This window comes from Pogona vitticeps, chromosome Z (assembly GCF_051106095.1).
Source record: "Pogona vitticeps strain Pit_001003342236 chromosome Z, PviZW2.1, whole genome shotgun sequence".
Classification (NCBI taxonomy): domain Eukaryota; kingdom Metazoa; phylum Chordata; class Lepidosauria; order Squamata; family Agamidae; genus Pogona; species Pogona vitticeps.
Window position 1 is genome coordinate 369,517 of NC_135799.1, and position 288,358 is coordinate 657,874.

The window sequence follows — 288,358 nt, forward strand, 5'->3', positions numbered from 1 at the left end:
TTCCTGGGTACCAAGGCATTTCCTCAGAGATGCATGTCTCAACTGCCAGACTTGTAAATTAATTTTGTGCTTACCTCCCAGCGACCAATCACAGAGCAAGGACGGCGACATGCAAGACACATGATGCAAAGCAGATTTAATGCCATGGAGGGAGAGAAATAGCGTATTGTGTATAAGGACCTCATGTTTAAGACGACCCCCACTTTTCCAACCCAAATAAGATTTGATTGCTGCTTTCCCCCTCCACTTCCTAAGCCCCATGAAAGATGGATCAAAGGGATGCGGAAGTGGAGGGGGAAAGCAGCGACCTTAGAAAGTGCAGGGATAAAGCAGTGATGAAGTGGGCTTATGAAGTGGAGGAGCAAAGGGCTCCTGCAGCCCTTTCATCGCTGCTTTACCCCACCACTTCCTAAGCCTCACGGAAAGCAATGATCAAAGGGCTACAGGGTCAAAGACCTGTGACCCTGCAGCTCTTTGACCCCTTTCCCTGTACTTCTGTGTATAAGACAACCCTCAATTTTTAGTCTAAAGATTTTAAATAAAAGTGTCATCTTATACACAGAAAAATACGGTAGATCTGCCTTTTCCACAGGTCCTCCCCTCCTGATGCCAGTTGTTAAAGGCCCAGTGAAAGCCACCCACACCTATAGCCACCCACATGGAGGTTTTATTGTAATAGTATAATAATCATCTTAGAGCTGTACAGCTGGATGGGGCCCTCCGGATTCATGGCATCCAGCTCCTGTCAAGGAGGCACCTCTGGGGAATTATCTGAACTGACAACCACTGGCTCCACAGCTGGACCAAAACCACAGAGCAATCCAACTCATTTATCATAAATTTAAATGACTTTATAAAATTATAAATATGCATATTTAAATTTCTAAATATGTATAACATATATTAATTTATAAGTATATAATGTTATATATTATATATTAAACAAGTTTAATTTATAATGTATATATAATTATAAAATATTTATTACTGGTTTGATTGTCAGAGTTTTCCCCCGCTGCTACCCATTTTTCTCCATACTTGTACTATATGCTTTAAAAAAAATCAATAGAGACAAATAAATGAAGTTCTCTTTATCATGATGATGATGAGGAGGAGGAGGATCGATGGGGCCCACTGTCTCCTCCACTCACCAAAGGCTAGATGAAGTGAAATGGATGGGCAATACAACTCAGGGCCTCAGTAGACAAAACATGCTGATTCCCTATTGAGAAGGAGGATGCTTCAAATAATTTTTTTTAAACCAGTCTGTTTATCCAAACACACACACTTGACTTAAACTATGTTTGGTGCATTCGCTTGCTTTTCGCAGTAAAGAGTGAGATAGCATGGCTTTGTTTGCCCATCGGATGTCTCCGGCGAGTCGCCCAGAAAGATTAGCGTGCCTCAAGGGATGGTTTCCTATCCTTCCATTGCACATTCAGATCTGAGCTTCTGCACATCCATTTTCTTGCACACTCTGAAGCCACCTGTTCCCACAGATCAGAAAATTTACTTTTCCGGACTACAGTTCCCTGAAAGCTCAACTATTCCCCCAACTCATACACACCTCTTTTGAATTCCTCCTCTCTTCCCCCCTTTCAGCTAGCATAAAACATGCTTTATTAATCACGACACATAAACATGCATTTTCTCACCCTGGGGAGTGCAGAGCACAGAATCCTCATTGCTCCCATCCTGGCAGTCAAGAGACCAGTCGCAGATATAACGCCAGGGAATGCAAGTCCTGTCCCCACATTTGAACTCAGTGCTGGAACAGGAATTGGGTTCACGGCCAGCAATTGGAAGCAAAGGAAAGAGGAGCAAAGAATCAGTGCCAGAGCTTACCACCCTTCCCCGTAAGACAAGTGGGAAATCCCCCCTTACTATGTGCTTAATCCTGGAAGTACCCAGTTGCAAGTAACTAATTACTTTTCAGGTAAGCAAATGTAACTTTTGAGCATAATTAGAAACCATCAGTTGTTGCATTGGAAAAGTAACTGCTTATATTAAAAAGTGCCTTACTTTCTCAAATCTGTTCTTCTTATATAATATCTTGTTATTGCGAACCCATGCAGAATCCAGCAGAGTTAATATTTTCAGGTCCAGAAGACAAAATAAATCACGCAGACACGTTCAGCTTCCTCCAACATGACATGTGTATTTACAGCATATATACAAGTGTAAAAAGCAACAGCATGACAGCATGACATCATCAAATGACGGTGGTGGTACATGTTCTCTATACAGTAAATATATATACAGTTGAGCCTCTGCTCTTATCCAATCACAGTAGGTGTTGCATCATCCAAGGCACCACCTCTCGAGAATCACTGTGACTCAGCAAATTACATACCTGTATAACATGGCAGCTCATTATTACTTCTGCTCTGTTCTGTTCAGGCCTGTAAATTTTCAGTATTCTGACATATCTCACATAGATGCCCTCCAACCCGTTTTTTCAAGAGTTTCCTTTTTCCTTTCCTTTTCTAAAAAGGCTTTTAAAATGTTGAAGATGATGGGGGGAGGGGGGAGAGAGAGAGAATTGGAGGTCAGTACAGTAGAGGTGAAGACAGTAAGCTATTGCTAGAAGGGTGGGAAGGTTTCTGGATGAAGAACCCATGGATTCATATCTGGGAGAGGATGATGATACCAAGAGAAGAGGCAGAAAGGGGAAGGAACCCTCGCTTGGCCATGAAATATTTTCTGAAGGGTAAACAGGAGAGAAGAGGATGGAGAGTCTATTCTAGAGACTCTCTGTGCGTGGACCCATCTGTTGTGGGTTTTTTGGTTTCTTTGGCCATGTTCTGAATGTTCTTCGTAACATTTCACCAGTCTCTGTTGTCCCGCAGGCCGGGGCAAAGAGGCAGTCACAAAAGCAGCAATATGAGGGAGCTAGACGGGGAACAGATTGTATTTGTCTTCAGTGTGGAAGGGATTGTCACCCTCGAATTGGCCTTCTCAGCCATACTAGATGGTGTTCCAAGTCCTCCATACAGAGCATGATACCAAAGTCTCTCGAGACTGAAGGATGCCTAATCACTAATTCTATGATAACTTTAACAAAGTTTTTGACCAAGTGCTCCATGATCTTCTAATTGATACAGATGGCTAGGGAATCATATTCAGAGGGTGATGATTAATGGCTCCTTCACTAACTGGCAGGAGGTCACAGGTGGGGTATCCAAGGCTCAGTCCTGGGCCCGGTGCTCTTCAACATTTTTATTAATGATGTGGATTGGGGATGCAGGGAATGCTAATCAAACTTGCAAATATCACAAAATTGGGTGGACTAGCCAATACATTGGAAGATTGAAAAAAATCAAAATGAGTTTGATAGGCTGGAGCCCTGGACCGAAAGCAACAGAATGAAATTTGACAAGGAGAAGCACAAAGTACTGCACAACAGAAAAAGAAACCAATTGCGGTTACATGGATCAGCAAAACTATGAACGAGAAGGATATGAAAAATGTCATGGATCACAAGCTAAATAAGAGCCAACAGTTGGATGTGGCTACAAAAAATGCAAATGCATTTTAGCCTCACTGTGAATTCTTTGATGGGAACTCAGGTGACTGTTCCTATTGAAGCTGTTTCCACATTCCATGCATTTATATGGTTTCTCCCCAGTGTGAATTCTTTGATGTACACTCAGTTGACTGCTACAACTGAAGCACTTCCCACATTCCATGCATTTATATGGTTTCTCTCCAGTGTGAGTTCTTTGATGGTTACTCAGGGTAGTGCTTTGACTGAAGCTCTTTCCACATTCCATGCATTTATATGGTTTCTCCCCAGTGTGAATTCTTCGATGTACACTCAGTTGACTGCTACAACTGAAGCACTTCCCACATTCCATGCATTTATATAGTTTCTCCCCAGTGTGAGTTCTCTGATGGGAACTCAGGCTACTGTTCTGTCTGAAGTTCTTTCCACATTCCAAACATTTATATAGTTTCTCCCCAGTGTGAGTTCTTTGATGTCTACTCAGGGAACTGCCATGACCGAAGCTCTTTCCACATTCCATGCATTTATATGGTTTGTCTCCAGTGTGAGTTCTTTCATGTCTACTCAGGGAACTGCTGTGTCTGAAGCTCTTTCCACATTCCATGCATTTATATGATTTCTCCCCAGTGTGAGTTCTTTCATGTCTACTCAGGGAACTGACGTGACCGAAGCTCTTTCCACATTCGATGCATTTATATGGTTTCTCCCCAGTGTGAATTCTGTGATGTGAATTCAGGCCACCACTCTGACTGAAGCTCTTTCCACATTCCAAGCATTTATATGGTTTCTCCCCTGTGTGAGTTCTTTGATGGGAACTCAGGTCACTGCTGTGACTGAAGCTCTTTCCACATTCCATGCATTTATATGGTTTCTCCCCAGTGTGAGTTCTTTGATGGGAACTCAGGTCACCACTGTGACTGAAGCTCTTTCCACATTCCATGCATTTATATGGTTTCTCCCCAGTGTGAGTCCTTTGATGAGAAACAAGCCTACTGGTCTCACTGAAGCTCTTTCCACACTGTAGGCATTTATACTCTCTCTCACCTCTCAGGGATGTTTCACGTGAAGTATAATCACTGTGCATTGTGATGCTCTTTCCTTGTTTAATGCATTGAATTTGTTTCTCATCTGGGTGCACTTTGTCAAGTCTATTGTCATCTGAGGCACCCCTGAATGTTTATCTGCCCAGGGAACCTTTTCTCCTTCCTTTTCCCTGTTGATTTTTTCAGATCATCAGAAGTGCATCAACATCAATAGCAGGAGAAGCTGGAGATTTCTTTTCTCCTCTTTTTTTCTGGCTTCCCTTCTTCCCTTTTATGCCTTTTAAGTGTGTTGATTTTCTTTTTTGGTCCTTCACATTTTTCTTTTCCACTGAAAGAATGATTCGCTCCACAGAATTGCATTTGTCTTCTTATTCACCTGTTGTAGGAAGACAAAGAGATGAAAGAGGAGTCCTATGTTTAAAAAGGGGAGCCAGGGAACTGCAGACCTGACACCTTAACAATCATGTAAGGGAAAAATCTGGAGGAGATTACAAAGCAGACACTCTGCAAACATCTTGAAAACTGAAAGCCAATAGAGAAAGATGGAAATAATTGGATGTATTTAGCTTTGAGAAAAGAAGCCTCAGGGGAGAGACATAATAGAACTCTTTCCTAAATATGGGCCTGAATTAATTTGGATCCCACCGACAAAATTCATATGCGGAGAATTAGAGGTGCAGCACATAAACTCTCCCACACCTCACAGGCCAGGCAGAGCCACTTCCCAGTCTGGAACACTGACAGAGAAGAGGGACCCTGGTGGCGCATGACAATTCATGAGTGGACAGACCGACCAAGGGTGTATGAAGAGGTTATGAATTTTGTTGGTGGGTTGGAATTAATTTGGGCCCCTCTCTCCTTTTTGGATATGACAGCACTGAGCAGGGGATGGGACCTGATAGACAGATAGCCCCCTTCACAATCAAATTATTCTTTCATCCATCATCACGTCTGTGGGACTCACAGTTGCACGATGGGAGATGTTAGGAATGTCCTCTTCATTCCTAATCATCTTTGCTGCCCTGTCAGGCTAAGCAAAATAACACAGGGATAGTTTCCACTGTGCTCATTAACCTTAAGAACAGCACCCTCCCAAAATGCAATTACAGCCTCTTCCATGTGCCTCTTCAGATGAAACTGTGGCAAGTTCCAAAAATTTCACAAAAAACTAAAACACATCAAGTGCTAAAATGATTCCACCACTCCTGCCATATCAGATAAGCCACTCCCATCATTTTAAAGGTGCTATACCACTAGGGGAAGGGGGCAACTTGAGTTCCCAGTTTCACCAGCCTTTGAAACCTAGGCTGAGTGAAACCTAGAAAGTGTGGAAACAGAAAATATGGGCAAGCTTCTAACCCTAGATTCCCACTTATCCCCTTATTTGGGGACAAAATACTGTTGACTGTGTACTTTAAGCCATGCAGACTATCCTGACCAAGTAGGACTCCTGAAGAATAAAAATATCCCCCATCGCTCAGTGGCCAAGGCAGTTTCTTTAGACACTCAAACTCTTGTTTCCCGGAGGATCACACTTGGGTAAAATACAAAATGAATCATAGAATTATAGAGAAATGAAGTTGCAAAGATTTAATTGTACCACGCTCCCCGTGGTTCATAGGGAGACTCAGACCACCCTGGTGGTACCTAATCATCTACGCATCTGGGTGATGCACTGGGCACATGACCTGCTGGCAGCTGGACACTTTTGATGTCACGGGTGAGACAAAGGTTCTTTTGGCCAAAAATGACGAAGGAAATCGAGGACTTTTGTAAACTGTGTCTGGAATGCCAATTAACTCAGCCTAAGGTGGGGCCAGGGGCAGCACTAATGCTGACGCCCCTGGTGGACCGTCCCTTTGATAGAATTGCTATGGACATAGTAGGACCGCTGACCAAATCAGCAGGGGGACATCAGTACATCTTGGTTATTATCGATTATGCCACCCAATACCCGGAGGCCATTCCCCTCAGGTCTATGACAGCAAAGGTGTTGGCCAAAGAACTGTTCAGAGTGTTTTCTAGGGTGGGCTTCCCAAGGGAGGTATTGACGGATCAGGGGCCTAATTTCATGAGTTCTATGTTTAAGCAGATCTGGGAAATGTTGGGGTGAAGCCTCTTAAAACCTCCATCTATCACCCTCAGGCCAACGGCCTAGTAGAAAGATTTAATTGTACCCTTAAGGGCATGCTGAGAAAGCTGGTGCTTGAGAAGCCAAAAAAGTGGCACACTTTTGTGAACCCTTTAATGTTTGCACTGCAGGAAGCCCCACTAGCTTTGATGGGCTTTTCCCCTTTTGAGCTGCTGTATGGGCGGCAGATTAGGGGTATTTTGGATCTGGTTAGAGAAAAATGGGAGGAAGGGAAAGATCATTCACAAAATGAGTTACAACAGATTTTGGACATGAGAAATAACTTGGGGCTGGCTTGGGAGGTGGCCAAAGACAATCTGGGCCAGGCGCAGACCAAACAAAAGGCACGATTTGATCAAAGGGTGAGGCTGCGGGAGTTTGAACCTGGGCAGAAGGTATTGGTACTCCTGCCTACAGAAACCTCTAAATTTTTAACTAAATGGCATGGCCCTTATGAGGTAAAGAGGAGGATGAATGACATTGATCATGAGGTGGAAACCCCAGATAGGAAAAAGAAGTATCAAATTTTCCATGTCAATTTACTGAAAGCATGGATAGATCGGGAATGCCTGTATGTTGATGTGGAAGAAAAACTGGGGCCCAAAAGTTATGAAATGCCAGTGAGAAGGAAGTGACGATTGGGCCCATGCTAGACCCTAGACAGAAGAGACAAGCCTTAGGGCTAAAACAGGAATTCCCTAATGTGTTCTCAAAGGTGCCTGGACATACTAAGTTGGTAGAACATGCTATAGAGACAGAACCTGGAGTGGTAGTGAGGGATAATGGCAGGACCTGGCCAAGGCATTTAACTGAGGTAATGGAGAAGGAACTGGATGAAGTGCTAAAGCTGGGAGTAATAGAACCAGCTAAGGGGCCATGGAGAAGTTTTCCGGTCATGGTACCCAAACCTGATGGGACCTTTCATTTCTGTATCGACTTCGGTAAGGTCAATGCTGTTTCTAAGTTTGATGCCTACCCTATGCCAAAGGTAGGGACCTGTTGGATCGCCTAGGTCAGTGGTTCTTAACCTTTTTGAAAGAAACACCCCCTTGAGCCACTGAGGAACTTATCATTGACCCCCTCCCCACGGTGATATTTATTTATTTATTTATTTATTTATTTATTTATTTATTTATTTATTTATTTATTTATTTGTTTATTTGTTTATTTATTTATTTATTTTAAGACACTTAAATCCAATGACCCCTGAAAACAATATTCAATTGCAAGAAAATGAAATGCCCCCCAAAAGTAACATTTAATGATTTAGTTGCAAGTGAATTTTAAGACACAAAAAGAAATATAAAAAGGGCATAAAAACAAACCGCAATGCAGGAACTAAAAATTTCAAGACGAAAACTCTGAAACTAAATTAAGATTGGAGGAAAATATATATTCATATATATTCATGTAAAAAGGCTGCAGCCATCTTCACAGGTTTGGCTTGCTCCAGCGCCCCCTACCGCCCCCATTCTGCTCCAGCACCCCCACGCCGCCCCCTTTTGTTCTACCACCCCACTGAAAAATGAAATCGCCCCCTGGGGGCATTATCGCCCACGTTAAGAACCACTGGCCTAGGTAACGCCAAGTACCTAAGTTCCATCAATTTGACAAAAGGTTACTGGCAAATACCACTGAGACCCCAGGATAGGGAAAAATGGCTTTCTGCACCCCAAAAGGATTATTCTAATTCATCAAAATGCCTTTTGGGTGGCGTGGGGCAGCGGCAACCTTTCAGCGGCTTATGGACAAGCTGCTGGACCCTCATCGCGAATGGACAGCTGCCTACATAGACGACATCATTGTATTTAGTCAGACTTGGGACGAACATCTCAACCATCTAAGAATGGTATTGTCTGCATTAAGAGAGGCAGGTCTGACAGTAAACCCCAAGAAATGTAGGATTGGGCTACCCAAGGTGGAGTACTTAGGCTTTAAGGTAGGCCAGGGTGAAATTCAACCCCAGGATGAAAAAGTAACAAAGATCTCCAACTGGTCCCACCCTCATACAAAAAGAGAGGTTCAGCAGTTCCTAGGCTTAGTGGGGTACTATCAGCAGTTCATTCCCCAATTTGCAACTATAGCGGCCCCGTTAACTGATTTAACCTGGAAAAGTGCACCTGTGAAAGTTCCATGGACCCATTCTCAGGAAAGGGCCTTCACCACCCTCAAGGAGATAATTAGCGAATTGCCTATAAGGTTTACCCCTGATTTCAATGTGCCTTTCACTCTGTTCACAGATGCTTCAGACTGGGGATTGGGAGCAGTGTTGGCCCAAGTTAAAGAAGGGGTAGAGTTTCCAGTCCTATATCTGAGCAGAAAGTTAACCCCAAGAGAGCAGAGGTATGCAGTTATTGAAAAGGAGGCACTGGCTATTAAATGGGCTACCCATTGTCTGAGGTATTACCTACAAGGCATCCCTTTCACCTTGGTAACTGACCATGCCCCTCTCCAGTGGCTGAATTGCATGGAGACCAATCCCCAACTTACCCGCTGGTATTGAGCTCTGCAGTCCTTTTCCTTCATCGTCAAGTACCATAAGGGTTGCAAGCATGCTAATGTCAATTATTTTTCTCAGCAGGGACCATGGGTGTGCAGTGAGGAGGAGCGGATGGCCCTCTCAAAGGGGGGTATGTGAAGTCCCAAAGCCAAGACAGGAGGCATTTCTGGGAGTGCTGTCACTCCCCGCAGTTCATAGGGAGACTCAGACCACCCCGCCACCCTCTCCTCCTAGGAAGGAACATCGAGGCACAGATACCCAGGAGCTGGAGGAAGCCTCAAGGGATAATGGGTGGAAACATCAGGGAGTAGATACTTGGGAACTGGTGCTGGAGATGAGGGGGTTAAATGTGGCTACCCAGACTGACTGGGAAAAGGCGGGAACAGCCAACGGCCGGTAGTGGAGGAGGGAATAGGAGACATAAGAGCTGCCCGGGACGAAATACCAGGGGGTTGGGAGAAGATATGGGTACAGGACTCATGGACTGGTAAATGGGAACAAGTCCGCATGCCACATGCCGAGGCTGAGAAGAGACACCGGCAAGGACTCCCCCAAAAACCATCTTACTGGGGTGAGTCTGAGACCAAAGAGTGGAGGAAGAAGCTGCATGAGGAAAAGGAACAGATTGTGAGAGAACAAGAGGCGAAGCGAGCATGGCATCTGGAGGAGCTCCGGAAGATGGGCTGCTACCCAGACCGTGGCTCGAGCAGCCGGGAGAGGGATCCCCTATGTGGGGCTGGCTCGGAGATGAGGAGACCCTCCCGCTTCTAATCCCAGACGACGATGAGGGGGAGAACCAAGATCCCGGGAAAGTGTTAGGAGGGCCTTGGGACTTTAATGACGTTCACCAATAGTTCATGGACACCCTTGCGAATTCCATTTCAGCCGCAAGAGACATTTGAAGCATGTTGAAGTTTCAATACTGTGATGAGATGGGTTTTTGAGATAAAATCTTTTAAAGGCATATGGGTTTTGTAATTAAGAAATAAGCCAGAGAGGTTCCATCTTGTTTCTTTGTATAAAGTATCTTTGCTATGCTGACAAGTGTTTTCCAGGTGAGCCGAGAGAATGTTATTCTGGGAGCCTGAGAAAGGACTCTGTGTGATTAGATAGATGGGAATTGTTGTGACTCTTTGAGAAATCACCGTAAACCCAAATAACATCTGGTGCGTATGAGAAAGAAGTCATGTGGTGCAACAGGACTGTTTGCCTAGTAACAAACTCTGATTGGATGACATCGTGGGAAGGTGCGATGAGCCCTTGCCAGTTACTCTTGAAAAAAGAACTTTTTGCCTATAGACATTGTCTTTCCAAGACCGACCTTTCAGTGATTCGTGACCTACTCTTCAGCCATTTGGGACTCACCCTAATGTCTTTCGAGACAGGCTGGTGGCCTATCTACATGGACTGGTTTCTATACTTTGCTGGATTACTTTTGGACTTATGGGATTTTTCCTAAGGACTGTGCATGGACTATTTTCTATGGACTGTTCTATGGAATATTCTTTATGGACTTCTTTTCTTGGAATACTCCATATGGACTATGCTCTTGTAATGTTGTAAGGACTATGGTATATTTACTGGATTTTTCTTTTCTAAGGACTATGGGACATATAATGGATTTTTACTTTTGTTTAGGGGTTTTTATTCTATAGGATCACTGAGGACTATAGCCTTTTTATAACCTACTTGGATTATTTTGTTTTACTAATGATTTCCTGGACTGGAACTGTTTTGATTCTTTTTAATGTCTTTTTGTATTTTTAATAAGGTTTTTGAATACTTTTCTATTTTTCATGTTTTCTTTGCCTTATTATATCTGTGTAACTAAACAGCACAATGCTAGTTTATTTGTTTTGGTTTAATTTGGCTTAATAACATGCTTTTTCTTTAATAAAATAAAGATTATAAAACTCAATTGGTTTTCTGAACAGTACACTTGTCATAGGGTCATCTGAGAGTGCTGCCTCGGCCTAGCTTACTTAGAGTCCTGTCAGTGGTGCAAGTTAAGTCTAAGGACTACAAAGCCCACTTGACCTTTTCACAATAATATCTGAAAGTACCAGGGTGTTCTTATGTGGGCAGACTTGCGAGAAGGAGTGTTGTATCATGGCTAGCTGAATTTGGACTCTTCAGCCCATTTTAGCATGTGCAAACTCCTGATTGCTCTCTGTCCAAGCTTACACATGTGTTTTCGAACCCGTGTTTGCTTACAAATACCGGTTCCAGAGTTAATAAATACAGAACAGTTGTTTGATGAAAAGCAGTCTCGTGGTTTATTTGAAGAAAAGGAAGGCCCTAAAACCGAACCTTTACATGCTTCTATTAATGTAGCCTGAAATAGAATTTGCCCTTTTTGTAGTCACATCACACTGTTGGCTCATATTTAGCTTGTGATCTACAACAATCCTTCTCGCTCATGGTTTTGCTGAGCTAGGTCTCCCCCACCTCGCAACTGTGAAATTGGTTTCTTTCTCTGAGGTGCAGGACTTTGCAATTATCACTGTTGAATTTCATTCTCTTGCTTTCAGTCCAGGGCTCCATCCTATCAAGGTCATTGTGAATTTTGTTTCTAGGGTATTAGCTATTCCCAGAATTCAGTTCACAATCTGGGGCTCCATCTTGACCTGGCACTCATCATGGAGACCAAGGTAGTGTCAGTGGTCTGTACCACCTATTTTCATGTTCGGTGGATTGCCCAGCTGTGTCCTGGTCTTCATGTGGGGGCCCTCACCATTCTGGTCCTTGCGTTTGTAGTCTCGAGATTTGACCACTGTAATGCTCTCTATGTGGGGCTACCTCTGAGATTGATGCAGAAATTTCAAATGGTGCAGAACGTGGCAGCCAGACATCTTCCAGGGGTGAGAAAACACCTACTATGTCTGCCCTGCATTGGCTGCCCTTCATTTCCGCATTGAATTCAAAGTACTAACGATGACATATAAAGCCCTGAATGGTTTAAGAATATCTGGTGGAACGCCTCCTCCCACCAGATCTACCCGAATCACACGCTTCAGTCAAGATGGAAGGCTGAGGGGCCTAAAGCTGAGGGAGACCCAAAGAGAATGAACAAGAAAATGGGCCTTCTTGGTAGTGGCCCCTCACCTTTGGAACAGTCTCCCCCCAGAGATCTGTCTGGCTCCGTTGCTGGGTGTTTTTAAGAACCAACTCAAGACCTGGATCTTTAGGCAGGCTTTCTCTCCTGTTAATACCTGATTTATTGTTAGCCTTGTGGTTTAAATGTTGTTGTTTATTTTATTTTATTATCCTTCTATGTTGTCACCCACCCAGAGTAGACTTCGGTCTAGATGGGTGGGATATAAAATAAAAAATAAATATTCTCCCCAATTTGGTATCATCTGCAACTTTGACAAAGTTCTCTGCATCCCCAATCCACATCATTAATAAAAGTGGTCATATTGACCAGATAGGCGGGGTACAAATAGAATAAATAAATAAAAATATTGAAGAGCATAGGACCTAGGACTGAGCCTTGGGGTAGCCCACATCTGACCTCCTCCCAGTTAGAGGACCCTTTAATCATCATTATCTGAGTACAATTCTGTAGCCAACTGTGTATCCGCCTGGCCCTTGATCTACCTGGCCCACACCTAGTTAGCTTACTAATCAAGATATCATGTGGCACTTTGTCAAAAGCTTTGCTAAAGTGAAGATATACAGAAGTCAAGATATCCCTGGGTCAGCAATACTATAAGCAAAAAAGATCAAGGAATTGTCATAGATCACAAGCTGAATATGCACCAGCAGTGTGATGCAGCTACAAAAAAGGCAAACACTATTTTGCAGGATTAATAGGAAGGGAGTCTCCAAATCCTGCGAGGTTCTGTCTCTATATGGGAGTACTGTGTCCTGTTCTGGACACCGCACTTCAAAAAGGATACTAAGAATTTGCAGCAAGTTCAGAGGAGGCCAAGAGTGTTCCACCAATGGAGGCATTCAAGAGAACATAAAAACATTAAAAAAAGCCCTGCTGGATCAAGCCAAGGGCCCCTCTAGTCCAGCATCGTGTATCTCACAGTGGCCCCAACAGATGCCTCTGGGAGCACATGAGACCATGAGATCCCTGTCTCCTGATCCCCCTCTCTTGCATCTGGCCTTTGCGGGGACCTTCCTTTTAAGCCTGGAGATTGTACATCCCCATCCTGACTTGTCCTCCTGGAATCTGTCCAATTTCCTTTTTGAGGTATCTACGCCAGATGCCATCACCACATCCTGTAACAAGGAGTTCCAAGGACCAATAACACGCTGGGTCAAGAAATATTTTCTTTTCTTTGTTCTCAGTCTCCCAACACTGCTAATGAAGTGGTTGGGACAAAGCCGGATGGACGTTCAGCTCTGGATGTGCATGGAAGTGAAAGAAAAGTCTGATGTGCCAAAGAAAAATACTGCATAGGAACCTGGTATTCAAGATATTTGAACCTTGATAAGCTGGATGTGGTCAAACAGGAGATGGCAAAAATAAATATTGACATCCTGGATGTCCGTGAACTAAAATGGACGGGAATGGGTGAATTCAATTCAGACGATTATCATATCTACTATTGTGGGCAAGAAACCTGTACAAGAAATGGAGTAGCCTTCATAGTCAACAAAAGACTAGGAAAAGCTGTACTTGGATATAATCTCAAAAATAATAGAATGATTTCAATACGAATCCAAGGCAGACTTTCAGCATCACAGTAATCCAAATTCATTCACCAGCCACGGATGTTGAAGAGGCTGAAATTGACTAATTCTATGAAGACTTGCAACACCTTCTAGAACTGACACCAAAGAAAGATGTTCTTCTCATTATAGGGGATTGGAATGCTGAGGTAGGGAGTCAAGAGATAAAAGGAACAACAGGAAAGTTTGGCCTTGGAGTTCAAAACGAAGCAGGGCAAGGACAAATAGAGTTTTGTCAAGAGAACAAGCAGGTCATTACAAATGTTTTTCCAGCAACACAAGAGGTGACTCTACACATGGACATCACCAGATGGGCAATACCGAAACCAGATTTATTATATTCTCTGCAACCAAAGATGGAGAAGCTCTATACAGTCAGCAAAAAGAAGACCTGGTGCTGATTGTGGCTCTGATCATCAGCTTCTCATAGCAAAATTCAAGCTTAAACTGAAGAAAGTAGGAAAAACCACTGGGCTAGTCAGGTATAATCTAAACCAAATCCCTTATGAATACACAGTGGAAGTGAAGAACAGATTTCAGGAACTCGATTTGGTGGACAGAGTGCCTGAAGAACTATGGCTGGAGGCTTGTAACATTGTACAGGAGGCAGCAACAAAAGCCATCCCAAAGAAAAGGAAATGCAAGAAAGCAAAGTGGCTGTCCAACGAGGCCTTACAAATAGCAGAAAAGAGAAAGGAAACTAAATGCAATGGAGGTAGGGAAAGTTACAGAAAATTGAACGTGGAATTCCAAAGAATAGCAAGGAGAGACAAGATGGATTTCTTAAATGAACAAGGCAAAGAAATAGAGGAAAATAATAGAAAGGGAAAAACCAAATAGTTTGCTGTTCAAGAAAATTGGAGATATTAAAGGAACATTTTGTGCAAAGATGGACATAATAAAGGACAAAGAATGCAGGGGCCTAACAGAAACAGAAGACATCAAGAAGAGGTGGCAAGAATACACCAGAATTATACCAGAAGTAATTATACCAGAAAGATTTGGACATCCTGCACAACACAGATATCGTGGTTGCTGACCTTGAGCCAGACATCCTGGAGAGCGAAGTCAAGTGGGCCTTAGAAAGCTTGTCTAACAACAAGGCCAGTGGAGGTGATGGCATTCCAGTCAAACTATATAAAATCTTAAAAGATGCTGCTGTTAAGGTACTACATTCAATATGCCAGCAATTTTAGAAAACTCAACAGTGGCCAGAGGACTGGAAAAGATCAGTCTACATCCCAAAGAAGGGCAGTGCCAAAGAATGCTCCAACTACCGTACAATTGCACTCATTTCACACGCTAGCAAGGTCATGCTCAAAATCCTACAAGGTAGGCTTCAGCAATATGTGGACCCAGAACTCCCAAAATACAAACTGGATTAAGAAGGGGCAGAGGAACAAGGGACCAAATTGCTAACATGCGCTGGATTATGGAGAAAGCCAGAGAGTTACAGAAAAACATCTACTTCTGCTTCATTGACTACGCAAAAGCCTTTGACTGTGTGGACCACAGCAAACTATGGCAAGTCCTTAAAGAAATGGGAGTGCCTGGCCACCTTATCCATCTCCCGAGAAACCTATATGTGGGACAGGAAGCAACAGTTAGAACTGGATATGGAACAACCAATTGGTTCAAAATTGGGAAAGGAGTACGACAAGGCTGTATATTGTCCCCTTGCTTATTTAACTTATATGCAGAATGCATCATTGTAGCGAGCACGCTGAAGCCTCAATTATCTCAGGCCTCCAAGAGGTGCTCACTCTTTCCACTCAGTTGCTGCCACCAAAATACCATTTATTCAATGAGGCATATGTCACTTTAAAACTAAAACTTGTTTATTTGATCAGTAATATATAATAGGTAAATCAACAGTTGCTAATCAATCTCTCTCACTCACTCAACTCTCTGGCACGCAGAACCCTACACTCACTGACTTACAGGCCCACAGAATCATAAATCTCTCACATATCTCTCCCCATCATACTCCATACACACCCCTTTATATCCAAGCCACTCCCCCTTTAGCACCACCTTCCGTTCACTCATTGGCTCCTTTTCCACTGCTCTGCTGTGACGGACAGGTGAGGGCAGGACTGTTCGCTACATACCTCCCCCCTTAACAAGTTGTTTCATGGGGTAAAAGCTATAGTGCTTTACCCTCATGAACAACGAGGAGCTTGACAATATTACATCATCACAACATTACACTCAAACTTACCACAACATTTACATAACATTACCCTCAAACTTACCACAACATTCACATAAAGAATAAGTCAACCTCTTACTTACATGTTATACATTAAGTTTGCAATCCAGTTACTAGTTCATTGACTACGCAAAAGCCTTTGACTGTGTGGACCACAGCAAACTATGGCAGATTCTTTAAGAAATGGGAGTTTCTTAAGAAACTATCTCCTGAGAAACCTATATGTGGGACAGGAAGCAACAGTTAGAACTGGATATGGAACAACCAATTGGTTCAAAATTGGGAAAGGAGTACGACAAGGCTGTATATTGTCCCCTTGCTTATTTAACTTATATGCAGAATACATCATGCAAAAGAATGGAGTGGAGGAATCCCAAACCGGAATTAAGATTGCCGGAAGAAATATCAACAACCTCCGATATGCAGATGACACCACTCTGATGGCAGAAAGAGAGGAGGAATTAAAGAACCTGGTAATGAGGGTGAAAGAGGAGAATGCAAAAAAAACTGTGTGAAGCTCAATATCCAAAAAACTAAGATCATGGCCACTGGTCCCATCACCTCCTGGCAAACAGAAGGGGAAGATATGGAGGCAGTGACATATTTTACTTTCTTGGGTTCCATGATCCCTGCAGATGGTGTCAGTAGCCACGCAAGATTCTGAAGCTGAGGCTCCAATCCTTTTGCCATCTCATGAGAAGAGCAGACTCCCTGGAAAATACCTTGATGTTGGGAAAGTGTGAAGGCAAGAGGAGAAGGGGATGGCAGAGGACGAGATGGTTTCAACAGTGTCACTGAAGCGACCAACATGAACTTGACCAAACTCTGGGAGGCAGTGGAAGACAGGAAGGCCTGGCATGCTCTGGTCCATGGGGTCATGAAGAGTCGGACACAACTTAATGACTAAACAACAACAAAGTGTGGATCAAACAGTTACTTAGAGATTTAAATGTTAATGTAACTGACCCTTCGTCTATTTTTATGGATAACATGTTTCAGTTTACTTGAGAATACAAGTGTAAAAGGTAGAAGCAAACACATATGTACAAAATATTATGATGGAAGACAAGCTGTAAAAGAGGGGAAAGTAAAAGTTGCATTTTGCCCTGGTAAAGTCCATATTGCTGGCCTCTTCACAAAACGTCTTCCAGAAGGAAGTCATGTAGTTTTGTCAAGTAGAACAGGAATGTTCAAAACTATATTTAGGAGGAGTGTCAAGATATAAAAACCATCCCATAGAAAAGGAACTGAGTGTGCAAGACCTACTGCAAATGCAAACAAAACAAAGCAAAAAGCAATCAAGCATGCAAGACCTATTGTACTGTAAATGCAAAGAAAACAAACCAAAAACCTATCAACTGTGCAAGACCGATTGCAAATGCAAACAAAGCAAGGCAAAAAGCAATCAAGTGTGCAAGATCCACTGCAAATGCAAACAAAGCAAAAAGCAATCAAGCAGATTGTGCAAGATCAGAAATGGGGGAAAAATAAAAGGAAACAAACTCCCCAAGACCCATTGGAAATGGGGGGGAAACCACAAAAGCAACCAAACCTCGCAAGGCTGATCGGAAATGGGGGGGAATCCAAAAGCAAGGAAACCGCCAAATCCCATAGGAAATGGGGGACAATACAAAATGCAAGGAAACCCCCCAAGACCCTTCAGAAATGGGTGGAAAACAAGAAACAAACCCCCCAAGACCCATCACAGCACAGAAACATAATCCCCAGCCCAAAACCATGCCGCAATAACACCCAGAACAGTGTTTTAAAAAGCAGAAAACAGCACCTTACCTTACCAGGCAGTCCCAAACCTCCCTGCAAACACACACACGCACACTCAGAGGCAGAAGCTAGGCAGTCCCAAGCCTCCTCCAATTGCACACTCTCTTAACACAGTGGTCAGGGAACAGGGGTAAATATCCAGAAATGGGGTAAATATGCAAATCTTGGGGCTAATTTTGGACGCGACCCTAACCAACTTCCCTCCTTCTCCTCCTCTTCCTTCTCTTCTGCCTGGAGGGGGTCTCTGGCTCCCCAATTGTCCCCTTTCCTCCCCCTTCTCCAGCCTGGCTGCGGACCTCTGAAGTACACAAAACCTGCAGGCAGGGTTTTGCCACGGTGCCGTCAGCAGCTTCTGGGAAACAGCTCCTGGGGAAAGCTGAAACCACCCGGTCTGCCCCCCCCCCCGTTACAACGGAGGCACAGGAGAAGAAAGGAGAATCTTCCCTGAGCTGTGAGTGAGCATCAGAGGGATGAATGGGAAGCTGCAACTGACATTTTTTTCCTTCTGAAGAGATCACGGAGCACAGACCAGGTCTGGGAGCCATCTTGCAGCCAGCTGTGAGTAACCCACCCAGCCTGGAGGAGAGGAGAATGGAGAACTGCAGTTAAAAACTAACAATAATAAATAAATCTGAAGACCTTGATCTAGAAAGGAGCATGTAATGCGACAAGGCCGAAAGGAGTGAGGTAGCGGTGAGATTGCTTACCGGCTCTGCTGCTTTGCTATTTCAAAAGTGAAACCAGCTGGTTGCAGACCAGCCAAGGCCAGCAGCCAGACTAAAATAAAGCAGACCCAGAAAAACTTTTTTATGAAATAGGCAAACATGGATATGGATAGAGCCTGAGTTGTTACTATTAAAAATTGGATAGACTTTTTGATAGCATACTGTAAGTTTCCATGACTATGTATTAAGCCTGTGGCGGGAGAAAGCCCCCCCTTTGGAGGTTACAGCTGTAAATAACATTTCAGCTGGGAAAGTTTTGATTCTTAAAGTGAAAGGTGTAATTGAAAACCAGAACTGGAGTGGTGGACCGGAGTGGAAAGAACATACTGTACTTTGGATAATGACATGTACTTGAGGAAAGTGGAATGTCAGCCCTAATATACTTAATTGACTTTTGAAACCCTTTGGGATTTTGGTGCCTTGTATGAAGAAGGGAACTGCAAAATATTGAGATGGGAAAAGAGAAAATTTTTCCTAGCCCCACAAGAACATCATCACTGAGAACTTGGGAATATTGACCTTTAAGACTCTGTGACTGTACTTAGCCTGGATTTATTTGGTTGGACTGCGTGGGTAACTAAGAAACAGAGGCTGGAGGTACAACAACCTTGATAAGACTTTCGAAAACAAGGTACATTCTACTATGGTGGTGGGTTAAACTGCTGGGTTAAAAAGTGATTTATATATTGTAATATTGGGCAAAGTTTGGAGGAAGGTTGTAGGTGAGGTTGCTGATAGTAGGCTCTTATCCTTAGCTAAATAGGGATTCGAGATGGCCTCAAAAAAATCAAAACCTCAGATGCCTGGAACCTCTCCTGCTCAGGCACCAGGTCTGACTAAGCTGGTAGAACCAGAGCCAGATAAAGAATAGCAGACCACTATGCAAAACCTATTAACTACAGGATTCCAGCAAATTAATTAACGTCTTACCCAGACATTCACTCAACAGACCAGATGAAGAAAATGAAAACGGAATTAACTGAAGCTAAGAAACAGATAACAGAAATGAAAACAAGAACACAAGATATTGAGGAAAAAGTGAAAGGCACTGATACCAGGGTGGACCAAACTGAAGAAACACTACAGGCAACACAGAAGAATCAAAAGCAAGATGATGATAGATTTGTAATGTTAGAGATGGGGAGAGCATAAAAAATGCTGAGATTTCAAAATGTACCAGTAAAGGAAGGTAAAGATCTAGAAATATTAATAAGTGAGGCATTGGCTCTAGAAATAGAAATAGACCCAGCAGAATTTTGTCAATATCTGGAAGCAACTTACAGGGTGAGTACAGCATATCTCAGAAAGAACAAGCTTCCTAAAGAAATTCATGTGAGATTTACAAAGAAGGTAATCAGAGATGAAGTTTTAAGAATCTCACAAGATAAACAACTGATAATAGAAAACAAGAAAATCAATGCACTAAAACAAATTCCCTGGCAAATGAGACAGAGAAGGAAGGAATATTCCTGTCTGGTATTGTTACTTCAACAAAATGGAATCTCATACAGATGGCTAACACCAGAAGGTTTATTCTTTAGGATTGATACACAGAGATATAACATAACATTTCTGATGAAAGCACGAGACTTCATGGGGGAAAATGAGAAGAATTTGAAAATACAGGGCGAAAGAAAGAAGGAGAGGAAACCAGAAGGAAGATCCCAAGAGAAACCAAGGCAATCATCACAATCAGAATCAGACACAGACTTAGGAGAACATGAAGTAGCCGATGTACCAGGAGCATGACAAGGAAAAAACAGAAAGTTAATAATCTACAACAAGATGTATAGAAAACAAATGAAGATTTTCTCAGTCAACGTAAATGGTTTAAACTCACCTCACAAATGGAGAAAGATCCTTCTACAATTACAGAAACAGAAATCCAACATTATTTGTATTCAAGAAACCCATATGAAAAGAGCAGACTTGAAACTGTTAGAACGGCCAAGGTTAGGAGAATTATTTGCAGCCTCGGATAGAAGTAAAAAGAAGAAAGGCTTGGCTATGTATATCAAGAAAAAATTAGAACCAAAACTGATTTTTGCCAAAGACAATGGAGGATAGTAATGGTGGAAATTCAATGAGAATCAAAGAAATTGCTAATTGTTAACATCTATGCACCAAATGGAAATCAAGAAATTTGTTTTAAACAATTGCAATCAGAACTGATAAAGATTACGATTACTACTGTCTGATAGGAGACTTCAATGCTGTCTTTGATAAAGAATTAGACACAAAAATCAGATAAAATAATTTTTAAAAGAGAGGTACAATTTCAAGAAACTTTTTACAACTGGCAGAAGAAGTGAACATCATAGATGCTTGGAGAACATGTAATCCAATGACAAGAGACTACACTGTCTATTCTAAAAGACACAAATCATGGTCAAGAATTGACACATGCTGGATCTCAACAAGCTTAATGAAAGAATTGGAACAAGTAGATATTTTACTTAATACATTTGCAGACCACAACCCAATTTCATTATAATTGGTCAGTAAATCAAGAGAATTTAATTGGAAGCTTAATACTACACATCTAAAAATGAGGATTTTAAGAAACAAGCAAAAGAAGAAATAGATCTTTTCTTTAAATAGAATATAAGGCTAGAAACTGATTATTATGGTCTGGGAGGCAAGTAAAGCCTTTTTTAGAAGAATAGCTATATGATTTGCAGCAAAACAAAAAAAGAAAAACAGAAAAAATATGATATGTTGGAAAGCAGATTAGCCTCAGACGAGATCCAGGTGAAACAAAATCCAACAAATATAGAATTGAAAGAGATGATAAAATCTATAAACCACCAGATAAATATACTGTTCACCAAAGAAATTGCAAAGAAGCTTAAATTTGCAAAGCATTTTTTTTTGAAAAGGCAAACAAACCAGGAAGATGGCTAGCATACAAATTGAGGAAAGAGAAGGAGGAAACAACAATATGAACACTGAAAGATGAAACGGGGATGGGGGAGAGGAGCGGGGCTACAAACAGCGAGGCAGCAAGAGAATCTGGGCTCTCCAGATTTCTGCTACATGCCGTGAATCCAAGACCCCCCCCTCGAGAAATTGGGGGAGAAGGGGAGCCAGGAGAAGCTCCCCTGGGTTGTAGGAGGGCGGGGGTTTTCTGGGGGGTGGAAGGCAACCACCTCTTTAGATTACCCTTTCTTCAGACAAAGGATTCCGTCGACACCATGTTTTATGGCTGTCCCAGCTGTAAGCCCCACGGCAGGAGGGAAAGCAGGAAGATTTTATGAAGGACTGCACCAACAGAACATCTTGTGAGTACAAAATAAATAAACTCAAATAGCTGGACAGTGTAATCCTGAAGCGGCATACAGGCTTTAGCCCCGAACAGATCAGCTTTTTTTTTACTGCGTCACACCCGAAATAGAGAAGCAGATAAGGACAGAGACTTTCATTTTCTGCTCCCTGTAAGAGGTGTAATTTAATGGTTGTTCCTTTAGGACTGACTTTATAATTTACAACCGAAGCTATTTGGAGAAAGCCTCATCATCTGTTGAGGATTTGACTTTTATTGCTTAAATACTTTACAGCTGTCGGCCGTGAGTAGTAAACAAGCTAAGTTGGGGAGAATCTTTATAACAAGGAATGTCTCTTCAAATGAGGTGGATACTTGGAAATTAAGAGGCAGTTTTGAACATTTACTTCGCAAATATGGAAACTCTAACAGGGGATATAGTAAATGTTTTTCAGAACTTACAGAGAAAACATTCCTGACCACCTGAATTTCCAGTTTGATGGGCCCAAGACTGTCCTTTCTGCGATAGAGGAAAGGATACAGCACTGGAACTTTTCGTCAGAACAGACTGAAACAGAGAACATCACTACACAGTCACAAAGGAAGGGACAAAGGAGGAGAAAGAGGCTCAGGTGGAGGAGAGGTGTCCGAATTTGATGGGTGTTTATGCAGACCGAAGAAGCGAGAAGGAAGAGTTGCAATATGATTACAAATCAGACATTCCTTGGCCCCAAATGGACATGAAAATTGGGGAAATTTCAAATCAGAGAGAAAATAACCTAATAGGATTTTATAGGTGGCATTTTAAAACTAGGGAAAAAAGGAGCTAATGTTTAATTTTGATGAAATATGAAATTGGGATATCATTGTAACACAATCAATCTATAAAGTGAGAGATACATAACATACCTATTCTCTGAAATATTGATATCATGTGAAATTTTGATATAGAATTTTATATTTGCATAGATTATAAATTGAAAGTAATATAGTGTAGGAGGATAATTAACACGTTTATATAAAGATATTAAACACATATGAAGTACAATATGATTAGGTAGCCAATGTTAGATATGTCTTGTGTGGTTTTGCTTTGTTTTTGTTTTTCTAATGATGTTGTTTATTGCTGAAATGTGGATTTTACATGATGGTAGTATTGATATTCTGAGAAATAATTGGTAGCCAAGGATGTAAAAGAAATAATTATTAACTGAACAAATCAGAGATAAAAATAAAATAAAAGGACTGAAAGTAAGAGGTCACACTTATAAACTCCAAGCTTTTGCAGATGATTTATTCATTATATTGGAAGATCCGTTGGACTCAATAGAACAGCGGTCCCCAACTTTCTGGGGACCGCAGACTGGCTGAGCCTCTGAGGAAGGCGGGCCCCCTGCAGGTGCATGCAGGTGTGAGCGGGCTCTCTGGTACATGTGCAAAGCGATGGAGGAGCGCCCACCTGCCCGCCACCGCCAATGTGAGTGCTCCTCCACCCCTTCGTGCATGCACAGGGGCACCTGCACACCCACCCACCCCTTCATGTGGGTGCTTGAGTGCATGTGCAAAGCAGTGGGGGAGCGCCTGCCCACCCGCCAGCACTGGCATGAGTGCTCCCCCACCCCTTTGCACATGCGCAGGGGCACCTTCAAACCCACCTGCATGCCCGCCCACCCTTCACCCAAGTGCTCGTGCACTTGGCCACATGCATGAAGGGGTGGGGGAGTGCTCACACTGGCGCTAGCATGCACACACATGCAGAAAGCAGCTGTGGAGAGGGGAGTGCGTGAGAGGGGGTGGGAGGTCTGTCTTCATGGCCCAGTCCGGCTCAGGCTACAGACCAGAACCAGGCCACGGACCAGGGGGTTGATGACCTCTGCAATAGAAGACCTGATGGAGATGCTGAAAAACTTTGGTGAAGTGGCAGGAATGAGAATAAACCAAAAGAAAACAAAAATACTTGTTAAAAATATGAGAGAACAAGAACGACAGAAGTTAATAGAAAAGACTAATTTCCAAGAGGAAAAGAGAATTAGATATTTAGCTATTCGAATTACAAAGATGACGAGCACATTATTCAAAGATTATTACATGAAATTGATTACAGACCAACTTGGAGAGATGGGACAAATTACAGTTAACGTTGATGGGAAGAATTGCAACTATCAAAATGAATGTCCTGCCAAAAATTGTATTTTTATTTCAGACAATTCCTATAATATTAAAACAGTCCTTTTTCCAAGAACTCAAAAAGATAATTATGAGATTTGTATGGCAAGGCAAAAAGCCAAGAATTAAAATTAAAGCAATGCAAGATGCCAAACAGAGGGCGGGTTTTAGTCTTCCAGATTGGGTTTTGTACTATAGATCCTGCATACTAGACTAGATAAAAGAACGAATAATTTTGGAAAATGATCTGCAGTGTGGTTGGCATGCTTTTCTGTGGTATAAAAAAAGATAAAGAACAAAAACAGTTTAATTCACATATGATAAGAAGAGCTTTGTTAGGAACCTGGACAAAGACTATACAACAAATTTACCAAAAAATACCAGTATGGGTATCACCTATAGAGGCCTTTACTCAATCCAATCTAATGATGAAAGTCAAGCTCCTAAGATATCAAGATTTACTGAAAAGTGACTGTGAGCTAAGGTCTAAAGAAGAATTAGAAATACAGAATATATACATAGACTGGTGGTCCAGAGCACAGCTTGAAGCCAGATACAGTAAAGATAAAATAGAGGGTTTCTATCTAGAACACAGGTGTCAAAAGCAAGGCCCGCGGGCCAAATCCGGCCCCCCAGACCTCGACTGATGGCCCGTGGAGCCGCCACCAGCCTTGCAGCCTCCCCCCCCTTTTTTTTCAATGAATTTACTCCGTGCCTGCACGGAGTAAATTCATTGAAAAAATGGCTCAAGTTAACAAGGCTACGTCCTCCTTCCGATTGGCTGTGGCGCTGTCACTCCTTTCCTCTCCCTCCGCCCCTCGCTCCCCCTCCCTCCCTCCCGTGCCTGTTCCTCGCTCGCTCTCGGCCTGAGGTGAGAGCCGTTCCCAAGGCCGCGCGAGGAGGGGGCTCTGCGCCGCCTCTGTCGCCCTGAGGGGAAGGGAAGGGAAGGGGAGCGGTGGGAGTTCCTGGCCGGGCTCCGAGGTGGAGGGAGGAGATGCTGGGGAGACACGGGAGGCAGCGGCCAGCGCGGCCCTGAGGAGAGGGAGAGAAGAGGGAACGTGGAGCGATGCGCCGGCCCGGTTGGGTAACGTCGGAGGCGGCCGTTCGACCCAGCCGCGGAGAGAAGGGAGGGAGGGCGGGAGGGCTGGCTGGTTGCTCGCTTCCTTTCCCTTCCCTTCCCTTCCCTTCCCTGACGTTCCGTTCTCTCTCTTGCTCGATTGGAATGCCTGAGGATTTGAAAGGACCGAAGAAGGCGTTTTTTTGCGAGATCCAAGCAGAGTTGCATATACTAAATAACTCTCTCTCTCTCTCTCTCTCTCTCCCTCTCTCTCTCTCTCTCTCTCTCACACACACACACACACACAGATCCCGGCACTTTTCCTTCCTTCACACACACATACGCATTCTCTTCCTTCCTGTAACTCTCTCTGTCTCTCTCTCTCTCTTTCTCTCTCACACACACAGAACCCGGCATTTTCTCTTCCTTCACACACACACACACACACACGTTCTCTTCCTTCCTGTATCTCTCTCACACACAGAAACACACACACACACAGAGAGACCCCGGCACTTTCTCTTCCTTCACACACACACACACACACACACACACACACACACACGTTCTCTTCCTGTATTTCTCTTTCTCACACACACACACAGGCACTTTCTCTTCCTTCTCTCTCTCTCTCTCTCTCTCTCTCTCACACACACACACACACACACACACACACTTTCTCTTCCTTCCTTTTCCCACCAAGTCGGATGGGGTCCTTGCAAGGCCATCAGTACAGATACAACCGGCCCTTTGATGGGGACCAAACTGCTGATGCGGCCCCCGATGAATTTGAGTTTGACACCCCTGATCTAGAACAAACGACATTTGATAAAGCTTTACTAGGCTCAAAAGATAAAATAATTAAGAGAATGTATACCCACTTGTTAGAAATTAAAATGCAAGATAAGATGGTTAAAGAATGTATGATTAAGTAGGCACAGAATATAGGACATAATATTGATATTGATCAATGGTCGAAAATATGGCAAATAATATAAAGCTCACGAAATCAGTTAACTTTAAAGAGAACATATATAAGATGTTTTATAAATGGCATATGACTCCTGAAAAATTGTCAAAGATGTATACAGATGTATCAAATTGTGGGAGTACGCCATTATGTTTAAGTGAAGCAGTTGCATACACCAGCAAGCTAGAGAACTTATGTAATATACCCATATATGGTAATGTTGTTTTACCCTGAGCATGCTCAGTGAGAAGATATGTTATGTAAGTTCGTATACTGTATGGCGATTGGCTGTGTATACTGTATGGCGATTGGCTGTATAACCCCTATATTGGAGGACATTTTGTGTTGAATAAAGAAGGGCTACGGGTGTGCAGGCAGGAGTTTTTTCTTCCCTCAAGCCACAATACACCACGGCTCACTGTTAGGCTCTGGAACCCATTTGGCCCTGATTTTTGTGTCCTGTGTGATTCTTTCACACCTGTGTGGCGGCCAGACCGCCACATCTGGTGCCCCGTGTGAGGCAAGGCCTACTCCACAGCGTGAGGCCTACTTTACAGTTTGAGGCCTACTCCACTGTGAGAGGCAAATTTTGGACCGGCTGTTCAGATAGAAGGCCGTCTTTCCCCCTACTCACCATGCCCTACGAGGGTTTCGGCGCGTGCATTCGTCTTCGGATCCCGGTGAGTAGGATTGTGAAAATTAGAACACACAGACCATGGGCTGCTCTTTGTCATCAGCCCAGCAGACCTATGTTGAGGACTTACAACAACTTCTTTCCTCAAAAGGTCAGAAAGCCACTAAAGAAGAAATAATTGAATTAGTTAAGGCTCTCGCCTGTTTTTGCCCTTGGTTACCGGAAAAAGGCACGTTGGACTTGGAAAAATGGATAAAAGTTGGAACCACTTTTCAGAATCATCCGGAGCTCCCTTTCCAGGTTCTTTTTACCTGGTGCAAGATTCGAGCTTGCTTGGTGGATATCACTCTGAAAAATATTCTCTTCAATAATCAATGGCAAACTGGCGTGGTTGGTGGCGATTTAGTTCTGCCGGTGCTTTTACCACCAGCACCAACTCCCTCAGCTCCTCCTCTGATTTATGAACCACCATTGGAGAAGATCCGTCCTAAACCACCGGATCAGGGATTGAACAAATGGGCTAATAACAACTCGGATGACCTTAATTTGTTCTCCGAGGATGAACATGACAAGCCATTTCATGAAAAGCCACTTCCTAAGCTGTTTCAACCTTTTCCTATTGCTTGTTCCATTGCTGCAGCTCTGCTAGAGATGGGAAACTCTCACCATTCTACTGTTGCCGCTGCATTTCCTATTATTCGGGGGAATCCAGCTATCCCGGGGCAGCCTGGGAATGATCAAAACCCGGGTGTCGCGGGCATTCCTGCTATGCCATATCGTTACGCCCCGCTTCAATTGAAGTTGGTGAAAGACTTTATGCAGGCTGTTCGAGATTATGGTCCTCACTCTTATTTTGTTAAGGCACTGCTCCCTAACATAGCTGCCTTAAGCTTGACACCTGGTGACTGGAAATTGTTAGGTCTGCCCTACCCCCTGCTCAGGCTCTCATTGTCCTTGATGAATTCAAGTTTTTAGTGGAAGGGCCCGAAATGCACAAATGATTATTGCTGCCGTACGGCTTAAAGCTGAAGATCAATTTAATGGTACTAGTAATTTTGCAATGGTCACTCAGCAACTCGCTCTAACAGATGTGGCAATTCAACAAATTGCACAACTTATTCAGAAAGCTTGGTCGAAGATTCCCAGCCCCCGCGAGGGTGGCGGATCCCTTGGTTTTGCCCGTATTCGACAGGGAGCTACTAAGTCATATTCAGATTTCATTAGTCGGCTCATGACTGCCACCGAACGTCAAGTGGAAAACGAAGAGGCTTGGGCAATCCTACTTAAGCAACTTGCATTTGAAAATGCAAATGATGATTGCCGAAAGGCCCTCGTTTCTACGTATAGCAATGCTGGCTCGACCATTCAGGACATGCTTAGGGTGTGCCAAAATATTGGGACCATTTCTCATACAGCAGCTCTGATGGTCGCCGCACAGACAGAAGCCTTTCAGGTTGCCTTTTCAGCAAATCCACCATCTGCCCAAGAAGATAAAAAATGTTTCAGGTGTAACAAGCCTGGCCATTTCATTAGCCAATGTCGTTCCATGCCCAAGACTGCGGCGCGCCCGTCTAAGAAATGCCCAATCTGTAACAAAGGGTTCAACTGGGCTAATCAATGTCGATCCCGACCACTACCTCAAAATCATAACCAAGCAGCCTCCTCTTCAAACCCTTCACAAAATCAGGGAAACTTCAGAGGGGGGTGGCCCCAGGCCCCGTAAAATCCCAGGGGTTTCACTTTCCAGATGGGAGACAGATTGGCATGCTAGTACAAACTGTCAATTCTACTGACTTCACTGTGCCAGGAGTAGCTCTTCCAGTTCTTGCTGGTATTTTTGACTCTGTCCCGCCTGGTCTGGTGGGCCTGTTTATTCCAACAGACAAGTTCCCCACTTTAGAAATCTTGGGTGGGCTGGTATTTCACACCAATGACCATAGCTCAGAAAAGTTTTTCCTTAGTGTTAGACCTTTTAAGGTCCTTTTCACTCTTCTGGCACAGGCAGAAATTGGCCGCCTTTTTTTCCTCCCCTCCCCACAAATACACCATTTGCTCCACAGGATTTTTCAGCTTTTGCTGTCCTCACCATGGATAACAGGCCTGTTACATACAGCTATGACATCACCTGCCCGTCACTGCTGAAGCTGTGTGTCATCTACCAATGGCGTGACAGAGGGTGGGACATAAGGGGTGGAGCTGTTGTATATAAGGGGAGTGAATGGTGTGAGAGATTCAGATAGGGCTAGATAGGGCTTTGAGATGGGGTTGAGATAGGGAGATAGGGCTTGGAAATACTGTGAGATAAGAACTGTGCTATATAGTGAGGGTCTGTGAGAGTGTGTGTGTGATTGCTTTATTATTTATGTTCAAGTGATTTACCATTCCTTTTGTTTGTACACAATAAACCTAAGTTTTTATTTTGAAATCATACTTTGGCCTGAAGATTCATTTGAGGGAATGGTTGGTGGCAGTGGGAACAAGAGTGATTGAGAGTGACGTAACGGCCCCTTTGTGAGGTATAAGGAGGCTGTCACAATAAAATTGGTGTCCAGCGGCGGGATGCAAGTATTCCAGTGAAGCCTTGGCAAAATCGTGCCCAGAGCAAGGGTCTTCAGTTAGGGTAATCTGAAGTGGAGAGCGTGGGTCACCTTCTAGGGCTTGGCTCAAGGGGAGCAAAGCCTAGTAGAGGGGCGCTGAAGCTTCAGAGTGTGGGGAGAGTGACCCAAAGCAAAGGCTGTGGTGTTTTGGCCAGCGTGTCCTGAGTTTAGGGAAACTCTGAGGGGACATAGCGAAGGCCAAGGGCAGCAAAGCTGAGGGATCTCCGTTTGTACAGCTAAACCTAGGTCAAGGTAGCTGTGTGAATTCAAGATTGGTGCCAGAGGCAGAATAATAAAGTAAACTTTGTTTGGCAAGAGGCCCAGCTTAAGGGGCAGAAGCATAGTTACAGTTGCTAGCTGACAGAGCTGGAGAAGGCTGCAACTTTATAACACAGACCAATAGCACAGGAAAAAAGTGACTTTAAACCAAGGCTTAAGAGTTCATATAAGAGCCTTTGGTGAAATAAAATGCCCTTAACCTGAAGTAGAAAAACTGAAATAAGACCATCTGAAATGGCAGCTAGTTCAGACGAAGAAATTAGTGGGGGAGAGGAAAGATTTTCCTCAGCTCAAGAGGAAAGGTCCTCTAGAGAAGATTTAACAGACCTCAGAAAATTTGAATTAGCACAAGCACATGAATACAGAATGAAACAGCTAGAGATGGAGGAAAGAATGAAACAAATAGAATTAGAGAGAGGATGGCTTTTGAAATCAGGAGAATGGAATTAATGAACCAGAACAATAACAATAATAGAAATTCCAACTCTGAAGAAGGGCAGTTGTCAAAAGCAGATCTAAAGAAATTCCCTACTTTCAAACAGGGAGACTGTCCAGAAGCATTTTTAACTCTTTTTGAAAGAGCGTGTGCTGATTTTTCAGTCAGAGAGTCAGACAAAATGATTATTCTGAGATCTATAATTAGTGGAAGCCTCGCTGAGGTTTACGCCGAAATGCCAATCGAAATGATTAAAGATTATTCTGAATTTAAAAAGTTGGTGTTTGCCAGATATGGCATCAATGCAGAACATCTGAGGCAAAAGTTCAGAACACTAACAAAGAAACCTGATGAGTCTTACTCACAGTTAGGGGCCAATTTGGCTAAATATTTGGATAAATGGTTGGCGCAGGAGAAAGTTGAGACAATTCAGCAATTTAAAAATATAATAGGATTGGAACAGTTTTATTCCCTTCTACATGGTGAAATAAAATATTTGGTAAAAGACAAGAAACCTCTAGATTTGAAACAGGCAGGGGAAATAGCAGATTTCATTTCACAAATCAGAAAACCTATTTATTCTGAGGGAAAGAGTATGAGAAAAACATGGAAGGACTGGACTACAATAGATATCCCAAGGGACAAGTTAAAAGCCAGCAGAAAGTGGGCGGCCATTTTGTGGGAAAGCCTTCAGAACAGGGCCAAGCCAGAATTTGGAGGGAAAAGAAAAAGGGGCTGGAAAGGGTCCATGGAGTGATAGAATTTGCTTCATCTGCCATGAAAAAGGCCATATTGCATCCCAATGTTATAAAGCAAAAGAAAATAAAGAAATTTTACCTCAGAAAATGAATTTAAACAAGACTAAATCTGTTTACTGTATTCAGAAGGGACAGATAACTCCATCAAGGGAGGAGGAGTCTGTTGTCATAGCAACGCCAACAGAGATCTCTACAACAGATGAGTTTAATGAAGATAATATTCCTGTGGCTGAAATAAGACATTGTCTACTTATAAGAACTGATCCCCAATTATTTGAAGCAGCTGGTGATAATATAGGAATTTTAGACCACAACTATTTAGCATTAAGAGACATGTGCTCTCAGGTTACACTGTGTCACCCTGATATCATACCACAAAATCACATTATACCAAATGAAAGTATGACAATTAAAGGAATAGGGGAAGGAATAGTTGTTTTGCCTGTAGCAGAAGTGTTCGTTCGTTATAAGGGCTGGCAAGGAAATTGGCGCATAGGAATTTCCTCACAACTGCCTTCAGCTGTACTTATTGGGACAGACCTCTCTGAGCATGTTAAGAGAGTGTTAATTCTTACACATTCACAAGACCAAACAGAGGCAACTGAAAAAGTTACTGACATTCAAGAAGGAAATGAAAATATACCACAAGCTGAGGCATTCTCACTTGAAATACCCCAAAGCAGTATATTTTCCCAGGAGCAGCAAGCAGATCCCACTTTAAAATGTTGTTTTGAGAAAGTGTCAAGCCTGGAATTATCCCCTGAATCCCCTGAAAGGTTCCTTATTAAGCAGGGTTTGCTAGAAACGGCTTTGGTCGCCCTGTGTGATGACCTACTGAGGGAGGCCGATAGGGGCAAAGTGTCCCTGTTGTTCCTCCTCGACATCTCAGCGGCCTTTGATACCATTGACCACGGTATCCTCCTGGGGAGGCTCTCCGAGTTGGGAATAGGTGGCCTGGCATTGTCCTGGCTCCGTTCCTTCTTGGAGGACCGCCCCCAGAGAGTTCAGCTTGGGGAGAGAGTCTCGGCCCCGTGGAGCCTCAATTGTGGGGTTCCACAGGGGTCGATTATCTCCCCAATGCTATTTAACATCTATATGAGGCCGCTGGGTGGGGTCATCAGGGGGTGTGGTGCTTCGTGTCACCAGTATGCGGATGACACGCAGCTCTACATCTCCTTTTCGCCAACCGCAGGAGAAGCCGTCCTGTGCCTTCAGCGCTGCCTGGGGACTATACTGGAATGGATGCAGGAGAACGGGCTTAGGCTGAACCCGGACAAGTCGGAAGTACTGAGGGTGGGCCCTCCCACAGTTGGGGATTTGGGAAACTCCCTCTCTTTTGGGGGGGTGACTCTCCCTGCAAAGGATGGTGTACGCAGCTTGGTGATCCATCTGGACCCGGTGCTCTCCATGGAGTCACAGGTGGCGTCGGTGGTTCGCACCGCCTTTTTTCACCTCAGGCGGATAGCCCAGCTGCGGCCCTACCTGGATGTGGGGGCGCTCACCATCTTAGTACACGCGCTCGTAATCTCAAGATTAGACCACTGTAATGCGCTCTACGTGGGGCTTCCTTTGAGGTTGCTGCGGAAATTACAGGTGGTGCAGAATGCGGCGGCCAGATTACTCAGTGGAGTGAAAAAATTCCAACATATTTCACCCACTCTGGCCGCATTGCATTGGCTGCCCATCAGGTTCCGCATCGACTTCAAAGTGTTAACGCTTACGTATAAAGCCCTAAACGGTTTAGGGCCTCGATACCTGGCGGAATGCCTACTCCCACCAAGTTCTACCCGGGTCACACGGGCGAGCCAGGAGGTGAGGCTGAGGAGCTTAACGCCGAGGGAGGCCCGAAAAGAGAAAACAAGAAATAGGGCCTTCTCGGCGGTGGCTCCTCGCCTTTGGAATAACTTACCTCCTGGCATTCGCGGAGCTCCCTCGCTGGGCACCTTTAAGAACCTATTAAAGACTTGGATGTTTCGGCAGGCCTTCTCTCCAGATTACTTTTGATTTTCTTCTCTCCTTTATTGTTTCCCTATTTTTAATTGTTGTTGTAATTATGCTGTTTTATGTTATTGTATTTTATCTCTGTTGTTGGCCGCCTAGAGTAGTCCACCACGACTAGATAGGCGGGATATAAATTAAATAAATAATAATAATAATAAAAATATAGAGAAACACTGATGAACATTTCAAAAGGGGGACATGAGATTTGAAGCCAGTTGGTAGTGCCTGATAAATATCGCCAAATGATTTTAGAAAGGGGACATTCTGATATATTTGCTGCACATTTAGGGATAAATAAGACCAAGCAGAGAATAACTCAAAACTTCTATTGGCCAGAAATAAGAAAACAAATTAAAAATTTCTGTCAGAGATGTGATGTGTGCCAGAGACAGGGTAATAACCGTGACAGGACTAAGGCTAAGCTGTGTCCATTACCCATAATCTCTACACCTTTCAAATGCATTGGCATGGACATTATAGGACCATTGCCTAAGGTCACAAAAAGGGGAAACAGATTTATTCTCACCATTGTTGACCATGCCACAAGATACCCTGAGGCGATTCCTTTGAATTACATTGAGACCCATATAGTGGCTGATGCACTTTTAAGCTATATGAGTAGAATGGGTTTTGCTTCAGAGATTATAACTGACTTAGGACCATCGTTTACTTCCAAACTTATGAAGTGACTGTGGCAGATTTGTGGTATTAAACATTTAGAAACTTCCCCATATCATCCGCAGAGTAATGGGTTAACAGAGAAATTTAATGGAACCCTTATGAGAATGATTAAAGCCTATTTAGCGGAAAACCCAAATAACTGGGACCAGAAATTGCAATTATTGTTATATGCCTACAGATCAGTCCCACAAGAAAGTACCGGGTTCAGTCCTTTTGAACTGCTATTCAGGAGAAAAGTGAAAGGACCACTTGATTTGATTAAGCAAAATTGGGAACAGATTGTAGAAGAAGATCCTCAAAATGTAGTCTCATACATAGACACATTAATGAACAACCTCAAAAGAAATTTAGAGTTGGCTGCTGAAAACCTGCAAGCCCAGAAAATTAAACAAAAAGTTTGGTATGATAAAAAAGCTAGGGAACAACAGTTTAACCCTGGAGATGAGGTGCTGATGTTGAGGCCCATCAAGGGGAACAAACTACAGTTGAACTGGGCAGGACCTTATAGGATCATTTCCAAAATGAGTGATCTTAATTACATTATTGAAGGAGATGAACACCAAGGCAGGAGGGTAGTTCATGTGAATGCAATTAAGCCTTATTACAGAGAGGAAAAGAGAGTGCTTTTTGCAATGAAAGCAGCTGATAAAGAAGAACATAATTTGCCATACTGGGAAGGAAGGGGTGAAATAAAGTTCAACACAGAGGAGGTGAAGATCAGCCCTGCACTCACCCTAGAACAACAGAGGGAAATAATGATGTTGGTTACTAAGTATCAACAGGTCTTCTCAAGCAAGCCTGGTTTAGCCAAGGGAGTGATGCATAGAATAGATACTGGAAATGCACCCCCGCAGGCAGTAACCCCATACAGAGTAACCAGACCTTATGTGAACAAGGTGCGCAAGGAGCTAGATGAGATGCTAAAAGAAAATATTATTGTGCCATCGTCTAGCCCACTGGTTCTTAACCTTTGTTATTCAGATGTTTTTGGACTGCAAATCCCAGAAGCCTTCACCATCAGCTCTGCTGGCTGGGGTTTCTGGGAGTTGCACTTCAAAAACACATGAGTAACAAAGGTTAAGAACCACTGGTCTAGCCCTTGGTCAGCTCCAATAGTTTTGGTGGACAAACCGGATGGAAGCATTAGGTTCTGTGTGGATTACAGAAAATTAAATCTAGTAACCAAACCAGATGTTTACCCCATGCCCAGACTTGACAACCTGACTGAAACCATTGGGGGTTGTCAATACATTTCCTGTTTAGACTTGACTAAAGGGTTCTGGCAAGTGCGGATAGACACTAGAGATCAAGAAAAAACTGCTTTTTGTAGCCCTTTCGGCTTATTTGAGTTTCGTGTCCTCAGTTTTGGCCTTAGGAATTCCCCAGCTACATTCCAAAGGCTGATGGACAAAACTCTGCAAGGGCTCAGTGCATTTACTTACAGTTACAGTTGTTACAGTTGCCTACATTGACGATATAGGGATCTTTAGCAACACCTGGCAGGATCACCTGTGTCACCTAGAGTTAGTACTGCAGCGGTTGAAAGCAGTGGGGTTAACAGTAAAAGCAAGTAAATGTCAGCTGGGTAGCCCCGAGATGAAATATTTGGGTCATATGGTAGGGGGAGGTGTAATCAAACCCCTAGAAGCAAAGGTAGAGGCAATACGTAATTGGCCTAGACCCAATACCAAGAAAAAAATTAGATCCTTTCTTGGTTTAGTGGGATAATATAGAAAATTTATCCCCAGGTTCAGCGAAATTGCAGCACTGTTGACCGAGCTGATGAGGAAAAGGAGTGATGACTGCATCCCATGGTCCAGTGACTGCAAGGAGGCGTTCGGGAAGCTGAAGGAGGCGTTAACCAACCACCCTGTGTTGCGTGCTCCAGACTTTGATAAAGAGTTCATCATCTACACCGATGCATCCAACGCCGGGGTAGGAGCCGTGCTATGCCAGTGTGATGACAACGGAGACCAGCATCCTGTGTCCTACCTGAGCAAGAAACTTCAGAAAGGCGAGAAACACCTGTCGGCCATTGAGAAAGAATGTTGGGCCATCGTGTACTCAGTCCAGAAATTAAAACCTTACATCTGGGGGAGACACTTCATTCTGTGTACAGACCACTCACCTCTGATGCGGTTAAAGACTATGAAAGCCCAAAACAGCAAGCTAATGAGGTAGGCTTTAATTTTACACGACTATGACTTTGAAGTTAAGGTGGTCAAAGGGACTATGAACTGTGTTGCTGACGCCTTATCCCGAAGACCAGACGACGACAGATGAGAAAAAAATGGACTCTTGAAATTAATAACTGTGTTTAATAAGTTATGAAAATATGTGGTTATTGGAATATTCTGTGTGTGTATATATATATATATATATATATATATATATATATATATATATATATATATATATATATATATATATATATATATACATATACATATATATATATATATATATATATACATATACATATATATATATATATATATACATATACATATATATATATATATATACATATATATATATATATATATATATATATATATACATATATATATATATATATATATATATATATATATATGCAATTGATTATTTAAGTGTAAGTATATTTTGAATAATATAGTTACGTAAGAGTGTGCCTAATATGTTAATGGTAAGTGTTAAAATGTGGGAAAAATGTAATGTTTGATTTTGTTTCCAGTTGTTTTGGTGAAAAGCACCTTAGCTTTCCCCCACAAAACAACTTTTAAAGGGGGGATGTATTGTTACATACAGCTATGACATCACCTGCCCGTCACTGCTGAAGCTGTGTGTCATCTACCAATGGCGTGACGGAGGGTGGGACATAAGGGGTGGAGCTGTTGTATATAAGGGGAGTGAATGGTGTGAGAGATTCAGATAGGGCCAGATAGGGCTTTGAGATAGGGTTGAGATAGGGAGATAGGGCTTGAAGATACTCTGAGATAAGAACTGTGCTATATACTGAGGGTCTGTGAGAGTGTGTGTGTGATGGTTATATTATTATAGTGATTGCTTTATTATTTATGTTCAAGTGATTTACCATTCCTTTTGTTTGTACACAATAAACCTAAGTTTTTATTTTGAAATCATACTTTGGCCTGAAGATTCATTTGAGGGAATGGTTGGTGGCATTGGGAACAAGAGTGATTGAGAGTGACGTAACGGCCCCTTCGTGAGGTAGAAGGAGGCTGTCACAAAGCCTACCATGGACCTTATTGTAGGGGGAAGAAGATCACTGGACTGATTGACTCGGGTGCTGATGTTACTGTTGTGGCATTAAAGGACTGGCCCTCGTCATTTCCTCTTCGCACCACTGCTTCAGTGTTTGGTGTTGGGGGATTCCAGCCTGCACAGATTAGTGCTCAACCACTTTTATTTCAACATGAACAGCAACATGTAACCCTCACCCCACTTGTCATGGACATCCCTTTTACTTTGTTTGGCAGAGACCTTCTTTCCCATCTCAACGTTACCATCCACATGTCTTCAAATTTATCCTAAGGGCCTCCCCCTGCACTCCATGTCATGCTCTTCCTATTATGTGGATTGATGAATCTCCTGTATGGGTTGATCGGTGGCCACTCCCTCAGGAAAAATTGCAGGCGGCCACGGCCGAGGCCATCGTCTCTGAACAATTAAAACTTGGCCACATATGTCCATCCACTTCCCCATGGAATACTCCTATATTTGTAATCAAAAATAAATCGGGGAAATGGCGACTGTTGCAAGATCTTCGTAAGGTCAATGAACGCATGGTTGTCATGGGCTCTCTCCAAAGGGGGATGCCTAACCCTAATCTAATACCTGCTAATTACCAAGTGAGGATTATTGACCTAAAAGACTGGTTTTTTCCATACCACTTGCACCTCAAGTCCAAGTGAAATTTGCCTTTTCCCTTCCCACCTGCAACAACTATCATCCTGCTGCCAGGTATCAATGGCGGACACTCCCGCAAGGGATGGCAAATTCGCCAACTCTGTGTCAATATTTTGTTCACACAGCTTTGCTGTCATGAATTTGATTATGAAAATAGAATAGAGTTGTATTTCATAGGATTTATTTCAGAGCTGCAACGAAAAAGCTAGAAATCTGCTTGTGTCCAGGTGCTAATTAGAGAAAAAAATTGTACAAGGTCAGTTCTTCTCCAGCTAAAGAAAAAAAAGTCAAGATGACCGTTATCTTATCAAAACTCCGATGGACAAGGACATAACTTCTTAATTTAAGAAGGACGGAGAAGAGAGAGGGGGGAAGAGTTTGCTTTCATGACAGCCAGAGACGACACACGGAGAGAGATGCATCTGGCAGAACTTTAATCAGAAGACTGTGTAAGAATGTTAGTTTAAGATATAGCTAAACTGTTTATTATTTTCACTTTATAGAGGAAATTACTGGTGGCTAAGGCTGGGGGTTATTTTGGAAATAATTTGGAAATACTGAATGACGTTAAAATGAGCTTGTTGAAATGATATCTTTTGTAATAAAATATAAAAAGACAAATTGTCTGTAAGCTGTCTCCTTGTTTAGACCAAGCTACTGTAGTAAATTGGATATTTTGGAACTAGGATTGTTTTGATCTGGCCACATTACGCTACCAAATTAGGGTCCTAGATTAATGAAAGGAAGATTAGATCTTCCAGAGCTCCTAGACATTGTTTATTTAAAATCGGGACAGACTTGGGCGAAAGGGTGAGAAGTCGCCTAGAGCAAAGTTACAGGACCCGTTTTTGCTGGAGATAGGGACGGATCATTCCTGGATCCCTCTCTGTCCCGTGTAAGGGCCGTTCTAAGGAACACTTTTACCACATGGTGGCATCTTGGTATCTGAGTCTCATGTGCCGTGTTTACAGTATAGTGGCAGATGGAATTTGATTTACAAGCCATGGTGGCTGTGTTTGGATACAAATCCATGTGCTGTGTTTATGCCATGCTGACAGCTTAAATAGTTGCAGCTTGGGTTGCGCTTTGCTCAAGGGCTGAATTAGCGCTGGTAATTGTTTTATGAAGGCAGATGTGTGAGTAAGCAGATACACACTGCTAAATAAAGGACAAGAGAAACTTCTCTGGCGTGAGCTTCAGAGCAAAGCAGGGAAGGTTGTAAATTATTGTGACTGGAGAAGACTCCTATGCAGAAAGCTCAGGCTAAACTGATGCAAGGAGAGATTCTGCCAGTGGCTTTAGAGTTCCAAGGAACAAGCATTGTGCTGTTTAAAAAGTGCCAGCTCGTTTCACTCAGGTGACAGAGTGGCAAAATTGTTTTGAGTGTAGCAGGAGTCTATAAGGAGCAGCCAGGATAATAAAAGGAATTTAAAAATAATTAAATAAAGTTTAAAAAAAGGAAAATTTCCTACCCCAAGCCAGAGCCAAAAGGATTTCCTGGAGGGAAAGTAGGATCAGTCAAGGCTGACAGTTTAATTGTTTTATTGCTCCTCCCGTGCTTCAGCCAAGGCTGCAGGGAGAGAGGGGGAAAAAAAGGAAAAATGGCTTTTAGCAGTCGGTTTTCACTGCCTGAAGTATCAGTGGATAAGGAGATGTTGGAAGCAATGGAACACTGGGAAGTATATAACCCAGAGGATGAAGAAGATGCCCAAAGATTTTTTTTTTATCGAAACCTTTATTGGCATATAAACGGACAACAACAAAACATAGGTACAAGCCAAGCGATGATCAGAGTAAACGTAAAATAGGAGATACACTCAACAAATAGTATCATAGGTAATGGGTTAAATTGGAAATTTCCAAAAGATATCTTGCAACGGCAGATGTAATCCGCGGGCAAGAATCATTCAGGAAAAAGGATAGGGAGTTGGGCAAAAGAGAAAGCCACGGTTCGAGAAACAGCTTTCTCAGAGATGAATGCGCCGGGCAATGAAATAAAATATGGTCCAGGGAATCTGGGAGGGTATGACAGAAAAAGCAGAGCCTATTTGCATGGGGGATCTTAGCGAATCGGCCTGCATGAACCGCCGAAGGGAAGATATTGAGGTGAGCTAACATAAATGCTCTTCTCTGACCAGGGTTGGTCAGTGAAGAGAAATAGTTAGAAGGGCGTCCTAGGGAAGGAGGAAGACTGAAAAAAAGGGGAGAACAAGTGGTGTAAGGGCCATTCTAAGGAACGCTTTTACCACCGTTTAGAAATGCTTTTCCGCAGCTAAGAGTTTACCATTATATGGATGACATCCTTATTGCTGGTAAAGAAATAACTGATCATCATACTACCTTCCTGGTGAAAACCTTAACTGAATATGGACTTGTCATAGCTCCTGAGAACGTACAATCATCACCTCCCTACACCTATCTGGGACACAAACTTTCAGAGTCAGCCTCACTTCCCGTCTTACCTGATTTAAAGTTTAAAACTACTTACACTCTTGTAGAACTGCAAAGTTTAGTAGGAAATATTAACTGGGTACGACCATATTTGAAACTTCGAACACAAGCTCTATCACCTTTGTTTGCTGCCTTAACAGGACACTCTTCTCCGGCTGACATCATCCCGATAACTCCAGATATGCAGCGTGTTTTTCGCCTGATCTCCCAGGCACTACGAGACCGTTCTGTGGATAGGATTCCTTATGATACCTCTCCGGTTGCCTGTGCTATTTTCCCGCCTTCATCTCCTATGGCTTTACCAACAGGAATTATCTACTCTCCCGGTCAGAATCAAGTCTATATAGTAGAATGGCTTCATCTTCCACACACTCCACCGAAGAAGATCTACAGTTTGATTGAAGCTACTTCAGACTTACTTGCCAAGGCTCGCTCCCGTGTTCTTCAACTTACTGGGACAGACCCTGTGTCACTTTACTTACCTTTCTCCCCAGGAGAAGTAGAAAGACTCCTACAAACCTCTGTTCCTTTTCAGGTGGCTGTCGCAGGCTTCTCTGGTGCTGTACTAGCCAATCCTCCTAAGGATAGACGGCTTACCTTTCTCTCTTATGTCTCATACTCTTAGTTCCTTTTTTGCAGATTATCCGATTCCAGATGCTACTACTGTTTTCACCGATGGCTCCCTGTCCTGTGGGGTCATTACGTGGAAAGATGAAGAAGGCAAATGGCAGTCTCGCTACACTACTTCTTGCTCCTCTGCTCAACGTTCTGAGCTAACTGCTGTTATTCTTGCTTTTAACATCTTCTGCATAAAGCCGTTTAATCTTGTTGACATTCAATATGTTTATCGTCTTTTGCTTCATCTTCCTCATTCTTACTTATCTCCTACTATGGACCAAGAACTTTACAATCTCTTTGACTCTCTGCAGGCTCTTCTCCATGCTCGTACTGCCTCTGTCTTTGTCACTCATATACGTTCTCACTCTGGACTCCCTGGTGTTCTGGCTGAAGGTAATGCAATGGCTGATTCGCTTCTCCGTTCCCCTGTATCTGTCGCCTTTTCGCTATTTGATGACCCTCTTCTTTCCCACTCATTCTTCCATCAATCAGCTAAGACTCTTCACAAACAGTTTGCCATTCCTATGTCTCAAGCTCGTGATATTGTTTCTACCTGTTCTTCCTGTGCTACCTCTCCTCTAAATCTTCCTTTTGATTCTGTCAATCCACGTGGAACTGGACCCAATGATATTTGGCAGATGGATGTTACACATGCTCCATTGCTTTCTCCCTTTTCTAAGGTCCATTTGATTGTAGACACCTTCTCTGGTTTTATTTGGGCTACACCGCTTAAAGGAGAAACAATTCGTCATGTGATACAACATGCCATCCGTTGTTTCGCCATTATGGGACGACCACTTTCCCTCAAGACTGATAATGGACCTGCATATGTCTCATCTGCCTTTTCAACATTTTGTAAAGACTGGGGAATTAAGCTTATTCATGGGATTCCCTTTAATTCTACTGGTCAAGCTATAGTAGAACGTGCTCATTTAACCTTCAAATCCTTGCTTTCTAAACAGTTGGATAGCAAACATGTTCCTGTTGCCAATATACCTTTTTGTGTTGCTAAAGTACTATATGCTCTTAATCATCTTTTTTATCCTCATAATAGGAACTCCTGTTGAGGTTCATTTTAGAACACAGGAGCAGCTTCCACGTCCTTTGGTATCCTACCGTATCCCGCTGGACCCACAGTGGCATGGTCCCGCCCAGCTCATCACATGGGGACGCGGATACGCAGTAGAAGTGGACGGAACACCTCGTTGGATTCCTGCTCGCTGCGTTAGGCCATGGCGATCCGAGAGAAAATAATAGTACTCTGTTTCATAGTTGTTACTAATGTTTCCTGTTACTCACCCTCATGGAGGGACAATTATTTTATGAAAGATATTGCAAAAGTTTCAGTTATTAACTGCTATATATGTGCTCATATATCCGGCAATTCCTTTTCTGATGGATTTTTTATTAGTGTACCCCTACCTGCATGGATGTCTAAAGCCATCGAACCCATGCGCTCACTCTCTCCTGCGAGGGGTGGGGAGTGGAACTATAATAATCTTTTACAGCTTTCGAACTTTACAGAAGTTACATTTAATGACACAATACGTGCCTTGAAACTTGTTAATGTTAGACCTAAAAAGAATTTCGCACTGTAGCCTTACAAAACCAATGAGCTCTTGATTTTATCTTAGCTAGTAAAGGTGGCGTCTGTGTCTTGATTGGTGATGCTTGTTACATCTATGTTCCTGATCATTTCTCTGATATTTCTCAAAGACTTTCTGACATGGAACATCACTTTACTCAATTCAATTCGGTGTCAGGTTTTCCCTTTTGGGACTCCTTTTGGTCATAGCTACTGTCATTCGGTTTTGGATGGCTTTGACAATTACTTATGTACTTTATTATTGTCGTTTGTTCTCATGTTGATTTCTTGCTGCATACAGTTATTCCAAGCTTGATTCATATATTTCGTAATTGCTTTGCTCATGCTACTCCTACCTTCTCTTTAACCTTGTAGCAATTATATCAAATCTCTCACTATGTGCTTAATACTGAATCCCTCCAGATAAAAAACAGTTTCCTAGTTCTTCATACCTTCGTCATAATTCATTGGACTCAGAATATATAGGAGTATGTAATTGGCAATGACTTCTAACTAAATTAAAATAAAAACGAAGGAGATGTGGGAGTACGCCATTATGTTTAAGTGAAGCAGCTGCATACACCAGCAAGCTAGGGAACTTATGTAATATACCCATATATGGTAATGTTGTTTTACCCTGAGCATGCTCAGTGAGAAGATGTGTAAGTTTGTATACTGTATGGCGATTGGCTGTGTATACTGTATGGCGATTGGCTGTATAACCCCTGTATTGGAGGACATTTTGTGTTGAATAAAGAAGGGCTACGGGCGTGCAGGCAGGAGTTTTTTCTTCCCTCAAGCCACAATACACCACGGCTCACTGTTAGGCTCTGGAACCCATTTGGCCCTGATTTTTGTGTCCTGTGTGATTCTTTCGCACCTGTGTGGCGGCTGGACTGCCACATCAAATATCTGTTGGAAATGTGAAACACATGTGGAAAGCTACTATCGTATGTGGTGTAATTGTAGAGTAGCGAAACAATATTGCATAGGAGTACATATTGTGTTACAACAAATATTGCTTTGTAAGGTTCCATTAACCCCAGAACTGTTCTTATTGAGTATGATACTAGACAATATAGATAAAGCAATGTATAATTTATATATAATTACTGCAGCTAGAATTCTTTATGCTAAAAATGGGAAAAGCCAGGTGGTACTGAAACAAGAAGATCTTACAGAAACAGCAGAAATGGACATCTTATCAGAAGTGATGAAGGCCTATCCATTACAAAAGGCAACAAAAAGATGGGACTTATTTCACAAATGGTTAGAGTCATCGGATAGTGCTCAAATAACATAGATATAAATGTGAACTAAAATATGGAAGGCAGAAAATAGTAGAATAGCTGAGTTTGGATCTTGATATTGCAATATGAATAGAATGGATGTTAGTATATTTTTGTTTCTCCTCCCCCTCTAACCCAAATCCTCTTTCCTTCCCTTTTAACTTCTTTATCCCATACCCCAACCCAAGTTATCCAAATAAAAAAAAAAGAATAAAAGAAGAAGTACACAAAACCTTTTATAGTTAAACATCACCTCCTGAGGCTTATTTTCTAAAGTGCCAGGCTTTGGTGAGGGTGGATACCAAGAACAACTGGGTAAAGGGGACTTCTACAGCTAATTCTCACCTAAAAGAGCTGGCCTTCCGCTGTGCATTTTACTGGAATGTAAGCAAGTTCCCAGAACTCTCAAGTTGCAGAAAGATATATTTTAAAATGCCCAGAAAAAGAGCCTGCCCCCCCACATCCCCCAGAGACCGTAAAATTTGGATTGGGCCCCTCCTCCCACTTGGTCTGCAATGCATGAAGGCCTTGCAAGTGGAGGGAGGTGGAGGCGTCTATTTTTCTCTTGTGCTTTCTCATCTTCCTCCTTGGGGGGGTAAATTTGGAGGGGGCAGATCGGATGTCTGGGAGGGGTCTCAATCTCCCCTCCCCACCAGGGCCCTTTCTCTGTGCGTGTCCTGGGTCCTCCTTTGCTTTCCTGCGAGGAGACCCCCCCTTCTTTCCTCAGATCCTGCAGGCACCCTTTTGGGGGTGGCAAAGGCAGAAAGGAGGGAGCGTTGCTTGGAGCTCTTTCCCTCCGCACCAATTTCTCCTTCCTGCTCATCCAGCGAAGATCCTCCATAGGGCGGCCATTTTCCAAGCGCCGATCAGCTGTTTTTAATCACTGTCTTCCGAAACAAGGGTCGGAAAACAGTGGGAAAAACGCTGGGAAAATCGTCGTCCAGCGAAAAAACTGTTCCCGGAGCAGGGACCTAATCATCATAAAGCGGATTTTTCTCATAGGAACTATCATTTTGCGATCTCTATAGCGATTGCAAAAAAGTCACCATCAAGCGATTTCGTCGTAATGTGGGGTCATCGTAAAGCAGGGCACCACTGTACTAGACATTTTTAAAAAATTACCTGGAGAGACGTCGTTCCCAGAAATCTCCAGCAGGAGGTCCTCATGCAGAGATCTCAAGCCTCAATCCAGAAGATCCCAAGTTCTGTTGGGGTCAATACAGGGTCACCTCCTCAAAGGCCACTGGAAGCGGGAAGGAGAAAAGAGTCTTACAGTGGACCCTTGACTTACAGACGGCTTGACTTACAGACTTTTTGAGTTACGGACTTCTCTGGCCGCAAAATTTAGGTTTGACTTGCAAACTGAGATTTGACTTACAGACCAGAAAAAAACCAAAATGGAACAAAAACGGCCTGTTACGGGATTAATCGGTTTTCAATGCACTGTAGGTCAATGGAGACTTGACTTACAGACTTTTTGACTTGAGAACCGCCTTCCAATACGGATTAAGTTCTCAAGTCAAGACCCCACTGTACTAGGTGGAAAAGGTCCCATAATGTCCCAACTCTGTTTAAAATGTTTGAAAATAACAGGCGTACTCTGAAGTTCAGCTTCAGTAAGCTGAGTCGCATGTCCAATTTTCTGACAAACAGGTCAGCTGCGACAATTACGTCTGGCTGATTTTGAAACACTGGGCTAGTAGAAATGAGTAGTAATTCTATTCAAGGTCCTTTGGAAGCGAAGGTGGCCAGAAAAAGCAGCATCATGGGCTAACACGAACACCTTTTCTCGGAAAGGCGTTGGCACTGTGTTGGGGAAGGCAGGAGCTCCTCTTAAAGTCCCAGACCAACCCTGACATACCCCACACACCCACACCTATGGGGGGGGCTATGGTGGGAGGGGCTCCCCAACCTCATTGCAAGGAGAGATGTACGTGGGGTGGGTGGGCAGGAGCAGTGAAGGAAGAAGAGGTGGAGCAAAAGAGAGATGCGTCACCCACCCTAAAGCATGGGTGAAGGAAGGCCAGGGTGGGGTGGGGGGGTCACCTGGAGAGTCACCGCCTCTCCTTTCTTTCTGAAACACCCTCAAAGAAAGGAAGGAAAGCAAAAAAGGAAAAGAGAGGTCTCTATGCACAGGAGAAGAAACAACCACCACCAGAGGATGATTCCCTGCACGCTCACACACACATGCATGCGTGCAAGCTTCCTGGTCCCCCCCCGGGTGGGATTGTGACCCTCCCTCTCTCCTCCCCCCGTGTATATCATCCCTGTAAAAACTACACATGAAAAAGACATTTTCAGACGGTATACTGTGGTAACGTCCCTCTAAAACTGCAGATGGAAGGCAGTTAAATCTAGCTTCTGAAAAGGCCTGCCGGTATTTTGAGATGGTTAGGTGGAATTTATTTATTTAATTTTATTTATATCCCGCCAATCTGGTCGACCACTCTAGGCGGCTTCCAAATATATACATAAAACGACAAATAGATATTACACGAGAAATTACTACATTAAATTACAAATTCTACAAGATGGAAAAAATAAGAATAAATAAAAAAGGTAAATGAAGAGAAAAGATCAAATATTGACTGGAGGGAAGGCCTGCATGAACATCCATGTTTTTAGTTGGTTTTCAAAAATGTCAAATTTAAAAATTTGACCTTTAGACCAAAGTTCACGGGTGAAAAGATTTTGCAGACCTTGTAAACTCCTTTTCTCGGTAAGGCTTTGGGACGACAAGCTGATGCTTTTGTTCCAAATCCAAACGGGATTCCTGGGTGATTGCCCCGTACAAAAGTCCCTTTGCGGCCCAAGACGACCTGAGAGGTTTCACTGGGGAGGAAGGCAAACCAGAGTCAGCCGGGTCCCTTGGAGACGGCAGAGAGGGGGGGGTCACTTTTCTGCGCCCAACAGAAACATCCGGGGGAAATGGCCTGGCTCGGGGGGGGGGGCAGAAACCTCTGCCTGAGCAGAGAGCACTCCCTCCCCCCACCCCACTCCACTTTTGGAGTTTAGAACCTCAGTGTTAATTAATTAATTGTTCAGCAGGCTCTGGCTGCCCATCAGTCCCTTCATCATGTTTTGAAGGCAAGGAACTCAACTTCTCCAGCTCAACAATTTTCCTGTTTTTAAACATTCTGGGCAGCCTTTAGGCCTTTGATTTCTTTGTTGTGCCAAGGCAGCTGGGCTAAGCAAACATACCTGTTTCTTTCTTCAGAATTTAGGAATTCTCATTGGTAGCCCCCTTTTTCTCCTGGCCAGAGGGCCTCAGGCCGCCCAGAATAGTAAAAACAGTCCTATGGATTTTAAAAGGCAAATGGGCAGAGTGTGTGTGGAAGTGCTGGTTTAAAAAAGGAGAAAACAGCACCTCCTGCATGACACGGAGGTCGTGGCAAAAGGGCCACAGAGGAGACGGGCGTTGGAGAAATCAGCTTTCCCGAGGTTGACCTCCCTTTCCTTCATCCGGCCTAAAGACTGACAGAAACAGGCAGCGTCTCTGGTTCAGAAATGAATGACGGCGGCTTCCCTTGAGCTACAGAAACCGTCCTGTCAGAATGCAGAACGAACAACTCTGGTGACCTGGAAGGGTATCTCTTCACCAGAATAGCCTCCTTCTGTGCAAGCCGGTTGCAGAAAGAGTCACACCCCCCCCCCCGAAACGCACCGACTCTCACAGGCGCCGAAGCCTGGCAGACCCCGAGGGAGGTGGAAAGAACTCGTTACCCCCTCACACGAAAACACGAAAAGGCTTGTTCCGAAGAGCCTTTCCTGACACGCCTCGCCTGCCTGGTTCCTCACCTGTCCTGTCAGGATCTCAAGTCCTTCCCCCCCCCAGGCTGGACACTGCCTCGCCCCCCCCCCATCCACCCACCGGACGTGTTTGGGGGGGGGATTTGCCACCTGGGTTCCTTTTCTCTTTTTTTCAAGGGAAATGACTTGGAGGAGGAGAAGGAGAAGGCGGGGGGGGGGGAAGAGACTCGCCTTTTTGGCCATCCTGGCCGGCAGAGCGGGAGGGAGGCCCTTTTGTGTGCCTGTTTTTGTGGATGTGTGTGCGGGTGTCCCTTCCACAGACTGGGGGGGCGCCCCCCACCTTCTGCCACCTTCTTTCAACTCTCCCAGAGAGAGAGAGAGAGAGAGCCGGAGCTTCCGTCCTTCCTTCCGAGACCCACTCCTCCTCCCCCCCCCCCGTCCAGGCCAGGCTCTTCCTTGAAGGGACGTTTTAGGCCTCCCGCCCCTCCTCGAAAGACGCCTTGCCCGCCATCCTGGAACCTGTTGGGGAGAACTCAGACCCCCCCCCCCACCCCCCACCCCCACCTCTCCCAGGGACACACGGGGGGGGGGAATTTTCTACTTACCAGAAGGGCCACTAAAATTCCCCCAACCGCCTTCCTGAGGGGAGACCTTCTGGCCGCCTTCTCAACTGCGCACGCGTCACAGCCCCCCCACCTCACACCCCGTCTGTGGGGAAGAGGAGCGCATGCGCGCGAGGGAGAGCGAGCCGAACAGGCAGGGAGGGGGTCTCGCGCATGCGCAGAGAGGAGCCCTGGGTGGGCTTGGAGGGCAGCCTGTCAGTCACTCGAGGGGGAAGAAACGGCCATTCTTGCCCAGCCAGCCTTCCAGAGGGAGGGGCTTCTGCCCAGAGACAGGTGACGCGGAAGGAGCAGGAGGAGGACCGAGCTCTCATTGAGTCTCCGTTGTCTTATGGGCGGAGCCAGAACCTCTCCCCTGCGCGTGGCTTGGTTGCCAGGCAACCCCCGCATAGACGCCATAATGCGGCAGGGGGACGCCCAAGGAGACCCAGCCCTGGAAGGCTTCCGCCCAGCAACGGGTGACGCGCAGGAGGAACGAACTCTCATTGGGCCTCCATTGTTCTTCGGGGAGAGGCTGCTTTGCAAGGGGGGAGCGGATTCCTCGCGAGTTTCCCGCCAGGGGACCGGCAAGGACGTGAGCCGTCTGTCTGGGGTGCAGGACCGCTTTGGGGGGCTCAAGAGTTGCAGAGATGGAGAAAAACCCGTCTCTTCTCCCCCCCCCCGCCAACCCCAGAGACCCCCCCTCACAATCCGCTCCGTCTGCGAAGCACGAAAGGCCCCGCCCGCTTCGAGGGAGGGGGGCGAGGGGGGTCCCTTTGTTTCTCTCCCTGCCTTCCTCCTCCTCCTCTTCCTCCCCGCATGGAGGGGGGGCTAAATTGGGAGGGGGGCCGAATGGGAAGTCTGGGAGGGGCCTCGATCTAGTCCCTCCCCCCCCCCGAGCGAGACACCCAGGCCCTTCTCTCTGTGCGTGTCGGGGGGGGGGGGTCCCCCTCGACCCCCTTCTTTCCCCGGATCTTGCAGGCAGCCTTTTTTTTGGGGGGGGGTGGCAGAGGGGGGGAAAGTGGGGAGCGTCCCCCCCGGTGCTCTTTCTCACCCTCCAATTTCTCCTTCCTCCAGCAAACCCCCTCCCCAAACTTCACCCCCCCAGGTCGGAAGCGGGGTATGGGATGCAGGATATGGGGAGGAGAGAGGGAGGGAGGGAGGGAGGGAGGGGGGTCTGCAAAGGGAGGACACAAGGGGGATCCCAGAAATGGGCCCTTTCGGGGTGACGAGGGGGGGTCAGCTGGGGGCGATGGGGCTCCCCTCCTCCCCCCACCAGATGCTTGGCCTGCCATCCTGAGCGTCCTCTGGATCCCCCCTCCCAGTCTATGGGGTTCGAAGGGGACTCTTCAGAAGCTGTGGATGGAGGAGAGGGAGGGGCCGACCAGATCCCAGGCTGCAGGAAAGGGGTTGTGGGGGTGGGTGGACAGATTGCCTCCCTCCCTCCTTGTGCCTGTGTGTTGGGGGTGTTTGTGTGTGTGTGTGTGTTTGGGGGGGGGCTTCCTGGTGGCCTTGCAGGAAAAGCCTCCCCCCCCCAAGAGGAAAGCAGGGCACAAAGAGAAAGAGGCCCAGGAAGGCCACGGGTTTTGGGCAGAGGCGGGAAGGAGATCTCCCCCCCCCCCCCCCGCAAGGAGAGGATCCTCTGGCCGGCTCTCCCGGCTGCAAGGGGGGGGGGCTTTCTCCTGGAGGTGCCATTCAGAGCCCCCCTGTTTGCAAAAGGCCCCTCCCTCCCTCCCTGCCAGCTTTTCCTCCTCCTTCCCTTGCTCCTTTCTCTGCCCCACGGGATGGAAGAAGGAGAAAGGCAGCCCTTTGCTCTCAGCTGAGACGTGGACTCACATATCCACAGTGGGACTTTCTCCTGAGAATAAAAATGTAAAATATAAAATTAATTTTTTTTTTAATTCCAGAGAAAAAAATTGGACATGCAGCCCAGGGGTGGTTCTCCGCATGGGGCTCAGCCGAGAGGTGGGACCCCGTGTGAAAGCCTCGTCCAAGAGGAAAATCTTAAAAGACACAGGGAAGAACAAGCCTGGCTGAGGGAGAATCAGCATGGCTTCTCTGTCAGGATATTGTCATTTTGTAGGCCTGAAACTGGATTAAATATGATATTAATGAGCTTCCATAATGAACAGATGTGTGACTGCTGAGTCACTGTGACAGAGAAGAGGATCATGTAATGTCTGAAGATGAGGTGACAACCAGGTGGAGAAGATGATGTAAGGTGCCCAGTGACTGGACAGAAGAAGCTCTGTAAATGTATATAAGAGAACAGTGTGTACATAATGTATTCTCCTCCCTCTATCACTTGCTGCTATCCTCTGTGCCAGTTTGTCTGATGATTGCCTGCTACGCCGAAGTGCTGCCGGTCTGTATATTTGTATATATTTTGTATAATACACGTGTCTTGCTATAAAAGAAGAACGTGTCTGCTTCATCAATCAATTAACTCTACGCTGCTATCCAGACAATCTCTAAGGGCAAGTCTTGCCTCACAAACCTTTTAGAGTTCTTTGGAAAGGTCAACAGGCAGGTGGACGTGGTTGAACGAGTGGATATGGTCTCTCTGGATTTTGAGAAGGCGTTTGACACGGTCCCTCACTAAAGGCTCCTGAGAGAACTCCACAGTCCAGGGGAGTTGAGGGCAGGTATTCTTATGGGTCGAGAATTCATGGAGAACCAGGGAACAGAGAGAAGGAGTCAATGGGCAGATTTTCACCGTGGAGGGAGGTGAAGAGCGATGTGCCTTCAAAGATCTGACCTGGGACCGGTGCTTTTCAGCCTGCTCATCAATGTCCTGGAGACAAGGACAAGCAATGACGTGGCCAAGTTTGCAGATTGACATGCAAATTTTTCCGGGTGGTGAAGACCAGGAGGGATTGTGAAGAGCTCCAGAAGGAGCTCTTCACTCTAGCCGCCTAGAGTGGTCCTGACCCGACCAGATAGGCGGGATATAAAATAAATAAATAAATAAAATAAATAAATCTCTCCAAACAAGGAGACTGGGTGGAAAAATGAAAAATGTGTTTCAGTCTAAGAAAATGTAAAGTAATGCACGTCGGGGCAAACCATCTAAACTTTGTATTCGCAAAGGCTCTCACGGCTGGGATCTGATGGTTGTTGTGGGTTTTTCGGGCTTCTTGGCTGTGTTCTGAAAGTGGTTCTTCCTGACGTTTTGCCAGTCTCTGTGGCCGGCATCTTCAGAGGACAGCAAACTGTGCTTATCAGCTCATGGGTTCTGAGCTGCTCTTATGTTCTTTTGAATGCATCCATTGGTTTTAACACTCTTGGCCTCCTCTGAACTTTTTCCAATTTGTTAGTATCCTTCTTGAAGTGTGGTGTCCAGACCAGGACACAGTACTCTAGACGAGGCCTAACTAATGCTGAACGGGGGGGGGGGGATCCAGGGCCTCGCAGGGTTTGGAGACTGTATTCCTCTTCCTATCTCTGGTAAAACAGTGTTTGCTTTTTTCGTAGCCACATCACACTGCTGACTCATTTTCAGATTGTGATCTATGATGATTCCAAGATCTTTTTTTAGTATTGCTGAGCCAGGAATACTTCATCTTGTCTGTTTGGTTTCTTTTTTCAAGGTGAAGTACTTTGCTCTTCTCCTTGTTAAATTTCATTCTGTTGTTTTTAGCCCAGGGCTCCACCCTATCAAGCTCATTTTGAATGTTGTTTCTGTCTCCTAGGGTGTTAGCTATTCTGCCCAATTTTATGATATCCACAGATTTGATTTGCATTCCCTGCATTCCCAATCCACATCATTAGGAGAAATGCTGAAAAACGACGGGCCCAAGACTGAGCCTTGGGGTACCCCACTTGTTATCCTTTCCCAGTTGGAGAAGGAGCCATTAATCATCATCCTAAATCACGGGACACTTTCTCAAAAGCTTTGCTGAAGTCAGGATATTTATGTATGTATGTATTTATTTATATATTTATTGAGCTTATATGGCACCCATTTAGACATAGTCTACTCTGGGCGGCTCACAAACACGTAATAAAAACAATTAATATAAAGCAACGGTTTCTTACATTAACACAAAACAGAATAGATAAAGAGAGAGAAATATTATATCTACAGCGTTCCCCCTTTCTGTCAGGGAGGTCAAAAATGAGATCAGGCTAGTCTGGCAGGATTTGTTCTTGACCAATCCACACGAGCTTCTGTTTTGTAATGCATTGTTTCCTAGGTGCTTGCAGAATGTCTGCTTTATGATATTGTAGCGAACAGCCCTGCCCTCACCTGTCCGTCACAGCTGAGCAGTGGAAAAGGAGCCAATGAGTGAACGGAAGGCGGTGCCAAGGGGGGAGGGGTTTGGATATAAAGGCTGGTGTATGGAGTATGAGAGTTCAGTTCAGTGAATGAGGGAGACTCTGGTATTGAGAGACTGTGTGAAACTTAAGAGTGAACTAAGAAGGAGTGAGAGATCTGTGAGGACGCTGAATGGTAGTACTGATTCAGATTCAAGTGATTATCAACCTGTGATTTGCCTACTGCATATTAATCAGATGTTACCCTCCCTGATCAAATAAATAAGTTAAGTTTCAAAGATACACATGTCTCCTTGAGTGATTGGTATTGAGACAGCAATACTTGGTGGCAGTGAAGAAGGAAGAAGAGCGAGAACCTCCTGAAGGCCTAAGAGAATAAGGGCTTCGGAGGAGATTGCCACAGATATATTCCAGAATTCCCCTGGGATTGATGTTAGGCTGATTGGTCTATGTGAAGAAATGGGTTTTGTAGTACCACATTTTTCAGAGTTTGCCTGGGATGGAGCTTCGTTTGATCTGCCCAAAGTCCTCTTCAAGGTTTCTGTCTCAGAGAGATAAACACATGTGTCAGGAAGGCGTCTCCTTCGGAGAGCCATTCCACGAGGGGAAGGAGCCAAACTATAGTTCCCAGCATCCCCTACCTGTCTAACCTAGACTAGGTGAGATCTAGAAGGGTGTGATTGGGAACTATGAGCTATCTTCTGTCCCGAGATTTCCAACCACTTTCTTAAAATTCCTTAACTGGGTACTTTGTCTCTTGCACACCAGCCTTTCCAGGTAGGACACCCCAAATAACCAAAAACAGCAAACAAAGCCCTCGTGGCTAAGGCACTCTCTTTAGGTGCTCTCACCTTTGCTCCCAAGAAGCACACTTGGGTAAAAGATAAAATATTTATTCAAAAGTAGTAAAAAGCCAGAAAGCAAAATAAATAGCAAAAGATACAATTGTACTGATTAAATGCAAAGCATCTAAGAATTAACAATGAAATACTTACTAACTAAGAGCTTTAATACTTAATTGCTGGCTGTTCTAAATTACCATGACTGAGACTCCAATCCACCGTGGAAGGCTGTCAAGCTGTCCTCCATCTTCTCCAACTTACAGTCACACACCAACGACTTACTTAACCCCCTTTTTCTATAACTTAAAATCTCTTCTTCGTGATGACATCCCATCAGCCTGCAGTCCCTTGTCGGAAACTCCATGCCCGACTGTTAACTTCCCAGAGCTCCTTCTCCCACGCCAGGCTGGTCTGCTGGCAAAGAAGGTTTTGGTTCTCACTCCTGAGGAACGGCGTGGACTCCTCTCCAGAGGAAGGAACAGTTTCTAGGCACAATGAAAACCTGCAAGTCCTGAGAAATAAGGACTACAAAACCCATATCCTCACACACTGGACTCCATCTTAATTGTTTACCAGCCTGGGAATGAGGGACTGAACTTTGGGAAGTTACAAGTTGGGCATGGACTTTCCAACAAACAACTTTAAGGTGATTGGATACCCTCACAATGCAGAGACATGATTTAAGTCACAGAAAAGGGGACCAAGTGTGTGTCAAAGGAGGAGGAGGAGGAGGAGGAGGAGGAGGAGGAGGAGGAGGAGGAGGAGGAGGGCATGGCATGGGAGATGGAGCAATGGTAACATAGAATAGCATTGTATTTAAGTATAAATCCAGATACTTTAGGTAGCTAGCCTGTATTATTTTATGGGAGGAACTGCTTCCAAAAGTTCAACTAATCGTTAGCGGCTTGGAATTTTAATAGTACATCGTGTACCTCTTTTGAATATCTTATGTTTTACAACGATTAAATCTTTTAAATAAACTTAATTTTGTATTTTACCCAAGTGTGATCCTCAGGGGAACAAGAGTTTGAATGTCTAAAAGAAACTGCCATAGCCACAGAGCAATGTGCACTATTTTTGCTCTTCAGGTGTCCTACCTAGTCAGGCTGGTGTGCAAGGCTTAAAGTACACAGCCAACAGCATGTTGTCGCCAAAGAAGGGGGGAAGGGGAAATGTAGGTTGGAAGCTTCCCTGTATTTGTCAATTTCTGCACCTAATAGGTTTCACTCAGCTTAGGTTTCAAAGGCTGGTGAAACTTTTATGAATTTATTTAACTTTGCATCTGAGGTGGCACATGGAGAGGGTGTAACTGTATTTTAGAAGGGTGCTGTTCTTAAAGTTAATGAGCACAGTGGAAACTGACCCCGTTTGTTATTTTCCTTAGCCAGTCCCATCCCCTCTTAATGCTATCATATCCAAAAAATAGAGATGGGCCCAAATTAATTCCAACCCCGCACGACCTATCCGGAATTGGCCCGGGTGATGGGCCTCCCCCTAGTTTTTCACCGGACCAATTTGCAGCATTTTTAAAATCTAAAGTGGAGGCCATCCGCCGGGACCTGTCTCTTTTTTTGAATACAGTGAGTCGACCTGAGATGTCCAGCGCTCCGTCTTGCCCGGTGATTTTTAATTCCTTTCAGCCTGTCACGCCTGACACTCCAGGGTGCTTGACCGCTGTCGTGCCACCACCTCCTCCCTTGACCCTTGCCCGGCCTGACTAATCAAAGTGGCCAGGCCTAAAACAACGGAATGGGCTACTGTAATAATTAATGGGTCTTTCCTGGAGGGCAGATTTCCATCTGCCCTCAAGGAGACACTCATTAGGCCCATCAGGAAGAAACTAAGCTTGGCGGCGGACACAATTGGCAATTATAGGCCCGTCGCCAACGTTTCTTTCTTAAGCAAGGTGGTCGAGAGGGTGGTGGCCGATCAGCTGCAAGCGCTCCTGGACGAAACAGATGCCCTGGATCCATTTCAGTGGGGGTTCAGGCCGCGCTATGGTACAGAAACGGCATTGGTCGCGCTGTGCGATGACCTATTGAGGGAGACCGACAGGGGCAAATTGTCTCAGTTGGTCCTCCTCGATATCTCAGCGGCCTTCGATACCATTGACCATGGTATCCTCCTGGGGAGGCTCTCCGAGTTGGGAATTGGGGGCCTTGCCTTGGCCTGGCTCTGTTCCTTCCTGGAGGACCGTCCCCAGAGAGTACAGCTTGGGGAGAGCTTCTCGGCCCCGTGGAGTCTCAATTGTGGGGTTCCACAGGGGTCGATTATCTCCCCAATGCTGTTTAACATCTACATAAGGCCGCTGGGTGGGGTCATCAGGGGGTGTGGAGCTCGGTGTCATCAATATGCTGATGATACTCAGCTCTACATCTCCTTTCCGCCTACCGCAGGAGATGGCGTTTTGTGCCTCCAGCGCTGCCTGGAGGCCGTACTGAAATGGATGCAGGAGAACGGGCTGAAGCTGAACCCGGACAAGACGGAGGTGCTGACCCTCCCTGCCAAGGATGGGGTCTGCAGCTTGGGGATCCATCTGGACCCGGCGCTCACCATGGAATCCCAGGTGGCGTCCGTGGTCCGAACCACCTTTTACCACCTTAGGCGGATAGCCCAGCTGCGGTCCTATCTTGATGTGGGGGGCCTCACTACCTTAGTACATGTGCTTGTAATCTCAAGATTAGACCACTGCAATGCGCTCTATGTGGGGCTGCCTTTGAGGCTGCTGCGGAAACTACAGGTGGTGCAGAATGCTGCGGCCAGACTTATCAGTGGCGTGAAAAAATACCAACATATTTCTCCCACTCTGGCCGCATTGCATTGGCTGCCCATCCGTTTCCGGATCGACTTCAAAGTGTTGATGCTCACATATAAAGCCCTAAATGGTTTAGGGCCTCGATACTTGGTGGAACGCCTTCTCCCACCAAGATCTACCCGTGTCACTCACGCGAGCCAGGAGGTGAGGCAGAGGAGCCTAACGCCGAGGGAGGCTCGGAAAGAGAAGACAAGAAATCGGGCCTTGTCGGCAGTGGCTCCTCGCCTCTGGAATAACCTTCCCCCTGACATTCGCGCCGCCCCCTCGCTGGGTATCTTTAAAAAACAATTAAAATCACTGATGTTCCGGCAGGCCTTCCCCACAGCCAATTCCTGACCTTCCCCATTTTTCCTTTGCCCTAGTCTCCGTTTCACTTCGTTCTTGCCTTTCCTCTATCTTAAAATTGTATTAATTTTATTGTAAATTGTTGTTGTAAGCCGCCTAGAGTGGTCCTATGTGATTCAGATAGGCGGGATATAAATTAATTAATTAATTAATTAATTAATTAAATATAAATAAATAAATAAATAAATAAATAAATAAATAAATAAATAAATAAATAAATAAATAAATAAATAAAAAATACATAACCTCTTCATACTCCCTAGGTCGGCCGGGCCACTCACAATTTGTCAGGAACTACCAGGGTCCTTCTTCTCTGTTGGTGCTCCAGTCTGGGAAGTGGCTCAGCCCTTCCCTGCCTCCTCCAGCAGCTGACCACTCCCATGAGGAAGCGAGACAAGGATTCTCCCCACTGAGCTAATGATTGGTTGACAGGGAAGGGCCAGCTGAGCTCCGTTCTAGACCAGCACACTGCAGGAGAAGAAGGACCCCAGCAGTGCACGATGAGAGGTGATTGGCCCAGCTGGCCTGTGAGGCGTTTAAGGGGGTTCATTAGCTGCACTTTTGATTCTGCACCCAAGGATTTTGTCGATGTTGCACCATATTAATTCAGGCCAATGTTTACACAAGATTGCTATGGTTGATTGACTGATTTATCTATTGCTCATAAGGAAGCCAGAGACTTACAATAATAAAATAACATCAGGGTTGAGCGGTATGGAAATCAAATAAATAAATAAATATCCGAGTGCACAAATTAGTGAAAGGGCTACACTGCCTTCTATGCCCACCCAGGACTCAGTTGTGCAAGCTTGTTATTGATTAGTCATTAATTCATGTCCAACTCTTCGTGACCCCATGGACCAGAGCACGCCAGGCCCTCCTGTCTTCCACTGCCTCCCGGAGCTGGGTCAAATTCATGTTGGTTGCTTCAATGACACTTTTCAACCAAATTGTCCTCTGTTGTCCCCTTCTCCTCTTGCCTTCACACTTTCCCAACATCAAGGTCTTTTCCAGGGAGTCTTCTCTTCTCATGAGATGGCCAAAGTATTGGAGCCTCAGCTTCAGGATCTGTCCTTTCAGCGAGCTCTCATGGTTGATTTCCTTTAGAATTGATAGGTTTGTTCTCCTTGCAGTCCAGGGGACCCTCAAGAGTCTCCTCCAGCACCACAATTCAAAAGCATCCATTCTTTGGCAGTCAGCCTTCTTTATGGTCCAGCTCTCACTTCCGTACATCACTACAGTAAAAACCATAGCTTTGACTACGTGGACCTTTGTCAGCAAGGTAATGTCTCTGCTTTTTTAGATGCTGTCAAGGTTCATCATCGCTTTCCTCCCCAGAAGCAGGCATCTTTTAATTTTCACGGCTGCTGTCACCATCTGCAGTGACCATGGAGCCCAAGAAAGTAAAATCTGTCACTGCCTCCATATCTTCTCCTACTATTTGCCAGGAAGTGATGGGACCAGTGGCCATGATCTTAGTTTTTTTGATGTTGAGCTTCAGACCATTTTTTGCACTCTCCTCTTTCACCCTCATTAAGAGGTTCTTTAATTCCTCCTCACTTTCTGCCATCAGAGTGGGATTATCTGTATATCAGAGGTTGTTGATATTTCTTCCCGCAATCTTAATTCCATCTTGGGATTCCTCCAGTTCTGCATATAAGTTAAATAAGCAGGGAGACAATATGCAGCCTTGTCGTACTCCTTTCCCACTTATGAACCAATTGGTTGTTCCATTTCCAGTTCTAACTGTTGCTTCCTGTCCTACATATAGATTTCTAAGGTGATCAGGCACTCCCATTTTTTTAAGGACTTGCCATAGTTTTGCTGTGGTCCACACAATCAAAGGCTTTTGCGTAGTCAGTGAAGCAGAAGGAGATGTTTTTCTAGAACTCTCTGGCTTTCTCCATAATCCAGTGCATGTTAGCAATTTGGTCTCGAGTTCCTCTGACCCTTCAAAATCCAGCTTGTACTTCTGGAAGTTCTTGGTCCACATACTACTGAAGCCCACCTTGGAGGATTTTGAGCATAACCTTGCTAGCGTGGGAAATGAGTGCAATTGTACGGTAGTTGGAGCATTCTTTGGCACTGCCCTTCTTTGGGATTGGGGTGTAGACTGATCTTTTCCAATCCTCTGGCCACTGCTGACTTTTCCAAACTTACTGACATATTGAGTGTAGCACCTTAACAGCATCATCTTTTAAATAGTTCAGCTGGAATGCCATCAGTTCCACTGGCCTTGTTGTTAGACAAGCTTTCTAAGACCCACTTGACTTCACTCTTCAGGATGTCCGGCTCAAGGTCAGCAATGACACTATCTGGGTTATCCGGGATATCCAAATCTTCCTGGTATAATTCCTCTGTTCATTCTTGCCACCTCTTCTTGATGTCTTCTGCTTCTGTGAGGTCCCTACCATTTTTGTCCTTTATCATGTTCATCTTTGCACAAAATGTTCCTTTAATATCGCCAATTTTCTTGAACAGATCTTGGGTTTTTCCCTTTCTATTCTTTTCCTCTGTTTCTTTGCACTGTTCATTTAAGAAGGCTCTCTTGTCTCTCCTTGCTCTTCTTTGGAAGTCTGCATTCAATTTTCTATAATGTTCTGCAGCCAAAGATGGAGCAGCTCTATCCCTTATGAATACACAGTGGAAGTTTCGGTGGACAGAGTGGCTGAAGAACTATGGATGGAGGTTCGTAACATTGTACAGGAGGCAGGAAGACCCATTGCAAATGCAAATTTCTTGACCCAGTGTGTTATTAGTCTTTGGAACTCCTTGTCACATAATATGATGGCATTTGGCCTAGATACTTCGAAAAGGAGATTGGACAGATTCCAAGGGGACAGGTCATGATGGGGATGTACAATCTCCAGGCTTAAAAGGAAAGTCCCTGCAAAGGCCAGATGCAGGAGAGGGGGATCAGGAGAAAGGGATCCTGTCATCTTGTGGGAAGCAGAGGCATCTTTTGGGGCCACTGTGAGATACAGAAAGATGGACTAGAGGGGCCCTTGGCCTGATCCAGCAGGGCTCTTCTTATGTTCCCTTGAATGCCTCCATTGATGAAACACTTTTGGCCTCCTCAGAACTTGCTAGTATCCTTCTTGAAGTGCGTTATCCAGAACAGAACACAGTACTCTAAATGAGACCTAACCAATGCTGAATACAGGGAAACCAATACCTCGCAGGATTTGGACACTCTCTTCCTGTTAATCCCGCCTAAAGTAATGTTTGCCTTTTTTGTAGCCGCATCCCACTGCTGGCTCATATTAAGTTTGTGATCTATGATGAGTCCACAATCTTTGCGTATTCCTTGATCTTTTTTTTGCTTATAGTGTTGCTTAGCCAGGGATATTTTTACTTCTGTATATCTTGACTTCAGCAAAGCTTTTGACCAAGTGCCACATGATATCCTGATTAGCAAGCTAACTAGGTGTGGGCCAGATAGTTCAAGGGTCAGGCAGATACACAGTTGGCTAGAGAATCATACTGAGAGAGTGATGATTAATGGGTCCTTCTCTAACTGGGAGGAGGTCAGATGTGGGCTACCCCAAGACTCTGTCCTGGGCCCGGTCCTCTTCAATATTTTTATTAATGATGTGGATTGGGGATGCAGGGAAGCTTGTCAAAGTTGCAGATGATACCAAATTGGGTGGAATATTTATTTATTTTATATCCTGCCCATTGAGATGAATTCCTGCACCTCAGAAAAAGAAACCAGAGGACTTCTGGCTTGACGTCGCGACGAGACAGCAGCAGGAGGACAGAGCTCTGTCCCCTGGGCTGAATTCTGACCCATTTTGGGACACTGTAGGGTGTCGGAACCACCCTGGAGGGGTGGTGAACTGGGGAAGAAAACCTGTTGATCACGGGGGGCGGCGGCCATCCCGGTTCGATCCAGGAAACTCCCTAATCAGCCAATGGGCAGAAATAAGCAGCTTCGGCTAGCTTTCAAGTCGCTGGCAGCCGTCCGAGAGAAGCAAGGAACAGCACCTGGCATCGCTGTCTTTCCATCGGGTGATAATTCTTTTGCAACTAATTGCCTACGTACCCCTACATATGGAAAAAAAAGAATTGCTATCTTATCTCACTAACTTTCTAAAGCGGCAGAAAATCTGGTGAGAGGGATAGCTGAAGAAAGTAACTTTTTTAAACTATACTTTAAGAATATTTACAACCTGGTGTTATAAGCTTAAGAGACCTTCATGCAAATTAAGTGTGGACATTGTTTTGTCTATCTAAAGTGTTTGGAATGATTCCCAGAAGAGGTGGCCTTGGACATTCTGTTGTTGCTTAAGGCTGAAAAACTGTTTATCTCCTCGTGAGCTTCTCTTTGCATTTGGCCGGAATTAACCCTAAAGTGGACTTTTCAAAAACTGTTCCTTGGGTCGAATTTGGTTCAACTCTACATAGTCAAAGCGGAACTCCTGAAATGACTCTGGAAATTTGGAATATCTGTTTATAAGCATCTAGGCAGCAGAAACAGAATGGCACAACAAGGACAATTTTGGAATGAAGTAAAATTTATGCTTCAACAAATATTAACGACCGTGACATCTCATTATGAAGAGGCAAAATTATCCAATCAACATAAGGACTATAGTCCACAAGCAACTGAAAACAACAAGGAAGGAAATGGGAGTATCACAGATGATGCATGCCAAACCAAGCAGCAGCTTGAGAAAGTTAATCTAAGAGAAACATCAGTCTTGGACCAGAGGAGAGTACCAAGGGAAGACAAAGGGAAAAAAACAGCAAAATTAACCAAAAAAAGCCTGGAAGACTCATTGAAGATAGACCAAGTACAAAAAATGGACATAAATCAGATCTACAAAATGGTTTTAGAGGACATGAAAGATGACAGCATGTTTAGAGATATAGCAGGGAATGGAAAAAGAGGAACCAGAGAGGGAATTACCTAGAAAGATGAAAAAAGGGAAAACAAGGAAGGGCCCCTTAATATTGGAAACATGTTTATATTTATCATTTGGATCTGTAAAAGGGTATATTCTATATATTAAAAGGAGAACTAAATTGAAATAAGGGAGCCCGAATCAGGGTAAAGATGTAATATGGTGACTTTTTATTTTAGGCAGACTAAACTAGATATAAAACTGGGTCATGGATCTGGAACCACTTTCAATAAGAATGTTATTAGAAGATCTTGAGAACTTTATATAATATGAGAGTAATATTATGATAGTAGCTATACTATATACTAAAATCTGTATATGAATGGTTTGAAAGAAGGTCGGAATTTGGGGGGATAATCGAGAAGACACTGAGATGTAAAAAACAAATAATTGTAAGCAAGTATGTAACACAATGTCTGATAAGCACAAACAATGTAGATAGATTGGAAAATTAATAAAAAAAAGTTAAAAAGAAAAAGAAAAAGAAACCAATTGCACAGTTACAAGATGGGGGAGACTTGGCTCAGCAAAACTACGAGCGAGAAGGATGTTAGGATTGTTGTATATCACAAACTAAATATTAGCCAAAAGTGTGATGTGGCTACAAAAAAGGCAAATGTTATTTTAGGCTGCATTAATAGAAGTAGGGTTTCCAAATCCCGCGAGTTGCTAGTCTGCCTCTATTTAGCACTGGTGAGGCCTCGGCAGTTTCAGAGTATTGGTGTCAAGAGTTCAGCTGAAGAAGATCTGGAATCTGAGGGGTTAATTACAGCTGAGGAGAATGCTGAGCAAACAGAATTGCAGGCAGCGAAATTACCACCAGATTCTCCTCCCCCAGTAGCCAGAGTGAGGGAGAAGCTTTGGTAAGGACTCATGACACGAAGATCCAAAGCCCGCACGAATGCTTCCCATAGGAACATCAGGTTGACCAGCCCTGAATTTTAGCAGGATGAAGTATTTAGATGACTGATGTTGCTATACAATCTGCACCCAGATGCTTGCAAGCTTGTGGAAGCAACAAGTCAATTCCCTGGCTTGCATCCACGCTCCTGCTCATCTTGGACCTTGTTTTCTGGAGCCTTGGCTTTGGCCTCTGGCCTCTGACTATGGTTTGTGTTTGAGCTCTGGCATTTTTGGTATCTGTTTTGCATCTAGTGGACTTCTGATATTGACTGGTTTATTGGACTTTTGCCTGTTAAAACCCCGAGAAATATGACAGTTTGTTTCCACCACCACACTCTCTCCATAAGATGGAGAGGAAGGCAAGCGAAGGCTCTGGTCAGCTGCATGCTGTGCATACTCAGGTGCAGTTTTTGACACAAATGGTGGCACAGCTTCAGCAGCAACAACTGCAATCTCAGGCCAATGCTGCCACCAAGGTCAAGTGCCCTGTGCTTCCTCCCGAAAAGTTTGGAGGAAAGGTGGAGGAGTTTCCAGCATTCCTGGCACAGTGTAAACTGTATATTGAGCTGCGTGCCAGAGACTTTCCTACAGATAAAATCAAGGTCTGCTTCATAGTCAGCCTTCTCAAGGGACAGGCCAATCCTCTACTCCTTGCTCCAGGAGAGGAGGGAGCTCAGGGAAGAACGAGCAGTGAGAGCAGCAGCAGACGAAAAGAACTCTTTGGCCTGGTTTGTTAGTAAAACTCTTCCGACTTTCCAGGAGGGCCAAGATACACTTTCATTTCTAACTAACTGAGCAGGCTTGCAGAGAGTTAAACACACCTGAATCAATCTTCATTAAATTGCTTCGTTCTCAAGTGTCGGGACAGTTAGTCGGCCTGCTGGCTCTGAAAGCCAGAGATGACAGCTCATGGAATGACTTCAGGCAGCTCATAAATCGCCGTTTTGGTTATACGCCAGAAGGACTAAGGTAGAAATTTAGAAGCATGCATCGTCAACAGGACTCTTTTTCTGCTTTTGCAGACAAATTGGAACATGAGCATGCAATTTGGCATAAAGCAGGTGGTGTGGACTCTTATGATGAGTTATGCCAGCTACACCTGTGTGAGCAATTCCTAAGCACAGTTCCCCATGAAATGAATTCTGCCTTGTTAGATAAACATATAACTAACTTGAAGGAATTGGCTTTAACAGCAGATGAGTTATGGGTGGTTAGAGCAAATGAACTTTGCCAGAAAGCAAAAGCTGGGAAGGGCTTTCAGCAGCAGAGGAAGCCAGAACAATTTAAGAAACAAGATAAGGCTTTCCCTGGACTAAGTATGCTCGCCCTGTGGAAACAAGCCAGAAGCCCATTGCTTCTGCCCCCCCTATAAAATCTACTTCTTTGGAGGGAGCCACTTGTGATGGGACTGCCCCCAATATAACCAGAGCAAACAGCCATCCAAGTCTCCCACTAAACCACCTGCTTGCCCATCTTGTACTGAAGAGACTCCAAGTGCTTGCAGACAGAGTCTATCCAGAGTCTATCACCTGGCAGGATGAAGTTCCAAACAGAGTATAGTCCTAGAACTAGGTGGAATTGTTAGCATGTATACATTACAGTGGGCCCTCGACTTACGAACTTAATCTGTTCTGGAAGGACGTTCATACCTCGGAAAGTTCATAAGTCGAAGTACCATTTCCCTTGAAATGCATGGAAATGGAATTAATCCATTCCAGCATTTAAAAAAATAAATAAATACAAAAATAAAAAGAGCAAGTCCCACATTGGGACTGCAAAAAACATACGCACACACACACACACACACACACACACACACACACACACAGAAACATAACCCCCCAGTCCAAACCCACCCTCCCAAACCCACCCAGAAATGTTTTTTTTAAAAAAGGACTTACCGGTCGGTGCTCCGTTGCCTCCGCGCAGCCAGGGGCGAGCGGCCAAGCACCCGGCCAGCTCTAGCCTCCCAGAGCTGGGTTAGCTTCGGTGGCTCCGCAACCAAAAAGGAAGGGAGAAAGGGCTGGAAATTCGAATTTCCTGCCCTTCCTCCCTGCCTTTGGAGCTTTCAAAAGGCTTCCTCCGAAATCGGAGGAAGCCTTCTGAAACCTCCTACGACAAAAAGGGCGGGAAGTTCGAACTACCTGCCCTTTCTCCCTGCCATTTTGGTTTTGGAAGCAAGCCAAGTAGCTGGGGAGAAATTGGCTCCCTCCTTTCACCCAAAGCTGAGTCCCTTTCGCGCAGCAATGGGTGAAAGGAGGGAGCCGATGTCTCCCCGGCCACCTGGCTTGCTTCTGAAGCCAAAAAGGCAGGGAGAAAGGGTGGGAAGTTTGAACTTCCCACCCTTTCCTCTGCCTTTTTAGCTTTGGAGTTTTTGGAGGAAGCCGTTTGAAAGCTCCAAAGGCAGGGAGGAAGGGCAGGAAATTCAAACTTCCCACCCTTTCTCTCTGCTTTTTGGGTTCGTAACCCGATCCGCATTTGCACGTAGGATGTACTACTAGAGATCGGGTTCGTAACCCAAAATGTTCGTAACTAGGGCCGTTCATAAGTCGAGGGACCACTGTACTGAAACAGTGATGTCTCCGTTGGCTTGGGCATGTCATGAGAATGGCTGCTGGTCAGGTTCCAAAAGATTTCCTGTATGGAGAATTAATACAGGGAAATCACCCTAGAGGGAGACCACAGATGCGATACAAGGATATCTGCAAGTGGGATCTGAAGGCCTTAGGAATGGTCCTCAACAGATGGGAAACCCTGACATCTGAGCGTCTAGCCTGGAGGCAGGTGTTGCATCGCGGCCTCTCCCAATTTGAAGAGACCCTTGTCCAGCAGGCCGAGGCAAAGAGGCAGTCCCGAATGCTGCAAAACCAGGGAGCTGGACAGGGGACAGATTGGATTTGTCTTCAGTGTGGAAGGGACGGCCACTCTCGAATTGGCCTTCTCAGCCACACTAGACGCTGTTCCAAGTCTTCCATACAGAGCATGTTACCATAGTCTCTCGAGACTGAAGGATGCCTAAGATGGTGACATGCAAGGCATGTGGATGATGGGCAACTGACTGAATGTCGTGGAGGATGGGAAAGAAGTCTGCCTTTTCCAGAGGGCCTCCCCTCCTGACCCCAGCTGTTCAAGGCCCAGTGAAAACCACCCACACCTAGAGCCAGCCATACGGAGGTTTTAGTGCAATAATATAATAATCATCTTAATGTGACCTTCCGGATCCATGGCATCCAGACCCTATCAAGGAGGCACCTCTGGGGAATTACCTGAATTCGCAACCACTCTGAAACCCTGAATGAAACCCCTCCAGGACAGAGATGGCTTGGGAACGACCTCAACTGGGATCTGGACCAGGGGAGGACGTGTGCATCCCCTTTGGGTTCTGTTGGACCCTCTGCTGAGCTTTCGATACCATCGTCCACGGCACTTTGGATTTGGCACAGAAGCCAATGTTGGAGAAATCCCATTGCTGGAAAAAAAAGGGAAGATCATACATGGAGAAACCTTGAAGAAAAGGAGAAAGCAATTGGGGGGGGGGGGCTGCGCCTTTTTTGCCTCTTTTTCCAGATGTGCTCCTTTTTTTGCTTTGAGACGGATTTCCTGGTCCTAAGCCCAACCTTCAAGTCTTGTCTCTGGATCCCAGCCTCTGAATGGCAAGCAATCTGGGGTTTTCCCTTTGGCCTTCCTCGCAGGCAGAGCGGGAAGGAAGCACTCGCTGACCCCAGACACACCTACTACTCTGGCAAGGGCTGAGCCTGTTCCCCTGCCCCCCCCCGATCTCCACGGACTCCTGGACCCCAAACTTGGCTGACCGGTGAACAGAAAGCACCTGTTCTTTGGCTTCCTTGATCTTTGGAGGGAAAGCCGAAAAAACTGCCACACCCAACTTCCTGCTTTGTTTCCTGCAATCAGATCCAGACTCAACAACACAGAAACCTAGCAAACTAAAAAAAGGTACGTATCACTTGATTTCATAGAAACCATGGCCTGATAGTTAGAGGTGGGTTTTGGCTCACCTAGAAGGATGCCCACTCTGATGGGCCTGGCTCTCTTTTAGGATTTGGGAGGGACTGGCCAAACCATGTATATATATTTCCGTTCATCTGGGTGGAGGCTACAGCTGGGGAGATCTTCCACCATCAAGGGTGAAAACATTTGTAGACCAACAGGTAAGGAGCTGGGAATCAGCAGCTGAGCCGGGGGAGATCTTACATTAAAATTACTTTAAAAAAAAAATTGGACATATTAGAGGAACATTTTGCGCAAAGATGAACATGATAAAGGACAAAAATGGGAGGGACCTAACAGAAGCAGAAGACATCAAGAAGAGGTGGCAAGAATACACAGAGGAATTATATCAGAAAGATTCCGATATCCCGGAAAACCCAGACAATATAGTTGCTGACCTTGAGCCAGACATCCTGGAGAGTGAAGTCAAGTGGGCCTTAGAAAGCCTGGCTAACAACAAGGCCAGTGGAGGTGATGGCATCCCAGCTGAACTATTTAAAATCTTAAAAGATGATGCTGTTAAGGTGCTACATTCAATATGCCAGCAAGTTTGGAAAACTCAACAGTGGCCAGAGGATTGGAAAAGATCAGTCTACATCCCAATCCCAAAGAAAGGCAGTGCCAAAGAATGCTCCAACTACCGCACAATTGCACTCATTTCGCACGCTAGCAAGGTTATGCTCAAAATCCTACAAGGTAGGCTTCAGCAGTATGTGGACCGAGAACTCCCAGAAGTACAAGCTGGATTCCGAAGAGGCAGAGGAACTCGAGACCAAATTGCTAACTTGCGCAGGATTATGGAGAAAGCCAGAGAGTTCCAGAAAAATATCTACTTCTGCTTCATTGACTATGCAAAAGCCTTTGACTGTGTGGACCACAGCAAACTATGGCAAGTTCTTAAAGAAATGGGAGTGCCTGACCACTTTATCTGTCTCCTGAGAAACCTATATGTGGGACAGGAAGCAACAGTTAGAACTGGTCATGGAACAACTGAGTGGTTCAAAATTGGGAAAGGAGTACGGCAAGGCTGTATATTGTCCCCCAGCTTATTTAACTTATATGCAGAATACATCATGCGGAAGGCTGGACTGGAAGAAACCCAAGCCGGAATTAAGATTGCCGGAAGAAATATCAACAACCTCCGATATGCAGATGATACCACTCTGATGGCAGAAAGTGAGGAGGAATTAAAGAACCTTGTAATGAGATTGAAAGAGGAGAGTGCAAAAAACGGTCTGAAACTCAACATCAAAAAAACTAAGATCATGGCCACTGGTCCCATCACCTCCTGGGAAATAGAAGGGGAAGATATGGAGGCAGTGTCAAATTTTATCTTCCTGGGCTCCATGATTACTTCAGACGGAGACAGCAGCCCTGAAATTAAAAGGCGCCTTCTTCTTGGGAGGAAAGCGATGACAAATCTTGACAGCATCTTGAAAAGCAGAGACATCACCTTGCCAACAAAAGTCCGAATAGTCAAAGCTATGGTTTTTCCTGTCGTGATGTATGGAAGTGAGAGCTGGACCATAAAGAAAGCAGACCGCCGAAGAATTGATGCCTTTGAATTGTGGTGCTGGAGGAGGCTCTTGAGAATCCCCTGGACTGCAAGGAGAACAAACCTATCAATACTAAAGGAAATCAACCCTGAGTGCTCACTGGAAGGACAGATCCTGAAGCTGAGGCTCCAGTACTTTGGCCATCTCATGAGAAGAAAAGAGTCCTTGGAAAAAACCTTGATGTTAGGAAGGTGTGATGGCAAGAGGAGAAGGGGACGACCAAGGATGAGATGGCTGGACAGTGTCTGCAAAGCAACCAACATGAACCTGACACAACTCCGGGAGGCAGTAGAAGACAGGAGGGCCTGGCGTGCTCTGGTCCATGGGGTCACGAAGAGTCGGACACGACTAAACGACTAAACACACACACACACAAAAAAAGTAATTCAGATCTCTGTCTGTGGAGCCAGAGGTTGGGAGTTTGATCCCTCAATGAGTCCCCTTGACCAGGGCTGGTCTCCATGATCCAGAAGGTCCCAGATAGCTGAACAAAAAGCCATGAAGGCCCATGAAAAATGGCCGGGCTGACTAGGGATCAGCTTGCTGTAGATCCTGTGGTTGATGGAACAAAACATGAAATTACACAGGCATGACATGCAGGTGAAATTGTTTTGTAGTTGCATCTTGGGAATCTTTTTACTTCCTGTTACTATTTTTGTGATAAGTGCACACACCACCCTGGCCCTTCTTCCTACCAGGGGCCCATCTTTGGTAGTCTTCCCCTGAACCCCTTTTCAGCTCCGTAGTACAGAAGAGGGTGGCCTCTCCGTGTTGTGGCCTGAATTTTGGCCACATCCGGTCACAACGTGGCTACCCTTGGCAGGCAAAGGAGCTAGTGGAGAAGAGGGCGGGCGCCTTGGAGAACAGGAAGTGGAGTGGGGTGGAAAGAGAACTTTGGTCTGTGAGCTGGAGGCGAGCCAAGGAGCAGGCAGGGCAACAGCGGCCACCACCAATGTCCCAGGCAGGAGATTTAGGGGCCTTCATTTAGTGGCCCAGGATGAGATCAACCAGGGATGCCTAGGTGGGGTGTTCCTCGTGCGAGGTGTCAACCGGTGTTCCCCAAATCATTTCCCACCTAGTTCTCCTCGACTGCAACTCCCCTTATTCTAGTCAGTACTGCAAACTCTGACATCCAGATGTTTTTCATCTGATGCTATTGATTTATTGTCCGTTTCATCTCTCTTTTTTAATGTATACCCTGGCTCTCCATAAAATTTTCTCGGAAGTAGCTTATAGTTGGTAAGAAGCAATTCATAGAATTTATAGATCTGTCTTTTCATGACTGAATCATGTAAAAATGCTTTTGTGGATTCCCCCCTCCCCCAAAAATCATAGGGTATGTTTTTGGATGGCCCAATGTAAAATATTGTCACAACCAAATCTTCCTAAGGAGCATATGGCATTCAGGCAGGGAGTTCCACAGGCCACAAATCTACCATTTTATGCTAAGGGAAGTCCTCAACCTCCAGCAGTGCATAGCTGTCAGCTACACGCTGTAATGTGCAGAGTTATCTGATTGAAGAAATACACACATGCTCTTCTTCTGTACAAAAAGACACGTGTATTAACAAATATACAAATATACAAACTGGCAGAACTTTGGCGTTGCAGGCAAAATATAGGCAAACTGGCATAAAGGATAGTAGCATAGGAAAGAAGGAGAAGATACATTAATGTCCACACTGTTCACTTATATACAGTTACACTGCTCCTTCTGTCCAATCACTGGAAGTATTGCATCATCCTCTTCCCTGTCACAGTGACTCAGCAGTCACACAGCTGTTCATTATGGCAGCTCATTAATGTTACATTTAATACTTGTTCAGGCCTATAAAATTACAATATCTTGACACCCCTCCTAATTTTATTCGTTCGTTCGTTTAGTCATTTAGTCATGTCCAACTCTTCGTGACCCCATGGACAAGAGCATGCCAGGCCCGCCTGTCTTCCACTGCCTCCCGGAGTTGGGTCAGATTCATGTTGGTTGCTTCGGTGACACTGTCCAGCCATCTCATCCTCGGTCGTCCCCTTCTCCTCTTGACTTCACACTTTCCCAACATCAAGGTCTTTTCCAGGGAGTCCTCTCTTCTCATGAGATGGCCTAAGTACTGGAGCCTCAGCTTCAGGATCTGTCCTTCCAGGGAGTACTCAGGGTTGATTTCCTTTAGAATTGATAGGTTTGTTCTCCTTGCAGTCCAGGGGACTCTCAAGAGCCTCCTCCAGCACCACAATTCAAAGGCATCAATTCTTCGGCGGTCAGCTTTCTTTATGGTCCAGCTCTCACTTCCATACATCACGACAGGAAAAACCATAGCTTTGACTATTCGGACTTTTGTTGGCAATGTGATGTCTCTGCTTTTAACGATGCTGTCAAGGTTTGTCATCGCTTTCCTCCCAAGAAGAAGGCGTCTTTTAATTTCGTGGCTGCTGTCTCCATCTGCAGTGATCAGTGGAGACCAAGAAGGTAAAATCTGTCACTGCCTCCATATCTTCCCCTTCTATTTCCCAGGAGGTGATGAGGCCAGTGGCCATGATCTTAGTTTTTTTGATGTTGAGTTTAAGACCGTTTTTTGCACTCTCCTCTTTCACCCTCATTACAAGGTTCTTTAATTCCTCCTCACTTTCTGTCATCAGAGTGGTATCATCTGCATATCGGAGGTTGTTGATATTTCTTCCGGCAATCTTGATTCTGGCTTGGGATTCCCCCAGTCCAGCCTTTCGCATGATGTATTCTGCATATAAGTTAAATAAGCAGGGAGACAATATACAGCCTTGTCGTACTCCTTTCCCAATTTTTAACCACTCAGTTGTTCCATATCCAGTTCTAACTGTTGCTTCCTGTCCCACATATAGGTTTCTCAGGAAATGGATAAGGTGGTCAGGCATGCCCATTTCTTTACGGACTTGCCATAGTTTGCTGTAGTCCACACAGTCAAAGGCTTTTGCATAATCAATGAAGCAGAAGTAGATGTTTTTCTGGAACTCTCTGGCTTTCTCCATAATCCAGCGCATGTTAGGAATTTGGTCTCTAGTTCCTCTGCCCCTTCGGAATCCAGCTTGTACTTCTGGGAGTTCTCGGTCCACATATTGCTGAAGCCTACCTTGTAGGATTTTGAGCATAACCTTGCTAGCGTGTGAAATGAGTGCAATTGTGCGGTAGTTGGAGCATTCTTTCGCACTTCCCTTCTTTGGTATTGGGATGTAGACTGATCTTTTCCAATCCTCCGGCCACTGTTGAGTTTTCCAAGCTTACTGGCATATTGAATGTAGCACCTTAACAGCATCATCTTTCAAGATTTTAAATAGTTCAGCTGGAATGCCATCGCCTCCACTGGCCTTGTTGTTAGCCAGGCTTTCTAAGGCCCACTTGACCTCACTCTCCAGGATGTCTGGCTCAAGGTCAGCAACTACATTGTCTGGGTTGTCTGGGATATCCAAATCTTTCTGATATAATTCCTCTGTGTATTCTTGCCACCTCTTCTTGACGTCTTCTGCTTCTGTGAGGTCTCTCCCATTTTTGTCCTTCATCATGTTAATTTTTGCACAAAATATTCCTTTAATATCTCCAATTTTCCTGAACAGATCTCTGGTTTTTCCTTTTCTGTTATTTTCCTCTATTTCTTTGCATTGTTCATTTAAGAAGGCCCTCTTGTATCTCCTTGCTATTCTTTTGAAATCAGCATTCAATTTTCTGTAACTTTCCCTATCTCCCTTGCATTTTGTTTCCCTTCTCTTCTCTGCTATTTGTAAGGCCTTGTTGGACAGCCACTTTGCTCTCTTGCATTTCCTTTTCTTTGGGATGGTTTTTGTTGCTGCCTCCTGTACAATGTTACGAGCCTCTATCCAAAGTTCTTCAGGCACTCTGTCCACCAAATCTAGTTCCTTAACTCTGTTCTTCACTTCCACTCTGTATTCATAAGAGATTTGGTTTAGATTATACCTGAGTGGCCCAGTGGTTTTTCCTGCTCTCTTCAGTCTAAGCTTGAATTTTGCTATGAGGAGCTGATGATCAGAGCCGCAGTCAGCTCCAGGTCTTGTTTTTGCTGACTGTATAGAACTTCTCCATCTTTGGCTGCAGAGAATATAATCAATCTGATTTCGATATTGCCCATCTGGTGATTTCCATGTCTAGAGTTGCCTCTTGTGTTGCTAGAAGAGAGTGCTTGTGATGACCAACTTGTTCTCTTGACAGAACTCTATTAGCCTTTGCCCTGCTTCGTTCTGAACTCCAAGGCCAAACTTCCCTGTTGTTCCTTTTATCTCTTGGCTCCCTACCTTAGCATTCCAATCTCCTTAGCATTCCAATAATCATAAAAACATTTAAACAACAATATAGTGTGATCAAGACATGGAATGAAAAAACAGAAGGGTAGATTTCAAGAACTGACAGGAGGGAAGGCCTGTTTGAAGAGCCAAGTTTTAAAGTGGCTTTTAAAAACACCTAGCTAGGGAACCAGGGCTGGCTCCCAGGGCTGGCCTTTTGCTTCAAATCTCCCCCAAAGCTGGCCTTTTGCTTCTTCTCAGTTCCCCCCCTCTGCATAGGGGGTGGGGAGGTGTCAGTCTTCAGGGGAGGGAGGGGGGTGCTTTGGGAGAAAAGAGGAGTCCAGATCCCCTCCAAGCAAGGGTGGGGGTCTGTCCTAGGTTTTCCTGCATGGCGACACCCCGCCACTCAAAAAAAAATATCACACCTCCCAGTGGGTTTCTTTCTTCTTTTTTTTAAATAATTTATTATTTTTTAACTACTAGGAATCGGGTAGGGAATACTGTACAAAAGGTAAAAGGGAGTGCAGGGGATTGGAAAAAGGTTTTGAGGATAGGAGAACACAGAGTATACAATCATCCACTCTATTCATATTAAGTATGCATGCCTCTGATCCATTCATTTTCCACTACAAAAAATCTTTGTATTCTTTTTAATGTATATATATCTGTATACTATTTGATTATCCTCTAAATATCAGCTTATATTCATATTTTAATTTAAGTCTAGGTTATTCCAACTCTATCAAGAAATTGAGACCAATTATAAAATACATCCTCTCTTTCATTTTCCTTCTGCCTTGGACATATCAGCTTGTCTGGAAAGCTGTCCATTTCTGGCACTTCCCATATTTTCTCAGTACCTTCCTCTCGTTTCTGTGCCTCTATTTTCTTCCAGTTTTGGGGAGATAAAATTAAATCCAGAACAGTAGTCTGATTTTTGAAATCACCTTTTCTGACTATTATAACTGTGTATCCCACGTGGTAGCACGTTTTGGGGGGCAGAAATGACAGAACGAGGCTATTGTGGTGAAGAGATACCACTCCATGTCACCAGAGTTGTTCATCTTCCATTCTGACAGGATGATTTCTGTAGCTCAAGGGAAGCCGCGGTCATTCATTTCGGAACCCGAGTCACTGCCTGTTTCTGTCAGCCTTTAGGCCAGATGAAGGAAAGGGAGGTCAACCTCGGGAAAGCTGATTTCTCCAACGCCCGTCTGCTCTGTGGCGCTTTTGCACTTGAGGTGCTGTTTCTCCTTTTTTAAAACCAGCACTTCCACACACTCTGCCCATTTGCCTTATAAACCCATGTGAGGGTTGGATTTTTACCTCAGGCATACCTGACACGAAGACAGGAGACTCTTGTTCTTGAAAAACAAAACTTGGATTTATTGTAACATCAACTAAAGAAGGATTAACATTCACATTATTCTCTGGTATTTCTCTCGCCGCCAACGGGTCCAGCGAGGGTCTCCAAGCCTCTTGGAAAAACGGGTTATAACGTGGTGCATTGTGGCGGTCCGGCCGCCACACAGGTGCGAAAGAATCACACAGGACACAAAAATCAGGGCCAAATGGGTTCCAGAGCCTAACAGTCAGCCGTGGCGTGTTGTGGCTTGAGGGGAAAAAAAGCTCCTGCCTGCACGCCCGTAGCCCTTCTTTATTCAACACAAAATGTCCTCCAATACAGGGGTTATACAGCCAATCGCCATACAGTATACGAACTTACATGACATATCTTCTCACTGAGCATGCTCAGGGTAATACAACATTACCATATATGGGTATATTACATAAGTTTCCTAGCTTGCTGGTGTATGTAACTGCTTTGCTTAAGCTGAATGGCATACTCCCTCAGTTCATACCATAGTCCTTTCCTAAACGGGTTACTGTCACCCGGCACCTTTTCTTCGACCATCTCGCCAATCAAAGGTAAGGTCTCTTCTTCTCCTCCTTCCTGGTCGAAGGAGTCACTTCCCTCATGGTCGGGGTCCCAGGGACCGGTGAACACCTCCTCCGGAGAGCCTCCTCCAGTCGCCATGCTTTCCTTTCCCTTTCCTCCTGTTCTACCCTTTCCTTCTCCTCTCTTAACCGCCTTCTCCACTCCCTAGCTTCTTTCTCACCCCAGTATGACGGTCTGGGGGGTAAACCTTTTCTCCTTCCATAGTCTGCCTCCTCCCGAGGCACCCTCACCCTCTCGCTTCTCCCCGTCCATGGATCTTCTACCCAGATCCACTCCCATCCCCCGGGTATCCTCTCTCTCCCCCCCCCTCTAGCTCACCATGCCTCTCTTAACGGTTTTCTCCCTACCCCCCCCCCGTTCCCACCTTTTCAGACAGGGTCTGCGTAGCAACAGACATCTTCTGTATCCCCTGTACCTAGTCTTCGGTATCTACCCCTTGGTGTCTGATCGCGACACGTGTATCCCTCTGAGAAGATGTCTGGGTCCCGCGTTCTCTTCTAACTGAGGATGACACTCCGGCGAGGACGTCCACTGTCTCGCCTCTGTTCTCACAACCCATAGGACTGTTTTTAAATATTCTGGGTGGCCTGAGGCCCTCTGACCAGGAGGAAAGGGGGCTACGAATGAGAATTCCTAAATTCCGAAGGAAGAAACAGGTATGTTTGCTTTGCCCAGCTGCCTTGGCACAACAAAGAAATCAAAGGCCTAAAGGCTGCCCAGAATGTTTAAAAACAGGAAAATTCCTGAGCTGGAGAAGTGGAGCCTTTTGTTGCCTTCAAAACATGCTGAAGGGACTGATGGGCAGCCGGAGCCTCATGAAAAATTAATTAATTAACACTGAGGTTGTACACTCAGAAAGTGGGGGAGGGAGCGCTTTCTGCTCAGGCAGAGGTTTCTGCCCCCCAGGCCACACCATTTCCCCTGGATGTTTTTGCTGGGAGCAGAAAAGTGACCCCCCCTGTCTGCCGTCTCCAAGGGACGGGGCTGACTCTGGTTTGCCTTCCTCCCCAGTGAAACCTCTCGGGTTGTCTTGGGACGCAAAGGGACTTTCGTACGGGGCATTCACCCAGGAATCCTGTTTGGATTTGGAATAAAAGCATCAGCTTGTCGTTACCGAGAAAAGGTGTTTACAATGTCCGCAAAATCTCTTCACCCGTGAACTTTGGTCTAAATTTCAAATTCCACCAAAGAGCTAACTGCCTGGAAAACCTAACCATCTCAAAATGCCGGCAGGAGTTTTCAGGAGCGAGATTTAACTGCCTTCCATCTGCAGTTTTAGAAGGATGTTACCACAGTATACCTTATGAAAATCGACTATGCCCCTGCAATGATAAAGAAATTGAAACATTAGAGCATGTCTTTTTCATATGTAGTTTTTACAGGGGTCATTTATGGGGAGGGAGAGAGAGGGAGGGTCACAATCCCACCCTGGGAGGCAGGATGCTCGCAAGGATCTCCTCCAATCATGTATGTGTGTGAGCATCCAGGGAATCAGTCTCTGGTGGTGGTGAGACCTCCCTTTTCCTTTTTTGCTTTCCTTCCTTCCTTTGGCGGGGAAGGTTTCCAAAGGGAAGGAGAGGTGGCGACTCTTCAGGTGATTCCCCCTACCCCTGCCTTCCTTCGCCCTGGCTTGGCTGTGGAGCCTTTTGAATTCCCTTTCAGGGGGGAGGGGGCATCCAGGAGGAGGAGGGGATGCCCCACCCCTCAGGAGGAGGAGCCTCGGGGTGGGTGTGGCATCTCTCTTTTGCTCCGCCTCTTCTTCCTTCCCTTCTCTTCCCCATCCACCCCATGTCCTTCTCTCCATAAGTGTGGGTGGCTGTGTCAAGGTTGGTCTTGGACTTTCTTACGAGGAGCTCCTGCCTCCCTGGACACAGTGCCAAAGCCTTGCCAAGAAAAGGTTTTTCATGTTAGCCCACGCTGCTGCTTTTTCTGGCCACCTTCGCCTCCAAAGGACCTTGAATGGAATTACTACTCCTTTCTACTGGCCCAGTGTTTCAAAATCAGCCGGACGTAATGTCAAGGAAAATTGCAGGCCTGAGCAGAATGGAGTAGTTTAATGAGAAGCCATATTAATCAGGTGTGCTGAAACTGAGTCAGGATGACTCAGCAGAGATGATGTAGTCCAGGGCTGATGTCACCTGGGGATGAGGTAATGTGTAATGAGGTCATGTGTAACCTGATTGGTTGTGGATACGTATATATGTAGAGCTGTACAGTTAGTTGTATCTTCGCCTGCTTGAAGACCACATCTGCCTGCTATGCTGCCAGACTGCTGTATATATTTGCTGGAAATACACTGTGCTGAAGGAAATGCTGCTGGACTGCGTGTGAATTATTCCTGGACTGCCTGAACCGCCAAATACTCTGCTAAACCGTGATTTCTGCTGAGAAAACTGACACGTAATTGTGGCAGCTCTCCTGTTTGTCAGAAAATAGGACGTGCGAATCACGTTACTGAAGCTGAACTTCAGAGAATGCCTGTTATTTTCAAACCTTTGAAATAAACCGAGTTGGGACGTTGTGGGACCTTTCCCACCCAGTGAGACTGTGTTTTCTCCTTCCCGCTTCCAGTGGCCTTTGAGGAGGTGACCCCGTATTGCCCCCAACAAGATCCTCTGGATCAAGGCTCGAGATCTCTGCCCCAGAATCTCCTACTGGGAACGAGGTCTCTTCAGGTAAGGATCCCGTTGTCTCCTGGGCTGAGACTGTGAAGGATGATGGTTGGAAAAGATTTCTGGGAACGACGTCTCTGCAGGTAACTCTATTTTTTTTTAAAAAAATGTCTAGTACATACACAATGCAAAAGCCATTCCCAGAGAGAGAGAGAGAGAGAGAGTCTGTGTCTGTGTCAGTGTGAGTGTGAGTGTGTTTATTAAGCCATCACCCGAGGATGATGACGCGAAAGGCTGATGGGGGGAGGGAAAGGAAAGGGAGGGGGGAGAACTACGAAAGCCGTAGAGGGAGGAGGGAGGAGGAGGAGGGGGCTGCTTCCGGAGCTGCGTCCCCTCCCCCACCGGAACCGGAAGTGGAGGCCGTGCCCCCCCTCCCTCCTTCCCTCCATTTTCTCTCTCCCCGTTTCTTCGGACCTCTTTTCCCCGCCGGAGGGAGGTGGGTCGATTTGGGGGTCTCTATTGGGGGGGGAGAAGGAGGGAGGGGGGAGGGCAGTGGGGTGGGGGGGCCCTAGAAAGAGGCTCCTCCTATTCGCTCCCCCCACACTCCCGCAGGGCAGAAAAACACCCCTCCCGGCCCTCCCACCTCACCCCCACCTCACACTCCTGGGGGGGCAGGAGGGGCCCTTCCGTCCCTTTTCCTCTCCTCTGTGTGTGTGTCTGTGTGTGTGTGTGTGTGGGGGGAGAATCTTCAGTGGGGCTTTTGTGTGTTTCCTCCCCCCTCTCTGTTTTCTCTCAGAGTCCCCTCAGGCTCGCCTCTTTCCCCCCCCCCGGACTTTCTCCAGCCGAAGTCTGAGCGCGATCCTCCCCCCAGGAAACCCCTTTTGTTGGAAAGCTTTGTGGAAAGGGGTCCTTTTGTGGGGGGGCGTCAGGGCGGGTTGAGATCCCGATACTCCGAAGGGGCAGGAGGGGCAAACAGCAAGGCCCCCCGCCCCCCCCATTGTGTGCCTGTGTGTGTGTGTGTGTCTTTGTGTGTTTTCCCTCTGAGCCCCCTCAGGCTCGCCTCTCTCCCCCCCCCCGCCTCTTCCCCCCCCCGACCTTCTCCAACCGAAGTCTGGATACAACCCCCCCCCAAAACCACTTTTGTTGGAAAGCTTTGGGGAAGGGGTCCTTTTTGTGGGGGGTGGAGGAAAAGGAGGAGTGCGAGGGCGTGGGTGTAGGGGGTGGGGGGAATTGGATGGGGCCCAGAGAAATGGGGCTTGGAGGGGGGGAGAAGATAGGGGGTCGGCTGGGAGGGAGGGATGTGGATGATAAGGATGATACTTCATTTCTATGGCAGCCTGCAACGGAGGGAAGTTCCTGGAACGCGAACCAGGCCCTGACCTGAACCCAGACCCTCAACACCCCCCCACCCCCTTCCTACCCACCCAGAGCAATGGGGGCAGGAGAGCCCCTGGGGAAAGGGGCTGCACATTTCCTACACTGGGAAAAGTGTGTGTGTGTGTGTGGAGTCTTGTGTGAGGAAATTGTCTGAATCTCCTCTTGGTTTCCAGGAAGAGACTTTCTTAGAGGCAAGAAATTCCATCATTAGATTCTTAATTAGCTTTGAATTCATTCATTCTTTCATTGAAAATTACTTTTCTCCTGCCTTTCTCCTCTTTGCTTGTTTATGTCTTGCTGTTTTCGTTGGCGCAGGGGATGGTGGTCGGCTGGATGGCGACACCTTTTGGCTTGAGGGGCTGAGCAAAGGTCCTCCTGGAAGGTCTTAAAAATCAGGCAGAAGTTGTGTGTCATCATCACACGGGTGGTGCCAGACCACCACATTCTTCTGCATAGCCTCTTTCTGTTTTTTTTGTGAAATATTACGAGGAATTAATGGAAACCTGAAACACTCCACAGGCTGAGGGTTGGGGGGGATTGAACAGGAGTCCCCCCCCCCAGTACCACTGTCATTCGCAGAGTGACACCACACGAGGAAAAATCCCAGAAGCTGAGTTGCCTTTTTGTCAAGTGACCACTCCTCCCCCAGGCACAAAGCCATGGTCAGGGCTGTGAAGAGTATCAAGCAGAAGAGGGTCTCCTGCAGAGTCCAGGGGTCCCCAACCTCTGGCCTCCAGAGGTTCTTGGACTGCAACTCCCAGAAGCCTTCACCACCCCCTTTACTGGCCAGGATTTCTGGGAGCGGAAGTCCAAGAACATTTGGAGGCCCAAGGTCGGGGGGACCCCCTGCTGTAGACCCTCTGGACGGCTGCCTTGGCTGTGGCCACCCCTCAGAGGCCCTTTGCTCTGTCTGGCTCGGCCTCCTTTTCCAGCTGGCAAAGCGGGCACGAGATTGTGCAGCAGTTTTGGGCTATTTCCTGGCTTTTGGAATCGTGGGTATAGAAGCACACCCACCCACCCACCCACTTTCATAAACCAGAGGGTAATTGTTTTGAAGAATTGAATTCTCCAGATTGTCAAAAAGACAAAAGGCTTCTATGCTAAGGGAAAGCTTTTGGTTTTGTCCATCCAAGAAGGCTCTAGAATTATTTGGTTTTTTTTCTTTTCTCCGTAGAATGGGGTGAGATGATTTGATGCTCTCCCAGTTTTCTCTGGACAAAAAGAGAAACCCAAAGCCCCCCTTAAAGCAGGTAAGATCTGTTTCATTCTTTGGGATCAGAAGCACCGTTGTGTTTGTTCATTCATTAAACGATAACCCTATGATAAGCAGGATGCAAGATGTTGTAAAGCTTGCATCAGTATTTCAGAAAATTTTAGCCCAATCGCAGGAAGCATTGGGAGTGTTTGGAGAACGCCTTCTACCAGATCTTCCATGGTGCCTGGTGAGGGCCAGAGGGGCCTCCGAGGTGGGCCTGACAGTGCAAAGGAATTGGTGTGAAATCCCCATATCCTGAGGTTCACTTTGAGTCTCTTCTGTCAACTTCCTTCTGTCGCCCCGTTCTGGAGACCTCTGGTTTATGAAAGCAAGCACACACTGTCAGTTCCCTGGCTGAGTGGAGGTTTCAACCTGGGTTGTGTGAGTCCCAGTTTTACTGTCTACAGCAGAGCCTCTCTGAACATGTGCAGAGAGTTTTTCTTTTGGTTCCCAGTCCTGCTTGGCTCAACCCTGTGGTCACCAAGAGCAGGTGCTGTCGGTGTGATTCCAACCCTGGACAGCCTGGCATGAGGCTCTCGATGCCCCCAAATGTAAACTGAGAGCACGGAGAGAACGAAAAAGGGCCCGTACGTTGCCTCTGTAAACAGGCTTCCTTCAATCGCGAGGCTTTGCTTCCTACAGTCAGGAGACTTAGCTTGCCCCAATCACGCGTCTTATGGAACTGACATCAGCAGATGCTCTACAAACCGATTGGGACACACCTCACTGGAGGTGGAGACTGCAGGCTCAGAAGCAACGGGGACTCCTAATGTCCGAGCATTCTGAGCTCATAGGCTAAACACTCAAAACCAAGTTTTCTTAATTTTTGGGTTAGAAAAGAGTCTGTGTGGGTCTTATAAACCAGTGGTTCTTAACCTTTTTGAAAGAAACGCCCCCTTGAGCCATTGAGGAAGTTATCATCGCCCCCCTCCCCGCAGTGATGATATCTTTTATTTATTTATTTATTTATTTATTTATTTATTTATTTATTTATTTATTTATTTATTTATTTAAGACACTTAACTCCAATGACCCCTGAAAACAAAATTAAATTCCAAGAAAATGAAATGCCCCCCAAAAAGTAACATTTAATGATTTTGTTGCAAGTGAATTTTAAGACGCAAGATGAAATATAAAAAGGGCATAAAAACAAATGCAGGAACTAAAAATTTCAAGACAAAAAGTCTGAAACTAAATTAAAATTGTAGGAAAATATATATTCATGCACACTGTAAAAAGGCTACAGCCATCTTCACAGGTTTGGCTTGCTCCAGCGCCCCCCTACCGCCCCCTTCTGCTCCAGCGCCCCCACACCGCCCCTTTTCGTTCTACTGCCCCCCTGAAAAATGAAATCGCCCCCTGGGGGGCATTATCGCCCACGTTAAGAACCACTGTTATAAACAAAGGTGTCTCATCAACAGAAAAATACAGTATTTTTTAGAACAGGTTTATCAATCTTTTTAACCTCTTCCCCAATGTTTTCTTTGAAAAAAAAAAGTTATCCAAAATTCCCTGGCTTCCACGCATTTCTAATTATTTTCATATTAAATCTTTAATGTTGGTTATAATACCTGAAATACATCTTAATTGATTTGTTATATAATAGCATTTAATACTGGTTATCTGACAACCTTCTTTTTGTAATATCTAACAAAATTTCTTATTAATTCTAGCTTTCTTACTTCCTTGTGGGTTTCCCGCCAGAGGACCTGCAAGGAGGTGAGCAATTGGGGGGGGGAGTTGCAAGACTGGGGGGGGGATAAGGGGTAAAAAGGCTTTGCAGAGAGATATTTAAAAAAACAAAACAAAAAAAAAACCAGTCTCCCCCCCAACCCCAGAGACTGGACAATCCACTTGGTCTGCTCTGCACGAAGGCCTTGCACAGTTTGAGGGAGGGGGGGGGAGTCATCTCTTTGTTTTGGTCCCTGCCCTCCTCCTCTCCCTCCTTGTATGGGGGGAGGGCTAAATTGGGAAGGGGCCGAATGGGAAGTCTGGATCCCGCCCTCCCCCTGCCCCCGAGCAAGACACCTGGGGGCTTTCTCTGTCTGTGTTGGTGAGTCCTCCTCGATCACCTTTTCCTGCAGGCAGACTTTTTGGGGGGTGAGAGAAAGAGGGGGGAAAGTGGGGAGTGTCCCCCAGTGCTCTTTCTCTCCCCTCCCAATTTCTCCTTACTCCAGCATCCCCCCAAACCTCACACCCCAGGTTGGAAGCGGGATATGGGCTTTGTGGGAGAAGGGTGGTTCGGCTGGGGGTGATGGCTCTCCCTCCGTCCCCCCGAGATACCTGGCCTGCTATCCTGAGCCTCTTCAGGATCCCCCTCCCCCCTCCTAGTCTATGGCGATTGAAGGGGACTCTTCAGAATGGCTTGGTTCAGTGGCTCTGGATGGAGGTGAGGGAAGGGAAGTCCAGATCCCCCTCCCAACCAGATCCCAGGCTGTTGATCCACTGCAGAAAAGGGATGGTGGGTGTGTGGAGGGATTTCCTCCCTCCCTTTGTGTTTGTGGGTTTTTTGGGGGAGGGGGGGCTTCCTGGCAGCACTGCAGGAAAAGCCTTTTTTTCCACCTGAGAGGAAAGCAGGGCAGAAAGAGAAAGAGGCCCAGAAAGGCCACAGGGGTGGGGCAGAGGCGGAAAGGCGATCTCCCCCCCCCGCCCCGTGAAACAAACTTTTTCTTAGGGGGGAGGAAGGTGGCGATCATCCACAGCACTCATGCTATTTATATTCATTATCTGATTTGCATGAACCTATCAGAGGGCTGGAGAGGCGGAGTCAGCAGCTACCCGAGGCTTGTCAGGAGGAGGAGGGAGGAGTCAGATGGGAAGCAGAGAGAGAGTGAGCCTGAAGGGGAGGTCAGTCTGTGGTCCTTAGAGAGGGTGGCAGAGTTAGGGGTTAAGAGTGTGGAACTTACGGAGAGCGAAAAGAGTTAAGAGTGAAACAAGTTATTAATAATCTAATGAATGCATTAAAGTCTGTGAAGAACCCGTTTAAGCCAACTGTAATCCATAAACCTCTGTTGTTCAACTTTATCCTCAGCTTGGACCTCAATCTTTCTAATTAATGGGTGTCGACAGAAGTCAGCGGGTGGCAGCGAGATAAAGGACGTGTGAGCTCTGTGTTGGGTGAAACAAGCAGGGGCCACGTGAGTAAACATCACAGTTATCTAACACACTGCCTCTCTGAACATGTGCAGAGTGTTCTTATTGTTTTAGCCCAATCCTGCTGGGCTCCACCCTGCCTTAACTGCTGTGGGTTACATGCTGCTTGGTGTGGGGCCTCTCCCGAATGTTTCCTTCCTTCTTTTGGGATCCAGGAGGGTGAACAGAAGAAGCTGCTCCTGCGTTTGGGGGTTCTTTTGGAGGGGGAAAGGTGGGAGAGAGCCTTTTTCCCGACCAGCCTTGAGTCAACCCCAGGTGGGGTTGTCTCCAGGCATCCAAGGGGAAGTTGAGCATCCAAGGGGTTTTCCAGAGTCCCGTGTTCTGGCCATCTTTTAGGTCCCCAGACCCTACGAATCCCAGGTTCCAGAGGTGGAGTTTACTGGGAGGGCCCCTGGTGCCCCATCCCGGTCTGGAAAAGGGCCTCCCACCAAGTGACTACTTTGGAGAAAGACCTCATAATCAAAACCTTACCACCAATTTGCTAGTTTGGTGGAAGGCTGGGGGGAACTCCTCAGTGTATCCTAATTTCTGGGTTTGTCCTGAGTTAACTTTCTCAACCTTCCCTTCAGTGTCCAATTAAACCATTCCACTTGTCCATTTGCTTGGGGATGATAAATGGAAACCTTTGGTGGCTTCACCCCTTACAATTACCACATCGGTTCCAAGATCCAGATCATAAAATTGGTCAGGGAAGACATCTTGAAGGAAATCTGTTCTTGAAAATATCCCTGTTCTGTCGAAAGGCCTGTCCAGGAGGGACCTTGGTGTTCATGGCCCTGCTGGGGGTGGCCTTCACTGGAGCGAATGTGATCGGCGGCCTTTGTCCACCTCCTTCCTCTTCTTCAGCCAGAAGAACTGCTGTTTTCCTCTGGCCGGGGTTTTCTACACCCCCAGGATAGGTCCTGCTCGGGGTAGATCACGAGCCCGTTGAAGCACCACTCTCTGTAACCTTCGGGGTAAAACATTTGTCCCTTCTCTACCCCCTCCCTTCTGATTTTACTACTGTGTATAGGATCCCATCCCCCAAGTCAATCTTATGCTCTGTTTTCGTAGTCCCTTTGGGTCCCGCTTTGCCTCTAATTTCCTCCAGTTCTGAAGCCTCTCGCTGCCATTTTCGTAATTGTTCTCATGAAATGTGCAACACCTTTTCTTCTGGTGTCGTTTCCTCCACCTCCCCAGTTCGTCCTTCTGCTGCAGTTTCAGCCAGGTCTCCTATTTGAAGCCAGTCTCTCCCCAAGAACTTCTCTCCTCCTAATCCTGGGATGACCCTGATCTCCAAGTCTTGTCCTCAATTTTTTAAAATATGGCTCAACTGGCGGCACCCAGAGGCAAGAAGTTTTGATGGCTAGGTCTCTATACTTTGTTAGTTTTTCCAGTTCTTTATTTTCAACTCTGGCCTCCCCTGGAATTGCAATGTCAATGATCCGGGCATTTCTTTTTTCTATTCTTACCATCTCTGGTCAAGGTGTCTATCCGTTTGGATCCAGAAATCCCACAAGATCTTGACTTCCTCGTTTTCTGACACCTTCTCTACCTGATGTTCCCACGGGTTTTTGGAGACTGGCAAGTTCTATTTTTTGCATAATGACCAGTGCACTAACCTTGTAATCTGTTTGTGAAATCTTTGGACATTCACCGATGAGGTGTGATAAGGTTTCATCTTTTTATTGGAAGAGTCAACCTGTGTTGTTAGCACTAACTCTGTTGAATTAGCATCATGCTTTCCATCGGTATTTCTCAGGTGTTGTCCATGTGGTGGTTTATTTTTCCAGCTGTTTAATTACTTTTCAAATTCTTGTTTCTTATATTGAGCCTTGGTTTCTGTGGTTTTCAAAATAGTCTCCATATTCACTGTTTCCAGTAATTTTTCTCTACTTGTACTGATATAAATATTTAGGTTTCTTTTTTCTTTCTCTACTACCAGCTGCATTTGCAGTAATCCACGGCCTCTGATTTTTCATGGTACAGTGGACCCTTGACTTACAGACGGCTTGACTTACAGACTTTTTGAGTTACAGACTTCTCTGGCCACAAAATTTAGATTTGACTTGCAGACTGAGATTTGACTTACAGACCAGAAAAAAACCAAAATGGAACAAAAATGGCCTGTTACGGGATTAATCGGTTTTCAGTGCACTGTAGGTCAATGGAGACTTGACTTACAGACTTTTTGACTTGAGAACCGCCTTCCAATACGGATTAAGTTCTCAAGTCAAGACCCCACTGTAAATATAATCTGTCCTCATCACTTTTTTGGATGTAGTGTGTGATGCATGTCCGTAAGTTTCCATGTTTTTTGATTCAGTTCTTCTGAATCACGAGCAAGAGCCTCGTGGTGCAGTGGTTAAAACGCTGTACTGCAGCTAAAACTGTGCTCACGACCTGGGGTTCAAATCCCAGGTAGCCGGCTCAAGGTTGACTCAGCCTTCCATCCTTCCGAGGTCGGTAAAATGAGTACCCAGCTTGCTGGGGGTGCAATGTGTAGCCTGTATAATTAAAAATTGTAAACTGCCCGGAGAGTGCTTGTAGCGCTATGGGGCGGTATATAAGTCCAATAAACAAGCAAACAAGCAAACAAGCAAACAAACAAACAAACAAACAAACAAACAAACAAACAAATAAATAAATAAATTGTTTTTATTCCATTCTATTATTCTAGCTATTTAATTACTGGAACAGCTTATGTGTTTATGGCTTTGATTGCATTTCCCCCATTTAATTTTGATTTTAAGGTTTTCCACAGTCTGTTATATTTATTGATTTATTTGATTTATACCCTGCCCATCTAGATCAAAGTCTACTCCGGGCGACTAACAATAAAAAATGGAATAGAAACAATATAATAAAGTAAAAAACAACAATAGTAATGTGGCACAAGATGGGGAAAAGAAAGGAAAAAAGTCTTTTGGTATCTTCTCTTTCTGTCAGTTCTTTAATTTTTGTTTGCAAGATGTTGTCTGCTTCTAGTATTCCAAGGTATTTAGATTTGTCACCACTTCAAAGTGATTTTAGAATATTGCCATTTTTAAAAACTCTATATTCCATCTAGTTTTTTTTTAATCTTGCCACGGTGTATAGACAGAGCGACACTTTTGTCCATTCCAAATTTCCTCTGGATATTTTAACTAAATATTTGCACCATTTAGCCGTGATTTTATCTCTGTGGAACTTTTTGCATTTAGTTTTAGGTCATCCATTTATAACAGATGATTGATTTTGTTTTCTGTTTGTTCTGAAATATGGTAGCCCAATCCAGGGACGTGGTGGCGCTGCGGGCTAAACTGCAGAAGCCTGTGCTGCAGGGTCAGAAGACCAAGCAGTCGTAAGATCGAATCCACGCAACGGAGTGAGTTCCCGTCGCTTGTCCCAGCTCCTGCCAACCTAGCGGTTCGAAAGCATGCAAATGCAAGTAGATAAATAGGGACCACCTCGGTGGGAAGGTAACAGCGTTCGGTGTCTAAGTCGCACTGGCCATGTGACCACGGAATATTGTCTTCGAATAAAACGCTGGCTCTATGGCTTGGAAACGGGGATGAGCACCGCCCCCTAGAGTCGAACACGACTGGACAAAAATTGTCAAGGGGAACCTTTACCTTTACCTTTAATCCAGGTTTAATTAAAACTATTGGCACAGAGTGCTGTCCTCTGAAGATGTCTGTAGCGGGCCACTCTGAAGCCTCTACCAACTCAGGACTCCAGGAGTGCTCACTACTCTTCTTCAAACTGCTGCCACCAACTTATCTTTAATATTCAAAAAAGACAAGTGTTTCTTTAAAAACAAAACGTTGTTTATTGATTTAACCAAATAAAAGGAGTAAATCACAGGTAGCAAATCAAGTTGTAAATCACTGTTTCTCAATCACTAAATCACACAGACTTTTTCCTCACTAACTAGCTCTCACCAAATCTTTCTCACTCTCTCTATCAATCTCTCTAATCTCTCATCCTTCAATTCTCTCACACAACACACACCCCTTTATATAATTCAGCTCCTCCCCCTTCTGCACCACCCTCCGTCCTCTCATTGGCTTATGATCCCCTGCCCAGCTGTGACGGACAGGTGAGAGCAGAGCTGTATGTTACAATGCCGGCCATAGAGACTGGCTAAATGTTAGGAAGAACAACCTTTAGAACATGACCAAAGAGCCTGAAAAACCCACAACAACTATTGACACAGGGATTAGTGAGATGTCAAATAGCAGTGGTGACAAAGAATCCTCCTGAAATATTCCTCATTTGATGTTAACTTCTTTGATTTCTTCACCATGTTTTTATTAATCCCAAATTTTTTTAGGCAGGTGTTAATCCAGCTGTGTGACAACGAGTCAGATGACTTTTTAATGTCTGTTAAGGTGTGTTTTTCACCTTTTTGTATTCTTCAGTATCATTTTATCAATAAGCAGCTGATCTTTTGTGCCTCTTGACTTTTTTAAAGTTCCCTTTCTCTTCAGTTGGGTAGACGGAGTTTTCAGTTAAATGTTTAGATATTGATCTTGCCAGCACTCCTGTGAGGAGCTTGAACATTGTTGGAAGGCATGTAATTGGTCGATAATTACTGGGTTCGTTGCCCTTTTTTATTATCAGAAATATGCGTCCTGTTGTCATCTCTTCTTTAGTTGTCGAATTTTGAAATGGTTAAATGACACTGCTATACATTGATGGAGATGTTTCGCCAGTCTCTGTGGTTGGTCTCTTCTGTGGTCAGGCGTGCCCCCCCTCACCCCCCACGGCAAAGCGGGGCTTTCAGAGGTGCATTTTCACTACTGAAAAAGCCCCAGGAGGCTTCTGAAAGCGGCGCCTGGGGGGGTGGGGGGCGGGCCTGCCCCTGCCACCCACCCACCCACCCCAGCAAAGCGCCACTTTCAGAGGCTTCCCCAGTGCATTTCCACTGCCTATTTACCTGCTGGGCAAGCCTGGGCAAGCTTCTAAGAGCAGCGCGCGGATCAGCTGTAAGGTGGGGAGAGGGGGGAGCTGGAGTGGAGAAGATGGCAAAATGGCCATCCGCTGTGTTTTGGCCTGGATTCCTTGCTTACCGGGCAGCGAAAATGGCCGCCGTATGGAGGATTTTTGCATAAAGGTGAGTTTTTTGCCCATAGGAACGCATTAAATGGTTTTTAATGCATTCCTATGGGCTTTTTTTCGCATAGCGAGGAATCCATATAGCGACGGTTTTGACTGCACAGATTCTCACTATGCGGGGCACCACTGTACTGGGAGGCAGGCTTTGTTGAGTTTTAGACTGTCTTCTTTTTTTGTTTAAACTGTGCTGATGTTTGTGGATTTTAATGGCTTCCCTGTGTAGTCTAACAAATTGGTTGCTGGTGTTGTTCAGTACTGTTGTGCTTTGAAATAGAATTTCATGTTCAGATTGTTTTAGGGCATGTTCAGCTACTGCCAGTTTTCCAGTTGTTTTAGTCTGCAGTGTCTCTCATGTTCTCTAATTTTAGTGTGGATGCTGTGTTTTGTGTTGTTGTTGTTGTTGTTGTTATTGTTATTGTTGTTGTTGTTGTTGTTAATAATAATAATAATGATAATGATAATGATAATACTTATATCCTGCCCATTTAGTCGTTGACTACTCTGGGTGGCTTACAACAGACTCGGCAAAGAAATGACAAATATGTTACAATCTAAAAAAATGTAAAGTAATGCACATTGGGACAACCCCCCCCCCAAAAAAACTCTATGGATCACACATAAATGGCAAATAAATGACCATCCAATTGAGCAAGTCAAATCTTGTGATCTTTCAGTCCTCAGGGTCTTGGAAGGCTCAATTATCCAACGCTATTGCAAATGCTCAGAGAAGTATTGAGTCACTCATACATTTTTTTCTTTGCAAAAGGAGGTCAGTATATACCATCAGCCATACAGGTGTTCAATGCCAAGGCGTTAGCGCAGATGTTCTATGGTGTACAGTGGCAGCAGACTGGCAGCACTTCGGCGTGGCAGGAAATCATCAGACAAACCGATATAGAGGATATCAGCAAGTGATAGAGAGAGAAGAAAAAGATATGTACACACTGTTCTCTTATATACATTTACAAAGCTTCTTCAGTCCAATCACAGGACACATTACATCATCTTCTGCACCTGGTCATCTCTTCTTCAGACATTGCATCATCTCTTCATTAGTCATAGTGACTCAGCAGTCACACATCTGTTCATAATGGCAGTTCATTAATAACACATTTAATCCACATTTGGTTCAGGCCTACAAAAAATTACAATATCCTGACAGTGTAGATACAGACATTTTACTGCAGTGGAGTCCGTTCAAATGAAATTTCTGAGAACTGTTCTTGGACTCCCGAGTTGTGTGTCAAATGTACTTTTACGATTAGAAACAGGGCAGATGTTGATAGAGTCTCGGGCATGGATACTTAAGATAACTTTTTGGTTTTAAATGTTCTTCAACCCTGTGGGGTTAGGTTCCCTTAGTGCTAACTGACAAGTTTCAGTCCTGATAGGAAAGATCTATGGATGAGAAATTAAATAATTCGGGCCTCTCGAGAAGTGCTATTTTGTTAATGAGCTATACCAAAGCAAAACAGGACCAACCCTAGGGCATCACAGAGAGTGAGCTGCAACACCTTGTCAGCAGAGCTACGGCCCATCCTGGCTTTATTTTATTTATTTATTTAGAGGTGATGGTCAGGCGTTTTTACCTGCAAGCTATCTGAATACTCTGACCCTTCCAAAATATAGAAAAGCTTTTACATGAGCAGAGTTTGATGTACTTCCTTCAGTCCTGGCTGGAAGGCAGACACAAGAACATTCCTTACGAAGAGCACTTATGTCCTTGTGAGGCTGGTGTGGGGGAGACGGTTGGCCATGTTCTGTTGTATTGCTCCTTCTACACTGGTCTCTGTGAAACTTTTATTCCTCCAATTTTGCAAAGCATCCCTGGAGGAGATGATGAGAGTACTATACGTGTTATCTGCTGGCAGACCAGTGTCCATCAGTAATGATTAAAGGGGTCGGATTCTGTGCAGCAGCACTAGCCTGCAGGCTAGAAATGGTGCCATAATCCTCTAGATATATACATGTATGTATGATTATATGAATAAGTATGCTTTGGGGGTGGGGTTATGCTCCTAACAATTATTTATGGAATTTGTCGCCCTAAGAGTCTGCCGCACATAATTTATATTATAGTATTGAATCTGTTAGTTCTTACACATCATACAAATAAACATTACTTATCAGTTGATGGGTTCTTAGCTATCCGTGAGAGATCAGGAAAGAGAGCTTGGTGTGCTGGCCGACAGCTCGATGAAAGGGTCAACCCAGTGTGCGGTGGCAGTGAAGAAGGCCAATTCCATGCAAGTGCTATTTTAGGCTGCATTAATCAAAGTATAGTTTCCAAATCCCGCAAGGTGCTAGTCCCCTCCTATTTAGCACTGGTGAGGCCTCGCCTTGAGGATTGTGTCCAGTTCTGGACACAGCACTTCAAGAAGGATGTTGACAAATTGGAACAAGTTCAGATGAGGGTGACAAGGATGATCAGGGGGCTGGAAGTCAAGCCTTATGAGGAAAGGCTGAAAGAATTGGGCATGTTTTCCTTTGGGAAAAGAAGACTGAGGGATGATATGATGGCACTTTACAAATATTTGAAAGGCTGTCATACAGAGGAGTGGCAGGATCTGTTCTCAGAGATCAAGAGACACAACAAGCTCAAGTGAAAGCAAGCCTGATTTTGTTTGAATGCAGTGGTGCCTCGCTAGACGATGACCTCGCTTGATGACTAATCTGCTTAACGATGCCTTTTTTGCGATCACTATACGATGTTTCCAATTGTTGGAATCCTGTTCCAACACAAGGGGTGTGGGGAGAGATCTCTGAAAATAATTAATCTGCAGACTTGGTATAGAGTTCTAAAGCATGTCCGAGAATCAGCCTAAGCATGAGCCTGGACACCTGCTTTTATTGGCAAACAGATTACATAACATTTCATATTAACCAATAGGGCATCGAGTACAAACTGCCCAACAACAATTAATGCAATCGCAATGCAGTATGGTTATACAACAGGCAGTTATGTGTACATGACATTAGACACTTAGGTAATGGCACAGCAATTAAACAAACGAATATAATATATGTGTATGCATAGTATTTTCCACATCCCCACACTTTTTATTTTATTTCTTGTGGATCATCTTATCTCAATTATAAACATCCTCAAAATCTTTAGCAGGAATTGAAGGTAAGCCATGGTACTTAATTTGATAAAGGTGTCTAGGTGTTAGACCAACAGGTGACCGTGGTTGACAGCAATCATGGAAGGTAGAAATCAGTGAAGGGATACATAGAATGCAACAGCAAAGAAGAATAAGTATCACAAAAATGACAACAGCATATATAATCAATGTGTGAAGCCATGAAATATTCGGTAACCAGTACCATAGCCAGCTCCAGTTACTTAGGAGGCCATCGTCATTAGCGCGAAGATCATCAACAGCGGCCTGAATTTTTTCCATGGATTCTTCTATTAAACCGGATTTATTAATGTAAAACAGCAGGACTGGTTAAGCGAAGCACATAAACCGCCATTGCAAAGAAAAAGGAAGCCAAGGCCTAATCGGTTTTGTGCAACAACATTGGCCAGTTTCCGTTTGCAAAGCTTTAATGGCTACTTTGGAAGCGTTGGCTAAAAGTTCTATATCCTTGGATATAGCCAGAAGCTTGAGATCAGTATTAGCTCCTGTAATCCAAGGAATGAAATAACTAGCTATATCCATAACGGCTGTTTCTCCCGAAGTAAGGGCGTTTATATATACAGTGGTGCCCCGCATAGCGAGGTTAATCCGTTCCTGATTAACCTTCGCTATGTGAAATCTTCGCTAAGCGGGAAGTAAAGAGCCATTGGAACGCATTAAACTTCATTTAATGCGTTCCAAATCGGCCCTAAACTTCCCACTTAGAGAAGTTTCCTGACCCCGGGCAGCCATTTTCGCGCCCTCGGCAAGTGAGGGGAGGGCGCGAAAATGCCGTGCAGGGCCATTTCGGGTCATCCGCGGCCGTTTTGAAGCCGCAAAACAGCTGTTTTGCGGCTTCAAAATGGACCCGAAATGGCCCGCGCTGTGTTTTCGCGCCCTCAGCAAGCGAGGGGAGGGCACGAAAACGCCGCGTGGGGCCATTTCCGGTTGTCCACGGCCGTTTTGAAGCCGCAGAACAGCTGTTTTGCGGCTTCAAAATGGACCCAAAATGGCCCCGCGCCGCATTTTCGCGCCCTCCCCTCGCTTGCCGAGGGCGCGAAAACACCACGCGGGGCCATTTCGGGTCATCCGGCGCCCATTTTGGAGCCGCCAAACGCGGCTCCAAAATGGCCGCCGGACTCCCCAATCGTCGCAATGCGAGTGCAGCGATTGGGTGCTCCGTATAGCGCTCCCGAAAAAGGGGATCGCTATACGGATTCGTCGTTATACGGTGCGCTCGCTAAGCGAGGCACCACTGTATATGGGTTTCTAGCGGTCGAGATAGAAGCATGATGCGCGACATAAAGATTATACGGGCCCAGGGAGGCTAGTGTACAACGGCCCTGCCAAGAGGCAGGAAGGACTTTGTAAGCAGGAAAACCGCAAACAAAAAAGATACCCTTCTCCAATCCGTAAGTGTAATTCTCAAGACCATAACCCCTTTTTATGTCCGTTCGCTGCTAAGCCATAGATTTAAACAACAAATAGTCATTGTTTTTGAGAGACATAGATCCCCGCCATCGTGTCCTGTTACCAGGCCAACCTGTCTTGCCTATACACTCCCAAGAAACCACTTTCTTTCATGTGACAGCACGACCTGCTTTGTAAACACATTGAGTTTCATGGCATGGGCAAAGAGGCAGATAGGCAAAATGACCATAGTCTTGTGTAGTTGTATTCCAATCTACCTCGCCATATGGCAGGTTGAGGATAAGAGTGCAGTTGGGATAGGAACCCAGAGATATAGACCCATTAAGCGCTTCCAGGCAAACTGGGGCAACGGGCCACAAAAAAGGGGGAGACTAAAAGTATCAGACTAGGGATTTGAATTTGAGAAATGGTACCGCTTTCAGAGAATATAGAAACATTGCCCAATCAGAAACATTAAGGAAACGAAAGGGCCCAATAGGCCAAGCCTTAACATGGGTTGAATGTGCACGCATCCAACAATCCTTTTCATCGGTAGTATTAATTAAGTCATTCGCCATTTTTAAGAACTCATTTTCAACAACACGTGAGGCTTGGACACTAGCATGAGGAGGAAAACACAATGATATACAAAACTGTAAAAGCACATCAGGAAGAGGAAGAAGAAAAGTCCTGTAAACCAGCCTGAGACGTGCTTCACCATGGACGGACGCATCTTGAAGGAATCCACACGGGTCCTTTATCAAGGGAGATCACAGCGTATCCACGTCCCCAAGTGATCAGTGGCACAGGTCCCTTCCACTCAGGATCTGGGGGCTGTCTGAATGACACCAAAGGACGAGGAGGCTGTTCCTCAGATCTGAAATGAAATTCAACTGGAGAGTGAGACCTATTATGAAGGGTAAGCAGAAAATTTAATGTAAATAAGACCTTGGCAACAACGGTAGGAATATCTGCAGTTGGGACCCTCTACCCCCCCATTTGTTTGAGAAGCAAGGATTTGAAAGTATGATGAGCCCATTCAACAATTGCTTGTCCAGTGGAGTTGAAAGGTATGCCATGCTTGAGTTTGACGTTCCATTGAGTGCAAAAGTCAGAAAAGGCTGCAGAGGAATATGCTGGACGATTGTCAGTCTTGAGTTCATGTGGGCGACCCATGACAGCAAAGCAACAAATGCAGTGCTAAATAACATGTCGTGTAGTTTCTCCACGCACGGTAGTGGCCCAGATAAATCCTGAAAAGGTATCCACAGTTAAGTGAAGTTTAGACATACGTAGGGTTGAGAGCAGGTACTTACGTGACATCCATTTGCCACAGTTGGTTGGCTTCAGTTCCTCTAATATTGACAGCATCAAAGAGAAAGTTCAATGGAGATTTAGCACAGGAGGGACAAGAAGCAACAATATCCCGAGCATGTTACATGGGGATTGAAAATAGCTTGCTCAATGATTTAGCAGATTGATGAAACATTCCGTGAGAGTCAATGGGATTGTCAAAAAGAGGAAAGGCAGATTCTCGGAGTGCGGCATCAGCGACAGCATTTCCTTCTGTCAAAAATCCAGGTAAACCTGAATGAGAGCGAAGGTGGGCAACAAAACAGGGAAGATAGTGTTTCTGTAAAAGAAGTTGTGATTTAACAGACACAGTAAAGCATCATCAATGTTTGGAGATAAATACGAATTCAGAAGATGCGTCAATAATTTGAAGACATACTGAGTGTCAACAATCAGATTAAAAGAATCATGAGCAAAAGTTTCAAACGCAAGAATGACAGTGGCTAGTTCTGAACACTGGGCTGATGTCTGAGGTACCGTGAAATGGGAAGTCCTGGCTCCAGAGTCATTTTGCCAAACAAGAACACCACAAGTGGAAGAGCCATCAGAAAAAACAGTGCGTGCTCCTTGAAGAGGCTGTGGAGAAAAGCAAGTTGTAAGAGAATAGGAAACACAGGAAAGGAACATTAAAAGTTTGTCTTTGGGAGGATTAGGTAGAACAGTCCCACAGAAATCAGCAAATGCAGTTTGAAATGGTGTAGAAAGTTCTGGCAATTGTTCAACATCGCCCTGTGGGAAAGGAAAGTAAACAGAGTCAATGTCAAAACCCGAAAGTTGTCAGCAGCGGAGTCTAGCTTTCACAAAAAGATCCACTACTGCATTAACATGGGGATAAAGGTTGCGTGAAGGAGTGTGTGGTAAATGAAGTCATTCAGTGATAGCGATGTGATCCGATGTGTCTGGAACATAGAGGATTGCAGTTGGAAGTGACAGTGTAGACAAAATGATGCAGGAAAGATGACATGATGCGTCAGGACAGCGATAAACAGAGACGAGACGAAGTCGTGAGGAAACAAGTTGAGTCCTCTTCATGGCAGGAGTCACAGGAATAATGTCTGCTGGAGATGAGTGTCCCGCGAGGGCGGAAAACAACGGTGAAAGCTCTTGGGTGGACACGGCTAAAAAAGGGCGAGCCCAATTGATGTTGCTGAGAAGCTGTTGAAGTTGGACCAGCGTAAAAGACTGGATTACACAATTGTGGCATAACAGGAACAGAAGCAGTCTGAGATAACTTGTGACCAAGATATCTGAAAGGCGAAGTGCGTTGAAGTTTTTCAGTCACAATGCATAGTCTGAAGGCAGACAAGGTAGAATGCAAAAAATCCAGATGAAAATCTGCGATGAGTGTCCTGGCAATCAGAATATCGTCCATATCAACATGTCCAGGAAAGCTTTTCGAAAGGGTTGCAAGGCATTGCCAACAAAAAGTTGGCATAAAGTGGGGCTGTTCATCATTCCCTGTGGCAAAGTTTTCCACTCAAAACAGTGAGTGGGTTTTTCATTATTTTGAACTGGGAGAGTAAAGGCAAATTTCTCTATGTCCTCTGGAGCCAGGGGGATACTGAAAAAACAGTCTTTAAGATCAATAATTGCTATCTGATAGTCCTGTGGAATCATGTTTGGATTAGGCATGCCACATTGTAAAGGTCCCATAGGTTGCATTCTCTGATTTACCTTTCGCAGGTCCTGAAGCAGTCACCACTTGCCTGATTTCTTTTTTATAACAAAAATAGGTGTGTTCCAGGGACTTGTACTAGGCTGAATGTGTCTTAGAAGAGGTTGCTCCTATTTAAGGGCCTCCGCCGTGTGGAGCTTTTCCTGAGCCCTGCCTCAGTACCGATGTCACTGAATCCGGCGGCAGAAAAAATACCTTTGCAACAATCGATCTCGCAGCTATGGTGGTAGGAGAGGAAGTCCAGAGCTGTACCGGGAAAATACTCAGGTTTCCGGCATCTATCTTACCAGGAATTATATGGCAAGGCAAATCTGCACAAGATAAAAGCAGCGCCTTTTGTTCTGAAGAGGCAGGCAGCGAAACAGTGACCGCTAGCTTGTATGTGAGCATCGGTATGTTGAGTTGGGCTTCTTCAATCAAAGTGACTGGTAGCCCATAGGAAGATCTTATCTTAGACAGTACTGACAGGATGGAAAGGTATGTATAGCTAATACAATAAAGCCAGGGCAACTTTAGATAGAGCAATGGAAGAATGGCGGCTGGACAACTTCAGCTCAAAACCTACTAAAATCTAAATCCCTCTCTATAGACATTTTTATTTTCAGAGGTTAAAAGAATGTTGAGATTGGCTCTATAAATTGGATAGCGACCAGGACCTGGTCTTAATCCACTCTTCAGATTTCTCCCACTGGTACCGTCTGTTGAAAACAAACCACTCAAGGGCGCAATACCTAGATTCACTTACTTTTGCCTCCTTGAGAACTGCCTTCACAGAACTCCGCTTCCAAACCATGCCAACTGCTGTCTTAGATGGCAGGTACATGAATGTCCCTAAACATCTAAGGCTGTGCATCTGCGGAGCAGTTGAGATAGAGGATGTTCTCCATTATTTACTCTATTGTCAGCTATATCAGAACCCCCGAGAAAAGCTCCTGGGTAACATTTTGGCTGCTCTACAGGAGGAAAGCCCTCAGATAAAGGTGGTCAGGTTACTCTTGGACTGTGACCCTTATGTTACGTATTGAACAGCACTATTCGCAAAAGCAGCCAGAAATATTCGGCCTAATTTTCTGAAAGCCATTGCGATCAATTGTGTGGGAGATTCTCAGATATGAGGGGTCTCTTATTATTTTATATGTCTGTGGTTTTATCATGATTTTAATTGACCATATCTGTATTTTAAACAATTGTGATGGTTTTTAGCTAATACAATAAACTTGAACTGAACCATAGGAAGATCGTGTAGAAAAGGTGTTGTTATCATGATGGCTAGCTTGCAGAGCCTTTTCCAGCACTACTTTAGGGCCATGCCTCTTGGCATCTAATAGTTCAGAGAGGTCCCCTATTGTTTTCCCGGGCCCAGGTGTCATAAGTGCAGCTGAAGACCTGGAACCAGAAGGGTTAACTGGGGCTGAGGAGAATGCTGAGTAAACAGAAACACCTGATTCACCTCCAGATTCTCCTTCCCCAGCAAACCAGCTTCCGGCCAGGCTTCGGGGAAAACATGGCCAAAAGGTCAGAGGATCACTCAAAGACTGTCCACAGAAACATCCGTTCAATCAGCCCTGAGTACTGACAGGATGGAAAGGTTTCCAGCAGCTCAGGGGCTGTTTTGCTATAAAAACAGCTCCTAGTCAGCCAGAATTTTGTGGAAGCAACAAGTCAAAACCTCTGGCTTGCATCCATGCTCCTTGAACCGTGTTCCTGACTCTGGACTCTGACCGTGGACTATGCTGTATATTTGACTCTGGATTCTGACTTTAGATGGTATCAATGTATGATGGTATCAAGCAGGCTTTAGGTCCAATACAGAAGCAATCAGCTCCCTTGAAGTCTGCTACAGGCGTGATCATCCAGGACTGAGCACAGCAGATGGACCGCTGGGTGCAGCACTACTCTGAGCTATATTCCAGAGAGAATGTAGTAACCGAAGAAGCATTAAATAACATTGAGTGCCTGCCTGTCTTGGAAGATTGGGCAGCAAAACAACCTTAGCAAAAATTAAAGCGGCCTTCGATTCCCTAGCCTCCAGCAAGGCACCTGGAAAGGATAACATCCCTGTTGAAGTGCTGAAGTGCTGTAAAGAGATCATCACCACCGAACTTTATCAATTCTTTCGTCTTTGCTGGAGGAAAGGTGGAGTACCACAGAACATGAAGGATGCAAACATTGTCACATTGTACAAGAACAAAGGAGACAGGGGTGACTGCAATAACTACCGTGGCATCTCTCTTCTTAGCATTGTAGGGAAGCTGATGGCCTGTGTTGTGCTCAAGAGACCCCAGCTGCTTGCAGACAGAGTCTATCCAGAATCACAGTGCGGATTTCGAGCTAATAGATCCACCACTGACATGGTATTCTCCCTCAGACAGTTGCAATAGAAATGCAGGGAACAATAGCCACTCTTTGGGGCCTTCATAGATCTCACAAAGGCCTTTCATTTGGTTAGTAGGGATGGCCTTTTTAAAATACTTCCCAAGATTGGATGTCCACCTTGACTCCTTAACATCATCAGGTCCTTCCATGAGGGAATGAAAGGCACCGTAGTTTTTGATGGTTCAACATCAGTTCCCTTTGACATCTGAAGCGGAGTGAAACAGGGCTGTGTCCTTGCACCAACCCTTTTTGGGATCTTTTTTGCTGTCATGCCGAAGCACGCCTTTGGAACAGCAACAGAAGGTGTCTGTCTCCGGACTAGATCAGACAGAAAGCTCTTTAATCTCTCTAGACTGAGAGCAAGGACCAAAGTCCAACTGAAATGCATATGAGACTTTCTCTTTCCAGATGATGCAGCCATTGTTGCCCACTCTGTTGAAGACCTCCAACAACTCATGAATTGTTTTAGCAAGGCCTGCCAAGACTTTGGACTAACAATCAGCCTGAAGAAAACACAAGTCATGGGCCAGTGTGTGGACTCACCTCCCTCTATTACCATCTCCACGCAAGAATTGGAGGTTGTTCATGACTTTGTGATCAACCCTCAGTATCGAGGTAGCCAGCCCAGCGAGCCCTCCACTCTAACCCTGGTGCTGTTGAATGCCAGGTCTGTATCCAACAAAACTCAGGTGATTCATGATTTTATCCTGGAGGAGGATGCAGACCTGGCATGCATAACCATGGATTGGCGGAGAAAGGGGTCCTCCCCTGGCTCTTGTCTGTCTGCCTGGTTATGCTGTCCAGCATCAGGGTAGACTGGTGGGGCAGGGGGAGTACCCATTGTTTATAAATCCAGCTTGGAGGTTACTAGGCGCTCCTCGGTGGTAAAGCCGGGACTAGAGGCACTCCATGTGTTGATTGGATCCAGGGATGGTATTGCGATTTTGCTGGTCTACCGCGTTCTCTGCAACCCAGCCACTTCCCTTCCAGAGCTGGCCAACTTTGTCTCCGCGGCACTGTTGGGATCCCCGAGGCTTCTAGTCTTGGGTGATTTCAACGTGCATGCGGGGGCAGAGGCTTCTGGCCCAGCTCTTGAGTTCTTGGAAACTATGGCTTCCTTGAACATGTCCCAACATGTCAGCAGACCCACCCACATGGGTGGTCACACATTGGACCTGGTTTTTTTCCACCAGTTGGAGTGAGTGTGGTCTGATGGTGACTGACCTTGAGTCAGCTCCCTTGTCATGGTCAGATCACCACCTAATAAAGCGTAACCTCATAGTGGCTCTCCCCCATCACAGGGAGCAGGGACCCTTTTTCATGGTCCGCCCTCGAAGACTACTGGATCCGGTTGGATTCCAGGATGCCATGAGAGGTGTTACGGCTCACCTGGCTAGTGTTCCTGTCGACGTTCTGGTTGACAGCTGGTCCACCACTGCCACCAGGGCCATAGACACGATTGTGCCTAAACGCCCTTTCTACCGTAGAGCTCAGCCAGTGCCCTGGTTTAACCAGGACCTCTGAACGATGAAGCAGTTTAGGAGAAAGCTAGAGCATAGATAAAGGAAGAACCCAATGGATCATAATTGGATAGCTGTTAAGGTCGCAACTAACCTTTACCTGAATAAGGTAAAGGCTTCATGTCGATCATTCTTCGCTAACCGGATAAGCGAAGCATCAAACCAGCAGGCGGAGTTATTCCGTATAGTGCGCGACCTATCCGGAACTGGTTCGGGTGATGGGCCTCCTCCTAGTTTTTCACCTGACAAGTTTGCAGCTTTCTTTAAATCTAAAGTGGAGGCCATCTGCTGGGAGCTCTCTCCTTTTTTGAACACAGTGAGTCGAGCAGAGATGTCCAGTGCTCCATCTTGCCCGGTAACTTTCAGCCTGTGATGCCTGTCTCTGTGGACATGGTGCTTGATCGCTGTTGAGCCACCACCTCCTCCCTTGACCCTTGCCTGGCCTAGCTAATCAAAGCAGCCAGGCCGAAAACAACAGAATGGGCCACTGCAATAATAAATGGGTCTCTCCACCTGCCCTCAAGGAGACACTCATTAGGCCCATAAGAAACTTAATATGGCAGTGGACGAAATTGGCAATTATAGGCCCGTCACTACTGTTTCTTTCATGAGCAAAGTGGTCGAGAGGGTGGTCGCTGATCAACTTCTGGCACACTTGGATGAAACAGATTCCCTGGACCCATATCAGTTGGGCTTCAGGCCGTGCCACGGTACAGAGATGGCATTGGTCGCCCTGTACGATGACCTGTAGAGGGAGGCCGACAGGGGCAAAACGTCTCTGTTGGTTCTCCTGGACATCTTGGCGGCCTTTGATATTGTCGACCATGGTATCCTGGGGAGGCTCTTCGAGTTGGGAATCGGTGGCTTGGCACTTGCCTGGCTCTGTTCCTTCTTGGAGGACCGTCCCCAGAGAATACAGCTTGGGGAGAGTGTCTCGGCCCCATGGAGTCTCAATTGTGGGGTTCCATAGGGGCCGATTATCTCCCGAATGCTGTTTAACATCTACATGAGGCCTCTGGGAGGGGACATCAAGGGGTATGGTGTCATCAGTATGAGGATGACAACCAGCTCTACATCTCCCTTTCACCAACTGCAGGTGATGCCGTACTGTCCCTTCAGTGCTGCCTGGGGACCATACTGCAATGGACGCAGTAAAACGGGCTGAGGCTGAATCCAGACATGATGGAAGTTCTGTGGGTGGGGGCCCCCATTGCTGGCAGCCTGGGTGACTCTCATTTGGGGGGGTGACCCTGGCTGCGAAGAGTGGGGCGTACACTTGGATCCGACGCTCACCATGGAAACGCAGGTGGCATTGGTAATCTGTACCGCCTTTTTCCACCTTTGGCGGATGGCTTGGCTGCGGCCCTACCTTGACACTGGGGCGCTCACCACCTTGGTGCATGTGCTCATAATCTCAAGATTAGACCACTGTAATGCGCTCTATGTGGGGCTGCCTTTGAGGCTGATGCGGAAACTTCAGGTGGTGCAGAATACAGCGGCCCAACTCCTTACTCGAGTGAGAAAACACCAGTACATTTCTCCTATTCTGGCCATGCTGCACTGGCTGCCCATCCATTTCCGCATTGACTTCAAAGTTTTAATGCTTACTTACAAGGCCCTAAACGGTTTAGGACTGTGACAAACCCAGACCTACTGGGATCTGCCACAGTTAACTAAGCTGCCACCAACCATTCCCTATAAGAAGTCACACAGACCAGGGATGGATTTTTAAACAAATAAAAGAATAAGGTTTATTTAAATACAACACACAGGGAAAATAAAATGATCAGGTGAATAAGATAAAGTAACGTGGCTTATTCTCATTCATACATGCATACAGTTTGGTTCACACAGAACCCTTAACTTGAAGCACAGACCCTGAACCTATCAGTTCTGGCTAACCAACAGACACCTGAACCTATCAGGTTGGTACTCTGACACACAGTAGTACCCTGTCTGACACACAGACTCCCACACCAGCTTCTTCTTCCCAGCTGCTGCTTCTTCACATCCCAGCGTCTCCTTTTCACCACACAGGCTATATATACAGTACAGCCCCTCCTCCTGATGTCCCGCCTTCCACTCCCCATAGGATGGAACTTTCCCTCCAAACCCATGACAGACAGGTAACATCAGTGCTGTATGTAACATCTCCCCTCTTTATAAGTTGTTTTGTAGAGGGAAAGCTAAGGTGCTTTTTCCCAAAAAACAACCTGGATAAAACACACAACAACAGTTATACATACAATATCATACTTACTTATACTTACATTCTAAGTTAACCATATCAATTAGGCATTTAAACATTTACCATATACATTACATCAATTTACCTTTATTCATACAAACCAAGTTCAAAAAACAGGTACATTTAACTTTTTGTTATCAATATATACACATAGTCCATGTTCTTTCGCCGTCTTCAATCTTCAGGTCTTCTTGACAAGGCGTCAGCAACACAGTTCACTGACCCTCTGACCACCTTCACTTCAAAGTCATAGTCCTGTAGGTTTAAAGCCCACCTCATAAGTTTGCTATTGTGGGTTTTCATTGTCTTTAACCATTGCAATGGTGAATGGTCAGTGCACAGAACAAAATGTCTTCCCCAGATGTAAGGCTTGGCCTTCTGGATCGCGTAGACTATGGCCAAACACTCCTTCTCCACGGTTGCCAAATGTCTCTCACCTTTTTGAAGTTTCCTACTCAGGTAGGACACTGGATGCTGGTCACCATTCTCATCCTCCTGGCACAGAACGGCTCCTACCCCGCTGTTAGACGCATCGGTGTAGATGATGAACTCCCGGTCGAAGTCTGGAGCACGCAGCACTGGATAGTTGATTAGCGCCTGCTTCAACCTCTGGAACGCCGCCTCACAGTCGCTGGTCCACGGGATGTGGTCATCAGTCTTCTTCCTCGTCAGATCGGTCAGCGGAGCCGCAATCTCGCTAAACCTCGGGATGAACTTTCTGTAGTAGCCCACCAACCCAAGAAATGATTTGACTTTTTTCTTGGTGTTGGGTCTGGGCCAATCACGAACAGCTTCTATTTTGGCCCCCAGGGGTTTTATCACTCCTCCCCCTACCATGTGACCCAAGTATTTTATTTCTGGGCTACCCAGCTGCAGTTTGTTTTCTTTGCAGGGCCTGGGCCAAAGCACTCCCTCCCCTGGGTTAAAGTGCCTCTCCCTGCCTTCCTGGTCATCCCAATCTTTCTTTCTGACCTTTTGAGCTTGCAGGGTCTCTGTTGCTAGCTCTAGGTTTCTCTTTAGGTCATTCATCAAGGTGTCTATGTATGTCACAACACCTTGTGGGTCATCCTGGGTGATCTGCTCCCAATCTTGCTTGATTAAATCAAGGGGCCCTTTCACCCTTCTCCCAAATAAAAGTTCAAATGGACTGAACCCGGTACTGGCTTGTGGCACTGATCGATAAGCAAACAAAAGGGATTGCAGCTTCTGGTCCCAATTGTTTGGATTCTCTGCCAAGTAAGCCCTAATCATGCGCATTAGAGTCCCATTGAACTTCTCAGTTAACCCATTACTTTCAGGATGATAAGCAGTGGTTTCCTTGTGCTTAATTCCACAGATTTGCCATAACCGTTTCATGAGCTTCGATGTGAATGATGCTCCCAAATCTGTGATTATTTCTGAGGCAAATCCCATCCTGGACATATACCCCACCAAGGCATCTGCCACTGTGTTAGTTTCAATATTAGTCAAGGGTATGGCTTCAGGGTACCTCGTGGCATGGTCCACAATGGTGAGAATGAACCTGTTCCCCCTCTTTGTGGCCTTGGGCAAAGGTCCCACAATATCCACCCCTATGCATTTGAACGGAGTGTCAATCACAGGCAAAGGGCACAACTTTGCTTTGGTCCTGTCGCGGCTATTCCCCTGCCTTTGACACACATCACATTGTTTACAGAACTCCCTGATCTGCTTCCCTATGTCAGGCCAGTAAAAATTCTGTGTGATTCTCTGCTGTGTTTTGTTCACCCCTAAGTGTGCAGCAAACATGTCAGAGTGCCCCCTTTGTAAGATCATGGGGCGATACTTTTCAGGTACCACCAGCTGACTTCTGATCCCATCTCCCCCTTTTGAGATATTCCTCAGGGTCTCTCTATATAAAATCCCCTTTTTCTCCAGAAATCTCACTGGGGTTTCAGGTGTTAGCTGGGCGTCAGTCACCTGTTCAAAACACTTTTGGAGAGTGGCGTCTGCCTTTTGCTCCTGTCCAAATCTGCTGTCTGTGGTTAAGGTTTCCACCACAGCTTCTGAACTCCCCCCTGCTTCCGTCTCTGGCTCATCATTACCCCCCTGAACTGTCCCCGTGGTGGCTTGTGAACGTGTAATCACTAGCACCCTTTTCACATGTTCAGCCAGGTCATTTCCCACGAGCACGGCTGCTGGCAGAGTCGATGAAATCGCTAGCCGCCAAACTCCCCTCCAGCCTTGAAAGTTGACAGGTACCTCCGCGACTGGCAGTGAGATTATCTGCCCCTCAATCCCTGCCACCTTCATGCTCTCATTTGGGATTATAAACTCCCTAGTAATAATATCTGGATGGCACAGGGTTACCTGGGAACAAGTGTCCCGCAGCCCCCTATACCGACGATCAAGTATTCCTACGTCCACCCCTGCTGTCTCAAACAACTGAGAATCTGTTCTCACCAGCAAGCAGCGCTTTACCTCCGCGAGAGGACCATTTTCCTCAGCCTGATCAGCAGATGTCACTGTTCCAGATTGAGTCGCCATGGCAACAGGCTCCCTCAGTGACAATGAGCCTTGCTCTTTCTGGACACAGAACACAGCTTTTGGCTTGGTTCCACTCGAATCCTGAGGCACCATTCCTTTTAGCTGCTTTAATTTCTCACACTCTGAGATTAGATGGCCCTTTCCCTGACAGAAATAACATTTTCTGGTGTATTTTGATTCTCTCTCATCTTGTTTTGGTTTTCCCTCCAAAATCTGAGGTCTTGGTTTCATGTCTGAGGGCTTCCCTTCACCATGGGCCCCTCCCCCTTGCTGGCTTTTCCCTGGTCCCTGAGAGTACTTGCTGTAGGTTTCTTTGGGTTTTCCTACAGATTTCTCCTCACCTAAGGGCTTTCTTATCTGGTAAATAAAATCTGCAATCTCGGCGGCTTCTGCCACAGATTTTGGTTTCCTTTCCCTCACCTGGAATTTCAGTTCCCCATGCAGGACTGAATAGAACTGTTCCAGTGCTATCAAATCTTTAAGCTGCTGAAAGGTCTCTGTCCCCTCCTGAGATAGCCATTTCTCAAGCAGCCTCACCAATTGGGCCCCCACTTGGGTAAGTCTGTTCTGGTTTCTTGGTGATTGACCTGAATCTTTGCCTCAGCTGTTCCGCATTTATCCCATGTCTTGCAAACACCAGTTTTTTAAACTCTGCAAAATCTCTCATCAGTTCCTCTGGCATCTCTGAATAAACCTCAGCCAGGCTACCACTGATTAAAGATCGCATGATGGTCATCTTCTCAGTTTCCCTTACTGAGAAGTCCACAAACGCTCTTTCCACTAAGGAAAAGAACACCTCAGGACAATCTCCCTTGTGGTACACAGGGAATTTCTTCAGGTCAGCTTTAGACAATTGGCCTCCCTCAGAATCCCTATTGTTATTATTGTTCTGGTTCATCAGTTCCAATTTTCTTAATTCAAACGCCATTTTCTCTCTCTCCAATCTTTCTGCTCTTTCCATTCTCTCAATCTCAAATTGCCTTCTTTCTCTCTCCAATCTTTCCTCCATTTCCCTCACCCTCAGTTCATGCTGTTGGGCTAGGAGTAATTTTCTGAGTTCTGGGTTCTGCTCTCCTGTGCTGTCACCTTGCACTGAGCCAAATTCATCCTCAGAACCTTGGTCAACCTGGGGGTCTTTCACTTCACCCATTTCTGCCATCTGGCTTCGAGTCAAGGGCATAATCCCCCCTCAGAACAAGCTGCTTTAAAAGTCAAGCCTCAAAATAAAACGACCACTTTTTTTTTCTCTTTTGCCTCAGAACCAGCTTTCTATAGATTGCTGCTGTTCTTCAGCACTTAACTTGCAACTGTAGCGAGTTAGAGTCTACCCCCCCTCTGCTGGGCCTCTCAGCAGGCAGGCTAGATCACTGCTACTACACAGTTTTGCCTCAGCTTTTTTCCCGCCAAAAACAGGCTGCCTCAGAGCACCCTAATCTAGTCTCCTCAGTTGGCACGTTCTTCCACTAGCGCACCTCCCCGTGAGGTACACCTAGAAGATTACCTACGCGCCTCAGATTGTCCCTGACTAGACCCCCCTTGCTCTGGGCACACTTGCCAAGGCTTTGCTGGACCGCTGGACAACTGGACCAGTCGTATCCCACACGCTGGACACCAATCAATGTGACAAACCCAGACCTACTGGGATCTGCCACAGTTAACTAAGCTGCCACCAACCATTCCCTATAAGAAGTCACACAGACCAGGGATGGATTTTTAAACAAATAAAAGAATAAGGTTTATTTAAATACAACACACAGGGAAAATAAAATGATCAGGTGAATAAGATAAAGTAACGTGGCTTATTCTCATTCATACATGCATACAGTTTGGTTCACACAGAACCCTTAACTTGAAGCACAGACCCTGAACCTATCAGTTCTGGCTAACCAACAGACACCTGAACCTATCAGGTTGGTACTCTGACACACAGTAGTACCCTGTCTGACACACAGACTCCCACACCAGCTTCTTCTTCCCAGCTGCTGCTTCTTCACATCCCAGCGTCTCCTTTTCACCACACAGGCTTCACCTATATATACAGTACAGCCCCTCCTCCTGATGTCCCGCCTTCCACTCCCCATAGGATGGAACTTTCCCTCCAAACCCATGACAGACAGGTAACATCAGTGCTGTATGTAACAAGGACCTCGATACCTGGCGGATTGCCTGCTCCCACCAAGATCTACCCGGATCACCCGTGTGAGCCAGGAGGTGAGGCTGAGGACCCTGACGCCGAGGGAGTCCCAAAGAGAAAAGACACGAAACAGGGCCTTCTCAGCGGTGGCTCCTCGCCTCTGGAATAACCTCCCATGAGAGATTTGCGCTGCCCCCACTTTGGGCACATTGAAAAGCCAACTAAAAACATGGATGTACATCCAGGCCTTCCCTCCTGTCAGCACTTGACTCTTTTTTCTTTCTTGCTATCCATTATTATTTTTAATATATATATTGCACTGTTTCTGTTATTGATTATGTTATAATGCTTTTGTGTCATTCAATGTATATGTGTTTTGTTGGAAGCCGCCCAGAGTGGTAGAATATACCGGATGGGCGGGATATAAATCAAATAAATAAATAAATAAATAAACAAATAAAAATAAACAAACAAACAAATAAATAAATAAATAAATTTGTGTACCTCGGCTCAATGATCTCTGACACACTCTCTCTAGATGTCGAGCTGGATATATGTATTGGCAAAGCAGCTACTATGCTCTCTAGACTCAGAAAGAGAGTATGGCTTAATAAGAAGCTGTTGGCATAGACCAAGATCCAGGTCTATAGAGCCTGTGTCCTGAGCACACTCCTGTACTGCAGTGAGTCTTGGACCCTTTGTGCACCGCAGGAGAGGAAGCTCAACACATTCCATATGCATTGCCTCTGATGGATTTTTAATATCACCTGGCAGGATGAAGTTCCAAATAGAGTAGTCCTAGAACAAGCTGGAATTTTTAGCATGTATACATTACTGAAACAGCAACGTCTATGTTGGCTTGGGCCTGTCTTGAGAATGGCTGATGGTCAAATTCCAAAAGATCTCCTATATGGATAATTAGCACAGGGAAATCGCCCCAGAGGAAGAACACAGCTGCGATACAAGGATATCTGCAAGTGGGATCTGAAGACCTTAGGAGTGGACCTCAACAGATGGGAAACCCTGACATCTGAGTGTTCAGCCTGGAGGCAGGCAGTGCATCATGGCCTCTCCCAATTTGAAGAGACCCTTGTCCAGTAGGCCAAGGTAAAGAGAAAGTCACAAAAGCAGCAAGATCAAGGAGCTGGACAGGGGACAGATTGTATTTGTCTTCAGTGTGGAAGGGATTGTCACTCTCGAATTGGCCTTCTCAGCCACAGTAGATGCTGTTCTAAGACCTCCATACAGAGCATGTTACCATCGTTTTTCAAGACTAAAGGATGCCTAATGATTTGTGCCAATCTTGGGCAGAGTCAGTCTTCCTATATTCCCTATATAAATGGTGGATTTGTATGTTCACTACAATCAGGATCAAACCCAAGTTCTTTGTTTTGAGGGATTGCAGCACCTTTGGGCTGAAGGAGTTTGTCCTAATTGCCAGTGGAGATGTTCCATTAATCCATCAAATGCTTTATTTCTATCAAGTGGTTTAATGGACTTTGTGATGGAAATCTGAAGGTCCTAACACTTGTCCCTTAATCACAGACTTTAGAACTTGCTAACAAATAATGATCCCATACTATTCCTTTTGAGGCATCCTGGTACATACGTGTTTGATTTATATACACACACAGGCCGCCATGATGCAGGAGCATCCTATGAGTAGCTAATCTCTTTTGCAAAACCATATTCTTCAGGAAAACTTCTTCAGCCTTTAATTTTGCTTGTGTTTTCATAGAGACATTCTCCAAGAGATCTATGGCTCCTGAAGTCTTATATATAAATTCTACCAAGGTGTGAATCACTTTATAGGCTTCTGCCACCTCTACTGCTGGAAAAAGGCTCCTTCCCATTTGAGTTCCTGTTGACCATTTCCAGTCCTCCAGAGAGGATCTCCCAGTGACACGTGTGGCTTCAGTAGAGTAACTTGTATCTGATTTAATTCATTACTCAAGAAGGGCCGTTCGGGAAGCAGAATCTGCCCGAAGTCGTCTGTCGTGGAGACAGTTGCAAAAAAACCCCCCTCATTTAATATCTCTGCAATCTCTAAGTCCCCCTTTCTCTCCCCTTTCCCTCCCTCACCATTCAGAGGGCCAGCTGCTTTTCTGGCAAGTTTCCTACTTCTAAAATACAGTGGTGCCTCGCATAACGAGCGCACCGTTTAATGACGAATCCGCATAGCGATGCAGATTTTGCGATCAAAAAATTGATTGGATTGCGATGTTCTAAATAGGCAAAACATCGCATTGCGATGATCGGTAAGCGTTTCGCTTACTGATTTTCAAATTGCGATGTTTTCAAACAGCTGATCGGCGGTTTCAAAATGGCCACCAGAAGAAGAAAATGGCCACCCGCAGCGTTTTTGCGCCGATTCCTCGCTTACCGAGGCGTCGAAACTGGCGGCTGGATTGAGGATTTCCACTTAGCGGTGGGTTTTTGCCCCATAGGAACGCATTAAACGGAGTTTAATGCGTTCCTATGGGTTTTTTGCCCCGTATAGCGACGTTTCCAGATAGCGACGATTTATCCGGAACGGATTAACGTCACTATGCGGGGCACCATTGTGTTTAAAGAAGCTTTTATTATTCCCCCTTATATTGCTGGCCATAATTTCCACAAAGTCTTTCTTTGCCATTTTTATCATCTTCTTACATTTCTTTTGCCAGAATTTATGTTCCTTTTTATTTTCCTCATCTGGGAAGGATTTCCATTTATGGAAGGACCCCTCCTTTCCCATTAAGTCCTCTGTAACTTTGATTGTTAACTATTCCGGCACTTTCTTGGACTTAGTTGAGCCCCCCCTTTTTTGCAGTATACACTTCCACTGGGCCTCTACTACCGTTGTTTTAAAAAGACTATGCACTCTTGAGAATTTTTTTGTAAACTTCCCTTTCAACTTCTTTCTTACTAGCTTCCTCATCTGAGGGAGGTCCACCCTTCAGAAATCAATAGTTTTTGTGTCAGATTTCCTTGACATTCTCCCCCCAACATGCACGGGAAAAGAGATGGCAGAATGGTCATTATTCTCTAGGGACTCAGTGACATTCCCGCCCCTAACCAGGTCCTGACATGATATTCGATCCAGAGTCACCTGTCCTCTGGTGGGCTCCATGAGAAATTGCTCCAAGACATAGTGATTTAGCATGTCAAGAAATCCGGTCTCTCTTTCTTGATCAGAGCACGCCTGAGCCCAGTCAATGTGAGGATAATTGACGTTCCCCATGATTACGATCCTGTCCCTTTTGGACACCTCCCTGATTTCTATCCACTTATCAATTTTCCCCCTCAAGTTTTTCCCAACATTTCCCTCTCAAGTTTTTGATCTGGAGGATGATAGCAAGCCTCCAACCCACTATCACATTGCTCCTTGGTGCTGGCAGTTTAACCCACAGTGATTCTATGATGGAGTCAGACCCATCATCCATCTCCATTTCTGCTGGATTCTACCCCTTGTTTGACCTAGATGGCCACCCTGCCTCCAACATGCCCCTCCCTGTCCCTCCTCTAGAGTTTATAATCTGGGATTGCGGTATCCCATTGGTTTTCCGAATCCCACCAGGTTTCTATTATGGCCACTTGTCAGTGTTTATAGCGATAATCACAGTTTTAGCAGAGTAATTCACGGTTCAGGCAGTCCAGGAATAACTCACACATAGTCCAGCAGCATTTCCTTCAGCAACGTGTATTTACAGCAGTATTTACATCAGTCTGGCAGCATAACGTGTAGATGTGATCTTCATGCAGGAGAAGATGCAACTGACTGTACAATCACACATATATACATATACATAACCAGTCAGGTTACACATTACATCATCCCTGAGTTGCATCATCCCTGGATTGCATCAGCTCTGCTGAGTCATCCTGACTCAGCTTCAGCACACCTGATCATCATGGATTCTCATTAATACATTCCATTCTGCTCAGGCCTGTAATTTTTCCTTGACACCACTCTACCAATCTTATATCTACCCTCCAAATAAAAGTTAAGTAAATAAAAAAGTTAAAATGAATAAAATGTTCCATTTGTCTTATCTTTGCTCATTTGGGCATTTGCATAAAAGCACCTGCCTATCGGGTCCCCCAAGAAGGGTGGCTTGTTTGCTTCTCCTTCCATCCCATCACAATCCCAGTCCTAATTCCTACACTATCATCACTTTGTGGTTCTCTATCCTCTCCGCCCTCATTCCACAGGGATGAGGGGACCCGAAATGAACGCCTCTCGGCTCCTGTTGGCTTTCCCCGGGATTCAGTTTAAAAGATGCTCTTCCACCTTTTTAATTTTATGTGACAGCAGTTCAGTTCCAAGTTCATTCAAGTGAAGTCCATCCCTCTTCTCCAAGCCCACCTTGTTCTAAAAAATTCCCGAGTGCCAGATGAATCTAAACTCCTTCTCTTGACACCACCATCTCATCCACGTGTAGAGACCCCTCAGCTCTGCCTGCCTGATGACACCCAGCTCTACATCTCCTTTTCTCCAACCACAGTGGATGCTGTTCTGTCCCTTCAGCGCTGCCTGGAGGCTGTACTGCAATGGATGCAGGAGAATGGACTGAGGCTGAACCCAGACAAGATGGAGTTCCAGAGGGTGGTTGGTCCCTCCATTGGTGGATTGGGAAACTCCCTCTCTTTTGGGGGAGTGATTCTCACCATGAAGAATGAGGTTTGCTGCTTGGGGGGTCTATCTGGATCCGACACTCACCATGGAAACCCAGTGATCTGCTCCGTCTATTTCCATCTGTGGTGGATTGTCCAGCTGTGTCCCTATCTTGATGTTGGGGTACTCACCACTCTGCTCCATGCGCTTGCAGTCTCGAAATTAGACTACTGCAATGCGCTCTACGTGGGGCTTTTTGAGTTTGATGCAGAAGCTTCAAATGGTGCAGAATGCGGTGGACAGACTTCTCAGTGGGACGAGAAAATATCAGCATATTTCCCCCACTCTGGATGCCTTGCATTGGCTGCCTGTTCATTTCCACATTGATTTCAAAGTGTTAATGATGACATAAGCCCTAAATGGTTTAGGACCTCAATATCTACCAGAACGCCTCCTCCCACCTAGATCTATCCAAATCACTCGTTTTAGCCAGGAAGGGTGACTGAAGGGCCCAATGCAGAGGGAGGCCTGGAGAGAAAGAACAAGAAACCTGGCCTTCTCGTCAGTGGCCCCTTGCCTTTGCAATAGTCTCCCCTCTGAGATCTGTCTGGCTCCCTCGCTGGCTGTTTTTAAGAGCAAACGTAAGACCTGGCTCTTTAGGCAGGCTTTCCCTCCTGTCATCACTTGAATTTTTTCCTCTTCATCTTGAACTATATTATTATCGTTGTTTTTTATTTTGTTATATTCTTTTTATTCCTTTTTTATTGTTAGCTGCCAGAGTAGACTTTGGCCTAGATGGGTGGGGTATAAATTTAATAAATAAATACCTGCCCCTGTGTGTTTAACAGGTAGCACTTCCAAGAACAATACCTTTCAGGTACAGTAGTATCTCGTTCTATGTACAACTTGGTTTACATAATTTCTGGTTTACGAAACGAAATCCATTCAAAATAATGCCTTGATTTAATAGTCTTTTTCCCCGTTTCTTTCACTTTGTGAAGGAGGTTTCACTGTGCCTGGAGGTTTGTAGCACCACCACCATCGCTATGGCAACCCGCGTTCCAGTTTATGTATTTTTCGCATTACGTAATGTCCTGGAGGACACATTGGTTTTGTAACCCGAGGTACTACTGTAATATGCAGCCTTTAGAATTTGTAATATTTAATTTAGCTGGGGTCAAATACCTTCTGAATTTCAATGTTTAAATTTTTGCTTTTATTCTCACAGTTGTGATTTAACAAATTCTTCCCTCCCCTCTTTCCATAGACATTGGTTTAAGTTCCTAGCTCTGGAGCCAGAAATTGGGAGTTCACTTACCTTCTAGCTTTGCAGTTCTAAGATTATATTAACTGAGTACAGTGGTGCCTCGCATAGCGAGGTTAATCCGTTCCGGATTAACCTTCGCTATGCTGAAGCATCGTTAAACGGGACAGAAAAGCCCATTGGAACGCATTAAACATCGTTTAATGCGTTCCAAATGGGCCAAATACTCACCGTTCAACGAAGCTTCGTAATGGCCGGCAGCCATTTTCGCGCCCTCGCCTCGCTTAACGAGGGCACGAAAACGCTGCACGCGGCCATTTTGGGTCATTTCCGGCCATTTCCGCGCTTCCGGCGGCCATTTTGGCCGCCGAACAGCTGATTGTCGGGCTTCGTTTTGCGAAGATCGGTAAGCGAAATGCTTACCGGTCTTCGCAAAGCGAATTGAGCCCTATTCAAAAGACGTTAAGCGATCGCATTAGCGATCTGAAAAAACAGATCGCTATGCGATTTCGTCGTTATGCGGTGCGCTCGTTAAGCGAGGCACCACTGTATCTATTTCCCTGACCATCTTTGCTTCCTATCCTGCTTTCAGAAATTCCTGATGATGACCTGTAATAGCATTTTATAAACTCTACATGCCATCCCTTTCGTGGACCTTTCCTTTCTCTTCGCCCTCTGAATAATAATCTCTGCAGAGTTTGTCAGTTCCCAGCATCTACCACTTTCTCTTTTCCAGTTCTCGAGTCTAATTATCTGCATTCATCCACTTTTACACTTCCTTTCTAACACTGTCCTTTCACCCCCTTGTTATTCATTTTTGCTTTAAAAATCCTTTAATTAAATTATTTGTTTCCTCTTTAATCAACTTTGAGAAATTCCTTTCTAATTTTCTGGAAAAATAAGTACAATCATTGGGGAGAATTTGAGAAGAAAAAAAGTTAATATACTTTGAATTTTGTGTACTGTACTTACTTGGATGTGGAAATGATCCTCCCTTCATGACTCCTCCCTCCAAAAGGTCCCTCACTGAAGAGCCCATCCAACCTCAAGCTGAAAGGAATATCCTCCAGTCTGGCATCATCCCCTCCCTGTTTCTCTTCCTTCACCTTTTTGGCTGGGTTTCCTTCCTACTCTGTGACTCAGGTGGAAACTGAACACCTCATTCCTTATTCCTGCAGATTTTGGAAGTGATTGTTTGTCTTCTTTTTCTAATCTATCAGATGATGAAGAACAGGAGAGGAAGAATTGCCCAGCAACATCTGGGGCAACCTGGGCAGGAACTCATGATCAAGCAAGAAAACAGAGAACTGAAAATAGGAATGACCAGGCATGGACTTCACATGAAAGGACTGACGCACAGGAAATACTACATAAATGCATGTCACCTCAGTAAACATCAAAGAACACATGAAGGCGAGAAACTGTATCCATGTTTGGAATGTGGAAAGAGCTTCAATCAGAGTAGTAACTTGAGGAGACATGAAAGAACTCACACTGGGGAGAGACCACATAAATGCATGGAATGTGGAAAGAGCTTTATTCGCAGTTATGCCCTTAGATTACATCAAAGGACTCACACTGGGGAGAAACCACATAAATGCATGGAATGCGGAAAGGGCTTTACTCTGAGTGGTCAGCTTAGGTCACATGAAAGGACTCACACTGGGGAGAAACCACATAAATGCATGGAATGTGGAAAGAGCTTTAGTCATAGTTCTGCCCTTAAGTTTCATCAAAGGACTCACACTGGGGAGAAGCCACATAAATGCATGGAATGTGGAAAGAGCTTTAGTCTTAGTGGTGTCCTTAAGTTACATCAAAGGATTCACAGTGGGGAAAAACCATATAAATGCATGGAATGTGGAAAGAGCTTTAGTTCGAGTGGTCAGCTTAGGTCACATGAAAGGATTCACACTGGGGAGAAACCACATGAATGCATGGAATGTGGAAAAAGCTTCAGTCTTAGTGGTAACCTTAAGTTACATCAAAGGATTCACACTGGGGAGAAACCACATAAATGCATGGAATGTGGAAAGAGCTTTAGTCACAGTAGTACCCTTAGGTTGCATCAAAGGACTCACACTGGGGAGAAACCACATAAATGTATAGAATGTGGAAAGAGCTTTAATAATATTGGTGTCCTTAGGAGACATCAAAGGACCCACACTGGGGAAAAACCACATAAATGCATGGACTGTGGAAAGAGCTTTAGTGAGAGTGGTGACCTTAGGAGACATGAAAGAACTCATACTGGGGAAAAACCATATAAATGCATAGAATGTGGAAAGAGCTTTGGTTGCAGTAGTCACCTTACGAGACATCAAAGGATTCACACTGGGGAGAAGCCACATAAATGCATAGAATGTGGAAAGAGCTTTAGTCAGAGTAGTGACCTTAGGTTACACCAAAGAACCCACAGTGGGGAGAAACCACATAAATGCATAGAATGTGGAAAGAGCTTTACTCTGAGTGGTCAGCTTAGGTCACATGAAAGGACTCACACTGGGGAGAAACCACATAAATGCATGGAATGTGGAAAGAGCTTTAGTCAGAGTGGTGCCCTTAAGTTTCACCAAAGGACTCACACTGGGGAGAAGCCACAGAAATGCATAGAATGTGGAAAGAGCTTTAGTAGGAGTGGTGCCCTGAAGTTACATCAAAGGATTCACAGTGGGGAAAGACCATATAAATGCATGGAATGTGGAAAGAGCTTTAGTCGCAGTAGTCACCTTAAGTTACATCAAAGGATTCACACTGGGGAGAAACCACATAAATGCATGGAATGTGGAAAGAGCTTCAGTCATAGTTCTGCCCTTAAGTTTCATCAAAGGACTCACACTGGGGAGAAGCCACATAAATGCATGGAATGTGGAAAGAGCTTTAGTCTTAGTGGTGTCCTTAAGTTACATCAAAGGATTCACAGTGGGGAAAAACCATATAAATGCATGGAATGTGGAAAGAGCTTTAGTTCGAGTGGTCAGCTTAGGTCACATGAAAGGATTCACACTGGGGAGAAACCACATGAATGCATGGAATGTGGAAAAAGCTTCAGTCTTAGTGGTAACCTTAAGTTACATCAAAGGATTCACACTGGGGAGAAACCACATAAATGCATGGAATGTGGAAAGAGCTTCAGTCATAGTAGTCACCTTAAGTTACATCAAAGAATTCACACTGGGGAGAAACCACATAAATGTATAGAATGTGGAAAGAGCTTTAATAATATTGGTGTCCTTAGGAGACATCAAAGGACCCACACTGGGGAAAAACCACATAAATGCATGGACTATGGAAAGAGCTTTAGTGAGACTGGTGACCTTAGGAAACATGAAAGAACTCATACTGGGGAAAAACCATATAAATGCATAGAATGTGGAAAGAGCTTTAGTCAGAGTGGTACCCTGAAGTTACATCAAAGGATTCACAGTGGGGAAAGACCATATAAATGCATGGAATGTGGAAAGAGCTTTAGTCGCAGTAGTCACCTTAAGTTACATCAAAGGATTCACACTGGGGAGAAATCATATGAATGCATGGAATGTGGAAAGAGCTTTAGTTTGAGTGGTCAGCTTAGGTCACATCAAAGAACTCACACTGGGGAGAAACCACATATAAATGCATGGAATGTGGAAAGAGCTTCAGTCAGATCAGTTCCCTGAGTTCCCATCGAAGAACACAGTGAACCTAAAATGCATTTGCCTTTTTTGTAGCCACATCAAACTGTTGGCTCTTATTTAGCTTGTGATCCACGACAATTCTCAGATCGTGGTTGTTGTGGGTTTTTTGGGCTCTTTGGCCATGTTCTGAAGGTTGTTTTTCCTAACGTTTTGCCAGTCTCTGTGGCCGGCATCTTCAGAGGACAGCACTCTGTGCTCTGGTGTAGTTAGCTAGGCACTCCCTAGATGGAGGATCTTCGTTGGACTGTGAGTTTTTCAGCCCATTGTAACGCATTAAACGTTTTTTAATGTGTTTCAATTTGCTTTATTTTACCGCTTTACGATGTTTTTGCTCTACAGCTATTTTACTGAAACGAATTAACATCCTTAAGTGAGGCACCACTGTATTCGCAATTTTGATTAGCATCCCCTGCATCCCCAATCCACATCATTAATAAAAATGTTGAAAAGCACCGGGCACACGACTGAGCCTTGGGTTACCCCACTTGTGACTTCCTCCCAGTTAGAGAAGGAGCCATTAATCATCATCCTCTGAGTACAATTCTGTAGCCAACTGTGTACCAATTAGAAGATCATGGAGCACTTGGTCAAAAGCTTTTCTGAAGTTAACATAGAATACGTCTACAGCATTTTCTCTGTCTATCTGGGAGGTTACCTGATCAAAAAAAAAGTGATCGAATAAGTTTGGCATGATATGGACTTGACAAATCCATGTTGGCTTCTAGTTGTTACTGCCTTGTTTTCTTGGTGCTAGCACAATGACCGCTTTAAGATCTGTTCCAAATTTGTAGTTTTTAGCTCAGTGCTCCGGCGTATCAAGATCATGTAGAGTTTTGTTTCAGTCTTTCAGGGTATTCACTATTCCACCAAATTTTTTGTCATCCACAAATCTGACAAGTATTCTCTGCATTCTATGTGTTGGTGGGAGCCAGGGACAGCTTAGGGAGGATGCTGGCTTACCATGTTTCTTGTGACCCAGCACTCTCCAGTTCGGAGCTGATGGTCCTTGTCTCAGCGTTGACATTGAGGTCCCCGAGGTTTATTGTCCTGGGAGATTCTAATGTTCTTGCCAAGGCTGAGGCCACAGGAGCAGCTCTTGAGTTCTTGGAAACCATGGCTTCCTTGGACGTGTCCCAACATGTGAAGGGCTCGTGAAATGCTTGGCAGACCCTGTTGGGGGGGGAAGGAATCACGAGGCTCTTGCAACCCCCATATGGGTGTCACCTCTCCTGTTTCTGCCCCCCTTTGGGGCTCCACCCCTTCCAGTCCTTCTCCCTCTCCCCAACCCACTTTGTTTTGGTAACCCCCAATCTTCCCTTGCACGATCCCAAGGAGGGGGCTTTTCAACTGATGGGAGGGACACCTGGGGAGGGGAGGGGTGCCCAGAGCGACCAAGGAGCATGGAAGAGCCCCTCTCAGCCCCTCTTCAAGAAGGAGGGAGCAGCTGGCGCCGCTCTTTCGGTTGCCTTTCTCATCTTTTTTTCCACCGCGGTGAGACAGACCCGCGTAAGAGAAGTGGGGGGAAAAGGCCAATGTTTTCTTCAGCTCCTGCCTTCCTCCAATGTGCTGTCCGGGGAAGGCGAGAGGCTTTCCTCATGCTTTCGCTCATCAGGAGTGCTCTCTCGCTCTCTCTCAATATATAGATATATTTAACAAGCTCACCCTCACCGGGACACAGCGCATGCCAAAACGCAAGCCAGTGCCTCGCCCCACTTGTTGGGAGGCCCCACAGGCCGAGCTGCACCCCCTTCCCAGACTTGTCCTGGCCCCCCAAGTCCCCTCTGGACCTTTGTCCCACCGGGGCCAGACTGACCGTGCTTGTGATTTAGCCCATTTCTTTTTAATACACCTTTCCGGGCATGCTGTCGTCTTGGCCAGGCAGCTTACAACCCTAGATCAACCAGGCCGGACCTAGGGTTGCCCGATGTCCTGCAAAAGGAGGACATGTCCTCCTTTTTAGCCTAATCTCAGTCTGGCAGGCAAAGATAAAAGCCTTTAAAATGTCTGGCTTTTTAATATTTTATAATTTTGGATGAGAGGTGGATAGGTAGAAGGACCCCCTCTCTGTTTTTTCCTGCACTTGGCCACCCGTTACCTGCCACTGGTGCCGGAATGCAGCCCTCGGTCTCTCTCACCATGGTGGCTGCTGCTCGGCAATCCGCCATGCCTGCCCAGCCCACATGGAGCCCAGAAAGGCAGTGCAAGTGGAGCGCCGCCCACCAAGCCAGGCAGGAGCAAGCAGCGCCTGAGGGCATCAATGGGAAGGTGAGCGCCTGGACTGTTTGTGTTGAAAGTCCCTTTTGGGGACTTCAACACCCACACTCCCCAGCCTTGAACTGATTACCCTCGCGGGAGGGGAGGCTGCCTCATTTGGCTTTGCCCAGTGCCACTTTCCCCCAATCTGCACCGGAGCCTTGTTTGGGCATCCAGATTAGCAAACATGCCTCTGAGCCTGTGCAGAGTGCAACTGGCTGGGGGATCCTGCAGCTGGGCCAGGGTGGGTTCAGATTTATTTGCTTTGCTCCCAATCGGAAGTCCAGTTTGAAGAATATTACCTGTGAACAGTTTGATGTAGATATGATTGCTAATGAAGATCTGCGAAAAGTTGACTTCCCCGAGAAATATGTTGTGCAATTAATAAAGTTTATAAGGTAATAATTGTACAATTGGCTGTTTAATTTCTCTCTCTTTTTTTGGTTTTTTGAAAAAAAAACTTCATTGTATTTATTTTTATTTTTTACTGTTTCTTGGTCAGTTCACTAAGAGAATTTATTGGTAGCTATTGTAATAAAATTGTATTGATTGCGGGATTAATCTGGAATGATTCAAAAGAAATATTTCATACGTCCTCTGTCCTCTTTTTCATCCTATGTCCTCCTTTTGGTATCCATGTATCTGGCAACCCTAGCCGGACCCCATCATCAAGAGCGCCCCATGGATGGGCATGGGGAAGCGTCTCTTTGTTGCCAGGTGAGGGGCCGCAAGGGGAGAGGAGGCCTCCAGAAGGACCCTTTTCCTGGCTGCCTGGAGGTTGCACCAAGGATGGCGGCGGGTTGGCGGTTCCTCGATGGATGGATTGCGGTGATCTGATATAGACAATTGGGATTTAGGAACCCCATGTGGTGTAGTGGATAGTGATGGACTGGACTGAAGACCATGGTTTGAATCCCTTCCTGCTCAGCCATGCAAGGTGTGGAACTGGTAAAGCCACTCCTTAAGAGCCAGACGCGGTCCCTAGTGATTATCAGGTTCAGCCCCTCTGTTAAGGAGGCACAGTGGGGAATCGAACTCCTAACCTCTGGCTTCTCAGCCAGAAACCTAAATCATGGTTACAGAAAAGCAGGCACACACTTAACAGAAGTCAAGATGACAGGAGAATGCAGAAAGAATGTTTTACAATTCAACAAGTGATCCATTATAATTTACATACAACAAACATTAAGGATAAGCTCTGGAAAATTACAAGAAAAAAGATGGAATGACGAAATTCCCTCTGCAGGTCATCAACGATACAATGTTCTTCTTCCATGGTAAGTTCTCTAATTCCGACCCTTGTCTTTCTAGCTTCTTAACTCGAACACAGATCTAAAGCAGTTTATAAGGTGGATTTGAGCTACTTGGCTTGTTTTCTTTAGCTGGAGACACCTCTGACCCACACTAAGCCAATGTCTACACGGTCTTTTAAATCTGAATGCATTCTTAATGAGTCCTTTTCTTTTTCTTCGTCGGTACATAATCTGGAAATGAGAGAAAGAAAGCAGTCATCATCCAAAAAGTCAGCAGCAGACCATGAAGAAGAAATGAAGAACCGCTACCCGGACAAGGTCAAGGAAACCCAGTCATTTTGCTGAAGCCAGGAGTCAAAGGCTGGGCTAGAACAGACCAAAAGGGCATCTAGTTTACACAGTGACCCACCAGATGCCCAGAGGAAACTCACAAGCACAGCACGAAGACAACAGCCATCCCCAAAGCTGATCCCCAGTCTACTGGATAACTCTTAACATCTCTAAGTGGAGAAGGGTGTTAAATAAGTGGAAGAGGAAGTCCACTGTGTCACATCTCCCTTTGGAAAGGACACCCAAGTGACACGTTAGACCAGAGGTGTGAAGAGAGGGTTGACCTTGCATCACTTCTTCAACCATGTTATCCAAGATGCCAGGATGTCCTCCATTACAAGCCACTACAATCTCCAGAAAGCTCAATGGTGCTTCCAACGGCACCCAGAACCTTTGGGATCTCACCAGGCGTCCTCCACCTCATTTTTTGTTCCCATCAGCTTCTAGCCTTAACAGATATAAGCTCTTTAGCGCAATGGTCCGATCAGCTCTGAACTGACTAGCACTTTTAATTCAAGCATAGGGTCATAATGAACACAGTGTCCTTCCCAGAGATGCTGACCGGGTGCCGGACATCCGAAATGCAGGACAGAACACAGGTGGATCAACCCGACCTTGGTGATGCCAGCTTTTATTGCACTCTGAAGCCTGCAAGTCAGACTTTGCTCACACCTCAAAGTGCCAGGCTGATAAAATCTTAAACAGAGACCAAGCTGCTCTCCCTCGGATCATCCTCTCTGCAAATTAACTCCACGTAAACTGTGGAACCCAGGAGACTACTCTGTTGAGTAAAAAAAAACACAACTCACTATGTAAGATTGGCTTCATTTGGAAGTGCATGTTTGCTCGTCGGTGCATGAGAGAGACTGTTTCCTTCCCCTTCCTTCCTAAACCAGCTCCTCTTTACGTCTGAACCTTTGGCTGTGTTGGTTTAAAAATGGGAGCTCTTCATTAAACATTGCCTAGTCCCACATGGCTGCAAGATGCCTGTGTTTCAGGCTTTTGTGCTTCTGGGCTTGAAACAAGAAAATGTAAAATAACGTTCTCTTTATTTTTTTTCCCCTATCGCTGGGCTGAAGAAAAATGGCTTGGCATGTTCTAGATGGACCAAGTACAGTGTCAGGAAGCTTCACCATGGTGGCAATCTATCAGCAATGTGGGCATGGCAGAGTGCAGCTCTTCTGGGGGGGGAGGGAGAAAGGGAACCACCAGCATATAAAGTAAAAAAAACCCACATCACCCCTTTATCACCATTCGACCTACCCTCCTCACTTGTATGGTCGTCTTCTTCACTCTCACCCTCTGCGATCACAGGCATACTCAGGTTCTTGGCACTTTGCTCCCTTATGGATTGCAAGAGCCCTGCAAAAATGATGGGGAAATCAAGGAAAAGTTATCTCTAGTTCAGCTCCAGACCCAAGTTGTATTATATCCTGGCCAGTAAATATGACTTCCTAACGGTTAGAGCAGTACGACAGTGGAACCAGTGACCTCGGGGTTTGGTGAGTGCTCCAACACTGGAGGCATCCAAGAGAGACATGGATCATCACCTGGCAGAGATGCTCTGATGGTCTTCCTGGGTTGAGCAGGGGGCTGGACTGGATGGCCTCGGAGGCCCTTCCAACTTCCCTTTCCTAGGATTCTATGACAGCATGCTATTTCGATGCAACACTATCTTGCTAGTCCGAAGCTAATGAAAGGACCTGGATGTGCCTGTGGTCTGTTCTTTCTGTTGTTATCGCTGTTGTGAGCCCTCAGGTCACTTCCAACTTATGGCAACCCTAATAGCATTTTCAAGGTTTTAGAAATGTTCAAGGAGTGGCTCACCACTGCTCCCTCTCAGTGACTTTCTGCACCTGATTAAGTCTTCTGTAGGGGCCATACGGCCTGGGGGGGGAGAGACTGGCACATTTGAAGGTGGCCACAGGTTGCAAACAATTCTTCACGCCACATTATGAGGTGTGCAGATGTGATTTATATAATCCCAATTTAGCCTCTACTTCTTTCTCAAGCAAAAAAAAAAAAAAAAGCTTGAGAAGGGCTGTCCCAGTCTATAAATATTCTAAAGGAATACCATTGTAAAAACTCTCTTCCTACAATAATCCAATACAATAATTCAGTCAGGGCAGGGGTGGGGAGAGGCACCACAAGCTCCTCCATTTCCAAAGATCTGAACAACAACAACAACAACAACAACAACAACAACAAAGGGTCTCAACATAATGGGGATCCAAGATGGGGAAGGAGTTGTACAATCATGGAGAAATCTTTTTCACACCCCACTCCTTCCCACACAGCCACACCTCCAAGAACATCAGGCCTGGTAAGAAGGCCTCCCTTGGCGCTTTCAGCATCCAGATGAATTTGCAGGGAGGACGTTGTGCTCGTTACTCAGACGCAGCACAAAGGGCTTTATATCCTTTAAAAGGAGGGTCAACCACTAGAGTTAGTCATTAATTCCCACCCCCACCCCACCCCCTAGTCTCTCATCATGGCAGCTCCTTCTGTTTGGCACAGTCTTTGTCTTCTGTGTTGGTTGTAGCCTTTTTCTACCTTTCTTAGCTCTCTGTGATGTAGTTTTCCCATGATCCGAGCCAGACTCAGAAGACTCCAGCTTCCTTGGGCAATGCCAACTTGATTGAGAAGTCTAGAAAGGGGGTTCAGTTCAGGTAAGTAAAACAGGCCACAGTGGAAGACTGAGGAATAAGTGTATTTAATACAGAGAAGGGGTACAGTTTCAACCACAGAAATGGTACAAACGGACAGGTCAAGGTCACAGCTCTGGTCTAGTTAAGTCTCTCCTCTTTATGGTTATTTCTGACCTTAGAAAAATATTATCCAAGATATCAAATCTCCCACACCTTTCTGGCTCTTTCGTCACTCACGGGTTGGAATCCTATGGCACTTGACATAGGAGAAAGTGACGCCTGCAGATGTTCCCAGGGACTGCCAGCCAGCCAGTCCTCATTGGGCACCTGATTGTGCAATGGACAGTGTCGCTAGTTGCATGGCTGCAAAGCTGCTGGCGGGGTTGGACTTCTGTGTCAGGTTTCTCAGCGGTTTAGCAGAGTATTTGGTGGTTCAGGCAGTCCAGGAATAATTCACACGCAGTCCAGCAGCATTTCCTTCAGCATAGTGTATTTACATCAAATATATACAGCAGTCTGGCAGCATGGCAGGCAGATGTGATCTTCAAGCAGGCGAAGATACAACTAACTGTACAGCTCTACATATATACATACACATAGTCAATCAGGTTACACATTACCTCATTGCATTACATCATCTCTGGGTTGCATCATCTCTGCTGAGTCACCCTGATTCAGTTTCAGCACACCTGACAGTTATGGCTTCTCGTTAAATCACTTCATTCTGGTCAGGCCTACAATTTTCCTTGACATTCTGCCTTGGCCTGACATGTGGCAACTCTTGGAGCAACATGTTACAAAGGTGCAGCCATGCAACAGGATTTTGGTCAGGGAGTAAAAAGGAATTTGTTGTGTTTTAAATCCTTATATGTCAGTGCTATAGTCTGCTATTTGGGCAAGAATTATCCAACACTCATATTGAGGGGTGTGCATGTGCCTTTGTTTAAATTTCAGGCTACTTTGCAATATACCTGCCTTGCAAGGCAAGGCTCTAGAGTTATACAAAGCGACTTGGATGCCCTGCTATCTCTAGCTGCTTCTTACAGGGCACATTTTCCCAGTGGGACACTGAAAACTGTTGGCATGGTCATTATGTTTTTAGTGCAGACTTTTCTTGTTCAGGATGCAAGTCAGAACGATGTATATTTCCAAACATAAATCAAGGATAGAAATCAGAATAGTCAAGAATTTCTGCACCATGCAGAAAAATGGAAAAGGCAATAAGATGACAGTCATATGTTTTAAGAATCCATCCTTACAAAGGCAGAGAATTAACAAATACGGTTTTTTACACACTTACTTGAGCAAATGTGGAATAAGACCTAGATTGGATGTCAGCTAACGCTGGCTCTTCCAGCTCCCTGGAAAGAAAAGATGACAAGTGTCATCTCTATGGGACTTAGTTTTGGATTGTGTGAGGGAAAATATTGTGTGAGGAAAAAAACACACATTAATCCTTTATTTCAAAGTGAAGCTATCATATTTCATATTCATAATTTTCTAAAAACCTCCTCAGCTTTAAGGGCTTCCCCAGCCAGATATTTGACCAGAGGACAAAGGCCACCCTCGGACTCAAGGGAAAGGGTGCTTCAGCCGAGACCAGCAAGAACCGCGTAGGCAGACGACAGGATCGCTACAGGGCCCAGACCGTTGGGTTCCAACGATGGTTATGGGACCCACTCTAGGAAGAAAAATCCATTTTTGTTCAGAGGATATCCTGAACTCCTGGTGATGGGCTCTATAGAGCATGAAGGAGGAACAGCACAAGATGCCCTTCCTGCCAGACTCTATTGTAGAGTCCATTGGCTCAGTCTCTTCTTTTCAAATGAACTTTCCCTTCATTTCAAGCACTGTCGTATTTCCATACCTCTGACTCTTGCAAAGAACCTTCCTTTTCCTTGCTCGCTTATTCATGCCTAGCCGCCAAAGAGGGCTCCTGGAAGAACACACAAGATTTCATGATTAAAAATAAAAATAAAACGAGACCTTGCTCATGTCCCACTAAGACATTCAGTGTCATACTAGGAGATACCTGCCCATTGTCGCTCCTCCAGGCCACTTGAAACCCTCTTCTGGTGGGCTTTCCCATCCCGCTGCTCCAGGTCTGAAGGACACACTGGAGGCTGTAAGGGAGAGGAAACCCCCTCCCCTGATTTTGCTGGTGGAAACAGCTCCGTCAGCAGAACAGCAACGCTGGATCTGCCTACCGTGTGCAACTGACAAAACCTAATTGTGAGTAAGAATACTGATACTATCCAAGGGCTGTGCCCACAGACCCTTACAGAGGAACCCTTTTGGCCCATGGCACGCAGGAATACCCAGTAAATGACATACGGATGGCTCCCCAGAGTTCTGCGGATCTGCCTTTTTCAGGTTCATGCAATCCAATCTAGTGAGGTGTGTTCTGAAACGTCTCACTCCATTCTGACTCACAATGCATACGTAGGTAGCCACTGCCAATAGTGTCTAAATATTATAAAAAGTTAAAATAAATCTCCAAACCAAAACATTCCTTCACCTTAATTTGGCAAGAATTCAGAAGCATTTCTGATACATGAATCAAGTAGCTTCCTAGTCTCCCATTCATTCTCCATGATAAAGTATTAGAGTTATAGAGCTGGAAGAGACTCAAGGATCATCTCGTCTAACAGGATTTATTGATTGATTGATTGATTGATTGATTGATTGATTGATTGATTGATTGAATGATTGATTGATTGATTGATTGATTGATTGATTGATTGATTGATTGATTGATTGATTGATTGATTGATTGATTGATTGATTGATTGATTGATTGATTGATTGATTGATTGATTGGATTTCTAACCCACCCATTTAGACCAAAGGTCTACTCATGGATTCAAGATTCCATGCCCTGGTGAACTTAATTTCTGGACCATGTGTACTAGATGCTTCAATCATGTACCACCAATGTTACAGAATTCCACACATTTAGACGTCAATCAACCAAAACCTTTAAAAAAAATAAACTACTTCAATTCAGTTGTCTGTTTTGCCCAGAGCTACCCTAATCTCTAGTGTCTTTGACACTCATTGCAATGGAAGAAAGCAATCCCTTGGCTACGGCTACTTAACCCATGCAAATCAAGAGACTACTTGAAAAAAAGTGAATATTTTCTTCTATGCCAGGGGTTCCCAACCTTGCATCCACAGATGTTCCTGGACTAAAACTCCCAGAAGCCTTTGCTATTAGTTCTACTGGTCAGTATTTATGGGAGTTGAAATGTGTTTTTGCTGTTTATCATAATCAAAGTGATTAAAGTTTAGGACAACATGAATTATAGTGTTAAATAGATGAGTATATAAGTGGCACTGACTTCAACCTGGGAAATGGCATCCAAGTTACCCACAGAGCCTCAGTTAAGACCCCAACTGAGATCACCCTCCACTTTGTTATTTTGCCACTGACGATATTCCAAAACAATATTCTTGAAACTGGCTAGGATGTCACCTTTTACCATATCGATAGCCTTGCCTGATTTTCTTGACTGCTGTGACTGGAACAAGGAGCTTCAGCAACAGGCATTATTAAAAAACCGTGCCACTCTGACATAAGCACTACTTAAGCTGATGAAGAGTTCTGGAGGACTCCAAAGCTTACACACCAGGTGGGAATTTCATTTGGCCCCAATGAAGGAAAGCTCACCCACTGGACCATCAACCCCCATGTGCACGGAACAGACCTTCTTGGCCTTTGCTTTTTCATTTACTTTCTTCCAAAGCACACTGGGGTAAAGATGTATTTAAAATGAATTCAGATTGTTTGAGGAATGAGATAAGTCAGAAGATAAAGGAATATAAAACATGAAACATTTTGTGGTTTGGCAGAAGTGCATGATTTAAAATGAAATAGATCCCCAAATTATATTTCCTATTCTGGATGTTATCAATAAAGATTTCAGGTAAGTAGTTAAAATAATGGTGAATGATGATTTATACATATTCCAATAATAGTAAGAAGGTAAAGGTAAAGGTTCCCCTTGACAATTTTTGTCCAGTCGTGTCCGACTCTAGGGGGCGGTGCTCATCCCCGTTTCCAAGCCATAGAGCCAGCGTTTTGTCCGAAGACAATCTTCCGTGGTCACATGGCCAGTGCGACTTAGACACGGAACGCTGTTACCTTCCCACCGAGATTGTCCCTATTTATCTACTTGCATTTGCATGCTTTCGAACCGCTAGGTTGGCGGGAGCTGGGACAAGAGACGGGAGCTCACTCCGTCACGTGGATTCGATCTTACGACTGCTGGTCTTCTGACCCTGCAGCACAGGCTTCTGTGGTTTAGCCTGCAGCAACACCACGTCCCCACAATAGTAAGAAAGCTAGGATTAATAAGAAATGTTGGTAGATATTACAAAAAGAAGGTTGTCACATAACCAGTATTAAATGTTATTATATAGCAAATCAATTGAGATATATTTCAGGTATTATAACCAACAATAAGAATTTAATATGAAAATGTTTAGAAATGCATGGAAGGGAGGGGATTTTGGACAAAAACAGTTTTCAAAGAAAACATTGGAGAAGAGGTTAAGAAGATTGATAAACCTGTTCTTAAAAAATACTGTATTTTTCCATTTATAAGACACCTTTGTTTATAAGACCCACACAGACGTTTTTCTAACCCCAACATTAAAAAAAACTTAGCTTTGAGTATTCCACTTCTGGGTTCAGAATGCTCAGACATTAAGAGTCCCTGTTGCTTCTGAGCCTGCAGTCTCCACCTCCAATGAGGTATGTCCCAACTGGGTTGTAGAGCATCAGCTGATGTCAGTTCCAGGGACGCAGGTTGTGGGGTGTTGCAGCTGGGCACCCCCCTCCTGTCTACCCCTCCAGGGCTGGTCAGGGAAGGGGGAAAGGTGGGGGGAATGGAAAGGGGGAGGGAGAAAGGAGCAGAGGCTGCCGGGCAGGATGGCAGCCAAAGGGGACTGGGTCAGGCCTCTCTGCCGACCCATCTCCACCCTCCAAGTCCCATTCCTCTGGACCCCTTCCTATCCCCCACCCCCTACACCCACCCCCATTACAGTCTCCTCCTCTTCCTCACCCTACAAAAAAAGGCCCCCTCCCCACTTGGGGTTTTTCAGGAATTTCCCCCAAGCTTTGGAACAAAAGGGGTTTCGGGGGGGTCATGCTCAGACTTTTGCTGGAGAAGGTGGGGGGAGGGAGAGGCGAGCCTGAGTGGACTCACCAAGAAAAACACACAAACACACACACACACGTACAAAAAGGTGGCCCGGGGACATTGCTTGGGGGGGTCCTTCCTGCCCCTTCGGAGTATCAGGATTTCAGCCCCACCCTGACTTCCCATCTCTCTTTTCCCCACACACAGAAACAAGCCCCACTAAAGATTCCCCTCCCCCCAGGATGGGAGAGGGGGTGAGGTGGGGGGGCGGGGGTATATTTTTCCCCTTTGGGGGAATATCTTTCTCGGGACACCCCCACTGCTCTCTCCTCTCCCCCCCCCGGGGCCATCGCCCATTGTAACGGAACCCAAAAGATGACATCATCCCTGCATGTCAATCAGAGGACAGAGCAGGAGGGGCAGAGTCAGAAGGAGACAGGTAAGACAGCTGGAGGAGACAATTGAGGAGTTGGAAGGAGAGAGGAAGAGAGAGAGAGAGTCAGGGACCAGAAGTTATTGAGAGAGTGTTAGGGTTTAGGAATCGATTAGAGGGGTTAGGAAAGAGAATTGAACAGTTTACATCATATTGAACAAGTAGGAATGAATGCGTAAGCATAATATGAGTAATACCAGTGATTGAACACATGATTTAATATAACTGAACACCTGAAACAGTTATATTTGATTCTCCTTATAATTTTTGTTCATTAATAAAAGAATGTTTGATCAAATCCCCTGATTCCTAAGTATATGAGCAGCTCCTGTGTGGGGGGGACTTGAATTGGTATTAGGTTAATACCCGGTGGCAGCGAAAAAGGGCGTATTTACCTTCGTAGAGCCCAAAGATATAAAGGGCACAAAGGGGGATCACCACACCGACCTCTGTCTGGATCCTCAGGCAAAGTTCCTGTGTAGAGGGTGGGGGCACAGGAGGGGCCCCAGGGAAATGGGGCTTGGAGGGGGGAGAAGATAGGGGGTCAACTGGGAGCGAGGGAGGCTAGATCCAGGCCCCTTAGTCTGCCCTCCGGCCAGGCGGCCTCTGCCTCTTTCTCCCTCACCCCCCTCCAACCAGCACTGGAGGGGTAGATCCTGCCAGCCAGTTCCTCTGGCCCCCCCAAGAAAGGAGATCTCTGCTGGAACGTTTTCTCCTGGCTGCCCAGGAAGAGCCCTTTCCGGGGGTCGGGTCCCAAAGGCCCCCTCCAGGGCCAGCCCGTTTCCCAAAGGCCGGCTCCTCGTTTCCAAAGACGAACCACCTCTCCGGCGGCCTCTGATTTTGGAGGCTCCTCTTGACGGACGGGCGAAGGGGGCTTTGGGAATGGGCAGAAGAAGAAGACTCGTCCCTCCTATATGGAGGGCTGGAGAAAATAAAGAGAGAGAAATGCAACCCAGAAAGAGTCCCTCCTCACAGGGATCATTTCAGCCTTTGCATCTGGGGGTGGGTGGGAGGCAGGCCTTTTGTAAAGCCAATGGCTCTGAAGCATCCATTCCAGACCAACCCAGGCATCACGATAGGAGGGAGGGAGCCAGCCGCAAGACCCCACCACCTTCATCATTCGCAGCTCGTGCGACAGTTGTGAGTCAAGTCGGAGGGAAACGCAGGAATATGTAAGTTGGAAGATAGCTGGGAATGTGGATGATGATGATGATACTTCATTTCTGTGGTGTCCATCTGGCAGCCAAGACGGCTGCTGATGCCTTTGCAATGGAGGGAAGTTCCCGGCACAGGAACCAAGCCCTGACCTGAATCCTGATCCTCAATCCCCCCCCCCGCTCTTCCCACCCACAGCAATGGGGGCAGGAGAACCCCTGGGGAAATCTGTGTGTGTGTGTGTGTGTGTGTGTGTTTGTAGTCTTGTGTGAGGTTTGCTGTTGATGATTTTGGATTAAAATTATTCTCATGAAATTGTCTGAATCTCCTCTTGGTTTCCCCATTTCCTGCATATCTCATATTGTAGATGTTGTTGTTGTTTAGTTGTTAAGTCGTGTCCCCTTGGACCACAGCATGCCAGGCCCTCCTGTCTTCCACGGCCTCCGGAGTTGGGTCAGATTCATGTTGGAGGTTGTTGTGGGTTTTTCGGCCTCTTTCGCCATGTTCTGAAGGCTATTCTTCCTAACGTTTCGCCAGTCTCTGTGGCCAGAACATCTTCAGAGGACAGGAGTCAGAACTGCACCAGAGCAAAGAGTTCTGACTCCTGTCCTCTGAAGATGCTGGTTACAGAGACTGGCGAAACGTTAGGAAGAACAATCTTCAGAACAGGGCTGAAGAGTCTGAAAAATCCACAATAAACATGCAAAAGTATTTAAACTTTAAAAATAAATATATACAAAGTAAAAAAAGCACTATTTGGCTGTAAGTGTGTTATTCACAGACAGAAAATTTTGTTCTCTCCCAGCTGTTTGTAAAATTCATTAGTGGCTGTCACTGCCACAGTTATCTTTCTGCTCTTCTAAGGACTTTCACCCAGCATCATGAAACCAAACACCTATGTTTCTCTATTCCTTTCTAATAACACTTTGTGTGAGATTTCTCCCAATATTTATATTCCTTTATTCTGCATAAGTCAGCAAAACCAAATCTTCCCAAGACTTGGGTTTCCCAGTCTCCGAGAAGCTCAGATGTTAAGGATCAAACGATTTGGTCACCTCCGACCCAGTGCAGTCCAGGGCCCGAAGAGATCAGAGCTTGAAAAACCAAAATTTCCACTTCTTCCAACAATCCCTGCCATTACAAAGCAGTATACTCTCGACGTGGTGGCGCTGTGGGCTAAACCGCAGAAGCCTGTGCTGCAGGGTCAGAAGACCAGCAGTTGTAAGTTCGAATCCACGCGACGGAATGAGCACCCGTTGCCTGTCCCAGCTCCCGCCAACCTAGCGGTTCGAAAGCATGCAAATGCGAGTAGATAAATAGGGACAATCTCGGTGGGAAGGTAAACAGCGTTCCGTGTCTAAATCACACTGGCCATGTGACCACGGAAAGATTGTCTTCGGACAAATGCTGGCTCTATGGCTTGAAGAGCGGGATGAGCACCACCCCCTACAGTCGGACACGACTGGACAAAAATTGTCAAGGGGAACCTTTACCTTTACCTATACTCTCGATACAGTAGCATAGAAATACCTGGTTCTTCATGAATAATATATATAGGTTCATAAAAAAGAGAGAATAGATTCATTGGTACCCTCTTTAAAACTCAATTACTATTTTTTTTAAGGGTAAAGCCTTATAAAACAAAGGACAGCTTCTCTCACTTCACTACTTGCTTTTATTTCATCAGTTAGCCTTAGAACATCCATCGCCTTCACAATTTACACTAATTTTGTAAAAGCTTCTATTGCACAATATATGCTTATGTTCCACAAGGTCTATTTTGTGATATCTGTTAATTAACGATGGAAGTAAAAATCATCAGAAGTGGCATTTCAAAATGCACTGCATTTATTGTATTTTCTCTCTGTTTTGCATTACACCAGCATTTTGTTATTTATTCTTTCCAGTGGAAACCAGCACAAAATTGAATGAGCTTCTTCTGCCTTCTTATCTTTCCACATTCCATGCATTTGTACGGTTTTTCCCCAGTGTGGGGCCTTTGATGTAACCTAGGTTTATCACTCCGACTAAAGCTCTTTCCACATTCCAGGCATTTATGTGGTTTCTCCCCAGTGTGGGTCCTTTGATGTGAAGGCAGATTTCTTCTCCTGCTGAAATTCTTTTCACATTCCATGTTTTTGTATGATTTCCCCCAGGGTGAGTTCTTTAAACTGAACTAGCAGCACTGGTCTGAAGCTGTCTCCACGCGTCAGGCGTTTAAGCTGTTTCTCCTCTATCTTATGGGTTTTTCTAAGCTTTTCTTCCCGGCTTCACACTTGACTCTTTTCAGGGCCAGAAGAAGTGGCTCTGTATAATTCTGGCCATCATGTTTGTTACCTGATAGAGAAAAAAGATGTCTTGAGAATGTAGCACAGAGCAGAATCTAACTGGAGGTCTTTGACTCCTTTGAAAGGCATATGTCTCCTGAAGGCTTTACTGGCAACATTTGAAAAATTACCCATACAGTATTGTGAAAGCAGCATGAACTCCCCTTGCCTGAATTGATACTTCCCAAAGGGACAGTAATGGGAATCTATAGTTGATTAATATTAACCACTATCCGAAATAATCCCCTTCATGGATTGCTGCCTTGTCGTGGCGAAGGGGCTTGAGTAATTCAGAGAAACTATGGGCTATGCCGTGCAGGGACACCCAAGACGGACAGGTCACAGTGGAGAGTTCTGACTAAACACGATCCACCTGGGGCAGGAACTGGCAAGCCACTCCAGTATCTTTGCCAAGAAAAATCCATGATCAGAAACAAAAGGCTAAAACATATGACGCTGGAAGATGGGACCCTCAGGTTGGAAGGCGTCCAACATGCTACTGAGGAAGAGCAGAGGACAAGTACAAGTAGCTCTGAACTAAAATGGGCAGGAATGGGTGAATTCAATTCAGACGATTATCATATCTACTATTGTGGGTAAGAACCCTGTAGAAGGAATGGAGTAGGCCACGTAGTTAACAAAAGAGTGGGAAAATCTGTACTGGGATACAATCTCAAAAATGATGGAATGATTTCAATACGAATCCAAGACAGACCTTTCAACATCACAGTAATCCAAGTTTGCCTCCTACTCTCTGCCTCTGTGTATCTTTCACCCCTTCATCTGACATTGGGATTCAATATTGAAAAATTTTCCCTCAATGTCCTCTCCTTATGACCAAAGACCATCATCCCCAAACTTTATTTCAATTATGTTTCTGCAAGAGATTCAATAAGTTTTGGGGAAATGATGGACAAAGATTTTGTCAATTTTTTTAAACTATGGGAACCTTAAGGGAGAAATCCTCAACCCAAATTTATGTCTGTACGTATGTATGTTTTAATGTAGCTCTGAAGCTCCTATTCCCTCAGGTCTTCACGAGGTTCTCGCTCTTCTTCCTTCTTCGCTGCCACCAGGTATTGCTGTCTCAATACCAATCACTCAAGGAGACATGTGTACTTTTGAAACTTAACTTATTTGATCAGGGAGGTTAACATCTGATTAATGTACAGTAGGTAAGTCACAGGTTGATAATCACTTGAATCTGAATCAGAGCTCTATCAACTCTCAGTTCACTCTTAAGTTTCACACAGTCTCTCTCTACCAGGATCTCTCTCACCCACAGAATCTCACTCTAATCTCCTTCACTCCATACACCAGCCTTTATATCCAAACCCCTCCCCCTTGGCACCGCCTTCCATCCCCTAATTGGCTCATTCTCTACTGCTCAGCTGTGACGGACAGGTGAGGGCAGGGCTGTTCGCTACAGTGTGTATATGTCTCTCTCTGTGTGTATGTGCTCTATTTACCACTTGCTTAAAGCAAGTGGCGCCTTCTCTAAAATCCATGCCTGGGGCCCGAAAAAGGGACAACCACCCACACCCGCACCCTGCAATCTCCCCACCTCTTGTTTCTTTCCAGAGGCTGTGCAAAGCTTCCCTTTTCCGTGTGAGAACCTCCCGGCAGGAGCCCTTCTTGAGGAAGAGACCGCACGCCTCCCTCCTCTTTGGGTCTCCGGCTTTCCCTTCCCTTCCTCTCAAGGGCAGCTGAGGCTCCGCGCCCGGCCAGGGGAGACCCTGCCTTGGTCCTCGCAGGAAGAAGCCAAAGAGATACAGGAAGAAGGTTGGCGGGTGTTCTTCTGGGACAGCATCAATCCTGCAAAAACTATTCTCAGAACTTGGAAGAGATCATCAAGGATCACTTTCCCTCTCAAAGGGGGAGAAAGGGCATCCTTTGGGATATTAATCCCCTTAATTCTGCAGCAGAAACTCACGGTGGAGAATTAACAGAAAGTGTTTCTCTCTTAAAGATGTGCCTGAGATGCCAGGTGGAAGGATAGCAGATGCTCCCCAAATCAATCAATCAACTGGAACCTACCAAAAAGATACCATGGATAGAAGCGAGAAGAAGAAGACGGCTCTTTTCCATCTTTCCTTCCCCAAAAATCCAGACATGCAGGAGTGAATTCTTCACTTCATCCTCTTGGATCCCAAAAGAGGAAAGGAGAAATTCAGGGGAGGCCCCATGCCAGGCTGTCCAGGGTTGGAATCTCACCGACAGCACCTGCTCTTGATGACCACAGGGTTGGGCCAAGCAGGACTGGGAACCAAAAAAACTGCACATGTTCAGAGAGGCACTGCTGTAGACAGTAAAACTGGGACTCACACAACCCAGGTTGAAACCTCCACTAAACCAGGGAACTGACAGTGTGTGCTTGCTTTCACAGACCAGAGTTCTCCAGAACTGGGCGACAGAAGGAAGTTGACAGAAGAGACTCAAAGTGAACCTCAGGATATGAGGATTTCACACCAACTCAGTTCTTTGCACTGTCACGCCCCATCTCGGTGGCCCCTCTGGCCCTCACCTGGCACCATGGAAGATCTGGTAGAAGGTGCCCTCCAAACGCTCCCAATGCTTCCTGCGATCGGGCTAAAATTCTCTGAAATACTGATGTAAGCTTTACAACATCTCATCTCCTGTTAATCATACAGTTACTGTTTAATAAATAAGCAAACACAGTGGTGCTTCTGGTCCCAAAGAATGAACGAGATCTCACCTGCCATTCAAGTTTTAGGTGGCTTCTGAGTTGGATTCTTGCTTTTTTGTCCAGAGAAAATCCTGGAAATCATCTGCTGAGTCTCACCTCGTCCTTGGGAGAGAAAAATAAAACCAAATCATTCTGGAGCCTTCTCTGATTGAAAAAACCAAAAGCCTTCCCTTAGCATAGAAGCCTTTGTCTTTTTGACAATCTGGAGAATTCAATTCTTCAAAAATTACATTCTGGTTTATGAATTGGGGGGGGGGAGATTGTGTGCTTCTATACCCATGATTCCAAAAGCCAGGAAATAGCCCAAAACTGCTGCACAATCTCGTGCCCGCTTTGCCAGCTGGAAAAAGGAGGCCAAGCCAGACAGAGCAAAGGGCGTCTCAAGGGTGGCCACAGCCAAGGCAGCCGTCCAGAGGGTCTAAAGCAGGGGGTCCCCCCAACCTTGGGCCTCCGGATGTTCTTGGACTTCTGCTCCCAGAAATCCTGGCCAGCAGAGGCAGAAGTGAAGGCTTCTGGGAGTTGCAGTCCAAGAACATCTGGAGGCCAGAGGTTGGGGACCCCTGGACTCTGCGGGAGACCCTCTTCTGCTCGTTACCCTTCACAGCCCTGACCATGGCTTTGTGTCTGGGGGAGGAGTGGTCACTTGATGAAAAGGGGAGTCAGATTCAGGGATGTTCCCTCGTGTGGTGTCACTCTGCGAATGACAGTGGTACTGGGGGGGCTCCTGTTCAGCCCCCCAACCCTCAGCCTGTGGAGTGTTTCAGGTTTCCATTAATACCCCGCATGGTTCCGGCTCAGCCAGGCAAGACGCTCATGGCTACGCAGCAGTGATTTTATCTTTATTTTATGTAATTTTATATGGTTTTTATAGCTTTTGTTTAGCTGAAGTTTCTATTCTACTTCTTGGCTGAAGGCATGATTTTAACCTTGGTAAAAGTAAACACAGAGATAATGACCACTGGAGCTGCCGAGAGATATTAGAAATACCTCTGTACGACAAAATTACACAACTGCAGCCTTGGGAAGACAACAGAAGAAAATAACACCACTATTGCGGACAGTAAGCACCTGCTTGAATCAAGTCTGCAAGAAAAACATTTACTTTGTTTAAGAAAAGCCGTCTGCCTTCGGGGGTTGTTTGGCATACAGCAGGGGCTGATCCGCTGATTCTGTCAATTTACAATTGACTCACAGTGAGTAAAAGTCCTCCAAGGAACGGGTGGAACAACCTGCCCTTTAATGGTTTATGTTTGAGTGTTTACCGGAGCTAAGAAGTGTTTTTATACAGCTATTACTGACCGAACTGTGAAACCCACATTCTTCTCCCTTTGAGTGGTAGTTTGCACCTGCAGAAGTAGAGGGGGACACTAAATAAGCTTAATTTGTGGAGTAAAACTATGGTCACTACTAGGACCAAAAAAACCTATGGCAAGTTAAAAAAGGCTCTCAAAAAGCGAAATCAGAAATCTATAGCAGACTTCTGTGTGGTCTCAGATCAACGTGAACATGTACCCTCCTATAATCAAAGGCCGCTGAGGGAATTTACATCAAGTACCCCACTTACTACGGACAATGTAGGCATAAGTAATGGAGAGACATACCAGGGGGCTGCAGTCGGAACTCCGCACTCTGGAGGAGAAATCGGCAATTGGTCTCTGGACCCAGAACTCCTCGAGAAGGCTCTCTCTGCCTCTATGGAATCATTCTATAAATACTTAAATCTATCAACACCTGGGCCTAAGGAGAACCATATGGAAGGAACAGTAGGCCCCCAAGATGCTCAAGGGCCCGAGAGTGAACAAACTAGGATTATTTACACCCAACTACGTGATCAGTGTCTCCTCTCAGCTAAATCCAACCAGACCATTTTCAGTAATCTGCATGATCTAAAGAAAGAAATCGCTGATACTAAAGCAATACTACAATGCATTGCTGACATGATAAAGTTGGGGATTTTAAAAGCAGCACCCCCCTCAAACCCTCAGAATACTGAACAGAGAGGACTTCAGGCAAAAAAGGAGCTGGGTACAAAAGATCAAACACACAAAGATAACTCCCTAGCCTTTAAAGGTCAGAGTTACCCACAGTTATCAGAAAAAGCAACTCAAGACCGAATGCTCATCTCCGGGAAGACCCCAAAGGCCTGGGCTGATCCATATGAGCGAAATGAGGACACAGAGGACACAGAGGGACCTGACCTAACATCCTCTAATCTAGAGCTAATTACCATAGACGAATGGTGGGGAAACACCCCAGAAGAACCCTATCCCCAGCATCCACTTGCTGTGACAACATGCAAGGAAAATATACAGATTAAAAAACCCCAATGGTCAGCAACCTCAGACAGTGAAGGGTCCACCCCTGCTGAAAGCCCATCACTCAAGCCTGTGAACCACATCACCATCTACAACTGGCCACTAAGAAAACCAAATGGCACCTGGGCCTCCAACTCAGAAGTATTGCGGACAATAACAGAAATTCTGGGCAAGGATTGGGATGCTCAAATGAACACAAAATGTTACTGCATCTATCCCAGCAAGCCCGGGCAACTAAGAGGCAGGGTGCACTTGATCTTCGCCAATAGTGAACAGGCCCATCATTTTTGGAGCCTGTTGTACAAGTTTGAAAAAATAGCAGTATCATTCAAATGGGGAATACATACAACTTACTCAAATATCAACCTAAGACCGATCACAAAATTGGACACCTACAAACTAACAAATACATCCAGAGAAATTCAGGTTCCAGAACAAAGAGATGGCCCCACAGCCGCTTCCATAAGGAAGATAACAGCCGAAAACCCTAGCTATGACCTGTACAGAGATAGGGCTGAAGCTTCCACCATTTACAACAGATCACCTTCCAAAACCAAATCAGATGGCAGAGGAAAGGAAACGCAGATCAATGTTGCAACCTTCCCAAACAATATCCCAATTAACAAGCCTCGTGATCTTACAAGCAAAATCAAAAACCAGAGTAATCAGGTGAAAATGCTCTCAAGGCCAAGGCATCTTTCAAAAGGTATCACATCTTCCAGAAAAAATAGAATATACCATCCATACAAAGAGAAGTTACATCCAGCCTGCTCGATGGGAACTATTTCCGACTCCACCTCCGAGTGGCATACGGGCAATAGATATGCCCCTTTAGTAGCTTATCCCCAGAACTGACTATTGGAAGGCAAAAAATATAAACATCTTAAGAAGCCTTTGTCCAGGAATATTGCATGGGGGGAAAACAAACAAAAAGTCCAACTCCACAAAGATACCACAGTTCCAAACACAACAACGACTACCTACCTGGGTAGAGCTGAAAGATATCCCTTTAGCAGAGAGACACAAAGAAATCAAAACAATAAAGACTGGGCCCGTAAAGATTATCCTTTTCCCACACCAGTTGCTCCCCTCACCTACAGAGGATGTCAGTCATCAGATGTATCCCTGCCTGCTCTGGAGAAGCTAAAGTTATACAAGGAAGGGAACCCCATTAAAATGCTCTCTGCCACAAGAGGGGAAATGATCCCAAAGGCAGAACAACTGAACATTCAGGAGCGAAATGAGGCAACAGATACTCAAGAATCGCGGTGTGCTCCAGAAAGCAACCAAACATCTGCATCTAAAATTGAACTTTTATCATGGAATGTGGCAGGTTGGACCAGATGTATCTCCCAAACCCACGATACTCCTTTCTTTCGTAGCAAATATGACATCATTCTTTTGCAAGAAACTTGGTCTGACAAAGATATAATTCTAGATGGTTTCAACTCTTTCATGGTAAAGGCAATCCCAGGGCGCGGACCGGGGAGACTGAAGGGGGGACTGAGCATCCTGGTATCAACGGCTCTGAAAGTTAAATCTACGATGAAACCCCCCCTGAGACAGCTGGCCATGGCAGTAGTACTTACAGGAAGTATGAAAACCCTATTGATTATTAACATATACTTACCTCCCACATCCAGAAAAGCTGAAACAGAAGGAAACTGGACAGACCTTGAAAACTATGTAAGAGAGCTTATCATGGAACATCCGGATGCTTTGGTCCTGACTGGTGGGGATCTAAACGCCCGTATGGGACCAGATGATGACTATCTGGGAACCAAATTTAAGATGATAGCCAACATAAGAAATGATAATGTGGGGACCCTGAATCAGGAGAGGGCATCTAAGGACCAACATGCAAATTATGCCGGGGCCTGTCTGTACAAATTTGCCTACAGACTGGGCCTCTCAGTTTTAAATGGCACAATCACAGGTGATACTCCAGGAAAATACACATTTATGGCAGCAACTAAAGCTAGTACAATTGACTACATCCTGGTGTGCAGGGGACTCCTTTCCATGGTCAAAACTCTCCAAGTACTTCCTTACATGGAGGGGGATCATTTCCCCCTACATCTAAGTTTCCACCTAAACGTCAGAAATTTAGACACAGAACCAAGATATCATACTGAAATTACAGCACTAGAAAGAGTGGGTTGCCGAGTAAGATGGTCACCTAAACTGGCACAAAATTTAAAACAACTTTTAACTTCGAAAAATCTGATTGATGCCCTTAATCCAGTAGGAAGCCAGACAGTCCACTGGAATCCCATAGATAAATATGAAATTCTCCTACAATTACAGCCACATCTCGTCCATTCATATAGCAGAAACCTTCAGAATTCATATAACCGATCCAAACCTTGGTTCAACCAAAGCTGCAAGGCAGCAAAACAATTAGTTAATCAGACATACCAGGAATACCTGAGAGCAGAAGACCATGTCAAAAAAGAGGCCCTCCTAAAACTACTGGTACATAAGAAAGAATACAAACAGCAGATACATCACAGTAAAAGAGAACACACGAGAGAACTATGGAGGAAGGTGATTGAAGCAGCAAAAGCCAAAAATCCATCCCTTTTCTGGAAACTAATCTCAGGCAGACTATCAGAGCCCAAACACCCATTATCCTCTTGTATTCCACCAGATAAATGGGTATCCCACTTTACAAGTATGTATGAGGATGTCATTGTACCCCCTTCTCCAGTAATGCTTGGAAGCGCTCCCAAATGGCCCCCGGTGACCCCAGGTGAAATAATAGCTCATATAGATCAGTTAAAAAATGAAAAAGCCCCAGGCCTTGATGGCATCCCACCAGAACTCCTAAAAGAAAACAAGACATGGTGGGGCTCCTTTCTAGCACCTCTCTTCACCCATATTAATGACACAGGCCAAATCCCAATATCATGGAAAACGGCCACAGTGGTCCCATTTTATAAGAAAGGGAAAAGGGAAGATCCAGCCAACTACAGGCCAATAAGTTTGCTGAATATTATAAGCAAACTATATGCAAGGCACCTCCTAGACAAACTCCTGGAGTGGCTCGAAGTAGAAAATATCATTGGGGCAGAACAAGCAGGCTTTCAGCCAGGGAGATCCACAATAGAACAATGCCTAATTATACAGCATCTTATAGAGAAATACTCAGCCAAAGGAGTAACATCACTCTATGCCGCCTTTGTGGACTTTAAATCAGCATTCGATTCTATATCGAGAACACACCTCTGGGACAATCTATCAAACTCATCTATAGACAAAAGACTTCTATATCTAATCAGGGCCCTACATGAAGAAACATACCTGAGAGTCAGGTGCAGCAGACAGGGACACCTCACGGAATCTGTGCAAACGCACAGAGGTGTTAGGCAAGGCTGCCTACTGGCACCAGCATTATTCATATTTTACATAAACGACTTATCAAGCTGGCTTAACACCGCCGATCTCCATTCACCTAAACTTACAGATAGAACAGTGCCAGCCTTACTCTATGCTGATGATACAGTAATTCTATCCAGAACCCCCATAGGGCTGAGGAGGGCACTTAAGAAGCTTGCCTCATACTGTGAATATAAATCATTAACGATTAACTATCAGAAGACCAAGATAGTCGCCTTTGGACAGAGACCCAAGAGTAGGTCATGGCAAATAAATGGACACAGTATCGAGCAGGTGAACAGCTTCAAATATCTGGGGGTAGTATTACAGGCCTCAGGATCTAGGCTTCAGCATAGTAAATTTGTGGCTGATCAGGGAGAAAGATCGGCAAATAGTATAGTAAAATTCCATCTCTCCCAAGGAGGGTCCTTCATACCAGCAGACCTCAAATTGTACAGAGCAAAGGCATTAGCCTAGCTGCTGTACGGCTCATTCATGGGGCCACCCAGTTCTCACTTCACACCACAAGAAATAGTCCAATCCAAATTCTTAAGAACTATACTCCAGGTCCCAAGATGCGTGTCAAATGCAAGGATAAGGCTAGAAACAGGATGCCTTAAAGTAGAAGCCTGGAGTAGAATTCAATCTATATATATGTGCTAAAGGGACAGTTAAATCCAAAAGGCCTATTTTCCTTGTTATTTAAAGATAACTATCAATCTAAGTGGGTTAAATCGGTCCAGGGCTACTTGGGGAAAATTGGCCTCTCACCTCAGGCACTTATATCCTCTGGAATAGAGCAGGCAAAACAAACAGTTAAACAAAGAATAGAGGACAATGAATATCAAACAGACCTTTCTAGCATCCAAAATATGGCAGCAAGGACTTACATCAAAAATTGTATGGTACCGGCCAAATACTTAACATCTTTGGAAATTAAAGGAATTAGAAGAGCCTTTACTCTGGCAAGGTGTTTGGCCCTCCCCTCTGCTGTACTAGAAGGGAAGTATAAAAATACCCCTTTTGCTGAAAGGTTATGCTCCTGCCACCTGAGGGAGATTGAGACCATACAGCACATGTTCTTCACCTGCCCATTGTATGAAGCAGTGCGAAAAGAGACTATAACCCCCTTAATAGATAGATTGCCAGGACGTTCGGAGGGAAAAAGGCTTGAGTTCCTTCTCTCAGATGCTGATGTCCAGATCACCTGTCGGGTTGCGAGGCTCTGTGTAGCAATACTTCGATTGCGGAAGTTAAATACCAATTAGATTGCCGTTCCCAGTTGTATGTATGCCAACATGTTCTAATGGAATACTGAAAGTTAGAAATTTTAAGGTTTTATAAGGTTTTATACTTATGTGACTGGTCTAAGGACTGTAAATAAACTATTGATACCCCGCATTATTTCACAGAGGCATGAAAAACCAGAAAGAGGCTATGAAGAAGAATGTGGTGTTCCGGCACTCCCCGTGTGATGATGACATGCAACTTCCGTCTGCTTTTTAAGATCTTCCAGGAGGCCCTTCACTCAGCCTCTCAGCCCCCAAGGTCTGGCCATCCAGCCGACCTCCGTCCCCTGCGCCAATGAAAACAGCAAGACATAAACAAGCAAAGAGGAGAAAGGCAGGAGAAAAGTAATTTTGAATGAATGAATGGATGAATTCTAAGCTAATTAAGAATCTAGTGACTGAATTTCCTGCCTCTAAGAAAGTCTATTCCTGGAAAAGAACAGGAGATTCAGACAATTTCCTGAGAATATTTTTGTAACCAAAAATCAGCAGCAGCACACAAGACTCCACAAACACACACACACACACTTCCTTCCCTTGCAGGGGTTTCAGCAGACGCCTTGCCTGCCATAGAAATGAAAAATCACCATCATCCACATCCCTCCCTCCCAGCCTGCCCCGTCTTCTCCCTCCTCCAAGCCCCATTTCTCTGTGGACCCCTCCTATCCTATCCTCCCCCACCTCTACCCCACCCCTTTGCAACCCCCTCTTCCTTCCCCAAAGCTTTCAAACAAAAGTGGTTTCGTGGGGGGGGGTCGCGTCCAGACTTTGGTTGGAGAAGGTCGGGGGGTAAGAAGCACTCACACAAAGGGGGCCCGTCTTTCTTTCCCCCCCATCCGTATTTTTCTTCTCTTTGGGGGAATATATTTCTAGGGACACCCCTCCCCCCACTGCTCCCTCCCACCTCCATTGGGATCCACAGGCGGGAAAGAGGGCGGGAAGGGGCGGGGCTAGAGAGGAAAAGTGGGAGGGGCATGACCTCCACTTCCCATTCCGGATCCCCCTCCTCTTCTCAGCGGCGATGGGTGGGAGGGAGGGATGTGGATGATGATGATATTTCATTTCTGCGCGCATCTGGCAGCCAAGGCGGGTGCTGATGCCCCTGCAAGGGAAGGAAGTTCCTGTCACGAGAACCAGGCCCTGACCTGAACCCAGACCCTCCATCCCACCCCCGTCTCTTCCCACCCACAGCAATGGCAGCAGGAGAGCCCCTGGGGGGAGGAGCTGCCCATTTCCTACACTGGGAAAAGTGGTTGTTTCTGTGCGTGTGTGCGTCTTGCACAGAGTAACACAGGCAGCCCTTCTGCAAGAATGGAGGCCTGTCAGGCACAAACGCGCAGAGAGAGTCTTGGGGGGGGGTGCTTCCCTTCCTCCCTTTTCTCCCTTCCTTCAGCAGGGAGGCTCTCCCGTCTCCCCCCCTTCCTTCTTCCCCTCCTCGGACATTGCAGGAAAACACAATTGTTTTAACCTCTAGGTCAGATTTAATGAGTTCACGGTCTTGGTGGCTATTCGTGGCCTCCTCCTCCTCCTTTCCGTCTCTGGGGGGCGGGGAAATGTGGGTCAGATTCAGGCCAGAAAGTCTTCCCGGTCCTCTATCTCTGAGGGAAGGGTCTCCTCCTCTGAGGCTCTCCCGGGAGGCCCCTCGCCAGATCCCCTTCAGCCTCTCCCAAGACCCAGCAGAGAGAAAGCCAAGGGTTTGGCAGATGGGGGAGGGGGGATAGAGAGGCTTTCACCCCCACACACACACACATGGGTCCCTTCCAGGCTCTGCCCTTTCCACTCCTCCCCCCCACCCGCTTTGTTCTGGGTCCTCCCCTACCTCCCGCCCCTCCGTCCGGATCATAGGGGGAAGAAGACCAGCTGCTCCCAGCATTGCTGCATCAAAGGGTAACCCATGAGGAAGAACTTCTTGAGGGCACAAGCCATTCAGCCGTAGAACGGACACTGGAGTATCCTTTCATTGAACATTTGCAAACAGAGGATGATGGATGCCTACCTTTCTAGCAATGTGGATCTCCACCTTTGGCAGGAAATTGGACTCAGCGACCTTGGAGTCCCTTGGAGCTGTTCTGTTTTATGACTCCGTTCTGTCTTCTTGCTACTGACACCTCCCGACAATCAAGTATCCTCTTCCTGCTAGTTCAATGGCAGTCTGGCCGTTCTAAGGCATCCATCTTAAGTGTTACATCTGAACACAATAAGTTGTGTCACAGATTTTAGTTAGGTTCGAAAAATGTATCTCGGTGTTTTAATCCTTAAAATCACATAATTCCTGCCAAGACAGACAAAAAATACAATGTGAAAGAGAAGAGATGCAACTAAATGTCTCGAGGTTTAAAATGTTTCTTTTACCAAAAGATACAGCCTCTCCAACCGTAGGAGAAAGGACTGCTTACCAAGAGTGTCCAGCATCCGGCAGATCTCCTCCGTGACTTCTCTGCGCAAAGCTTTCTGGTCCAGATCCAGCCATGCCCACTCTTCCTCCTTAACAGGCACAGCCACTTCCTCAAAGGCCACCAGGCGCTGGAAGAAAAAGGGAAACAATCCTTCTTCCCAGAGTGACCAGACAGGATGGGTTGGTAGAATGGACGAGAAGGAGAAAGAGGGGGGACTGTGGCTTCCACCTGGAAAGGTGTGCAGGGGGTGGGGGTGGGATAAAGCAGCCAGGTGGCCCCCCACCCATCTCCCTAGAGAAGCTTCGTCCCACCTGACCAGGTGCCACGATCTCCCACACCTTACAGGTGAAAACCAGCTTGAAAGCCCTTCTGCTTTCCCGTCCAAACCAGATCTTCTTTTAGAGGAATCTGCGATTGCCTCCTTCAGAGGTGAAAGAGAGACTCCCACCCCCTGGGTCTGAAGGGTGCCAAGACAATTCCCTGGCTTTTGCCTGTTTCTAATGTATTAATCCATCAGCCAAAAGCAGGGAGATCCAATAGATATTTGTTTATTTTCAGCTGAAAGAAAAGCAAATAGTTGCAGACTTCACTCAAGAAAACATGTAAAAGAGCACGCCACACTCATTACAGAATATACTTTTATCAGTGCCATTCCATGTATCTGGTCAGTAATCTAGTTCACAGGCCTTATCTCTAGGCCAGTTAAGTCCACTTGTCCAGAGACCTTTTGCCCAGGGTACCCTTTTTACCTAAAAGTTGCATTCGACCAACATATGCATGAATGGATTTGCCAAGGGCTTGCACCATGTCAGGTGTTTACCTGCAACCTCATTTCAGGGATTTTCCCACAGGAAACACTTGCAGTCCAGGTAGGGGATGAAGCTTAGGAAGAGGGTGAAATATATATATATATACAGAGAAAGAGACAGACAGACAGACACAGAGAGAGAGAGAGAGAGAGATGCCCTTTGTGTGTGTGTGTGTGTGTGTGTGTGTGTGTGTGTGTGTATAAAACGGAGCTGAACAATTAATTAACACTGAGGTTGTAAACTCAGAAAGTGAGATGGGAGGGGGGAGGTTTCTGATTACTCCTCAAACCTTTCCTCACACAGGCCGCACACCCCCTTTTGCAAGCGTCTTGCCATCTTTCAACTTGCCCAGAGAGAGCCTTCCTTCCTCCCTCCCCAGAGATCTGAGTTTAAAAAAAGAAGGGGGTGGGATCCAGGCCCCAGAGCTCCCCCTCCTCCCCTTTGACTCCCCCCTCCGCCTCCCTCTCGAGGAGACCCAGAGGGGGAAAAGCATTGCCTTGGCTTCCACTGGATAAACAGGCCTTTCTCAGTCTAAAGCTTTAAAGGAGGCGCTCAGCCACGGAGAGTCCCTGCCCCCCGGGAGGGGGGGCACCCACAACCTGGGGATGGGGTCCCCTCCTCCTCCTCCTCCTCCTCCATCTGACAGGCTCTACCTCGAAGGGACGTTTTTGGCCTCCTGCTCCTCCTAGAAAGACGCCTTGCCCGCCATCCTGGAACCTGTTCGGGAAAACTGAGCCCCACCACCCCCACTGCACTCTGCCAGGGACGCGGGTGGGTGTCTACTTGTCAGAAGGCATCCCCCTCCCGTTTTCTCTTTCTCCTGAGGGAGGAATTTTTAAAAAATGAGCGACTACTAAAACTCGCCCAACCGCCTTCCTGAGGCGAGACGTTCGGGCCGCCTTCTCCACTGCGCACGCGCCACAGAAATCCCCCCACACACACACCTGGCTCACCCACGCCCCCTCTGTGGGGGGAAGAAGAGCGCATGCGCGTGAGGGAGACCGAGCCAGGGAGGGGACCTCCCGCGTGCGCAGAGACGAGCCGTGGGTGGGGCTTGGAGGGCAGCCTGTCCGTCACTCTGTGTGTGTTTAGTCGTTTAGTCGTGTCCGACTCTTCGTGACCCCATGGACCAGAGCACACCAGGCCCTCCTGTCTTCTACTGCCTCCCGGAGTTGTGTCAGGTTCATGTTGGTTGCTTCGCAGACACTGTCCAGCCATCTCATCCTCGGTCGTCCCCTTCTCCTCTTGCCATCACACCTTCCTAACATCAAGGTTTTTTCCAAGGACTCTTTTCTTCTCATGAGATGGCCAAAGTACTGGAGCCTCAGCTTTAGGATCTGTCCTTCCAGGGAGCACTCAGGGTTGATTTCCTTTAGAACTGATAGGTTTGTTCTCCTTGCAGTCCAGGGGACTCTCAAGAGCCTCCTCCAGCACCACAATTCAAAGGCATCAATTCTTCGGCGGTCAGTTTTCTTTATGGTCCAGCTCTCACTTCCATACATCACTACAGGAAAAACCATAGCTTTGACTATTCGGACTTTTGTTGGCAAGGTGATGTCTCTGCTTTTTAAGATGCTGTCAAGGTTTCTCATTGCTTTCCTCCCAAGAAGAAGGTGTCTTTTAATTTCGTGGCTGCTGTCTCCATCTGCAGTGATCATGGAGCCCAGGAAAATAAAATCTGTCACTGCCTCCATATCTTCCCCTTCTATTTCCCAGGAGGTGATGTGACCAGTGGCCATGATCTTAGTTTTTTTGATGCTGAGTTTCAGACCATTTTTTGCACTCTCCTCTTTCACCCTCATTACAAGGTTCTTTAATTCCTCCTCACTTTCTGCCATCAGAGTGGTATCATCTGCATATCGGAGGTTGTTGATATTTCTTCCGGCAATCTTAATTCCGGTTTGGGATTCCTCCTGTCCAGCCTTCCGCATGATGTATTCTGTATATAAGTTAAATAAGCTGGGGGACAATATACAGCCTTGTCGTACTCCTTTCCCAATTTTGAACCAATCAGTTGTTCCATATCCAGTTCTAACTGTTGCTTCCTGTCCCACATATAGGTTTCTCAAGAGATAGATGAGGTGGTTAGGGACTCCCATTTCTTTAAGAACTTGCCATAGTTTGCTGTGGCCCACACAGTCAAAGGCTTTTGCATAGTCAATGAAGCAGAAGTAGATATTTTTCTGGAACTCTCTGGCTTTCTCCATAATCCAGCGCAAGTTAGCAATTTGGTCTCGAGTTCCTCTGCCTCTTCGGAATCCAGCTTGTACTTCTGGGAGTTCTTGATCCACAAACTGCTGAAGCCTACCTTGTAGGATTTTGAGCATAACCTTGCTAGCGTGGGAAATGAGTGCGATTGTGCGGTAGTTGGAGCATTCTTTGGCACTACCCTTCTTTGGGATTGGGATGTAGACTGATCTTTTCCAATCCTCTGGCCACTGTTGGGTTTTCCAAACTTTCTGGCATATTGAATGTAGCACCTTAACAGCATCATCTTTTAAGATTTTAAATAGTTCCACTGGAATGCCATCACCTCCACTGGCCTTGTTGTTGGCCAGGCTTTCTAAGGCCCATTTGACTTCACTCTCCAGGATATCTGGCTCAAGGTCAGCAACTACATTGTCTGGGTTGTCCGGGATATCCAAATCTTTCTGATATAATTCCTCTGTGTATTCTTGCCACCTCTTCTTGACGTCTTCTGCTTCTGTTAGGTCCCTCCCATTTTTATCCTTTATCATGTCCATCTTTGCGCAAAATGTTCCTCTAATATCTCCAATTTTCCTGAACAGATCTCTGGTTTTTCCTTTTCTGTTATTTTCCTCTATTTCTTTGCATTGTTCATTTAAGAAGGCCCTCTTTTCTCTCCTTGCTATTCTTTGGAAGTCTGCATTCAATTTTCTGTATCTTTCCCTATCTCCCTTGCATTTTGCTTCTCTTCTCTCTGCTATTTCTAAGGCCTCATTGGACAGCCACTTTGCTTTCTTGCATTTCCTTTTCTTTGGGATGGTTTTTGTTGCTGCCTGCTGGACAATGTTACGAGCCTCTATCCAAAGTTCTTCAGGCACTCTGTCCACCAAATCTAGTTCCTTAAATCTGTTCTTTACTTCCACTGTGTATTCATAAGGGATTTGGTTTAGATGATACCTGAGTGGCCCATAGGTTTTTCCTACTCTCTTCAGTCTAAGCTTGAATTTTGGTATGAGAAGCTGATGGTCAGCTCCAGGTCTTGTTTTTGCTGACTGTATAGAGCTTCTCCATCTTGTCCACAATAGTAGATATGATAATTGTCTGAGTTGAATTCGCCCATTCCTGTCCATTTTAGTTCACTGATGCCCAGGATGTCGATGTTTATTTTTGCCATCTCTTGTTTGACCACCTCCAGCTCCCCAAGGTTCATTCCAGGTTCCTATGCAGCATTTTTCTTTGCAGCATCGGACTTTCCTTTCACTTCCAGGCATGTCTGCAGCTGAGCGTCCTTTCGGCTTTGGCCGAACCACTTCACAAGCTCTCAAGCTACTTGTCCTTGTCCTCTGCTCTTCCTCAGTAGTATGTTGGATGCCTTCCGACCTGAGGGTCCCATCTTCCAGCGTCATATCTTTCAGCCTTTTGTTTCTGGTCATGGGGCATTCTTGGCAAAGATACTGGAGTGGCTTTCCAGTTCCTGCTCCAGGTGGATTGCATTTATTTGGAACTCTCCACTGTGACCTGTCCATCTTGGGTGTCCCTGCACAGCATAGCCCATAGTTTCTCTGAAGGAAGTCAAGTGGGCCTCAGAGAAATTGGAAGTCTGAATAGTCAGAGAGAGACAGGCGAGGGATTGGGGGGGGGTCTGCCAGACAAAGGAAGAGAAAAATTTGGAGCACAGAAAATTAGCCTAAAACAGGTCAAAGCCCACTTCATACTTTAGGGTCAAAATAACAACCATGACACCAACAAACAATACTATTTCTTAGAGAAGCACAAGTCCTCAGGAACAAACGAATATCACACTCACACCCATTCAGAACAACGTTAGGAAAAATAGTAAGAGACATGTTCAATATTTTCTCACCCCTTTTCCTTTGCTGTTTATTATTTTCTTGTTCCTTGGGATATACCTTCTTCCATGGGAGAACCTGCTCCTTAGGAAACCCTCCTCCTTGGGATACCCTGCTCGCTGCGCCATTTCTGTCACGAAAGGGTGACTACTGGTTCTTTTGTATCCTAGCAAGAACAACATTAAACAGCAAAGGACCTCACAAGACACATTAATATATGTTGATTATCAATTAATACCTATTGATTACAATTCTAAATAAAGGGGTTTCATGCATTCATCACATTCACACCACATACATACTCACCAAAGAGAGAAGAATTCTTTATCTGCATTGTCCAAGTTCCAAAGAAGGTAGTTGGTTTCAGAAGCTTTTTGGTCTCAGCAGACAGACAGGCTAAGAGGCAAAACAGACAGAATAATGTTTGCCTAAACCCCTCTTCTTATATCCTATTTAGGCAGGTTTTTTAGTAGAGCATGCGTAGAAGAGATTCCTTTGTCTCAGGTTGCTCACATGGCATGCGTGGTAGAGATATATGGTCCTTATCACCTATTGTGAAGTATGGAATGCTTAACAGGTCTTACATCACTTAGTGGACAGGTATGGAATTGGCTTTGCTCAGGAGCGTCTCCGTACCAGGGTCTTCTTGAACCCCTTGACTCTACTCTCAGCGGCAGATGGTTTTTGTCAATTTAGTTCAGAATGTCAACAGTTCAAAAGTTGAATCTCTCACAATGAGGGCTTCCAGCTAGAAATACAAAGTCCCATAGTTCCTCTGGTTCTGTTGGTCTCCATCTTTGTGTCCTAACTCTCTTTTTGGTTCTTCACCTGATCCAGGCCAAACATGCACGTTCATCACAACTGGTCCCATCACCTCCTGGGAAATAGAAGGGGAAGACATGGAGGCAGTGACAGATTTTACTTTCTTGGCTTCCATGATCACTGCAGATGGAGACAGCAGCCACAAAATTAAAAGACGCCTTCTTCTTGGGAGGAAAGCGATGACAAATCTTGACAGCATCTTGAAAAGCAGAGACATCACCTTGCCAACAAAAGTCCGAATAGTCAAAGCTATGGTTTTTCCTGTCATGATGTATGGAAGTGACAGCTGGACCATAAAGAAAGCAGACCGCCGAAGAATTGATGCCTTTGAACTGTGGTGCTGGAGGAGGCTCTTGAGAATCCCCTGGACTGCAAGGAAAACAAACCTATCAGTTCTAAAGGAAATCAACCCTGAATGCTCACTTGAAGGACAGATCCTGAAGCTGAGGCTCCAATACTTTGGCCATCTCATGAGAAGAAAAGACTCCCTGGAAAAGACCCTGATGTTGGGAAAGTGCGAAGGCAAGAGGAGAAGGGGACGACACAGGACGAGATGGCTGGACAGGGTCATCGAAGCTACCAGCAAGAATCTGACCCAACTCCGGGAGGCAGTGGAAGATAGGAGGGCCTGGCATGTGCTCTGGTCCATGGGGGGGGGGGGGTCACGAAGAGTCAGACATGACTAAACGACTAAACAACGAAGTGAAGAGTCGTGCTGTGCATGGAGATGATGGAAGATACTGATGGAACCCCCTTTCCTCGGCTCTGCTCGTCCGTGGGGTCTCCTTTTCCCTCCCCCCCTTTTTCTGGCTCTTTGTGGGGAGACCTTGGGAGGGCTTTCCCCCCCCCTTTGGAGCCTTCCTGCCCTCCAACCGCCCCCCCCATTGTTTCTGCCATTATCCCCTCCCGTTCGTGCAGGGAGGGGGGAAGGGGGAGGGAACCTAGAACTATGAAGGGGAGGGAGAAGAGCCCCTCCCCCCAGGCCCCTTCGAACGAGAGCCGGAAGCGGGATCTGCAGCGCCTGCCGGGGGGGGGGGGGGCGCCTGGAGAGAAGAAGAAGCGGGGCTCTTATTTTTTTGGGGGGGTGTTTGGCGCCTCCCGGATCAGGACCCGGACGGAGGTGGGGTGACGGAGGGGCAGGTCGGGTAGGGATGGGTGGGATCTGCACGGGGGGGGGGAATGAGAGGTGGCCACTCTCGGGGGGGGGGCGGCTTCTCCGGACATGGCCGAGGTTCCCTCCTGCGGTTGCAAGGCCGTTTTTCCTTCTGGGTCTCCTCGAGGGGAAGGGGATTCAAAGGGGGGGAGAGGATCTCCGGGGTCCATATCCAGACCCCCCCCTCCGCCCCTGCAAGGCCATAGGAGGAGGAGGGCTTCATCATCCACGGAGAGGGCGGGTGGGGGAGTTTCCTTCCCTGCGAGGAGACCCTCCCCTTCCCCCCTGAATCCTGCCAGCAGCAGCCCCGGTGTGTGGGGGGGAGAGAAACGTGGGAGAAAGTAAGTTGCCTCCCATCTCTTGCCCCCCCCCCCCGTGCACGTGCCTCCCTCTCATGACGTGGGACGCCCCCCTCCCTCAAAGGGCCGAAGGGCTTTCTTAAAGGGCTGGACAGGGAAAGGGGGCGGCGCTGGGGGGCAGGAGGGAGGTGGAAGAGGCCCCATTCCCAGTGACTTGGGGGGCAGGTGGGCAGGAAAAGTGGGGCTGGCGAGGGAGGGGGGTCCTCCCTGCCCCTTCCCTGCAAGGGGGGGGGAACGTCTGCCAGACCTCTTGCTCTTTTGCGCGCGCACGCACACGCACAGAGAGAGAGAGAGAGAGAGTTTGTTTCTCTGTGTGTGTTGTGTGAGTGTGTGTTTGCATTTTCCATCCGGCAGAGAGGAGGGCTGACCGGATCCCTCTCAAGACCAGATCCTGAGCTGAGGATCAACTGCAAGAGGGGGGGGCGGCTTTCTTGTTAGGTTGCTTGTGTGAACACAGACTCTCTTTTCCCGAAAGGCAGGCAGGAGAGAATCAGGAGAGAGAGAGAGAAGGGGGTGGACTTTCCTCCACGGGATCTTTCTGGAGCGGAGGCTGGAAGGGGGATCCATCTCCCCAGGAACGGTTCTTCTCTCCCCCCCCCCACTGACAAAACGCTTCAGGACTTTGGGTCCTGAAGGCACCATTCAGGGCCATCGGCTCTGCAAAAGACCTGCCCCCTCACTCCTCCTCCCAGGGGATTCGCCCTCCTGCCTCCAGTTCGTGGCTCTCCGTGGGGTGGAGCAAAAAAAGGGGGCTTTGGAAAGAGGCCGGAAGAGGCTCCGGTCCTTCCACGTGGAGGGCAGGAGGAAAGAAGGACCCGAAAAGGCCACTCGGCCCCTCTGGATCTGGAGCATCTCCCTCTCTGGGCGGGTCTTTTGTGGAGTGAATGCCTCTGAAGGGTCCGTTCCAGACCAAGTGATCGCAAAACGCTTTGCTTTCCAGCAGGGGCAGCCCACACCAAGCCTTTTCCCTGCGAGGTTGGCCGTGAGCTCAAAGGGGAGAGCAAAGCAAGGTTGGGGGTTGGAAGAGAGCAGGCGAGAAAAGTCCTGAGACCTGAACTCTGCCCGCCTTGGGTCGGCAACCCCACGACACACGGGGCCCTTGGCCCACAGAGGGGGTGCGGAGGCCGAGGGGCGCCTTTGGAGACACGCTCTGCGTTAGGATCCCTGAAATGACAAGAAACGACGAAGGGTCCCCTGAGAACAGAAATCCACCACATCACACGGGCTCTGGTCTTTTCTAGCTGTTGATTTTGTTTACCATGTTCAGTGTAGCTTTGGTTTGATTCTTTTCAAGGTTTGTAGACTTGCTGTTTCTAATTTTTAAATCTTGTGTTTTAAAGTTTTACATAAGCTGCCTTGTGACTTTTTTTAAGGAGAAAGGTGGGGTAAAATATTTTAAATAAATAGTGGGAGAAATACCCTCTTGTATGCTGATGCTTTCATCGCAGGTGTCCGCGGGAAGCATGGTCCCTGTTGCTCTCTGGTTCCCTGTTTTTCTTTTCTCCTAGGAAGGGGCGAGACTGAGCTGAATTCCCTTTGCTTTTTCTGGGACCAAAAATAAAGAACCAAATCCCAGATCCCTCCAACGTTTGCAAGGTCAGTGAGATTTCAAGAGGTGGCTGAAGTAGCCTTGCCCCACGCACACATTCTCTCTCCTCTCAGTTTTCCTGGCCCAGGAAGGATTTGAATCCAGGTCTCCTGGTTTCCCGTCTGGGACTCCATCCATGACAGCACAGTTCTTCTTTGAGCATGTGCAAAGTGCTGGTGTTTGGGGGTACGGTTTTCTTTGCATCTTATTTAGGTGTATTATTTAAAATAAAATCTCAGTCCTGCTCACCCCGACCTGATGCTCCCCAAGGGCAGGTCCTCTTGACAAGAGGCAAACCTTGGTCGTCCTGATTTGGGCCGTGTGTGTGGGTGGGGTTCCCTTCCAAGCCTCCCTTCTTGTTCCCCCTTGACAGACAAGCCAGACTGGGGGGTTTTGCTTTGCACCCTCCACCTGTACTTCGGACTCTGATGATATTAACAGGGAAGGTCATTTCTCTTCCCACCTTCTCCTTCATTGGGAGGATAAAAGGGACAATAGACTAAGGCTGAACCCAAAGAAGATTGGGGGGGGGGTTCCTCTATCTGGGTTCCCCTTTTGTCTGTGACTTCGGTGGTTCCCAACGCTTGCTGGGTGTCCTTCTGGACCCGAGGCTGCCAATGGACAACCCGGTGGCGTCTGTGGTCCGATCCGCCTACATCCCTCTCAGATGAATTGCGCAGCTGCACCCCTGCCAGGACGCCCTGTCACTCCCTGGATTGGTCCAGGCACGGATATTCTCAAGATTAGACTGCCGTAATCCTCTTTATGTGGGGCTTCCCTTGAGGCTGACACCGGCCGATGCAAGATGGTCTCCTCTGTCCCCCGCTCTCCCACTCCAGCCGTCTCCTCTGGGAAGGCGATTCCATACCCCCGCGTGGATGATGGTTCTTCCATTCGATATTCTCTCTTTCCTCCTCTGCTATTTGTGTCCACCCTTCCCGTATCTTCCGGCTCCATCCTCTACTCTCCCATTTGCCCCAGTAGAAAGGCTGAGCGAGGGTTCCTTCCCCTTTCTACCTCTTCCCTTGGTCTCATCATCCTCCCCCAGATAGGAATCCACGAGTTCTCCATCTAGAAACCTTCCCACCCTTCTAGCAAGAGCTTGCTCTGTTCCCCTCTACCCTTCTGGCCTCTCACTTCTCTCTCTCACTCACTCGCTCTCTCTCTGCTCCTCGTCCTTCTGACTCCTCGTCTCCTTCCATTTCTCTTCCCCTCACGTCCGACAGGGGTGGGTGAGTTTCCCCTTTCCCCCTTTGTCCCCTTTCCCCTCTTCGCTGGCTTGGGCTCCCTCCACTTTCTTTGGGTGGGGGGGGTAGGCCCGTCTTGCCCCCTTTCTCCCAATGGGGCTCTTGTGAGTCTCTTCTTCCCCCTTTTGGGATCCTGAAGAGGGAACTGAAAAAGGAACTTCTGCTTTGGGGAACCAAAGTAAGGATTTAAAAATTACGTAAGAAAAGGAGGTGAACGTTTCAGCCTGGACTTCTCAAGACTTCACTCCCAAGCCTGGAACAGAAGTCAGCAGATGGGAGTGAGGCAGAGCGATGCCTCCAGCTCCCTTCTGGGTTTTCTGTTTCGCCTATTTTGGAGTCCTCCGACCCTGGAGGCATTCAAGGAAAACTTAGGCCATCCCCTGGCAGATCTGCTTTGACGGTATCCCTGCCTTGAGCAGGGGGCTGGACTGGATGGCCTTCTGGGCCCCTTCCAACTTCACTGTTCCGTGATTCTATGGTTCTACGTGTGTTTGGCCTCTTGGCGGCATTCCTAAATAGGCCACCTGCTAATGAAATTTAACAAGGAGGAGGGCAAAGTCCTGCACCTTGAAAAAAGAAACCCGTCACCCAGTTACATGTTGGGGTATCCTTGTGTCAGCAACACTATAAGCAAAAAAAGATCTTGTCAAAATAGATGACAAGCTGAACAGGAGCCAGCATGTGACGTGGCTACAAAAAAAAAAAAAGGGGGGAAATGCTATTTTACGCTGCAGTAACAGAAGTATAGTTTTGAAATCCTGCAAGGTGCTAGTCCTTCTCAATTCAGCACAGTTTTGGCGTCGCCTTGATTATTGCACCCAGCTCTGGACACCACGCTTCAAGAAGGATGCTGACATCCTCGGAAAAAGTTCAGAGGAGGATGATCAGGGGACAGATCCAGCCTCAAGAGGAAAGGCGGAAAGAACTGGGCATGTTTAGCCTTGAGAAAAGAAAACTGAGGGCTGAAATGATAGCACTTTTCAAAGACTTGAAAGGCTGCCATACAGAAGAGGGGCAGGATCTGTCCCTGATCATCCCATGCAAAAATGGGTTGAATTGTTTGCACGAGCTGTCCAGGCTGCCTTTCAAAAAAAAAAAAAAGAAGAAGCAAAAAATAAAATAAATTTTTTTGAGAGGTAGTCCAGCCAGTTCCTGGAGGTTGGGCTGTCTGCACACAGGGTCCCACCTCTCAGCTGAGCTACGTGCACAGAGACAGTTCTGGGCTGCCTCTCAAAAAAGGTTTTTCTAATTTGGTTTTTTTAAAAAAATTATTTGGAGAAAGTCTCACTGCGCATGCGTGAGTCCCCCTCTCAGCGGAAGGGCGGGCACATGCGCAGAAGCAGCCCATCCATGCTGGAAAGAGGGGAGGAAGGGTCTCCGGAGAGAGGAGCCTGGGGGTCTCGTGGGCTCCCAAAGGCATCATCTGGTGGGGGCCACTGGGGGAGAGACAGGGAGGGGGACTCCGAGGGGCCCCTGGGCCCGATCCACCACAGGGCTCGTCATGGTTTGTAGGAGCATGGGATCTGTAGTCAAAGAAGAACATGGAGTCGGTTAGGTTCAATGTGCAATGATGTGAAGACATGGGAATGTGGAAAAGCCGTGAGACTGTTTTTCCTACATTGCCACCTGGCTGGTAGAGCAAGAAGACCGAGAGAAAACTTCGAGAACGGAGGGGCTCCCCGGAGGAGGAAACACAAGCATGGCAGCCAACTGGGAGAGGAAACCGACGCCCCTGGAGCCACGGTGGGAACTCCGGGGGGGAGACTCGTCTTAAGGCCTCTTCCAAGTCAGTTGGTTTAACAGCCGAGACGAGTCAGGAAAAAGAAGGGGGGGAGGTTGTGGGGGGGGGATGTCGAAAAAGAGGGAGGGAGGGAGGGAGTGTGAACGTGAGTGTGAGAATGGCTCTCCTTCTGAGTTTGTTTTTTTAAAAAATGTATCTCTGCCACCCCTTCGAACACTTATATCCCCCCCCCTACCCGCCCCCGCCCGACTTTCCTGCTTTGTTTTCCGGCGGGAAATGCTCTGCAGGCCCTAAAAAGTGCATTTTGGTGGGGAGGGGGGGGGACAGGAATCAGGGAGGCTCTCTCGCAGCCCCCCCCCCAGGTTCGTCTCCCCTCTCCTGCTCCTGCCCCTCCCCCCCTTTGAGGCTCCGTTCCCCTCCCCCCCTCCCCCCACCCTCTTTGTTGCGGGGACCCTCCCCTCCCCCTCTTTCCCATTCAAGTCAACGGGAGGAGGAGGAGGAGGCGCTGCTCCCGGCGAGGCGGCGTCGAAGGGGAACCGGAGGTGGGAAGTCCGGCCCCGCCCTCTCCCTGCCCCGCTCCTCTAGGATCCCCGGGGAAGAAGAAGAGGCCGCTTTGCAGGCGAGGGGACGGGATTCCTCGCGAGTTTCCCTCCCGCCGGAGGACCGGCAAGGAGGTGAGCCATGGGGGGGGCATTGCAAGACCGGGGTTGGGGGGGGCGTGTTGGTATAAGTGTTCGGAGGGATTGCATATATATATATATATATATATATATATATATATATATATATATATATATATAAGAAAAAGAGCCGCCCCTATTCCCCCCCCCAGAGAGCGTGCAATCCGGATTGGGCCCCTCCTCCCGCCCGGTCTTCAATGCGGGAAGGCCTTGCAAGGGGGGCAATGGGGAAGCATCCATTTATTTTGGTCCCCGGCCTCCTCCTCCTCCTCTTCCTCCTCCTCACGGTGTGTGTGTGTGTGTGTGTTTGTGGGGGGGGGTAAATTTGGAGAGCGGGCAGAGGGTCTCGAGCCCCCCCCCCCAAGCAGGACACCAGGGCCCTTTGTGTGCATGTACCGGTGGGTCCTCCTCAGCGTTCCTGCGAGGAGACCCCCCTTCTTTCCCCAGATCCTTTTTTTGGGGGGGGAGGAAGCAGGGAGCGTCACCCCGGAGTCATTCTTCCCCCCCCCCCAATGTTTCCGCCCTCCAGGGACCCCCCCAACCTCACCCCACTCGGTGGGAAGCAGGGGGAGGGAGGGAGGGAGGGAGGGAAGGGGCTGCAAAGGGGGGGCAGGAAGGGGGAGGGTCTCAGGAATGGGGTAGAAGAGGGGGGGTCAGCTGGGGGCGATGGGGGCTCCCTCCCTCCACCACTGTATAGGCTGCAGCAGGAAGGAGGGAGGGGGCTGCAAAGGGGGTGGGACACAAGGGGGACCCAGAAAGGGGACTTTGGGGTGAAGCGGGGGTTCAGCTGGAGGTGACAGGGCTCCCTCCCTCCCTCCGCCCCCCCCACCAGATGCTTGGCCTGCCATCCTGAGCGTCCTCTGGATCCCCCCTCCCAGTCTATGGTGTTTGAAGGGGACTCTTCAGAAGCTCTGGATGGAGGAGAGGGGAGGGCCGACCAGATCCCCCCTCCCCGACCAGATCCCAGGCTGGGGATCCCCTGCAGGAAAGGAGGTTGGGTGGAGGGATTTCCTCCCTCCCTCTGTGTGTTTAGGTATGTGTTACTTGTGGGGAACTTCCTGGTGTCCTTGAGGGAAATGCCTTTTTTTAATCCAGAGAGGAAAGCAGAGCACAAAGAGGTCCAGGCAGGCCACAGGTTTTGGGGACAGAGGCGGGAAGGAGATCTCTCTCCCCCCCCCCCCGCGCCAGGCTTCCCGGGAAGAGAGTCCTCAGGAGCGCTTTCCCCCTTTCCTTCTCCTGCGACGGTGGAGCTGGCCCAAGGCTGCCCCGGCTGGCTCTTCTCGCGGGAGGCGGCCCAATTGGGGGGGGGATCAAACTCCCAACCTCCGGATCCGAGCAGCCACCGATCCTGAACCCCAGAGCTCTCCAGCCACTTACTCTCCCGTCAGCAGGAGGCCCTTCCTTGTGCCACTCGGATACGGAGGTCGGAGCATTTGGTCCCCATCGCCGGCAGTCCCAGGAGCCTTTGGGGAGGGGGCTGCTTCCCCCCAGGTCTCCTGTAGCCGCTCCCGAGTGACCGAGAGGCCACAGAGATGGGCTGGACCCGACCCGACCCGTTCTTCTTCTCTGCCCCTCGCAGAGGACATCTCCTTCACGTTGCTTTTTCTGTTCTTTCCGCTCGGTTTCATAGCCTCTAAAGTGACTTCCATTCATCCCCAGGGGGTGGCGAAGAGACCTTGGGTTTGCCAAAGGAAGGTCCCAGAAGCATGCACACGACCGGTGGGTTTCCTCGGCCAAGGGGGGCTTTGAGCCCAGACTGCAGGAGCCCCCCCCTTTGGGTATCTACCACACTGCCTCTCTGAACGTGTGCAGAATCTTCTTATTGTTTTAGCTCCCGATCCTGCTGAGCGCCACCCTGCCTTAACTGCTTTGGGTGAGACGCAGCCTGGCGTGGGGGCTCTCCCGAATGTCTCCTTCCTTCTTGTGGGATCCTGGAGGGTGAACAGAAGCAGCCTCTCCTGCGTGGGGGGTTCTTTTCGGGAGGAAAAGGCGGGAGAGAGCCTTTTTACCAATCTTATCTTCCTGACCTTTCATGTTTGCTGCCCCCATGGCTGCCGACCGGAGAGGAAGGTTAACAGCTGCTTCCGGACGCTGGACTGCCTGTGCGCATGTGCCTGCCTCTCAGCTGAGAGGGGGAGTCACGCATGCGCAGCGAGATGTTCTCCAATGAAATACAGTGGGGTCTTGACTTAAGAACGGCTTGAGTTAAGAACATTTTGACTTAAGAACCGCTCTCATAGGAAAATATTGACTTGACTGTGGCCAGAGCAATTGACCGCTGTCGAGCCACCACCTCCTCTTTGGACCCTTGCCCAGCCTGGCAAATCAAAGCAGCCAGGCCTTTAACAACAGAATGGGCCACAGTAATAATTAATGGGTCTCTCCTTGAGGGCAGGTTTCCATCTGCCCTGAAGGACGCGCTCATTAGGCCCATTAGGAAGAAACCTAGTTTGGCGGCGGATGAAATTGGCAATTATAGACCCGCCACCAACATTTCTTTCTTAAGCAAGGTGGTCAAGAGGGTGGTGGCCGATCAGCTCCAAGCACTCCTGGATGAAACAGATGCCCTGGATCCATTTCAGTCGGGCTTCAGGCCGTGCCATGGTACAGAAACGGCATTGGTCGCCCTGTGCGATGACCTACTGAGGGAGGCCGACAGGGGCAAAGTGTCTCTGTTGGTTCTCCTTGACATCTCAGTGGCCTTCGGATACCATTGACCACAGTATCCTCCTGGGGAGTCTCTCCGAGATGGGAATAGATGGCCTGGCATTGGCCTGGCTCTGTTCCTTTTTGGAGGACCGTCCCCAGAGAGTGCAGCTTGGGGAGAGCATCTCGGCCCCGTGGAGCCTAAATTGTGGGGTTCCACAGGGGTCGATTATCTCCCCAATGCTATTTAACATCTATATGAGGCCGCTGGGTGGGGTCATCAGGGGGTGTGGAGCCTTGTGTCATGAGTATGCGGATGACACCCAGCTCTACATCTCTTTTTTGCCAACCGCAGGAGATGCTGTTCTGTGCCTTCAGCGCTGCCTGGAGGCCGTACTGCAGTGGATGCAGGAGAACGGGCTGAAGCTGAACCCGGACAAGACAGAGGTACTGAGGGTGGGCCCTCCCCTCCCCTCCCCTCCCCTCCCCTCCCCTCCCCTCCCCTCCCCTCCCCTCCCCTCCCTCAGTTGGGGATTTGGGAAACTCCCTCTCTTTTGGGGGGGTGACTCTGCCCGCCAAGGATGGGGTCCGCAGTTTGGGGATCCAACTGGACCCGGCGCTCACCATGGAATCCCAGGTGGCGTCTGTGGTCCGATCTGCCTTTTTCCACCTTAGGCGGATAGCCCAACTGCGTCCCTATCTTGACGTGGGGGCCCTCACTACCTTGGTGCATGTGCTCGTAATCTCAAGATTGGACCACTGTAATGCGCTCTATGTGGGGCTTCCTTTGAGGCTGCTGCGGAAACTACAGGTGGTGCAGAATGCGGGGGCGAGATTACAGTGGGGTCTCTACTTAAGAACGTCTCTACTTAAGAACAATCCAACTTAAGAACAGCTCCATTTGCTAAATTTTGCTTCTACTTGAGAACAGAAATCCAAGATAAGAACAGGAAAAAAAACCTTTCCTGCTCTCTTTTTAACCTTAGGTCATCTTAGGTTAAAAAAAAATTCTCCCCCTAGTGGTAGAGTATGTATTAATGCACCTCTACATAACAAAAAAACAGCCAGAACGGATTAATTGGCTTTCAGTCCATTCCTATGGGAAATTTTGCTTCAACTTAAGAACGTTTCAACTTAAGAACACCATTCCAAAATGGATTAAGTTCTTAAGTAGAGACCCCACTGTACTCAGTGGAGTGAGAGAATTCCAACATATCTCGCCCACTCTGGCTGCATTGCATTGGCTGCCCATCCAATTCCACATCAACTTCAAAATGTTGACGCTTACTTATAAAGCCCTAAACGGTTTAGGACCTCGATACTTGGCAGAACGCCTACTCCCACCAAGATCTACCCGTGTCACTCGTGTGAGCCAGGAGGTGAGGCTGAGGAGCCTAACGCTGAGGGAGGCCCAGAAGGAGAAGACAAGAAATTGGGCCTTCTCAGAGGTGGCTCCTCGCCTCTGGAACGATCTACCTCCTGAGATTCGCGGGGCTCCCTCGCTGGGTATCTTTAAGAATCAACTAAAGACATGGATGTTTCGGCAGGCCTTTCCACCAGACAATTTCTGATATCCCTCTTCTTTTCCTCTCCACTGGGTTTCTCTCTCTGTAAGGTTTTTATTATTTATGCTGTTTTATATATGTATACTTTTATTATTTGCTGATTGTTAGGCGCCTAGAGTGGTCCTGAGTTGGCTAGATAGGCGGGAAATAAAATAAAATAAATAAATAATAATAAATAAACCTGGGCGGGTCGTGTGGGCGAGTGGAGGGAGAGACGCTCCCCGTCAGGTCAGGAGGGGCCCAATCATGCCGGGCTGGCTCAGGGGACCCTGGCCCCTTTTGGATTTGGCACAGAGGCTGATGTTGCAGAAACCCCATGTCTGGAACAAGGGGGAATTGGAAAACACGGAGAAGCCTTCAAGAAGGAAGAGGAGGAGAAAGCGGGGCGGGAGCAGCAATGTGCCTTTTCTGGCCAGTTTTCCAGATCTGCTCCTTTTAGCTTTGAGATGGATTTCCTGGCCCGTTTGGCCTTCCTGGCAGGCAGAGCAGGAGGGAAGCCTGTGTGTGCGCGTGCGTGAGTAGGGCTGGTTCAAGAAAGGGGGAAGGGCTGGGGGCTCCTCCCCCTCCAGAAAGGCCTCCCCCAAGCTTTCTCTTTCCTCTGCCCCACCCCCCAGCCTTCCCTCCCCAGGGATCGATCCTGGACTTGGTTCCCGGTCCCGCAGGGAATGTTTAAAACTGAGGGGGGGCCCTGGAGGGCCTCTCTACCAAAAGGGCTCCGCCCCTCCCTCTTGGCCAGCCTTCCTCCCATTTGCCAGAGGGGGAAGGCTATTTTTTTCCTGCCGGGGAGGGCTGCCATGAAATGATGCTGTTGGTGGAGGGGAAACCAGGAGGCTCTCGCAAGGACCACATGGGTTTCCTGTCTCCCGTTTCTGCCCCCATGAGGCTCCGCCCCTTCCACTCCCCCCACCAGCTTTTTTGTGGGGCCTCCCTCCCCCCACCCCTCCTTACAGATCAAAGGGGGAAGAAGAAGAGGAGCTGATCCCTGGGCTGCTGCATTGTCGAAGGGAGATTCCTTGCTCTGCAATGCAGGAAGGCTTTGCAAGAGGGGAGAAGTGTATTTTTTTTTCTTGAGCCACCTCCTCTTCTTCAGGTGGAAGGGGCAAATTTGGAGGGCAGGGGAATCTGGGAGGGGACCTGATCCTACCCTTCCCCACCAGCAAGACCAACAGGCTCTTTCTCTGGGTGTGTTGGTGGCTCCGTGTAATCCAGATTGGGCCCCTCCTCCCTCCCGGTCTTCAATGTGGGAAGGCCTTGCAAGGGGGAATGGGGAAGCATCTATTTTTGTCCCCGGCCTCCTCCTCCTCTTCCTCCTCTCGGAGGGGGGCCTAAATTTGGAGGGTGGGCAGAGGGTCTTGATCCCCCCAGCAAGACACCAGGGCCCTTTCTGTGCATGTGTTGGTGGCTCTTCCTCAGCTTTCCTGCAAGGAGACCCCCTTCTTTCCCCAGATCCTGCATGCACACTTTTTTGGGGGGGGGAATTGTCGCTCGGAGCTCTATCTCCCCCCAATTTCTCCTTCCTCCAGGCAATCTCTCCCCCAAACACCACCCCAGGTGGGAAGCGAGCTACAGTGGCGCCTTACTAAACAGTTATCCTGCATGACAGTTTTTCACTAGACATTGACTTTTTGCGATTGCTATAGCAATTCGCAAATCAGTGATTCCTAAGGGGGAATTTCACTGGACAGTGTTTGGTCCCTGCTTCGCAAACCGATTTTCACTAGACAATGATTTTGACAGCTCCCTCCACACTCAAAATGGGTGTTTTCTGGATCTAAGCTTCGCAAGACAGCTATTTAATCGGTGGTTCACAAAGTGGCTTTCCTATGGCCGATCTTTGCTAGACAACGACAATTCTTCCACGTTGGAACACATTAAACAGGTTTCAATGCATTCCAATGGGGAAATGGTTTTCGCTAGACAATGATTTCGCTATACAGCGATTTCAGTGGAACGGATTATCATTGTCTAACGAGGCACCACTGTATAGGCTGCAGCAGGAAGGAGGGAGGGGGCTGCAAAGGGGGTGGGACACAAGGGGACCCAGAAATGGGACTTTGGGGTGAAGCGGGGGTTCAGCTGGAGGTGACAGGGCTCCCTCCCTCCCTCCGCCCCCCAGATGCCTGGCCTGCCATCCTGAGCCTCTTCTGGATCCCCCTCCCCCTCCCAGTCTATGGTGTTTGAAGGGGACTCTTCAGAAGGACTTGGTTCAGTGGCTCTGAATGGAGGTGAGGGAAGGACTGACCATATCCCAGGCTGGGGATCCACTGCAAGAATTGGGGTGGGGGTGAGTGAAGGGATTTCCTCCCTGTGTGTGTGTGTGTTTTTTAGTGGGACTTCCTGGAAGCATTGCAGAAAAAGCCTTAGTTTTATCCAGAGAGAAAAGCAGGGCAGAAACTGCGAACAAAGAGATTATATCACACAAAAAAGGAAGGAAGACCACGTATTGACATCAGCAAGACTCGCAATCAGAGAAAAGGGAGGAAGTTACCCAAGCTCTTGAGGAAACCCTTCCAGGTCCAGCTGGTGCAAATGCACCAGAATGATGGGAACATTTCAAGAATGCTGTTTATAACAGCACCTCGTCCACATATGATGGCAGACTGGCTCAAAACCCATTTGGAGAAGTTGATGTCAGCCGTCAAGGGAAAGAGGAGAGCTCTAGCAGCATACAAAGCCTGCCTAGTGAGTACAACATGCAGACTCTTTGACCTCTTCGTACCAAAGTCAAACAGGCTACCAGGAGATGTTCCAACGATTATTGGCTTCAGCTGTGCTCTGAGATATAGATAGCAGCGGACATAGGTGGCATTATTATAATAAGAAAGCTGTCAGGATCACGACTAACCATTACCTTACCAAGGTGAAGGCCGCTCGAACTTTTCCATGTTCGTGATCTATCCAGAATTGGTCTAGGTGATGAACCTCCTACTAATATCTCACCTGACCAATTTGCAGCATTTTAAAAATCAAAAGTGGAGACCATCCGCCGGGATCTCTCTCCTTTTTTAAATACGGTGGATCAGAGATGTCCAGCGCTCCACCTCGCCCGGTAAGTCTTGAATTTTTTCAGCCTGTGACCCCAGATATGGTGGACAAAGCACTTGATCACTGCCGGAAAACCACCTCCTCTCTCGACCCTTGCCTGGCCTGGCTAATCAAAGTAGCCAGGCCAGTAACAACGGAATGGGCTACTGTGATAATTAACGGGTATCTCCAGGAGGTCAACATTCCTCTTGCCCTCAAGGAGAAACTCATTAGGCCCATTAGAAAGAAACCAAATTTGGCGGCGGATGATATTGGCAATTCTAGGCCTGTCACCAATGTTTCTTTCTTTAGTAAAGTGGTCAAGAGGGTGGTGGCTGATCAGCTTCAGGCTCTTTTGGATGAAACTGATGCCCTGGATCCATTCCAGTTGGGCTTCTGGCCGCGCCACAGCACAGAAACGGCACTGGTCGCACTGTTGGATGACCTGTTGAGGGAGGCTGACAGGGGCAAAATGTCTGTTGGTCGTCCTCGATATCTCATCCACCTTTGATACCGTTGACCACGGTATCCTCCTGGGGAGGCTCTCCGAGTTGGGAGTCGGTGGTCTGGTGCTTGCCTGGCTCTGATCCTACTTGGAGGACTGTCTTCAGAGAGTTCAGCTTGGGGGGAGTGTCTCGGCCCCGTGGAGTCTCAATTGTGGGGTTCTGCAGGGCTCGATCATCTACCGAATGCTGTTTAACATCTATATGAGGCTGCTGGGTGGGGTCATCAGGAGGTGTGGAGCCTCGTGCCATCAGTATGCTGATGAAACGCAGCTCTACATCTCCTTTTCACCTACTTCAGTGGATGCTGTTCTGTCCCTTCAGCATTGCTTGGAGGCTGTGCTGCAATGGATGCAGAAGAATGGGTTGAGGCTGAACCCAGACAAAACGGAGGCCCTGAGGGTGGGTGGCCCCTCCATTGATGACTTGGGAAACTCCCTCTTTTGGGGGGAATGACTCAGCGCGAAGAGTGAGGTTTACAGCTTGGGAGTACACCTGGGCCTGGCACTCACCATGGAAACCCAGGTGACGTAAGTGGTCCATTCCACCAATTACCATCTGTGGCGAATTGCCCAGCTGCGTCCCTATCTTGATGTGGGGGCCCTCACCACTCTGGTCCATGCGCTTGTAATCTCAAGATTAGACCACTGTAATGCACTCTACGTGGGGCTACCTTTGAGATTGATGCGGAAACTTCAAATGTGCAGAATGTGGCAGCCAGATTACTTAGTGGAATGAGAAAATTCCAGCATATTTCTCCTATTCCGGCTGCCCATTTGTTTCCGCATTGACTTCAAAGTGTTAATCATGACATACAAAGCCCTAAATGGTTTAGGACCTTGATACTTGCCAGAATGCCTTCCACCTAGATCTACACGTGGCATCTCTCTTCTCAGTGTTGCAGGAAAGCAGCTTGCCCCGTGTTGTGCTGAAGAGACTCCCAAGTGCTTGCAGACAGAGTCTATCCAGAATCACAGTGTGCGGGAGACTTGCAGGAGAAATGTAGGGAACAACAGCAGCCACTCTTTGTGGCCTTCGTAGATCTTACAAAGGTTTTTGATTTGGTTAGCAGGGATGGCCTTTTTAAAATACTCCCCAAGATAGGATATCCACCTTGACTCCTTAACATTGTCAGGTCCTTTCATGAGTAAATGAAGGGCACCATAGTTTTTAATGGCTCAAAATCAGATCCCTTTGACATCCGAAGCAGAGTGAAACAGGGCTGTGTCCTTGCACCAAACTTGTTTGAGATCTTTTTTGCTGTCATGCTGAAGTACACCAGACAGAAAGCTCTTTAATCTCTCTAGATTGAGAGCAAAGACCAAAGTCCAACAGAAATGCATGCAGGACTTTCTCTTCGCCAAAGATGCAGGCATTATTGCCCACTCTGCTGAAGCCCTCCAACAACAACTCATGAAACAATCAGCCTGCAAAAAAGACTAGTTGTAGGCCAGGGTGTGGACTCCCCTCCCTCCATTACTATGACAGAAGAATTGGAGGTTGTTCATGACTTTGTGTACCTTGGCTAAATGATCTCTGACACTCTCTCCCTAGATGTCGAGCTGGATAAACGCATTGGCAAAGCAGCTACCAAGTTCTCTAGATTCACAAAGAGAGTATGGCTTAATAAAAAAAACCGAATGCAGGCCTATAGAGCCTGTGTCCTCAGCACTCTCCTGTGCTGTCCTTGACACATTTTTGGTATCAGCTGGCAGGACAAATTTCCAAATAGAGCAGACCTAGAATGAGCTGGAATTTTTAGCATGTATACATTATTGAAACAGTGATGTCTACGTTGGCTTGGGCATGTTGTGAGCATGGTTGATGGTCAGATTCCAAAAGATCTCCTGTATGGAGAATTAGTGCAAGGAAATCACCCCAGAGGGAGACTGCAGCTGCCACACAAAGATATCTGCAAGTGGGATCTGAAGGCCTTAGGAATTGACCTCTACAGATGGGAAACCTAAGCCTTCAGCCTGGAGGCAGGTGGGGCATCATGGCCTCTTCCAATTTGAAGAGACCCTTGTCCAGCAGGCCGAGGCAAATAGGCTTTCCCAAGGTGCAGGACTTTGCTGTTCTCCTTTTAAAATTTGATTCTGTTGTTTTCATCCCAGGTCTCCTATTGATCTCATTTTGAGATCATTTTGAGATCAGCCTATTGAGATCATTTTGATTTTTTTCCCTGTCTTCCAGGATATTGGCTAGGCCTCCCAGTTTTGTGATATCCACAGATTTGATTAGCGTTCCTTGCATCCCCAATCCACATCATTAATAAAATGTTGAAAAGCGCTGGGACCAACACTCAGCCTTGGGGTACCCCACTTATTATCTCCTCCCATTTGAAGAAGGACCCGTTAATCATCACCCTCTGAGTACGATCCTGGAGCAAATTTTGTATCCACGTGACAGTTGTTCTATCCAGCCCACACTTAGTTAGCTTGCTAATCAGGCGATCATGGGGAACTTTCTCAAAAGCTTTGCTGATGTCAAGATATACAGTGGTGCCTCGCTTGACGAGGATAATTCATTCCGTTGAAATTGCTGTTAAGCAAAATCCTCGTCAAGCGAAATGAAAAAGCCCATTGAAATGCATTGAAAACCAGTTCAATGCATTCCAATGGGCTAAATGCCTCAGCGTCCAGTGAAGATCCTCCATGGGGTGGCCATTTTTGGTGCCTTTAAAGTGAGGAAACCGTCCTAAAGCACAGCGGGGAGCCATTTTGCACAGCAGGTGGCCATTTTAGAGCTGCCGATCAGCTGTTTGAAAATCATTGTCTAGCAAAAAATTGGTTCACGAAGCAGGGAACCGATCATCGTCAAGCAAAATTTCCCTATCTAAACATCGTTTTGCAGTCACTACTGCGATTGCAAAAACCTCACCGTAAAGCGGATTCGTTGTTTAACGAGTTAATTGTTAAGCGAGGCACCGCTATACTACATCTACAGTATTCCCTCTTTCTGTTAAGGAGGTGAAAAAGTGAGATCAGGTTAATCCGGCAGGATTTGTTCTTGACAAATCCACATGAGCTTCTATTTATTAATACATAGTTTTCAATCTGCTTGCACAATGTGTTTGAGAATTTTCCCTGGGATTGATGTTAGGCTGATTGGTGTATGTGAGGAAATGGATTTTGTAGTATTTCTTTTTCAGAGTTTCCAGAGGTGATGTATTTCTGCCTGAGAATCAGCTTTGTGTCATCTGCCCAAAGTCCTCTTTAAGGTTGTAGTCTGAGAAACACTGGATTCCATCTTAATATTGGGTCTCTTCCCCTCAGGCTTCTTTTCTCAAAGCTAAACATGCTGAATTCTTCCAGTCTTTCTCTGTTGGCTTTCAGTTCTTACTGCATTGTTTTCAATCTGCTTTCAGAATGTCTGTTTTGTAATTGATTAAAGAATTTTTCCTGACATGGATGTCAGGCTGACTGGTTTGCAGATCCCTGTTTTCCCTTCCTGAAAGTAGGGACAATGTCAGCTCTCGTCCAGCTGTCTGGCTCTTCGCCCAGATCCCATGATGGCAAGAGAGTATGAGTACAGTGGTTGGGCCATTTCTTCAGCCAGTTCTTTCAATATTCATAGATACAGTTCATGTGGCCCTGGGGATTTAAACTCATCCTGACAAGTAAAGTATTTCATTTACATTGCAATCATCTTTCATTTTCTCTTTCCATCAGGTGATGAACATGACAACAGGAATTTTATGGAGCCAGCCATTTTTCAGTGGGGGAAAAACAACTATGAAGGATGAATTTTTTTCACACACTTAAAAGGCAGAAAAAGTGTGGAAAGAGCTTCAGTCAGAGCAGTAACCTCAGCTCCCATCAAAGAACTCACACTGGGGAAAAACCTTATAAATGCATGGAATGTGGGAAGTGTTTCAATCAGAATAGTAACCTGATTTCCCATCAAAAGAACTCACATGGGAAGAGATTCAGTCAGAAGATGAACCAGCATTCATATCAAAGAACTCACACTAGTGAGAAACCATATAAATGCATGGAATGTGGGAAGTGCTTCAGTAAGAGCAGTCATCTGAGGTCACATCAAAGAACTCACACTGGGGAAAAACCATATAAATGCATGGAATGTGGGAAGTGCTTCAGTAAGAGCAGTCATCTGAGGTCACATCAAAGAACTCACACTGGGGAAAAACCATATAAATGCATGGAATGTGGGAAGTGCTTCAGTCAGAGCAGTCATCTGAGGTCACATCAAAGAACTCACACTGGGGAAAAACCATATAAATGCATGGAATGTGGAAAGAGCTTTAGTCTCAGTGGGGGCCTTAGGTTACATCAAAGGACCCACAGTGGGGAGAAACCACATAAATGCTTGGTATGTGGAAAGAGCTTTAGTCACATTGGTGGCCTTAGGTTACATCAAAAGACCCACACTGGGGAAAAACCATATAAATGCATGGAATGTGGAAAGAGCTTCAGTCACAGCAGTTACCTGAGTTCCCATCAAAGAACTCATGCTGGGGATAAACCATATAAATGCATAGAATGTGGAAAGAGCTTCAGTCACAGCAGTTCACTGAGTTCCCATCAAAGAACTCATGCTGGGAAAAAACCATATAAATGCATGGAATGTGGAAAGAGCTTTAGTCGGAAGGCAAACTTGCATTTACATCAAAGAATTCACACCGGTGAAAAACCATATAAATGCATGGAATGTGGAAAGAGCTTCCATCAGAGCAGTACCCTACATTCCCATCAAAGAACTCACACTGGGGAGAAACTGCATAAATGCATGGAATGTGGGAAATGTTTCAGTCAGAGTGGTGGGCTGCGTTCACATCAAAGAACTCACACTGGGGAAAAACCATATAAATGTATGGAATGTGGAAAGAGCTTCAATTCGAGTAGTTACCTTAGGTTACATGAAAGAACTCACACTGGGGAAAAACCATATAAATGCATGCAATGTGGAAAGAGCTTTTGTGAGAATGGTCAACTTAGGGTACATCAAAGGACCCACACCGGTGAGAAACCATATAAATGTATGGAATGTGGAAAGAGCTTCAGTCGGAAGGCGAGTCTTCATTTGCATCAAAGAATTCACACTGGGGAAAAGGCATATAAATGCATGGAATGTGGGAAATGCTTCAGTCAGAGTGGTGTGCTGAGTTCACATCAAAGAACTCACACTGGGGAGAAACCCTTTAAATGTATGGAATGTGGAAAGAGCTTCAGTCGGAAGAGTCACCTTCGGTTACATGAAAGAATTCACACTGGGGAAAAACCATATAAATGCATGGCATGTGGAAAGAGCTTCCGTCAGAGCAGTCTGCTGAATTTACATTTAAGAACTCACACTGGTGAGAAACCATATAAATGCATGGAATGTGGAAAGAGCTTCTGTCAGGGCGGTAGCCTCAGTTCCCATCACAGAACTCACACAGGAGGGAAACCGTATAAATGCATGGTTTGAGGAAAGAGTTTCAGTCAGGAATATTCCCTGAGTTTCTATCAAAGAACTCACACTGGGGAGAAATCGTAGAAATGCATGGAATGTGGAAAGAGTTTCAGTCAGAAATCTAACCTGAATTCACATTAAAAAAATGCTCACACTGGGGACAAACCATATAAATGCATGGAATGTGGAATGAGCTTCACTAACAGCAGTCAACTGAGTTCACAACAAAGAATTCACACAGGGGAGATGTGACTGTGAGAGTGGGTTCCAGGCTAGACCCTGCAACAAAGACATTCAGTGGTACCTTAGCTTCAGAAATTAATCCGTATTGGGACTGCGTTATTAAGTTGAAATGTTCTTAAGTCGAAGCACCATTTCCCACAGGAATGCATTGAAAACCATTTAATCCGTATCTTTTTTTCATTCTTAAGTCGAGGCGCTGTTCTTAAGTCGAAGCATTAGTTCCCATAGGAACTAATGCAAACCTGGTTAATCTGTATCTACCACTAGCGGGCAATTTTTCTTCTTCTTTTGACCTAAGGTGAATTTAGGTCAAAAAAGGGGCAGGAAAGGTGTTTTTTTTTTCCTTTCTTTTTTTGGTTCTTAAGTCGAGGCTCCGTTCTGAATTTGAAGCAACTTTTTGCGAACAAAGCCATTCTTAACTTGAATCGTTCGTATGTAGGGACATTCTTAAGTTGAGGTACCACTGTATGAAGGAAATGGAGATTGACAATTGCATTTTGCGAATGGAGCTGTGCACTAGTAGGGCCATAGAAAAAGCTGAACTAAGGAGAATGAGAAAAAGGAGTACATAGGTTTATTAAGGAAATGAATCACTGAGAGGCCTGAGAACAGGATCTACAAACAAATATCTGGACATGGAGATAAGAATCTGTTTCGGTCCAGGAATCCTAAGGGAAAACCCGGGAGCTGGAACAATGATTCGTTTTTTACTAAGAGGACTTGCAGTCATCATGTTTTCTTCCTACTATAAAAATAATGGATTTTCCTATGATGGGTGTGTTCCTGAAACAGCCTCGCAATGAACACCCGCACTTTGTGTCTGTGGTCGCACACCAGGAGACAGCAAAGCACACACACCTTCCATCAACGGCAGGACTTCAGGGTCAGTGTGAGTATCAGATGAATGGAGTGTGTTTGAGGCCCTTTATTATCTGGTATACCATTATATGCGTTGGAAAATAAATGTTGCGCAAATGGTGGAAAAACTAAAAATGGTTGCTCAATCTGTTTTTACAGCCTCTTTGGAGTGCAGATCTCTGTTAAAGTAAAGGCCCATACCCTATGTGGTAACTTAAATTGGTGTCAGAAGTGCGATGGAAGAGAGACACTAGGTACCAGGGTGCTGGTCTGTGAGAAGACATTGAAATAAATTGGACGGATGCCTCCAAAGTGACTAACAATCATTACAAAATTTTGGATGTAAGTGAATAAAAGGGTTATGTGTCAAAACAATTAAAATGTATTGTATAAGGTACAGTGGTGCTTCGCATAACGATGTTAATTGGTTCAAAAAAACACATCGCTACGGGGAAAACATCATTATGCGAAACACGTTTCCCATAGAGATGCAATGAAAACCGGTTAATCCGTTCCAATAGGAACGGATTACCATCCATAAGCGAAAAAACCAATTGGAAACATCGTTATACGATACAATGTTTCTCCCATTGGAATGCATTGAAGCCTTTTCAATGCTTTTCAATGGTTTAGCGTAGTCAATTTTTGCAAATTTAAGTGTGTCATAAAAGGGTTACAATGGTTTTAAATGCTTGGAATAGTTTCTGCACCTTCTAAAACGGGTGCGAACTTAATTTGGCTTTGATCCGACTTTTCATTAATTTTTGCTGAATTTTTTTCTCCCCCACCAACTTTTGACAGCTGTCAAAAGTTGACAGCTCCATTATTTCCTATGGGGGAGAAAACAATTCACAAAAAATTAACGAAAAGTCAGCAACTGTTTTAAATGTTTGGGTTTATTGGAGCAGCATCAAAGTCGTGTGCAAACTAAGTTTGGCTTTGTTCTGAGTCTTTGTGAATTTTTTGTGAATTTTTTTCTCCCTCATAGGAAACAATGGATCTGTCAAAATTTGGGCTCCATTGTTTCCTATTGGGGGGAAAAATTTACCAAAAATTAACGAAGACTCAGAACAAAGCCAAACTTAGTATGCACACTATTTAGAAGCTGCTCCAATGAACCCAAGCATTTAGAACAATTGCTGACTTTTTGTTAATTTTTTTGTGAATTTTTTCCTCCCCCATAGGAAGCAATGGACCTGTCAAATTTTGGCAGCTGCATTATTTCCTATGGGGGAGAAAAAAATTCAGCAAAAATTAACGAAAAGTCAGCTCAAAGCCAAATTAAGTTTGCACCCATTTTAGAAGGTGCTCTAGTGAATCCAAGCATTTAGAACCGTTTTTGACCATTTTAAGACTCTTTTTAAAATGAAAAAACGAACATCGCTAAGCGAAGCAGGGGACCTAAAAACGCATTCGCTATGCGAAGCATGGTCCCAAACTTTGCTGAGTGGAAATCAACCATAGGAAACATCGTTAAACGGTGCATATTATTTTCTAAAAAACCCATCGTTTTGTGAATTCATCGCTAAATGAGGCACTCGTTAAGCGAGGCACCACTGTACTTGTACCAGACAGATAGAAGTGTGAAATTACTAGAAAAACATTTAAAAAGTAAGGAAGTTGAGGCCAGAAAGGTTGGGAACAGAGGCTAAGGACTGATTGTTTAAGCTAAAAGGAAAAACAATAACTAATACTAAGGAGCCTCTAGGATAAGTTATAAAAAAAGGGAGGGGGGAGAGAGAGAGAGAGGCCTGCTGAAAAACTTGTTGGGAGGACAGGAAGCAGATGTAATGGCTGTAATAAGAGTTTTACTGTTTTTTAAAGAACAGGAAGTGAAAGAGACCTCATATATTGTTATACATAGTGATTAGTGTTTAAAGGGATAATTGAAAATGTAAATATTGGTTAGAAGAGTTACCAAAAGGCCTCATGGCAATGAGGAGTAGTCCCACAGGGAAAAGGAGTTACTCCTTTTCCCTGTGGAAAATGAAAAATAGAAACCAAATTAACCTTTGTAAACCAGCAATGGCGTAACTTATTAATTTCTTTTTTAAAAAAGAATTCTGGACGTGTCCACCAACATTAAAGACTTTTTTAAAAATTGATGTTAAATGTTTGCGTTTCTATGAACCCATTTCTATTTTCCATCTGGATCAAATGCACATCTCGATATATATCGTACGAGGCATGCTCTTTTGTTTCCAAGTATAAATAGCCTGTCTGTATACCTATTAGAATCATACTTTGTCTTGTACTTTATGCAATCTTCCAATTTGTTCATGTACAAGTTATATCTATATATTTTCTCTCTCTCTCTCTCTCTCTCGCTCTCTCTTTCAGTAGTACCAGCCAATGTTCCTCTGTTACTTCCTTGTATTCCTTGTTTGTCTTGTGTTGTGCTGGCTCTCTTATGGGAAATTTTGGATATATTGGTGCCCATCAAATGCTGATGTCCTTGGGAGACTGGATATTCATTGGGACAAAATTGTTTTCCTTTATTCTCTTTATAGTATGCTTGTGGTTGAATAGATGACTTACTGATGTTTGTAAGAACAGACCTAATAACTAGTTAGAGAAATATATTAATATCCTGTATGGTAGGGCAACAAGCAATGAACTGCTAGACCGTATGGAAATGGTACTATTTGGGAATCATGTAAAAACATTTGTGAAACAAGCAGGGTTGCAACCACGGATTAGGGTGTCAATAGGTTTAGAATGGTCTAAATGTGGGGTTTGCCAAATACACAAATTAACAATGTTTGTGGAACTATATGCCTTGGAACCTGGAGGGAAGGGGAGAGTAAAAACAGGTATTTGTCAAATACAACGAATGCCCACTGAAAGGAATGGGATAGTTTGGATGCCTTAAACTATGTCCTATGTGGAGCAAATATGGAAAAGTCAAATACTACAGTGGATATAGGTAAATGTTAAGAGTGGGAACAAGGATTAGTATGTCCAGACAAAATAAGACAAATCAAACTATGTGCATTTCAGGCTAAAGTTGTTATTTATTACAGAAAATGACGATTAAAAAGTTATTGTAGATACAGGTGTTGCATGTTTGTGTTTAGCTACAGTACAACCTGTCTATTGGTCTGATGGAACAATTACAAATAGAAGATAGCAATGTAAATGTAATATTACTTATGCATAGCATAAAAATTCAATGGCATAATAATGAATTACAAAGGATGGCAAATGAAGAGAACTCTTTGACTGAACATTGATATATTTTATGGTTATTTCCCGAAAGCAACTGCATTTTACATTTGATTATACATTCTATTGTTGTGATTATTGTGTTTGCTTGAAAAATTGTGAAAAGTGCAGAATGCAGTTACAAAACTACAGGTGAAAGCTATTGTGGCTTATGTGATATCAGATTTGGTTCTGATACCAAGGGGGTGTGTGTATGTGACTGTGAGAGTGGGTTCCAGGCTAGACCCTGCAACAAGGACGTATAAAGGAAATGAAGAATAACAATTGCATTTTGGGAATGGAGATGTGCACTAGTAGGGCCATAGAAAAAGCTGAACTCAGCAGAATGAGAAAAAGGAGTACATAGGTTTATTAAGGAAATGAATCATTGAGAGGCCTGAGAACAGGATCTACAAACAAATATCTGGACATGGAGATAAGAATCTGTTTCGGTCCAGGAATCCTAAGGGAAAACCCGGGAGCTGGAACAATGATTCGTTTTTTACTAAGAGGACTTGCAGTCATCATGTTTTCTTCCTACTATAAAAATAATGGATTTTCCTATGATGGGTGTGTTCCTGAAACAGCTTCGCAATGGACACCCGCTCTTTGTGTCTACGGTTGCTCACCGGGAGACAGCAAAGCACACACACACCTTCCATCAACGGCAGGACTTCAGGGTCAGTGTGAGTATCAGAGGAATGGAGTGTGTCTGAGGCCTCTTGATATCTGGTATACCATTGTATGTGTCGGAAAATAAATGTTACGTGAATGGTGGGAAAACTAAAAATGGTTGTTCAGTCTGTTTTTACAGCCTCTTGGGAGTGCAGATCTCTCTCTCCGTTAAAGTAAAGGACCATAGCCTACGTGGCAACAGAGAAACCACATGAATGCGTGGAATGTGGAAAGAGCTTCAGTAGAAGCAGTCAAGTGTCCATCAAAGAAATCTCACGGGGGAGTGTCATGGGTTGGTTTATGTGGATGAAATCTTGTACTGAAGATGGGGTATGTAGTAGTGAACAATGTAAAAAGGATTCCATATTGGTTCTCTGTAGAAATGATTTCTGTATGCTGTCAATGTAATTCCAGAGGGATGTGGGAATGTTTTTTTGTAGGCTTGAGGAGAACATTCCTAGATAATAAGACTGGGCATTTGTTATGGTAGAGCTGCAAATGTGCTAAGGAAAACAACACCTGTTTCCCATGAGAAGAGACGAAAGAAGATAAGGAGGGACTGTTTACCTGACCTCGTGCCTTGACTGGATGAGAGCGTGAGAGACAGAGAAGGGGGGTTCCATCTAAGCTTGAAAAAGGACTTACATCCTTTCTTTCATTCATTCTTTGAACTTTTTGGACTACAGTTTTTCTAGGTCTTGTTACCTGCTGGGCAGTGCAGGTAACGGACTGATAGAGATGTAGGGAGAAAGTGGGGGCTTTATGCCTTTTACCCACCCTAATAGAGCTTTTTAGAGATTTTCTAGGATTTTTAGTGTTTTTGTATTTAAAGAGAATTGTTTCTTCATTTCTATTTTGTATCAAGCCTTGAAAATGGTAACATGCTTGTTTATGCATTAAACTGACTTTATTTTGTAAATCTTTATATGTTTTTAATAAAATAATAATTATAAAAATCAATTGGTCTCTTGAACTGTATAGCTGTCTTAGTATTACCCTAAGGGGGAAATTTGGGTCACATTTAGCTACTGAGTCCTATCTAATTGAGCAAAGTGGGTCTACTGACTACAAAGCTCATGTGTTTTTATTTTTTGGAATTTTCTAAGGTTGCTGAAGTATCTTTTTAGGGCAGACTTGTAAGCAGAAGTTTTGGGGCGGCCCTTGGCTGGTGTTACCAGGACTCGACACAGCCTAATGAGGGAGCACAGGCTTCTAATTACTCTCTGTCCGACCAGTCAAGCATCCTCTAGGGGAGCTGATCACTGACAGGGAGAAACCATATAAATGCATGTATGATTGGGTTTGCTTGAAATTTGAAGCAATTCCTCAGTTTTGGTGGGAAATAATGATTGAGGCGTATCGGGAACATTTGAATTTCAACTTTATTAACTTGCAGTGTTTCTATAATCACTTCAACTGGATCAAAACAGGACAAATTAGGCAGATGTCCATAACTTGGAGATAACTCTTTTGAATACTTGGGCAACTCACTCCAAATCGCTCCTGATCAGTGGTATTCTGCCGTGGGGCACTCCTCCCTGCCCATATGGTGCCACAACACGGTTTCCTTCCTTCGGAGGTCTGCTGCATGTCTGATCTGGCCGAGTCACTTTCCTTCCACCCTTTTCTCCCCGCGGGAAAACTATTACCATCCATTCTTGAGCCTCAAATGTCGTCTCTCCTTCTGTTTTCACCTCCGGATCTGGCAACAGCCTGCCAACTTTTAAGTTAGGAAAATCTTTCAATATTCCGTCTCGTACATGACATCTATATTTCTCTCCTCTTTCTCCTTCTTCATTACTGCTCCTTCCTTCTCCAACCTACTACTGAATCTTTTTTTCCCTTGACCTTCTACCTCTTCTTCCCATATTGACACCTTTAGCCCCTCCTTTTCTCCTTTCCTTTCCTCTACCAAGCAGATTTCTTTTTTAAATTTTTTTATTAATTAAAACATAAACATAAAATATACAAATCAAAATACCATTTAACTGTGTTCCCCACCACCATAGATGGGACCTCTTGCAATAATCTTCTTCCTCCATCTATATTCTTCCTCTTCTTTTATTGTTCTCTTCTCCAGAACTGCATCAATTCTTCATTTGGAGCTTTCCCCTTTCCTCTTGTTGATACATATTCCAAGAATCTGCCCCATATTTCATAAAAACTATTCTTTTTCAACTCTCCTTTCTTAACCTTAGATTATAAGTTAATTTATCATTTATAGTTATATTCCATATTTCATTATACCATTTATCCATTTGAAATTCAGATTTTGATTTCCATTGCCTAGCTATTATTAATCTCACTGCTGTTAACGAATTAGTCATCAAATCTTTAATCATCTTATCATATTCCACATTCTCAAATATTGATAAAAAAAGTGATCCCAGGGTTCAATTCTATGTCTTTTCCATGTATATAATTCTTTAAAAATGTGTTTCCAAAATCTTTGTACTTTTTCACATTCCCACCACATATGAACCAATTTCCTTCTCACATTTCCAACATTCAGATAACTAGCATTACTTTTGTTTAATTTTGTTGATGTTAAACACCATCTTAGACACAGTTTAAATAATTTTCCCTTATTCTCATTGACATAAATCTTAAAGCCCTCATATTCCACATCTTCCTCCATTCTTCCTCATTTATCCTTTTTCCAAGGCCTTGTTCCCACACTAGCTTCACCCCTTCTTTATAGCTTTCTTCTTCTACATTTAGCAGGAATCCGTAAATTTTACTCACTCTGCCTTTTACTGAATCAGTCATCTGAATGTCTTCATATGAATCTGGTATTTTCTCTCCTTCCAATATTTCATTATAAAGCAGTTTTAACTTAAGAATCAATATTGATTTAAAAGTTTTATAATATTCTGGTCCCATTCCATCAAAACCTGGAGTTTTACAGTTTATTAATTTATTAATCATCTCTATAATTTCTTCATCCTTTATCTTTTTTTCTAATTCTCTTTTATCATTCTCTAATAGTTTATTATTAACATTTTCTTTAATATACTTTTCTGTGTCTTCTTTTGATACACTGTTCCCTTTACATAACTTTTGATGGAATTCCTGTAGTATCTTTAATTTTTCCTTCATTATACTCCAATTCTTTCCCGTTTCATCTTTAATCACTCCAATTGTATTTTTTGATCTTTTAATTTGTACTATTCTAGCTAAAAGCTTTTAATTTTTATTACTAAATTCAAAGGGGGATGTGGTGGCACTGCGGGCTAAACTGCAGAAGCCTGTGCTGCAGGGTCAGAAGACCAAGCAGTCGTAAGATCGAATCCACATGACGGAGTGAGTGCCCATCGCTTGTCCCATCTCCCGCCAACCTAGCGGTTCAAAAACATGCAAATGTAAGTACATAGATAAATAGGGACCACCTCGGTGGGAAGGTAACAGCGTTCCGTGTCTGTCGCACTGGCCATGTGAACATGGAAGATTGTCTTCTGACAAAACACTGGCTCTATGGCTTGGAAATGGGGATGAGCACTGCCCCCTAGAGTCGAACAAGACTGGACCAAAAATTGTCAAGGGGAACCTTTACCTTTTACTAAATTCAAAAAAAGTCTTTTATCAAGTCCCTCTGGACCTTTTCTAATTCCACACTTTCAAATTCCTTTCTTTTAGCTTGAATCGCTAGTAATTTTTTATTATCCCTATCTTATGTTTTCTTCTCTCAATGTTTTTATTTTACAGGATTCTCTTATAGCAATTCCTCTCATAACTTATTTCATAGTGACCCATAACACACCTATTTTGTTCCCACCTGCTTCATTAATTGAACATATTTCCAACCATTCTTTCTTAACTTTATCCACTACATATGGATACTGAAGATGCATCTGGGAGCCCACGAGATGAGTCATTTCCAAAACCCTAATTAATTTTTTTGGGAAATCTAAGGCGTTCAACTTCTGTGTCATCAGATGCGGCAAGGGAGCAGCCTGGGTAGGTGGGACCTGTTAGCCTTGGAAGGCAACCCATCTAGGGCCCTTGGTCGTTACAGTAGCGCCACCACCATCGCTATGGCGACCGTGTTCCAGTATATGTATTTTTCGCATTACGTAATGTCCTGGAGGACAGATTGATTTTGTAAACCGAGGTACTACTGTAATATGCAGTATTTAGAATTTGTAATATTTAATTTAGCTGGGGTCAAATACCTTCTGAATTTCAATGTTTAAATTTTTGCTTTTATTCTCACAGATGTGATTTATCAAATTCTTCCCTCCCCTCTTTCCATACACATTGGTTTAAGTACCTAGCTCTGGAGCCAGAAATTGGGAGTTCACTTACCTTCTAGCTTTGCAGTTCTAAGATTATATTACCTGAATATCTATTTCCCTAACCATCTCTGCTTCCTATTATGTTTTCAGAAATTCCTGATGATTCTCTACCTGTAATAGTATTTTATAAATTCTACATCCCATCCCTTTCGTGGACCTGTCCTTTCTCTTCACCCTCTTAATAATCTCTGCAGACTTTGCCAGTTCCCGGCATCTACCACTAACTTCTCCTTACCAGTTCTCGAGTCTAATAATCTGCATTCATCCACTTTTACACTTCCTTTCCAATATTGTCCTTTCCCCCCCTTGTTACTCATTTTTGCTCAAAAACTGCTTTAATTATTTGTTTCCTCTTTAATCAACTTTGAGAAATTCCTTTCTAATTTTCTGGAAAAATAAGTACAATCATTGCGGAGAATTTGAGAAGGAAAAAAGTTAATATACTTTGAACTTGATGTACTTACTTGGGTGTGAAAAATGATCCTGCCTTCATGACTCCTCCTTCTAAAAGGTCCCTCACTGAAGAGCGCATCCAAACTCAAGCCCAAAGGAACATCCTCCGGTCTGGCATCATCACATCCCTGGTTCTCTTCCCTCGCCTTTTTGGCTGTCTTTCCTTAGGAAACATGAAAGAACGCATAGTGGAGAAAAACCATGTAAATGCATAGAGTTTGGAAAGACCTTTAGCCACAGTAGTCACCTTAAGTTACATCAAAGGATTCACACTGGGGAGAAACCATATAAATGCATAGAATGTGGAAAAAGCTTTAGTTTGAGTGGTCTGTTGAGGTCACATCAAAGGATTTACACTGGGGAGAAACCATATCAATGCATGGATTGTGGAAAGAGCTTCAGTCACAGCAGCTCCCTGAGTTCCCATCAAGGAACTCACAGTGAGCCTAAAATGCATTCGCCTTTCTTGTAGCCACATCAAACTGTTGGCTCTTATTTACTGTGGCTTGTGATCCACGACAATTCCCAGATCCTTCTCATTCGTAGTTTTGCTGAGCCATGCAGTCTTGTAACTGCAATTGTTTTTTTTTTCCAGCTGTGCAGTACTTTGCACTTCTCTTCAATTTTCATTCTGTTGCTTTCAGCCCAGGTCTCCAGCCTATCAAGCTCAGTTTGATTTTTTCTGTCTTCCATGGTATTGTTTATTACACCTAATTCTGTGATACAGTCGTGCCCCGCTTAATGATTACCCCGTATAACGACGAATCCACTTCACGATGATGTTTTTGCGATCGCAATTGCGATTGCAAAACAATGTTTTAAATGGGTTTTTTCGCTTTGCAAAGATCAGTTCCCTGCTTCGGGAACCATTCTTAGCATAACAACAATCAAAATAGCTGATTGTCAGGATTTCAAAATGGCCGCCATGTGCTCAAAATGGCTCCATGCTGTGTTTTTGGACAGATTCCTCGCTCTACAAGCACCAAAAATGGCTGCCCCTATGGAGGATCTTCGTTGGACTGTGAGTTTTCAGTCCATTGGAATGCATTAAACGGTTTTTAATGTGTTTCAATTTGCTTTTTTTATTTCGCTTTACGATGTTTTTGCTCTACAGCTATTTTGCTGAAACGAATTAACATCATTAAGTGAGGCACCACTGTATTCATAATTTTGATTAGCATCCCCTGCATCCCCAATCCACATCATTAATAAAAAGGTTGAAGAGCACAGGCCCAGGTCTGAGCCTTGGGTTACCCACCTTGTGACTTCTTCCCAGTTAGAGAAGGAGCCATTAATCATCATCCTCTGAGTACAATTCTGTAGCCAACTGTGTACCAATTAAAAGATCATGGGGCACTTGGTTAAAAGCTTTGCTGAAGTTAACATAGAATACAACTACAGCATTTTCTCTGTCTATCTGGGAGGTTACCTAATCAAAAAAAGTGATCAAATAAGTTTGGCAGGATCTGGACTTAACAAATCTGTGTTGGCTTCTAATCATTACTGTCTTGTTTTCTTGGTGCTAGCACAACGACCGCTTTACGATCTGTTCTGATTTGAAGTTTTCATCCCAGTGCTCGAGCATATCGAGATCATTTAGAGTTTTTTTTTCAGTCTTTCAGGGTATTCACTATTCCACCAAATTTTTTGTCATCCACAAATCTGACAAGTATTCTCTGAATTCTACGCGTCGGTGGGAGCCAGGGACAGCATTGGGAGGATGCTGGCTTACCATGTTCCTTGTGACCCAGCACTCTCCAGTCAGGAGCTGATGGTCCTTGTCTCAGCATTGACATTGAAGTCCCCGAGGTTTATTGTCCTGGGCAACTCTAAAGTTCTTGCGGAGCACGGGGCCACAGGAGAAACTCTTGAGTTCTTGGAAACCATGGCTTCCTTGGACATGTCCCAACATGTGAATGGCTTGTGAAATGCTTGGCAGACCCTGTTGGAAGGGGGGAAGGAATCACGAGGCTCTTGCAACCCCCATATGGGTGTCTCCTCTCCTGTTTCTGCCCCCCTTTGGGGCTCCACCCCTTCCAGTCTCTCTCCCTCCCCCCAACCCACTTTGTTTTGGGAACCCCCAATCTTCCCTTGCATGATCCCTAGGAAGGGGCTTTTCAACTGATGGGAGGGACACCTGGGGAGGGGAGGGGTGCCCAGAGTGACCAAGGAGCCTGAAAGAGCCCCTCTCAGGGCCTCCCTTCAAGAAGGAGAGAGCAGCTGGAGCCGCTCTTTTATATAGATATATTTAACAAGCACACCCTCACTGGGGCACAGCGCACATCGAAACACAAGCCAGCATTTCACCCCGCTTGTCGGGAGGCCACACAGGACAAGCAGGACCCCCTTCCCAGACTTGTCCTGGCCCCCCCAAGGCCCCTCTGGACCTTTCTCCCACCGCAGCCGGATCTTCCTTGTGATTTAGCCCATGTCTTTTTAATCAGCCTTTCAGGGCACGCTGTCTTCTTGGCCAAACAGCTTACAAGCCTAGATCAACCAGGCCGGACCTAGGGTTGCCCGATGTCCAGCAAAAGGGGGACATGTCCTCCTTTTTAGCCTAATGTTCTCCATCTGGCAGGCAAAGATATATAGCTTTAAAAAGTTCAGCTCTTTTATATTTTATGTTATAATTTTGGATGGGAGAGGTAGAGGTAGAAGGACCCCCCTCCCCGTCTTTCCCCTCACCTGGCCACCCGTTACCTTCCACTGGTGCCAGAATGCAGCCCTCGCCCCCTTCCTCCGCGGTGCTGCTGCTCGGCGATCCGCCATGCCTGCCCAGCCTACGTGGAGCCCAGAAAAGCAATGCGAGCAGAGTGCTGCCCACCGAGTCAGGCAGGAGGAAGAAGTGCCCGAGGGCATCAGTGGGAAGGCGAGTGCCTGGACTGTGTGTGTTCAAAGTCCGTTCCGGGGACTCTTAACTCCCATACTCCCCAGCCTTTAACTGATGACCATCACAGGAAGGGAGGCTGCCTCATTCGGCTTTGCCTGGCACCACTTTCCCCCTGCCTGCGCCAGAGCCTTTTTTGGGCGTCCAGATTAGCAAGGTTGCCTCTGAGCCTGTGCAGAGTGTGAGCAGCAGGGGGGATCTTGAAGCCGAGCAGGGGCAGGTTCGGTTTTATTTGCTTTGCTCCCAGTCGGAAGTCCAATTTGAAGAATATTACCTGTGAAAACTTTGATGCATGTGATTGCTAATGAAGATCTTCTGTGAAAAGTTGGCTCCTCCAATAAATATGTTGTATAATTAATAAAGATTATAAGGTAATAAATGTACAATTGGCTGTTTAAATTTTTTTGGGTATTTTTTAAAAAAAGCCTCCACTGTATTTATTTTTATTTTTTACCATTACTCTTTCTTGTTCAGGTCACTAAGAGACATTTATTGGCAGCTATTGTAATAAAATTGTATTGATTGTGGGATTAATCCGGAATGATTCAAATGAAATATTTCATACATCCTCCTCTGTCCTCTTTTTTGTCTTTCTATGTCCTCCTTTTGGTACCCATGCCTAGCCAGACCCCATCATCGAGAGTGCCCCACGGATGGGCTGGGGGAAGCAACTTGGCTTGTTGTTTTCCTTAGCTTGAGATGCCTCCGACCCACTCTAAGCCAATGTCTACACAGCCTTTTAAATCTGAATACATTCTTAACGGGTCCTCTTCTTTTTCTTCGTTGGTACACATAATCTGGAAATGAGAGAAAGAAAGCAGTCATTGTGATGATTTGTGTTTTTATGTGTATTAGAATGGGATATGTAGTCCTAAGATTGTCCCAATAGCAACCATTTTGATTTAAAGTCTGTTCTGTAGTAGGAAAGTTTTACATGCTGTTTCAGAGAAGCTTCGCTCTCTGGTTATCTCGTTGCTAAGATGAGCAGAGAGCAGAGACTTTCGTAGTCAAAATAATTCTGCCACAAAGAATGATAACAACTGAAGCTTCATGAGAAAGTTAGGCGGAACAACAAGACCCAGGAGGGGGTGTTCCTTATGAAGCCTTCTGGGAAGAAGAAGGAAGTTAGTGAGGAGTTGGAAAAAGATGGAGTTTGCCTGAGAAAGGGGCAGACACGTGCTTTTCCCATAATGGACTATTTTTCCTACCTTGGACTGATGGAAGTCAACAGGTTTTCATCTAGCATCAGCCTTTGAAGACCCAAGACACGTGAGATGGACTATGTTACCCTTTATATTAGTTAGCATAGTTTCATTTCTTTATTTTTCCAGCTGGAGTGGGGGGAGTGGAGTGTTCCGTTGGTCTTGAATGAAAATGTACCTACTATACTATTTTACTATCAACTGAAATCTTTTCTAAAGCAATTCTTTTCAATAAAGCAGTAATGTCTAAATCTGCATGTATTAGTTCTTGAACAGACTAGCTGTATGTCTAATTGGCCATGTGTATTCGCTACCGAAGATTTAGAGCCAGATTATTCTGAGTATAACTCAAGGATGTGTCCGTGTGTGTTGCTTTCTTAATAAGGAGATTGGCTTTCTGAGGAAGAAATTTAGACAGGACCTGGCTGAGATCTAAGTGGCTCTGCTCAGCAGTTAGAGGTTTGTTTGGATTTCGTACTCATCCCAATTTCCGACACCCCCATAAATCTTCTTGGAGATAAGGGGCTGCTTACAGTCATCATCATCCAAAAAGTCAGCAGCAGACCGTGAAGAAGAAAAAAGAACTGCTACCGGGACAAAGTCAAGGAAACCCAATCATTTTTCCGAAGCCAGGAGTCAAAGGCTGGGCTAGAACAGACCAAAAGTGCAACTACTTCACACAGTGACCCACCAGATTCCCAAAGGAAACTCACAAGTGTGGCATGAAGACAACAGCCATCCCCAACACTGATCCCCAGTCTACTGGATGACTCTAACATCTCAAAGTGGAGAAGGATGTTAAATAAGTGGAAGAGGAAGTCCACTGTCACATCTTCCTTTGGAAAGGACACCCAATGACACATTAGACCAGAAGTGTGAAGAGAGGGTTGACTTTGCATCACTTCTTCAATCCGAGATGTCAAATCTCCCACAACATGCTTGCTCTTTCGTCACTCACTGGTTGGAATCCTATGGCACTTGACATAGGAGAAAGTGACACCTGCAGATGTTCCTAAGGGACTGCCGGCCAGCTAATCCTCATCAGGCACCTGATTGTGCAATGGACAGAGCCGCTAGTTGCATGGCTGCAAAACTGCTGGCGGGGTTGGACTTCTGCCTTGGCCTGACATGTGGCAACTCTTGGAGCAATGGCAAGTTACGAAGGCGCAGCCATGCAACAGGATTTTGGTCAGGGAGTAAAAAGGAATTTGTTGTGTTTTAAATCCTTATATACCAGTGCAATAGTCTGCTAGTTCGGCAAGAATTATACAACACTCATATTGACGGGGTGTGCATGTGCCTTTGTTTAAGTTTCAGGCTGCTTTGCAATGCACCTGCCTTGCAAGGCAAGGCTCTAGAGGTATACAAAGCAACTTGGATGCCCTGCTATCTGTAGCTGCTTCTTACAGGAGACATTTCTCCCACACTTCTTCCATTTCTCTGAAAACTGTTGGCATTGTCATTATGTTTTTAATGCAGATTTTCTGGTTCAGGATGTGAGTCAGAACAATGTATATTTGCAAAAATAAATCAAGGATAAAAATCAGAACAGACAAGAATTTCTCCATGCAGAATAACGGAAAAGGCAATAAGATGACAGCCGTATGTTTTTTTTATTGGAAAGAAAAGATAACAAGCGTCATCTCTACATGGCTTAGTTTTGGATTGCTATCCATTTTGAAATCCACTGGACTGAATTATCCGTATCATGTGAAGAAAAAAAAATAATCATTTCTTTCAAAGTGCAACTAACATGTGCCATATTTACATTTTCTACAAACCTGCTCAGCTTTAAGGGCTTCCCCAGCCAGATATTTGACCGGAGCACAAAGGTTGCAGTCAGACTCAAGGGAAAGGCTGCTTCAGCCGAGACGAGCAAGAACCGCATAGGCAGACAACAGAATCGCTACAGGGCCCAGACAGCTGGGTTCCAACGATGGTTATGGGACCCACTCTAGGAAGAAACATCCCTTTTTGTTCAGAGGACATTCTGAACTCCTGGTGATGGGCTCTATAGAGCTAAACCGTGAATCGTATGAAGGAGGAGCAGCACAAGATGCCCTTCCTGCCAGACTCTATTGTACAGTCCATTGGCTCAGTCTCTTATTCTCAAATGAGCTTTCCCTTCAATTCAAGCACTGTCGTATTTCCATACCTCTGACTCTTGCAAAGAACCTTCCTTTTCATTGCTCACTTATTCATGCCTAGCCGCCAAAGATGACTCCTGGAAGAACACACAAGATTTCACGATGAAAAATAAAATAAAATAAAATGAGACCTTGCTCATTTATTATTTATTTATTTATTTATTTATTTATTTATTTATTTATTTATTTATTTATTTATTTATTTATTTATTTATTTATTTACTGATTTGATTTGATTTGATTTGATTTGATTTGATTTGATTTGTATCCCGCCCATCTGGTAAGTCGGTACCACTCTGAGCGGCTCATGTCCCACTAAGACATTCAGTGTTATACTAGGAGATACCTGCCCCTTGTCGCTCCTCCAGGCCACTTGAAACCCTCTTCTTGTGAGTTTCCTATCCCGCTGCTCCAGGTCTGAAGGACACACTGGAGTCTGTAAGGGAGAGGAAACCCTCTCCCCTGATTTTGCTGGTGGAAACAGCTCCGTCAGCAGAACAGCAACACTGGATCTGCCTACCGTGTGCAACTGACAAAACCTAATTTTAAGTGAGAATACTGAGACTATCCAAGGGCTGTGACCACAGACGCTTACAGAGAAACCCTTTTGGCCCATGCCACGCAGAAATACCCAGTAAGTAACATCCGGATGGCTCCCCACAGGTCTGCGGATCTGCCTTTTTCAGGTTCATGCAATCCAATCTAGTGCAGTGTGTTCTGAAACTTCTCATTATATTCTGACTCACAAGGCATACCTAGGTAGCCACTGCCAATAGTGTCTAAATGCTATACAAAGTTCAAGTCAATCTCCAAACCAACACATTCCTTCACCTTAATTCGGCAGGAATTCTGAAGCATTTCAGATGCATGAATCAAGTAGTTTCCTGGTCTCCCATTCGTCCTCCATGATAAAGTATTAGAGTTGGAGAGCTGGAAAAGACTCAAGGATCATCTTGTCTAATAGTTAAGTCCACTGGGGTAAGGAAATCGGAACCTGATAGGATTTATTTATTTATTGGATTTCTATCCCACCCATCTAGACCAAAGATTGTCTCATGGATTCAAGATTCCATGTCCTGGTGAACTTAATTTTTAGATCATGTTTACTAAATGCTTTAATCATGTCACAGAATTCCACACAATTAGACGTCAATCAACCAAACCTTTTTTTAAATAAACTACTTCAATCCAGTTGTCTGTTTTGCCCAGAGCTACCCTGATCTCTGGGTGGGACATTCTGCTTTAAATGAGCATGTCCCAGGAACCTGGGCCCTTCTCCCTAGGAAGCTGGGCTGAGGGTGAAGGCCAGGTATGTTTGCATGGATGTTTTGCTGAGTTTTTTTTCTGAGCTTTCTTTTGTCTCCCCACCACATGGCCTGGGGGTGGGGCTTTCTGCTTTAAATGAGCATATCCCAGGAAATTCTCAAATTCTCTGATTCTATCTCTCCTTAATATGGTAAATATGAAAGCCAATTAGATTTGCATACACCTGAGCGGCAGGAAAGTTTTAAGGGTCAGATAATACTTCTGCACTATTAAAGAGCAGGCTGGGTAGGTGGGGCTCATCAGCCATGGAAGGCAGCCCATCTAGGAGAAGGAAAACTCTGATTTCAAACCTTCTGTGCCTTGTGGCTACATCCGCTGATGGAAGAGGCTTCAGGCATTAACCTAGAGGCAAAAGCTGGAGTCCCAAAGGCAGTTCGTGTCATTCTGCCAACTCCTGCGACGTTGCTGGAACCAGTTGTATTGGCTCTTGCCTTTCCATTGGACCATTTCAGCAACGTAGAGAGGGGGGATCTGTTGCTTGGGAAACAGCCTATCTTTCATATTACTTTACACAGGCTTCACACTCTGGAGAGGTCACTCCTCGATTCAGAGCATGTTACCATAGTCTCTCGAGACTGAAGGATACCTATGATGATGATGATGATGATGATGATAACCCTGATCTACACTCACTGCAATGGAAGAAAGCAATCCCTTGGCTACGGCTACTTAACCCATGCAAATCAAGAGGCTACTTGATAAAGGTGAATGTTTTCTTCTATGCCAGGTGTTCCCAACCTTGTATCCCCAGATGTTCCTGGACTAAAACTCCCAGAAGCCTTTGCCATTAGTTCTGCTGGTTAGGATTTATGGGAGTTGAAATGTGTTTTTGCTGTTTATCATAATCAAAGTGATTAAAGTTTAGGACAACATGAATTATAGTGTTAAATAGATGAGTATATAAGTGGCACTGACTTCAACCTGGGAAATGGCATCCAAGTTACCCACAGAGCCTCAGTTGAAACACCAACAAACTGAGATCACCCACCATTTTGTTCTTTTGCCACTGACGATATTCCAAAACAATATTCTTGAAACTGGCTAGGAGGTCGCCTTTTACCATATCGATAGCCTTGCCTGATTTTCTTGACTGCTGTGAATGGAACAAGGAACTTCGGCAACAGGCGCTGCTAAAAAACTGAGCCACTCTGACATAAGCACTACTTAGGATGATGAAGAGTTCTGGAGGACTCCAAAGCTTACACACCAGGCTGGAATTTCAGTTGGCCCCAATGAAGGAAAGCTCACCCACTGGACAACCAACCTCCATGTGCACGGAACAGACCTCTTCGCTCTTTGCTTTTTCATTTACTTTCTTCCAAAGCACACCGGGGTAAAGACGTATTTAAAATGAATTCGGATTGCTTGAAGAATGAGATAAGTCAAAAGATAAAGGAATATAAAACATGAAACATTTTGTGGTTTGGCAGAAGTGCATTATTTAAAATTAAACAGATCCTATTCTGGATGTTACCAATAAAGATTTTGGGTAAGTAGTTAAAATAATGGTGAGTGATGATGATTAATATATATTGCAATAATAATAAGAAAGCTAGGATTAATAAGAAATGTTGGTAGATATTACAAAAAGGAGGTAGTCAGATAACCAATATTAAATGTTATTATATAGCACATCAATTGATATATTTCAGGTATTATAACCAACAATAAGGATTTAATATGAAAATGTTGAGAAATGCATGGAAGGGAGGGAATTTTGGCAAAATTTTCTTTCAAAGAATACATTGGGGAAGAGGTTAAGAATATTGATAAACCTGTTCTTAAAAAATACTGTATTTTCCATTTATAAGACATCTTTGTTTATAAGAACCACACAGACTCTTTTCTAACCCAAAAATTAAAAAAACCCCTTAGCTTTGAGTATTTAGCCTCTGGGTTCAGAATGCTCAGACATTAGTAGTCCCTGTTGCTTCTGAGCCTGCAGTCTCCACCTCCAATGAGGTGTGTCCCAACTGGCTTGTAGAGCATCAGCTGACGTCAGTTCCAGGGATGCAGTTTGTGGGGTGTTGCAGCTGGGCTCCCCCCCTCCTGTCTACCCCTCTAGGGCTGGTCAGGGGAGGGGGAAGGGTGGGGTGGAGAGGACGAGGGGGAAAGGGGCAGAGGCTGCCTGGCTGGAGGGCAGCCAAAGGAGACTGGGTCCGAACTCCCTGCCAACCCCCTATCTTTTCCCCCCTCCAAGCCCCATTCCTCTGGGCCCCTGTTCTATCATCCCCACCCCTTACACCCACCCCCATTGCAGCCTCCTCCTCCTAGCAAAAAAGGCCCCCTTCCCACTTGGGGCTTTCCAGGAATTTCCCCCAAGCTTTGGAACAAAAGGGCTTTCGGGGGGGGGTCATGCTCAGACTTTTGCTGGAGAAGGTGGGGGGGAGAAACAACCACAATGTGGGAGAAAGAGGCGAGCCTGAGTGGACTCACCAAGAAAAAAACACAAACACACACACACACAAAGGGGGCCCAGGTGCCTTGCTTGGGGGCATCCCTCCTGCCCCTTCGGAGTATAAAGATCTCGGCCCCTCCCTGACTTCCCATCACGCTTCACATGCACAAGCCCCACTAAAGATCCCCCTCACCCCCAGGATGAGATGAGAAATAGAGAGGTCCCCTCACTCCCTTAAGGAGTGGGGGGGTATATTTCTCCCCTTTGGCGGAATATCTTTCTAGGGCAGTGGTTAGGGAACAGGGGTAAATTACTCCAAATGGGGTAAAAATGAAAATCCTGGGGGTAATGAGGACACAACCGTAACCACATTCCCTCCTCCTCCTCCTCTTCTACCCGGAGGGGGTGTCCCCAGCTGCCCAATTGCCCCCTTCCTGCCCCCTTCTCTGGCCCCGCTGCAACTGAGCTGTGACGGATGGCAGCCAGTGATGGGCCCCAGTCGGTGGCATATGGCAGCCGAGGCAGTGGTGACGGGGCTGCCCATGGCAGAGGGTGAGTGGTCAGAGCATCCTGGCCAAGAGGGGCCTCTCCTTCCAGTGCCGGGAGAGGTGGATTGCGGCAGAGGGGTGTGGGTGTGATCACGACAGCGGCCCGGGCCAGCCTCAGCCTCCCAGAGCTGGAATGCTGCCACCTCACACCCAGTCCCCGTTCCTGGAGGAGCCCGTCGGGCAGCAGCGGCACTCGCCCAGCCGCATGGCTTCCTTCGGTGGCACCTCCATGTTGGCCATGTGGGCCTGGTGGAGCCTCTTGGCTTCTGTGCGGCAGCTGTCGCGGCGCGTTGACAGCAAGGCTTGCAGGAGCTCTGATGCTGAGCCCCAATGCGGCCGCTGGAGCTGGTGATGGAGTGGGAGGTGGCATCGGGCACCCCTGGCAGGCAAGCCACCTGCTGCTCTTTGATGGTCACCCAGGAGCTGCCTGCCAGGGGAGAGAGCCGCCCCCGTGTGGCCAAAGACTGAGCGTGGCCCCACCAGGCGGTGGAGGAGGCTGCGGCAGTGGCCCAGGTGGCGAGGCTGCAGCAGCGGCACTCAACTGGCTGTGTGTGATTGAGACACACGTGACCGAAATCCTTCCTTCCAAATCAAGGGGCTAATGTCGGCGCATATACATTTTTAGGGGGTAAAAGGTAAAAAAGTTCCCTGACCCCTGTTCTAGGGACACTGCTCTCTCCTCTCCCCCCCGGGGCCATCACCCATCTCCCTCTGGATCCTCAGGCGAAGTTCATGTGTAGGGGTTGGGGGCATAGGAGGGGCCCCAGAGAAATGGGGCTTGGAGGGGGGAGAAGATAGGGGGTCAGCTGGGAGCGAGGGAGTCTAGATCCAGGCCCCTTAGTCTGCTCTCCAGCCAGGTGGCCTCTGCCCCCTTTCCCCCTCCCCCTGGGTCAGCACTGGAGGGGTAGATCCTGCCGGCCAGTTCCTCTGGTCCCCCCAAGAAAGAGGATATCTGCTGGAAAGTTTTCTCCTGGCTGCCAGGAAGAGCCCATTCTGGGGGCCGGGTCCCAAAGGCCCCCTTCAGGGCCAGCCCGTTTCCCAAAGGCCGGCTCCTCATTTCCGAAGACGAACCACCTCTCCGGCAGCCTCTGATTTTGGAGGCTCCTCTTGACGGACGGGCGAAGGGGGCTTTGGGAAGAGACAGAAGAAGACTCGTCCCTCCTATATGGAGGGCTGGAGAAAATAAAAAGAGAAATGCAACCCAGAAAGACTCCCTCCTCACAGGGATCATTTTAGTCTTTGTAGGTGGGAGGCAGGTCTTTTGTAAAGCCAATGGCTCTGAAGCATCCATTCCAGACCAACTCAGGCATCACGATAGGCGGGGGGGGAGAGCCAGCCGCAAGACCCCACCACCTGCGTCCCTCCCAGCTCCTGCCAGGGTTGTGAGTAAAGTCAGAGGGAAGAGCAGAAGTGGGTAGGTTGGAAGATAGCTAGGAATGATGATGATGATGATGATGATGATGATGATGATGATGATGATGATGATGATGATGATGATGATGATGATGATGATGATGATGGAACTTTTCCGTATAGTTCGCGATCTATCCGGAATTGGCCAGGGTGAAGGGCCTCCCACTAGCATCTCACCTGACCAATTTGCAGCGTTTTTTAAATCCAAAGTGGAGGCCATCCGCCGTGACCTTTCTCCTTTTTTAAATACAATGGATCGAGCAGAGATGTCCAGCGCTCCGTCCTGCCCGGTAATTCTCGATTCTTTTCAGCCTGTAACATCAGAGCTGGTAGACAAGGTGCTTGATCGCTGTCGGGCCACCACCTCTTCTCTCGACCCTTGCCCGGCCTGGCTAATCAAAGCAGCCAGGCCGGTAACAACTGAATGGGCCACTGCAATAATTAATGGGTCTCTCCAGGAGGGCAAGGTACCCCTTGCCCTCAAGGAGACACTCATTAGGCCCATCAGGAAGAAACCAAATCTGGCGGCGGATGAAATTGGCAATAATAGGCCCGTCGCCAGTGTGTCCTTCCTCAGCAAAGTGGTTGAGAGGGTGGTGGCAGACCAGCTTCAGGCGCTCTTAGATGAAACCAATGCTCTAGACCCATTTCAGTCGGGCTTCAGGCCACGCTATGGTACAGAGACGGCACTGGTCGCACTGCTGGATGACCTGTTGAGGGAGGCCGATGGGGGCAATGTGTCCTTGTTGGTCCTCCTCGACATCTCAGCTGCCTTTGATACCGTCGACCACGGTATCCTCCTGGGGAGGCTCTCCGAGTTGGGAGTTGGTGGCCTGGCACTCGCCTGGCTCCGCTCCTTCCTGGAGGACCGCCCCCAGAGAGTGCAGATTGGGGAGAATGTCTCGGCCCCGTGGAATCTCAATTGTGGGGTTCCACAGGGGTCGATCATCTCCCCAATACTGTTTAACATCTTCATGAGGCCGCTGGGCAGGGTCATCAGAGGGTGTGGGGCATCGTGTCACCAGTACGCTGATGACACATAGCTCTACATCTCTTTTACTCCAACTTCAGTGGATGCCGTCCAGTCCCTTCAGCGCTGCCTGGACACCGTACTGGAATGGATGCAGTCAAATGGATTGAGGCTGAACCCGGACAAGACGGAGGTCTTGAGGGTGGGTGGCCCTCCCGTCAGCGGCATAGGTGACTCCCTTTCTTTTGGAGGGACGACCCTTGCCACAAAGAGTGAGGTCCGCAGCTTGGGGATACATCTGGACCCGGCGCTAACCATGGAAACCCAGGTGGCGTCCGTGGTCCATTCTGCCTATTTTCATCTATGGCGGATTGCCCAGCTGTGGCCATATCTTGATCGGGGGGCCCTCACTACTCTAGTCCACGCGCTCGTAATCTCGAGACTAGACCATTGTAACACACTCTACGTGGGGCTCCCTTTGAGGCTCTTGCGGAAACTCCAGATGGTCCAGAATGCAGCAGCCAGGCTTATTAGTGGGGTGAGAAAATATCAGCACATCTCCCCCACTCTGGCTGCGCTGCACTGGTTACCTATTCGTTTCCGCATTGACTTCAAAGTATTAATGATTACATATAAAGCCCTAAACGGTTTGGGACCTCAATATTTGGCAGATCACCTCTTCCAACCCAGATCTACCCGAGTCACCCGACATAGCCAGCAGGGACGGCTGAGGGGACTGACGCCGAGGGAGGCCCGGAAGGAGAAAACAAGAAACCGGGCCTTCTCGGCAGTTGCCCCTCGGCTGTGGAACACACTTCCCACTGAAATTCGGCTGGCACCCTCGCTGGGTGTGTTCAAAAACCAACTAAAAACATGGTTATTCAGACAGGCCTTCCCCCCAGTCACCTAAGTTCCTTCCCCTTTTTTTCTGGTTCTTAATGTTGCCATCTTGGATAATATTAATTATAATAATTATGTTAGTTATTTTTCTACATTGTTTTAATGTGTTTTAATGTTTGTAAGCCGCCCCGAGTAGACGTTGTCTAGAGGGGCGGGGTAGAAATTGAATAAATAAATAAATAAATAAATAAATAAATAAATAAATAAATAAATAAATAAATAAATAAATAAATAAATAAATGATGATGATGATGATACTTCATTTGTATGCCTCCCATCTGGCAGCGAAGGCGGCTGCTAATGCCTTTGGAAAGGAGGGAGGTTCTGGGCACAGGAACCAGGCCCTGACCTGAATCCTGACCCTCCATCCCCCCACATAGCAATGGGGGCAGGAGAGCCCCTGGGGAGAGGGGCTGCCCATTTCCTACACTAGGAAAAGTGTGTGTGTATGGATTAGTGGGGAGGGTGGCCCTCTCGTGGCTCTCATCTGCCCGCCCAGTTATGCTGTCCAGCGCCAGGGTAGACTGGAGGGCCGGGGGGGAGTAGCCATTGTTTACAAATCCATCTTAGAGGTTACTAGGTGCTCCTCGGTGGTAAAGCCAGGGCTAGAGGCACTCCACATGTTGATTGGGGCTAGGGATGGTATTGGGATTTTGCTGGGTTACCGCGCTTCCCGCGATCTATCCACTTCCCTACCAGAGCTGGCCAACTTTGTCTCCGCGGCATTGTTGAGGTCCCTGAGGCTTTGGGTGACTTCAACGTGCACATGGGGGCAGAGACCACTGGGCCAGCTCTTGAGTTCTTGGAAACCATGGCTTCCTTGAACATGTCCCAACATGTCATCAGCCCCACCCACGTGGGTGGCCATACATTACACCTGGTCTTTACCACTAATTGGAATGAGCGTGATCTCATGGTGACTGACCTCGTCTCGGTCCCCTTGTCATGGTCAAATCACCAGCTAATAAAATGTAACCTCTCAGTGGCGCTCCCCCCTCTCAGGGAGCAGGGACCTATTCCTATGGTCTGCCCCCAAAGGCTACTGGATCCTGCCACATTCCAGGATGCCATGAGAGGTGTTACGGCTGACCTGGCTAGCACCTCTGTCGAGGCTCTGGTTGACAGCTGGTCCATTGCTGCCACCAGGGCCATAGACACAATCGCACCGAAATACCGTCTCCGTAGCAGAACCCGCCCAGCACCCTGGTTCAACCAGGAGCTTCAAGCGATGAAGCGATACAGGAGAAGGTTAGAGCATAGGTGGAGGAAGAACCTGACGGACTTTAATTGGATAGCTGTCAGGGTCTCAACTAACCTTTACCTGACTAAGGTAAAGGCTGCATGTCTATCATTCTTCACTAACCAGATAAGCGAAGCATCAAATCAGCAGGCGGAGTTGTTCCGTATAGTGCGCGACCCATCCGGAACTGGTCTGGATGATAGCCCTCCCCCTAGTTTTTCACCTGACCAGTTTGCAGCCTTTTTAAAATCTAAAGTGGAGGCCATCCGCCGGGACCTCTCTCCTTTTTTGAACACAGTGAGTCGAGCAGAGATATCCAGCGCTCTGTCTTGCCTGGTAACCTTTGACTCCTTTCAGCTTGTCACGCCTGGTTCTGTGGCCAAGGTGCTTGACCACTGTTGAGCCATCACCTTCTCCTTGGACCCTTGCCCGGCCTGGCTAATCAAAGCAGCCAGGCCGATAACAACAGAATGGGCCACTGCAATAATAAATGGATCTTTCCTTGAGGGCAGGTTTCCCTCTGCCCTCAAGGAGACACTCATTAGGCCCATAAGAAAGAAAATATGGCGGTGGACAAAATTGGCAATTATAGGCCCGACGCCAATGTTTCTTTCATGAGCAAAGTGGTGGAGAGGGTGGTGGCCGACCAGCTTCAAGCGCTCCTGGATGAAACAGATGCCCTGGATCCGTTCCAGTTGGGCTTCAGGCCGCACCACGGTACAGAGACGGCATTGGTCTCTGTGTACGATGACCTGTTAAAGGAGGCCGACAGGGGCAAAATGTCTCTGTTGGTTCTCCTCGACATCTCGGTGGCCTTTGATACCGTCGACCACGGTATCCACCTGGGGAGGCTGTCCGAGTTGGGAATCGGTGGCTTGGCGCTTGCCTCTGGAGATTCGTGCGGCCCCTACGCTGGGTGTTTTTAAAACCCAATTAAAACATGGCTATACATTCAGGCCTTCCCTCCAGCCAATTCCTGAATTCTTTTTCAAATTTTCTTATACTATTTTCCTTATTTTACTGTGATTGTAATTGTTATTCCATGTCCATGCACATTTTTGTATTTTAATTGTATTTTATTTTTATTTTATACTGGAAGCCTCCTAGAGTGGTCTGGTAGTCCAGATAGGCGGGGTACAAATCAAATAAATAGATAAATAAACCATTGCCTTTCTGCCAGGCATGTGTTGAATAATAAAATTATACTCTTGCAACACAATACTACAGAACAACAATTTTAGGTAATACATTTTCTTTCTGCTCAGCCATGTTAAAGCACATTTGTCCGTCTGCAAAACAACTTTCTGTAAGTGTGGTTTAAAAAGACGGGCTGCCAATAAAATTGCATAGGCTGCTCTCTCATGTCTGCAGTAATTTTTCTTCTGAGAATTAAGCTCTCTGCGGACATAAGCAACTGGGTGTAAGATTTCATCTTCACCTTTCTGTAACAACACAGCACCTAGGCCCAAACCTGTTGCCATAATTTGCATCACAAAAGATTTGTCAATGTCAGGTAATTTCAGAATAGGGTTCAAAGTAAGCTGTTTTTGCAAAACAGGAAAATAATTTTCACAAGCTTGTATCCAATTGATTTTAACAGATTTCTGTTTCCTTACTAGCTTCTTGATTGGCAAAACCAATTTGCTGTAATCAGAAACGAACTCTTTGAAATGATCAATCAACCTGAGAAATGCCAAAACTTGTTCTCTCTCAGTAGGTGCAGGCCAATTCTTTATGGCAAACACTCGAATATCTGAGGGTTGGCAGTATCCTGGTCCAATCCAATAACCCAAATAAGGAATTCTCCCCTTGAGCCATCGGCATCTATCAGCTTGTACCTTTAAACCAACGTTTTGCAATCTGCACAATACAATTTCAACATATTCCATGTGAGAAGCAAAATCGGGACTGAGAAAGGCAAATCTTTCAATATTTCATTAGCAATTCTCTGAAAAGTAAGAGTTGTGTTCTTCAAACCACGTGCTAATTTTTCAAATGGAATCTCCCAACGTGGCTGACAAAACTGGTTTTATCCCTTGACTCCTCATCTATGACCACTTGAAAAAGACCTCCTTCCACTCTAAGTACAGACATACATTCAGAATTAGACACCCTCTCTGTTATAGTCTCTACACTGGGTAAAGAAACACAATCTCGTTCAGTTATCTGGTTCAATTGACTGAAATCCACTTCGAAAATAACACGATCTGAATTTTCTCTGGGTACTGTCCATATAGGATTATTCCATTCTGACTGGCTAGGCTCAATAACTCCGGAGGCCAACAATTCATTAACCATTCTCTCCAAATGTCTGACATTAGTTCCTTCAACATACATAGGATCACAAGTAAGAGGTCCATGATCACCAGTATTAATCACGTTTCACTATTTCACAATTACCAGGTTCATCAGAAAACACTTCACTTTAATAGACAACAATAGATTCAAGCCATTCTTGTGCATCCCCTTCTGGATCTTGAGTTTCCTCAAAATCATCATTAACCAAAGCATTTTCAATATTTCCAAAAATAGGCAAGATTTCTTGATCTCATTGATCCAAAACCATTTTTTTACACATATCCATTTTGGCTATTGCAGGCAGATACAATTTCATCCTGTTGACATGACAAATTAAAGATTTATTACTAGGACCTTTCACCTGGACAAGATAATTGGTCGTCCCTAGTCTTTGCAAAATTCTGCCTAGGCCTTCCCGACTGGATTCTGATTCTGCAGCTTCTGAAAGTTTTGCTACAAAAACATGGTCTCCAATAGAAAATTCTCTGCTCCTTACATCCCTGCAAGTTGAACATGACTGTACATACTTCTCGTCACTTCTCATTTTAGGCCAATAAAAATACTCATTTACCATTTGCAAGGTCTTCTTAAAATTGCAATGCTGACATTTACCCCCACAAATGAGATTTAAAACCTGTAACCTGAAAAAATTGAGGCGCAACTATCTGCACTGAAGGATTTGAACCCCTCAGTGAGTGTGTTTGGACCTTACGACAAAGCAACCCATCCTTATTCCAATAAAAACACACGGGTTGAGACAAAATATCTGGCTGTTCTGCCCTTTCTCGAGCTGCACTCAAAGTAACATCATTATGCAAACAAACTTTTCAGGAACAATAACACGAGGAAACTTCCCCTCCGTTTGCTTCAATAAATCAGCTTTATGCTTTGCTGACAATTTCGGCCTAGTGCCATGAAACTTTTGAATGGCTGGAACAATTTCTGGAACAAAACATTACTGGGTCCAGTCTCTGAGCTGCAAATCATTTTACTCCCTTTGAAATCACACCAGACCCTTCCGCTTTAGGAAAAACATGACTCTGCTGCTGCAAAGGGTTTTTTAAGGTGGAAGGCTGTTCGGCCATAGAAAGCCCTGTCTCACTGCCCATTTCCTCCTCATCCTGAAACAATCGCAGCATAGTCTCTTTAAATTTTTGCATCTGAGCTTCCAACTCTGGCTGCAATTCCTTCCTTTCCGATAAATGCACTGTCTTAAACAAACTTTCATCGACTTATACTTCATCCGCAATTTTCTCTCATGCATCATGACTACTAAATCTGGATCTTCATAACAGTTAAATAGGATGAATCTGCTTCCTTTTTAAAGGCTGCCCATTCCGTTTGCTGAAAGGAATTTGAGACGGCAGGCTTGCCCTCTCGTCCCCCACCTCCTTCAGCTCCTGCAGCATTCAGCATCCGCTTAACCCTTCGCTGATCTTTTTCTATAGGAATCCCTTTTAACTTTATTGAGTCAATGTTAATCAGTTCTTTTTGGTCAGGGATTTGTCAAGGAAAATTACAGGCCTGAGCAGAATGGAGTGTATTAATGAGAATCCATAATGATCAGGTGTGTTAAAACTGAGTCAGGATGACTCAGCAGTGCTGATGCAACTCATGGAAGATGCAACTCATGGATGATGCAATGTATAATCTGATTGGTCCTGTATATGTATATATGTGTTAGTTGTACAGTCAGTTGTATCTTCCTGCTTGAAGATCACTTCTACACGTTATGCTGCCAGAATGCTGTAAATACTGCTGTAAATACACGTTGCTGAAGGAAATGCTGCTGGACTGTGTGTGAGTTATTTCTGGACTGCCTGGACTGCGAATCACTCTGCTAAAACCGCGATTTGCGCTAAGAAATGCTAACAGGATTTGAGACACAATGGGTTTAACTGAAGCTTGCCCCAAAATAACATCTTTCCGACAAAATTCTCCGCATCCTGGAAATTCTGTCAGCAACATCTCCTCTGCTAAATCTCTCTCTTCAGCCCTCTGTTGATGGTTAAACTGGCAATATTCAGTAGGAAAGTAACTCCACATAGAGGCCACTGTTTGTAATGTACTCAGTTCCTCTATTGGATCACTAATTGCTGGGTTCTGAGCTCTCCTGCAGTCATCTGGACATAATTTCTGCAGTTCCCTGGGCATCTGAGAGTTTTTAGGCCCCTGGGGAAAAGAATCCTCCCCTCTATCTTCTGCTAGGATTTCTTCCCAACTAGTACATTCACGGTTTCACACCTGTCATCTGGAGTAAGGGTCTTCCGGGCGTAGATGTGTTTGCTCTCTGCAGGCGTCCAACTCGGCTTTCCTTGGTTTAGCTCCACAATCTGGAATGTTGTCCAGCATGGGAAAAAGTTCTCTTCGCACAGTGCCATTTCCTCTGGCTCCACGCTGTACAGGAAAAAAGTATTTCAGCGCATGTGTGAAAGAGTTATCAACTTTAGCTGAAATTCCTTGCATATTTGGAATGTCTCTGGAACTGTCTTGTGCGCCTTTCACAGACATCCCTGTTTTATTAAAAGTCCAATGATTGACTATTCTCTGAGGCTTCTGTCATTAATGAATGACATCCTGAAAGTTGTGACATCTCTTCCTCATCTTCCTCAAAGTAAAAATCATCCATAAATGTTTGCTCCCAGTCTTGCTCTGATTCTGGAAAAGACTCCTCTCTGTCATAATGAGATAAAAATTTGTCTTCCCAGAATCTTTCTTCTCTCTCTAGCTCCCTCATTAATCTCCCATGAACAGCTGTTTCTGCTTGAACTCTCCTGGTCTCCTTACAATTGAAATCAATACCTCTTCTCAAAAAAGCAATTAGCGGCAAAAGTGCTGCTTCTGACTCCATCTTCCTTATCTACTAACCTTTCTCTCTGCTTTTTCAAAGAGCACACTCCAGGTTTTCCTTAACAACCAAAAGAAAAAAAAGCAGTGCTTCCTTTAAAAGCTTACTGCTTACAGTGTCTGTCAACAGAATACGGGAGCTCCTAAGAGTTTTACCCACTTCACTTTGTCTCCAGGCAATGCTAATGTGACAAGCACGAGGCACGTGAATCACTTTCCTTAGTGCCCGTGTTCCTCTGCTATTTCGTCAGCCTAGGATCAAACAGCAAGACATGTAGTCTCTGTTAAGCTGCTGATCCAGAAAAGTATCTGTGACAAACCCAGACCTACTGGGATCTGCCACACGTTAACTAAGCTGCCACCAACCATTCCCTATAAGAAGTCACACAGACCAGGGATGGATTTTCAACAAATAAAAGAATAAGGTTTATTTAAATACACACAGGGAAAAATAAAACGATCAGGTGAATAAGATATAGTAACGTGGCTTAGTCTCATTCATACATGCACACAGTTTGGTTCACACAGAACACTTAACTTGAAGCACAGACCCTGAACCTATCAGTTCTGGCTAACCAACAGACACCTGAACCTATCAGGTTGGTACTGACTGACACACAGTAGTACCCTGTCTGACACACAGACTCCCACACCAGCTTCTTCTTCCCAGCTGCTGCTTCGTCACATCCCAGCGTCTCCACTTCTCCACACAGGCTTCACCTATATATACAGTACAGCCCCTCCTCCTGATGTCCCGCCTTCCACTCCCCATAGGATGGAACTTTCCCTCCAAACCCATGACAGACAGGTAACATCAGTGCTGTATGTAACACCTCCCCTCTTTATAAGTTGTTTTGTAGGGGGAAAGCTAAGGTGCTTTTTCCCAAAAAAACAACCTGAATCCAAAACATACAAAAACATTTATACATACCATATCATACTTACTTATACTTACATTCTAAGTTAACCATATCAATTAGGCATTTAACCATTTACCATATACATTACATCAATTTACCTTTATTCATACAAACCAAGTTCAAAAAACAGGTACATTTAACCTTTAGTCATCAAAATATATACATAGTCCATGTTTCTTTCGCCGTCTTCATTCTTCAGGTCTTCTTGACAAGGCGTCAGCAACACAGTTCACTGACCCTCTGACCACCTTCACTTCAAAGTCATAGTCTTGCAGGTTTAAAGCCCACCTCATAAGTTTACTATTGTGGGTTTTCATTGTCTTTAACCATTGCAGTGGTGAATGGTCAGTGCAAAGAATAAAATGTCTTCCCCAGATGTAAGGCTTGGCCTTCTGGATCGCGTAGACTATTGCCAAACACTCCTTCTCCACGGTTGCCAAATGTCTCTCACCTTTTTGGAGTTTCCTACTCAGGTAGGACACTGGGTGCTGGTCACCATTCTCATCCTCCTGGCAAAGAACCGCTCCTACCCCGCTGTTAGACGCATCGGTGTAGATGATGAACTCCTGGTCGAAGTCTGGAGCACGCAGCACTGGATAGTTGATGAGCGCCTGCTTCAACCTCTGGAACGCCTCCTCACAGTCGCTGGTCCACGGGATGCGGTCATCAGCCTTCTTCCTCGTCAGATCGGTCAGCGGAGCCGCAATCTCGCTAAACCTCGGGATGAACTTTCTGTAGTAGCCCACCAACCCAAGAAATGATTTAACTTTTCTCTTGGTGTGGGGTCTAGGCCAATCACGAACTGCTTCTATTTTGGCCTCGAGGGGTTTTATCACTCCTCCCCCTACTATGTGACCCAAGTATTTTATTTCTGGGCTACCCAGCTGACACTTGCTGGCCTTTACTGTGAGCCCTGCTGCACTTAACCTCTGCAGCACTAACTCCAGGTGTATCAGGTGATCTTCCCAGGTATTACTGAAGATCCCTATGTCGTCAATGTAGGCCACTGTAAAGTCACTGAGCCCTGCTAAGGTCTGGTCCATCAGCCTTTGGAATGTGGCTGGTGCATTTCTGAGACCAAAGCTCAGGACTCGAAACTCATAGAGACCAAAAGGGCTGCAAAAGGCGGTCTTTTCTTGATCCCTGGGATCAATTCTTAATTGCCAATATCCCTTTACCAGGTCCAATGATGAGATGAACCGACAACCCCCTATGGTTTCAATCAGGTTGTCTAGCCTGGGCATTGGGTAGGCATCAGGAGTGGTTACGCGGTTTAATTTCCTGTAATCAACACAAAACCTAATGCTCCCATCAGGCTTGTCCACAAGGACTATCGGAGAGGACCAAGGACTAGAAGAGGGGACGATTATGTTCTCCCTAAGCATCTCGTCCAGCTCCTTCCGCACCTTGTCCCTATAGGGTCCCGTTACTCGGTATGGGGATACTGCCTGCGGGGGTGCATCCCCTGTGTGGATCCGATGCATCACTCCCTTCACTATCCCCGGCTTGTTGGAAAACACCTGTTGATATTTACTGAGCAGCATTTTTAGTTCTTGCTGCTGGTCTTGGGTGAGTGCAGGACTGATCTTTACCTCCTCTGGGTTGTATTTTACTTCCCCTCTACCCTCCCAGAAGGGTAATTCAGCTTCCTCACTCTCAGCTGCTTTTATCGTGAATAAAACCCTCTGTTCCCCTCTGTAGTAGGGTTTTAGGGCATTCACATGAACCACCCTCCTGGCTTGGTTCTCCTCCTGCTCTATAAGGTAGTTCAGGTCTGACATCTTGGAAATGACCCTATATGTTCCTGCCCATTTGAGCTGCAGTTTGTTCTCTCTGCAGGGCCTAAGCCAAAGCACTTCCTCCCCTGGGTCAAAGTGCCTCTCTCTAGCTTTGTGGTCATACCATGTTTTCTGTCTGACCTTCTGAGCTTGCAGGTTTTCTGCTGCCAGCTCTAGATTTCTCTTTAGGTCATTCATCAAGGTGTCTATGTATGTCACAACGTCTTGTGGGTCATCCTGGGTGATCTGCTCCCAATTTTGTTTGATCAAATCAAGGGGCCCTTTCACCCTTCTCCCAAATAAAAGTTCAAACGGACTGAACCCGGTACTGGCTTGTGGCACTGATCGATAAGCAAACAAAAGGGATTGCAGCTTCTGGTCCCAATTGTTTGGATTCTCTGCCAAGTAAGCCCTAATCATGCGCATTAGAGTCCCATTGAACTTCTCAGTTAACCCATTACTTTCAGGGTGATAAGCAGTGGTTTCCTTGTGCTTAATTCCACAGATTTGCCATAAGCGTTTCATGAGCTTTGATGTGAACGATGCTCCCAAATCTGTGATTATTTCTGAGGCAAATCCCATCCTGGACATATACCCCACCAAGGCATCTGCCACTGTGTTAGTTTCAATGTTAGTCAAGGGAATGGCTTCAGGGTACCTCGTGGCATGGTCCACAATTGTGAGAATGAACCTGTTCCCCCTGTTTGTGGCCTTGGGCAAAGGTCCCACAATATCCACCCCTATGCATTTGAACGGAGTGTCAATCACAGGCAAAGGGCACAACTTTGCCTTGGTCCTGTCTCGGCTATTCCCCTGCCTTTGACACACATCACATTGTTTACAGAATTCTTTGATCTGCTTCCCTATTTCAGGCCAGTAAAAATTCTGTGTGATTCTCTGCTGTGTTTTGTTCACCCCTAAGTGTGCAGCAAACATGTCAGAGTGCCCCCTTTGTAAGATCATGGGGCGATACTTTTCAGGTACCACTAGCTGACTTCTGATCCCATCTCCCCCTTTTGAGATATTCCTCAGGGTCTCTCTATACAAAATCCCCTTTTTCTCCAGAAATCTCACTGGGGTTTCAGGTGTTAGCTGGGCGTCAGTCACCTGTTCAAAACACTTTTGGAGAGTGGCGTCTGCCTTTTGCTCTTGTCCAAATCTGCTGTCTGTGGTTAAGGTTTCCACCACAGCTTCTGAACTCCCCTCTGCTTCCGTCTCTGGCTCCTCATTACCCCCCTGAACTGTCCCCGTGGTGGCTTGTGAACGTGTAATCACTAGCACCCGTTTCACATGTTCAGCCAGGTCATTTCCCACGAGCACGGCTGCTGGCAGAGTCGATGAAATTGCTAGCCGCCAAACTCCCCTCCAGCCTTGAAAGTTCACAGGTACCTCCGCTACTGGCAGTGAGATCACCTGCCCCTCAATCCCTGCCACCTTCATGCTCTCATTTGGGATTACATATTCCCTAGGAATAATATCTGGATGGCACAGGGTCACCTGAGAACAAGTGTCCCGCAGCCCCCGATACTGATGGTCAAGTATTCCTACGTCCACCCCTGCTGTCTCAAACAACTGAGAATCTGTTCTCACCAGTAGGCAGCGCCTGACCTCTACAAGAGGACCATTTTCCTCAGCCTGATCAGCAGATGTAGCTGTTCCAGATTGAGTAGCCATGGCAACAGGCTCCCTCAGTGACAATGAGCCTTGCTCTTTCTGGACACACAACACAGCTTTTGGCTTGGTTCCACTCGAATCCTGAGGCACAATTCCTTTTAGCTGCTTTAATTTCTCACACTCTGAGATTAGATGGCCCTTTCCCTGAGAGAAATAACATTTTCTGGTGTATTTTGAGTCTTTCTCATCTTGTTTTGGTTTTCCCTCCAAAATCTGAGGTCTTGGTTTCATGTCTGAGGGCTTCCCTTCACCATGGGCCCCTCCCCCTTGCTGGTTTTTCCCTGGTCCCTGAGAGTACTTGCTGTAGGTTTCTTTAGGTTTCCCCATCGCTTTCCCCTCACCCAAGGGCTTTCTTATTTGGGAAATAAAATCTGCGATCTCGGCTGCTTCTGCCACAGATTTTGGTTTCCTTTCCCTCACCTGGAATTTCAGTTCCCCATGCAGGACTGAATAGAACTGTTCCAGCGCTATCAAGTCTTTGAGCTGCTGAAAGGTCTCTGTCCCCTCCTGAGATAGCCATTTCTCTAGCAGCCTCACCAATTGGGCCCCCACTTGGGTAAACGTCTGCTCTGGTTTCTTGGTGATTGACCTGAATCTTTGCCTCAGCTGTTCCGCATTTATCCCATGTCTTGCAAACACCAGTTTTTTAAATTCTGCAAAATCTTTCATCAGTTCCTGTGGCATCTCTGAATAAACTTCAGCCAGGCTACCACTGATTAAAGATTGCATGATGGTCATCTTCTCAGTTTCCCTCACTGAGAAGTCCACAAACGCTCTTTCCACTAAGGAAAAGACCACCTCAGGACAATCTCCCTTGTGGTACACAGGGAATTTCTTCAGGTCAGCTTTAGACAATTGGCCTCCCTCAGAATCCCTATTGTTATTATTGTTCTGGTTCATCATTTCCAATTTTCTTAACTCAAACGCCATCCTTTCTTTTTCCAGAGCAATTTTCTCTCTTTCTCTCTCTAATTCAAATTGCCGTTGTTTCTCTCTTTCCCTTTCCTCCATTTTTTCTCTCTCTAATCTTTCCTCCATTTCAAATTGCCTCATCCTCAGTTCATGCTGTTGAGCTATGAGCAATTTTCTGAGTTCTGGGTTCTGTTCTCCCGTGCTGTCACCTTGCACTGAGCCAAATTCATCCTCAGAACCTTGGTCAACCTGGGGGTCTTTCACTTCACCCATTTCTGCCATTTGGCTTCGAGTCAAGGGCATAATCCCCCCCCCAGAACAGGCTGCTTTAAAAAGTCAAGCCTCAAAATAAAACGACCACTTTTTTTTTCTTTTGCCTCAGAACCAGCTTTCTCTATAGATTGCTGCTGTCCTTTCAGCACTACTTGCAACAGTTGCGAGCTAGAGTCTACCCCCCTCTGCTGGGCCTCTCAGCAGACAAGCTAGCTCACTGCTATTTCACAGTTTTGCCTCAGCTTTTTTTCCCGCCAAAAACAGGTTGCCTCAGAGCTCCCTAATCTAGCCCCCAATCTGAGGTTACACGTTCTTCTACTAGTGCACCCCCCCGTGAGGCACACCTAGAAGATTACCTACGCGCTCTCAGATTGTCCCTGACTAGACCCCCCTTGCTCTGGGCACACTTGCCAAGGCTTTGCTGGACCGCTGGACAACTGGACCAGTCGTATCCCACACGCTGGACACCAATCAATGTGACAAACCCAGACCTACTGGGATCTGCCACACGTTAACTAAGCTGCCACCAACCATTCCCTATAAGAAGTCACACAGACCAGGGATGGATTTTCAACAAATAAAAGAATAAGGTTTATTTAAATACACACAGGGAAAAATAAAACGATCAGGTGAATAAGATATAGTAACGTGGCTTAGTCTCATTCATACATGCACACAGTTTGGTTCACACAGAACACTTAACTTGAAGCACAGACCCTGAACCTATCAGTTCTGGCTAACCAACAGACACCTGAACCTATCAGGTTGGTACTGACTGACACACAGTAGTACCCTGTCTGACACACAGACTCCCACACCAGCTTCTTCTTCCCAGCTGCTGCTTCGTCACATCCCAGCGTCTCCACTTCTCCACACAGGCTTCACCTATATATACAGTACAGCCCCTCCTCCTGATGTCCCGCCTTCCACTCCCCATAGGATGGAACTTTCCCTCCAAACCCATGACAGACAGGTAACATCAGTGCTGTATGTAACAGTATCAGAAAAGGAAAAAGTATCAGAAAAGAAAAAAGTAGCAAGGCACATGGAATACCTTCCTGCCTCGTTACTAAAACAAAACAGTACTGTGTTGCCAACCATGTCAGTACAAGGAGCTAACAGCACGTAGATTCATCCCACCGCTGCCACCATGTTCCAACCCAGTTTCCTGTGTAGGAGAACTTGAACGGTCGGACAGAGAGTAATTTGAAGTTTGAGCACCCCTATACAGCTGGGTTGAGTCCTGAATTACCTCAGCCAGGGCATACAACAAACTTCTTAGAAGTCTGCCCTAAAAAGATACTTGCTGACCCTTAAAAAATATCAGTAGGAAGTTACACATGAGCTTTGTAGTCCTAAGATCTACTTGGCTCAATAAGATAGAACTCAGTAGCTTAATGTGGCCTTGCTTCCCCCTCAGGGTATAGCTATGACAGTTTCATTGTTCAAGAGACCAAAAGATTTTATAATTATTGTTTTTATTGAAAAAATTAAGTCAGTTTGAAGCAAAAGCATAGCAAATAAGCGTTTTCAGGGCTTTTTGCAAAATAGAAATAAGGCAAATAATTCTCTTTTAATTACAATAGCTCTAAAATCTCTAAAAGCTTCCTTAGGGTAGGCAAAAGGCTTAAAGCCCCCCTTTCTTTCTTCCTTGACTCCCGACATCTTCCCCAGTCCTTTACCGGCACGGAGCAGCAGGCAAAAAGACCTAGAAAAATCTATAATGGAAAAAGATAGAAGGATAGAACAAAAGATGTAACTCTGCACATAGCAAAACTTCCTTTTTCAATCATCTTGGTACCTCCCTTCTCCTTCGTTTCTCACACTGTCATCCAATCACAGCATAAGCTTATAGAAGCTATCCCTCCTGCTCTTCTAATGAGAAACAGGTGTTTTTTTCTCAGTACATTGCCTTCTACATCACAACAAATGTCTGATCTTCTTATTGGCTTGTCCTGGCCTAAAGTAAAAACATTCCCACAGCCCTCTGGAAATACATTCCCAACATACAAAATATTTCATACATAGAACCAATATGGAATCCATTTTACATTGTTCACAACTATGTATCTCATCTTCAGTACATGATTTAAACCCCATAATCTGATCTATGACAGATTTATCAGGAGCTCTGAATAAAGCTCTTTCCACATTCCATGCACTTCTATGGTTTCTCCCCAGTGTGAGTTTTTTGATGTAATCTAAGGTCACCACTGCGACTAAAGCTCTTTCCTCAATCTATGCATTTATGTGGTTTCTCTCCAGTGTGAGTCCTTTGATGTGACTTAAGATGACTACTCTTGCTAAAGCTCTTTCCACATACCATGCATTTATGTGGTCTCTCCCCAGTGTGTGTCCTTTGATGTAAGCTAAGGGAATCACTGCGACTAAAGCTCTTTCCACATTCCACGCATTTATGTGGTTTCTCCCCAGTGTGGGTCCTGTGATGTACCATAAGCAGTCCAGCCTGACTATAGCTCTTTCCACATTCCATGCATTTATGTGGTTTCTCCCCAGTGTGGGTCCTTTGATGTACCCTAAGCTGACCACTCTGACTAAAGCTCTTTCCACATTCCATGCATTTATGTGGTTTCTCCCCAGTGTGGGTCCTTTGATGTAACCTAAGGCCATCACTGCGACTAAAGCATTTTCCACATTCCATGCATTTATGTGGTTTCTCCCCAGTGTGAGTCCTTTGATGTAACCTAAGGACATAATTGAGACTAAAGCTCTTTCCACATTCCATGCATTTATGTGGTTTCTCCCCAGTGTGGGTCCTTTGATGTAACCTAAGCTGACTACTCTGACTAAAGCTCTTTCCACATTCCATGCATTTATGTGGTTTCTCCCCAGTATGACTCCTTTGATGTAATCTAAGGACATCACTGCGAATAAAGCTCTTTCCACATTCTGTGCACTTATATGGTTTCTCCCCAGTGTGAGTCCTTTGATGTAATCTAAGCTGACCACTGTGACTAAAGCTCCTTCCACATTCCATGCATTTATGTGCTTTCTCCCCAGTGTGGGTCATTTGATGTAACCTAAGCTGACCACTGTGTCTAAAGCTCTTTCCACATTCCATGCATTTATGTGGTTTCTCCCCAGTGTGGGTCCTTTGATGTAACCTAAGGGCATAACTGCGACTAAAGCTCTTTCCACATTCCATGCATTTATGTGGTTTCTCCCCAGTGTGGGTCCTTTGATGTAACCTAAGGGCATAACTGCGAATAAAGCTCTTTCCACATTCCATGCATTTATGTGGTTTCTCCCCAGTGTGGGTCCTTTGATGTACCCTAAGCTGACCACTGCATCTAAAACTCTTTCCACATTCCATGCATTTATGTGGTTTTTCCCCAGTGTGAGTCCTTTGATGTAACCTAAGGTGACGACTCTGACTAAAGCTCTTTCCACATTCCATGCATTTATGTGGTTTCTCCCCAGTGTGAGTCCTCTGATGTAACCTAAGGACATAATTGAGACTAAAGCTCTTTCCACATTCCATGCATTTATGTGGTTTCTCCCCTGTGTGGGTCCTTTGATGTAATCTAAGGGCAAAACTGCGACTAAAGCTCTTTCCACATTCCATGCATTTATGTGGTTTCTCCCCAGTGTGGGTCATTTGATGTGACCTAAGATGTCCACTGTGACTAAAGCTCTTTCCACATTCCATGCATTTATGTGGTTTCTCCCCAGTGTGAGTCCTTTGATGTAACCTAAGGACATAATTGAGACTAAAGCTCTTTCCACATTCCATGCATTTATGTGGTTTCTCCCCAGTGTGAGTCCTTTGATGTGACCTAAGATGACCATTTTCACTGAAACTTTTTCCACATTCCATGCATTTGTACGGTTTCTTCCCTGTGTGAGTTCTTCGATGTGAACGCAGATTTCTTCTACTGCTGAAACTGTTTTTACGTTCCATGTTTTTCTATGATTTGTCCCCAGGGTGATTCTTTAATCTGAATTAGCGGCACTGGTCTGAAGCTGTCTCCACACTTCAGGCATTTAACCCGTTTCTCCTTTAGCTCGTGGGTTTTTCTAAGCTTTTCTTTCCAGGTTCACACGACTTTTTTCAGGACCATCATGTTTGTTACCTGATAGAGAAAAAAAGAAGGCATATGTCTCCTGAAGGCTTTACTGGCAAATTTGAAAAATTAGCCATATTGTGAAAACAGCATGTACTCCCCTTGCCTAAATTCCCAAACGCCACACAGTCTGACCTTACCCATGGGAGACACAGCGGGGAACCTCGGGTTGTGCAACCAGATATTTAAACCACAGAGCTATCCAGCCATCTTACTCAGAAATATAATGATAGGGTTTGATGAGAATTGAGGTTTCACTGGAAAAGTTCCATGCTTTACTTGCAAATTTCCTCCACTCTACGGTACTTAATTTAAAGGCTTTGCAAGTCCATAAATGTATTGAAAATGGTGAACCCATGAAAGGAGGAAAGGAAAAAAGAGTTGGAGAACGTGGATTAGTAAAAAGCCACTGTTGGCTCAATTCAGCTTGCTATCTACAACAATTCCCAGATCCCTCTCGCTCGTAGTTTTGCTGAGCCAAGTATCCTCCATCTTGTAAGTGTGCAATTGGTTTCTTTTTCCAAGGTGCAGGACTTTGTACTTAACCATGGCCAGGTAGGATCTTGCTAAAAAAGAGGGGGAAAATATTATTAAATGTAGTGGTGAGGGTTTAGGGTATTTTTTTTTAGGAAAATAGTTAAAGTTTGAGGATATGTTACTATTGGGTGTTTCTTTTCTGGGGTATGTCATCAGAGTATGGGACCAAATGGAGATGTGATGCTAAAATGGAATGGTTTAAAGTCTTGATAATAAAGATAAATGTTAATGGATGAAGAGGAAGAGAAGTTAAACCCTACCAAGGATGAAAGAAGGTATAATATTACGATATGAAATAAACTTATATAGAACTGATATGCAAGATGTTTGGAAAGAAGTGAAAGGAGATGTAAAGTTTACTTTTTATTCATCAGCATATAAAAGTTATTTTAGGATAGATTATATATATTTACATCTAGTGATTGTGATTTAGTTTGTAAGACAGATATAGGGCTTTTAAATGTAGCAGATTGCACATTGGTGAATATGGATTTTAAGGGTACATGTGACTATAAAGAAGCTAGGAGGTAGAGGTTGTCATGATCTAGGTTATTGAAGCTAAAATGTAATTTCTAAATGGGATTTGTAGTCATGGAATGATGTAGAAAGGAAATCATCTCAGCCTGTGTCATTTTTCTAGAAGCATGGAGAAGTTGTTTTTCTTTACAGCTAGCTAGGAATGTTATCGTGTAGATAGCATGACCAAGGCTATGCTTGGCGAAGACGAAAACTCATAATATCGAGGAAGAATGTCAACAACATCTGTAGTAAAAGCGTTCCTAAGAACTGCCTTTACACGAAACAGAGAGGGATTCAGAATGATTAGTCCCTAATACCAGCAAAATCGGGTCCGGTAATTTTGCTCTAGGCGACTTCACACTCCTTCACCCAAGTCTGTCTCGATTTTAAATAAACAATCTGGAAGGTCTGCTCTTCCTTTTTTATTACTTTAGGACCCTCATTTGGTAATGTGGTAATGTGGCCAGATCAAAACAATCTTAGTTAAAAATATCCAATTTACTACTGTAGCATGGTCTAAACAAGGAGACAGCTTACAGACAATTTGTCTTTTTATATTTTATTACAAAAGATAACATTTCAACAAGCTTAGTTTAACGTCATTTAGTATTTCCAAAATAACCCCCAGCCTTAGCCACCAGACATTTCCTCTATAAAGTGAAAACAATAAAATGTCTATCTAGATCTTAAATAAGCATTCTTACGCAGTCTTCTGATTAAAGTTCTGTCGGCTGCATTTCGCTCGGTGTCGTCTCTCTCCCTTCTCCGTCCTTCTCCTCCTTCCTCTCTTCGCCCATCTTACTTAAATTAAGAAGTTATGTCCTTGTCCATCGGAGTTTTGATAAGATAACGGTCATCTTGACTTTTTTTTCTTTAGCTGGAGAAGAACTGACCTTGTACATTTTTTTCTCTAATTAGCACCTGGACACAAGCAGATTTCTAGCTTTTTCGTTGCAGCTCTGAAATAAATCCTATGAAATACAACTCTATTCTATTTTCATAATCAAATTCATGACACGCCCCCCCTTAAAGATACAAAATACAGAACTATTAGAGTTCTTATTTTTATACTAACTTAACATTTGATTATGCAAGTGACTATTTACAATATCACATGTGTATATACAGTTATCTTAATTACTCAGTTTCATTATCAGCGTACATTCGTGAAAGACTATCTGCAACAATATTTAATTTTCCCGGAATATGTTGTATTTCAAAATCAAAATCTTGCAGGGATAGACTCCATCTTAGCAATCTCTGGTTGTGAGATTTGATTTTTTGTAACCAAACCAAAGCTCGGTGATCAGTTTGCAGAGTGAATTTGCGCCCCCATAAATAAGGTCTTAATAGATTTAATGCCCAGACCACAGAAAGTGCCTCCTTTTCCGGTACGGCATAATGTTTTTCTCGTTCTAAGAGTTTTCTGGAGAAGTAGGAAATAGGATACAGGTTCCCATCTTCTCCTTGTTGTAATAATACTGCTCCGAGACCCAATTCTGAGGCGTCTGTTTGTAAAACAAAAGACTTGTTAAAATCAGGTGATTTTAGAATAGGGGAATTGATGGCTTTGGTCTTTAATGCATCAAAAGCATTTTGACATTCAGGGGTCCATTTTACCTTGACAGGCTGCCTTTTCTTAGTTAGCTCCGTCAAAGGCGTAGCCAAATGACTAAAATTGGGTATGAATTTTCGGTAATAACCAATTAAACCTAAGAATGATCGCACTTGTTTCTTTGTTTTAGGTATAGGCCAATCATTTATAGCTTGTATTTTCACTTGCAGGGGTTGAATTTCTCCCTGCCCAATTAAGTGACCTAAATACATAACTTTTCCTTTCATCCACTGACATTTACTCGCTTTGACCGTTAGCCCTGCTCGATGGATTCTTGCCAAAACAGTTTCAATATGAACCAAGTGTGAGTCAAAATCCGAACTGAAAATTGCAACGTCATCGAGATAAGCACTAGCGAATGGTAACCCCTGTAACAGTTTATCAATCATTCTTTGAAAAGAAGCTCCTGCATTCTTTAACCCAAATGGTAAACGTCGGAATCTATAAGTTCCCACGTGAGTGATAAATGCGGTCTTATCACGAGACTCCTCTGCCAGATCGAGTTGCCAATATGCATTTTTGAGATCGATTATGCTGATGAACTTAGCCTGTGAAAGGCGTTCTATTAAGTCATCCATTCTAGGTAATGGGTATGGATCGGTAACTGTGACACTATTTAATTTCCGGTAATCTACGCAAAATCTCACCTCATCGAGGATCTCGCCTAGTGCGTTCTTTTTAGGGACCAGAACCACTGGAGATGCCCATGGGGAAAATGATTCTTCAATCACCCCCAAAGATAACATTTTTTTAATCTCCTCTTCAATTTGAGTGGCATGATTTCCAATTGCTCGGTATGGACTTGACCGAATTGGAGGGCTGGCTTCAGTATTAATTTCATGACTAATCATATTTGTATAACCCGGTTGGTCTGAAAAAACCGTTTGGTATTTTTCTGAAACTTGATAAAGTTTCTCTTTTTGGTCGGTGGTACCGGATAGAACAATATTATCAGACCAGGTACCCGCATTTTCTAATTCAGTTAGCATATCAACAGGTTCGCTTTCTGGTTGAAAACACGCCACATGACACTGATACACCATCGCCGATCTGTCTCTATACAATTTTAAACTATTTACATGATACATAACTGGTTTCTTGGATGAATTTAACATTTTCACCAGATAATTCACATTTCCCACTTTTTGTATGATTTCCCCTGGACCTTCCCAAACTACTTCCAATTTTGAAGGTCTGAGCGGGTTTAGTACAAGTACCATATCACCCACTGCAAACTCTCGGTGACGGGCCTTCTTGTCATGATAGTATTTTTGTTTTATTTGGGATTTCAACAAATTGTCTCTTGCCAATTCTTGCACTGCTAGAAGTTTTTCTTGTAGTTTCCGGACGAAATCCGCGACTGGAACCGTGCTACTTCTGACCACACCTTCCCAGTCTGATCGTAGTAGATCTAATGGTCCTTGTAGGTTTTTCCCAAACACTACCTCACTCGGCGAAAAACCTCCCAGAGAAACATGAGGTGCACTTCTGTACGCAAACAAAACAAAAGGTAATAGTTCGTCCCAAATATTCCCATATTCTTGGACTAGGGTTTTAATCATTCTCAACAAGGTTTGTTGTCCTCTTTCCACCATTCCATGAGATTCTGGATGATAAGGAATGCTAAAGTTTAATTTAATTCCGCTGATCTCACAAATTCGGCTCATCAATTCGCTTTTAAAAGCACCGGCTTGATCGCAAATAATTTGAGTTGGTATCCCTATTCTAGAGCATAAATCCACTACCACTCTAGCAATAGTTTGGGCCGAAAGATTGCTGATGGCGTATGCCTCGATCCATCTGCTGGCTTGACAGATGAACGATATGATGTATTTTTTCTTTGACTTCGTGGGTACAAAAGGTCCTAGTACGTCCATTTGAAGAAATTGGAACACTTGATCGGGAATTTCAGTTAGTTGCATATTAGCTTTTGTACTGTCGGTCTGTTTCCCCGTTCTCTGACAATAATTGCAGGAATTAACATAGTCCTTGACGTTTTTGGAAATGCCGGGCCAATAAAAATGCTGCGAAATCCTACTTAAAGTTTTTTGAATTCCCAGATGTCCGCTACTTGGACTATCATGGGCAAGTTGCAGAATTCTTTCTCTGTACTCTATTGGAATGACTAGTTGTTGTACTGGTTCTGCCTGATCATTTGATTTGGGAAAATATTCTCGGTACAATAGTCCATTTTGTCCCCACAAAAAGGTTACTTTTTGTTGTACCGGTTGTACCGCGTAACTGTCGGCTTGAGACCTCAAAGTATCCAATGTAGGGTCTTCCATCTGTTTTCGTTTGAATTCCTCTGATCCCATTGGTACTAGTAAATCCTCTGGTTCAGTTTTTATCTCCGTTGTACTATCCGTTTCATCTGCAAGGGGTTGATGTTGCGTTACATGTCCATCTGATTGCTCCTCAGAGTTATCTTCAGTTGAGACTTGCTCTATTGCTTTGCTTCGCGCACGTGTCACTGCTTGTATGGAAGCTGATTTTAAAGTGTGTTGGTGGTTAAGAAATGCTAGATCGTTTCCCAATAAAAAATCAGGTTTGCCTTCATGCACTAATAGATATTTTGCACCTTTCCAATTCTTGTAGCTAATTTGCACATACACGAGTGGTACAAATCGCTCGATTATTTCTCCTGATCCATATGTTTTCACTGGACATCTCAGGTTATTCAAGATTAGTTCTGGATCCACAAACTGTTTGTTAATTGACGAGATATCTGCAGCGGTATCCCTAGAGGCATTTATGGTTAAATCTCCTGTAGAAAAATGTAGGGTTACCAGTTCTGAGAAACTTTTCAGTGACCAATATAACTGTTCTTCCGGTAAGATGCTACTAGGCTCTATAACTGAAAATTTCTCCCCTGAGGATGTCTGCTGGTTTACGGTTGTAGAGACTTGAGCTACTTGTAAGCCCATTATCCTTGGCACAATCCTTGGCTCTGTTGCTTGCATTTCACTGCTTTCAGAAAAATTTGGCTTGACTCCTCCTTGTCGCTGGGGTTGCACATTCCTTAGTTGATTAACTTCATGTGGTTCTGCTGGTAACTCTTCTGGTATTTCTAGTGGTGTTGCACTGAGATAATCCACTTTAAGGGTCGTTGGCTTGAATTTCCGTGGAGTCGGTATGGGCGCCTTCTCGAATCTCCTTGGTGCTGGCAAGGGTGTCTGCTGAAATCTCCGTGGGGCAGGTAACGGGGTTTTGCCAACTGGCTTCTCCTCTTGACTAGTTGATCCCGTCAGTCGTGGACAATCCCTTTTTAAATGGGCTCCTCCGCAATGGAAACAAGCCAAGGGTAAACTAATCTGGCTAGTGTCCATGCTTCTTTGCTCTCCAGCAAAAGACTGTCTTGGTTCAGGAACCACTGTTTTCTTAGCTTCATATAGGCTCTGCCTCCTAGGCACTTCTGGAATAGGCCTTACTCTGGTGGTAGGTTCACTTTGCTTGAAGGAAATAAATCCATCATCTTCCTGTTCACAAGTCAGGTTTCCACTATCCATGTTCCCTAAGGAACCTCTGGCCCACTCTTCCTCAGCAATCTTCCTCTGCAAAAAATGCAGTTTCATCTCATGGTATTCCCTTGCTTTTCTCTGACTCGTGGAGTGGGCTTCAAGCCATTGCCTCTGGCTCTCCATGAAGTCTGCCATCATCAGGGTAAACTGCTCTTGCAACCTGAAACTCGCATCTCTTTTATCTGCTGGACTGCTGCTGGCCTCTGCCATTGCTGCTCCTGACGACCTCTGCATGGTTATTTCTCCTGTTAGCAGGTCCTGCTGAGTTGGAACTTGTTCCGCCCCAGTGTACTGCTGTGCCCTTCTTGGCTTCACTTTTGGTTTAACAACTACTGGATTTGCTTCTATTAATCTTTGGGCATATTCTTCATCCTCTGGGTTATCTACTTCCCAGTGTTCCACTGCTTCCAAAATCTCCTTATCCACTGATACTTCAGGCAGTGAAAACCGACTGCTAAAAGCCATTTTTCCTTTTTTTTTCTTCTCTCCCTGCAGCCTTGGCCGAAGCACGGGAGGAGCAATAAAACAATTAAACTGTCAGCTTTGACTGATCCTACTTTCCCTCCAGGAAATCCTTTTGGCTCTGGCTTGGGGTAGGAATTTTTCCCTTTTTAAATTTTATTTAATTACTTTTAAATTACTTTTATTATCCTGGCTGCTCCTTGTAGACTCCTGCTACACTCAAAACAATTTTGCCACTCTGTCACCTGAGTGAAACGAGCTGGCACTTTTTAAACAGCACAATGCTTGTTCCTTAGAACTCTTAAGCCACTGGCAGAATCTCTCCTTGCATTACTTTAGCCTGAGCTTTCTGCATAGGAGTCTTCTCCAGTCACAATAATTTACAACCTTCCCTGCTTTGCTCTGAAGCTCACGCCAGAGAAGTTTCTCTTTTCTTTATTTAGCAGTGTGTATCTGCTTGCTCACACATCTGCCTTCATAAAACAATTACCAGCGCTAATTCAGCCCTTGAGCAAAGCGCAATCCAAGCTGCAACTATTTAAGCTGCCAGCATGGCATAAACACAGCACATGGATTTGTATCCAAACACAGCCACCATGGCTTGTAAATCAAATCCCATCTGCCACTATACTGTAAACACGGCACGTGAGACTCAGATCCCAAGATGCCACCATGTAGTAAAAGCGTTCCTAAGAACTGCCTTTACACGAAACAGAGAGGGATTCAGAATGATTAGTCCCTAATACCAGCAAAATCGGGTCCGGTAATTTTGCTCTAGGCGACTTCACACTCCTTCACCCAAGTCTGTCTCGATTTTAAATAAACAATCTGGAAGGTCTGCTCTTCCTTTTTTATTACTTTAGGACCCTCATTTGGTAATGTGGTAATGTGGCCAGATCAAAACAATCTTAGTTAAAAATATCCAATTTACTACTGTAGCATGGTCTAAACAAGGAGACAGCTTACAGACAATTTGTCTTTTTATATTTTATTACAAAAGATAACATTTCAACAAGCTTAGTTTAACGTCATTTAGTATTTCCAAAATAACCCCCAGCCTTAGCCACCAGACATTTCCTCTATAAAGTGAAAACAATAAAATGTCTATCTAGATCTTAAATAAGCATTCTTACGCAGTCTTCTGATTAAAGTTCTGTCGGCTGCATTTCGCTCGGTGTCGTCTCTCTCCCTTCTCCGTCCTTCTCCTCCTTCCTCTCTTCGCCCATCTTACTTAAATTAAGAAGTTATGTCCTTGTCCATCGGAGTTTTGATAAGATAACGGTCATCTTGACTTTTTTTTCTTTAGCTGGAGAAGAACTGACCTTGTACATTTTTTTCTCTAATTAGCACCTGGACACAAGCAGATTTCTAGCTTTTTCGTTGCAGCTCTGAAATAAATCCTATGAAATACAACTCTATTCTATTTTCATAATCAAATTCATGACAACATCTGCAGTTCTCATGAGAAGAGGAGGTGGAGAGAGACAAGAATCCTTTGTCCTGATTGGCTTACACCAGTGGAGAGTGAAGGAGGGGGTGCTTTCAGCGTGTGAAGAAAATGACAGGATGGTACAGAGAGAGAGACTCTTTTTGACTCTTTTCTAACTCATTTTTAGATTAATGGATTTTACCATGGATTATTGATTTTTGAATGGACTTTGGAGTTCCCAATGCTAAGATGTAGTTCTTAGTAGAAGAATAGAAAGTGGGGGGGGGAGGCCTAGCCTTACCTGTTTTCTAGTTAGTAGAATTTCCTTATTTTATTTTTGTAGCTGGGATTTGTTAAGATTCTAACTACCTGTAGTTATGGAAATGTTTTTGAATGCTATTTATTTATTTATTTTATTTTATTTTATTTATATCCCGCCTATCTAGTCACGATGGACTACAAACTGAATTTAGCTAAATCTTTATTTTTCTAATAAAATAATAATACTTAAGAACTTATGCTTGGTCTCTTGAACAGACAACCTGCGACCATACTTAATTGGATTACTTACAGGCCACAAAACTATGCTACTTTGAGTCCAGTATTTTCCTGAATTCTGAGAGTTCTAAATGTCTCTAAGACTCATGGTTATAATTTGGTTTCGGAAGAGGTTTTTAATTGGGGATAGTCTTGGGAAAGGGTGCCAGTGGGACAGCCTGGTTGAGACAAGGACTCATCTCAACTCAAATAGGGGTCAACTGGACCTGGAACCTCTCTATACCAGCTTTCAGCATTCTCTTAGGAGAGCTGATCGCTTACAGAGGTTACATAAAGGAATTTTATGTCAAAATGTTCGTATAGATCAGGTCACTAAGAAATACAGTAAATCAAAGTCTTCAACATACTCACATAGGAAAGCCAGGGAAACAAGCTGGGTGTAGGTCAGCCAAACCCCTGAAGCTGATTCACTGGGAAAGTTTGAGGCTGTCGTAGCCACGGGCAGGCGCCTGGGATTGTAGGGGCTGAAGTTGGGATAAAAGCAGGTCAGGCGGAGCATTTGTTGCTGCACCTTTGCTTAAGGGTGGTCAGGCTGACAGTGGGATCGTGAGTCACCAGTCATTATATGTTCTGTACATGCTTTTATAGTGAAGTTAAGCTATTTAAGTTAAATGTTTAAATACAAAGTATTTTTCTAATTATGTTTGCCTGTCATAGTTTTTTGCATCCGGAGAGAAAGACAAAGCACGGAGTTTCTGTCAGGTCTCTCTCATTCCCTCCAGAGGGGCAACATCTACGCTTCCACCAAGGACACTGTTTGTGTCCACGTATCAAAAGTTTTCTTGACATTTTACAACATAAACATACATTAGAGAAAACGGAGAAAGAATTGATGGAAATATGGAGGATAAGAGAGGGTAGTAATTTGATGTACTATGAAATGTGTAACAAAGGGTTACTACCTAAAATTATTTTTTCCTTTAGGATGAAACCAATAAAGATTTAAAAGACTGGCAAAACATAATTAACAGATTTTGAAATGGTGATGAAAAAGCAAGGATTAATAAAAAGTACTGGTATTAATATCAGAAACTAGGAGGATTAGGTTTACCAAGGAGAAGGGAACTAGCACCTCATGGGATGCTCTTAATGCAGCCTAAATAGCATTGGCCTTTTCTGCAGCCACATCGCACTGTTGGCTCATCTTCGGCTTCTGCCAAGAGACGCAAAGCGGCTCACAACATTAACATTCACACAGTTAAAAACACAATACGCTAGATATTAAAAGATAAATTAAACAATGTATGATTTAAAATACAATTAAAAGATTAAAACAGGAAAAAAATTATCTGCCAAAATGGGGTTCAGGGATTCCGTTATAACTTTTAAAAGCCTGCCTGAAGAGATGGGGTTTTAGCTCTTTCCAAAAGGATAAATGGGAAGAGGGAGAGCATGCCACGGGCTGAGGGCTGCCACCGAGAAGGCCCTCCTTTCCCCGTGTCCCTATAAGTGGGGTTTGCACTTGCAGTGGGAGCAAGAGGAGGGTCTCCTCTGCGGCTCTTAATCACCAAGAAGAGGGACAAATGATTTCACCCCGTAGGTTGCAGAGGGTGGTGCTTTGATTGGCTCGTGACCTACCCCAAGAAGGACCCACCTGGTTGTACAGAAAACTCTGGCCAGAGAAAAACAGCGGTTCTTCTGGCCAAACAGGAGGAAGGAGCTGGACGAAGGCTGCCCGTCACCCCCCCAGGGCCCGTTCCCTCCAGTGAAGGCCACCCCCAGCAGGGCCATGAACACCGAGGCCCCTCCTGGACGGGCCTTTAGAGAGAATAGGGAGATTTCCAGAACACTCCTTTGCTGGCTTGCAAGTCGAGGAGACCCCAGCACCCAGGGGAGGAAGAGGGGGGTAGGAATGGGGACTAAGAGGGGCCCTGGGCCTGATCCACCAGAGAGCTCCTTAGGTTCTTCTAGGAGAAAGGCGAGAGGGGAAAAAGGCTCCCTCCCACCTTTCCCTCTCCAAAAGACCCCCCCACACACACACACGCAGGAGCGGCTTCTTCCGTTCCCCCGCCTGGATCCCAAAAGAAGGAAGGGGGAATTCGGGGAAGCGCTCCGACAAGCTGTGTCTCATCCACAGCAGTTAACGCAGGGTGGAGCCCACCTGGATTGGGAGCTAAACCAATAAGAGCACTCTGCCCATGTTCAGAGAGGCAGCATGGTAGACAACCAAACGGGGACCCCTGCAACCTGGGATCAAAGCCCGCCCCCCCTTGGGCCAGGAAACCCACCGGTCGGGTGCGTCCTTCTGGGGCCTTCCTTTGTCAAATCCGAGGTCTCTCGCCTCCCCGCGGGTTGGCTGGAAGTCACTTCAGAGGCTACGAAACGAAGTGGAAAGAACAGAAAAACTAAAGGGAAGGGAAGAAGATGGAGAGGTCATTCCCCCCCCCCCCGCCCAGTCCTCTGCGAGGGGCGGAGAAGGACCGGTCGGGTCAAGCCCATCTCTGTGGCCTCCTGGTCCCTCAAGAGTAGCTACGGGAGACCTGGGGGTGGCGGCCCCCTCCCGAAAAGGCTCCTTTATTTGTTTGTTTGTTTGTTTGTTTATTGGATTTTTACCCTGCCCCTCTAGACCATGTCTACTCGGGGGGGGGGTGGCTTACATAGATAAAACAGAACAATATAAAATATATAAAATCTGGGGCTGCCAGCGATGAGGGTGAAATGCTCCGACCTCCTTATCCGAGCGGCACAAGAAAGGGCCTCCTGCTGACGGGAGAGTAGGTGGCTGGAGAGCTCTGGGGTGTTGGATCTGTGACTGGGGAGGTGGAGGTTGGGAGTTCGATTCCCCCCCCCCATTGGGCCGCCTCCCGCGAGAAGAACCAGCCGGGGCGGCCTTGGGCCAGCTCAACCGTCCCTGGAGAAGGAAGATGATTAATGTTTGAATAGGATGGAGGTGCCTCTGATGGCAATTAGAAAGAGCTCACCTGCCTGGCAAAGGCTGGAGGGATCTGGCGTGTGATCCCTTCTCTTTCGATCCTGGGAGGAATCTCTCCTCCCCCTCCCTGGGAGAAGAGAAGAAGCCAAAGGATCCCTCTGGAGAGATCCTGGGGGGGGGGAAGGAAGAGCGAAAGGCTTTCCCTTTGGAGGGCTGCCTTTCTCCTTCTTCCATCCGGTGGGGCAGAGAAAGCAGGGAGGGAGGGAGGGAGGGAGGGGCCTTTTGCAAATGGGGGGGGGGACACTGAGTGGCGCATCCAGGAGAAGAGCCCAGGAGAAGCTTGCAGCCGGGGGAGCCGGGGGAGCCGGCCAGAGGATCCTCTCCTTGCGGGGGGGGGGGGAGAGATCTCCTTCCCGCCTCTGCCCAAAACCCATGGCCTTCCTGGGCCTCTTTCTCTTTCTGCCCTGCTTTCCTCTTGGGGGGGGAGGCTTTTCCTGCAAGGCCACCAGGAAGCCCCCTCCAAACACACACACACACAAACACCCCCAACACACAAGCACAGGGAGGGAGGGGGGCAACCCGTCCACCCACCCCCACAACCCCTTTCCTGCAGCCTGGGATCTGGTCGGGGAGGGGGAATCTGGTCGGCCCCTCCCTCTCCTCCATCCAGATCCACTGAACCAAGAGATGCTCCTGAAGAGTCCCTTCAAACCCCATAGACTGGGAGGGGGGATCCTGAAGAGGCTCAGGATGGGAGGCCAGGCATCTGGGGGGGGGGGGGAAGGAGGGGAGCCCCATCGCCCCCAGCTGACCCCCCCTCGTCACCCCGAAAGGGCCCATTTCTGGGATCCCCCTCGTGCCCTCCCTTTGCAGACCCCCCCCCTCCCCCCCTCCCTCCCTCCTCCCCAATGCATCCCACACCCCGCTTCCGACCGTGTGTGTGTGTGTGTGTGAAGTTTTGGGGAGGGGGTTTCCTGGAGGAAGGAGAAATTGGGGGGGAGAAAGAGCACCGGGGGGGGGGACGCTCCCCACTTTCCCCCCCTCTGCCACCCCCCCCAAAAAGGCTGCCTGCAAGATCCGGGGAAAGAAGGGGGTCGAGGAGGACCCACCGACACGCACAGAGAAAAGGGCCTCGGTGTCTCGCTGGGGGGGGGGACGAGATCGAGACCCCTCCCAGACTTCCCATTCGGCCCCCCTCCCAATTTAGCCCCCTCCCCCATGCGGGGAGGAAGAGGAGGAGGAGGAAGGCAGGGAGAGAAACAAAGGGACCCCCCCTCGCCCCCCTCCCTCAAACCGGGCAAGGCCTTTCGTGCTTCGCAGACGGAGCGGATTGTGAGGGGGGGTCTCTGGGGTTGGCGGGGGGGGGGGAAATTCTCCATCTCTGCAACTCTTGAGCCCCCCCTAAAAAAAAGCGGTCCTGCAACCCCCCCCCCCCGAATATGGCTCCCCTCCTTGCCGGTCCTCTGGCGGGAAACTCGCGAGGAATCCCCTCCCCTCCCCCTGCAAAGCGGCCTCTTCCGGGGGGGGGGATCCTAGAGGGTGGGGGGGCAGCAGAGGGGGGGCTTCCCACCTCCGGTTCCCCTTCGACGCCGCTCCTGCTTCTTCCTCTTCTTCTTCTCCTCGTTTTTTTCCCCCTGAATGGAAAAGGGGGGGGCGATGGGGGGAGGGGAGGGGGAGGACAAAGGGAGGGAGGGGAGGCAGAGCAGAAGGGGCGGAGCCTGAACGGGGGGGGGGGGGGAAGAAAAGATATTTTCCTCTCCTGAGGGAGGAAGCTTTGAGCGGCTCCCAAAGCCAGGAGGAGGAGGGGCGAGCTCTCATTGGGCCTCCCTTGTCTTCTGGGCGGAGCCTGAACCTCTCCCCCATGAGCGTCACCGGGTTGCCAGGCAACCCCCTCATAGACGCCATAAAACGGCAGGGGGACGCCCAAGGAGACCGAGGCTTGGAGGGATTCTGCCCAGCAACGGGTGACGCGCAGGAGGAGCGAGTTCTCATTGGGTCTCCATTGTTCTTCGGGGAGAGGCTGCTTTGCAAGGGGGGAGGGGCCGCCAGAGGAAGAGAGAAGAAACGGGAGGGGGGGGCAAATGCGCTGTTGTTCTCCCTCAGGTTCAGGGGTTCACTCCTGCCCGCCCCTTACCTGCGTGTCGTCACGTCCACACCCTGCCCTTCTAAAGGCTTCTGAGTCAGGCAGAAGTTCAACAGGGCTTTTCCTGAGGTCCCAACCGGCTCCTCTTTCCCCACACGTTTGAATGGGGCAAGAGAAGAAATCCCAGTTGTGGGACGAAGGAGACGAAGGAAACGTGGGCCAGCTTGGGGGGGGTCACATCTCGGTGCTTGGGGGGGAAGCCCTCCCCCCCCAGAAAGGAGGCAGGGGTGGAGAGGGAACTCCCTGTTGAGAAGGACCAGTGACTCCACTCAAACTGGACCGTTTTTTTTGGGGGGGGGGTTCTTTCCCAATGACTCGGGGTCAACTCAGAACCCACCCAACCTCTCCCCTTTTTCTGAGGGAAAAAAAAGCTTGTTTTTTTAATAAGGACTCCAAACTCTGTACCAAAGATTCAGACTCGAACTTTAGCCAACGTCCTTGGAGGAGGCCTTTCCTCCCATAAAAAGGGGGTCCCTCCCCCCCCCGATCTCTGCAAAGAGGCCAGGAATTCTGGCAAGGGGTCGTCGGTGGGGCAGAAGACAAGGTGGTGGGGTTGGCGGCAAGGAAAGGAGCAGGAGGGGAGAAAAAAAACACAGGTGACCATTAGTCATTTTGGGGAGGGGGGTCTTTTTTGCTGTCATGCTGAGGCATGCCTTTGGAACTGCAACCAAGGGTGTCTATCTCCGGACTAGATCAGACGGAAAGCTCTTTAATCTCTCCAGATTGAGAGCGAAGACCAAAGTCCAGCTGAAATGCATGCGGGACTTCCTCTTCGCAGATGATGCAGCCATTGTTGCCCACTCTGCCGAAGACCTCCAACAACTCATGAATCGTTTTAGCAAGGCCTGCCAAGACTTTGGACTAACAATCAGCCTGAAGAAAACACAAGTCATGGGCCAGGGTGTGGACTCACCTCCTTCCATTACCATCTCTACACAAGAATTGGAGGTTGTTCATGACTTTGTGTACCTTGGCTCAACCTCTCTCTAGATGTCGAGCTGGATAAACGCATTGGCAAAGCAGCCACCATGTTCTCTAGACTCACAAAGAGAGTATGGCTCAATAAGAAGCTGACGACACATACGAAGATCCAGGTCTATAGAGCCCGTGTCCTGAGCACACTCCTGTACTGCAGTGAGTCCTGGACCCTTTGTGCACGGCAGGAGAGGAAGCTGAACACCTTCCATATGCATTGCCTCCGACGGATTTTTGGTATCACCTGGCAGGACAAAGTCCCAAACAGAGTAGTCCTAGAACGAGCTGGATTATTCAGCATGAATACATTACTGAAACAGCGACGTCTACGTTGGCTTGGGCACGTCGTGAGAATGGCTGATGGTCGGCTTCCAAAGGATCTCCTGTATGGAGAATTAGTGCAGGGAAATCGCCCCAGAGGGAGACCACAGCTGCGATACAAGGATATCTGCAAGCGGGATCTGAAGGCCTTAGGAATAGACCTCAACAGATGGGAAACCCTGACATCTGAGCATTCAGCATGGAGGCAGGCAGTGCATCATGGCCTCTCCCAATTTGAAGAGACCCTTGTCCAGCAGGCCAAGGCAAAGTGGAAGTCACAAAAGCAGCAAAACCAGGGAGCTGGACAGGGGACAGATTGGATTTGTCTTCAGTGTGGAAGAGATTGTCACTCTCGAATTGGCCTCCTCAGCCATACTAGACGCTGTTCCACGTCCTCCATACAGAGCACGTCACCATAGTCTTTCGAGACTGAAGGATGCCTAACAATAACAAAACATTAGCCATTCTATTCTTTTTTAAAACAAAAAAATTGGGCAACAGGAAAGAGGAGCAGAAGGGCGAGACAAGCCTTTGCAAATTAAGCAATTCAGGCGCTTTCTAGGAAAATATTCTGCTCTTTTAAAATGGTGCCACTCATGCTAAGCTCAGGCCATGAGAGCGAAGGACACGGGCACTTCCTGGCAGGTGATGCCCAGCGTTGTATAGTCCTCCATTTCAGCCATATTGAATTAGGAGACAAATTGGAATCTGTGTCTGCTTTTCCATAGATTAGTCACATCCTGCCACTGTATGCTAATCAAATATTGAAAGCCTTTGCTCATTAGAAGATTCACAAGGTAAGAACATTATGACAATTAACAAAATGATCACCTATCATTAGGGACGTCTGCATCGGTTCCCCAGTATTGATTTTCAAGAGCTTCCTCAGATCAAGTTCACTTCCACCTACAGCCTTTTTAGCAAAATAGTTCTGGATTCCCAATTGGGCAGCTAGGTTTTCTTTTTGTCCTTTTTGATTAGGCTAGCTCATGTTTAAAAGAAAAACAGAAACAGATGGTGACCCCATGATTCCAGACAGCCCTTTTCACTGTCTTCCTAAGCTTCATCTCCTGCGTCTTTCTAGGAGGAGCGGGAGGCTTAAAACGTCCCTTCGAGGCAGAGCCTGTCAGACGGAGGAGGAGGAGGGGACCCCATCCCCAGGTTGTGGGTGCCCCCCCCCGGGGCAGGGACTCTCCCTGGCTGAGCGCCTCCTTTAAAGCTTTAGACTGAGAAAGGCCTGTTTATCCAGTGGAAGCCAAGGCAATGCTTTTCCCCCTCTGGGTCTCCTCGAGAGGGAGGCGGAGGGGGGATTCAAAGGGGAGGAGGGGGATCTCTGGGGCCTGGATCCCACCCCCTTTTGTTTTTAAACTCAGATCTCTGGGGAGGGAGGAAGGAAGGCTCTCTCTGGGCAAGTTGAAAGATGGCAAGAAGCTTGCAAAAGGGGGGGGGGTGGCCTGTGTGAGGAAAGGTTTGAGGAGTAATCAGAAACCTCCCCCCTCCCATCTCACTTTCTGAGTTTACAACCTCAGTGTTAATTAATTGTTCAGCTCCGTTTTATACACACACACACACACACACACACACACACACACACACACACACACACACACACACACACACACACACAAAGGGCATCTCTCTCTCTCTCTGTCTCTCTCTCTCTGTATATATATATATTTTTTTTTTCACCCTCTTCCTAAGCTTCATCTCCTACCTTACCTACCTGGACTGCAAGTGTTTCCTGTGGAAAATCCCTGAAATGAGGTTGCAGGTAAACACCTGACATGGTGCAAGCCCTTGGCAAATCCATTCATGCATATGTTGGTCGAATGCAACTTTTAGGTCCAAAGGGCAAAAGGTCTCTGGACAAGTGGACTTAACTGGCCTAGATGTATGGCCTGTGAACTAGATTACTGACCAGATACATGGAATGGCACTGATAAAAGTAAATTCTGTAATGAATGTGGTGTGCTCCTTTGCATGCTTTCTGTGAGTGAAGTCTGCAACTATTTGCTTTTCTTTCAGCTGAAAATAAACAAATATCTATTGGATCTCCCTGCTTTTGGCTGATGGATTAATACAAACTCATCCAGGTCGAAGGAGTCACTTCCCTCATGGTCGGGGTCCCAGGGACCGGTGAACACCTCCTCCGGAGAGCCTCCTCCAGTCGCCATGCTTTCCTTTCCCTTTCCTCCTGTTCTACCCTTTCCTTCTCCTCTCTTAACCGCCTTCTCCACTCCATAGCTTCTTTCTCACCCCAGTATGACGGTCTGGGGGCGAAACCTTTTCTCCTTCCATAGTCTGCCTCCTCCCGAGGCACCCTCACCCTCTCGCTTCTCCCCGTCCATGGATCTTCTACCCAGATCCACTCCCATCCCCCGGGTATCCTCTCTCTCCCCCCCCTCTAGCTCACCATGCCTCTCTTAACGGTTTTCTCCCTACCCCCCCCCCCGTTCCCACCATTTCAGACAGGGTCTGCGTAGCAACAGACATCTTCTGTATCCCCTGTACCTAGTCTTCGGTATCTACCCCTTGGTGTCTGATCGCGACGCGTGTATCCCTCTGAGAAGATGTCTGGGTCCCGCGTTCTCTTCTAACTGAGGATGACACTCCGGCGAGGACGTCCACTGTCTCGCCTCTGTTCTCACAACCCATAGGACTGTTTTTAATATTCTGGGCCCTCTGACCAGGAGGAAAGGGGGCTACGAATGAGAATTCCTAAATTCCGAAGGAAGAAACAGGTATGTTTGCTTTGCCCAGCTGCCTTGGCACAACAAAGAAATCAAAGGCCTAAAGGCTGCCCAGAATGTTTAAAAACAGGAAAATTCCTGAGCTGGAGAAGTGGAGCCTTTTGTTGCCTTCAAAACATGCTGAAGGGACTGATGGGCAGCCGGAGCCTCATGAAAAATTAATTAATTAACACTGAGGTTGTACACTCAGAAAGTGGGGGAGGGAGTGGGGGGAGGGAGCGCTTTCTGCTCAGGCAGAGGTTTCTGCCCCCCAGGCCACACCATTTCCCCTGGATGTTTTTGCTGGGAGCAGAAAAGTGACCCCCCCCTGTCTGCCGTCTCCAAGGGACGGGGCTGACTCTGGTTTGCCTTCCTCCCCAGTGAAACCTCTCGGGTTGTCTTGGGACGCAAAGGGACTTTCGTACGGGGCATTCACCCAGGAATCCTGTTTGGATTTGGAATAAAAGCATCAGCTTGTCGTTACCGAGAAAAGGTGTTTACAATGTCCGCAAAATCTCTTCACCCGTGAACTTTGGTCTAAATTTCAAATTCCACCAAAGAGCTAACTGCCTGGAAAACCTAACCATCTCAAAATGCCGGCAGGAGTTTTCAGGAGCGAGATTTAACTGCCTTCCATCTGCAGTTTTAGAAGGATGTTACCACAGTATACCTTATGAAAATCGACTATGCCCCTGCAATGATAAAGAAATTGAAACATTAGAGCATGTCTTTTTCATATGTAGTTTTTACAGGGGTCATTTATGGGGAGGGAGAGAGAGGGAGGGTCACAATCCCACCCTGGGAGGCAGGATGCTCGCAAGGATCTCCTCCAATCATGTATGTGTGTGAGCATCCAGGGAATCAGTCTCTGGTGGTGGTGAGACCTCCCTTTTCCTTTTTTGCTTTCCTTCCTTCCTTTGGCGGGGAAGGTTTCCAAAGGGAAGGAGAGGCGGCGACTCTTCAGGTGATTCCCCCCACCCCTGCCTTCCTTCGCCCTGGCTTGGCTGTGGAGCCTTTTGAATTCCCTTTCAGGGGGGAGGGGGCATCCAGGAGGAGGAGGTGATGCCCCACCCCTCAGGAGGAGGAGCCTCGGGGTGGGTGTGGCATCTCTCTTTTGCTCCGCCTCTTCTTCCTTCCCTTCTCTTCCCCATCCACCCCATGTCCTTCTCTCCATAAGTGTGGGTGGCTGTGTCAAGGTTGGTCTTGGACTTTCTTACAAGGAGCTCCTGCCTCCCCGGACACGGTGCCAAAGCCATACCAAGGAAAGGTTTTTCGCTTTAGCCCACGCTGCTGCTTTTTCTGGCCACCTTGGCCTCCAAAGGACCTTGAATGGAATTACTACTCCTTTCTACTGGCCCAGTGTTTCAAAATCAGCCGGACATAATGTCAAGGAAAATTGCAGGCCTGAGCAGAATGGAGTAGTTTAATGAGAAGCCATATTAATCAGGTGTGCTGAAACTGAGTCAGGATGACTCAGCAGAGATGATGTAATCCAGGGCTGATGTAACCTGGGGATGAGGTCATGTGTAATGAGGTCATGTGTAACCTGATTGGTTGTGGATACGTATATATGTAGAGCTGTACAGTTAGTTGTATCTTCGCCTGCTTGAAGACCACATCTGCCTGCTATGCTGCCAGACTGCTGTATATATTTGCTGGAAATACACTATGCTGAAGGAAATGCTGCTGGACTGCGTGTGAATTATTCCTGGACTGCCTGAACCGCCAAATACTCTGCTAAACCGTGATTTCTGCTGAGAAAACTGACACGCAATTGTCGCAGCTGTCCTGTTTGTCAGAAAATTGGACGTGCGACTCACGTTACTGAAGTGGAACTTCAGAGGACGCCTGTGACTTTCAAACCTTTTAATCAAATGGGGTTTGTGGGACGTTGTTGTGGGACCTTTTCCACCCAGTAAGACTCTGTTTTCTCCCTCCCGCTTCCAGTGGCCTTTGAGGAGGTGACCCCGTATTGCCCCCAACAAGATCCTCTGGATCAAGGCTCGAGATCTCTGTGTGAGGACCTCCTACTGGAAACGAGGTCTCTCCAGGTAAGGATCCCGTTGTCTCCTGGGCTGAGACTGTGAAGGATGATGGTTGGAAAAGATTTCTGGGAACGACGTCTCTGCAGGTAACTCTATTTTTTTTAAAAAAAATGTCTAGTACATACACAATGCAAAAGCCATTCCCAGAGAGAGAGAGAGAGAGAGAGTCTGTGTCTGTGTCAGTGTGAGTGTGAGTGTGTTTATTAAGCCATCACCCGAGGATGATGACGCGAAAGGCTGATGGGGGGAGGGAAAGGAAAGGGAGGGGGGAGAACTACGAAAGCCGTAGAGGGAGGAGGGAGGAGGAGGAGGGGGCTGCTTCCGGAGCTGCGTCCCCTCCCCCACCGGAACCGGAAGTGGAGGCTGTGCCCCCCCCTCCCTCCTTCCCTACATTTTCCTCTCTCGCCCCCACCGGAACCGGAAGTGGAGGCCGTGCCCCCCTCCCTCCTTCCCTCCATTTTCCTCTCTCGCCATTTCTTCGGACCTCTTTTCCCCGCCGGAGGGAGGTGGGTCGATTTGGGGGTCTCTATGGGGGGGGGAGAAGGAGGGAGGGGGGAGGGCAGTGGGGTGGGGGGGCCCTAGAAAGAGGCTCCTCCTGTTCGCTCCCCCCACACTCCCGAAGGGCAAAAAAAATACCCCTCCCGGCCCTCCCACCTCACCCCCACCTCACACTCCTGGGGGGGGGCAGGAGGGGCCCTTCCGTCCCTCTTCCCCTCCTTTGTGTGTGTGTGTGTGGGGGGGGGAGAATCTTCAGTGGGGCTTTTGTGTGTTTCCTCCCCCCTCTCTATTTTCTCTCAGAGTCCCCTCAGGCTCGCCTCTTTCCCCCCCCCCCGGACTTTCTCCAGCCGAAGTCTGAGCGCGATCCCCCCCCCAGGAAACCCCTTTTGTTGGAAAGCTTTGGGGAAAGGGGTCCTTTTGTGGGGGGTGTCTGGGCGGGGTGAGATCCCGATACTCCGAAGGGGCAGGAGGGGCAAACAGCAAGGCCCCCTCGCCCCCCCCCCATTGTGTGCCTGTGTGTGTGTGTGTGTGTCTTTGTGTGTTTTCCCTCTGAGCCCCCTCAGGCTCGCCTCTCTCCCCCCCCACCTCTTCCCCCCCCCCCGACCTTCTCCAACCAAAGTCTGGATGCAACCCCCCCCAAAACCACTTTTGTTGGAAAGCTTTGGGGAAGGGGTCCTTTTTGTGGAGGAGAAGGAGGAGTGCGAGGGTGTGGGTGTAGGGGGTGGGGGGACTATAGGAGGGGTCCACAGAGAAATGGGGCTTGGAGGGGGGGAGAAGATTGGGGGTCGGCTGGGAGGGAGGGATGTGGATGATAAGGATGATACTTCATTTCTATGGCAGCCTGCAACGGAGGGAAGTTCCTGGAACGCGAACCAGGCCCTGCCCTGAACCCAGACCCTCAACACCCACACCCAACCCCTTCCTACCCACCCAGAGCAATGGGGGCAGGAGAGCCCCTGGGGGGGAGAAGGGCTGCCCCTTTCCTACCCTGGGAAAAGTGTGTGTGTGTGTGGAGTCTTGTGTGAGGAAATTGTCTGAATCTCCTCTTGGTTTCCAGGAAGAGACTTTCTTAGAGGCAAGAAATTCCATCATTAGATTCTTAATTAGCTTTGAATTCATTCATTCTTTCATTGAAAATTACTTTTCTCCTGCCTTTCTCCTCTTTGCTTGTTTATGTCTTGCTGTTTTCGTTGGCGCAGGGGATGGTGGTCGGCTGGATGGCGACACCTTTTGGCTTGAGGGGCTGAGCAAAGGTCCTCCTGGAAGATCTTAAAAATCAGGCAGAAGTTGTGTGTCATCATCACACGGGTGGTGCCAGACCACCACATTCTTCTGCATAGCCTCTTTCTGTTTTTTTTGTGAAATATTACGAGGAATTAATGGAAACCTGAAACACTCCACAGGCTGAGGGTTGGGGGGGATTGAACAGGAGTCCCCCCCCCAGTACCACTGTCATTCGCAGAGTGACACCACACGAGGAAAAATCCCAGAAGCTGAGTTGCCTTTTTGTCAAGTGACCACTCCTCCCCCAGGCACAAAGCCATGGTCAGGGCTGTGAAGGGTATCAAGCAGAAGAGGGTCTCCTGCAGAGTCCAGGGGTCCCCAACCTCAGGCCTCCAGAGGTTCTTGGACTGCAACTCCCAGAAGCCTTCACTTCCGCCTCTGCTGGCCAGGATTTCTGGGAGCAGAAGTCCAAGAACATCCGGAAGCCCAAGGTTGGGGGGACCCCCTGCTGTAGACCCTCTGGACGGCTGCCTTGGCTGTGGCCACCCTTCAGCCTCCCTTTGCTCTGTCTGGCTCGGCCTCCTTTTTCCTGCTGGCAAAGCGGGCACGAGATTGTGCAGCAGTTTTGGGCTATTTCCTGGCTTTTGGAATCGTGGGTATAGAAGCACACAAACCCACCCACCCACCCACTTTCATAAACCAGAGGGTAATTGTTTTGAAGAATTGAATTCTCCAGATTGTCAAAAAGACAAAAGGCTTCTATGCTAAGGGAAAGCTTTTGGTTTTGTCCATCCAAGAAGGCTCTAGAATTATTTGGTTTTTTTTCTTTTCTCCGTAGAATGGGGTGAGATGATTTGATGCTCTCCCAGTTTTCTCTGGACAAAAAGAGAAACCCAAAGCCCCCCTTAAAGCAGGTAAGATCTGTTTCATTCTTTGGGATCAGAAGCACCGTTGTGTTTGTTCATTCATTAAACGATAACCCTATGATAAGCAGGATGCAAGATGTTGTAAAGCTTGCATCAGTATTTCAGAAAATTTTAGCCCAATCGCAGGAAGCATTGGGAGTGTTTGGAGGGCGCCTCCTACCAGATCTTCCGTGGTGCCTGGTGAGGGCCAGAGGGGCCTCTGAGGTGGGCGTGACAGTGCAAAGGAATTGGTGTGAAATCCTCATATCCTGAGGTTCACTTTGAGTCTCTTCTGTCAACTTCCTTCTGTCGCCCCGTTCTGGAGACCTCTGGTTTGTGAAAGCACGCACACACTGTCAATTCCCCGGCTGAGTGGAGGTTTCAACCTGGGTTGTGTGAGTCCCAGTTTTACTGTCTACAGCAGAGCCTCTCTGAACATGTGCAGAGAGTTTTTCTTTTGGTTCCCAGTCCTGCTTGGCTCAACCCTGTGGTCACCAAGAGCAGGTGCTGTCGGTGTGATTCCAACCCTGGACAGCCTGGCATGAGGCTCTCGATGCCCCCAAATGTAAACTGAGAGCACGGAGAGAACAAAAAAGGGCCCGTACGTTGCCTCTGTAAACAGGCTTCCTTCAATCACGAGGCTTTGCTTCCTACAGTCAGGAGACTTAGCTTGCTCCAATCACGAGTCTTGTGGAACTGACGTCAGCTGATGCTCTACAAACCGATTGGGACACACCTCATTGGAGGTGGAGACTGCAGGCTCAGAAGCAACAGGGACTCCTAATGTCCGAGCATTCTGAGCCCAGAGGCTAAATACTCAAAGCTAAGTTTTCTTAATTTTTGGGTTAGAAAAGAGTCTGTGTGGGTCTTATAAACAAAGGTGTCTCATCAACAGAAAAATACAGTATTTTTTAGAACAGGTTTATCAATCTTTTTAACCTCTTCCCCAATGTTTTCTTTGAAAAAAAAATGTTATCCAAAATTCCCTGCCTTCCATGCATTTCTAATTATTTTCATATTAAATTTTTATTGTTGGTTATAATACCTGAAATACATCTTAATTGATTTGTTATATAATAGCATTTAATACTGGTTATCTGACAACCTTCTTTTTGTAATATCTAACAAAAATTCTTATTAATTCTAGCTTTCTTACTTCCTCGCGGGTTTCCCGCCAGAGGACCTGCAAGGAGGTGAGCAATTGGGGGGGGGGAGTTGCAAGACTGGGGGGGGATAAGGGGTAAAAAGGCATTGCAGAGATATATTTAAAAAAATAGAACAAAAAAAAAACCAGTCTCCCCCCCAACCCCAGAGACTGGACAATCCACTTGGTCTGCTCTGCACGAAGGCCTTGCACGGTTTGAGGGAGGGGGGAGTCATCTCTTTGTTTTGGTCCCTGCCCTCCTCCTCTCCCTCCTTGCATGGGGGGAGGGCTAAATTGGGAAGGGGCCGAATGGGAAGTCTGGATCCCGCCCTCCCCCTGCCCCCGAGCAAGACACCTGGGCCCTTTCTCTGTGCGTGTTGGTGAGTCCTCCTCGACCACCTTTTCCTGCAGGCAGACTTTTTGGGGGGTGAGAGACAGAGGGGGGAAAGTGGGGAGTGTCCCCCCAGTGCTCTTTCTCTCCCCTCCCAATTTCTCCTTCCTCCAGCACCCCCCCAAACCTCACACCCCAGGTCGGAAGTGGGATATGGGCTTTGGGGGAGAAGGGGGGTTCAGCTAGGGGTGATGGCTCCCTCCCTCCGTCCCCCCGAGATGCCTGGCCTGCCATCCTGAGCATCTTCTGGATCCCCCTCCCCTTAATGGCGTTTGAAGGGGACTCTTCAGAAGCACTTGGTTCAGTGGCTCTGGATGGAGGAGAGGGAAGGGAAGTCCAGATCCCTCTCCCGACCAGATCCCAGGCTGGGGATCCACTGCAGAAAAGGGATGGTGGGTGTGTGGAGGGATTTCCTCCCTCCCTTTGTGTTTGTGGGTTTTTTGGGGGAGGGGGGGCTTCCTGGCAGCATTGCAGGAAAAGCCTTTTTTCCACCTGAGAGGAAAGCAGGGCAGAAAGAGAAAGAGGCCCAGGAAGGCCACAGGGTTGGGGCAGAGGCGGAAAGGAGATCTCCCCCCCCCACCCCATGAAACAAACTTTTTCTTAGGGGGGAGGAATGTGGCGATCATCCACAGCACTCATGCTATTTATATTCATTATCTGATTTGCATGAACCTATCAGAGGGCTGGAGAGGCGGAGTCAGCAGCTACCCGAGGCTTGGCAGGAGGAGGAGGGAGGAGTCAGATGGGAAGCAGAGAGAGAGTGAGCCTGAAGGGGAGGTCAGTCTGTGGTCCTTAGAGAGGGTGGCAGAGTTAGGGGTTAAGAGTGTGGAACTTACGGAGAGCGAAAAGAGTTAAGAGTGAAACAAGTTATTAATAATCTAATGAATGCATTAAAGTCTGTGAAGAACCCGTTTAAGCCAACTGTAATCCATAAACCTCTGTTGTTCAACTTTATCCTCAGCTTGGACCTCAATCTTTCTAATTAAAGGGTGTCGACAGAGGTCAGCGGGTGGCAGCGAGATAAAGGACGTGTGAGCTCTGTGTTGGGTGAAACGAGCAGGGGCCACGTGAGTAAACATCACAGTTATCTAACACACTGCCTCTCTGAACATGTGCAGAGTGTTCTTATTGTTTTAGCCCAATCCTGCTGGGCTCCACCCTGCCTTAACTGCTGTGGGTTACATGCTGCTTGGTGTGGGGCCTCTCCCGAATGTTTCCTTCCTTCTTTTGGGATCCAGGAGGGTGAACAGAAGAAGCTGCTCCTGCGTTTGGGGGTTCTTTTGGAGGGGGAAAGGTGGGAGAGAGCCTTTTTCCTGACCAGCCTTGAGTCAACCCCAGGTGGGGTTGTCTCCAGGCATCCAAGGGGAAGTTGAGCATCCAAGGGGTTTTCCAGAGTCCCGTGTTCTGGCCATCTTTTAGGTCCCCAGACCCTATGAATCCCAGGTTCCAGAGGTGGAGTTTACTGGGAGGGCCCCTGGTGCCCCATCCCGGTCTGGAAAAGGGCCTCCCACCAAGTGACTACTTTGGAGAAAGACCTCATAATCAAAACCTTACCACCAATTTGCTAGTTTGGTGGAAGGCTGGGGGGAACTCCTCAGTGTATCCTAATTTCTGGGTTTGTCCTGAGTTAACTTTCTCAACCTTCCTTCAGTGTCCAATTAAACCATTCCACTTGTCCATTTGCTTGGGGATGATAAATGGAAACCTTTGGTGGCTTCACCCCTTACAATTACCACATCGGTTCCAAGATCCAGATCATAAAATTGGTCAGGGAAGACATCTTGAAGGAAACCTGTTGTTGAAAATATCCCTGTTCTGTCGAAAGGCCTGTCCAGGAGGGACCTTGGTGTTCATGGCCCTGCTGGGGGTGGCCTTCACTGGAGCGAATGTGATCGGCGGCCTTTGTCCACCTCCTTCCTCTTCTTCAGCCAGAAGAACTGCTGTTTTCCTCTGGCCGGGGTTTTCTACACCCCCAGGTGGGTTCTGCTCGGGGTAGATCACAAGCCCGTTGAAGCACCACTCTCTGTAACCTTCGGGGTAAAACATTTGTCCCTTCTCTACCCCCTCCCTTCTGATTTTACTACTGTGTATAGGATCCCATCCCCCAAGTCAATCTTATGCTCTGTTTTCGTAGTCCCTTTGGGTCCCGCTTTGCCTCTGATATCCTCCAGTTCTGAAGCCTCTCGCTGCCATTTTCGTAATTGTTCTCATGAAATGTGCAACACCTTTTCTTCTGGTGTCGTTTCCTCCACCTCCCCAGTTCGTCCTTCTGCTGCAGTTTCAGCCAGGTCTCCTATTTGAAGCCAGTCTCTCCCCAAGAACTTCTCTCCTCCTAATCCTGGGATGACCCTGATCTCCAAGTCTTGTCCTCAATTTTTTTAAATATGGCTCAACTGGCGGCACCCCGAGGCAAGAAGTTTTGATGGCTAGGTCTCTATACTTTGTTAGTTTTTCCAGTTCTTTATTTTCAACTCTGGCCTCCCCTGGAATGGCAATGTCAATGATCCGGGCATTTCTTTTTTCTGTTCTTACCATCTCTGGTCAAGGTGTCTATCCGTTTGGATCCAGAAATCCCACAAGATCTTGACTTCCTCATTTTCTGACACCTTCTCTACCTGATGTTCCCACGGGTTTTTGGAGTCTGGCAAGTTATATTTTTTGCATAATGACCAGTGCACTAACCTTGTAATCTGTTTGTGAAATCTTTGGACATTCACCGATGAGGTGTGATAAGGTTTCATCTTTTTATTGGCAGAGTCAACCTGTGTTGTTAGCACTAACTCTGTTGAATTAGCATCATGCTTTCCATCGGTATTTCTCAGGTGTTGTCCATGTGGTGGTTTATTTTTCCAGCTGTTTAATTACTTTTCAAATTCTTGTTTCTTATATTGAGCCTTGGTTTCTGTGGTTTTCAAAATAGTCTCCATATTCACTGTTTCCAGTAATTTTTCTCTACTTGTACTGATATAAATATTTAGGTTTCTTTTTTCTTTCTCTACTACCAGCTGCATTTGCAGTAATCCACGGCCTCTGATTTTTCATGGTACAGTGGACCCTTGACTTACAGACGGCTTGACTTACAGACTTTTTGAGTTACAGACTTCTCTGGCCACAAAATTTAGATTTGACTTGCAGACTGAGATTTGACTTACAGACCAGAAAAAAACCAAAATGGAACAAAAATGGCCTGTTACGGGATTAATCGGTTTTCAGTGCACTGTAGGTCAATGGAGACTTGACTTACAGACTTTTTGACTTGAGAACCGCCTTCCAATACGGATTAAGTTCTCAAGTCAAGACCCCACTGTAAATATAATCTGTCCTCATCACTTTTTTGGATGTAGTGTGTGATGCATGTTCGTAAGTTTCCATGTTTTTTGATTCAGTTCTTCTGAATCACGAGCAAGAGCCTCGTGGTGCAGTGGTTAAAACGCTGTACTGCAGCTAAAACTGTGCTCACGACCTGGGGTTCAAATCCCAGGTAGCCGGCTCAAGGTTGACTCAGCCTTCCATCCTTCCGAGGTCGGTAAAATGAGTACCCAGCTTGCTGGGGGTGCAATGTGTAGCCTGTATAATTAAAAATTGTAAACTGCCCGGAGAGTGCTTGTAGCGCTATGGGGCGGTATATAAGTCCAATAAACAAGCAAGCAAACAAACAAATAAATAAATAAATAAATAAATAAATAAATAATTTGTTTTTATTCCATTCTATTATTCTAGCTATTTAATTACTGGAACAGCTTATGTGTTTATGGCTTTGATTGCATTTCCCCCATTTAATTTTGATTTTAAGGTTTTCCACAGTCTGTTATATTTATTGATTTATTTGATTTATACCCTGCCCATCTAGATCAAAGTCTACTCCGGGCGACTAACAATAAAAAATGGAATAGAAACAATATAATAAAGTAAAAAACAACAATAGTAATGTGGCACAAGATGGGGAAAAGAAAGGAAAAAAGTCTTTTGGTATCTTCTCTTTCTGTCAGTTCTTTAATTTTTGTTTGCAAGATGTTGTCTGCTTCTAGTATTCCAAGGTATTTAGATTTGTCACCACTTCAAAGTGATTTTAGAATATTGCCATTTTTAAAAACTCTATATTCCATCTAGTTTTTTTTTAATCTTGCCATGGTGTATAGACAGAGCGACACTTTTGTCCATTCCAAATTTCCTCTGGATATTTTAACTAAATATTTGCACCATTTAGCCGTGATTTTATCTCTGTGGAACTTTTTGCATTTAGTTTTAGGTCATCCATTTATAACAGATGATTGATTTTGTTTTCTGTTTGTTCTGAAATATGGTAGCCCAATCCAGGGACGTGGTGGCGCTGCGGGCTAAACTGCAGAAGCCTGTGCTGCAGGGTCAGAAGACCAAGCAGTCGTAAGATCGAATCCACGCAACGGAGTGAGTTCCCGTCGCTTGTCCCAGCTCCCGCCAACCTAGCGGTTCGAAAGCATGCAAATGCAAGTAGATAAATAGGGACCACCTCGGTGGGAAGGTAACAGCGTTCGGTGTCTAAGTCGCACTGGCCATGTGACCACGGAATATTGTCTTCGGATAAAACGCTGGCTCTATGGCTTGGAAACGGGGATGAGCACCGCCCCCTAGAGTCGAACACGACTGGACAAAAATTGTCAAGGGGAACCTTTACCTTTACCTTTAATCCAGGTTTAATTAAAACTATTGGCACAGAGTGCTGTCCTCTGAAGATGTCTGTAGCGGGCCACTCTGAAGCCTCTACCAACTCAGGACTCCAGGAGTGCTCACTACTCTTCTTCAAACTGCTGCCACCAACTTATCTTTAATATTCAAAAAAGACAAGTGTTTCTTTAAAAACAAAACGTTGTTTATTGATTTAACCAAATAAAAGGAGTAAATCACAGGTAGCAAATCAAGTTGTAAATCACTGTTTCTCAATCACTAAATCACACAGACTTTTTCCTCACTAACTAGCTCTCACCAAATCTTTCTCACTCTCTCTATCAATCTCTCTAATCTCTCATCCTTCAATTCTCTCACACAACACACACCCCTTTATATAATTCAGCTCCTCCCCCTTCTGCACCACCCTCCGTCCTCTCATTGGCTTATGATCCCCTGCCCAGCTGTGACGGACAGGTGAGAGCAGAGCTGTATGTTACAATGCCGGCCATAGAGACTGGCTAAATGTTAGGAAGAACAACCTTTAGAACATGACCAAAGAGCCTGAAAAACCCACAACAACTATTGACACAGGGATTAGTGAGATGTCAAATAGCAGTGGTGACAAAGAATCCTCCTGAAATATTCCTCATTTGATGTTAACTTCTTTGATTTCTTCACCATGTTTTTATTAATCCCAAATTTTTTTAGGCAGGTGTTAATCCAGCTGTGTTACAATGAGTCAGATGACTTTTTAATGTCTGTTAAGGTGTGTTTTTCACCTTTTTGTATTCTTCAGTATCATTTTATCAATAAGCAGCTGATCTTTTGTGCCTCTTGACTTTTTTAAAGTTCCCTTTCTCTTCAGTTGGGTAGACGGAGTTTTCAGTTAAATGTTTAGATATTGATCTTGCCAGCACTCCTGTGAGGAGCTTGAACATTGTTGGAAGGCATGTAATTGGTCGATAATTACTGGGTTCGTTGCCCTTTTTTATTATCAGAAATATGCGGCCTGTTGTCATCTCTTCTTTAGTTGTCGAATTTTGAAATGGTTAAATGGCACTGCTATACATTGATGGAGATGTTTCGCCAGTCTCTGTGGTTGGTCTCTTCTGTGGTCAGGCGTGCCCCCCCTCACCCCCCACGGCAAAGCGGGGCTTTCAGAGGTGCATTTTCACTACTGAAAAAGCCCCAGGAGGCTTCTGAAAGCGGCGCCTGGGGGGGTGGGGGGCGGGCCTGCCCCTGCCACCCACCCACCCACCCCAGCAAAGCGCCACTTTCAGAGGCTTCCCCAGTGCATTTCCACTGCCTATTTACCTGCTGGGCAAGCCTGGGCAAGCTTCTAAGAGCAGCGCGCGGATCAGCTGTAAGGTGGGGAGAGGGGGGAGCTGGAGTGGAGAAGATGGCAAAATGGCCATCCGCTGTGTTTTGGCCTGGATTCCTCGCTTACCGGGCAGCGAAAATGGCCGCCGTATGGAGGATTTTTGCATAAAGGTGAGTTTTTTGCCCATAGGAACGCATTAAATGGTTTTTAATGCATTCCTATGGGCTTTTTTTCGCATAGCGAGGAATCCATATAGCGACAGTTTTGACTGCACAGATTCTCACTATGCGGGGCACCACTGTACTGGGAGGCAGGCTTTGTTGAGTTTTAGACTGTCTTCTTTTTTTGTTTAAACTGTGCTGATGTTTGTGGATTTTAATGGCTTCCCTGTGTAGTCTAACAAATTGGTTGCTGGTGTTGTTCAGTACTGTTGTGCTTTGAAATAGAATTTCATGTTCAGATTGTTTTAGGGCATGTTCAGCTACTGCCAGTTTTCCAGTTGTTTTAGTCTGCAGTGTCTCTCATGTTCTCTAATTTTAGTGTGGATGCTGTGTTTTGTGTTGTTGTTGTTGTTGTTATTGTTATTATTGTTATTGTTGTTGTTGTTAATAATAATAATAATGATAATGATAATGATAATGATAATACTTATATCCTGCCCATTTAGTCGTTGACTACTCTGGGTGGCTTACAACAGACTCGGCAAAGAAATGACAAATATGTTACAATCTAAAAAAATGTAAAGTAATGCACATTGGGACAACCCCCCCCCAAAAAAAACTCTATGGATCACACATAAATGGCAAATAAATGACCATCCAATTGAGCAAGTCAAATCTTGTGATCTTTCAGTCCTCAGGATCTTGGAAGGCTCAATTATCCAACGCTATTGCAAATGCTCAGAGAAGTATTGAGTCACTCATACATTTTTTTCTTTGCAAAAGGAGGTCAGTATATACCATCAGCCATACAGGTCTTCAATGCCAAGGCGTTAGCGCAGATGTTCTATGGTGTACAGTGGCAGCAGACTGGCAGCACTTCGGCGTGGCAGGAAATCATCAGACAAACCGATATAGAGGATATCAGCAAGTGATAGAGAGAGAAGAAAAAGATATGTACACACTGTTCTCTTATATACATTTACAAAGCTTCTTCAGTCCAATCACAGGACACATTACATCATCTTCTGCACCTGGTCATCTCTTCTTCAGACATTGCATCATCTCTTCATTAGTCATAGTGACTCAGCAGTCACACATCTGTTCATAATGGCAGTTCATTAATAACACATTTAATCCACATTTGGTTCAGGCCTACAAAAAATTACAATATCCTGACAGTGTAGATACAGACATTTTACTGCAGTGGAGTCCGTTCAAATGAAATTTCTGAGAACTGTTCTTGGACTCCCGAGTTGTGTGTCAAATGTACTTTTACGATTAGAAACAGGGCAGATGTTGATAGAGTCTCGGGCATGGATACTTAAGATAACTTTTTGGTTTAAAATGTTCTTCAACCCTGTGGGGTTAGGTTCCCTTAGTGCTAACTGACAAGTTTCAGTCCTGATAGGAAAGATCTGTGGATGAGAAATTAAATAATTTGGGCCTCTCGAGAAGTGCTATTTTGTTAATGAGCTATACCAAAGCAAAACAGGACCAACCCTAGGGCATCACAGAGAGTGAGCTGCAACACCTTGTCAGCAGAGCTACGGCCCATCCTGGCTTTATTTTATTTATTTATTTAGAGGTGATGGTCAGGCGTTTTTACCTGCAAGCTATCTGAATACTCTGACCCTTCCAAAATATAGAAAAGCTTTTACATGAGCAGAGTTTGATGTACTTCCTTCAGTCCTGGCTGGAAGGCAGACACAAGAACATTCCTTACGAAGAGCACTTATGTCCTTGTGAGGCTGGTGTGGGGGAGACGGTTGGCCATGTTCTGTTGTATTGCTCCTTCTACACTGGTCTCTGTGAAACTTTTATTCCTCCAATTTTGCAAAGCATCCCTGGAGGAGATGATGAGAGTACTATACGTGTTATCTGCTGGCAGACCAGTGTCCATCAGTAATGATTAAAGGGGTCGGATTCTGTGCAGCAGCACTAGCCTGCAGGCTAGAAATGGTGCCATAATCCTCTAGATATATACATGTATGTATGATTATATGAATAAGTATGCTTTGGGGGTGGGGTTATGCTCCTAACAATTATTTATGGAATTTGTCGCCCTAAGAGTCTGCCGCACATAATTTATATTATAGTATTGAATCTGTTAGTTCTTACACATCATACAAATAAACATTACTTATCAGTTGATGGGTTCTTAGCTATCCGTGAGAGATCAGGAAAGAGAGCTTGGTGTGCTGGCCGACAGCTCGATGAAAGGGTCAACCCAGTGTGCGGTGGCAGTGAAGAAGGCCAATTCCATGCAAGTGCTATTTTAGGCTGCATTAATCAAAGTATAGTTTCCAAATCCCGCAAGGTGCTAGTCCCCTCCTATTTAGCACTGGTGAGGCCTCGCCTTGAGGATTGTGTCCAGTTCTGGACACAGCACTTCAAGAAGGATGTTGACAAATTGGAACAAGTTCAGATGAGGGTGACAAGGATGATCAGGGGGCTGGAAGTCAAGCCTTATGAGGAAAGGCTGAAAGAATTGGGCATGTTTTCCTTTGGGAAAAGAAGACTGAGGGATGATATGATGGCACTTTACAAATATTTGAAAGGCTGTCATACAGAGGAGGGGCAGGATCTGTTCTCAGAGATCAAGAGACACAACAAGCTCAAGTGAAAGCAAGCCTGATTTTGTTTGAATGCAGTGGTGCCTCGCAAGACGATGACCTCGCTTGATGACTAATCTGCTTAACGATGCCTTTTTTGCGATCACTATACGATGTTTCCAATTGTTGGAATCCTGTTCCAACACAAGGGGTGTGGGGAGAGATCTCTGAAAATAATTAGTCTGCAGACTTGGTATAGAGTTCTAAAGCATGTCCGAGAATCAGCCTAAGCATGAGCCTGGACACCTGCTTTTATTGGCAAACAGATTACATAACATTTCATATTAACCAATAGGGCATCGAGTACAAACTGCCCAACAACAATTAATGCAATCGCAATGCAGTATGGTTATACAACAGGCAGTTATGTGTACATGACATTAGACACTTAGGTAATGGCACAGCAATTAAACAAACGAATATAATAACATATGCGTATGCATAGTATTTTCCACATCCCCACACTTTTTATTTTATTTCTTGTGGATCATCTTATCTCAATTATAAACATCCTCAAAATCTTTAGCAGGAATTGAAGGTAAGCCATGGTACTTAATTTGATAAAGGTGTCTAGGTGTTAGACCAACAGGTGACCGTGGTTGACAGCAATCATGGAAGGTAGAAATCAGTGAAGGGATACATAGAATGCAACAGCAAAGAAGAATAAGTATCACAAAAATGACAACAGCATATATAATCAATGTGTGAAGCCATGAAATATTCGGTAACCAGTACCATAGCCAGCTCCAGTTACTTAGGAGGCCATCGTCATTAGCGCGAAGATCATCAACAGCGGCCTGAATTTTTTCCATGGATTCTTCTATTAAACCGGATTTATTAATGTAAAACAGCAGGACTGGTTAAGCGAAGCACATAAACCGCCATTGCAAAGAAAAAGGAAGCCAAGGCCTAATCGGTTTTGTGCAACAACATTGGCCAGTTTCCGTTTGCAAAGCTTTAATGGCTACTTTGGAAGCGTTGGCTAAAAGTTCTATATCCTTGGATATAGCCAGAAGCTTGAGATCAGTATTAGCTCCTGTAATCCAAGGAATGAAATAACTAGCTATATCCATAACGGCTGTTTCTCCCGAAGTAAGGGTGTGACGGCGTTTATATATACAGTGGTGCCCCGCATAGCGAGGTTAATCCGTTCCTGATTAACCTTCGCTATGTGAAATCTTCGCTAAGCGGGAAGTAAAGAGCCATTGGAACGCATTAAACTTCATTTAATGCGTTCCAAATCGGCCCTAAACTTCCCACTTAGAGAAGTTTCCTGGCCCCGGGCAGCCATTTTCGCGCCCTCGGCAAGTGAGGGGAGGGCGCGAAAATGCCGTGCAGGGCCATTTCGGGTCATCCGCGGCCGTTTTGAAGCCGCAAAACAGCTGTTTTGCGGCTTCAAAATGGACCTGAAATGGCCCGCGCGGTGTTTTCGCGCCCTCAGCAAGCGAGGGGAGGGCACGAAAACGCCGCGTGGGGCCATTTCGGGTTGTCCACGGCCGTTTTGAAGCCGCAGAACAGCTGTTTTGCGGCTTCAAAATGGACCCAAAATGGCCCCGCGCCGCGTTTTCGCGCCCTCCCCTCGCTTGCCGAGGGCGCGAAAACACCACGCGGGGCCATTTCGGGTCATCCGGCGCCCATTTTGGAGCCGCCAAACGCGGCTCCAAAATGGCCGCCGGACTCCCCAATCGTCGCAATGCGAGTGCAGCGATTGGGTGCTCCGTATAGCGCTCCCGAAAAAGGGGATCGCTATACGGATTCGTCGTTATACGGTGCGCTCGCTAAGCGAGGCACCACTGTATATGGGTTTCTAGCGGTCGAGATAGAAGCATGATGCGCGACATAAAGATTATACGGGCCCAGGGAGGCTAGTGTACAACGGCCCTGCCAAGAGGCAGGAAGGACTTTGTAAGCAGGAAAACCGCAAACAAAAAAGATACCCTTCTCCAATCCGTAAGTGTAATTCTCAAGACCATAACCCCTTTTTATGTCCGTTCGCTGCTAAGCCATAGATTTAAACAACAAATAGTCATTGTTTTTGAGAGACATAGATCCCCGCCATCGTGTCCTGTTACCAGGCCAACCTGTCTTGCCTATACACTCCCAAGAAACCACTTTCTTTCATGTGACAGCACGACCTGCTTTGTAAACACATTGAGTTTCATGGCATGGGCAAAGAGGCAGATAGGCAAAATGACCATAGTCTTGTGTAGTTGTATTCCAATCTACCTCGCCATATGGCAGGTTGAGGATAAGAGTGCAGTTGGGATAGGAACCCAGAGATATAGACCCATTAAGCGCTTCCAGGCAAACTGGGGCAACGGGCCACAAAAAAGGGGGAGACTAAAAGTATCAGACTAGGGATTTGAATTTGAGAAATGGTACCGCTTTCAGAGAATATAGAAACATTGCCCAATCAGAAACATTAAGGAAACGAAAGGGCCCAATAGGCCAAGCCTTAACATGGGTTGAATGTGCACGCATCCAACAATCCTTTTCATCGGTAGTATTAATTAAGTCATTCGCCATTTTTAAGAACTCATTTTCAACAACACGTGAGGCTTGGACACTAGCATGAGGAGGAAAACACAATGATATACAAAACTGTAAAAGCACATCAGGAAGAGGAAGAAGAAAAGTCCTGTAAACCAGCCTGAGACGTGCTTCACCATGGACGGACGCATCTTGAAGGAATCCACACGGGTCCTTTATCAAGGGAGATCACAGCGTATCCACGTCCCCAAGTGATCAGTGGCACAGGTCCCTTCCACTCAGGATCTGGGGGCTGTCTGAATGACACCAAAGGACGAGGAGGCTGTTCCTCAGATCTGAAATGAAATTCAACTGGAGAGTGAGACCTATTATGAAGGGTAAGCAGAAAATTTAATGTAAATAAGACCTTGGCAACAACGGTAGGAATATCTGCAGTTGGGACCCTCTACCCCCCCATTTGTTTGAGAAGCAAGGATTTGAAAGTATGATGAGCCCATTCAACAATTGCTTGTCCAGTGGAGTTGAAAGGTATGCCATGCTTGAGTTTGACGTTCCATTGAGTGCAAAAGTCAGAAAAGGCTGCAGAGGAATATGCTGGACGATTGTCAGTCTTGAGTTCATGTGGGCGACCCATGACAGCAAAGCAACAAATGCAGTGCTAAATAACATGTCGTGTAGTTTCTCCACGCACGGTAGTGGCCCAGATAAATCCTGAAAAGGTATCCACAGTTAAGTGAAGTTTAGACATACGTAGGGTTGAGAGCAGGTACTTACGTGACATCCATTTGCCACAGTTGGTTGGCTTCAGTTCCTCTAATATTGACAGCATCAAAGAGAAAGTTCAATGGAGATTTAGCACAGGAGGGACAAGAAGCAACAATATCCCGAGCATGTTACATGGGGATTGAAAATAGCTTGCTCAATGATTTAGCAGATTGATGAAACATTCCGTGAGAGTCAATGGGATTGTCAAAAAGAGGAAAGGCAGATTCTCGGAGTGCGGCATCAGCGACAGCATTTCCTTCTGTCAAAAATCCAGGTAAACCTGAATGAGAGCGAAGGTGGGCAACAAAACAGGGAAGATAGTGTTTCTGTAAAAGAAGTTGTGATTTAACAGACACAGTAAAGCATCATCAATGTTTGGAGATAAATACGAATTCAGAAGATGCGTCAATAATTTGAAGACATACTGAGTGTCAACAATCAGATTAAAAGAATCATGAGCAAAAGTTTCAAACGCAAGAATGACAGTGGCTAGTTCTGAACACTGGGCTGATGTCTGAGGTACCGTGAAATGGGAAGTCCTGGCTCCAGAGTCATTTTGCCAAACAAGAACACCACAAGTGGAAGAGCCATCAGAAAAAACAGTGCGTGCTCCTTGAAGAGGCTGTGGAGAAAAGCAAGTTGTAAGAGAATAGGAAACACAGGAAAGGAACATTAAAAGTTTGTCTTTGGGAGGATTAGGTAGAACAGTCCCACAGAAATCAGCAAATGCAGTTTGAAATGGTGTAGAAAGTTCTGGCAATTGTTCAACATCGCCCTGTGGGAAAGGAAAGTAAACAGAGTCAATGTCAAAACCCGAAAGTTGTCAGCAGCGGAGTCTAGCTTTCACAAAAAGATCCACTACTGCATTAACATGGGGATAAAGGTTGCGTGAAGGAGTGTGTGGTAAATGAAGTCATTCAGTGATAGCGATGTGATCCGATGTGTCTGGAACATAGAGGATTGCAGTTGGAAGTGACAGTGTAGACAAAATGATGCAGGAAAGATGACATGATGCGTCAGGACAGCGATAAACAGAGACGAGACGAAGTCGTGAGGAAACAAGTTGAGTCCTCTTCATGGCAGGAGTCACAGGAATAATGTCTGCTGGAGATGAGTGTCCCGCGAGGGCGGAAAACAACGGTGAAAGCTCTTGGGTGGACACGGCTAAAAAAGGGCGAGCCCAATTGATGTTGCTGAGAAGCTGTTGAAGTTGGACCAGCGTAAAAGACTGGATTACACAATTGTGGCATAACAGGAACAGAAGCAGTCTGAGATAACTTGTGACCAAGATATCTGAAAGGCGAAGTGCGTTGAAGTTTTTCAGTCACAATGCATAGTCTGAAGGCAGACAAGGTAGAATGCAAAAAATCCAGATGAAAATCTGCGATGAGTGTCCTGGCAATCAGAATATCGTCCATATCAACATGTCCAGGAAAGCTTTTCGAAAGGGTTGCAAGGCATTGCCAACAAAAAGTTGGCATAAAGTGGGGCTGTTCATCATTCCCTGTGGCAAAGTTTTCCACTCAAAACAGTGAGTGGGTTTTTCATTATTTTGAACTGGGAGAGTAAAGGCAAATTTCTCTATGTCCTCTGGAGCCAGGGGGATACTGAAAAAACAGTCTTTAAGATCAATAATTGCTATCTGATAGTCCTGTGGAATCATGTTTGGATTAGGCATGCCACATTGTAAAGGTCCCATAGGTTGCATTCTCTGATTTACCTTTCGCAGGTCCTGAAGCAGTCACCACTTGCCTGATTTCTTTTTTATAACAAAAATAGGTGTGTTCCAGGGACTTGTACTAGGCTGAATGTGTCTTAGAAGAGGTTGCTCCTATTTAAGGGCCTCCGCCGTGTGGAGCTTTTCCTGAGCCCTGCCTCAGTACCGATGTCACTGAATCCGGCGGCAGAAAAAATACCTTTGCAACAATCGATCTCGCAGCTATGGTGGTAGGAGAGGAAGTCCAGAGCTGTACCGGGAAAATACTCAGGTTTCCGGCATCTATCTTACCAGGAATTATATGGCAAGGCAAATCTGCACAAGATAAAAGCAGCGCCTTTTGTTCTGAAGAGGCAGGCAGCGAAACAGTGACCGCTAGCTTGTATGTGAGCATCGGTATGTTGAGTTGGGCTTCTTCAATCAAAGTGACTGGTAGCCCATAGGAAGATCTTATCTTAGACAGTACTGACAGGATGGAAAGGTATGTATAGCTAATACAATAAAGCCAGGGCAACTTTAGATAGAGCAATGGAAGAATGGCGGCTGGACAACTTCAGCTCAAAACCTACTAAAATCTAAATCCCTCTCTATAGACATTTTTATTTTCAGAGGTTAAAAGAATGTTGAGATTGGCTCTATAAATTGGATAGCGACCAGGACCTGGTCTTAATCCACTCTTCAGATTTCTCCCACTGGTACCGTCTGTTGAAAACAAACCACTCAAGGGCGCAATACCTAGATTCACTTACTTTTGCCTCCTTGAGAACTGCCTTCACAGAACTCCGCTTCCAAACCATGCCAACTGCTGTCTTAGATGGCAGGTACATGAATGTCCCTAAACATCTAAGGCTGTGCATCTGCGGAGCAGTTGAGATAGAGGATGTTCTCCATTATTTACTCTATTGTCAGCTATATCAGAACCCCCGAGAAAAGCTCCTGGGTAACATTTTGGCTGCTCTACAGGAGGAAAGCCCTCAGATAAAGGTGGTCAGGTTACTCTTGGACTGTGACCCTTATGTTACGTATTGAACAGCACTATTCGCAAAAGCAGCCAGAAATATTCGGCCTAATTTTCTGAAAGCCATTGCGATCAATTGTGTGGGAGATTCTCAGATATGAGGGGTCTCTTATTATTTTATATGTCTGTGGTTTTATCATGATTTTAATTGACCATATCTGTATTTTAAACAATTGTGATGGTTTTTAGCTAATACAATAAACTTGAACTGAACCATAGGAAGATCGTGTAGAAAAGGTGTTGTTATCATGATGGCTAGCTTGCAGAGCCTTTTCCAGCACTACTTTAGGGCCATGCCTCTTGGCATCTAATAGTTCAGAGAGGTCCCCTATTGTTTTCCCGGGCCCAGGTGTCATAAGTGCAGCTGAAGACCTGGAACCAGAAGGGTTAACTGGGGCTGAGGAGAATGCTGAGTAAACAGAAACACCTGATTCACCTCCAGATTCTCCTTCCCCAGCAAACCAGCTTCCGGCCAGGCTTCGGGGAAAACATGGCCAAAAGGTCAGAGGATCACTCAAAGACTGTCCACAGAAACATCCGTTCAATCAGCCCTGAGTACTGACAGGATGGAAAGGTTTCCAGCAGCTCAGGGGCTGTTTTGCTATAAAAACAGCTCCTAGTCAGCCAGAATTTTGTGGAAGCAACAAGTCAAAACCTCTGGCTTGCATCCATGCTCCTTGAACCGTGTTCCTGACTCTGGACTCTGACCGTGGACTATGCTGTATATTTGACTCTGGATTCTGACTTTAGATGGTATCAATGTATGATGGTATCAAGCAGGCTTTAGGTCCAATACAGAAGCAATCAGCTCCCTTGAAGTCTGCTACAGGCGTGATCATCCAGGACTGAGCACAGCAGATGGACCGCTGGGTGCAGCACTACTCTGAGCTATATTCCAGAGAGAATGTAGTAACCGAAGAAGCATTAAATAACATTGAGTGCCTGCCTGTCTTGGAAGATTGGGCAGCAAAACAACCTTAGCAAAAATTAAAGCGGCCTTCGATTCCCTAGCCTCCAGCAAGGCACCTGGAAAGGATAACATCCCTGTTGAAGTGCTGAAGTGCTGTAAAGAGATCATCACCACCGAACTTTATCAATTCTTTCGTCTTTGCTGGAGGAAAGGTGGAGTACCACAGAACATGAAGGATGCAAACATTGTCACATTGTACAAGAACAAAGGAGACAGGGGTGACTGCAATAACTACCGTGGCATCTCTCTTCTTAGCATTGTAGGGAAGCTGATGGCCTGTGTTGTGCTCAAGAGACCCCAGCTGCTTGCAGACAGAGTCTATCCAGAATCACAGTGCGGATTTCGAGCTAATAGATCCACCACTGACATGGTATTCTCCCTCAGACAGTTGCAATAGAAATGCAGGGAACAATAGCCACTCTTTGGGGCCTTCATAGATCTCACAAAGGCCTTTCATTTGGTTAGTAGGGATGGCCTTTTTAAAATACTTCCCAAGATTGGATGTCCACCTTGACTCCTTAACATCATCAGGTCCTTCCATGAGGGAATGAAAGGCACCGTAGTTTTTGATGGTTCAACATCAGTTCCCTTTGACATCTGAAGCGGAGTGAAACAGGGCTGTGTCCTTGCACCAACCCTTTTTGGGATCTTTTTTGCTGTCATGCCGAAGCACGCCTTTGGAACAGCAACAGAAGGTGTCTGTCTCCGGACTAGATCAGACAGAAAGCTCTTTAATCTCTCTAGACTGAGAGCAAGGACCAAAGTCCAACTGAAATGCATATGAGACTTTCTCTTTCCAGATGATGCAGCCATTGTTGCCCACTCTGTTGAAGACCTCCAACAACTCATGAATTGTTTTAGCAAGGCCTGCCAAGACTTTGGACTAACAATCAGCCTGAAGAAAACACAAGTCATGGGCCAGTGTGTGGACTCACCTCCCTCTATTACCATCTCCACGCAAGAATTGGAGGTTGTTCATGACTTTGTGATCAACCCTCAGTATCGAGGTAGCCAGCCCAGCGAGCCCTCCACTCTAACCCTGGTGCTGTTGAATGCCAGGTCTGTATCCAACAAAACTCAGGTGATTCATGATTTTATCCTGGAGGAGGATGCAGACCTGGCATGCATAACCATGGATTGGCGGAGAAAGGGGTCCTCCATCAGGGTAGACTGGTGGGGCAGGGGGAGTACCCATTGTTTATAAATCCAGCTTGGAGGTTACTAGGCGCTCCTCGGTGGTAAAGCCGGGACTAGAGGCACTCCATGTGTTGATTGGATCCAGGGATGGTATTGCGATTTTGCTGGTCTACCGCGCTCTCTGCAACCCAGCCACTTCCCTTCCAGAGCTGGCCAACTTTGTCTCCGCGGCACTGTTGGGATCCCCGAGGCTTCTAGTCTTGGGTGATTTCAACGTGCATGCGGGGGCAGAGGCTTCTGGCCCAGCTCTTGAGTTCTTGGAAACTATGGCTTCCTTGAACATGTCCCAACATGTCAGCAGACCCACCCACATGGGTGGTCACACATTGGACCTGGTTTTTTTCCACCAGTTGGAGTGAGTGTGGTCTGATGGTGACTGACCTTGAGTCAGCTCCCTTGTCATGGTCAGATCACCACCTAATAAAGCGTAACCTCATAGTGGCTCTCCCCCATCACAGGGAGCAGGGACCCTTTTTCATGGTCCGCCCTCGAAGACTACTGGATCCGGTTGGATTCCAGGATGCCATGAGAGGTGTTACGGCTCACCTGGCTAGTGTTCCTGTCGACGTTCTGGTTGACAGCTGGTCCACCACTGCCACCAGGGCCATAGACACGATTGTGCCTAAACGCCCTTTCTACCGTAGAGCTCAGCCAGTGCCCTGGTTTAACCAGGACCTCTGAACGATGAAGCAGTTTAGGAGAAAGCTAGAGCATAGATAAAGGAAGAACCCAATGGATCATAATTGGATAGCTGTTAAGGTCGCAACTAACCTTTACCTGAATAAGGTAAAGGCTTCATGTCGATCATTCTTCGCTAACCGGATAAGCGAAGCATCAAACCAGCAGGCGGAGTTATTCCGTATAGTGTGCGACCTATCCGGAACTGGTTCGGGTGATGGGCCTCCTCCTAGTTTTTCACCTGACAAGTTTGCAGCTTTCTTTAAATCTAAAGTGGAGGCCATCTGCTGGGAGCTCTCTCCTTTTTTGAACACAGTGAGTCGAGCAGAGATGTCCAGTGCTCCATCTTGCCCGGTAACTTTCAGCCTGTGATGCCTGTCTCTGTGGACATGGTGCTTGATCGCTGTTGAGCCACCACCTCCTCCCTTGACCCTTGCCTGGCCTAGCTAATCAAAGCAGCCAGGCCGAAAACAACAGAATGGGCCACTGCAATAATAAATGGGTCTCTCCACCTGCCCTCAAGGAGACACTCATTAGGCCCATAAGAAACTTAATATGGCGGTGGACGAAATTGGCAATTATAGGCCCGTCACTACTGTTTCTTTCATGAGCAAAGTGGTTGAGAGGGTGGTCGCTGATCAACTTCTGGCACACTTGGATGAAACAGATTCCCTGGACCCATATCAGTTGGGCTTCAGGCCGTGCCACGGTACAGAGATGGCATTGGTCGCCCTGTACGATGACCTGTAGAGGGAGGCCGACAGGGGCAAAACGTCTCTGTTGGTTCTCCTGGACATCTTGGCGGCCTTTGATATTGTCGACCATGGTATCCTGGGGAGGCTCTTCGAGTTGGGAATCGGTGGCTTGGCACTTGCCTGGCTCTGTTCCTTCTTGGAGGACCGTCCCCAGAGAATACAGCTTGGGGAGAGTGTCTCGGCCCCATGGAGTCTCAATTGTGGGGTTCCATAGGGGCCGATTATCTCCCGAATGCTGTTTAACATCTACATGAGGCCTCTGGGAGGGGACATCAAGGGGTATGGTGTCATCAGTATGAGGATGACAACCAGCTCTACATCTCCCTTTCACCAACTGCAGGTGATGCCGTACTGTCCCTTCAGTGCTGCCTGGGGACCATACTGCAATGGACGTAGTAAAACGGGCTGAGGCTGAATCCAGACATGATGGAAGTTCTGTGGGTGGGGGCCCCCATTGCTGGCAGCCTGGGTGACTCTCATTTGGGGGGGTGACCCTGGCTGCGAAGAGTGGGGCGTACACTTGGATCCGACGCTCACCATGGAAACGCAGGTGGCATTGGTAATCTGTACCGCCTTTTTCCACCTTTGGCGGATGGCTTGGCTGCGGCCCTACCTTGACACTGGGGCGCTCACCACCTTGGTGCATGTGCTCATAATCTCAAGATTAGACCACTGTAATGCGCTCTATGTGGGGCTGCCTTTGAGGCTGATGCGGAAACTTCAGGTGGTGCAGAATACAGCGGCCCAACTCCTTACTCGAGTGAGAAAACACCAGTACATTTCTCCTATTCTGGCCATGCTGCACTGGCTGCCCATCCATTTCCGCATTGACTTCAAAGTTTTAATGCTTACTTACAAGGCCCTAAACGGTTTAGGACCTCGATACCTGGCGGATTGCCTGCTCCCACCAAGATCTACCCGGATCACCCGTGCGAGCCAGGAGGTGAGGCTGAGGACCCTGACGCCGAGGGAGTCCCAAAGAGAAAAGACACGAAACAGGGCCTTCTCAGCGGTGGCTCCTCGCCTCTGGAATAACCTCCCATGAGAGATTTGCGCTGCCCCCACTTTGGGCACATTGAAAAGCCAACTAAAAACATGGATGTACATCCAGGCCTTCCCTCCTGTCAGCACTTGACTCTTTTTTCTTTCTTGCTATCCATTATTATTTTTAATATATATATTGCACTGTTTCTGTTATTGATTATGTTATAATGCTTTTGTGTCATTCAATGTATATGTGTTTTGTTGGAAGCCGCCCAGAGTGGTAGAATATACCGGATGGGCGGGATATAAATCAAATAAATAAATAAATAAATAAAAATAAATAAACAAATAAATAAATAAATAAATAAATTTGTGTACCTCGGCTCAATGATCTCTGACACACTCTCTCTAGATGTCGAGCTGGATATATGTATTGGCAAAGCAGCTACTATGCTCTCTAGACTCAGAAAGAGAGTATGGCTTAATAAGAAGCTGTTGGCATAGACCAAGATCCAGGTCTATAGAGCCTGTGTCCTGAGCACACTCCTGTACTGCAGTGAGTCTTGGACCCTTTGTGCACCGCAGGAGAGGAAGCTCAACACATTCCATATGCATTGCCTCTGATGGATTTTTAATATCACCTGGCAGGATGAAGTTCCAAATAGAGTAGTCCTAGAACAAGCTGGAATTTTTAGCATGTATACATTACTGAAACAGCAACGTCTATGTTGGCTTGGGCCTGTCTTGAGAATGGCTGATGGTCAGATTCCAAAAGATCTCCTATATGGATAATTAGCACAGGGAAATCGCCCCAGAGGAAGAACACAGCTGCGATACAAGGATATCTGCAAGTGGGATCTGAAGACCTTAGGAGTGGACCTCAACAGATGGGAAACCCTGACATCTGAGTGTTCAGCCTGGAGGCAGGCAGTGCATCATGGCCTCTCCCAATTTGAAGAGACCCTTGTCCAGTAGGCCAAGGCAAAGAGAAAGTCACAAAAGCAGCAAGATCAAGGAGCTGGACAGGGGACAGATTGTATTTGTCTTCAGTGTGGAAGGGATTGTCACTCTCGAATTGGCCTTCTCAGCCACAGTAGATGCTGTTCTAAGACCTCCATACAGAGCATGTTACCATCGTTTTTCGAGACTGAAGGATGCCTAATGATTTGTGCCAATCTTGGGCAGAGTCAGTCTTCCTATATTCCCTATATAAATGGTGGATTTGTATGTTCACTACAATCAGGATCAAACCCAAGTTCTTTGTTTTGAGGGATTGCAGCACCTTTGGGCTGAAGGAGTTTGTCCTAATTGCCAGTGGAGATGTTCCATTAATCCATCAAATGCTTTATTTTTATCAAGTGGTTTAATGGACTTTGTGATGGAAATCTGAAGGTCCTAACACTTGTCCCTTAATCACAGACTTTAGAACTTGCTAACAAATAATGATCCCATACTATTCCTTTTGAGGCATCCTGGTACATACGTGTTTGATTTATATACACACACAGGCCGCCATGATGCAGGAGCATCCTATGAGTAGCTAATCTCTTTTGCAAAACCATATTCTTCAGGAAAACTTCTTCAGCCTTTAATTTTGCTTGTGTTTTCATAGAGACATTCTCCAAGAGATCTATGGCTCCTGAAGTCTTATATACAAATTCTACCAAGGTGTGAATCACTTTATAGGCTTCTGCCACCTCTACTGCTGGAAAAAGGCTCCTTCCCATTTGAGTTCCTATTGACCATTTCCAGTCCTCCAGAGAGGATCTCCCAGTGACACGTGTGGCTTCAGTAGAGTAACTTGTATCTGATTTAATTCATTACTCAAGAAGGGCCGTTCGGGAAGCAGAATCTGCCCAAAGTCGTCTGTCGTGGAGACAGTTGCAAAAAAAACCCCCTCATTTAATTTCTCTGCAATCTCTAAGTCCCCCTTTCTCTCCCCTTTCCCTCCCTCACCATTCAGAGGGCCAGCTGCTTTTCTGGCAAGTTTCCTACTTCTAAAATACAGTGGTGCCTCGCATAACGAGCGCACCGTTTAATGACGAATCCGCATAGCGATGCAGATTTTGCGATCAAAAAACTGATTGGATTGCGATGTTCTAAATAGGCAAAACATCGCATTGCGATGATCGGTAAGCGTTTCGCTTACTGATTTTCAAATTGCGATGTTTTCAAACAGCTGATCGGCGGTTTCAAAATGGCCACCAGAAGAAGAAAATGGCCACCCGCAGCGTTTTTGCGCCGATTCCTCGCTTACCGAGGCGTCGAAACTGGCGGCTGGATTGAGGATTTCCACTTAGCGGTGGGTTTTTGCCCCATAGGAACGCATTAAACGGAGTTTAATGCGTTCCTATGGGTTTTTTGCCCCGTATAGCGACGTTTCCAGATAGCGACGATTTATCCGGAACGGATTAACGTCACTATGCGGGGCACCATTGTGTTTAAAGAAGCTTTTATTATTCCCCCTTATATTGCTGGCCATAATTTCCACAAAGTCTTTCTTTGCCATTTTTATCATCTTCTTACATTTCTTTTGCCAGAATTTATGTTCCTTTTTATTTTCCTCATCTGGGAAGGATTTCCATTTATGGAAGGACCCCTCCTTTCCCATTAAGTCCTCTGTAACTTTGATTGTTAACTATTCCGGCACTTTCTTGGACTTAGTTGAGCCCCCCCTTTTTTGCAGTATACACTTCCACTGGGCCTCTACTACCGTTGTTTTAAAAATACTATGCACTCTTGAGAATTTTTTTGTAAACTTCCCTTTCAACTTCTTTCTTACTAGCTTCCTCATCTGAGGGAGGTCCACCCTTCAGAAATCAATGGTTTTTGTGTCAGATTTCCTTGACATTCTCCCCCCAACATGCACGGGAAAAGAGATGGCAGAATGGTCATTATTCTCTAGGGACTCAGTGACATTCCCGCCCCTAACCAGGTCCTGACATGATATTCATTTTTAAGAAACAACTAAAAACATTGATGTATAGGCAGGCTTTCCCAACAGAAAACTCCTGACGATTTTTCTTTTCTTATATCTTTCTTTGATTTCTATCTTAGTTTAGGTGCAATGTTTTAAAATTATATTGTTTCTTTTATTGTAAGCCGCCTAGAGTGGGCTAATATGTCCAGATAGGCGGGATAGAAATAAAATAAATAAATAAAATAAATAAATAAATAAATATTCGATCCAGAGTCACCTGTCCTCTGGTGGGCTCCATGAGAAATTGCTCCAAGACATAGTGATTTAGCATGTCAAGAAATCCGGTCTCTCTTTCTTGATCACAGCACGCCTGAGCCCAGTCAATGTGAGGATAATTGACGTTCCCCATGATTACGATCCTGTCCCTTTTGGACACCTCCCTGATTTCTATCCACTTATCAATTTTCCCCCTCAAGTTTTTCCCAACATTTCCCTCTCAAGTTTTTGATCTGGAGGATGATAGCAAGCCCCCAACCCACTATCACATTGCTCCTTGGTGCTGGCAGTTTAACCCACAGTGATTCTATGATGGAGTCAGACCCATCATCCATCTCCATTTCTGCTGGATTCTACCCCTTGTTTGACCTAGATGGCCACCCTGCCTCCAACATGCCCCTCCCTGTCCCTCCTCTAGAGTTTATAATCTGGGATTGCGGTATCCCATTGGTTTTCCAAATCCCACCAGGTTTCTATTATGGCCACTTGTCAGTGTTTATAGCGATAATCACAGTTTTAGCAGAGTAATTCACGGTTCAGGCAGTCCAGGAATAACTCACACATAGTCCAGCAGCATTTCCTTCAGCAACGTGTATTTACAGCAGCATTTACAGCATTCTGGCAGCATAACGTGTAGAAGTGATCTTCAAGCAGGAAGATACAACTGACTGTACAACTAACACAAATATACATATACAGGACCAATCAGATTATACATTGCATCATCCATGAGTTGCATCATCCCTGGATTGCATCAGCTCTGCTGAGTCATCCTGACTCAGCTTCAGCACACCTGATCATCATGGATTCTCATTAATACATTCCATTCTGCTCAGGCCTGTAATTTTTCCTTGACACCACTCTACCAATCTTATATCTACCCTCCAAATAAAAGTTTAGTAAATAAAAAAGTTAAAATGAATAAAATGTTCCATTTGTCTTATCTTTGCTCATTTGGGCATTTGCATAAAAGCACCTGCCTATCGGGTCCCCCAAGAAGGGTGGCTTGTTTGCTTCTCCTTCCATCCCATCACAATCCCAGTCCTAATTCCTACACTATCATCACTTTGTGGTTCTCTATCCTCTCCACCCTCATTCCACAGGGATGAGGGGACCCGAAATGAACGCCTCTCGGCTCCTGTTGGCTTTCCCCGGGATTCAGTTTAAAAGATGCTCTTCCACCTTTTTAATTTTATGTGACAGCAGTTCAGTTCCAAGTTCATTCAAGTGAAGTCCATCCCTCTTCTCCAAGCCCACCTTGTTCTAAAAAATTCCCGAGTGCCAGATGAATCTAAACTCCTTCTCTTGACACCACCATCTCATCCACGTGTAGAGACCCCTCAGCTCTGCCTGCCTGATGACACCCAGCTCTACATCTCCTTTTCTCCAACCACAGTGGATGCTGTTCTGTCCCTTCAGCGCTGCCTGGAGGCTGTACTGCAATGGATGCAGGAGAATGGACTGAGGCTGAACCCAGACAAGATGGAGTTCCAGAGGGTGGTTGGTCCCTCCATTGGTGGATTGGGAAACTCCCTCTCTTTTGGGGGAGTGATTCTCACCATGAAGAATGAGGTTTGCTGCTTGGGGGGTCTATCTGGATCCGACACTCACCATGGAAACCCAGTGATCTGCTCTGTCTATTTCCATCTGTGGTGGATTGTCCAACTGTGTCCCTATCTTGATGTTGGGGTACTCACCACTCTGCTCCATGCGCTTGCAGTCTCGAAATTAGACTACTGCAATGCGCTCTACGTGGGGCTATTTGAGTTTGATGCAGAAGCTTCAAATGGTGCAGAATGCGGTGGACAGACTTCTCAGTGGGACGAGAAAATATCAGCATATTTCCCCCACTCTGGATGCCTTGCATTGGCTGCCTGTTCATTTCCACATTGATTTCAAAGTGTTAATGATGACATAAGCCCTAAATGGTTTAGGACCTCAATATCTACCAGAACGCCTCCTCCCACCTAGATCTATCCAAATCACTCGTTTTAGCCAGGAAGGGTGACTGAAGGGCCCAATGCAGAGGGAGGCCTGGAGAGAAAGAACAAGAAACCTGGCCTTCTCGTCAGTGGCCCCTTGCCTTTGCAATAGTCTCCCCTCTGAGATCTGTCTGGCTCCCTCGCTGGCTGTTTTTAAGAGCAAACGTAAGACCTGGCTCTTTAGGCAGGCTTTCCCTCCTGTCATCACTTGAATTTTTTCCTCTTCATCTTGAACTATATTATTATCGTTGTTTTTTATTTTGTTATATTCTTTTTATTCCTTTTTTATTGTTAGCTGCCAGAGTAGACTTTGGCCTAGATGGGTGGGGTATAAATTTAATAAATAAATACCTGCCCCTGTGTGTTTAACAGGTAGCACTTCCAAGAACAATACCTTTCAGGTACAGTAGTATCTCGTTCTATGTACAACTTGGTTTACATAATTTCTGGTTTACGAAACGAAATCCATTCAAAATAATGCCTTGATTTAATAGTCTTTTTCCCCGTTTCTTTCACTTTGTGAAGGAGGTTTCACTGTGCCTGGAGGTTTGTAGCACCACCACCATCGCTATGGCAACCCGCGTTCCAGTTTATGTATTTTTCGCATTACGTAATGTCCTGGAGGACACATTGGTTTTGTAACCCGAGGTACTACTGTAATATGCAGCCTTTAGAATTTGTAATATTTAATTTAGCTGGGGTCAAATACCTTCTGAATTTCAATGTTTAAATTTTTGCTTTTATTCTCACAGTTGTGATTTAACAAATTCTTCCCTCCCCTCTTTCCATAGACATTGGTTTAAGTTCCTAGCTCTGGAGCCAGAAATTGGGAGTTCACTTACCTTCTAGCTTTGCAGTTCTAAGATTATATTAACTAAGTACAGTGGTGCCTCGCATAGCGAGGTTAATCCGTTCCGGATTAACCTTCGCTATGCTGAAGCATCGTTAAACGGGACAGAAAAGCCCATTGGAACGCATTAAACATCGTTTAATGCGTTCCAAATGGGCCAAATACTCACCGTTCAACGAAGCTTCGTAATGGCCGGCAGCCATTTTCGCGCCCTCGCCTCGCTTAACGAGGGCACGAAAACGCTGCACGCGGCCATTTTGGGTCATTTCCGGCCATTTCCGCGCTTCCGGCGGCCATTTTGGCCGCCGAACAGCTGATTGTCGGGCTTCGTTTTGCGAAGATCGGTAAGCGAAACGCTTACCGGTCTTCGCAAAGCGAATTGAGCCCTATTCAAAAGACGTTAAGCGATCGCATTAGCGATCTGAAAAAACGGATCGCTATGCGATTTCGTCGTTATGCGGTGCGCTCGTTAAGCGAGGCACCACTGTATCTATTTCCCTGACCATCTTTGCTTCCTATCCTGCTTTCAGAAATTCCTGATGATGACCTGTAATAGCATTTTATAAACTCTACATGCCATCCCTTTCGTGGACCTTTCCTTTCTCTTCGCCCTCTGAATAATAATCTCTGCAGAGTTTGTCAGTTCCCAGCATCTACCACTTTCTCTTTTCCAGTTCTCGAGTCTAATTATCTGCATTCATCCACTTTTACACTTCCTTTCTAACACTGTCCTTTCACCCCCTTGTTATTCATTTTTGCTTTAAAAATCCTTTAATTAAATTATTTGTTTCCTCTTTAATCAACTTTGAGAAATTCCTTTCTAATTTTCTGGAAAAATAAGTACAATCATTGGGGAGAATTTGAGAAGAAAAAAAGTTAATATACTTTGAATTTTGTGTACTGTACTTACTTGGATGTGGAAATGATCCTCCCTTCATGACTCCTCCCTCCAAAAGGTCCCTCACTGAAGAGCCCATCCAACCTCAAGCTGAAAGGAATATCCTCCAGTCTGGCATCATCCCCTCCCTGTTTCTCTTCCTTCACCTTTTTGGCTGGGTTTCCTTCCTACTCTGTGACTCAGGTGGAAACTGAACACCTCATTCCTTATTCCTGCAGATTTTGGAAGTGATTGTTTGTCTTCTTTTTCTAATCTACCAGATGATGAAGAACAGGAGAGGAAGAATTGCCCAGCAACATCTGGGGCAACCTGGGCAGGAACTCATGATCAAGCAAGAAAACAGAGAACTGAAAATAGGAATGACCAGGCATGGACTTCACATGAAAGGAATAAAGCAGGGGAGAAACCACGTAAACGCATGTCACCTCAGTAGGCATCAAAGAACACATGAAGGCGAGAAACTGTATGCAGGGGAGAATATGTATCCATGTATGGAATGTGGAAAGAGCTTCAGTCAGAGTAGTCAGCTTAGGGTACATCAAAGGACCCACACTGGGGAGAAACCACATAAATGCATGGAATGTGGAAAGAGCTTTATTCGCAGTTATGCCCTTAGATTACATCAAAGGACCCACACTGGGGAGAAACCACATAAATGCATGGAATGTGGAAAGAGCTTTAGTCAGAGTGGTCAGCTTAGGTTACACCAAAGAACGCACAGTGGGGAGAAACCACATAAATGCATGGAATGCGGAAAGGGCTTTACTCTGAGTGGTCAGCTTAGGTCACATGAAAGGACTCACACTGGGGAGAAACCACATAAATGCATGGAATGTGGAAAGAGCTTCAGTCATAGTTCTGCCCTTAAGTTTCATCAAAGGACTCACACTGGGGAGAAGCCACATAAATGCATGGAATGTGGAAAGAGCTTTAGTCTTAATGGTGTCCTTAAGTTACATCAAAGGATTCACAGTGGGGAAAAACCATATAAATGCATGGAATGTGGAAAGAGCTTTAGTTCGAGTGGTCAGCTTAGGTCACATGAAAGGATTCACACTGGGGAGAAACCACATGAATGCATGGAATGTGGAAAAAGCTTCAGTCTTAGTGGTAACCTTAAGGTACATCAAAGGATTCACACTGGGGAGAAACCACATAAATGCATGGAATGTGGAAAGAGCTTTAGTCACAGTAGTACCCTTAGGTTGCATCAAAGGACTCACACTGGGGAGAAACCACATAAATGTATAGAATGTGGAAAGAGCTTTAATAAAATTGGTGTCCTTAGGAGACATCAAAGGACCCACACTGGGGAAAAACCACATAAATGCATGGACTGTGGAAAGAGCTTTAGTGAGAGTGGTGACCTTAGGAAACATGAAAGAACTCATACTGGGGAAAAACCATATAAATGCATAGAATGTGGAAAGAGCTTTGGTCGCAGTAGTCACCTTACGAGACATCAAAGGATTCACACTGGGGAGAAGCCACATAAATGCATAGAATGTGGAAAGAGCTTTAGTCAGAGTAGTGACCTTAGGTTACACCAAAGAACCCACATTGGGGAGAAACCACATAAATGCATGGAATGTGGAAAGAGCTTTACTCTGAGTGGTCAGCTTAGGTCACATGAAAGGACTCACATTGGGGAGAAACCACATAAATGCATGGAATGTGGAAAGAGCTTTAGTCAGAGTGGTGCCCTTAAGTTTCACCAAAGGACTCACACTGGGGAGAAGCCACAGAAATGCATAGAATGTGGAAAGAGCTTTAGTAGGAGTGGTGCCCTGAAGTTACATCAAAGGATTCACAGTGGGGAAAGACCATATAAATGCATGGAATGTGGAAAGAGCTTTAGTCGCAGTAGTCACCTTAAGTTACATCAAGGGATTCACACTGGGGAGAAACCACATAAATGCATGGAATGTGGAAAGAGCTTCAGTCATAGTTCTGCCCTTAAGTTTCATCAAAGGACTCACACTGGGGAGAAGCCACATAAATGCATGGAATGTGGAAAGAGCTTTAGTCTTAGTGGTGTCCTTAAGTTACATCAAAGGATTCACAGTGGGGAAAAACCATATAAATGCATGGAATGTGGAAAGAGCTTTAGTTCGAGTGGTCAGCTTAGGTCACATGAAAGGATTCACACTGGGGAGAAACCACATGAATACATGGAATGTGGAAAAAGCTTCAGTCTTAGTGGTAACCTTAAGTTACATCAAAGGATTCACACTGGGGAGAAACCACATAAATGCATGGAATGTGGAAAGAGCTTCAGTCATAGTAGTCACCTTAAGTTACATCAAAGAATTCACACTGGGGAGAAACCACATAAATGTATAGAATGTGGAAAGAGCTTTAATAATATTGGTGTCCTTAGGAGACATCAAAGGACCCACACTGGGGAAAAACCACATAAATGCATGGACTGTGGAAAGAGCTTTAGTGAGAGTGGTGACCTTAGGAAACATGAAAGAACTCATACTGGGGAAAAACCATATAAATGCATAGAATGTGGAAAGAGCTTTAGTCAGAGTGGTACCCTGAAGTTACATCAAAGGATTCACAGTGGGGAAAGACCATATAAATGCATGGAATGTGGAAAGAGCTTTAGTCGTAGTAGTCACCTTAAGTTACATCAAAGGATTCACACTGGGGAGAAATCATATGAATGCATGGAATGTGGAAAGAGCTTTAGTTTGAGTGGTCAGCTTAGGTCACATCAAAGAACTCACACTGGGGAGAAACCACATATAAATGCATGGAATGTGGAAAGAGCTTCAGTCAGATCAGTTCCCTGAGTTCCCATCGAAGAACACAGTGAACCTAAAATGCATTTGCCTTTTTTGTAGCCACATCAAACTGTTGGCTCTTATTTAGCTTGTGATCCACGACAATTCTCAGATCGTGGTTGTTGTGGGTTTTTTGGGCTCTTTGGCTATGTTCTGAAGGTTGTTTTTCCTAACGTTTTGCCAGTCTCTGTGGCCGGCATCTTCAGAGGACAGCACTCTGTGCTCTGGTGTAGTTAGCTAGGCACTCCCTAGATGGAGGATCTTCGTTGGACTGTGAGTTTTTCAGCCGATTGTAACGCATTAAACGCATTAAACGTTTTTTAATGTGTTTCAATTTGCTTTATTTTACCGCTTTACGATGTTTTTACTCTACAGCTATTTTACTGAAACGAATTAACATCCTTAAGTGAGGCACCACTGTATTCGCAATTTTGATTAGCATCCCCTGCATCCCCAATCCACATCATTAATAAAAATGTTGAAAAGCACCGGGCACACGACTGAGCCTTGGGTTACCCCACTTGTGACTTCCTCCCAGTTAGAGAAGGAGCCATTAATCATCATCCTCTGAGTACAATTCTGTAACCAACTGTGTACCAATTAGAAGATCATGGAGCACTTGGTCAAAAGCTTTTCTGAAGTTAACAGAATACGTCTACAGCATTTTCTCTGTCTATCTGGGAGGTTACCTGATCAAAAAAAAAGTGATCGAATAAGTTTGGCATGATATGGACTTGACAAATCCATGTTGGCTTCTAGTTGTTACTGCCTTGTTTTCTTGGTGCTAGCACAATGACCGCTTTAAGATCTGTTCCAAATTTGTAGTTTTTAGCTCAGTGCTCCGGCGTATCAAGATCATGTTTTGTTTCAGTCTTTCAGGGTATTCACTATTCCACCAAATTTTTTGTCATCCACAAATCTGACAAGTATTCTCTGCATTCTATGTGTTGGTGGGAGCCAGGGACAGCTTAGGGAGGATGCTGGCTTACCATGTTTCTTGTGACCCAGCACTCTCCAGTTCGGAGCTGATGGTCCTTGTCTCAGCGTTGACATTGAGGTCCCCGAGGTTTATTGTCCTGGGAGATTCTAATGTTCTTGCCAAGGCTGAGGCCACAGGAGCAGATCTTGAGTTCTTGGAAACCATGGCTTCCTTGGACGTGTCCCAACATGTGAAGGGCTCGTGAAATGCTTGGCAGACCCTGTTGGGGGGGGAAGGAATCACGAGGCTCTTGCAACCCCCATATGGGTGTCACCTCTCCTGTTTCTGCCCCCCTTTGGGGCTCCACCCCTTCCAGTCCTTCTCCCTCTCCCCAACCCACTTTGTTTTGGTAACCCCCAATCTTCCCTTGCACGATCCCAAGGAGGGGGCTTTTCAACTGATGGGAGGGACACCTGGGGAGGGGAGGGGTGCCCAGAGCGACCAAGGAGCATGGAAGAGCCCCTCTCAGCCCCTCTTCAAGAAGGAGGGAGCAGCTGGCGCCGCTCTTTCGGTTGCCTTTCTCATCTTTTTTTCCACCGCGGTGAGACAGACCCGCGTAAGAGAAGTGGGGGGAAAAGGCCAATGTTTTCTACAGCTCCTGCCTTCCTCCAATGTGCTGTCCGGGGAAGGCGAGAGGCTTTCCTCATGCTTTCGCTCATCAGGAGTGCTCTCTCGCTCTCTCTCAATATATAGATATATTTAACAAGCTCACCCTCACCGGGACACAGCGCACGCCAAAACGCAAGCCAGTGCCTCGCCCCACTTGTTGGGAGGCCCCACAGGCCGAGCTGCACCCCCTTCCCAGACTTGTCCTGGCCCCCCCAAGTCCCCTCTGGACCTTTGTCCCACCGGGGCCAGACTGACCGTGCTTGTGATTTAGCCCATTTCTTTTTAATACACCTTTCCGGGCATGCTGTCGTCTTGGCCAGGCAGCTTACAACCCTAGATCAACCAGGCCGGACCTAGGGTTGCCCGATGTCCTGCAAAAGGAGGACATGTCCTCCTTTTTAGCCTAATCTCAGTCTGGCAGGCAAAGATAAAAGCCTTTAAAATGTCTGGCTTTTTAATATTTTATAATTTTGGATGAGAGGTGGATAGGTAGAAGGACCCCCTCTCTGTTTTTTCCTGCACTTGGCCACCCGTTACCTGCCACTGGTGCCGGAATGCAGCCCTCGGTCTCTCTCACCATGGTGGCTGCTGCTCGGCAATCCGCCATGCCTGCCCAGCCCACATGGAGCCCAGAAAGGCAGTGCAAGTGGAGCGCCGCCCACCAAGCCAGGCAGGAGCAAGCAGCGCCTGAGGGCATCAATGGGAAGGTGAGCGCCTGGACTGTTTGTGTTGAAAGTCCCTTTTGGGGACTTCAACACCCACACTCCCCAGCCTTGAACTGATTACCCTCGCGGGAGGGGAGGCTGCCTCATTTGGCTTTGCCCAGTGCCACTTTCCCCCAATCTGCACCGGAGCCTTGTTTGGGCATCCAGATTAGCAAACATGCCTCTGAGCCTGTGCAGAGTGCAACTGGCTGGGGGATCCTGCAGCTGGGCCAGGGTGGGTTCAGATTTATTTGCTTTGCTCCCAATCGGAAGTCCAGTTTGAAGAATATTACCTGTGAACAGTTTGATGTAGATATGATTGCTAATGAAGATCTGCGAAAAGTTGACTTCCCCGAGAAATATGTTGTGCAATTAATAAAGTTTATAAGGTAATAATTGTACAATTGGCTGTTTAATTTCTCTCTCTTTTTTTGGTTTTTTGAAAAAAAAACTTCATTGTATTTATTTTTATTTTTTACTGTTTCTTGGTCAGTTCACTAAGAGAATTTATTGGTAGCTATTGTAATAAAATTGTATTGATTGCGGGATTAATCTGGAATGATTCAAAAGAAATATTTCATACGTCCTCTGTCCTCTTTTTCATCCTATGTCCTCCTTTTGGTATCCATGTATCTGGCAACCCTAGCCGGACCCCATCATCAAGAGCGCCCCATGGATGGGCATGGGGAAGCGTCTCTTTGTTGCCAGGTGAGGGGCCGCAAGGGGAGAGGAGGCCTCCAGAAGGACCCTTTTCCTGGCTGCCTGGAGGTTGCACCAAGGATGGCGGCGGGTTGGCGGTTCCTCGATGGATGGATTGCGGTGATCTGACATAGACAATTGGGATTTAGGAACCCCATGTGGTGTAGTGGATAGTGATGGACTGGACTGAAGACCATGGTTTGAATCCCTTCCTGCTCAGCCATGCAAGGTGTGGAACTGGTAAAGCCACTCCTTAAGAGCCAGACGCGGTCCCTAGTGATTATCAGGTTCAGCCCCTCTGTTAAGGAGGCACAGTGGGGAATCGAACTCCTAACCTCTGGCTTCTCAGCCAGAAACCTAAATCATGGTTACAGAAAAGCAGGCACACACTTAACAGAAGTCAAGATGACAGGAGAATGCAGAAAGAATGTTTTACAATTCAACAAGTGATCCATTATAATTTACATACAACAAACATTAAGGATAAGCTCTGGAAAATTACAAGAAAAAAGATGGAATGACGAAATTCCCTCTGCAGGTCATCAACGATACAATGTTCTTCTTCCATGGTAAGTTCTCTAATTCCGACCCTTGTCTTTCTAGCTTCTTAACTCGAACACAGATCTAAAGCAGTTTATAAGGTGGATTTGAGCTACTTGGCTTGTTTTCTTTAGCTGGAGACACCTCTGACCCACACTAAGCCAATGTCTACACGGTCTTTTAAATCTGAATGCATTCTTAATGAGTCCTTTTCTTTTTCTTCGTCGGTACATAATCTGGAAATGAGAGAAAGAAAGCAGTCATCATCCAAAAAGTCAGCAGCAGACCATGAAGAAGAAATGAAGAACCGCTACCCGGACAAGGTCAAGGAAACCCAGTCATTTTGCTGAAGCCAGGAGTCAAAGGCTGGGCTAGAACAGACCAAAAGGGCATCTAGTTTACACAGTGACCCACCAGATGCCTAGAGGAAACTCACAAGCACAGCACGAAGACAACAGCCATCCCCAAAGCTGATCCCCAGTCTACTGGATAACTCTTAACATCTCTAAGTGGAGAAGGGTGTTAAATAAGTGGAAGAGGAAGTCCACTGTGTCACATCTCCCTTTGGAAAGGACACCCAAGTGACACGTTAGACCAGAGGTGTGAAGAGAGGGTTGACCTTGCATCACTTCTTCAACCATGTTATCCAAGATGCCAGGATGTCCTCCATTACAAGCCACTACAATCTCCAGAAAGTTCAATGGTGCTTCCAACGGCACCCAGAACCTTTGGGATCTCACCAGGCGTCCTCCACCTCATTTTTTGTTCCCATCAGCTTCTAGCCTTAACAGATATAAGCTCTTTAGCGCAATGGTCCGATCAGCTCTGAACTGACTAGCACTTTTAATTCAAGCATAGGGTCATAATGAACACAGTGTCCTTCCCAGAGATGCTGACCGGGTGCCGGACATCCGAAATGCAGGACAGAACACAGGTGGATCAACCCGACCTTGGTGATGCCAGCTTTTATTGCACTCTGAAGCCTGCAAGTCAGACTTTGCTCACACCTCAAAGTGCCAGGCTGATAAAATCTTAAACAGAGACCAAGCTGCTCTCCCTCGGATCATCCTCTCTGCAAATTAACTCCACGTAAACTGTGGAACCCAGGAGACTACTCTGTTGAGTAAAAAAAACACAACTCACTATGTAAGATTGGCTTCATTTGGAAGTGCATGTTTGCTCGTCGGTGCATGAGAGAGACTGTTTTCTTCCCCTTCCTTCCTAAACCAGCTCCTCTTTACGTCTGAACCTTTGGCTGTGTTGGTTTAAAAATGGGAGCTCTTCATTAAACATTGCCTAGTCCCACATGGCTGCAAGATGCCTGTGTTTCAGGCTTTTGTGCTTCTGGGCTTGAAACAAGAAAATGTAAAATAACGTTCTCTTTATTTTTTTTCCCCTATCGCTGGGCTGAAGAAAAATGGCTTGGCATGTTCTAGATGGACCAAGTACAGTGTCAGGAAGCTTCACCATGGTGGCAATCTATCAGCAATGTGGGCATGGCAGAGTGCAGCTCTTCTGGGGGGGGAGGGAGAAAGGGAACCACCAGCATATAAAGTAAAAAAAACCCACATCACCCCTTTATCACCATTCGACCTACCCTCCTCACTTGTATGGTCGTCTTCTTCACTCTCACCCTCTGCGATCACAGGCATACTCAGGTTCTTGGCACTTTGCTCCCTTATGGATTGCAAGAGCCCTGCAAAAATGATGGGGAAATCAAGGAAAAGTTATCTCTAGTTCAGCTCCAGACCCAAGTTGTATTATATCCTGGCCAGTAAATATGACTTCCTAACGGTTAGAGCAGTACGACAGTGGAACCAGTGACCTCGGGGTTTGGTGAGTGCTCCAACACTGGAGGCATCCAAGAGAGACATGGATCATCACCTGGCAGAGATGCTCTGATGGTCTTCCTGGGTTGAGCAGGGGGCTGGACTGGATGGCCTCGGAGGCCCCTTCCAACTTCCCTTTCCTAGGATTCTATGACAGCATGCTATTTCGATGCAACACTATCTTGCTAGTCCGAAGCTAATGAAAGGACCTGGATGTGCCTGTGGTCTGTTCTTTCTGTTGTTATCGCTGTTGTGAGCCCTCAGGTCACTTCCAACTTATGGCAACCCTAATAGCATTTTCAAGGTTTTAGAAATGTTCAAGGAGTGGCTCACCACTGCTCCCTCTCAGTGACTTTCTGCACCTGATTAAGTCTTCTGTAGGGGCCATACGGCCTGGGGGGGGGGAGAGACTGGCACATTTGAAGGCGGCCACAGGTTGCAAACAATTCTTCACGCCACATTATGAGGTGTGCAGATGTGATTTATATAATCCCAATTTAGCCTCTACTTCTTTCTCAAGCAAAAAAAAAAAAAAAAGCTTGAGAAGGGCTGTCCCAGTCTATAAATATTCTAAAGGAATACCATTGTAAAAACTCTCTTCCTACAATAATCCAATACAATAATTCAGTCAGGGCAGGGGTGGGGAGAGGCACCACAAGCTCCTCCATTTCCAAAGATCTGAACAACAACAACAACAACAACAACAAAGGGTCTCAACATAATGGGGATCCAAGATGGGGAAGGAGTTGTACAATCATGGAGAAATCTTTTTCACACCCCACTCCTTCCCACACAGCCACACCTCCAAGAACATCAGGCCTGGTAAGAAGGCCTCCCTTGGCGCTTTCAGCATCCAGATGAATTTGCAGGGAGGACGTTGTGCTCGTTACTCAGACGCAGCACAAAGGGCTTTATATCCTTTAAAAGGAGGGTCAACCACTAGAGTTAGTCATTAATTCCCACCCCCACCCCACCCCCTAGTCTCTCATCATGGCAGCTCCTTCTGTTTGGCACAGTCTTTGTCTTCTGTGTTGGTTGTAGCCTTTTTCTACCTTTCTTAGCTCTCTGTGATGTAGTTTTCCCATGATCCGAGCCAGACTCAGAAGACTCCAGCTTCCTTGGGCAATGCCAACTTGATTGAGAAGTCTAGAAAGGGGGTTCAGTTCAGGTAAGTAAAACAGGCCACAGTGGAAGACTGAGGAATAAGTGTATTTAATACAGAGAAGGGGTACAGTTTCAACCACAGAAATGGTACAAACGGACAGGTCAAGGTCACAGCTCTGGTCTAGTTAAGTCTCTCCTCTTTATGGTTATTTCTGACCTTAGAAAAATATTATCCAAGATATCAAATCTCCCACACCTTTCTGGCTCTTTCGTCACTCACGGGTTGGAATCCTATGGCACTTGACATAGGAGAAAGTGACGCCTGCAGATGTTCCCAGGGACTGCCAGCCAGCCAGTCCTCATTGGGCACCTGATTGTGCAATGGACAGTGTCGCTAGTTGCATGGCTGCAAAGCTGCTGGCGGGGTTGGACTTCTGTGTCAGGTTTCTCAGCGGTTTAGCAGAGTATTTGGTGGTTCAGGCAGTCCAGGAATAATTCACACGCAGTCCAGCAGCATTTCCTTCAGCATAGTGTATTTACATCAAATATATACAGCAGTCTGGCAGCATGGCAGGCAGATGTGATCTTCAAGCAGGCGAAGATACAACTAACTGTACAGCTCTACATATATACATACACATAGTCAATCAGGTTACACATTACCTCATTGCATTACATCATCTCTGGGTTGCATCATCTCTGCTGAGTCACCCTGATTCAGTTTCAGCACACCTGACAGTTATGGCTTCTCGTTAAATCACTTCATTCTGGTCAGGCCTACAATTTTCCTTGACATTCTGCCTTGGCCTGACATGTGGCAACTCTTGGAGCAACATGTTACAAAGGCGCAGCCATGCAACAGGATTTTGGTCAGGGAGTAAAAAGGAATTTGTTGTGTTTTAAATCCTTATATGTCAGTGCTATAGTCTGCTATTTGGGCAAGAATTATCCAACACTCATATTGAGGGGTGTGCATGTGCCTTTGTTTAAATTTCAGGCTACTTTGCAATATACCTGCCTTGCAAGGCAAGGCTCTAGAGGTATACAAAGCGACTTGGATGCCCTGCTATCTCTAGCTGCTTCTTACAGGGCACATTTTCCCAGTGGGACACTGAAAACTGTTGGCATGGTCATTATGTTTTTAGTGCAGACTTTTCTTGTTCAGGATGCAAGTCAGAACGATGTATATTTCCAAACATAAATCAAGGATAGAAATCAGAATAGTCAAGAATTTCTGCACCATGCAGAAAAATGGAAAAGGCAATAAGATGACAGTCATATGTTTTAAGAATCCATCCTTACAAAGGCAGAGAATTAACAAATACGGTTTTTTACACACTTACTTGAGCAAATGTGGAATAAGACCTAGATTGGATGTCAGCTAACGCTGGCTCTTCCAGCTCCCTGGAAAGAAAAGATGACAAGTGTCATCTCTATGGGACTTAGTTTTGGATTGTGTGAGGGAAAATATTGTGTGAGGAAAAAAACACACATTAATCCTTTATTTCAAAGTGAAGCTATCATATTTCATATTCATAATTTTCTAAAAACCTCCTCAGCTTTAAGGGCTTCCCCAGCCAGATATTTGACCAGAGGACAAAGGCCACCCTCGGACTCAAGGGAAAGGGTGCTTCAGCCGAGACCAGCAAGAACCGCGTAGGCAGACGACAGGATCGCTACAGGGCCCAGACCGTTGGGTTCCAACGATGGTTATGGGACCCACTCTAGGAAGAAAAATCCATTTTTGTTCAGAGGATATCCTGAACTCCTGGTGATGGGCTCTATAGAGCATGAAGGAGGAACAGCACAAGATGCCCTTCCTGCCAGACTCTATTGTAGAGTCCATTGGCTCAGTCTCTTCTTTTCAAATGAACTTTCCCTTCATTTCAAGCACTGTCGTATTTCCATACCTCTGACTCTTGCAAAGAACCTTCCTTTTCCTTGCTCGCTTATTCATGCCTAGCCGCCAAAGAGGGCTCCTGGAAGAACACACAAGATTTCACGATTAAAAATAAAAATAAAACGAGACCTTGCTCATGTCCCACTAAGACATTCAGTGTCATACTAGGAGATACCTGCCCATTGTCGCTCCTCCAGGCCACTTGAAACCCTCTTCTGGTGGGCTTTCCCATCCCGCTGCTCCAGGTCTGAAGGACACACTGGAGGCTGTAAGGGAGAGGAAACCCCCTCCCCTGATTTTGCTGGTGGAAACAGCTCCGTCAGCAGAACAGCAACGCTGGATCTGCCTACCGTGTGCAACTGACAAAACCTAATTGTGAGTAAGAATACTGATACTATCCAAGGGCTGTGCCCACAGACCCTTACAGAGGAACCCTTTTGGCCCATGGCACGCAGGAATACCCAGTAAATGACATACGGATGGCTCCCCAGAGTTCTGCGGATCTGCCTTTTTCAGGTTCATGCAATCCAATCTAGTGAGGTGTGTTCTGAAACGTCTCACTCCATTCTGACTCACAATGCATACGTAGGTAGCCACTGCCAATAGTGTCTAAATATTATAAAAAGTTAAAATAAATCTCCAAACCAAAACATTCCTTCACCTTAATTTGGCAAGAATTCAGAAGCATTTCTGATACATGAATCAAGTAGCTTCCTAGTCTCCCATTCATTCTCCATGATAAAGTATTAGAGTTATAGAGCTGGAAGAGACTCAAGGATCATCTCGTCTAACAGGATTTATTGATTGATTGATTGATTGATTGATTGATTGAATGATTGATTGATTGATTGATTGATTGATTGATTGATTGATTGATTGATTGATTGATTGATTGATTGATTGGATTTCTAACCCACCCATTTAGACCAAAGGTCTACTCATGGATTCAAGATTCCATGCCCTGGTGAACTTAATTTCTGGACCATGTGTACTAGATGCTTCAATCATGTACCACCAATGTTACAGAATTCCACACATTTAGACGTCAATCAACCAAAACCTTTAAAAAAAATAAACTACTTCAATCCAGTTGTCTGTTTTGCCCAGAGCTACCCTAATCTCTAGTGTCTTTGACACTCATTGCAATGGAAGAAAGCAATCCCTTGGCTACGGCTACTTAACCCATGCAAATCAAGAGACTACTTGAAAAAAAGTGAATATTTTCTTCTATGCCAGGGGTTCCCAACCTTGCATCCACAGATGTTCCTGGACTAAAACTCCCAGAAGCCTTTGCTATTAGTTCTACTGGTCAGGATTTATGGGAGTTGAAATGTGTTTTTGCTGTTTATCATAATCAAAGTGATTAAAGTTTAGGACAACATGAATTATAGTGTTAAATAGATGAGTATATAAGTGGCACTGACTTCAACCTGGGAAATGGCATCCAAGTTACCCACAGAGCCTCAGTTAAGACCCCAACTGAGATCACCCTCCACTTTGTTATTTTGCCACTGACGATATTCCAAAACAATATTCTTGAAACTGGCTAGGATGTCACCTTTTACCATATCGATAGCCTTGCCTGATTTTCTTGACTGCTGTGACTGGAACAAGGAGCTTCAGCAACAGGCATTATTAAAAAACCGTGCCACTCTGACATAAGCACTACTTAAGCTGATGAAGAGTTCTGGAGGACTCCAAAGCTTACACACCAGGTGGGAATTTCATTTGGCCCCAATGAAGGAAAGCTCACCCACTGGACAACCAACCTCCATGTGCACGGAACAGACCTCCTCGCTCTTTGCTTTTTCATTTACTTTCTTCCAAAGCACACTGGGGTAAAGATGTATTTAAAATGAATTCAGATTGTTTGAGGAATGAGATAAGTCAGAAGATAAAGGAATATAAAACATGAAACATTTTGTGGTTTGGCAGAAGTGCATGATTTAAAATGAAATAGATCCCCAAATTATATTTCCTATTCTGGATGTTATCAATAAAGATTTCAGGTAAGTAGTTAAAATAATGGTGAATGATGATTTATACATATTCCAATAATAGTAAGAAGGTAAAGGTAAAGGTTCCCCTTGACAATTTTTGTCCAGTCGTGTCCGACTCTAGGGGGCGGTGCTCATCCCCGTTTCCAAGCCATAGAGCCAGCGTTTTGTCCGAAGACAATCTTCCGTGGTCACATGGCCAGTGCGACTTAGACACGGAACGCTGTTACCTTCCCACCGAGATTGTCCCTATTTATCTACTTGCATTTGCATGCTTTCGAACCGCTAGGTTGGCGGGAGCTGGGACAAGAGACGGGAGCTCACTCCGTCACGTGGATTCGATCTTACGACTGCTGGTCTTCTGACCCTGCAGCACAGGCTTCTGTGGTTTAGCCTGCAGCAACACCACGTCCCCACAATAGTAAGAAAGCTAGGATTAATAAGAAATGTTGGTAGATATTACAAAAAGAAGGTCGTCACATAACCAGTATTAAATGTTATTATATAGCAAATCAATTGAGATATATTTCAGGTATTATAACCAACAATAAGAATTTAATATGAAAATGTTTAGAAATGCATGGAAGGGAGGGGATTTTGGACAAAAACAGTTTTCAAAGAAAACATTGGAGAAGAGGTTAAGAAGATTGATAAACCTGTTCTTAAAAAATACTGTATTTTTCCATTTATAAGACACCTTTGTTTATAAGACCCACACAGACGTTTTTCTAACCCCAACATTAAAAAAAACTTAGCTTTGAGTATTCCACTTCTGGGTTCAGAATGCTCAGACATTAAGAGTCCCTGTTGCTTCTGAGCCTGCAGTCTCCACCTCCAATGAGGTATGTCCCAACTGGGTTGTAGAGCATCAGCTGATGTCAGTTCCAGGGACGCAGGTTGTGGGGTGTTGCAGCTGGGCACCCCCCTCCTGTCTACCCCTCCAGGGCTGGTCAGGGAAGGGGGAAAGGTGGGGGGAATGGAAAGGGGGAGGGAGAAAGGAGCAGAGGCTGCCGGGCAGGATGGCAGCCAAAGGGGACTGGGTCAGGCCTCTCTGCCGACCCATCTCCACCCTCCAAGTCCCATTCCTCTGGACCCCTTCCTATCCCCCACCCCCTACACCCACCCCCATTACAGTCTCCTCCTCTTCCTCACCCTACAAAAAAAGGCCCCCTCCCCACTTGGGGTTTTTCAGGAATTTCCCCCAAGCTTTGGAACAAAAGGGGTTTCGGGGGGGTCATGCTCAGACTTTTGCTGGAGAAGGTGGGGGGAGGGAGAGGCGAGCCTGAGTGGACTCACCAAGAAAAACACACAAACACACACACACGTACAAAAAGGTGGCCCGGGGACATTGCTTGGGGGGGTCCTTCCTGCCCCTTCGGAGTATCAGGATTTCAGCCCCACCCTGACTTCCCATCTCTCTTTTCCCCACACACAGAAACAAGCCCCACTAAAGATTCCCCTCCCCCCAGGATGGGAGAGGGGGTGAGGTGGGGGGGGCGGGGGTATATTTTTCCCCTTTGGGGGAATATCTTTCTCGGGACACCCCCACTGCTCTCTCCTCTCCCCCCCCCCCGGGGCCATCGCCCATTGTAACGGAACCCAAAAGATGACATCATCCCTGCATGTCAATCAGAGGACAGAGCAGGAGGGGCAGAGTCAGAAGGAGACAGGTAAGACAGCTGGAGGAGACAATTGAGGAGTTGGAAGGAGAGAGGAAGAGAGAGAGAGAGTCAGGGACCAGAAGTTATTGAGAGAGTGTTAGGGTTTAGGAATCAATTAGAGGGGTTAGGAAAGAGAATTGAACAGTTTACGTCATATTGAACAAGTAGGAATGAATGCGTAAGCATAATATGAGTAATACCAGTGACTGAATACATGATTTAATATAACTGAACACCTGAAACAGTTATATTTGATTCTCCTTATAATTTTTGTTCATTAATAAAAGAATGTTTGATCAAATCCCCTGATTCCTAAGTATATGAGCAGCTCCTGTGTGGGGGGGACTTGAATTGGTATTAGGTTAATACCCGGTGGCAGCGAAAAAGGGCGTATTTACCTTCGTAGAGCCCAAAGATATAAAGGGCACAAAGGGGGATCACCACACCGACCTCTGTCTGGATCCTCAGGCAAAGTTCCTGTGTAGAGGGTGGGGGCACAGGAGGGGCCCCAGGGAAATGGGGCTTGGAGGGGGGAGAAGATAGGGGGTCAACTGGGAGCGAGGGAGGCTAGATCCAGGCCCCTTAGTCTGCCCTCCGGCCAGGCGGCCTCTGCCTCTTTCTCCCTCACCCCCCTCCAACCAGCACTGGAGGGGTAGATCCTGCCAGCCAGTTCCTCTGGCCCCCCCAAGAAAGGAGATCTCTGCTGGAACGTTTTCTCCTGGCTGCCCAGGAAGAGCCCTTTCCGGGGGTCGGGTCCCAAAGGCCCCCTCCAGGGCCAGCCCGTTTCCCAAAGGCCGGCTCCTCGTTTCCAAAGACGAACCACCTCTCCGGCGGCCTCTGATTTTGGAGGCTCCTCTTGACGGACGGGCGAAGGGGGCTTTGGGAATGGGCAGAAGAAGAAGACTCGTCCCTCCTATATGGAGGGCTGGAGAAAATAAAGAGAGAAATGCAATCCAGAAAGACTCCCTCCTCACAGGGATCATTTCAGCCTTTGCATCTGGGGGTGGGTGGGAGGCAGGCCTTTTGTAAAGCCAATGGCTCTGAAGCATCCATTCCAGACCAACCCAGGCATCACGATAGGAGGGAGGGAGCCAGCCGCAAGACCCCACCACCTTCATCATTCGCAGCTCGTGCGACAGTTGTGAGTCAAGTCGGAGGGAAACGCAGGAATATGTAAGTTGGAAGATAGCTGGGAATGTGGATGATGATGATGATACTTCATTTCTGTGGTGTCCATCTGGCAGCCAAGGCGGCTGCTGATGCCTTTGCAATGGAGGGAAGTTCCCGGCACAGGAACCAAGCCCTGACCTGAATCCTGATCCTCAATCCCCCCCCCCGCTCTTCCCACCCACAGCAATGGGGGCAGGAGAACCCCTGGGGAAATCTGTGTGTGTGTGTGTGTGTGTGTTTGTAGTCTTGTGTGAGGTTTGCTGTTGATGATTTTGGATTAAAATTATTCTCATGAAATTGTCTGAATCTCCTCTTGGTTTCCCCATTTCCTGCATATCTCATATTGTAGATGTTGTTGTTGTTTAGTTGTTAAGTCGTGTCCCCTTGGACCACAGCATGCCAGGCCCTCCTGTCTTCCACGGCCTCCGGAGTTGGGTCAGATTCATGTTGGAGGTTGTTGTGGGTTTTTCGGCCTCTTTCGCCATGTTCTGAAGGCTATTCTTCCTAACGTTTCGCCAGTCTCTGTGGCCAGAACATCTTCAGAGGACAGGAGTCAGAACTGCACCAGAGCAAAGAGTTCTGACTCCTGTCCTCTGAAGATGCTGGTTACAGAGACTGGCGAAACGTTAGGAAGAACAATCTTCAGAACAGGGCTGAAGAGTCTGAAAAATCCACAATAAACATGCAAAAGTATTTAAACTTTAAAAATAAATATATACAAAGTAAAAAAAGCACTATTTGGCTGTAAGTGTGTTATTCACAGACAGAAAATTTTGTTCTCTCCCAGCTGTTTGTAAAATTCATTAGTGGCTGTCACTGCCACAGTTATCTTTCTGCTCTTCTAAGGACTTTCACCCAGCATCATGAAACCAAACACCTATGTTTCTCTATTCCTTTCTAATAACACTTTGTGTGAGATTTCTCCCAATATTTATATTCCTTTATTCTGCATAAGTCAGCAAAACCAAATCTTCCCAAGACTTGGGTTTCCCAGTCTCCGAGAAGCTCAGATGTTAAGGATCAAACGATTTGGTCACCTCCGACCCAGTGCAGTCCAGGGCCCGAAGAGATCAGAGCTTGAAAAACCAAAATTTCCACTTCTTCCAACAATCCCTGCCATTACAAAGCAGTATACTCTCGACGTGGTGGCGCTGTGGGCTAAACCGCAGAAGCCTGTGCTGCAGGGTCAGAAGACCAGCAGTTGTAAGTTCGAATCCACGCGACGGAATGAGCACCCGTTGCCTGTCCCAGCTCCCGCCAACCTAGCGGTTCGAAAGCATGCAAATGCGAGTAGATAAATAGGGACAATCTCGGTGGGAAGGTAAACAGCGTTCCGTGTCTAAATCACACTGGCCATGTGACCACGGAAAGATTGTCTTCGGACAAATGCTGGCTCTATGGCTTGAAGAGCGGGATGAGCACCACCCCCTACAGTCGGACACGACTGGACAAAAATTGTCAAGGGGAACCTTTACCTTTACCTATACTCTCGATACAGTAGCATAGAAATACCTGGTTCTTCATGAATAATATATATAGGTTCATAAAAAAGAGAGAATAGATTCATTGGTACCCTCTTTAAAACTCAATTACTATTTTTTTTAAGGGTAAAGCCTTATAAAACAAAGGACAGCTTCTCTCACTTCACTACTTGCTTTTATTTCATCAGTTAGCTTTAGAACATCCATCGCCTTCACAATTTACACTAATTTTGTAAAAGCTTCTATTGCACAATATATGCTTATGTTCCACAAGGTCTATTTTGTGATATCTGTTAATTAACGATGGAAGTAAAAATCATTAGAAGTGGCATTTCAAAATGCACTGCATTTATTGTATTTTCTCTCTGTTTTGCATTACACCAGCATTTTGTTATTTATTCTTTCCAGTGGAAACCAGCACAAAATTGAATGAGCTTCTTCTGCCTTCTTATCTTTCCACATTCCATGCATTTGTACGGTTTTTCCCCAGTGTGGGGCCTTTGATGTAACCTAGGTTTATCACTCCGACTAAAGCTCTTTCCACATTCCAGGCATTTATGTGGTTTCTCCCCAGTGTGGGTCCTTTGATGTGAAGGCAGATTTCTTCTCCTGCTGAAATTCTTTTCACATTCCATGTTTTTGTATGATTTCCCCCAGGGTGAGTTCTTTAAACTGAACTAGCAGCACTGGTCTGAAGCTGTCTCCACGCGTCAGGCGTTTAAGCTGTTTCTCCTCTATCTTATGGGTTTTTCTAAGCTTTTCTTCCCGGCTTCACACTTGACTCTTTTCAGGGCCAGATGAAGTGGCTCTGTATAATTCTGGCCATCATGTTTGTTACCTGATAGAGAAAAAAGATGTCTTGAGAATGTAGCACAGAGCAGAATCTAACTGGAGGTCTTTGACTCCTTTGAAAGGCATATGTCTCCTGAAGGCTTTACTGGCAACATTTGAAAAATTACCCATACAGTATTGTGAAAGCAGCATGAACTCCCCTTGCCTGAATTGATACTTCCCAAAGGGACAGTAATGGGAATCTATAGTTGATTAATATTAACCACTATCCGAAATAATCCCCTTCATGGATTGCTGCCTTGTCGTGGCGAAGGGGCTTGAGTAATTCAGAGAAACTATGGGCTATGCCGTGCAGGGACACCCAAGACGGACAGGTCACAGTGGAGAGTTCTGACTAAACACGATCCACCTGGGGCAGGAACTGGCAAGCCACTCCAGTATCCTTGCCAAGAAAAATCCATGATCAGAAACAAAAGGCTAAAACATATGACGCTGGAAGATGGGACCCTCAGGTTGGAAGGCGTCCAACATGCTACTGAGGAAGAGCAGAGGACAAGTACAAGTAGCTCTGAACTAAAATGGGCAGGAATGGGTGAATTCAATTCAGACGATTATCATATCTACTATTGTGGGTAAGAACCCTGTAGAAGGAATGGAGTAGGCCACGTAGTTAACAAAAGAGTGGGAAAATCTGTACTGGGATACAATCTCAAAAATGATGGAATGATTTCAATACGAATCCAAGACAGACCTTTCAACATCACAGTAATCCAAGTTTGCCTCCTACTCTCTGCCTCTGTGTATCTTTCACCCCTTCATCTGACATTGGGATTCAATATTGAAAAATTTTCCCTCAATGTCCTCTCCTTATGACCAAAGACCATCATCCCCAAACTTTATTTCAATTATGTTTCTGCAAGAGATTCAATAAGTTTTGGGGAAATGATGGACAAAGATTTTGTCAATTTTTTTAAACTATGGGAACCTTAAGGGAGAAATCCTCAACCCAAATTTATGTCTGTACGTATGTATGTTTTAATGTAGCTCTGAAGCTCCTATTCCCTCAGGTCTTCACGAGGTTCTCGCTCTTCTTCCTTCTTCGCTGCCACCAGGTATTGCTGCCTCAATACCATTCACTCAAGGAGACATGTGTACTTTTGAAACTTAACTTATTTGATCAGGGAGGTTAACATCTGATTAATGTACAGTAGGTAAGTCACAGGTTGATAATCACTTGAATCTGAATCAGAGCTCTATCAACTCTCAGTTCACTCTTAAGTTTCACACAGTCTCTCTCTACCAGGATCTCTCTCACCCACAGAATCTCACTCTAATCTCCTTCACTCCATACACCAGCCTTTATATCCAAACCCCTCCCCCTTGGCACCGCCTTCCATCCCCTAATTGGCTCATTCTCTACTGCTCAGCTGTGACGGACAGGTGAGGGCAGGGCTGTTTGCTACAGTGTGTATATGTCTCTCTCTGTGTGTATGTGCTCTATTTACCACTTGCTTAAAGCAAGTGGCGCCTTCTCTAAAATCCATGCCTGGGGCCCGAAAAAGGGACAACCACCCACACCCGCACCCTGCAATCTCCCCACCTCCTGTTTCTTTCCAGAGGCTGTGCAAAGCTTCCCTTTTCCGTGTGAGAACCTCCCGGCAGGAGCCCTTCTTGAAGAAGAGACTGCACCCCTCCCTCCTCCTTGGGTCTCCGGCTTTCCCTTCCCTTCCTCTCAAGGGCAGCTGAGGCTCCGCGCCCGGCCAGGGGAGACCCTGCCTTGGTCGTCGCAGGAAGAAGCCAAAGAGACACAGGAAGAAGGTTGGCGGATGTTCTTCTGGGACAGCATCAATCCTGCAAAAACTATTCTCAGAACTTGGAAGAGATCATCAAGGATCACTTTCCCTCTCAAAGGGGGAGAAAGGGCATCCTTTGGGATATTAATCCCCTTAATTCTGCAGCAGAAACTCACGGTGGAGAATTAACAGAAAGTGTTTCTCTCTTAAAGATGTGCCTGAGATGCCAGGTGGAAGGATAGCAGATGCTCCCCAAATCAATCAATCAACTGGAACCTACCAAAAAGATACCATGGATAGAAGCGAGAAGAAGAAGACGGCTCTTTTCCATCTTTCCTTCCCCAAAAATCCAGACATGCAGGAGTGAATTCTTCACTTCATCCTCTTGGATCCCAAAAGAGGAAAGGAGAAATTCAGGGGAGGCCCCATGCCAGGCTGTCCAGGGTTGGAATCTCACCGACAGCACCTGCTCTTGATGACCACAGGGTTGGGCCAAGCAGGACTGGGAACCAAAAAAACTGCACATGTTCAGAGAGGCACTGCTGTAGACAGTAAAACTGGGACTCACACAACCCGGGTTCGAACCTGCACTCAGCCATAGAACTGACCATGTGTGCTTGCTTTCACAGACCAGAGTTCTCCAGAACTGGGCGACAGAAGGAAGTTGACAGAAGAGAATCAAAGTGAACCTCAGGATATGGGGATTTCACACCAACTCAGTTCTTTGCACTGTCACGCCCATCTCGGTGGCCCCTCTGGCCCTCACCTGGCACCATGGAAGATCTGGTAGAAGGTGCCCTCCAAACGCTCCCAATGCTTCCTGCGATCGGGCTAAAATTCTCTGAAATACTGATGTAAGCTTTACAACATCTCATCTCCTGTTAATCATACAGTTACTGTTTAATAAATAAGCAAACACAGTGGTGCTTCTGGTCCCAAAGAATGAACGAGATCTCACCTGCCATTCAAGTTTTAGGTGGCTTCTGAGTTGGATTCTTGCTTTTTTGTCCAGAGAAAATCCTGGAAATCATCCGCTGAGTCTCACCTCGTCCTTGGGAGAGAAAAATAAAACCAAATCATTCTGGAGCCTTCTCTGATTGAAAAAACCAAAAGCCTTCCCTTAGCATAGAAGCCTTTGTCTTTTTGACAATCTGGAGAATTCAATTCTTCAAAAATTACATTCTGGTTTATGAATTGGGGGGGGAGATTGTGTGCTTCTATACCCATGATTCCAAAAGCCAGGAAATAGCCCAAAACTGCTGCACAATCTCGTGCCCGCTTTGCCAGCTGGAAAAAGGAGGCCAAGCCAGACAGAGCAAAGGGCGTCTCAAGGGTGGCCACAGCCAAGGCAGCCGTCCAGAGGGTCTAAAGCAGGGGGTCCCCCCAACCTTGGGCCTCTGGATGTTCTTGGACTTCTGCTCCCAGAAATCCTGGCCAGCAGAGGCAGAAGTGAAGGCTTCTGGGAGTTGCAGTCCAAGAACATCTGGAGGCCAGAGGTTGGGGACCCCTGGACTCTGCGGGAGACCCTCTTCTGCTCGTTACCCTTCACAGCCCTGACCATGGCTTTGTGTCTGGGGGAGGAGTGGTCACTTGATGAAAAGGGGAGTCAGATTCAGGGATGTTCCCTCGTGTGGTGTCACTCTGCGAATGACAGTGGTACTGGGGGGGCTCCTGTTCAGCCCCCCAACCCTCAGCCTGTGGAGTGTTTCAGGTTTCCATTAATACCCCGCATGGTTCCGGCTCAGCCAGGCAAGACGCTCATGGCTACGCAGCAGTGATTTTATCTTTATTTTATGTAATTTTATATGGTTTTTATAGCTTTTGTTTAGCTGAAGTTTCTATTCTACTTCTTGGCTGAAGGCATGATTTTAACCTTGGTAAAAGTAAACACAGAGATAATGACCACTGGAGCTGCCGAGAGATATTAGAAATACCTCTGTACGACAAAATTACACAACTGCAGCCTTGGGAAGACAACAGAAGAAAATAACACCACTATTGCGGACAGTAAGCACCTGCTTGAATCAAGTCTGCAAGAAAAACATTTACTTTGTTTAAGAAAAGCCGTCTGCCTTCGGGGGTTGTTTGGCATACAGCAGGGGCTGATCCGCTGATTCTGTCAATTTACAATTGACTCACAGTGAGTAAAAGTCCTCCAAGGAACGGGTGGAACAACCTGCCCTTTAATGGTTTATGTTTGAGTGTTTACCGGAGCTAAGAAGTGTTTTTATACAGCTATTACTGACCGAACTGTGAAACCCACATTCTTCTCCCTTTGAGTGGTAGTTTGCACCTGCAGAAGTAGAGGGGGACACTAAATAAGCTTAATTTGTGGAGTAAAACTATGGTCACTACTAGGACCAAAAAAACCTATGGCAAGTTAAAAAAGGCTCTCAAAAAGCGAAATCAGAAATCTATAGCAGACTTCTGTGTGGTCTCAGATCAACGTGAACATGTACCCTCCTATAATCAAAGGCCGCTGAGGGAATTTACATCAAGTACCCCACTTACTACGGACAATGTAGGCATAAGTAATGGAGAGACATACCAGGGGGCTGCAGTCGGAACTCCGCACTCTGGAGGAGAAATCGGCAATTGGTCTCTGGACCCAGAACTCCTCGAGAAGGCTCTCTCTGCCTCTATGGAATCATTCTATAAATACTTAAATCTATCAACACCTGGGCCTAAGGAGAACCATATGGAAGGAACAGTAGGCCCCCAAGATGCTCAAGGGCCCGAGAGTGAACAAACTAGGATTATTTACACCCAACTACGTGATCAGTGTCTCCTCTCAGCTAAATCCAACCAGACCATTTTCAGTAATCTGCATGATCTAAAGAAAGAAATCGCTGATACTAAAGCAATACTACAATGCATTGCTGACATGATAAAGTTGGGGATTTTAAAAGCAGCACCCCCCTCAAACCCTCAGAATACTGAACAGAGAGGACTTCAGGCAAAAAAGGAGCTGGGTACAAAAGATCAAACACACAAAGATAACTCCCTAGCCTTTAAAGGTCAGAGTTACCCACAGTTATCAGAAAAAGCAACTCAAGACCGAATGCTCATCTCCGGGAAGACCCCAAAGGCCTGGGCTGATCCATATGAGCGAAATGAGGACACAGAGGACACAGAGGGACCTGACCTAACATCCTCTAATCTAGAGCTAATTACCATAGACGAATGGTGGGGAAACACCCCAGAAGAACCCTATCCCCAGCATCCACTTGCTGTGACAACATGCAAGGAAAATATACAGATTAAAAAACCCCAATGGTCAGCAACCTCAGACAGTGAAGGGTCCACCCCTGCTGAAAGCCCATCACTCAAGCCTGTGAACCACATCACCATCTACAACTGGCCACTAAGAAAACCAAATGGCACCTGGGCCTCCAACTCAGAAGTATTGCGGACAATAACAGAAATTCTGGGCAAGGATTGGGATGCTCAAATGAACACAAAATGTTACTGCATCTATCCCAGCAAGCCCGGGCAACTAAGAGGCAGGGTGCACTTGATCTTCGCCAATAGTGAACAGGCCCATCATTTTTGGAGCCTGTTGTACAAGTTTGAAAAAATAGCAGTATCATTCAAATGGGGAATACATACAACTTACTCAAATATCAACCTAAGACCGATCACAAAATTGGACACCTACAAACTAACAAATACATCCAGAGAAATTCAGGTTCCAGAACAAAGAGATGGCCCCACAGCCGCTTCCATAAGGAAGATAACAGCCGAAAACCCTAGCTATGACCTGTACAGAGATAGGGCTGAAGCTTCCACCATTTACAACAGATCACCTTCCAAAACCAAATCAGATGGCAGAGGAAAGGAAACGCAGATCAATGTTGCAACCTTCCCAAACAATATCCCAATTAACAAGCCTCGTGATCTTACAAGCAAAATCAAAAACCAGAGTAATCAGGTGAAAATGCTCTCAAGGCCAAGGCATCTTTCAAAAGGTATCACATCTTCCAGAAAAAATAGAATATACCATCCATACAAAGAGAAGTTACATCCAGCCTGCTCGATGGGAACTATTTCCGACTCCACCTCCGAGTGGCATACGGGCAATAGATATGCCCCTTTAGTAGCTTATCCCCAGAACTGACTATTGGAAGGCAAAAAATATAAACATCTTAAGAAGCCTTTGTCCAGGAATATTGCATGGGGGGAAAACAAACAAAAAGTCCAACTCCACAAAGATACCACAGTTCCAAACACAACAACGACTACCTACCTGGGTAGAGCTGAAAGATATCCCTTTAGCAGAGAGACACAAAGAAATCAAAACAATAAAGACTGGGCCCGTAAAGATTATCCTTTTCCCACACCAGTTGCTCCCCTCACCTACAGAGGATGTCAGTCATCAGATGTATCCCTGCCTGCTCTGGAGAAGCTAAAGTTATACAAGGAAGGGAACCCCATTAAAATGCTCTCTGCCACAAGAGGGGAAATGATCCCAAAGGCAGAACAACTGAACATTCAGGAGCGAAATGAGGCAACAGATACTCAAGAATCGCGGTGTGCTCCAGAAAGCAACCAAACATCTGCATCTAAAATTGAACTTTTATCATGGAATGTGGCAGGTTGGACCAGATGTATCTCCCAAACCCACGATACTCCTTTCTTTCGTAGCAAATATGACATCATTCTTTTGCAAGAAACTTGGTCTGACAAAGATATAATTCTAGATGGTTTCAACTCTTTCATGGTAAAGGCAATCCCAGGGCGCGGACCGGGGAGACTGAAGGGGGGACTGAGCATCCTGGTATCAACGGCTCTGAAAGTTAAATCTACGATGAAACCCCCCCTGAGACAGCTGGCCATGGCAGTAGTACTTACAGGAAGTATGAAAACCCTATTGATTATTAACATATACTTACCTCCCACATCCAGAAAAGCTGAAACAGAAGGAAACTGGACAGACCTTGAAAACTATGTAAGAGAGCTTATCATGGAACATCCGGATGCTTTGGTCCTGACTGGTGGGGATCTAAACGCCCGTATGGGACCAGATGATGACTATCTGGGAACCAAATTTAAGATGATAGCCAACATAAGAAATGATAATGTGGGGACCCTGAATCAGGAGAGGGCATCTAAGGACCAACATGCAAATTATGCCGGGGCCTGTCTGTACAAATTTGCCTACAGACTGGGCCTCTCAGTTTTAAATGGCACAATCACAGGTGATACTCCAGGAAAATATACATTTATGGCAGCAACTAAAGCTAGTACAATTGACTACATCCTGGTGTGCAGGGGGCTCCTTTCCATGGTCAAAACTCTCCAAGTACTTCCTTACATGGAGGGGGATCATTTCCCCCTACATCTAAGTTTCCACCTAAACGTCAGAAATTTAGACACAGAACCAAGATATCATACTGAAATTACAGCACTAGAAAGAGTGGGTTGCCGAGTAAGATGGTCACCTAAACTGGCACAAAATTTAAAACAACTTTTAACTTCGAAAAATCTGATTGATGCCCTTAATCCAGTAGGAAGCCAGACAGTCCACTGGAATCCCATAGATAAATATGAAATTCTCCTACAATTACAGCCACATCTCGTCCATTCATATAGCAGAAACCTTCAGAATTCATATAACCGATCCAAACCTTGGTTCAACCAAAGCTGCAAGGCAGCAAAACAATTAGTTAATCAGACATACCAGGAATACCTGAGAGCAGAAGACCATGTCAAAAAAGAGGCCCTCCTAAAACTACTGGTACATAAGAAAGAATACAAACAGCAGATACATCACAGTAAAAGAGAACACACGAGAGAACTATGGAGGAAGGTGATTGAAGCAGCAAAAGCCAAAAATCCATCCCTTTTCTGGAAACTAATCTCAGGCAGACTATCAGAGCCCAAACACCCATTATCCTCTTGTATTCCACCAGATAAATGGGTATCCCACTTTACAAGTATGTATGAGGATGTCATTGTACCCCCTTCTCCAGTAATGCTTGGAAGCGCTCCCAAATGGCCCCCGGTGACCCCAGGTGAAATAATAGCTCATATAGATCAGTTAAAAAATGAAAAAGCCCCAGGCCTTGATGGCATCCCACCAGAACTCCTAAAAGAAAACAAGACATGGTGGGGCTCCTTTCTAGCACCTCTCTTCACCCATATTAATGACACAGGCCAAATCCCAATATCATGGAAAACGGCCACAGTGGTCCCATTTTATAAGAAAGGGAAAAGGGAAGATCCAGCCAACTACAGGCCAATAAGTTTGCTGAATATTATAAGCAAACTATATGCAAGGCACCTCCTAGACAAACTCCTGGAGTGGCTCGAAGTAGAAAATATCATTGGGGCAGAACAAGCAGGCTTTCAGCCAGGGAGATCCACAATAGAACAATGCCTAATTATACAGCATCTTATAGAGAAATACTCAGCCAAAGGAGTAACATCACTCTATGCCGCCTTTGTGGACTTTAAATCAGCATTCGATTCTATATCGAGAACACACCTCTGGGACAATCTATCAAACTCATCTATAGACAAAAGACTTCTATATCTAATCAGGGCCCTACATGAAGAAACATACCTGAGAGTCAGGTGCAGCAGACAGGGACACCTCACGGAATCTGTGCAAACGCACAGAGGTGTTAGGCAAGGCTGCCTACTGGCACCAGCATTATTCATATTTTACATAAACGACTTATCAAGCTGGCTTAACACCGCCGATCTCCATTCACCTAAACTTACAGATAGAACAGTGCCAGCCTTACTCTATGCTGATGATACAGTAATTCTATCCAGAACCCCCATAGGGCTGAGGAGGGCACTTAAGAAGCTTGCCTCATACTGTGAATATAAATCATTAACGATTAACTATCAGAAGACCAAGATAGTCGCCTTTGGACAGAGACCCAAGAGTAGGTCATGGCAAATAAATGGACACAGTATCGAGCAGGTGAACAGCTTCAAATATCTGGGGGTAGTATTACAGGCCTCAGGATCTAGGCTTCAGCATAGTAAATTTGTGGCTGATCAGGGAGAAAGATCGGCAAATAGTATAGTAAAATTCCATCTCTCCCAAGGAGGGTCCTTCATACCAGCAGACCTCAAATTGTACAGAGCAAAGGCATTAGCCTAGCTGCTGTACGGCTCATTCATGGGGCCACCCAGTTCTCACTTCACACCACAAGAAATAGTCCAATCCAAATTCTTAAGAACTATACTCCAGGTCCCAAGATGCGTGTCAAATGCAAGGATAAGGCTAGAAACAGGATGCCTTAAAGTAGAAGCCTGGAGTAGAATTCAATCTATATATATGTGCTAAAGGGACAGTTAAATCCAAAAGGCCTATTTTCCTTGTTATTTAAAGATAACTATCAATCTAAGTGGGTTAAATCGGTCCAGGGCTACTTGGGGAAAATTGGCCTCTCACCTCAGGCACTTATATCCTCTGGAATAGAGCAGGCAAAACAAATAGTTAAACAAAGAATAGAGGACAATGAATATCAAACAGACCTTTCTAGCATCCAAAATATGGCAGCAAGGACTTACATCAAAAATTGTATGGTACCGGCCAAATACTTAACATCTTTGGAAATTAAAGGAATTAGAAGAGCCTTTACTCTGGCAAGGTGTTTGGCCCTCCCCTCTGCTGTACTAGAAGGGAAGTATAAAAATACCCCTTTTGCTGAAAGGTTATGCTCCTGCCACCTGAGGGAGATTGAGACCATACAGCACATGTTCTTCACCTGCCCATTGTATGAAGCAGTGCGAAAAGAGACTATAACCCCCTTAATAGATAGATTGCCAGGACGTTCGGAGGGAAAAAGGCTTGAGTTCCTTCTCTCAGATGCTGATGTCCAGATCACCTGTCGGGTTGTGAGGTTCTGTGTAGCAATACTTCGATTGCGGAAGTTAAATACCAATTAGATTGCCGTTCCCAGTTGTATGTATGCCAACATGTTCTAATGGAATACTGAAAGTTAGAAATTTTAAGGTTTTATAAGGTTTTATACTTATGTGACTGGTCTAAGGACTGTAAATAAACTATTGATACCCCGCATTATTTCACAGAGGCATGAAAAACCAGAAAGAGGCTATGAAGAAGAATGTGGTGTTCCGGCACTCCCCGTGTGATGATGACATGCAACTTCCGTCTGCTTTTTAAGATCTTCCAGGAGGCCCTTCACTCAGCCTCTCAGCCCCCAAGGTCTGGCCATCCAGCCGACCTCCGTCCCCTGCGCCAATGAAAACAGCAAGACATAAACAAGCAAAGAGGAGAAAGGCAGGAGAAAAGTAATTTTGAATGAATGAATGGATGAATTCTAAGCTAATTAAGAATCTAGTGACTGAATTTCCTGCCTCTAAGAAAGTCTATTCCTGGAAAAGAACAGGAGATTCAGACAATTTCCTGAGAATATTTTTGTAACCAAAAATCAGCAGCAGCACACAAGACTCCACAAACACACACACACACACTTCCTTCCCTTGCAGGGGTTTCAGCAGACGCCTTGGCTGCCATAGAAATGAAAAATCACCATCATCCACATCCCTCCCTCCCAGCCTGCCCCGTCTTCTCCCTCCTCCAAGCCCCATTTCTCTGTGGACCCCTCCTATCCTATCCTCCCCCACCTCTACCCCACCCCTTTGCAACCCCCTCTTCCTTCCCCAAAGCTTTCAAACAAAAGTGGTTTCGTGGGGGGGGGGTCGCGTCCAGACTTTGGTTGGAGAAGGTCGGGGGGTAAGAAGCACTCACACAAAGGGGGCCCGTCTTTCTTTCCCCCCCATCCGTATTTTTCTTCTCTTTGGGGGAATATATTTCTAGGGACACCCCTCCCCCCACTGCTCCCCCCCACCTCCATTGGGATCCACAGGCGGGAAAGAGGGCGGGAAGGGGCGGGGCTAGAGAGGAAAAGTGGGAGGGGCATGACCTCCACTTCCCATTCCGGATCCCCCTCCTCTTCTCAGCGGCGTTGGGTGGGAGGGAGGGATGTGGATGATGATGATATTTCATTTCTGCGCGCATCTGGCAGCCAAGGCGGGTGCTGATGCCCCTGCAAGGGAAGGAAGTTCCTGTCACGAGAACCAGGCCCTGACCTGAACCCAGACCCTCCATCCCACCCCCGTCTCTTCCCACCCACAGCAATGGCAGCAGGAGAGCCCCTGGGGGGAGGAGCTGCCCATTTCCTACACTGGGAAAAGTGGTTGTTTCTGTGCATGTGTGCGTCTTGCACAGAGTAACACAGGCAGCCCTTCTGCAAGAATGGAGGCCTGTCAGGCACAAACGCGCAGAGAGAGTCTTGGGGGGGGGTGCTTCCCTTCCTCCCTTTTCTCCCTTCCTTCAGCAGGGAGGCTCTCCCGTCTCCCCCCCTTCCTTCTTCCCCTCCTCGGACATTGCAGGAAAACACAATTGTTTTAACCTCTAGGTCAGATTTAATGAGTTCACGGTCTTGGTGGCTATTCGTGGCCTCCTCCTCCTCCTTTCCGTCTCTGGGGGGCGGGGAAATGTGGGTCAGAATCAGGCCAGAAAGTCTTCCCAGTCCTCTATCTCTGAGGGAAGGGTCTCCTCCTCTGAGGCTGTCCCGGGAGGCCCCTCGCCAGATCCCCTTCAGCCTCTCCCAAGACCCAGCAGAGAGAAAGCCAAGGGTTTGGCAGATGGGGGAGGGGGGATAGAGAGGCTTTCACCCCCCCCCACACACACATGGGTCCCTTCCAGGCTCTGCCCTTTCCACTCCCCACCCGCTTTCTTCTGGGGCCTCCCCTACCTTCCGCCCCTCCTTCCGGATCATAGGGGGAAGAAGACCAGCTGTTCCCAGCATTGCTGCATCAAAGGGTAACCCATGAGGAAGAACTTCTTGAGGGCACAAGCCATTCAGCCGTAGAATGGACACTGGAGTATCCTTTCATTGAACATTTGCAAACAGAGGATGATGGATGCCTACCTTTCTAGCAATGTGGATCTCCGCCTTTGGCAGGAAATTGGACTCAGCGACCTTGGAGTCCCTTGAAGCTGTTCTGTTTTATGACTCCGTTCTGTCTGCTTGCTACGGATACCTCCCGACAATCAAGTATCCTGTTCCTGCTAGTTCAATGGCAGTCTGGCCGTTCTAAGGCATCCATCTTAAGTGTTACATCTGAACACAATAAGTTGTGTCACAGATTTTAGTTAGGTTCAAAAAATGTATCTCGGTGTTTTAATCCTTAAAATCACATAATTCCTGCCAAGACAGACAAAAAATACAATGTGAAATAGAAGAGATGCAACTAAATGTCTCGAGGTTTAAAATGTTTCTTTTACCAAAAGATACAGCCTCTCCAACCGTAGGAGAAAGGACTGCTTACCAAGAGTGTCCAGCATCCGGCAGATCTCCTCCGTGACTTCTCTGCGCAAAGCTTTCTGGTCCAGATCCAGCCATGCCCACTCTTCCTCCGTAAAAGGCACAGCCACTTCCTCAAAGGCCACCAGGCGCTGGAAGAAAAAGGGAAACAATCCTTCTTCCCAGAGTGACCAGACAGGATGGGTTGGTAGAACGGACGAGAAGGAGAAAGAGGGGGGACTGTGGCTTCCACCTGGAAAG

At 45.9% G+C, this 288,358-nt stretch overlaps 7 protein-coding genes and 6 long non-coding RNA genes across 39 annotated transcripts in view; 6 read left to right on the top strand and 7 right to left on the bottom strand.

The window, feature by feature from the left end:
- Positions 1–2,138: 2,138 nt before the first annotated feature.
- LOC144585072 (uncharacterized) lies at positions 2,139–44,523 on the bottom strand. The gene is made up of 2 exons (XM_078382558.1): positions 44,403–44,523; positions 2,139–4,924 (listed from the first exon to the last, which is right to left on the bottom strand). The coding sequence occupies exon 2, from the start codon at positions 4,587–4,589 to the stop codon at positions 3,513–3,515; it is 1,077 nt and encodes a 358-aa protein (XP_078238684.1). The 5' UTR covers positions 4,590–4,924; positions 44,403–44,523; the 3' UTR covers positions 2,139–3,512.
- Positions 44,524–51,056: 6,533 nt separating this feature from the next.
- On the top strand, positions 51,057–52,809 carry LOC144585101 (uncharacterized). The gene is made up of 2 exons (XR_013539593.1): positions 51,057–51,546; positions 51,826–52,809. It is a non-coding gene; the product is annotated as an uncharacterized LOC144585101 (long non-coding RNA).
- Positions 52,810–76,516: 23,707 nt separating this feature from the next.
- Positions 76,517–117,677, top strand: LOC144585053 (uncharacterized). The gene is given in 7 exon segments (XM_078382498.1): positions 76,517–76,614; positions 78,670–78,745; positions 80,424–80,469; positions 81,782–81,887; positions 110,924–111,046; positions 112,407–114,794; positions 114,797–117,677. Coding segments are annotated over 2 exon segments (2,460 nt in total). The 5' UTR covers positions 76,517–76,614; positions 78,670–78,745; positions 80,424–80,469; positions 81,782–81,887; positions 110,924–111,046; the 3' UTR covers positions 114,869–117,677.
- A 564-nt stretch (positions 117,678–118,241) lies between these two features.
- Positions 118,242–126,141, bottom strand: LOC144585077 (uncharacterized). Of its 2 annotated transcripts, XM_078382589.1 has the most exons (5): positions 123,215–126,141; positions 122,648–122,708; positions 121,253–121,346; positions 119,963–120,061; positions 118,242–118,600 (listed from the first exon to the last, which is right to left on the bottom strand). In XM_078382589.1, exons 1-5 carry the CDS (start codon positions 123,259–123,261, stop codon positions 118,563–118,565), a joined length of 339 nt encoding a protein of 112 aa, XP_078238715.1. In that variant the 5' UTR covers positions 123,262–126,141; the 3' UTR covers positions 118,242–118,562. The 2 variants fall into 2 exon arrangements, 1 of the variants encoding a protein (XP_078238715.1); XR_013539564.1 differs by lacking the exon at positions 121,253–121,346 and having other exon boundaries at positions 123,215–126,122.
- Positions 126,142–129,904: 3,763 nt separating this feature from the next.
- On the bottom strand, positions 129,905–148,420 carry LOC140702919 (uncharacterized). 6 transcript variants are annotated; one of them, XR_013539570.1, is made up of 6 exons: positions 143,312–144,034; positions 142,492–142,618; positions 142,092–142,367; positions 134,715–140,382; positions 133,123–133,215; positions 129,905–130,416 (listed from the first exon to the last, which is right to left on the bottom strand). It is a non-coding gene; the product is annotated as an uncharacterized LOC140702919 (long non-coding RNA). The 6 variants fall into 6 exon arrangements; XR_013539568.1 differs by lacking the exon at positions 143,312–144,034 and adding an exon at positions 147,644–148,420 and having other exon boundaries at positions 133,123–140,382; XR_013539569.1 differs by having other exon boundaries at positions 133,123–140,382; positions 142,092–142,283; positions 143,312–144,011.
- Positions 148,421–154,738: 6,318 nt separating this feature from the next.
- Positions 154,739–173,175, top strand: LOC144585066 (uncharacterized). Its single transcript, XM_078382528.1, has 2 exons — positions 154,739–154,921; positions 166,337–173,175. The coding sequence occupies exon 2, from the start codon at positions 166,407–166,409 to the stop codon at positions 168,093–168,095; it is 1,689 nt and encodes a 562-aa protein (XP_078238654.1). The 5' UTR covers positions 154,739–154,921; positions 166,337–166,406; the 3' UTR covers positions 168,096–173,175.
- Positions 173,176–174,424: 1,249 nt separating this feature from the next.
- LOC144585089 (uncharacterized) lies at positions 174,425–180,638 on the bottom strand. Of its 2 annotated transcripts, XR_013539580.1 has the most exons (4): positions 180,509–180,638; positions 179,541–179,750; positions 177,820–177,971; positions 174,425–174,780 (listed from the first exon to the last, which is right to left on the bottom strand). It is a non-coding gene; the product is annotated as an uncharacterized LOC144585089 (long non-coding RNA). The 2 variants fall into 2 exon arrangements; XR_013539579.1 differs by having other exon boundaries at positions 179,541–180,612.
- Positions 177,981–179,381, top strand: LOC144585104 (uncharacterized; the record flags this gene model as incomplete). Its single annotated transcript, XR_013539602.1, has 1 exon — positions 177,981–179,381. It is a non-coding gene; the product is annotated as an uncharacterized LOC144585104 (long non-coding RNA).
- Positions 180,639–181,106: 468 nt separating the features above from the next.
- LOC144585093 (uncharacterized) lies at positions 181,107–198,288 on the bottom strand. Its single transcript, XR_013539584.1, has 3 exons — positions 197,382–198,288; positions 184,053–184,121; positions 181,107–181,492 (listed from the first exon to the last, which is right to left on the bottom strand). It is a non-coding gene; the product is annotated as an uncharacterized LOC144585093 (long non-coding RNA).
- A 5,816-nt stretch (positions 198,289–204,104) lies between these two features.
- LOC144585067 (uncharacterized) lies at positions 204,105–219,362 on the bottom strand. The gene is made up of 2 exons (XM_078382529.1): positions 218,493–219,362; positions 204,105–207,635 (listed from the first exon to the last, which is right to left on the bottom strand). Exon 2 carries the CDS (start codon positions 207,461–207,463, stop codon positions 205,775–205,777), a length of 1,689 nt encoding a protein of 562 aa, XP_078238655.1. The 5' UTR covers positions 207,464–207,635; positions 218,493–219,362; the 3' UTR covers positions 204,105–205,774.
- Positions 219,363–227,760: 8,398 nt separating this feature from the next.
- LOC144585086 (uncharacterized) lies at positions 227,761–286,134 on the top strand. The gene is made up of 6 exons (XR_013539575.1): positions 227,761–227,855; positions 229,910–229,985; positions 231,124–231,169; positions 232,473–232,578; positions 278,432–278,656; positions 285,855–286,134. It is a non-coding gene; the product is annotated as an uncharacterized LOC144585086 (long non-coding RNA).
- On the top strand, positions 241,887–263,388 carry LOC144585052 (uncharacterized). Its single transcript, XM_078382497.1, is given in 3 exon segments — positions 241,887–256,652; positions 258,013–260,502; positions 260,505–263,388. Coding segments are annotated over 2 exon segments (2,562 nt in total). The 5' UTR covers positions 241,887–256,652; the 3' UTR covers positions 260,577–263,388.
- Positions 263,953–288,358, bottom strand: part of LOC144585076 (uncharacterized) — a 30,887-nt gene continuing 6,481 nt past the window's right edge. For 5 of the 20 annotated variants that reach the window (XM_078382580.1, XM_078382579.1, XM_078382578.1 and 2 more), the window contains 8 exons: positions 288,123–288,249; positions 287,723–287,998; positions 278,761–278,853; positions 268,919–268,987; positions 268,352–268,412; positions 266,957–267,050; positions 265,673–265,771; positions 263,953–264,311 (listed from right to left, as the gene is read on the bottom strand). In XM_078382580.1, the coding sequence (XP_078238706.1) occupies positions 264,274–264,311; positions 265,673–265,771; positions 266,957–267,050; positions 268,352–268,412; positions 268,919–268,965 (339 nt within the window). In that variant the 5' untranslated portion in view covers positions 268,966–268,987; positions 278,761–278,853; positions 287,723–287,998; positions 288,123–288,249 and the 3' untranslated portion in view covers positions 263,953–264,273. The other 15 variants (XM_078382583.1, XM_078382584.1, XM_078382582.1 and 12 more) reach the window with 15 other exon arrangements.

Bases quoted from the DNA above. Each gene is read 5' to 3' on its own strand.
- LOC144585067 (XM_078382529.1), bottom strand. From the start codon at position 207,463: ATGGAACGTAAAAACAGTTTCAGCAGTAGAAGAAATCTGCGTTCACAT.
- LOC144585072 (XM_078382558.1), bottom strand. From the start codon at position 4,589: ATGCACAGTGATTATACTTCACGTGAAACATCCCTGAGAGGTGAGAGA.
- LOC144585077 (XM_078382589.1), bottom strand. From the start codon at position 123,261: ATGAATAAGCGAGCAAGGAAAAGGAAGGTTCTTTGCAAGAGTCAGAG. The intron at 120,062-121,252 runs GTAGAAAAAGGC...TCATTTTTGCAG, and splicing joins ATCACAGAGAGCTAAGAAAG to GGCTCTTGCAATCCATAAGG. The intron at 118,601-119,962 runs GTAGGTCGAATG...TCTCATTTCCAG, and splicing joins CGACCATACAAGTGAGGAGG to ATTATGTACCGACGAAGAAA.
- LOC144585066 (XM_078382528.1), top strand. From the start codon at position 166,407: ATGAATTTTTTTCACACACTTAAAAGGCAGAAAAAGTGTGGAAAGAGC.